Below are 287,153 nucleotides of genomic sequence, written 5' to 3'. Positions count from 1 at the left end.
CCATCTCGGGAATACAAATCAAAACCCCACCCTGAAGGGTGGCGGACGTGCCGATTATGAAGGTGAGTTACCCATTGTCGGTGTTTACATTTTTTTTTCAGAAAAATGCCATTCTCTTCACGTTGCGATCGTTTTAAGCATTTTCCAGCTATTCGGTAATGTTGTGTGCACTACGAGCGTATGGACGCCACCTTAGTTTCCCGTCTTTTTAAGTGTAAAAAAAGTAAGAGGCATAAAAAAATCTGTAGTTGACAAGGTCAGCTTTGGGGATGCTATGCATCTGTGTAGAGGAGGAAATGGAACTCCGATTTCGAGAGCTAGCTGATGTCAAGAAAAGGCAAGTAACTTGCATTAACACGACAAGTTATCCTGCTGCTAGACCTACAAGGCCGCAGGTAGGCATTAGAGGGCCTTAACTACCAGAACGGGGGTCCAATGCGAGACGTAATCGGTTATATGGGGGGGGGGGGGGATGTAAGCTACCTAATTGATCTTAATATGGCGCCACAGTACACGACGACTTTTTTTGTTCTTTCAATTCTTTTTTTCTCCTCTCCATCATCTGCGTGCACGAAGAAGTGAAAGTGGCCACCTTGATGCCAGTCAATAAAGCCGAGTTGTTTCTACATTTTCTCCCCATCACTTACGACTATTAGTTACACTACGCTTCCACCACCTTTACCGGAGAAAACACGCCGGAGTAGTTAGTGCGGGCAGTATTACGTTAAAGGGCCACTGCCCAGGGTCCGGACATTTTTGAAAAACAAGCCCACTGCATAGATGAGGCACCGAAGATAACCTCTGCAAAATACTAGAGCCATGCGCGCCCCGAAAAGCTGCGAAAATTCAAATCAAAGCCCGTTCGTTCTTTCCTTCCTTCAAAAACGGGCCCGGCCCACTACTCTGCACCCCGCTGACGTCAAGGGGGGCTACTTTCGCTAAAGGCACTCCATTGGTGCATCGTTCTGACTGACGGGAGAAGGTTGGGCGTAGCCTTGGCGTCGCGTCGTCTGCACAAGGCTTTCCGCAGCGCCTTCTGTTCTGGCTCATGCCTATAAACCCGCATGAAGGAACAAAAAAAAAAAAAAACTGCGGAGGGAGCGTGCGGCGACAGCCTTGAACCCTAGCCATAAAAAGTAAAAAAATAGTAAAACTGAGGGAGTTGGTTCGCCCACACCGTGGGCCCGTCTTTTCGTATGCTAGATTAGAGAATCCTACCCGGGCCCGCTTCCCCAGCAGTAATTTCGCTTAGTAGTTCCTTCCCTAATATTATATTTTTACACCTTCAGGTGCGGAAATGCTCCCTTGTCCACTCTAGAAAGTTATTATTTCTTATAACCATTTTGCGTTAGCGTGCTATGCGTTGTGGTGCGGGCGAAGCTGCCGAAGGTACTCGCTGGTAAGGGCAGTTTCTTTACTCTCAAAACGAGTACTTCTTGGTCGTCGTTTAAAGAGAATCGTCACTCACCCTTGTTGCTGGCGCTCGGAAATGAACACTCCACTGAAGCATGTCTAATCGGCCCGTCTACAAACATTCATCACAAATGCATAACAAGGATCTCACATCTCCGATACAGACATTCTCTAACGACTATCTGGTTTTGCGAGGCGTTTAATGGCGACGGCATATATAAATGCTTGAGCACCAACGAGAATCTAATCACGTACCTCCGCAATAAAGTGGTAGCAGAGCAGTTTTTCCCCGACGCTTGTCTATGAAACATTGTTTCTTGGCTTACCGTGTTTTTTTTTGTGGCTGTTCCTGTGAAACCGTTTACCGTTAACATCACTAAAACTCATGGCAAGAACTATGGCACGTACGGCAATAAGTAAATGCCCACATGTAACCGACAGGAGCAGAAAACGCAGAAAAAAGTGAAGAAAAATTTGAAAGAAGTGACAGTGGAAGGGGACCAGCCCACTGAACGAAATTATGAGGAGGCCGGCTAAGACCCGTATTTAAGATCACCGTTATTGATAGGGGGCGCAAGCAAAAAGCCGAAAGATTGTTTTTCGCAAAACAGCATTGTAATGTTACAGCAAGTGCGCGCAACTAACAAGCAGTTAAACAAAAAACAAAGGATTCTGTATATTTATTCTGTTATGAGGAATAAATAATTTGCTCAATAGTTTTTTTCAAATAATTCTAGTCCGCACAGCTCTTAATCGCGCTGCAATGACCCCACAACATCATGAGCTAGGTCAAAAATCTCTGGAAAGTCTCTGAAATAGATTTGTATGCAAGATTTGCTACCAGTGTAAAGTCGTAGGTAAAAGCGTACGGTAACAGGGTACGCAGAAGAAAAAAGTTATTACTGCGTGATCAGGGAATCCATCTGAGAGAAAAGCATGAAACCTGAGGAGAAATGCTCCCTTTGCTGAAACGAATACCGCCTGAATAATGTTCGAGAAAATAGGGCAATAAATTTTTTCGCGCGTAAGCACACTCATCAACATTGGTCCATAATTGTATATATACCGCGGTCACTTTGTTCTATGTTATAGGGTAGAATAGAAAGTAAAATGGGATCAAACTACAGCTGCCTTTTACCAGATCAGAGTTTGTGTAATAAATGAACAGGGAAAATCATGCTGCCTGTCGCCCTAAAATAAAATACAGGAGGAAGGAGTACTAAGCTTCCACCTGATGACAGCGCCACGTAGCGAGAGAGCCCACGAGAGGATGTTGTGACAGCCATTGTGCTACTCTACTGGCGTTGAGAGAAGTTGTCGTGTGCGGTGGTGTCTCGAAGATTGCCAGCGGGGTACAGCAGAAAAGCGAAGACGGTCACTTTGCCTGCATCGCGTGGATTTTGAGGGAGACCGCAATGTCTGGAAAGAATTGCCGCTGTCCATGGGTGCCCGCACGAACTGGATCCTGAGCATGGTCGAATAACAGGTCGAGTGTTGGTCGAAGTCGTAGCGCCATTACTGCTGCGCAGAGGTGTCTTGGCTGCAGCGGATGTGCAGGAGTTTAAGGTGAGGTATTTTTTGTTTCGATCATTCAGTATTTAAACAAAAAGGCGGGTCAGTTGCGCCGGTGATTTGAAAAGAGCGTTGAAATGAGTCGTACGGTATCTCTAAGCGCTGTTCAGAGATCACTCAAATTATTGCTTAGCTGATGTTTGTAAACTTGGAGAACACGCTCAGCGGCGGTCGAAGTGACTGACCTGCAAGTATTTGGATTCTGTGAGCGCATGAGCTGGATCCTGAGCATGTTCGCATAACAGGCGGAGTGTTTGCCGCAGTCATAGCGCCGGTGCTCCAGCTGAGAGGTGTTTTGGCGGGCAAGGATATCCAGGAGTTTGAGTTGCGGCATTGTTTGTTTCGATCATTCAGTATTTAAAGAAAAAAGGTGGGTCAGTTACTCCGCTGATATTAAAAGAGCGTTGAAATGAGTTGTGCGGTTTCTCTAAGCACTGCTCATAAATCACTCAAATAGTTACTTAGGTGCTGCTTGTAAACTTTAATGAATATGCTCAGACGGGGTCGAAGTCACTGTCCTGCAAGTGTTTGGTGCAGTTAATCAAAACCACCTATCGCCTCCTCGAATAAGAGTGAAATAAAGACTGTGCGCTCAGTCTATCAGAGAATAAGATGGTGAGTGGCAGGTCAGAGAGGAAATTGCGGTTGAACAAACGAGGGCTCTGCGTTTACGTTCCATGACATGGGGCAGAGTATTGATAGCGGGGTTTAGAATTAGACGCGCTTTACAGTTGTGGACTTGCGTCTTTTTAACGTTATAAGCTTAACACGTGATGCGGCCGCTAATAATGAATAGCTGAGGATAATGATCACTGATGATGAATAGCTCTGCTTGCTTTGTTGTTAGTGTAATCTATACGGTGATTTGAAGTGACATTAGCTGTAGAGTTTATTTCCAGTTATGTATGCTTGATAGCCATGAATGGATTCGTAACACTTCAATGGAGGGAATCAAATGGGAGTTCGCGGGCGTTATTGCCTTAGTCTTATTTTACTTGCATTACCCTTTTCTTTTCTGGAAGAAGAAGATATTCATTTTAGGTTCTCCTGGAGTATTAGACAGCGATTTGAGGAGGATGCTTGCTTATATTACAAATTTAGCCTGTTAAATACGAATATTAGATGATATGATGTTTCGAAAACCTTTCTTTTAATTTAGAAAATATAATAAGCCAAAGATAGCGCCTTGGAGAACACGATGTGATAAGAACTCGTTTTAGTGTACACCAGCGATTAGTTTCAGGTGGGCTGATGTGATGAATAAATTATTGAGGGTTAGATTGATGGCGTAGACCAGGGTGATTATTAGGACAGTATTTTTTGCGGCACTAAATGCAGTTGGTCTGTCGATGCTGCTGATGAGTCCTAGGCTGTCGAAATAAACGTGGGCGCCTTGCACTACACGAAGCCTCGTAATTGGTAAAGTCGCTTAAGCGCGTAATATCAGTCAGTCAGTCAATCTGTCCGTCGGTCGGTCGGTCCGTTGATCGGTCGGTCTCTTGATCGGTCAACCAACTAGCTAACCAATCTCTCTCCTCTTGCAGAGAAGACAAGACGAAATATGCAACTTGTACCTGCTGCACCGGCTCCGCAGGAGGGTCGCCCTTGCCTTCGAATGCTTTGTGAGCGTCCTTCAAGAGAAAAGGATGTACCGCACTCTTTGCTGCTTTGTTAGAGATGCCCCGCAAGAACCACCGCCTCCATCACTGCCCTTTTCCTGCGGCCCAGTTGTCATGCTGACCGCTTATGAGGACATGCCACTGAGGCATTGCCATTGGATCGAAGCCACATGTGAGCAATGACGAAACTTTGCTTTCTTGAAGCGATGAACTGAGCGATTTTCTGCATTTTTATTGGCCCCATTTGCTGAAGCAGAAATTTAGGAATTTGCAGTGTAGTTAAACACCGATCAGGCACGCTGTTTAAAAATATGTCACACAGGAGTTAGCATGTGTACATAAATCAGAAAGCCTGGGCACGAGCTTTTAGTCGGTGCAGTGGTCGTACAGCGTCTAATTGCATCAAAAGCTTGTATTATAGTAGAATTTTACTTAATATACTTCACTGCGATGCAGACAATGAGTACAATTGCAAAGAAACTAAAAAAGTTGATTGAAATATACGAGGGAGCGATAGTAATTTCTGCGATGTTCTAACCCTTTAATGCCTAATGTCGTGAAATTGCGGCTTAGCGATTGTACGCCGTGCATTAAACTCCTCACGAAACTGCCATACAAATTTCGATTTGAATATTTGCTAATAGTAAGCGCCTTTTGATAAATACCAAAAACAGCCGTTCTAGGATTTCTCGTGTCATTTTCTTCTAACTGCTGCACGAAGATAGGAAGAAATTTATGCGTAAAACAGTTTACATTCCTTGATTCAGTGAAGAGTGCTAAAATCATATGCTCGCAACGCTTATTTTTCGTGAATAACTGATTTTTCGGTCTTTCATGTTGCTTTTCTGCCACATCGTTCAAGAAAATGAATTGATGCACATTCCGCTTGAAGGTTTCAGCGCCTTTCCTGGCACAAGCTGTTCGAAGTGAAGTGGTGTAAAGTACTCGTGTCTGATTCAAAATGTGGTGAGTACTGCTACGCGAAGCAATACTTAGACCGAACGAACAGAAGACGAAAACCTCAATGCGTTGTGTGATGAACCCCCTCTTACCTCCTCAAGTGCATTCCCCAAACGCACGCCACCCTCCCACCATGTACTTCCGTCACACCCTCCCTTTCAACGCTATATCGTTAAGGGACCCTTTGAGTGGCAAACCCGATCGGCGGCGTGTCGAGAAAAGAAGATGGCTAACCTACCGCATTGGTAACGTGTCCTTGTGACGTCATCGTAACCTGCCCGCCTTAGCAGGTGGCAACATGTTCAACGGTTTGTAAGAAAACGGTCCGCCGTGGCCAGTGGCGGTTAAATTATTGATTGGTAGCCAGAGATTTCTCGGGGAAGCAGACTGGGCAAAGAAAGTCACACAGGTGGCTGTGCTTATAACAGCCATCGGCCGGGTAGTGACGCATCACTTAACCGCTGCAAGAGTGTGGCAGGAGTGGTATGGAGATTCCCCGCGAAGGCGGAGCTCAAGCGTCCCTTGTAATTTCTTTCGACATCTCCCTTCGACCTTTGCTCCTCGTATGGATGGACCGATGCATTAAAACGGGAGCTGCTTCTAGGGCTTTTTAGTACTGCAGCAGTGTCGCCCAGTCTCGTTTAGTCTGCTTAGCGCGATATGGCACTCCAACCCTGCCTTACCACAGATGGTGCTGCCGAATTCTCCATTCCCTTAACCCGAAATTGCGCTGCATCGGCTTAACATCCGCGAACGGTGTATAGAATGATAAGCCGTGAGGTGGAACGTTTGACCCGTTACGCAGCGTTCTTCCACAGTAATAAGTAAAATGTAGCGCAGGGGCATAGAGCGGTCTTTGTGGGCACCGCGTATGGGTTCCAAGGAGGCTTTAGCACTGCAGCTCGCTCTGGAGCGGAAGAATAGTCGACTTCAGCAAATACGTGGCTTCCACTATTCCCAGCACCTTCATCGACCTCATTTCCGAGACAGATTGCTTCGTAAACGGCGTTGTGTGCACCAGCAATCACTTCACCCATGACTCGACGGTTGCTTTATAGACTAAATAACGAGGCTTGCAGCGCCAGCTCTAGCGCAGTCCTGTAACATGCCCAGCAAGGACAAGCCGTGATAAATTTTATAATTTTCAGCGAGACAGTAATGACCAAGACGACAGCGAACTATGATGTTGAAAGCTTGTTGAATGGACTAAGGCTTTCCCAAGCTGTTCCTGTGTTCAGTGCAGGGCTTCAGTGCGCATCTTCCTTGCTCTTTTCTGCCGTGAGCAGCTGCTACAGTCACCGCGACTTCGACCAGAATATATATCCATTAAAATATTGCGTGAATGTTCGAAAAAGGGCGATTGTATTTCGATAAACGAAAGCAATTTGTTTTGCGGAACAGCAGCAGGGATCATTTAATTGTGACATCTTTGTGATAACCATGGAATATTTTTGCGCCGCATGTGAACTTTGGTAACTTTATCTACCACGGCTCACCCATGCACGAGTAGATGAGGAACACTACACTATTAAATCGATTAGGTGAGTGAGTGGTGGGGAGGGCACTAAGGCACTATATAATTCCTTCATAAAATACACCACCATATTCATGTCGATGAAGCTATGGTGGATTAAGAATGCACTATACCTCCCTCTATTGAACGAAGCCGAGACTTGTCATTGTCATGAGGCTGCTATACAGGGTGTTTCACCTAAGACCAGATAATTTTTAAAAATCCCCAAGTTGAGTTAGAAGACTGTTTTTTTCGGCGTAGAACTCTCCCCGGCGAAGTAAATAAGAATACAACTAAGGCGTGCTAACTAGCGGGCTGGTTAACTGATATTGAAAGGTTAACATTTTAACTTTTACTTTTCGGCTTTTAACTATTAGCAGGCACGTAGCCCGCCGTAAGTAATATCCATGTCATTTTTTATGATTTTGAAAATGTGGTTACTCTCGGCGCTATGGCCCAACACATATTGGCTGCATCGCGCCAAAATACATAGGCTTTCGAGATGCTTGCAGGCAAAGCAACCTCTCCAGCGCACGTAACCCGTCCAAATAACCAAAATTTCTTGGGCCACAGCAGCAAGGGTTGTCGTGTTTCTGAAATTCTAAAATCTCATATGAATATTACCTACGGTGGGCTACTCGCCAATCTTTAATTAAGAAGCCGAACAGTAATAGTTAAAAATTTAGGTATTCAACGTCAGTTAACCAGCCTGCTATAGTTAGCATGTCTTAGCTGTATTCTAGTGTACTTGACCGCTGACAATGCTATGTTGAAAAAACCTTATTCCTATTCTTAAAACATATGTCGACTCAAATGAAACACCCTGTATATTTCAGTGCTGGAACAGTGACGACGGACATTTATTATTTTGTGGATTATGTGCCTCTTAGATGGTTGCTGAAGTAGGTTTCTTCCAAGTGCGTGACTTGTATGCGAAATACATATTACATTCCTGTCTATTATATGTATTTACAACAGATTTGAAACCTTCGCTTTCATTGCAGATGACTGTACGGCGAGGTTGGGCTCTGGAGAACTGCGAATCACTCCGGCTAGCGAACTGAGGCAAAGCGACGAAGTAAACTCCTAATTGCTACGAACCGTGGCTCCATCAGCTCTTTTGTTACATACATTTTTGCACGTCAGTTTGTTCACGTAATTACCCTTACGGAATCGAGAGACACGATGCACCAAGAAGAGGTGGTTGTGAAAAGTATATGGGTAAAAGACTGAAGATTCATTACTGCATCAGCGTGCAGAGAGGATAGACGGGACATAAGTAGAACACTCGCCGCAGTAAACGTGGTGTAAACTTTGAGCAAAATGATTGAACACCAAGTTTTCACCTTGTTTAACTCAACAAAGGAGCGACCAAGTTGTGCTCTTCTGTACTAATCCCAGCTGAACTTGCTTTGCCCTAAACACTTTGCATTACTTTTTTTTGTTAAAGGGTTTTACTGCTAGCGCTGTTATATTAGTTTTTCTTGCCATGTGTACTTTACGTAGACATGTCACATACTGATGGATTTCAATTTATTGTTTACTTAGTGTCGTTCGTGCAACATGCTCTAGAGTGAATATTTTGTGCGCTTATTTCGTCGCTCAAGTAAGCAAATTTTTCAGCAGCTTTCCCCACTTGCTTGTGCCACTATGCAATATGCACAAAGGTTAAACTGGTTTTAAAAGCTTCGATTGGAAAATGAATAGCACAGCCGCTTTTCAAAAACACACCGTTGAGGACAGCAGTTTTTGCCTCTTTAAAATATTGGAGTGGTTAAGATACAGCTTCAATCCCAATATTGAACAGTGGCTGGCAAATATTGTTTACAGGCTTTCTTGTGTGTGCTCTCTCACTTGCTAGGATTAAGTTGTTTCGCTACCAAATTTTCTGCTGCATGGCAACATGCTCCTATTGGTGTCGCTGTGCGGTTTTTAGATTTTCGCATCAATATCGGCGTAAGGAAACCTGCTCCTGCTGTGTACTGCGAAGATTGGCTATAGCTCTGCGTGGCAGAGTGCTGCAAAGTTCACTTGGAACCCTATTTTCTGGTTTAGCACTGAGCCATTGGAATTTGCCATGCAGGAAATTGCTCTGTGCAAACGTAACTCATATTGTGATTAGTTGTTGGACGTTGCGCTTTTTGCACATCTGATTTCTTCTTTTGATGGTGCTGGGTGTGTATTTTGGTTCGGTAGCCAGCTACGGTGGTTCAGTCGTTGTGGCATTCGCCTCTTCATCCCAAATTTGTGGGGTCAAACCGCGGCTGAGGCAGCCGCATTTTGATTGTGGGGAAATGCCAAAACTATATGTGCCGCGCGATGCCAGTGTACGCTACAATACTTCAGATGGTAGACATTATTCAGAAGCCTTACGAAGTACTACGGCGTCTCTCAGCGTTCATCTTTCGCCTGTGGACATTAAACCCCTAATAAAAGCATCATCTGTATGATACAGCTCGCGCTCGACTTATTTTGTTGCACCGATGAGAATAATCACGCCTGCCTAATTCAGTCCTCTAATGCACGTATCCCCAAATCTACATATCCTCAAACCACGTACTAACCTCTCTTCCGTTAAACCTAACGGTTTTTTTTTAAATGGCTTCGCTCAATATCATTACGTCACAACAAATAAGGCTGTGGAATTTCGGCAGCCGATCTGCAGGAATTTGGAATACTGCAGTCCAGGTAGGGTGTACCACAACGTCTGCAGATGGCTGCTGGTTTCCGCCCATTTTTGCCTGTCTTTTAGATGCATCCGGATACCTTCTAAAGCAAGCACGTTAACATCATATTTCTACGTCCCAATCGAATGCATTGCAGCAATGCCGTATTCCTCTCTTAGGACGTCTTATAGATGCTCAAGAGGACTAACTATAGCACCAGTTTGTCGTGCATCCGGTGAAACAGAGCAGTGACACAGGCGTAGCAGAAAAGAACGGAACACGGCGTTGTGTAGCGTCCTTTCTTCTCTTCTTTGTCTGTGAGCAGTTGCGCTGGTCCGCTATCATTACAGGTGCTCGTAGCCGCACTTAAGTATTAGCTAGGTGCTTTGGCGGCTGTGCCTAGACCTGCAGTCAACCCCTTGTATTTCTCGAGCAACAATCGAATCGTTTCCTTGGCTGCCTTAGCAGCTTGAGAAGCCTCCGCCATATGGCGCTTTTCTTGGCTGGATAGCACGTTGTGTCCCTCGTTGCTTTCCCTGTTTGAGACCCAAAATTTTTCGAATGATCTTGGTTGGTTTCTGGCCGCCTTCTTAACTTGTGCGGTATAATAAAACTACCACTGGCGACACAGGTGAACATTTGTCTCGTTTTTAGCAGCGTACATTGCATGGCCATGGCGGCAGCTCTTATGGTGGCGATAATTTTGATATGCAGATTGAAATGATCGATGGCGATTGCGTCAGTTTTGTCGGTATGAATGAAGCTTTACAGAATGAAGCTTTACATGAGAATCACTTGGTAAGAACGCGCAATGCTTCATGTCGTGCTGTATTATTTCGCTCATAGTCCGAAAAAAATTAATAATTAATACCAGCTTTATTTATTGTTTCACTGTATCAGTCACTCCAGAGGCTTATAACTTTATGTCGTAGTTAGGTAACGATAACAATAAAAGATTTAACAATGGCTTACTTTTCTGTCATGGAGAAAATCTGTATAGTGGTCTTCATTGAAGGTAGAGGTTTACTGCAGACTAAGGTTTTACCGGACTCTAGTTAGCAACGATTAATCATGGCCCGCAGAATATTGTTTTTCTCCGATGAACAATCGCAACAATAAACAAGATAAGGGTATTTACGTTTCAATAATAAATAAACCAGAGGCAAAGGCATCAATATTATTGCGCTTTCAATAAGGCCTTGTGATCAGCTTATTGTTTTAGGTAACAAAAAAGCTTTAGGAAGGGTGATTTTCTATCCGCGGTGGAAGACGACTACCTGTAAAACCAATAGCTTGAGAAGCTGCGGCATTGGACTTGTAGTTTAAAGCATCTAGAGACGAAGCTAATCTGTCTGCACTCACCCTGGGTCATATCCCACTTGAAAATATGATGTCGAAAAGTCTTTTTCCTCTGAATACCTATCCGAGGAAAAATTTAGGAATTCTTTAGAAGGTTTCAGCTTCCTGTTCATCGCGACTTCCATACAGTGTTCCCCTGAGTTTGTTGAGAACGTGAAATAAAGCGTTTCATCTTTAATCAAATATGTTTCTTCTACTCTGAAACCACAGTGTTCGTTATGGAAGTTTCCATCTTTTTACGGTTCTCGAGATCTACAGAATGGTGCTCTGGCCTAGAGGATTTTGCGTCATCATCAACAACAGCCACTTCAATGACCCCGACGACTTGCGGCAGGGCTCCGACTTGGACGTCCAGCGCATGGTGGCACTCTTCAGAATACTGCATTTCAACTGCTGCGTCTTCACCAATTTGACTGCTGAAGTAAGTTCTTTTTCTCTGTGTTCTTCCAATAGGCTGACAATATTCGCCACATTTTGGCTGAGGGAATTCATTGTGAGCATAATTCAAGTAACCAGACATACAGAGAAACGGACCGGCGGTTAGGGAGAGGCAGGGACAGCCGCTTGTGCAATTATTTCCTCTGCTTGGCCAGCTTGCTCTCGTATTTGCATTTACCTTGCTTTGCTGATTTTTGTTTGTTCTAAGCACATTATTATAAATATAACACATTATCAGGGATATTGGAGGTGTTCTCGAGGACTGAAGCATGACCGGCTGCACAAGCCACTTGAACATGTTCCATGACTTGCTTCTTTGTTTGCACACAGCACAACAACAGCAGACATCGTTTAAGGCATCAAAGTGGTGCTGGCTCGAACGGATGCATTGAAGCCCTGACTTGGAACTGTAGAAAAAGGTTTCTCATCGCCATTTCATCTTTGGCTGTCGTACAGGGCACTAACGTCGGCTTGTCTAACATTTCCAGTAACCAGTATACCTTTACTAAATCTCTTATTTTCTGATTCAGCCTTGCTCTACTGCCTCTTCCTTCCTCTTGACAGCTGAGCTGGCTCGTGAGCATATGGATCAGCTTCGTTATAAAGTACCGATACGACTAATTACTTATGAAAAATGCATTGAAGCCCTGACTTGGAACTGTAGAAAAAGGTTTCTCATCGCAACTTCATCTTTGGCTGTCGTACAGGGCACTAACGTCGGCTTGTCTAACATTTGCAGTGGCCAGTATACCTTTACTAAATCTCTTATTTTCTGATTCAGCCTTGCTCTACTGCCTCTTCCCTCCTCTTGACAGCTGAGCTGGCTCGTGAGCATATGAATCAGCTTCGTTATAAAGTACCGATACGACTAATTACTTATGAAAAATGCATTGAAGCCCTGACTTGGAACTGTAGAAAAAGGTTTCTCATCGCCATTTCATCTTTGGCTGTCGTACAGGGCACTAACGTCGGCTTGTCTAACATTTCCAGTGGCCAGTATTCCTTTACTAAATCTCTTATTTTCTGATTCAGCCTTGCTCTACTGCCTCTTCCTTCCTCTTGACAGCTGAGCTGGCTCGTGAGCATATGGATCAGCTTCGTTATAAAGTACCGATACGACTAATAACTTATGAAAAATGCATTGAAGCCCTGACTTGGAACTGTAGAAAAAGGTTTCTCATCGCCACTTCATCTTTGGCTGTCGTACAGGGCACTAACGTCGGCTTGTCTAACATTTCCAGTGGCCAGTATTCCTTTACTAAATCTCTTATTTTCTGATTCAGCCTTGCTCTACTGCCTCTTCCTTCCTCTTGACAGCTGAGCTGGCTCGTGAGCATATGGATCAGCTTCGTTATAAAGTACCGATACGACTAATAACTTATGAAAAATGCATTGAAGCCCTGACTTGGAACTGTAGAAAAAGGTTTCTCATCGCCACTTCATCTTTGGCTGTCGTACAGGGCACTAAGGTCGGCTTGTCTAACATTTCCAGTGGCCAGTATACCTTTACTAAATCTATTTTTTTCTGATTCAGCCTTACTCTACTGCCTCTTCCTTCCTCTTGACAGCTGAGCTGGCTCGTGAGCATATGGATCAGCTTCGTTATAAAGTACCGATACGACTAATTACTTATGAAAAATGCATTGAAGCCCTGACTTGGAACTGTAGAAAAAGGTTTCTCATTGCCATTTCAATTTCGTCTTTGGCTGTCGTACAGGGCACTAAGGTCGGCTTGTCTAACATTTCCAGTGGCCAGTATACCTTTACTAAATCTCTTATTTTCTGATTCAGCCTTACTCTACTGCCTCTTCCTTCCTCTTGACAGCTGAGCTGGATCGTGAGCATATGGATCAGCTTCGTTATAAAGTACCGATACGAATAATTACTTATGAAAAATGCATTGAAGCCCTGACTTGGAACTGTAGAAAAAGGTTTCGCATCGCCATTTCATCTTTGGCTGTCGTACAGGGCACTAAGGTCGGCTTGTCTAACATTTCCAGTGGCCAGTATACCTTTACTAAATCTCTTATTTTCTGATTCAGCCTTATTCTACTGCCTCTTCCTTCCTCTTGTCTTGACAGCTGAGCTGGCTCGTGAGCATATGGATCAGCTTCGTTATAAGGTACCGATACGACTAATTACTTATGAAAAATGCATTGAAGCCCTGACTTGGAACTGTAGAAAAAGGTTTCGCATCGCCATTTCATCTTTGGCTGTCGTACAGGGCACTAAGGTCGGCTTGTCTAACATTTCCTGTGGCCAGTATACCTTTACTAAATCTCTTATTTTCTGATTCAGGCTTACTCTACTGCCTCTTCGTTCCTCTTGACAGCTGAGCTGACTCGTGAGCATTTGGATCAGCTTCGTTATAAAGTACCGACACGGATAATTACTTATGAAAAATGCATTCAAGCCCTGACTTGGAACTGTAGAAAAAGGTTTCGCATCGCCATTTCATCTTTGGCTGTCGTATAGGACACTAAGGTCGGCTTGTCTAACATTTCCAGTGGCGAGTATACCTTTACTAAATCTCTTATTTTCTGATTCAGCCTTACTCTACTGCCTCTTCCTTCCTCTTGACAGCTGAGCTGGCTCGTGAGCATATGGATCAGCTTCGTTATAAAGTACCGATACGACTAATTACTTATGAAAAATGCATTCAAGCCCTGACTTGGAACTGTAGAAAAAGGTTTCGCATCGCCATTTCATCTTTGGCTGTCGTACAGGGCACTAAGGTCGGCTTGTCTAACATTTCCAGTGGATAGTATACCTTTACTAAATCTCTTATTTTCTGATTCAGCCTTACTCTACTGCCTCTTCCTTCCTCTTGACAGCTGAGCTGACTCCTGAGCATTTGGATCAGCTTCGTTATAAAGTACCGACACGGATAATTACCTATGAAAAATGCATTGAATCCCTGACTTGGAACTGTAGAAAAAGATTTCGCATCGCCATTTCATCTTTGGCTGTCGTACAGGGCACTAAGGTCGGCTTGTCTAACATTTTCAGTGGCCAGTATACCTTTACTAAATCTCTTATTTTCTGATTCAGCCTTACTCTACTGCCTCTTCCTTCCTCTTGACAGCTGAGCTGACTCGTGAGCATATGGATCAGCTTCGTTATAAAGTACCGATACGACTAATTACTTATGAAAAATGCATTGAAGCCCTGACTTGGAACTGTAGAAAAAGGTTTCGCATCGCCATTTCATCTTTGGCTGTCGTAGAGGGCACTAAGGTCGGCTTGTCTAACATTTCCAGTGGCCAGTATACCTTTACTAAATCTCTTATTTTCTGATTCAGCCTTACTCTACTGCCTCTTCCTTCCTCTTGACAGCTGAGCTGACTCGTGAGCATATGGATCAGCTTCGTTATAAAGTACCGATACGACTAATTACTTATGAAAAATGCATTGAAGCCCTGACCTGGAACTGTAGAAAAAGGTTTCGCATCGCCATTTTATCTTTGGCTGTCGTACAGAGCACTAAGGTCGGCTTGTCTAACATTTCCTGTGGCCAGTATACCTTTACTAAATCTCTTATTTTCTGATTCGGCCTTACTGTACTGCCTCTTCCTTCCTCTTGACAGCTGAGCTGACTCATGAGCATTTGGATCAGCTTCGTTATAAAGTACCGACACGGATAATTACCTATGAAAAATGCATTGAAGCCCTGACTTGGAACTGTAGAAAAAGGTTTCGCATCGCCATTTCATCTTTGGCTGTCGTACAGGGCACTAAGGTAGGCTTGTCTAACTTTTCCAGTGGCCAGTATACCTTTACTAAATCTCTTATTTTCTGATTCAGCCTTACTCTGCTGCCTCTTCCTTCCTCTTGACAGCTGAGCTGGCTCGTGAGCATATGGATCAGCTTCGTTATAAAGTACCGACACGGATAATTACCTATGAAAAATGCATTGAATCCCTGACTTGGAACTGTAGAAAAAGGTTTCGCATCGCCATTTCATCTTTGGCTGTCGTACAGGGCACTAAGGTCGGCTTGTCTAACATTTCCAGTGGCCAGTATACCTTTACTAAATCTCTTATTTTCTGATTCAGCCTTATTCTACTGCCTCTTCCTTCCTCTTGTCTTGACAGCTGAGCTGGCTCGTGAGCATATGGATCAGCTTCGTTATAAGGTACCGATACGACTAATTACTTATGAAAAATGCATTGAAGCCCTGACTTGGAACTGTAGAAAAAGGTTTCGCATCGCCATTTCATCTTTGGCTGTCGTACAGGGCACTAAGGTCGGCTTGTCTAACATTTCCTGTGGCCAGTATACCTTTACTAAATCTCTTATTTTCTGATTCAGGCTTACTCTACTGCCTCTTCGTTCCTCTTGACAGCTGAGCTGACTCGTGAGCATTTGGATCAGCTTCGTTATAAAGTACCGACACGGATAATTACTTATGAAAAATGCATTCAAGCCCTGACTTGGAACTGTAGAAAAAGGTTTCGCATCGCCATTTCATCTTTGGCTGTCGTATAGGACACTAAGGTCGGCTTGTCTAACATTTCCAGTGGCGAGTATACCTTTACTAAATCTCTTATTTTCTGATTCAGCCTTACTCTACTGCCTCTTCCTTCCTCTTGACAGCTGAGCTGGCTCGTGAGCATATGGATCAGCTTCGTTATAAAGTACCGACACGGATAATTACTTATGAAAAATGCATTCAAGCCCTGACTTGGAACTGTAGAAAAAGGTTTCGCATCGCCATTTCATCTTTGGCTGTCGTACAGGGCACTAAGGTCGGCTTGTCTAACATTTCCAGTGGCCAATATACCTTTACTAAATCTCTTATTTTCTGATTCAGCCTTACTCTACTGCCTCTTCCTTCCTCTTGACAGCTGAGCTGGCTCGTGAGCATATGGATCAGCTTCGTTATAAAGTACCGATACGACTAATTACTTACGAAAAATGCATTGAAGCCCTGACTTGGAACTGTAGAAAAAGGTTTCGCATCGCCATTTCATCTTTGGCTGTCGTACAGGGCACTAAGGTCGGCTTGTCTAACGTTTCCAGTGGCCAGTATACCTTTACTAAATCTTTTATTTTCTGATTCAGCCTTACTCTACTGCCTCTTCCTTCCCCTTGACAGCTGAGCTGACTCGTGAGCATATGGATCAGCTTCGTTATAAAGTACCGACACGGATAATTACTTATGAAAAATGCATTCAAGCCCTGACTTGGAACTGTAGAAAAAGGTTTCTCATCGCCATTTCATGTTTGGCTGTCGTACAGGGCACTAAGGTCGGCTTGTCTAACATTTCCAGTGGCCAGTATACCTTTACTAAATCTCTCATTTTCTGATTCAGCCTTACTCTACTGCCTCTTCCTTCCTCTTGACAGCTGAGCTGACTCGTGAGCATATGGATCAGCTTCGTTATAAAGTACCGATACGACTAATTACTTATGAAAAATGCATTGAAGCCCTGACCTGGAACTGTAGAAAAAGGTTTCGCATCGCCATTTTATCTTTGGCTGTCGTACAGAGCACTAAGGTCGGCTTGTCTAACATTTCCTGTGGCCAGTATACCTTTACTAAATCTCTTATTTTCTGATTCGGCCTTACTGTACTGCCTCTTCCTTCCTCTTGACAGCTGAGCTGACTCATGAGCATTTGGATCAGCTTCGTTATAAAGTACCGACACGGATAATTACCTATGAAAAATGCATTGAAGCCCTGACTTGGAACTGTAGAAAAAGGTTTCGCATCGCCATTTCATCTTTGGCTGTCGTACAGGGCACTAAGGTCGGCTTGTCTAACTTTTCCAGTGGCCAGTATACCTTTACTAAATCTCTTATTTTCTGATTCGGCCTTACTGTACTGCCTCTTCCTTCCTCTTGACAGCTGAGCTGACTCATGAGCATTTGGATCAGCTTCGTTATAAAGTACCGACACGGATAATTACCTATGAAAAATGCATTGAAGCCCTGACTTGGAACTGTAGAAAAAGGTTTCGCATCGCCATTTCATCTTTGGCTGTCGTACAGGGCACTAAGGTCGGCTTGTCTAACTTTTCCAGTGGCCAGTATACCTTTACTAAATCTCTTATTTTCTGATTCAGCCTTACTCTGCTGCCTCTTCCTTCCTCTTGACAGCTGAGCTGGCTCGTGAGCATATGGATCAGCTTCGTTATAAAGTACCGATACGACTAATTACTTATGAAAAATGCATTGAAGCCCTGACTTGGAACTGTAGAAAAAGGTTTCGCATCGCCATTTCATCTTTGGCTGTCGTACAGGGCACTAAGGTCGGCTTGTCTAACGTTTCCAGTGGCCAGTATACCTTTACTAAATCTTTTATTTTCTGATTCAGCCTTACTCTACTGCCTCTTCCTTCCCCTTGACAGCTGAGCTGACTCGTGAGCATATGGATCAGCTTCGTTATAAAGTACCGACACGGATAATTACTTATGAAAAATGCATTCAAGCCCTGACTTGGAACTGTAGAAAAAGGTTTCTCATCGCCATTTCATGTTTGGCTGTCGTACAGGGCACTAAGGTCGGCTTGTCTAACATTTCCAGTGGCCAGTATACCTTTACTAAATCTCTTATTTTCTGATTCAGCCTTACTCTACTGCCTCTTCCTTCCTCTTGACAGCTGAGCTGACTCGTGAGCATATGGATCAGCTTCGTTATAAAGTACCGATACGACTAATTACTTATGAAAAATGCATTGAAGCCCTGACCTGGAACTGTAGAAAAAGGTTTCGCATCGCCATTTTATCTTTGGCTGTCGTACAGAGCACTAAGGTCGGCTTGTCTAACATTTCCTGTGGCCAGTATACCTTTACTAAATCTCTTATTTTCTGATTCGGCCTTACTGTACTGCCTCTTCCTTCCTCTTGACAGCTGAGCTGACTCATGAGCATTTGGATCAGCTTCGTTATAAAGTACCGACACGGATAATTACCTATGAAAAATGCATTGAAGCCCTGACTTGGAACTGTAGAAAAAGGTTTCGCATCGCCATTTCATCTTTGGCTGTCGTACAGGGCACTAAGGTCGGCTTGTCTAACTTTTCCAGTGGCCAGTATACCTTTACTAAATCTCTTATTTTCTGATTCAGCCTTACTCTGCTGCCTCTTCCTTCCTCTTGACAGCTGAGCTGGCTCGTGAGCATATGGATCAGCTTCGTTATAAAGTACCGATACGACTAATTACTTATGAAAAATGCATTGAAGCCCTGACTTGGAACTGTAGAAAAAGGTTTCGCATCGCCATTTCATCTTTGGCTGTCGTACAGGGCACTAAGGTCGGCTTGTCTAACATTTCCAGTGGCCAGTATACCAATACTAAATCTCTTATTTTCTGATTCAGCCTTATTCTACTGCCTCTTCCTTCCTTTTGTCTTGACAGCTGAGCTGGCTCGTGAGCATATGGATCAGCTTCGTTATAAGGTACCGATACGACTAATTACTTATGAAAAATGCATTGAAGCCCTGACTTGGAACTGTAGAAAAAGGTTTCGCATCGCCATTTCATCTTTGGCTGTCGTACAGGGCACTAAGGTCGGCTTGTCTAACATTTCCTGTGGCCAGTATACCTTTACTAAATCTCTTATTTTCTGATTCAGGCTTACTCTACTGCCTCTTCGTTCCTCTTGACAGCTGAGCTGACTCGTGAGCATTTGGATCAGCTTCGTTATAAAGTACCGACACGGATAATTACTTATGAAAAATGCATTCAAGCCCTGACTTGGAACTGTAGAAAAAGGTTTCGCATCGCCATTTCATCTTTGGCTGTCGTATAGGACACTAAGGTCGGCTTGTCTAACATTTCCAGTGGCGAGTATACCTTTACTAAATCTCTTATTTTCTGATTCAGCCTTACTCTACTGCCTCTTCCTTCCTCTTGACAGCTGAGCTGGCTCGTGAGCATATGGATCAGCTTCGTTATAAAGTACCGACACGGATAATTACTTATGAAAAATGCATTCAAGCCCTGACTTCGAACTGCAGAAAAAGGTTTCGCATCGCCATTTCATCTTTGGCTGTCGTACAGGGCACTAAGGTCGGCTTGTCTAACATTTCCAGTGGCCAGTATACCTTTACTAAATCTCTTATTTTCTGATTCAGGCTTACTCTACTGCCTCTTCCTTCCTCTTGACAGCTGAGCTGACTCGTGAGCATATGGATCAGCTTCGTTATAAAGTACCGATACGACTAATTACTTATGAAAAATGCATTGAAGCCCTGACTTGGAACTGTAGAAAAAGGTTTCGCATCGCCATTTCATCTTTGGCTGTCGTACAGGGCACTAAGGTCGGCTTGTCTAACATTTCCAGTGGCCAATATACCTTTACTAAATCTCTTATTTTCTGATTCAGCCTTACTCTACTGCCTCTTCCTTCCTCTTGACAGCTGAGCTGGCTCGTGAGCATATGGATCAGCTTCGTTATAAAGTACCGATACGACTAATTACTTACGAAAAATGCATTGAAGCCCTGACTTGGAACTGTAGAAAAAGGTTTCGCATCGCCATTTCATCTTTGGCTGTCGTACAGGGCACTAAGGTCGGCTTGTCTAACGTTTCCAGTGGCCAGTATACCTTTACTAAATCTTTTATTTTCTGATTCAGCCTTACTCTACTGCCTCTTCCTTCCTCTTGACAGCTGAGCTGGCTCGTGAGCATATGGATCAGCTTCGTTATAAAGTACCGATACGACTAATTACTTATGAAAAATGCATTGAAGCCCTGACTTGGAACTGTAGAAAAAGGTTTCTCATCGCCATTTCATCTTTGGCTGTCGTACAGGGCACTAAGGGCGGCTTCTCTAACATTTCCAGTGGCCAGTATACCTTTACTAAATCTCTTATTTTCTGATTCAGCCGTACTCTACTGCCTCTTCCTTCCTCTTGACAGCTGAGCTGACTCGTGAGCATTTGGATCAGCTTCGTTATAAAGTACCGACACGGATAATTACCTATGAAAAATGCATTGAAGACCTGACTTGGAACTGTAGAAAAAGGTTTCTCATCGCCATTTCATCTTTGGCTGTCGTACAGGGCACTAAGGGCGGCTTCTCTAACATTTCCAGTGGCCAGTATACCTTTACTAAATCTCTTATTTTCTGATTCAGCCGTACTCTACTGCCTCTTCCTTCCTCTTGACAGCTGAGCTGACTCGTGAGCATATGGATCAGCTTCGTTATAAAGTACCGACACGCCTAATTACTTATGAAAGATGCATTGAAGCCCTGACTTGGAACTGTAGAAAAAGGTTTCGCATCGCCATTTCATCTTTGGCTGTCGTACAGGGCACTAAGGTCGGCTTGTCTAACATTTCCAGTGGCCAGTATACCTTTACTAAATCTCTTATTTTCTGATTCAGGCTTACTCTACTGCCTCTTCCTTCCTCTTGACAGCTGAGCTGACTCGTGAGCATATGGATCAGCTTCGTTATAAAGCACCGATACGACTAATTACTTATGAAAAATGCATTGAAGCCCTGACTTGGAACTGTAGAAAAAGGTTTCGCATCGCCATTTCATCTTTGGCTGTCGTACAGGGCACTAAGGTCGGCTTGTCTAACGTTTCCAGTGGCCAGTATACCTTTACTAAATCTTTTATTTTCTGATTCAGCCTTACTCTACTGCCTCTTCCTTCCTCTTGACAGCTGAGCTGGCTCGTGAGCATTTGGATCAGCTTCGTTATAAAGTACCGATACGACTAATTACTTATGAAAAATGCATTGAAGCCCTGACTTGGAACTGTAGAAAAAGGTTTCTCATCGCCATTTCATCTTTGGCTGTCGTACAGGGCACTAAGGGCGGCTTCTCTAACATTTCCAGTGGCCAGTATACCTTTACTAAATCTCTTATTTTCTGATTCAGCCGTACTCTACTGCCTCTTCCTTCCTCTTGACAGCTGAGCTGACTCGTGAGCATATGGATCAGCTTCGTTATAAAGTACCGACACGCCTAATTACTTATGAAAGATGCATTGAAGCCCTGACTTGGAACTGTAGAAAAAGGTTTCTCATCGCCATTACATGTTTGGCTGTCGTAGAGGGCACTAAGGTCGGCTTGTCTAACATTTCCAGTGGCCAGTATACCTTTACTAAATCTCTTATTTTCTGATTCAGCCGTACTCTACTGCCTCTTCCTTCCTCTTGACAGCTGAGCTGACTCGTGAGCATTTGGATCAGCTTCGTTATAAAGTACCGACACGGATAATTACCTATGAAAAATGCATTGAAGACCTGACTTGGAACTGTAGAAAAAGGTTTCTCATCGCCATTTCATCTTTGGCTGTCGTAGAGGGCACTAACGTCGGCTTGTCTAACATTTCCTGTGGCCAGTATACCTTTACTAAATCTCTTATTTTCTGATTCAGGCTTACTCTACTGCCTCTTCGTTCCTCTTGACAGCTGAGCTGACTCGTGAGCATTTGGATCAGCTTCGTTATAAAGTACCGACACGGATAATTACTTATGAAAAATGCATTCAAGCCCTGACTTGGAACTGTAGAAAAAGGTTTCGCATCGCCATTTCATCTTTGGCTGTCGTACAGGGCACTAAGGGCGGCTTCTCTAACATTTCCAGTGGCCAGTATACCTTTACTAAATCTCTTATTTTCTGATTCAGCCGTACTCTACTGCCTCTTCCTTCCTCTTGACAGCTGAGCTGACTCGTGAGCATATGGATCAGCTTCGTTATAAAGTACCGACACGCCTAATTACTTATGAAAGATGCATTGAAGCCCTGACTTGGAACTGTAGAAAAAGGTTTCTCATCGCCATTACATGTTTGGCTGTCGTAGAGGGCACTAAGGTCGGCTTGTCTAACATTTCCAGTGGCCAGTATACCTTTACTAAATCTCTTATTTTCTGATTCAGCCTTACTCTACTGCCTCTTCCTTCCTCTTGACAGCTGAGCTGACTCGTGAGCATTTGGATCAGCTTCGTTATAAAGTACCGACACGGATAATTACCAATGAAAAATGCATTGAAGACCTGACTTGGAACTGTAGAAAAAGGTTTCTCATCGCCATTTCATCTTTGGCTGTCGTACAGGGCACTAACGTCGGCTTGTCTAACATTTCCAGTGGCAAATACACCTTTCCTAAATCTCTTATTTTCTCATTCAGCCTTACTCTACTGCCTCTTCCTTCCTCTTGACAGCTGACCTGACTCGTGAGCATATGGATCAGCTTCGTTATAAAATACCGACACGCCTAATTACCTATGAAAAATGCATTGAAGCCCTGACTTGGAACTGTAGAAAAAGGTTTCTCATCGCCATTTCATCTTTGGCTGTCGTACAGGGCACTAACGTCGGCTTGTCTAACATTTCCAGTGGCCAGTATACCTTTACTAAATCTCTTATTTTCTGATTCAGCCTTACTCTACTGCCTCTTCCTTCCTCTTGACAGCTGAGCTGACTCGTGAGCATTTGGATCAGCTTCGTTATAAAGTACCGACACGGATAATTACCTATGAAAAATGCATTGAAGACCTGACTTGGAACTGTAGAAAAAGGTTTCTCATCGCCATTACATGTTTGGCTGTCGTACAGGGCACTAAGGTCGGCTTGTCTAACATTTCCAGTGGCCAGTATACCTTTACTAAATCTCTTATTTTCTGATTCAGCCTTACTCTACTGCCTCTTCCTTCCTCTTGACAGCTGAGCTGACTCGTGAGCATATGGATCAGCTTCGTTATAAAGTACCGACACGGATAATTACCTATGAAAAATGCATTGAAGACCTGACTTGGAACTGTAGAAAAAGGTTTCTCATCGCCATTACATGTTTGGCTGTCGTACAGGGCACTAAGGGCGGCTTCTCTAACATTTCCAGTGGCCAGTATACCTTTACTAAATCTCTTATTTTCTGATTCAGCCGTACTCTACTGCCTCTTCCTTCCTCTTGACAGCTGAGCTGACTCGTGAGCATTTGGATCAGCTTCGTTATAAAGTACCGACACGGATAATTACCTATGAAAAATGCATTGAAGACCTGACTTGGAACTGTAGAAAAAGGTTTCTCATCGCCATTTCATCTTTGGCTGTCGTACAGGGCACTAAGGGCGGCTTCTCTAACATTTCCAGTGGCCAGTATACCTTTACTAAATCTCTTATTTTCTGATTCAGCCGTACTCTACTGCCTCTTCCTTCCTCTTGACAGCTGAGCTGACTCGTGAGCATATGGATCAGCTTCGTTATAAAGTACCGACACGCCTAATTACTTATGAAAGATGCATTGAAGCCCTGACTTGGAACTGTAGAAAAAGGTTTCGCATCGCCATTTCATCTTTGGCTGTCGTACAGGGCACTAAGGTCGGCTTGTCTAACATTTCCAGTGGCCAGTATACCTTTACTAAATCTCTTATTTTCTGATTCAGGCTTACTCTACTGCCTCTTCCTTCCTCTTGACAGCTGAGCTGACTCGTGAGCATATGGATCAGCTTCGTTATAAAGTACCGATACGACTAATTACTTATGAAAAATGCATTGAAGCCCTGACTTGGAACTGTAGAAAAAGGTTTCGCATCGCCATTTCATCTTTGGCTGTCGTACAGGGCACTAAGGTCGGCTTGTCTAACGTTTCCAGTGGCCAGTATACCTTTACTAAATCTTTTATTTTCTGATTCAGCCTTACTCTACTGCCTCTTCCTTCCTCTTGACAGCTGAGCTGGCTCGTGAGCATTTGGATCAGCTTCGTTATAAAGTACCGATACGACTAATTACTTATGAAAAATGCATTGAAGCCCTGACTTGGAACTGTAGAAAAAGGTTTCTCATCGCCATTTCATCTTTGGCTGTCGTACAGGGCACTAAGGGCGGCTTCTCTAACATTTCCAGTGGCCAGTATACCTTTACTAAATCTCTTATTTTCTGATTCAGCCGTACTCTACTGCCTCTTCCTTCCTCTTGACAGCTGAGCTGACTCGTGAGCATATGGATCAGCTTCGTTATAAAGTACCGACACGCCTAATTACTTATGAAAGATGCATTGAAGCCCTGACTTGGAACTGTAGAAAAAGGTTTCTCATCGCCATTACATGTTTGGCTGTCGTAGAGGGCACTAAGGTCGGCTTGTCTAACATTTCCAGTGGCCAGTATACCTTTACTAAATCTCTTATTTTCTGATTCAGCCTTACTCTACTGCCTCTTCCTTCCTCTTGACAGCTGAGCTGACTCGTGAGCATATGGATCAGCTTCGTTATAAAGTACCGACACGCCTAATTACTTATGAAAGATGCATTGAAGCCCTGACTTGGAACTGTAGAAAAAGGTTTCTCATCGCCATTACATGTTTGGCTGTCGTAGAGGGCACTAAGGTCGGCTTGTCTAACATTTCCAGTGGCCAGTATACCTTTACTAAATCTCTTATTTTCTGATTCAGCCGTACTCTACTGCCTCTTCCTTCCTCTTGACAGCTGAGCTGACTCGTGAGCATATGGATCAGCTTCGTTATAAAGTACCGACACGCCTAATTACTTATGAAAGATGCATTGAAGCCCTGACTTGGAACTGTAGAAAAAGGTTTCTCATCGCCATTTCATCTTTGGCTGTCGTACAGGGCACTAAGGGCGGCTTGTCTAACATTTCCAGTGGCCAGTATACCTTTACTAAATCTCTTATTTTCTGATTCAGCCGTACTCTACTGCCTCTTCCTTCCTCTTGACAGCTGAGCTGACTCGTGAGCATTTGGATCAGCTTCGTTATAAAGTACCGACACGGATAATTACCTATGAAAAATGCATTGAAGACCTGACTTGGAACTGTAGAAAAAGGTTTCTCATCGCCATTTCATCTTTGGCTGTCGTAGAGGGCACTAAGGTCGGCTTGTCTAACATTTCCAGTGGCCAGTATACCTTTACTAAATCTCTTACTTTCTGATTCAGCCTTACTCTACTGCCTCTTCCTTCCTCTTGACAGCTGAGCTGACTCGTGAGCATTTGGATCAGCTTCGTTATAAAGTACCGACACGGATAATTACCAATGAAAAATGCATTGAAGACCTGACTTGGAACTGTAGAAAAAGGTTTCTCATCGCCATTTCATCTTTGGCTGTCGTACAGGGCACTAACGTCGGCTTGTCTAACATTTCCAGTGGCAAATACACCTTTCCTAAATCTCTTATTTTCTCATTCAGCCTTACTCTACTGCCTCTTCCTTCCTCTTGACAGCTGAGCTGACTCGTGAGCATATGGATCAGCTTCGTTATAAAATACCGACACGCCTAATTACCTATGAAAAATGCATTGAAGCCCTGACTTGGAACTGTAGAAAAAGGTTTCTCATCGCCATTTCATCTTTGGCTGTCGTACAGGGCACTAAGGGCGGCTTGTCTAACATTTCCAGTGGCCAGTATACCTTTACTAAATCTCTTATTTTCTGATTCAGCCTTACTCTACTGCCTCTTCCTTCCTCTTGACAGCTGAGCTGACTCGTGAGCATTTGGATCAGCTTCGTTATAAAGTACCGACACGGATAATTACCTATGAAAAATGCATTGAAGACCTGACTTGGAACTGTAGAAAAAGGTTTCTCATCGCCATTACATGTTTGGCTGTCGTACAGGGCACTAAGGTCGGCTTGTCTAACATTTCCAGTGGCCAGTATACCTTTACTAAATCTCTTATTTTCTGATTCAGCCTTACTCTACTGCCTCTTCCTTCCTCTTGACAGCTGAGCTGACTCGTGAGCATATGGATCAGCTTCTTTATAAAGTACCGACACGGATAATTACCTATGAAAAATGCATTGAAGACCTGACTTGGAACTGTAGAAAAAGGTTTCTCATCGCCATTACATGTTTGGCTGTCGTACAGGGCACTAAGGGCGGCTTGTCTAACATTTCCAGTGGCCAGTATACCTTTACTAAATCTCTTATTTTCTGATTCAGCCTTACTCTACTGCCTCTTCCTTCCTCTTGACAGCTGAGCTGACTCGTGAGCATTTGGATCAGCTTCGTTATAAAGTACCGACACGGATAATTACCTATGAAAAATGCATTGAAGACCTGACTTGGAACTGTAGAAAAAGGTTTCTCATCGCCATTTCATCTTTGGCTGTCGTAGAGGGCACTAAGGTCGGCTTGTCTAACATTTCCAGTGGCCAGTATACCTTTACTAAATCTCTTATTTTCTGATTCAGCCTTACTCTACTGCCTCTTCCTTCCTCTTGACAGCTGAGCTGACTCGTGAGCATTTGGATCAGCTTCGTTATAAAGTACCGACACGGATAATTACCTATGAAAAATGCATTGAAGACCTGACTTGGAACTGTAGAAAAAGGTTTCTCATCGCCATTTCATCTTTGGCTGTCGTAGAGGGCACTAAGGTCGGCTTGTCTAACATTTCCAGTGGCCAGTATACCTTTACTAAATCTCTTATTTTCTGATTCAGCCTTACTCTACTGCCTCTTCCTTCCTCTTGACAGCTGAGCTGACTCGTGAGCATTTGGATCAGCTTCGTTATAAAGTACCGACACGGATAATTACCAATGAAAAATGCATTGAAGACCTGACTTGGAACTGTAGAAAAAGGTTTCTCATCGCCATTTCATCTTTGGCTGTCGTACAGGGCACTAACGTCGGCTTGTCTAACATTTCCAGTGGCAAATACACCTTTCCTAAATCTCTTATTTTCTCATTCAGCCTTACTCTACTGCCTCTTCCTTCCTCTTGACAGCTGAGCTGACTCGTGAGCATATGGATCAGCTTCGTTATAAAGTACCGACACGGATAATTACCTATGAAAAATGCATTGAAGACCTGACTTGGAACTGTAGAAAAAGGTTTCTCATCGCCATTACATGTTTGGCTGTCGTACAGGGCACTAAGGTCGGCTTGTCTAACATTTCCAGTGGCCAGTATACCTTTACTAAATCTCTTATTTTCTGATTCAGCCTTACTCTACTGCCTCTTCCTTCCTCTTGATAGCTGAGCTGACTCGTGAGCATATGGATCAGCTTCGTTATAAAGTACCGACACGGATAATTACCTATGAAAAATGCATTGAAGACCTGACTTGGAACTGTAGAAAAAGGTTTCTCATCGCCATTACATGTTTGGCTGTCGTACAGGGCACTAAGGGCGGCTTGTCTAACATTTCCAGTGGCCAGTATACCTTTACTAAATCTCTTATTTTCTGATTCAGCCTTACTCTACTGCCTCTTCCTTCCTCTTGACAGCTGAGCTGACTCGTGAGCATTTGGATCAGCTTCGTTATAAAGTACCGACACGGATAATTACCTATGAAAAATGCATTGAAGCCCTGACTTGGAACTGTAGAAAAAGGTTTCTCATCGCCATTACATGTTTGGCTGTCGTACAGGGCACTAAGGTCGGCTTGTCTAACATTTCCAGTGGCCAGTATACCTTTACTAAATCTCTTATTTTCTGATTCAGCCTTACTCTACTGCCTCTTCCTTCCTCTTGACAGCTGAGCTGACTCGTGAGCATTTGGATCAGCTTCGTTATAAAGTACCGACACGGATAATTACCTATGAAAAATGCATTGAAGACCTGACTTGGAACTGTAGAAAAAGGTTTCTCATCGCCATTACATGTTTGGCTGTCGTACAGGGCACTAAGGTCGGCTTGTCTAACATTTCCAGTGGCCAGAATACCTTTACTAAATCTCTTATTTTCTGATTCAGCCGTACTCTACTGCCTCTTCCTTCCTCTTGACAGCTGAGCTGACTCGTGAGCATATGGATCAGCTTCGTTATAAAGTACCGACACGCCTAATTACTTATGAAAGATGCATTGAAGCCCTGACTTGGAACTGTAGAAAAAGGTTTCGCATCGCCATTTCATCTTTGGCTGTCGTACAGGGCACTAAGGTCGGCTTGTCTAACATTTCCAGTGGCCAGTATACCTTTACTAAATCTCTTATTTTCTGATTCAGGCTTACTCTACTGCCTCTTCCTTCCTCTTGACAGCTGAGCTGACTCGTGAGCATATGGATCAGCTTCGTTATAAAGTACCGATACGACTAATTACTTATGAAAAATGCATTGAAGCCCTGACTTGGAACTGTAGAAAAAGGTTTCGCATCGGCATTTCATCTTTGGCTGTCGTACAGGGCACTAAGGTCGGCTTGTCTAACGTTTCCAGTGGCCAGTATACCTTTACTAAATCTTTTATTTTCTGATTCAGCCTTACTCTACTGCCTCTTCCTTCCTCTTGACAGCTGAGCTGGCTCGTGAGCATTTGGATCAGCTTCGTTATAAAGTACCGATACGACTAATTACTTATGAAAGATGCATTGAAGCCCTGACTTGGAACTGTAGAAAAAGGTTTCTCATCGCCATTTCATCTTTGGCTGTCGTACAGGGCACTAAGGTCGGCTTGTCTAACATTTCCAGTGGCCAGTATACCTTTACTAAATCTCTTATTTTCTGATTCAGGCTTACTCTACTGCCTCTTCCTTCCTCTTGACAGCTGAGCTGACTCGTGAGCATATGGATCAGCTTCGTTATAAAGTACCGATACGACTAATTACTTATGAAAAATGCATTGAAGCCCTGACTTGGAACTGTAGAAAAAGGTTTCTCATCGCCATTACATGTTTGGCTGTCGTACAGGGCACTAAGGGCGGCTTGTCTAACATTTCCAGTGGCCAGTATACCTTTACTAAATCTCTTATTTTCTGATTCAGCCTTACTCTACTGCCTCTTCCTTCCTCTTGACAGCTGAGCTGACTCGTGAGCATTTGGATCAGCTTCGTTATAAAGTACCGACACGGATAATTACCTATGAAAAATGCATTGAAGACCTGACTTGGAACTGTAGAAAAAGGTTTCTCATCGCCATTACATGTTTGGCTGTCGTACAGGGCACTAAGGTCGGCTTGTCTAACATTTCCAGTGGCCAGAATACCTTTACTAAATCTCTTATTTTCTGATTCAGCCTTACTCTACTGCCTCTTACTTCCTCTTGACAGCTGAGCTGACTCGTGAGCATTTGGATCAGCTTCGTTATAAAGTACCGACACGGATAATTACCTATGAAAAATGCATTGAAGACCTGACTTGGAACTGTAGAAAAAGGTTTCTCATCGCCATTTCATCTTTGGCTGTCGTACAGGGCACTAAGGGCGGCTTCTCTAACATTTCCAGTGGCCAGTATACCTTTACTAAATCTCTTATTTTCTGATTCAGCCGTACTCTACTGCCTCTTCCTTCCTCTTGACAGCTGAGCTGACTCGTGAGCATATGGATCAGCTTCGTTATAAAGTACCGACACGCCTAATTACTTATGAAAGATGCATTGAAGCCCTGACTTGGAACTGTAGAAAAAGGTTTCTCATCGCCATTTCATCTTTGGCTGTCGTACAGGGCACTAAGGGCGGCTTCTCTAACATTTCCAGTGGCCAGTATACCTTTACTAAATCTCTTATTTTCTGATTCAGCCGTACTCTACTGCCTCTTCCTTCCTCTTGACAGCTGAGCTGACTCGTGAGCATATGGATCAGCTTCGTTATAAAGTACCGACACGCCTAATTACTTATGAAAGATGCATTGAAGCCCTGACTTGGAACTGTAGAAAAAGGTTTCTCATCGCCATTACATGTTTGGCTGTCGTACAGGGCACTAAGGGCGGCTTGTCTAACATTTCCAGTGGCCAGTATACCTTTACTAAATCTCTTATTTTCTGATTCAGCCTTACTCTACTGCCTCTTCCTTCCTCTTGACAGCTGAGCTGACTCGTGAGCATTTGGATCAGCTTCGTTATAAAGTACCGACACGGATAATTACCTATGAAAAATGCATTGAAGACCTGACTTGGAACTGTAGAAAAAGTTTTCTCATCGCCATTACATGTTTGGCTGTCGTACAGGGCACTAAGGGCGGCTTGTCTAACATTTCCAGTGGCGAGTATACCTTTACTAAATCTCTTATTTTCTGATTCAGCCTTACTCTACTGCCTCTTCCTTCCTCTTGACAGCTGAGCTGACTCGTGAGCATTTGGATCAGCTTTGTTATAAAGTACCGACACGGATAATTACCTATGAAAAATGCATTGAAGCCCTGACTTGGAACTGTAGAAAAAGGTTTCTCATCGCCATTACATGTTTGGCTGTCGTACAGGGCACTAAGGGCGGCTTGTCTAACATTTCCAGTGGCGAGTATACCTTTACTAAATCTCTTATTTTCTGATTCAGCCTTACTCTACTGCCTCTTCCTTCCTCTTGACAGCTGAGCTGACTCGTGAGCATTTGGATCAGCTTCGTTATAAAGTACCGACACGGATAATTACCTATGAAAAATGCATTGAAGACCTGACTTGGAACTGTAGAAAAAGTTTTCTCATCGCCATTACATGTTTGGCTGTCGTACAGGGCACTAAGGTCGGCTTGTCTAACATTTCCAGTGGCCAGTATACCTTTACTAAATCTCTTATTTTCTGATTCAGCCTTACTCTACTGCCTCTTCCTTCCTCTTGACAGCTGAGCTGACTCGTGAGCATTTGGATCAGCTTCGTTATAAAGTACCGACACGGATAATTACCTATGAAAAATGCATTGAAGACCTGACTTGGAACTGTAGAAAAAGTTTTCTCATCGCCATTACATGTTTGGCTGTCGTACAGGGCACTAAGGGCGGCTTGTCTAACATTTCCAGTGACCAGTATACCTTTACTAAATCTCTTATTTTCTGATTCAGCCTTACTCTACTGCCTCTTCCTTCCTCTTGACAGCTGAGCTGACTCGTGAGCATTTGGATCAGCTTCGTTATAAAGTACCGACACGGATAATTACCTATGAAAAATGCATTGAAAACCTGACTTGGAACTGTAGAAAAAGGTTTCTCATCGCCATTTCATCTTTGGCTGTCGTACAGGGCACTAACGTCGGCTTGTCTAACATTTCCAGTGGCAAATACACCTTTCCTAAATCTCTTATTTTCTCATTCAGCCTTACTCTACTGCCTCTTCCTTCCTCTTGACAGCTGAGCTGACTCGTGAGCATATGGATCAGCTTCGTTATAAAATACCGACACGCCTAATTACCTATGAAAAATGCATTGAAGCCCTGACTTGGAACTGTAGAAAAAGGTTTCTCATCGCCATTTCATCTTTGGCTGTCGTAGAGGGCACTAAGGTCGGCTTGTCTAACATTTCCAGTGGCGAGTATACCTTTACTACATCTCTTATTTTCTGATTCAGCCGTACTCTACTGCCTCTTCCTTCCTCTTGATAGCTGAGCTGACTCGTGAGCATATGGATCAGCTTCGTTATAAAGTACCGACACGCCTAATTACTTATGAAAGATGCATATAAGCCCTGACTTGGAACTGTAGAAAAAGGTTTCTCATCGCCATTACATGTTTGGCTGTCGTAAAGGGCACTAAGGGCGGCTTGTCTAACATTTCCAGTGGCCAGTATACCTTTACTAAATCTCTTATTTTCTGATTCAGCCGTACTCTACTGCCTCTTCTTTCCTCTTGACAGCTGAGCTGAGCATGGTCGCTCAGCTCAGCTGAGCATGGTCGAATAATGGGTTGAGTGTTGGCCGAAATCGTAGCGCCATTACTGCTGCGCAGAGGTGTCTTGGCTGCAGCGGATGTGCAGATGTTTGAGGTCTGGTATTTTTGGTTTCGATCATTCAGTATTTAAACAAAAAGGCGGGTCAGTTGCTCCGGTGATTTGAAAAGAGCGTTGAAATGAGTTGTGCTGTTTCTCTAAGCACTGCTCATAAATCACTCAAATAGTGTTGCTTGTGTTGCTTGTAAAGTTTAATGAATATGCTCAGACGGGTCAAAGGCAGTGTCCTGCAAGCGTTTGGTGCAGTTATTCAAAACCACCTATTGTCTCCTCGAATAAGAGTGAAATAAAGACTGTGCGCTCAGTCTATCAGAGAATAATATGGTGAGTGGCATGCCACAGAGGAAATTGCGCTTTAACAAACGAGGGCTCTGCGTTTCCGTTTCAGGACATGGGGCAGAGTATTGATAGCGGGGTTCAGAATTAGACGCGCTTTACAGTTGTGGCCTTGCGTCTTTTTAACGCTATAAGCTTAACACACGATGCGGCCACTAATAATTAGTAGCTGAGGATAATGAACACTGATAATGAATAGCTCTGCTTGCTTTGTTGTTAGTGCAGTCTATACGGTGATTTGAAGTCACATTAGCTGTATAGTTTATTTCCAGTTATGTATGCTTGATAGCCATGAATTGATTCGTAACGCTTCAATGGAAAGAATCATATGGGAGTTCGCGAGCGCTATTGTCTTAGTCGTATTTTACTTGCATTACCTTTTTCATCTCTGGATGACGAAGATATTGATTTTAGGTTCTCCTGGAGTATTAGACAGCGATTTGAGGAGGATGCCTGCTTCTATTACAAATTTAGCCTGTTGAATACGAATATTAGATTATATGATGTTTCGAAAACCTTTCTTTTAATATAGAAAATATAATGAGCAAAAGATAGCGCCTTGGAGAACACGATGTGATAGGAACTCGTTTTAGTGTACACCAGCGATTAGTTTCAGGTGGGCTGATGTGATGAATAAATTTTGGGGGTGAGGTTGGTGGCGTAGACCAAGGTGTTTATTAAGACAGTATCTTTTGCGGCACTAGATGCAGTTGGTCCGTCGATGCTGCTGATGTGTCCAGGGCGGTCGAAATAAACGTGGAGCCTTGCAATACGCGAAGCCTCATAATTGGTAAAGTCGCTTAAGCGCGTAATATCAGTCAGTCAGTCAATCTGTCCGTCGGTCGGTCGGTCCGTTGATCGGCCGGTCTATTGATCGGTCAACCAACTAGCTAACCAATCTCTCTCCTCTTGCAGGGAAGACAAGACGAAATATGCAACTTGTACCTGCTGCACCGGCTCCGCAAGAGGGTCGCCCCTGCCTTCGAATGCTTTGTGAGCGTCCTTCAAGAGAAGAGGATGTACCGCACTCTTTGCTGCTTTGTTAGCGATGCCCCGCAAGAGCCACCGCCTCCATCACTGCCCTTTTCCTGCGGCCCAGTTGTCATGCTGACTGCTTATGAGGACATTCCACTGAGACATTGCCATTGGATCAAAGCCACATGTGAGCATTGATGAAACTTTGCTTTCTTGAAGCCAAATTATTAACTGTGCGATTTTTTGCATTTTAATGGCCGCATTTGCTAAAGCAAAAATTTAGGAATTTGCAGTGTAGTTAAACACCGATCAGGCACGCTGTTTAAAAATATGTCACAAAGGAGTTAGCATGTGTACATAAATCAGAAAGCCTTGGCACGAGCTGTTAGTCGGTGCAGTGGTCGTACAGCGTCTAATTGCATCAAAAGCTTGTATTATAGTTGGATTTTATTTAATATACTTCACTGCGATGCAGACGATGAGTACAATTGCAAAGAAACTAAAAAAGTTGATTGAAACATCCGAGGGAGCGATAGTAATTTCTGCTATGTTCTAACACTTTAATGCCTAATGTCGTGAAATTGAGGCTTAGCTATTGTACGCCGTGCATTAAACTCATCACGAAGCTGCCATACAAATTTTGATTTAAATATTTGCTAAAAGTAAGCGCCTTTCGATAAATACCAAAAACAGGCGTTCTACGATTTCTCGTGTCATTTTGTTCTAACTGCTGCACGAAGATAAGAAGATATTTCGGCGTAAAACAGTTTAGATTCCTTGATTCAGTGAAGAGTGCTAAAATCATATGCTCGCAATGCTTATTTTTCGTGAATAACTCTGATTTTTCGGTCTTTGATGTTGCTTTTTTGTCACATAAAGAAAATGAATTGATGCACATTCCGCTTGAAGGTTTCAGCGTCTTTCCTGGCACAAGCTGTCCGAAGTGAAGTGGTGTAAAGTACTCGTGCCTGATTCAAAATGTAGTGACTACTGCTACGCGAAGCAATACTTAGACCAAATGAACAGAGGGCGAAAACATAAATGCGTTTATGATGAACCCCCTCTTACCTTCTCAAGTGCATTCCCCAACCATACGCCACCCTCCCGCCATGTACTTCCGTCACACTCTCCCTTTCAACGCTATATCGTTAAGGGACACTTTGAGTGGCAAACCCGATCGGCGGCGTGTCGAGAAAAGAAGATGGCTAGCCTACCGCCTTGGGAACGTGTCCTTGTGACGTCATCGTAACCTGCCCGCCTTAGCAGGTGGCAACATGTTCAACGGATTGTGAGAAAACGGTCCGCCGTGGCCAGTGGCGGTTAAATTATTGATTGGTAGCCAGAGATTTTTCGGGGAAGCAAACTGGGCATCGAAAGTCACACAGGTGGCTGTGCTTATAACAGCCATCGGCCGGGTAGTGACGCATCACTTAACCGCTGCAAGAGTGTGGCAGGAGTGGTATGGAGATTCCCCGCGAAGGCGGAGCTCAAGCGTCCCTTGTAATTTCTTTCGACATCTCTCTTCGACCTTTGCTCCTCGTATGGATGGACCGATGCATTAAAACGAGAGCTGCTTCTGGGTCTTTTTAGTACTGCATCAGCGTCGCCCAGTCTCGTTTAGTCTGCTTAGCGCGATATGGCACTCCAACCCTGCCTTACCACAGATGGTGCTGCCGAATTCTCCATTCCCTTAACCCGAAATTGCGCTGCATCGGCTTAACATCCGAGAACGGTGTATAGAATGCTAAGCCCTGAGGTGGCACCTTTGACCCGTTATGCAGCGTTCTTCCACAGTAATATTAATCAAATATAGCGCAGTGGTATAGCGCGGTCTTTGTGGGCACTGCGTGTGTGTACCAAGAAGGCTTTAGCACTGCAGCTCTCTCTGGAGCCGAAGAATGGTGGACATCAGCAAGTAGGTGGCTTCCACTAAGCCCAGCACCTTCATCGACCTCATTTTCGAGACAAATTGCTTAGTAAACGGCGTTGTGCACACCAGCAATCACTTTACCCATGACTCAACGGTTGCTTTATAGACTAAATAACGAGGCTTGCAGCGCCAGCTCTAGCTCAGTCCTGCATTATGACGAGCAAGGACAAGCCGTGATAAATTTTATAATTTTCAGCGAGACAGTAATGACCAAGACGACGGCGAACCATGATGTTGAATGATTGTTGAACCGACTAAGGCTTTCCCACGCTCTTCCTGTGTTAAGTGCAGGGCTTCAGTGTGCATCTTCCTTGCTCTTTTGTGCCGTGAGCAGCTGCTCCAGTCACCGCGACCTTGACCAGAATATATATCCATTAAAATATTGCGTGAATGTTCGAAAATCGGCGATTGTATTTCGGTAAACGAAAGCAATTTGTTTTGCGGAACAGCAGCAGGGATCATTTAATTGTGACATCTTTGTGATAACCATGGAATATTTTTTCGCCGCATGTGAACTTTGGTAACTTTATCTACCACGGCTCACCCATGCACGAGTAGATGAGTAACACTACACTATTAAATCGATTAGGTGAGTGAGTGGTGGGGAGGGCACTAAGGCACTATATAATTCCTTCGTAAAATACACAACCATATTCATGTCGATGAAGCTATGGTGGATTAAGAAGGCACTATACCTCCCTCTATTGAACGAAGCCGAGACTTGTCATTGTCATGAGGCTGCTATACAGGGTGTTTCACCTAAGATGACGTAATTTTTAAAAATACCCATGTTGAGTTAGAAGACTGGTTTTGTCGGCGCAGAACTCTCAGCGGCGAAGTAAACAAGAATACAACTAAGGCGTGCTAACTAGCAGGCTGAATAACTGATATTGAATGGTTAAGATTTTAACTATTATTTTTCGGCTTTAACTATTAGCAGGCATGTAGCCCGCCGTCAGTAACATCCATGTCAGTTTTTATAATTTTGAAAATGTGGTTACCCTCGGCGCTATGGCCCAACAAATATTGGCTGCATCGCGCCAAAATACATACGCTTTCGAGAAGCTTGTAGGCAAAGTGACCTCTCCAGCGCACGTAACCCGTCCAAATAACCAAAATTTCTTGTGCCACAGCAGCGAAGGTTGTCGTGTTTCTGAAATTCGAAAATCTCATATGAATATTACTTACGGTAGGCTACTCGCCTATATTTAATTAAGGAGCTGAAGAGTAATAGGTAAAAATTTAGCTATTCAACGTCAGTTAACCAGCCAGCTAGTTAGCATGTCTTAGCTGTATTCTAGTGTACTTGACCGCTGACAATGCTATGTTGAAAAAACCTTATTCCTATTCTTAAAACATATGTCGACTCAAATGAAACACCCTGTATATTTCAGTGCTGGAACAGTCACGACTGACATTTATTATTTTGTGGATTATGTGCCTCTTAGATGGTTGCTGAAGGAGGTTTCTTCCAAGTGCGTGACTTGTATGCTAAATAACTATTACATTCCTCTCTATTATATGTATTTACAACAGATTTGAAACCTTCGCTTTTATTGCAGATGACTGTACGGCGAGGTTGGGCTCTGGAGAACTGCGAATCACTCCGGCTAGCAAACTGAAGCAAAGCGACGAAGTAAGCTCCAGCTTGCTACGAACCGTGGCTCCATCAGCTTTTTTGTTACATACATTTTTGCACGTCAGCTTGTTCAAGTAATTACCCTTACGGAATCGAGAGACACTATGCACCAAGAAGAGGTGGTTGTGAAAAGTATATGGGTAAAAGACTGAAGATTCATTACTGCATCAGCGTGCAGAGAGGATAGACGGGACATAAGTAGAACACTCGCCGCAGTAAACGTAGTGTAAACTTTGAGCGAAATGATTGAACACCAAGTTTTCACATTGTTTAACTCAAAAAATGAGCGACCAAGTTGTGCTCTTCTGTACTAATCCCAGGTGAACTTGCTTTGCCCTAAACACTTTGCATTACTTTTTTTTTGTTAAAGGGTTTTATTGCTAGCGCTGTTATATTAGTTTTTCTTGCCATGTGTACTTTACGTAGACATGTCAAATACTGAGGGATTTCAATTTATTGTTTACTAAGTGTCTCATTCGTTCAACATGTTCTAGAGTGAATATTTTGTGCGCTTATTTCGTCGCTCAAGTAAGCAAATTCTTCAGCAGCTTTCCCCACTTGCTTGTGCCACTATGCAATATGCACAAAGGTTAAACTGGTTTTAAAAGCTTGGATTGGAAAATGAATAGCACAGCCGCTTTTCAAAAACACACCCTTGAGGACTGCAGTTTTTGCCTTCTTAAAATATTGGAGTGGTTAAGATACAGCTTCAATCCCAATATTCAACAGTGGCTGGCAAATATTGTTTACAGGCTTTTCAGTGTACGATCTCCTACCTGCTAGGACTTAGTTGTTTCGATACCAAATTTTCTGCTGCATGGCAACAAGCTTCTATTGCTGTCGCTGTGCGGGTTTTGGATTTTGGCGTCCATATCGGCGTAAGGAAACCTGCTCCTGCTGTGTACTGCGAAGATTGGCTATAGCTCTGCGTGGCAGAGTGCTGCAAAGTTCTCTTGCAACCCTATTTTCTGGTTTAGCATTGAGCCTTTGGAATTTGCCAAGCAGGCAATTGCGGTGAGCACACGTAAATCATATTGTGATTAGTGGTTGGACGTCGTGCTTTTTGCACATCTGATTTCTTTTTTTGATGTTGCTGGGTGTGTATTTTTGCGCGGAACCCCGCTGCGGTGGTTCAGACATTGTGGCGTTCGCCTCTTCATCCCAAATTTGCGGGGCCAAACCGCGGCTGAGGCAGCCGCATTTTGATTGAGGTGAAATGCCAAAACTATATGTGCTGCGCGATGCCAGTATACGCTACAATACTTCAGAGACATTATTCAGAAGCCTTACGTAGTACTACGGCGTCTCTCGGTGTTGATCTGTCGCCTGTGGACATTAAACTCCTAATCCCAGCATCACCTTTATGATACCGCTCGCACTCGACGTATTTTGTTACACCGATAAGAATAAGCACGCTTGCTTAATTCAGTCCTCAAACGCACGTATCCTCAAATCTACATATCCCTAAATCCACGTACTAACCTCTCTTTCATTAAACCTAACAATCTTTTCTTTTAAAAAAATGGCTTCGCTCAATATCATTACGCCGCAACAAATAAGGCTACGGAATTTTGGCAGCCGATCTTCGGGAATTTGGAATCGTACAGTTTGGTAGGACGCATCACTACGTGTGCAGATGGCTGCTGGCTCCCCCCCCCCCTTTTACCACTCATTTAAATGCATCCGAAAACCTTTTAAAGTGAGCACACTAACTTCATATTTAAAATTTGTAGTCTACCTCATCATGAAGTGCATTGCAGCAATTCGTTATCCCTATAATGTGATGTCTTATAGATGCTCAAGAGCACGAACTATAGCAGCAGTTGGTCATGCATCCGGTGAAACAGAGCATTGACACAGGCGTAGCAGAGAAGAAAGGAAGGAACACCGCGTTGTGTGGCGTCCTTTCTTCTCAACTATGTCTGCGCTGATCTGCCATCATTACAGGTGTTCGTAGCCGCCCTTAAGTAATAGCTAGGCACCTTGGCGGCTGTGCCTGGACCTGCCGTGAGCCCCTTGTATTTCTCGAGCAACAAATAGATTCGTCTCCTTGGCTGCCTTAGCAGCTTGAGAAGCCTCCGCCATGCAACGCTTTTCTGGGCTGGATAACGCGTTGTGTCCCACGTTGCTTTCCCTGTTTGACACTCAAAACTTGTCGCGCACTCTTGATTGGCTTCTAGCGGCCCTCTTACTTAGTGCGGTTAAATAAAATTGCCATTGGCGACGCAGGTGAACATTTCTCTCTTTATTAACAGCGTACATTGCATGGCCATGAGGCAGCTCTTATAGTGGCGAGAATTTTGATATGCATATTGAAATGATCGATGGCAATTGCATCAGTTTGGTCGGTATGGCAGAATGCACGTTCACACAAAAATCAGTTGGTAAGAAGGCGCCGTGCTTCATACCGTGCTGTATTACTGTACTCACAGTCGAAAGAAAAATTAATACATGCTTTTTTCAATGTCTCACCGTATCAATCAATCCAGATGTTTATAACTTCATCTCGTAGTTAGGTAACGACAACTATAAGAAATTTAACAATGGGTTAATTTTTTATCATGGAGAAAATCTAGGTAGTCGTCTTCATTGAAGGTGGAGCTTTACTGCAGAATAAGGTTTTACCCAACTCTAGTTAGCAACGATGCATCATGGCCCGCAGAATATTGTTTTTCTTCGATGAACAATCGCAACAACAAACAAGATACGGTTATTTATGTTGAAGTATTAAATAAACCAGAAGCAAAGGCATCAATATCATTGCGCTTTCAATAAGGTCTTGTGATCAGCTTAGTGTTTTCGGTAACAAGAAAGCTTTAGGAAGGGCTATTTTCTATCCGCGGAGGAAGGCGACTATATACCTGTAAAACAGATAGCTTGAGAAGATGCGGCATTGGACTCGTATTTTAGAGCATCGATAGACGAAGCTAATCTGTCTGCACTCACCCTGGGTCATATCCCACTTGAAAATATGATGTCGAAAAGTCTTTTTCCGCTAGATACCTATCCGAGGAAAAATTTAGGAATTTTTGAGAAGGTCTCAGCTTCCTGTTCATGGCGACTTTCATACAGTGTTCCCCTCAGTTTGTCGAGAACGTGAAATAAAGCGTTTCATCTTTAATCAAATATGTTTCTTCTACTCTGAAACCACAGTGTTCGTTATGGAAGGTTCCATCTCTTTACGGTTCTCCAGATCTACAGAATGGTACGCTGGCCTAGAGGACTTTGCGTCATCATCAACAACAGCCACTTCAATGACCCCGAAAAATTGCGTGCGGGCTCGGACTTGGACGTCCAGCGCATGGTGGCACTCTTCAGAATACTGCATTTCAACTGCTGCGTCTTCACCAATTTGACTGCTGAAGTAAGTTCTTTTTCTCTGTGTTCTTCCAATAGGCTGAAAATATTCGCCACACTTTGGCTGAGGGAATTCATTGTGAGCATAATTCAAGTAACCAGACATACAGAGAAACGGACCGGCGGTTAGGGAGAGGCAGGGACAGCCGCGTGTGAAATTTTTTCCTCTGCTTGGTCAGCTTGCTCTCGTATTTGCATTTACCTTGCTTTGCTGATTTTTGTTTGTTCTAAGCACATTATTATAAATATAACACATTATCAGGGATATTGGAGGTGTTCTCGAGGACTGAAGCATGACCGGCTGCACAAGCCACTTGAACATGTTCCATGACTTGCTTCTTTGTTTGCACACAGCACACAACAGCGGACGTCGTTTAGGGCATCAAAGTGGTGCTGGCTCGAACGGATGCATTGAAGCCCTGACTTGGAACTGTAGAAAAAGGTTTCTCATCGCCATTTCATCTTTGGCTGCCGTACAGGGCACTAACGTCGGCTTGTCTAACATTTGCAGTGGCCAGTATACCTTTACTAAATCTCTTATTTTCTGATTCAGCCTTACTCTACTGCCTCTTCCTTCCTCTTGACAGCTGAGCTGACTCGTGAGCATATGTATCAGCTTCTTTATAAAGTACCGACAGGCCTAATTACTTATGAAAGATGCATTGAAGCCCTGACTTGGAACTGTAGAAAAAGGTTTCTCATCGCCATTTCATCTTTGGCTGTCGTACAGGGCACTAACGTCGGCTTGTCTAACATTTCCAGTGGCAAGTATACCTTTACTAAATCTCTTATTTTCTCATTCAGCCTTACTCTACTGCCTCTTCCTTCCTCTTGACAGCTGAGCTGACTCGTGAGCATATGTATCAGCTTCTTTATAAAGTACCGACAGGCCTAATTACTTATGAAAGATGCATTGAAGCCCTGACTTGGAACTGTAGAAAAAGGTTTCTCATCGCCATTTCATCTTTGGCTGTCGTACAGGGCACTAACGTCGGCTTGTCTAACATTTCCAGTGGCCAGTATACCTTTACTAAATCTCTTATTTTCTGATTCAGCCTTACTCTACTGCCTCTTCCTTCCTCTTGACAGCTGAGCTGACTCGTGAGCATATGTATCAGCTTCTTTATAAAGTACCGACAGGCCTAATTACTTATGAAAGATGCATTGAAGCCCTGACTTGGAACTGTAGAAAAAGGTTTCTCATCGCCATTTCATCTTTGGCTGTCGTACAGGGCACTAACGTCGGCTTGTCTAACATTTCCAGTGGCCAGTATACCTTTACTAAATCTCTTATTTTCTGATTCAGCCTTACTCTACTGCCTCTTCCTTCCTCTTGACAGCTGAGCTGACTCGTGAGCATATGTATCAGCTTCTTTATAAAGTACCGACAGGCCTAATTACTTATGAAAGATGCATTGAAGCCCTGACTTGGAACTGTAGAAAAAGGTTTCTCATCGCCATTTCATCTTTGGCTGTCGTACAGGGCACTAACGTCGGCTTGTCTAACATTTCCAGTGGCAAGTATACCTTTACTAAATCTCTTATTTTCTGATTCAGCCTTACTCTACTGCCTCTTCCTTCCTCTTGACAGCTGAGCTGACTCGTGAGCATATGTATCAGCTTCTTTATAAAGTACCGACAGGCCTAATTACTTATGAAAGATGCATTGAAGCCCTGACTTGGAACTGTAGAAAAAGGTTTCTCATCGCCATTTCATCTTTGGCTGTCGTACAGGGCACTAACGTCGGCTTGTCTAACATTTCCAGTGGCCAGTATACCTTTACTAAATCTCCTATTTTCTGATTCAGCCTAGCTCTACTGCCTCTTCCTTCCTCTTGATAGCGGAGCTTACTCGTGAGCATTTGGATCAGCTTGGTTCTTAAGTACCGACACGCCTAATTACCTATGAAAAGCGCCTACTGAACTCCGGGTTGCGGGTTTGACCCGGTGGCAGCATTTTGATCGGCACGAAATGTAAATGCACCTCTTGGCTGAGAATGCAATGGTCGTTAAAGAAAAAAAAAAGACCCCGGATCGTTGAAATAATCCTGAGACTACTTTTACTGCGTGCCTCAAAGCCACATTATTTAGACATCAATCAATCAATCAATCAATCAATCAATCAATCAATCAATCAATCAATCAATCAATCAATCAATCAATCAATCAATCAATCAATCAATCAATCAATCAATCAATCAATCAATCAATCAATCAATCAATCAATCAATCAATCAGCTACAATGGTAAAGTGCATAAGAAGCGCCGCCTATTGCTTCTGTTCCTATTACCTCAACCGACCCTATGCTGAATTTAATTTTCAGCGCGCTAGTACTCGTGCCCACTTTCAGAGAAAAAGTCGTTTGCCCTTCTGCTGCTTTAGGCAGGTAGCAGCCTGCCGTCAACAATCTGCCCAGGTGTCTGTATATATAGATTTATAGGTCGTCATATGTAATTTGCATCCGGGTACTCGTGAGAATGTGGTAACTACGCTGTCAACAGCCCACTCTGCAGGTGGCATACCCTAGGTGCCACCGATGATGATGACAAGAACGCCGCCGCCGTAACGGAAGCCGCGACTGATATGCACGCATATCCGTCTTCATGCATGCGGTGCCAACAAAAAGAATGCACTTCACATACCACTTGCAATCGCGCAGCAATATTGTGAATAACAACGAATAACCACAATAAACAATGAAAAAGTAAGATGAACAACGCAAAACAGTGGCCACACAGTGCATCATATTTGCATTTGGTGCAAAAACGAAAGTCGGCGGTAGTTTTTTCATCCCCGCTGCTGAAAACGTTTGCCACCCCGAATTTCCTTGAAAGACTATACTAGGCAATCTACTAGGGGCACAAAAATAGCCTTCTGCATGCTCATTCCATAAATCGAAGTAAAAAAATTAGTGAACAATGTGTGCAGTGTCGTTTTCAAGCGTCAAACCTGGCGTCTATGTCCTCTTCGACTATATTAGAGTTTCTTCTCAATTCATTATGCCCTCGAAGAGGCTTTTTCTTAATAAATAGAAGCATTCCTTTTCGGTTTGGTTGGGCTTATGGGGTTTAATGTCCCAAAGCGTCTCAGGCTATGAGGGACGCCGTACTGAAGGGCCCCAGATGATTTCGACCACCTGGGGTCTTTTAACGTGCACTGACATCGCACAGTACTTGTGGCTCTAGAATTTTGCCTCCATCCGTAGCTGTTAAGGTGAAGGCTTCTGGTGCAGCGTAGTAGTCGGTGCTATCAACATCACATGTTCGCACTTGGGTTACGCGCTTTCCGTTGGTAATCGTAGAGCCTTTCTCCGTTGTACTGGTGCATTCGACGGCATGTTCGGACGCTCTTCCGTTCACGCTCCGCCGGGTTCATCAATGGCCGCCGAATTTTGTGACAAACGCCAATTTACACAGCGACCTCTTTTATCTCAATGATGTTGCTAGCCTTTGGTTTCGTAACCATGAACCTCACATGCCGACATGGTCCTCGTTTAAAAAAAAAATCTTCGTGGATGTCTTCGACCGCCCTACCTTGCGGAAAACACGCCGGGGAACGCCGCCTTCATCGAGCGCAGCAAAACCTAGAGGCTGACCAGCTACATCGAGAATATTGCTTGACTTAAGTCTTATGTCCCTTCAGTTAACTTTTAGCCTCCGGACCAGCCTCTTCTTCGAAGACGCCAGCCAGTTGAGTCCAGCAGAAGTAATGCACTGGCTGGCTGTCACTGCTCCGTTGAGTAGCGGGGCCTGCCTCAAGACCAGCCACTCATTCAAAGACATTTTCTAATCGGGCCCTGCAGGAGTGATGAAATAGCTTTCACTTATGTGAAAGAGAACTTGTCACTCACTACTCCAATGCGTGGTGTCGCTTGCCTATGGACCGGTCAGTCGTTCTAGATTGTCTTGGTTGCCAGACACTCCTTTAATTTTTGATGTCGCTTTCTTGTTTATGTCGCTTTGCGGTATCAACAGAAGGGACTTGGGTCGCTGAGAAGCTTCTCCCTTGAGTAGGGAAGTCGATGCAGCCTTTCCAGGAAGCGTCGCGAAGTGCGATCGCGCTTGGCGACAGCTCGAAAACAACAACATACTGTTTTCACCTGGCTAACATAGTTGTGTCGCAAGCCAAAGTTACAGTCGCCTCAGTAGCTCGCAGAGTGAACTGTATCGGCACATTTTTTCTCTTTGTGCTGATGGTTGCAGGCAATATAATGCAAGTATTTATTTATTAAAAAAAGGAAACAGCACGCATTATTTTTTGTTTTACATGGAGAATTTTTCCTGGATATTACCCTAGAATCTTCTATTCGCGTCGTCGTATTTCTTGAAAAAGCATGTTAAGATATTTTAGATAATTGGTTTGTCAATAATTTGCAACTTATTTTCCTACCAAGCCCCAAGAATGGTATAGTGATGGCTTGTGTATATATGGGAACTATTACGATCTCAACAAAATGCGAGAGGCCATCGTTAGACACACTGAGCCAGACAGGGAGTAACACATTGCACTGTAGTTCTTTGGTCGCCCTCATCAAAAGGGGAATATGATGTTTTTTTATAATGGATTTAAATATGTCAGACATCAGCCTCTTTGCTGCAGTTGTCCTCACCAGCATCAACTCTGCGAATTCTATATTATCATGCGTTTAAATGAACAGTGGCACTGCTTGCGTAGCTTGGAGCCTGGTTACGACTGAGCTGGCGTACGTTTTTTTGTTGCAGGAGATGACGAAGACGTTATTATGGCTGGCAAAATTGGAACAGCTTGAAGATGCTGAGTGCCTGGTGGTGGTGCTGATGTCGCATGGTGACGAGAAAATAATTTATGGAGTGGATGACGAGCCGCTATGCTTGGAGGAAGATGTTTACGAGCAGTTTAACAACGCTAATTGCCCGGCTCTCCAGGGAAAGCCGAAGCTCTTTCTTGTGGAGGCCTGTAGAGGAGGTATGTGAAAAACGCTTATGTTCTTTGGTTCCGCACCTGGACTGCGTACCTTCCTTCGCAACAGATCGCAAACTCTCAAGAGTAGGAAAATAGGAACTAAAAAAAAATGGCTAAACCAGTTAAAGATTCGGCGTGAGTCGGCATCTGCGTTGCGCCGACACTTCCTATGCTTTCTTTCCAGCGAGGCCTTTTTAGCACGAACTTCCTATGATACGGCAGTTTCAGTACTTGAAGGTTCAGCCTCTACGCGCTGTCGCTGGCACCGCTGTTGCTCCTTCGAGGCCTTTCGTCGCCCGCAATTCCTTGGTCTGGCTACGCAGCTGATCGGGCTCTTGTTGGGCGACGAGCTCAACCGGGTCTTTTGGACGGCGAGTCTCGCAAACACGACATCTTCCTTCGCAGCAATGATTATACAGCACGGCAGCTGCTGCTGCGCCATCCACGCCTGCTGGTTTTTCTGTTTGTTGTTCTATTTTTCCGACCGCCCGCTGAGGGATCTTGTCTGAGCTTCCTCACTTCGCTTCCGAGCTGCAGCCACTCGGTGTCACAGAAAAACACCAAAGGTATTAGACTGGTTCACCCGGCTGATGGCTTTTGTGCCTCCTCTTGCCAACGGCTGGTTGCAGGGTTACGCGAACTTGTGATTCAGACATTTCTGTTTCTCTCTGCGCAGCACGGTCGTTTCATTTTCTTCTCCTTCTTGTTTGATTACTCTGTTCGCTGTTCGTTTTGTTTTTCTCTCTCCTTTCCCACCTGACCGGTTGTTTTTCTCTCTTCTTTCAACCTCTCTGCCGGCTACAACATCGCCCAATTTTCGCATCGCCGCCTCTCTATCTTCTCTTTCTCTTTTAATTGCTTTGAATGGTGACCTTCTACGGGATTCATACACATTCATACACGGATACATGCATGCTCGAGGCAGGAGGCAAGAGGATGCGAATACGCTATCCAAATATACAGAACGCCGAAAACGATGGAAAGCCAGGTGTTATGGTTTTCCAAAAAGTAATGCCTTTTTGCTTTTTTTCTCGAACACAATTAACTAAACAGTCATAAAACACACAAAAAATGCAGCCGCATGTCTGCAGAATCTGTATTACACTTCAATGCAATTCCCGTCGATTGCACGGTTTGGCGCCACCGGGGAACAAGTGCGTGCATGCGTTCTTTGTGCCAGCTTTTTTCCTTCTGGTGCAACCTTGTCTTTATGGCGTAAATTACGGTTACATTGTCGTAAATTCTCGATCCACGAAGCGCATATTTTAGACGCCCGAAAAATGAATATCAGAAGATGCTAAGCCAGGACTGTAAGGAGGAAGAGGCAGGACCGTCCGCGGAAACTTGGCGCTCACTTATTTCGTTTTCAGGCTAGTGCCAGGGTGGGCGTTATCTTTATGAAGAAGAATCTCTCTGCCACTCTTGTTACTTTGGACGTGCTGGTAACGCTGTTTAATTTCCACAGGGTTTTGATCTAAGGGTCTGAGCTTACCCTCTCACTCTTAGGCAGCGCATCGGCAAGGATAACTCCAAGAATGCGTCAGAAAACACTGATCATGACTTTTCCGTCCGACTTCGTCATATTGAACTTTGATGTTCTTGGCGAACTCGAATGACGCCATTTCATCGATTGTCTTTTTGTTGGTGATGAATTTTTATGGCTCAAGGGGTGGTCGCAAAGACCCATTTAAGCATTTCACTCCGAAGAAGCCGAGTGCCAGGCCAGGGAAAAGTTTGCACCCATTGTGTCACCGGTGTCCATCCGGCGCAACTAGGGATTGGAACCCCGCACCTCTCGCATGCGAGACAGATGTTTAAACCACTACACCACCGCTCCGGTTTGTCTTCCTGTTTCTGGGTCAAAGTGATTACCCCATGTTTCATCATCGGTCGCTATCCGAGAACAGAAGTCCTCCTGTATAGCACCGAAACGCTTCAGCAGCTTGGAACAAAGCGCTACTCTGCTTTCTGTGCTCAGTTCTGAGGCTTCGTGGAACCCACATCGCGCATATCTCGAAGTATCCAAGAGTCTCGACGACTCTTTCTGCACTTCCTTTGCTTATAGACAACTCCTCAGCCAACAGACGAACCGGAATAAGACGGTCTGCTCGGATGATGGTGTCGGCGCGCTCCTGCGTCTCGAAACTGGCTGTAGTGGCAGGACACCCCGGCCTCCCAGACCGCGCGGATTTTTCCAGCTTTTTCTGAATCTGTGACTTGCCCGACCCAGCGTGCAACATTCTTCTATCGTGTGCAGAGCTTCTACAGACAGGACCCAAATGTTCATGCATACAACGAACACTTTCTTCTCGAGCTACAAGCAATTAAATGACAGCTCGCTGTCTACAACTGGCGTCAAATACCGACGCCGCTTTTTTATGCTGATATAGCGGCGCCATCAGTGTGAAGAGTTGAAAGTGGCCACACATACGCGAGAGGCATGGGTTTGCTAGCCTGTGAAATATTAGCAGAATATTTTGTTCTGAAACACAGAAAAAAAAACGAGGGCCATTATTTTATGGAGCTCTACTAGACGCGAGGACACAGAACTGCGTTCCGCCGAAGCTTAGCGGAGGCAAGTTTAGCGGCCAGACATAACAGTGAGTGCCGTGGCCACCGAGGTGCGTTGACGCTGGGGCAGATATTCAGCGAAGCGAGCCGAAGAAGCGGAGGCAAGAAGGCGTCACTGACAAGTGAAATCCTTCACTAGGCAACTCAAAGAAGATTAATTTAGATGCATTTACTCTGCCTCATGCATCAGGCACTGAGATCGTTTGCCTAATGAACGACCCTTCGGGCCGTCTTCATCGGTGTAGCTTGCGACTCCAGGAATTCGACGCCATCATGGTATACAAGTCTGGACGCAAGCACTCAGACCCCGATTGCTTCTCATGAGTCCCTATCAATGCAGGGCAGAGAGACGACGATGCGTTCGTCAGAAATAATAAGCACCAGCACTCTCGTTCAGGAACAATACGCGGACACTAGGATATGAGGTTTCATTAATTACCTTGAAAGCAAGAGGTCATTTTTCCTCGCGCCATTACAACCTAGAGTACCTGCCATTTGCTTTTGGAAAAGAAACCTCCCGAATAAAAAGAGCTTTGGTCTAAACAAAAGACCCTGCCTTGTAATCATTGCTCATCGACTTCCAAGAGAACAGCAGTTCCCAACTGGTAGCGAGGTGCTGGGAGTGATAGGGGTATTCGTCTACTTTGGGGAGGCAGTGGCCGCTCGTCCTGGTTGTGAGGGGGAAATAACTAGAAGAATAAGAATGGGACGGAGTACATACGGCAGGTACTCTCAGATCAGGAATGACAGTTTGCCTATATTCCTCAATAGCAAAGTATACAACAGCTTCCTTTTATTGGTACTCACCTAAAAAGCAGAGACGTCAAGGCTAACGAAAAGGGCTCAGCTTAAGTTCAGGACAACGCAGCGAGCTATGGAAAGAAGAATGGTAGGTGTAACGTTAAGAGACCGGAAGCGGGCTGAGTTGATGAGGGAAGAAACACGGATTAATGATTCTCTAGTCGAAATCAAGAGGAAGAGATGGGCTTTGGCAGGGCATATAATGCAAAGGCAAGATAACCGCTTGTCCTTAAGGGTAGTGGAGTGGATTCCAGGAGAAGGCAAGCGTAGCAGAGGGTGGCAGAAAGTTAGGTGGGCGGATGAGATTAAGAAGCTACCGGGGATACGGTGGCCGCAGCTGACAAAGGAAGGGGTTAATTGGAATGGAAGAGGCCTTTGCCCTGCAGTGGGCATAGTCAGGGAGATGATGAGTTACGACCACCATGCGCTGTCAGATCATGCTTTGCAAAAAAGGCAGAGCTCCACGTTATACGGAAAAGAAATCATGGCTTCGGCATTTAGATGCTTCCTCTTGTTTGCTTGCGGCTTGAACCAAATGTGCGGGAAGCCATAGCACAACACATTTTTCGGCACCGTAATGGAGAAACTAACAGTAAGCGGGGTTATTGGAGGTTATATCCTCTGGAATGCATCCTCTGGACAAGGTACCCAGGGAACAGTTGACGCATCATTTCCTCTAAGGAGCCACCTCCCATAATTTGTCAGTGGTTGCCCTGAGGCCTAATGATGTAGATACGTGAAGCATGGCAATCGTACATGTCGTGATATAATTTAGTGCGTGGCGAAGACATTGATGTCTAAGCAGCGTATGGCACTCAATGATTTCAAGTTTCAGTACTCAAGTCAAGTGTGAGCTTTTGCACGTGGCGTTAAAGTAGGGACACAAGGCTAACTGAGGTGTCGCCTTGGAATCTATTGGACTAAAACGCACCATTTTGGGAATCGTATCAAATGCTTAACTCCCGGTACTGGGAATGACTGAAACCACCTTCAACTCTTCATCTGTGACACCACTGATGCTGAAAATTTTAAGAAGTTTGTTTGTGACTTTGGATGCCCTTCCTTTTTTGTAGTACTTAAGCTAACGGCGAAAATTTAAATAATACTTCAAACGGTCACTTTTACTGCTGTCCGAAGTGAGTACGTTCAGTACTATGCACGCCAGGCATGACGTCATATCCCTTGCCTTTTTCTTTTGCAGAAAAGTATGATAATGGCACTCCTGATCGATACTACAATGAAGTGGCGAATACGACAGCGGACTCTCTCCCGGCACCGAGTAATCCATACAGGATGCGGTCGTCTTGCCCGCACCGACGTGTGGCGGCTTGGTCCGATATGTGCATATTTTATTCCACCGTGCCTGGTTATGTAGGTTTCAGGAACGCTGCAATGGGATCATGGCTTTTCCAAGATCTTTTTGACGTATTCGTCAAGCATGCCGGCATGAAGCATATAGAAAAAATGTTTCGACTGATACAAGAAAAAATACTTAGTCGTACTCGATATGGCGGTGAAAGGCAAACGCCATGTGTCGAACTGCGTGGCTGGACGAAGAAGCTGTACTTTAACCCTGGTCAGCGTGCCATTGCTCTCCCAGCACCTCGTCGAAGGTGAATGGTTTATTCATGCTTGGAAACTATGTCAAGACCGAAATCGTTACTGCGCTAAAAAGACAGACATTACGAATAAAACGGCACATGTCGTGTTCCTTTAGTGGTGCCGTTGTTATCCTGATGTTTTTTCTGGGTATCTGTTACTTGAGAGCAGTACCTTTATTCTAGTCATGACCGTTCATCAACTAGCCCGACTTGCTGCTTTACTACAACTGTGTCAGGCCTTGTGAATGGCATGTTAAGCCTAACGGACAGAATGAGCCTCTCTTTAGACCTTGGTATACTGGCAGCTGGGCACATGAAACAATGTTACGGTCGTTGACAAGAGTTATGCCTTCTCAATGGTTGCGTTATTTCGAAATGCATATTGTTTTCTTTGTAATTTATTCTCAGCTATTCTTATGACAGTTATACTGGCCTTAATTATTGTGGTATTTTGAATCTGTTGTGTGCCTGTTTTGTGATCACTTGATTTGTTTTGCCAAACTTTTTTATTGTTTTCTGCTCAAAATAGTCGAGTGGTAACAAGGTGTGTGCTGTGGTAATACAACTGCGCGTTCTTAGGTTACTCACTGTAGAGACTTGAGGCGCGGCGCTAAGCAGTTTCTGATGTCTTCATAAAATACCAACAGCGTGATAACCTTAGGTCCTGAACAGTATGGGATTTAGCTGTCGCTGAGAAAAGGTATATCAATCTCACGAAGATATTAGGTTCATGGCATACCTGTGCTCTTGTATATCGCAGAATTATTACGTTCGGAATACTTTTCAAGGTCTTAAAGGTGCACTGAAGAGGATTCTGAACTTGTCTTTTTGCCGCGGGAACTGGATCTACACGTTGCTAGCATTCTTAGAAACTGCGACTTATTGCCCTCTGTGGCCGATTTCCCTAATTAAATCGAATTAACGTCCGGCTCCCGCCTTTATTTTTCGAATTCTCCGCGTACGGTGGGCGGAGTCGACCAACGCGTGAAGTGCCTTTCAGCCAGCTCCGTGGAGGCTTTGCTTTCGCTTTATTTTGTTTTTTAGGTTTCCATGAATAAATAGATAATTCGCAGATAATATAGCCGCAAAATAAGCCCGCAGAAATAAAAATACGCGCGGACTATTTGCTACTACGGACTACTACGTATTACTGCGCCGATGGCAGAGCGGCAAGCCGCCACGGGTTGCGTTGTTAACCGTGTTGTGTTTTGCCGTTGTAGTTACCTCGTGCTGTGCATTATATTGCAACGGATATTCACAGAAGACGATGAGAAGGAAGTGCCTGACTGGTGTGCGCGCGCTAGTGTTCGGTGTCTCCTGTGTTGTTCGCTCTGCGCTCCGGTCGCCCTTGCTTGTGACTAGCCTTTCGGGCATTGTAACATCTTTGATGGAGCGTGTCGGGTATCGTCCCCAGTACCACGGAGCTCCGAAGCGGTCGTCAAACCGGCGCTACTACCATCATGGCCCCACCCAGCGAGTCGCCGACCACTTCTGCTGCTCCTTTCGTGGTCATGGCTTCGTCCCGTGACCCCGGTACTTTTTCGGGAAACGACGGCACCGATGTCGATGACTGGTTAAGCCTTTACGAAAGAGTAAGCGCGTATAACCGGTGGGATCAAACGTTAATGCTTGCTAACGTCATTTTCTATCTGAATGGAACGGCGACGGTGTGGTTTGAAACCAACGAAGAAGAACTTACCAGTTGGGATATATTCAAAGAGAAATTGCGAGCACTCTTCGGAAGACCTGACGATAGGCAGACCATTGCGAAAAAACAGCTTGCTTCTCGTGCGCAGTCGTCGACGGAAAGTTACGTGGCTTATATACAGGACGTATTGGCACTTTGCCACAAAGTCGATGCCACCATGACCGAGTCCGACAAGGTGGGCCACGTGCTGAAAGGCATTGCTGACGATGCCTTTCATCTGCTCGTTTGCAAAGACTGTACAACTGTTGACAGCATTATCAAGGAGTGCGGTCGATTCGAACAAGTCAAAAGCCGTCGCATTTCTCAACAGTTTTCCCGACTTCCAAACACAGCCGCTACATCTTCTTGCCAGGACCAACGACTTCAAACTCAAGTGCCCTCAGTCTCCTCCTGTCACCGACACAGTGACAAGAATTGTTCGCCGTGAACTCGAAGCCCTAGCCCCTGTGGTAACATCATCGACCACACCTACTGACCCACTGCCTTCCGTGTCGCTTATTCAGGCTGTCGTGCGGCAAGAACTCGCCCACCTCAACCTCCCTCCGGCTTTGTGCGCCATCGGAAACTCGTCCCCACAGCAACCACCTCCAGTCCCTTTCCGTAACACCTATTATTCACCACGGCGTTACCGCGATCCGAATGAGTGGCGCACGCCAGACGACCGCCCAATCTGTTTTCAATGCTCTCGGGTCGGCCACATTGCCCGCCACTGCCGCAGCCCCTGGACGTCACCCCAGCGAGACGCCTCCTACTACCGTCCAAACTACACTCGCCGCTTTTCACCCCGCCGCCCATCCGAGACGTCTGAGGCCGCCGATCAACCTCCACGACAGTCCTCCCGTTCGCCTTCGCCGCTAGCCCGCCGCTCACCCTCACCGCAGTCGCCTCGTGTTTCGACTGCTGCGTCCTACCGCCCCTCTCATCGGGAAAACTAAGTGATGCAGCTCCCGGAGGTGACGCTGCATCAACGACCCGGACCTCAAACTCTCTACTGACGACTCGACCCAATCTGCTTGACGTTACAGTTGACGGTGTTCCTGTGCGCGCCCTTATTGACACCGGTGCCCATATTTCCGTGATGAGTGCTGACCTCCGCCGTCGCCTACGCAAAGTCCTTACGCCTGCAACGTCCCGTGTGCGCGTCGCGGATGGTGCCATGCCTGCTGTCGAGGGACTGTGCACCGCTCGCGTGACCATCGGAGACCACAGTACGCCGGTTCAGTTCACCGTCCTTACCACATGCGCCCATGACCTCATTCTCGGTTTAGACTTTTTGTCGGATCATTCTGCCCTGATTGACTGCTCGCAGGGTGTCCTTCACCTTGAGCTTCCCCAACTCGATCCTGACCCCATCGACTCGTCGCTCCGGTTGACCTGCCCGGACTATGCCCACCTGCCCCCTCAAGCCTTATCTTTCGTTTCCCTCACGCCTTCTCGCCCTGTTCCCGATGGTGACTACATCGTTGCGCCAGTCCTTGACCTCGCACTGACCCGCAGTGTTGTCCTGCCCCATACCATCGCCACCGTCACAGCCAACAACCTGCCTCTACCTTTCTTGAACTTCGGCTTCTCCTCACAGCTGCTTCCAGCCGGCATGTGCGTCGCTACGTTGTCCCCACTCGCCCAGTGCCCTGTGGCTCCATTAGATGCCTCTCCTAATCGCGACCGCCCAGACCCACCGCGGTCCACTCCGCTGACCTCGGACGCATTCACGACCATGATGCCCACCGATCTCCGCCCCGACCAAACTTCTCAGCTTCGTGACCTTCTCCAGTCGTTCTCCGACATTTTTGACCTCTACAACACCTCACTGGGCCAAACTCTCGCTGTGACGCACCGCATTGACACCGGCGATGCCCCTCCCATTCGCCGCAGGCCCTACCGTGTCTCCCACGCCGAGCGCAAGGTCATAAACAACGAGGTCACAAAAATGCTTGCCAAGAACATAATCGAACCATCCCACAGTCCCTGGGCCTCTCCAGTGGTACTAGTGAAGAAAAAGGACGGCTCCTGGCGGTTTTGCATTGATTATCGACACCTCAATAAGATAACTAATAAAGACGTCTATCCTCTGCCGCGTATTGACGACGCCCTTGACTGCCTACACGGAGCCAAATTCTTCTCCTCCATAGATCTTCGTTCCGGCTACTGGCAAATTGCCGTCGATGAGAAGGACCGTGAGAAAACCGCTTTTGTGACCCCTGATGGCCTATATCAGTTTAAAGTAATGCCTTTTGGCCTATGCAACGCGCCAGCCACATTTGAGCGCATGATGGACGCCCTTTTGCAGGGATTTAAGTGGACCACGTGCCTGTGTTATCTGGACGACGTCGTTGTATTTTCGCCTACATTTTCATCCCACCTCGAAGACCTTTCCCAGATTCTTTCCCTCTTTCGTCGTGCCGGCCTACAGCTTAAAGGTGCACTGAAGAGGATTCTGAACATGTCTTTTTGCCGCGGGAACTTGATGTACAGGTTCCCAGCATTCTTAGGAGCTGCGACTTATTGCCCTGTGTGGCCGATTTCCTCAATTAAATCTAATTAACGTCCGGCTCCCGCCTTTTTTTTTGAATTCGGCCTCATACGATGGGCGGAGTCTACCAACGCGTCGAGTGCCTTTCAGTCAGCTCTGTGGAGGCTTTGCTTTGGCTTTATTTTGTTTTTTAAGTTTCCGTGAATAAGTAGTTGCATTCGTAGATAATATAGCCGCAAAATAAGCCAACAGAAATAAAATTACGCGCGGACTATTTGCTTTCGCCAATGACTTGACTGAAGTGAAATGAAAACCGCGAAAATAATCGAACTAATTTCTATTACTCTTTCTGGACACGCAGGATACAATAATTTGATAAATCCGCGACATAGTTGTGGTTCATAGAGCGTATCACTAAAAAAAAACAAGCCCGAAGCAGCCGGACTATGTTTTCTCCTCGTCTGCTGCCATAGGAGTGATGCGCCCTACCGCGGTGGCTTCGGCCTGCTCCGAGGAAGCGCTCGCCTCGCTTCTTTTACTTGTCTGTTGTTGGTGCACGCGGTCCTTACTCCCAGAAGGTCCTGTGTGCCCCACTTCCTACTTTTGCTATCCTGCGACATCCTTGGATCTACACTTTTTCGTGTGATCTGTGGGGCGCCATCGCGTTTTGTTGCGAGTGTTGTTCGGTTCGCGAGTGATATTTTCGCGATGCCGGACGTTTGTGCGGTGAGGTTGTGCCCTCATCGGACTAAGAAAAATTGGCACAAGGGCCTACGTTTGTTCGCCTTGCCGAAGGACGAACCGCGACGTAGTGCATGGCTACGTTGCGCGGGGCTCGATAACACCGAGACGCTACCAAAGTGTGTCCGCTTCTGCTCTGAACACTTCGAGATAAGCGCTTTCCATCGGCCCGACGTGAGTCACTCTCGCCTGCGTTGGAACGCTATGCCCACGCTTCGACTTCCCGTCGTCGATGGAACCGAGCAACAAGCCCCGAAGCGCCAAAGAGTACTGGTAAGTATTTCTATGAATTAATTTTCTTAGCATGGCTCGACAGTGTCGTTCTGTAGGATCGCTGACTCGAACATGCGTCAGGCTGAAGATATAGTTTGTTCTAAAAGTTACGTGGCTGTATCATGACGCGAATGGTCATCATTTGCAGAAGCGAAAGAAGTAACAGTGTTCCGTGCTTCGCGTTCGTAAGTGTGGGGTCGGCTAAATAAGCTTAGAAACTTTGATATACAGCTTGTTCGGCAATTTTACGCGCGCCGTACAATGCTTCCGCCGGCTAAAACGGTGCATTGTTCGCGCTCAAATTTCGCGCAGACATGGCGTTTGGTTGTAAATGCTGTGATTCACGATGCCGTGCACCCGATAGAAACTAATCAAGTTCCCAAATCGGTGTATTTATAGTGAAGGCGTGGAATGTAGAGCAATCCTGAAATGCTATGTTGCACCACCTCTAGCTTTGTAAACCGAAGTGACTGATCGGCCTTTGTACAACCATCTTTCAGAGCAAGGATCTTCAACCAGATCCCTCTGAGGCAAGGCTTTCAACAGCTGCAGCCAGCAGTGGTCCGTACCAGGACAATGGTTCTGTCGAACACAGCACTAGATCTGAAGCTGTCTGTAAGTCCTTATTGCATTTCGTCCATTCTGTGTGGATAAATATTTGTTTCCCTACAGTGACGCCAGCTGCGACTTCTCCTGGCCGTGTCACAGAGGAGCCCTTGCTGCTTCCACCCTTCGTCCCGGCCACATGCAGCAGTGATCCGCTTGACTGCTCATCTCCACAGGGTGACAGGCTAGACTCTGACTCCAGCTACTCTCCAACCTACCATGACGATACCGAAAGGTGGGCTCTTCACAGCTGCATGGGTTTTGGGCCTAACAGTTGGCACTATTCTGATTCCAGTGAGTCATCCGCAGAGAGTACACCAGCCCCCCCAGAAGAAGAACGGCAGTTCTTGGTCTTTGAGAGCTGTCTGAGGGAGCTGTTCCAGACATGCCCAGAGTGCTCGAGGCCTTGTGAAACCACCATTACCACGAAAGGCAGCTTCGTCAATGTCATTAGCATCTGTCCTCTGGAGCATGTCCGGACGTGGAACAGCCAGCCTGTCATCAATGGAAGGGCAGCAGGAAACCTTCAGTTGTCCAGCCACCTCCTCTTTTCAGGAGCAAATGTAGCTTCCACACTGAGGATGCTGCGCCACATGAATGTGCAGGTCCCAAGTGACCGGACCTTCTACAACTATCAGGATGCCCTCCTTTTTCCTGCGATAGAAAAGGTGACCAAAAACCATACTGATATATTTACCCCAGCTTGACCAGATGTTTTCAAAAAAGTTCAATTCTCGTTAGCCAGAAGGCAGAAATGAAGTTCAGATTAAACGAACACACTTCTCCTGACATCACTTTTTTGTTGTTTTGTAGTAACTACCGCTGCAGTAGTGCACAATCAAACTAAGTTGTAATTTTACACTGGGCTAGTCAAGAAATGGAATAACATTTGAACAGATCTGGCTACAAGAACAAGCTGAACTCATGGACCAGTTGAACAACCAAGAGGTTGATGTCACCGGTGATGGACGATTTGACTCCCCTGGGTTTTCTGCCAAGTTCCTGACATACAGCACGCATGTTGAGCAGATCAACAGAATTCTTCACTCGGTCCAGGTCCAGCTGGGGGAGGTCAGTAGACACGTCTGTGGAAAGTTGTTGCAGTAATTCAGTGATAAATATTTATGTAAGCCGTTGGTAAGTAGAGTGGAAATACAGGAATGTAATGATTGAAACCCGTCTTCATGCAGTCGGAGCAGGCAATGGCCAGCGTGAACATGGAGAAGGAAGGCCTAATCAAGCAGCTGGAATTCTTCAAGGAGAAATGTATGGCATGCCACAAAGGTTTATATGGTAGACAATTTATCGTTATCCCACCGACAATGCATAACACAGGTATCAAGATCCGGTCTCTCACAACTGACCGTCACCCTGCCATACGAAAGCACATGCAGACCCGTGAACCCAAGATCGAGCACTACTTTGACATTTGGCACATCTCAAAAGGTAAGAAAGTTGAGAGCATGATTGAAAAGATGCTTGCTTGCACAGAATGTGCTGCAGGCTTCCCTGATATGCCTTTTTAAAATTAAGGTGTCAAGAAAAAGCTAGCTGCGGCAAGCAAGCGGGCTGGATGCAAGGAGCTGGACCTCTGGATTCAGTCAACTACCAACCACATGTACTGGGCAGCCCGCGCTGGAGGGGGCAATGCAGAGCTGGTCGTCGACATCTGGCGGAGTATGAAAAATCACGTCATCAACCAGCACTCTGGACATGGCGGACTGTACCCAAGGTGTCTCCACAGCGACATGCCAGAGGAGACAAGAGTTTGGATGGACCCCAGTGAGTTGTTTTTGCCCTTGTCTAAATAACTTGTTTTAAAGCATACCTTTTCCTCAAGAGTCCCAGGCATACGAGCAATTCAAGCACATCACTGAGGACAAGCGTCTCCTCAAGGATATCACACAGATGTCCCCCCATGGCCAAACGTTTGCTCCGGAGGCATTCCACAGCGTCTTGATTGACTTCGCGCCAAAGTCTATGGCATTTTCTCCAGCAGGGATGCTCGCAAGGTAATATTATATTGTAGTTCTGTCCTGTGTCTAGAGGCAGTTGGTTTATTCCAAGAGTCAGCACGTAACCACATCCACGTACTCCAGATCATTAGGCAGCATTGCCATCCGATGCGATATCCTCAACTTACAGGACGCAGCTTGCCATCCTCCACTTCAATGACAATGCAGACCGGTCCCAGGCGAAGACAAAGGAAGGCAATTCACGCTGGATGATGAAGACTACCAAGGCGCGAAAGGGCCATCACACAGTGTGCCCCATCAAAACAGCTACCACTTACAGTAAGTATTATGCTTCATCCCAAATGAGTGACTTGAGGGGAGCCTTTTGGAATGAAGTAATGTGAAGATTTCATTTCCAGAGTATGTCGGAAAGCTTGTAAAAGAAGTTATCAGCAGCAGCGAGCTCTGGCAATCTCTCTCTGATGCATCAGAGGCCAACACAAGTACTTTCCCAGCACCAATGACCTCGGCCTTCACAAGGCCTTCTCTTCAGGACCTTGTGGAAGCAAGGAGGTCCCGCTTCAGCAGGGTCCCCAGTGAGGCTAGACCAAACAAGGTGAGGGCGACAACATCCAGCGTATTTGAAAGTCTGAACTGTCTGACGAGCTGCAAGATGTGTGTTCCCCCTTCTGCTGCACCAGAGGCCGACATAGCATCTTCGTGGCAGGGCTCGGAATCCTACTTTGCAAGTGTAATGAGGACCAATGGCTGCCAATGACATCACTCACACTGTGTCCCATGCAAACACTTCCAACTTTCAGTGAGTAACATGTGTAACTTCTGCATGAATGACATTCGGGGCGTATTTTCGAACAATATCATGCGCCAATTTCCTTTCCAGAGCGCACCTGAAACTTTGAGAAGGAAGTTATGAGCAGCGCCAAGAGTCAGCGATCCTTCTCTGATGCATCAGAAGCCAGCATAAGTGCTTTCCCAGCACCAACGATCGGCTTTCGCCAAGGTGAGGGTGACAACATCCAGCGTGTTTGAAAGTCTGAACTGTCTGACGAGCAGCAAGATGTGCGTTTCCCCTTTACTGTAACGGAGGTCGACATGAACGTCTTGTCAGCACATACTTTTACAAGTTTCTTGCATGCAGGTCCAACCAGCTACAGATTCCCAGGTTCCTGTCTACCCGGCCCCAGATTGTATGGACATGCCAAGACACGTATCCTTTGTTGAATGGTCACCTTGGCAACCAACATCTTTTGCAGAAAAATGACTGGTTCAGCCAGATCACACAGATTTTTCTCTCGGCAGAACCTGCCTGCAAGAGAGCGCGTATCCCAGTTGGCGGATAGGGATGCTCTTATCACAGTCTGGCCGTTCTCCTCTGCAATTTGTGCAGTCACTTGCAAGACACTGTTAGCAGGAATAAACTGATTCAGTGCACCTGCAGTTACATTCCCCTTGACTGGCAGAGGAGCAATTGAGGCAAGTGTGATAAGAGTGGTGCTTGCACCCGCGGACCAACAGGCATTCAGATTTGAGCAGGATCCCGGCCACCTACCAAGTGCCGGAAGGATTCTGCAGATACATCTAAGCAAGTCAATAAACTATTTTACAACTGCTATTCTGAGTGGCTTTGTGCATCTTTTCGTACTTTACCGCATGGCTGAAATACAGAGCTATACATTATGCTGCAAAAGAGCAATGGAGCCACCTAACTTACTGATTTTGAAACGCTGCTAGGCAAATACATTTCCTGCGAGTCAGTTGTGTATGGCAGTTTGATGAGCTGCAGAACAAAATTTTGTGAAGATGTGGAAGGTTCACACCTTGTTGGTTCATGTATCAGCAGGTTAGTTGAAGTCTGAAAGTTTTGGTCCACCACCACAGTTCTGTAAGCCTTTTAAACCAACTCTTATAGAGCAGTTGAATTACAAATAAGTCTTTGCTACACAGAGACTGAATAAGCTTAGTACATTCCAAAAAAAAAGTGGTCTGGATGAATTACAATGTGCAAAAGCTCTGATGCACTGCAAGCAAAAATGTGGTATGAGGTGATCCAGTTCTTTATCCTGCCAGTGGAAGGCTGAAATCCCAGGTTCGGGTGCGTAGGATGCCTACCTTTGGACGATTTACAAGGACTGTGGGTCGGCACACTCACTCGTGAGTGCACTCTTATCACCTCACTCGCGTCTGTGAGCATGAGTGGTCATGATTGGAGGCAAATGCCGCGTGACAGTGAAGTTTGTTGCATGTGCTTATTTTTTTTCTGTTGATAGCTGAGGGAATTACATATTCACTGCCGAAGGCGCTCGAGGTAGCATAAGGCACCATACCGGTGTCTATTTACAAATGACGCAGAGGATTACGCTGGCGCGAGAATGGAAATATTTCGTTGTTGTTCACCTTACTAGTTCACCGTTGGCATGGGCGCAGGTTCGCGGGTGCAGTGAACCGATACGAGTTGTGTCCGATCCTTTTATCGAATTTCGCATTACCACAGCTAGAAAGGCAGATGTCTGTTGACATGCCTCCTACACGGCTCGAGCTCTGTACACAGAGTTCCAATGCTTGCTGCTGAAACCACGACTGTCAACTTCTCAGCAATAACTAGCGTAAGGTGGGATCTCGAGTACTGCAGTGGACGCTTCGTTTTTTTTTTCTATGGCCGGCCGTGTGCACTGTAGAGCTCTGCTCGGGCCATAATTTTTTTTATTGGGCCAGACCCATGCAATGAGCCTGATCTACTTGGCCTAGCTCTTCAACCACACAAGCGAAGCTTGTGCGGTTGAGTGAGTGGTCATGAGTTTGGGTGACGGGTTGTGAATGTGAGTGAACATTAGTGCGAGTGTGTGAGAGGACGTGAATGAGTGCTTGTGAATGCGAGTGGACATGAGTGTAAGTGAGTGCAAGTGGCCGTGAGTGTGAGTGTAGTTGAGCAACCTCTCATGGTGCTGAGGTATGACAAGGACGAGCTTGTCCTTGCCTGTCAGGCAGAGACTTTGTCTATACTACTACACAGACACTGAATAAACTAAGCACATTCCCAAAAATGGTCTGCATGCAATCTGTAACTGCTGTGACGCATTGGAAGCAAAAATAAGGTGCGAAATGGTTCACTATTTTTCAATATATTTCAATGGTTCAATATGTTTACAAATAGGAAAGAACAGCTGCGAGCGGCACCGAGAACACAGTCCGAACTTCGTTGTCGTCTTCTACTCTTCCCACGCTCTTGGTCGTCGTCTACCCACTTCAGGACCCCCGGCTGCTGAAACGCCGTCTCGGCGTTAGGGCGGCGACGTATGAGCGTCGTGATAAGGTTTAAGGCGACAGACGTGGACGATGTCGGTGGTGGTGCCAGAGGATGATGGCGAGGTTTCAAGGGGAGCAATTTCATAGTTCACGTCGGTAACACGGCACACGACACGGTAAGGGCCACGGTAGTGCGAAAGGAGCTTCTCGGAGAGACCGACGCTGCGAGAGGGCGTCCAGACAAGGACGAGTGATCCTGGGGTAAATTCGACGGCCTGGTGACGGCGGTCGTAGGCTGACTTCTGGGAAACTTGAGAGGCTTGGAGCCTACTACGTGCTATTTGGCGCGCCAGCGTGGCCTGGGAGATGGCGTCCCGAGCGTAAGCAGCGGTGGGGGCTGAAGAAGGCGGCATGAGTGTGTCCAAAGGCAAGGTGGGATGCCTACCAAACAAAAGGTAGAAAGGAGAATAGCCTGTTCTGTCATGAAGGGAAGAGTTATATGCAAATGTCACATAAGGCAAGGCTGCGTCCCAATCTCGGTGGTCTGGCGATATGTACATGGCTAACATGTCGGTGAGCGTGCGGTTGAACCTTTCCGTAAGCCCATTGGTAAGCTGTCGCGAGCTGGTGCTGCGTGTCACACGAACGAAGAATGTCGTGAACTACTCTGGATAGAAAATGACCGCGGTCGGTGAGCAGTTGACGAGGGGCGCCGTGGTGAAGGGTGACGTCTTGCAGAAGAAAATCGGTGACATCGGTAGCGCAGCTGGACGGCAAAGCACGCGTGATGGCGTACCGAGTCGTATAATCAGTTGCGATAGCGATCCACTTGTTGCCGGAGAGGGACGTGTTGGAAAAGGGCCAAGAAGGTCGAGGCCAACACGGTGAAAAGGTTCCGGAGGTATGTCGATGGGTTGCAGAAGACCGGCAGGCAAAGTGGAGGGCCTTTTCCGACGTTGACACAGGTCGCAAGTGGCCACGTAACGCTTGACGGAACGATAGAGAGCAGGCCAAAAGAAGCGATGCCGCACCCGAGCGTACGTGTGGGACACGCCAAGGTGACCGGCTGTCGGCAGATCGTGCAGTTCTTCCAGGACAGAAGAGCGTAGACGTTGGGGTATCACGAGCAGGAGCGGAGGGCCATCGGAGCGTAGGTTTCGGCGATACAAAATGCCGTTCTGGAGCACATAAAGGTTCAGAGACGGAGATCGGTTTGCAGAACGGATGCCATCAAAGATAGGTCGTAAAGATGAGTCGTGGCGCTGTTCGTTGGCAATATCGGCAAGATCAGAGATAGCTAAGAGGCAGGGCAGGGTCTCTGCGTCCTCTAGGTCAGGTGGTTCCACAGGGTATCGGGATAAACATTCAGCGTCCTGGTGATGGCGCCCTGACTTGTACACGACGGAGTATGAGTATTCTTGGAGGCGCAATGCCCAGCGACCAAGGCGACCGGTGGGATCTTTTAGTGAAGACAGCCAACAGAGAGCGTGGCGATCAGTGACAACAGCGAATGAACGGCCGAACAGGTAGGGTCTGAATTTAGCTACTGCCCAGGCAAGGGCAAGACACTCACGCTCAGTAATGGTGTAATTTTGCTCTGCGGCTGAAAGTAGGCGGCTGGCATAAGCGATGACTCGATCTTGACCCTGTTGACGTTGGGCTAGGACGGCGCTGATGCCATATCCGGAGGCGTCGGTGCGAACCTCTGTGGGAGACGACGGGTCAAAATGTGCTAAGATGGGCGGAGTGGTCAGCAAATGGACGAGGGATGAAAATGAGTTCTCTTGAGCAGGGCCCCAGGTAAAGGGGGTGTCGTTCTTCAGAAGATCGGTGAGGGGACGAGCGATGCCGGCGAAATCTTTGATAAAACGGTGAAAATACGAGCACAAGCCGACAAAGCTGCGCACATCTTTCGACGACCTTGGAAGAGGAAAGTCCTTCACAGCTTGAATTTTGATGGGATCTGGGCGTACACCAGAAGCGTCAACGAGGTGTCCGAGAATAGTGAGTTGGTGACAACCGAACTTGCATTTCGATGAGTTCAGCTGAAGTCTGGCGTTACGAAACACTGTCAGAATATTGGAGAGGCGCTCGAGGTGCGTGGAAAAAGTAGGCGAGAAAACCACAACATCGTCTAGGTAACAGAGGCAGGTGGACCATTTAAATCCATGAAGAAGGGAGTCCATCATTCGTTCGAAGGTAGCCGGGGCGTTACAGAGGCCGAGCGGCATGACTTTAAACTGGTATAAGCCATCAGGCATCACGAAGGCGGTCTTCTCGCGGTCCTTTTCATCAACGGCAATTTGCCAGTACCCCGATCGAAGATCAATTGAAGAGAAATATTTGGCGCCGTGGAGGCAATCTAAGGCATCATCGATCCTTGGGAGTGGATATACGTCTTTTTTGTGATGCGGTTGAGGTGCCGATAATCAACGCAGAAGCGCCAGCTGCCGTCCTTTTTCACCAGGACGACTGGTGAAGCCCAAGGACTTGACGAGGGCTCGATGATGTCTTTTGCGAGCATCTTGTCCACCTCTTGATTTATGACGGTGCGTTCGGCGCTGGACACTCGGTACGTACGTCTGCGGAGAGGAGCGGAATCACCGGTGTTTATGTGATGCGTCACCACAGAGGTCCGAGCCAAAACACGGCTATCAAAGTCGAAGATGTCGCGGAAAGATGATAAGAGGCACCTAATATCGCGAGCTTGCATCGGCGGTAGGTCAGAAGCGATCATGTCAGGGTAGTCGTCCGTTGGGTTCGCTGTTGATGGGGCCGCAGGCAACCGGCATTGCTGAGTGGAAGGTAAGCAGCTGTCCACCACTGATATCACACATTCGGCAGCAGGGCACAGCGTGGCGAGTGAGATGCCTTGCGGGAGCGGTTGGATGGATGAACCAAAGTTCAGGACAGGAAGGTACGCGCGGTTGGCCGACAATGTAAATACAATGTGTGGAAGCGCAATGCTGCGCGTCAGGGCGACGTCAAGTTCCGCAGTGACTACGTAGTGACCATCAGGTACAGGGGGAACAGATGAGAAAGAAATGTAAGTTGCGGCTTGAGGCGGTAGACGAACAAAGTCGACAGCACAAAGACTGTGTATAACTGGGGACGGCAACTCAGCAGAAAGAGGAAGGTCAAGCTGAACAACATTAGTGGCGCAGTCAATGAGGGCTGACTGCTCAGACAGGAAGTCGAGGCCAAGAATGACTTCATGAAGGCACTGGTCTAGAACAGAGAACAGAATGGATGTATGGCGGCCGGATATGGTCACACGGGCTGTGCATAGTCCAACAACATGAGGCGTTCCGCCGTCGGCAACGCGGAGAACGGCTTTGGGTGCAGGGGTCAGTACTTTTCGGAGGCGGCGTCGTAGGGCTGAACTCATGACGGATACGTGCGCGCCTGTATCGATCAGGGCTCTCACAGGCACTCCATCGACATGAATGGCGAGCAAATTATGGTGTGCACGAAGGGCTAATCGAGGATTTTGGGACTGGGGCTGTACTGCAGCATAACCTCCAGACACTGCAGCGTCTAGTTTTCCGCTTGCGAGCGTCCGTAGGGGCCAGGAGAGGAGCGACGGCGTTGGGGTGAACGAGACTGTCGACGCAGGGGGGACGGGGAGCGGCTGGAGCGGGGAATCTGGCCGTCGACTGTAGCACCGTGCTGGGCTTGAGGGGGCGTGTAGTGGCTGGGCTGTTCGTCGTCGCGATGGGAGCTGAGAGGACGGTATGTGCTGCGACGGGACCAATAATTTCGACAGTGGCGGGAGATGTGGCCAATGCGGTGGCAATGGAAACAAATGGGCCTGTCGTCGGTTGTCCGCCAGTCGTTAGGGTTTCGGCGACGTGGAGTGAAGTACGAAGGTCGTCCAGGAGCAATCGCAGTGATTTCGGGTGGTGGTGAAGACCGTACAGGGCTGACGGGCTGGAAACCAAGGTTTGCAAACTCTTGGCGGACGACAGCTTGTACCAGAGCGGTTGTCGCCATCATGTAGATGCAGGGGGGCAGGGGACATAGCTTCGAGCTCGCGTCGGATGATGCGGGTCACATTTTCTGGGGGCGCTGAAGTTTCCCTGTGTCGCAGGTCTTCACATGAAGAAGTCGCAGCCGTGTTGGGGAGGCGTGTGTACGGCTGGCTAATACGCCTGCTTTTGGCTTCCTCGAAGCGTCGACATTCCTTAATAATTCCGTCGACTGTAGTGCAGTTCTTGTATACGAGCAAGTTGAAGGCATCGTCGGCGATTCCCTTCAACACGTGGCCGACTTTGTCAGACTCGGGCATGTTGGCGTCAACTTTGTGACAGAGGGCCAGCACATCTTGAATGTACGACACATAGGACTCCGTAGATGTTTGAGCTCGGGAGGCGAGGTCCTTCTTAGCAGCAAGTGTTCGGCCGAGCGGCGGTCCAAACAATTCGCGGAGTTTCTCTTTGCACACGTCCCAGCTGGTTAGATGGTCTTCGTGGGTCTCATACCAGACCCGGGCAGTGTCTTTTAGGTAGAATATTACATTTGCGAGCATAAGGGTTGGATCCCAGCGGTTGTAGGTACTCACTCGCTCGTACATGTTGATCCAGTCGTCGACGTCAGTGTTGTCGGTACCAGAAAATGTCCCAGGGTCACAAGGGGGAGAAAGAACGAGTGATGTCATGGCCGGGGCTGAGGTTTGCTGGGAGGCGTCTTGGGTCATGATGAGGGAAGGCAACTGGCGGCCGCTGCGGAGCTCCGTCGTTGGTAGACGTAGGGGAAAGCCGCACCTCCACCAAATATGTTGCGGGAAAGAATATATTTACAAATAGGAAAGAACAGCTGCTAGCGGCACCGAGAACACAGTTCGAACTTCGTTGTCGTCTTCTACTCTTCCCACGCTCTTGGTCGTCGTCGTCGTCTACCCGCTTCACTATTTTATTTTTAAGGAGTTGCAAGCTGAAAACCTACATAGTTTTCAGCAGGATATTTTGCCCTTATTGCCTTCACCATGCAGGCGGGCAGGGGCCTTCTGTTGTGGCGCCCAAGCCGCCCCCACAGCCAGAGCACACACTGCCTGTAGGCAGCAAACCGGTAGTGCCTGAAACAATGCCAATGATTAGATGTAGCAAGCAGTACACAGGATGAAGTTGATCAGATGCGCATCCAAGTCGGGAGGGGACAGAATGTTTTGACCCCTAGCCGCCTCCTAATTTTTTTAATTCAGCCAGAAGAGTGCCTGTTCTGCATATTTACTCATTTGAACCAAAAACAATCATTCCTGTAACTACACTAAACAATGGTGACTTGAGTAAGCATGCACACCAAGGTTGAGGCCCAATGTTCACTCTTTTCTAGATGTCTCAAGCTGACCTCCCTTGTTGTTGCTAGTGGCTCTTTATTGATAATAAAAAAAATAACAATGGAAGCTAACGATGTTGCTAGCCGCGGCATCTGCCATCCAAACCTGAGCTGCGGCTAGCGAGAATAAAAGGACAGGGAGAGGGAAAGAAAGGGGGGAGCGATAGTAAGAAAGGATAGGTGTTGGGCGGCAATATACACTATGTACAATTCCATATATGGGAACCAAGTTCTACAACTCTGCTAAATGCTCCAAAAGCACACTTTTCATCACACTTACTAGTATTTATGTTATCACTGCAACTAAGGAAATTTATATATATAGGTGCCAGAAGCCCACTTCTGATAGGACAATCTCCTTTGAAATTTCGAATTGGCTCAGCAGTTGCTGCCAACTGCAATAAAGATAAATTTAAACCAGCCAAAATCCCGACGTACCTGAACCCGGACATGTATTAGACTAGCAGTCAATAAGGTCTGCCTTATTTTCAGCCGTTCCTGAAACTGTAAATAAGGTTCCTTTTTCTGAAAATGACAGCATGTAAGGTAAAAAAAGGTTCCATGCTTCTTATGCTATATAGCTCGTAATCTAATTCCTGAAAGGAGAATGAGTCTGTCTCCTGCACAGTAATGGGCTTTGTCAGTGCAAACTATCCTGATCCCATTTGTTTGCGCAGTGGACAGCTGCAGTCTTTTGCAGTGGTTATGGCCATAGCACACCGTGATTCCGCACTGTATACGAAGTTTTAGGCATTCTCTGTCGTTTTTTTTTAAATAGAACAGCACCGCATGCGTATGCGCTTTAGATCGCACTGTGGACAATAAACGTAGTTGCAAGAGCTAGCACCGGTAGCGTTATTACGCAATCCGTGAAGCTTGCAGTTGTACTTACTCGTTCGCGGTGTCGCCCATGCCTGGCTGCCGGTAATGCCGCATGTTTAAATATGCAAGCTGCAGCACACCCTCGTTCAGGCAAAGATACCCGAACTCGGGGTGCGCTGTGATGCAGTTCTGACCCGGCTGCTTTTTAACGGCGGCCGGGCATTCCCGGCAGCAGACGTTCTCGATGGCTGTCGGCATGGCAGCGCAGCCGTCGCACTGGCACCTTCGCAGAAAACGGATGTCAGCGATGCGTGCCACGAGCATAATAGGGTTCATATCACTCACCAGTCCACGTTTCCCACTCGTTGCCAGCCGTCCTCGGAGCCATCGGCGTCCGAGTCTTCGTCCGTGGTACGGCCGGACGGATGGCCACTGCAGCTACCTTCGGCCGTATCGCGCAAAGGCGTACTATCGTAAGAGATGGCGCCTAAATCTGCCGTCCGCCGAAGAATCTCTCTTTCAAGCTCTGTGAGATCGTCGATGTCCATCTCATCGGCTTACAAAAACACAAATGGCTGAACGTAGTTCGGCCAACAACGTGCGCATTTTCAAAAGTCACTCCGCGTATTACTACGTATTACTCCGCCGATGACGGAGCGGCAAGCCTCCACGGAACTGGCTGAAAGGCACTCCACGCGTTGGTAGACTCCGCCCATCGTATGAGGCCGAATTGAAAAAAAAAAGGCGGGAGCCGGACGTTAATTAGATTTAATTGAGGAAATCGGCCACACAGGGCAATAAGTCGCAGCTCCTAAGAATGCTGGGAACGTGTACATCAAGTTCCCGCGGCAAAAAGACATGTTCAGAATCCTCTTCAGTGCACCTTTAACTCCTCGAAGTGCCGTTTCGCGAGACGTCAGATCACTATTTTGGGCCATATCGTTGATTTCCAGGGGGTTCACCCTGATCCCGATAAGATCCGGGCCGTGAAAGACTTTCCCCTTCCCCGATCTTGCCACGACGTCCGAAGCTTCTTGGGGCTCTGCTCGTACTTCCGTCGATTCATTCAGGGCTTCGCCGACCTCGCCCGTCCCCTCACCGACCTATTGAAGAAAGACGCCACCTTCGTCTGGGGACCTGACCAAGAACGAGCCTTCTCCACTTTGATCGCCAAGCTGACCACCACACCAGTTTTGGCGCACTTTGATGTTGCGGCCCCCACCGAAGTCCGTACTGACGCCAGCGGCTACGGCATCGGCGCTGTGCTGTCTCAGCGACAATCCGGTCTGGACCGTGTCATCGCCTATGCCAGCCGCCTTCTTTCTGCGCCCGAGCGCAATTACTCCATAACAGAACGTGAGTGCTTAGCCCTTGTCTGGGCAGTTGGCAAATTCCGTCCTTATTTATACGGCCGCCCTTTTACGGTTAAAACCGACCACCATGCGCTATGTTGGCTCTCCTCTCTGAAGGACCCTGCAGGGCGGCTTGGGAGATGGGCATTGCGTCTGCAAGAGTATGATTACACCGTGACTTACAAGTCTGGCAGGTTACACCAAGATGCCGACTGCCTCTCCCGTTACCCCATTGGCCAGTGTGACTTGTTTGGCCCTGCCACCGAAGCCGACCTGTTTTCTATCTCTGTCCTTGCCAACATGGGCGAAGTGTGCCAGTTTTGTGTCGGTTTTTCGCTCTCAACAGTGGAAAGGGTTCACAGGATTGGAAAATTCAAGCAGGGGAAAAATCGGCCGATTATAGCTCATTTTTCTTCGTTTAAGGAAAAAGAGAGGGTTATGCAAAACGCAAAAAGCTTCAAAGGCACAGGAATGAGCGTGTCCGAGGATTATTCGGAGACATTAAGACGCAAAAGACGGCATCTTTGGGAATTCGCAAAAGGCAGAGCAGGCAGCACTGATAAGGTCAAACTCAAGCTAGACATGCTGCTTATCAATGACACCAAATACATCTACGATGACGCCACTAACGAAGTTGTACCCTTTGAATGACCACATGACGGTACACTCGCGAGGCTTTCATGTCTGGTGGTGAATTGTCGTAGCGTCAAAAATAAGATTGATGAATTCAGTAGCCTTCTCCATACTGTCAAGCCATCGGTAGTTATTGGAACTGAATCATGGTTGGCGAGCGATATCGGCGATGGTGAGGTATTTCCAGAATCGTATGCATGCTACCGGAAAGATCGCAATAGCCATGGAGGGGGTGTGTTCATCCTGGTCGACAAAAAAATTCAGTCATCCCAGATAAACATCGATTGCGGATCATGTGAAGCAGTATGGTGTCAGTTGAGGCTCCATAATGGTAAAACCTTATCTATCTGTTCATTTTACCGGCCACCCGGAAATGCATTTCATCCCCTTATAACACTGACTTCTTTGACTGAATTAATTACAACTGATTTTTTAGTTATTGGCGGTGACTTCAACTTGCCTAACGTCAACTGGCACCAGCAAGCTAGCATTCCAGCAACCGGGGGGCTCAATGAGGCTCTGGTAAATTTAATGAACCTATTTTCCTTAAACCAAAATGTTCTCAAACCAACTCGAGGGGAGCATATCTTAGATCTATTATTCACAAACGAACCTGAACTAGTTGAGTCAACAATAGTAGTGCCGGGAATTAGCGATCATGAGGCTGTCATATGTGAATTAAATTTAGAAATCGTGAAGGAATATTCTAAAAGTCGTCGTGTCTACAATTATGAAAGGGCCAACATAACGGAAATTAATTTAGCACTAGATAGTTATTATGTTGTGTTTGAAACTATCGCTGAAACTAACGACGTTGCAGAGCTCTGGTCATGCTTTAAAAGAAAAGTTTTCGAGCTCCGTGACCGCTTTGTTCCTTCCTGGATATTAACTCCAAAAAGAAAGAGAAGCAAACCATGGTTCAATGTGTCATTAAAAAGGTTGTTAAAACGAAAGCAGAGAGCTTACAGAGCAGTGAGACAGAATCAATCTACTAATGGATTCCATAAGCTTAAATTACTAACAAATGAGGTAAGATCTGCACTGAAACAGGCGAAGAAAACGTTCTTTGATTCATTTCATATTAACATCAGCCAAAATCCTAAAGAACTTTGGAAATATATAAAAAGAAACAAAAAGGATAACTTATCTATTCCACCTCTTCTGGAAGCTGGAACAGAAGTCAGTGATGCTGCAGATAAAGCTGAGTGTTTCAATGCATATTTTGCCTCAGTGGGCGCATTTGTTTTTCAGTCCCGGACTGTCCGGGACTACTTGCGGACTCGAGTCCGGTATTTGTTTTTCTCGGGCAGCCCGAAAGCTCCGCCCACCTGCTTGCATCGCCATAGCAACGCGTTCGTTTTTAGCCTATGGCAGTCCGCGGGCTGCTTGGGGCTGCTGAGAAGGCAGCAGACGATAGCTGCGCGCCGCGCTGGCAGCCATATTAAGTTAGACTCCGTGTGCATTTTGAGTGCTTTTCGTGTTCCTGGAGGTCGATATCATGCGTTAAACCTTCACATGAGCTCCGTAGCTCCTCTCTGAGCCATCGCAAGACTTTTTGTTCTTGCATCTTCGTTTATTTTCTTGAAATCCACCGCACACGGAAGCGCGTTCGGAGCTGCGAGCGCGTATTGTTTGCTCGTGTCGTCAAGAGGTTCTTGTTCGCTTGTTTTGCCACATGCTGTCTGTACGCTTACCTGAAAGCATCGCAGGTGAACCACTCGTATACTGGAGCAGCTATAGAGCTTGTTGTCAACATTTTTGCGGAGGCTTTCGTCTATCCGCCTTTCCGCAACGAGTTGGGCTACTTTGTGCGAACTTCGCCGCAAGCAGTAGCGGCGAGCATACCTCTGAAGCTGAGTTCTATAATGCGCCTACGCTAAGCTGACAGTACAGTCTTTAAATCGACTCAGTATCATGATCGAGCGCACGGCGTTGCTTCGGCGTCGTAGTGGCCGTGGCTTGCATCGTCTGCTAGCAGATGACAGCGTCCTTGTACGGTAACCGAGGGGGAGCCCGGCTCTGGCGCCGTGTTCGAAAGCAGCCTATGGCAAGTAGGTCATGTGACCATGAGGCTTTTCCTGTCCGAGAGGAAGCCGAGACCTGCCAGCAAGTAGTCCGGGACTGGAAAAACAAATGCGGCCAGTGTTTTCCAAGAAAGCGATAACCACCAGCGGTTCAGCCTCGCCCGTCACGATTACAGCCTCATCCTCAGAAAATCCTTTTTTTAGCTTGAATGGCATCAAGATGCTACTGGACAGGTTGAGCACTGCTAAGGCTCCCGGCCCGGATGGTTTGCCAAATGCGCTTCTTCGGGGGTGCTCAAGTTCAATAGCTCCATTCTTGAAAATAATATTTGAAAAATCACTGGCAGATAGTTCCCTTCCGGACGATTGGAAAGTCGCTTCAGTAGTTCCGATATACAAATCTGGCCCTCGAAATAAAGTGTCAAACTACCGTCCTATCTCACTTACCTCAGTTCCCTGCAAACTTATCGAACATATTCTGTATTCAAGTATTATAAAACATCTTGAAACCCATGGCTTGTTAAACCCCTACCAGCACGGTTTTAGGAAAGGATTGTCGTGCGTCACACAGCTGACCGAATTCGCCCATGACATTGCCAAAGCCTTAGATGCCAGCACCACTGTCGACTGTATCTTTTTAGACTTTCGTAAAGCTTTTGACACCGTTCCGCATGATTTGCTTATACAGAAATTGTACTCTTATAATATTGATTGTCGCATAATTGCCTGGGTAAGTGAATATCTGCACGCGAGACGTCAGTTTGTAATGGTTCATGGAGCTGAATCTGATGTTGTTGATGTAACATCAGGCGTCCCTCAGGGTTCCGTCTTGGGACCTCTTCTTTTCTTACTGTACATCAATGATATCACTGAAAATATAGCGTCACACATGAGGATGTTTGCAGACGATTGTGTTCTGTATAAAATTATAACATGTAATGCTGACCGTGATGTCCTTCAAAACGACCTTGACACTGTTCATAAGTGGTGCGAAAAATGGAAAATGAATCTAAACTTGGACAAAACAGTGTGCATGGCGTTTTCGAGGAAACGCACAAAGCTAGTACCCACATATACCATAAATAATGCAAATCTGAAAATAGTTGAAGAATTTAAGTATTTAGGTGTATATTTCACGTCATCGCTCTGCTGGCATCGGCACGTTGGTTATATAGTTGGAAAGGCCTGCAAATCCTTAGGATTTCTCCGCCGAAACACTCGTTCCTTCCCGCAAGCTACCAAAGAACTCCTTTACAAAACTTATGTGCGGTCAGTGTTGGAGTATGCTAGCACAGTGTGGGATCCTCCTACCACAGGTGACAAAGAAAAACTTGAGAAAGTTCAGTCCTTGGCGGCTCGATACGTACTTGGTAAGTCATGTGAACGCAACTTCAGTGCAACAATAGCAAAAAAAGTCCTTGTTTGGGAATCGCTAGAACAGCGGAGAGCTAAGCAGAGGCTCAAACTCTTCCATAACATATACTACTCCCACATTGGCATTCCACGCGAAACATACATTTTCAAACCATATTACATATCCGCACGCCTTGACCATGATCAAAAAGTACGTGAATACAAGTGCAGGACGGCAGCATACAGCGACTCTTTTTTTCCGAAAACCATTCGTCAATGGAACCGTTTGCCGGCCGTTGTTACTTCCATCTCATCAAATGAATCCTTTTATACCGCTTTGAACAGTGTCACGTCATTTCATAGCTAGACGGTGCGTCGTTACCTGTGCCCTGCTTCTTCGTTTCGTGCGTTCCACTGTGTATACCTGTGTCTTCCTGTCAATGCGCAGTATACCTGCGTGAAATACACGTTTGAAGTTTTTTTTTTATGTCTACTGCGTTGGTGCTTTCTCCTAAAATGCACGTTTATTGGGTGAACAACACAATTGACTTTCTTGTACCCCAAATTCTGTACATAGATGCGCATTGCGTCAATTTTGTTCTTTGCTTACTTTGTGAATGCTTGGGCTGCTGTTTCTCTTTTTTTGTATTTACCTGCATTTATGTGCTGTGTTGCTGTATCAACCCCCCCACTGTAATGCCAAATGGCGCTGTGGGTAAAAGATAAATAAATAAACAGCGCCGCGATGACGATTTGCGCTCAATTATCGACCGCCTCAATTCCACTCCGTCTGATCCCTCGATGCGGCGCTTTGTGCTCTCTGACGGAATCTTGTATCACCGCAGCCTCAATCCGGATGGCCCCAACCTTCTACTAGTTGTCCCCAAGCACCTTCGTCCTGCTATCCTTCATGAACTCCATGATCTCCCCACTGCTGGCCACTTGGGTGTATCGCGTACATACGACCGTGCGCGACGTCGCTTCTTTTGGCCCGGCCTGTTCCGCTCCGTACGCCGCTATGTTGCAGCCTGTGATGAGTGTCAGCGCCGGAAACGCCCTGCTACTCTCCCAGCTGGCACACTTCAACCTATTGACGTGCCCCCCGAACCTTTCCATCGCGTCGGCTTGGATCTTCTGGGTCCGTTTCCAGAGTCCACCTCCGGCAACAGATGGGTTGCAGTTGCCACGGACTACGCCACCCGTTATGCGATCACGCGGGCACTGCCAACCAGTACGGCTACAGATGTTGCGGACTTTTTGCTATACGACCTTATATTGCACCATGGTGCTCCCCGCCAACTTCTTACAGACCGCGGCCGCTGCTTTCTGTCCAAGGTTGTCTACGACATTCTTCGGTCCTGCTCTACTAAGCACAAGCTCACCACCGCCTATCACCCGCAGACAAACGGACTTACTGAGCGTCTCAACCGCACTCTGACCGATATGCCCGCTATGTACGTTTCCCCCGATCACCGCGACTGGGACCTCGCTCTCCCGTATGTTACCTTCGCATACAACTCCTCCCGCCATGATACTGCCGGTTACTCCCCTTTTTACCTTTTATACGGCCGCGAGCCCCAATTGCCTTTGGACACGCTACTGCCTACTCCTGCTGCTCCGTCCTCTGAATACGCCCAAGACGCCATTGCCCGTGCTGACTACGCCCGTCAACTTGCACGCTCCCGACTTCTCGCCTCGCAGGCCTCCCAGCAGGAGCTCTACAACCGCCGTCACCGCACAGTCTCTTTCTCTCCTGGCTCCCTCGTCTTGCTTTGGTCCCCATCTCACCGCGTCGGCCTCTCCGAAAAACTTCTGTCCCGTTATGTTGGCCCGTACCGTGTACTGCGCCAGGTAACCGCTGTCACTTACGAGATCGCTCCGGCCTTCCAGCACGCTTCCTCCCGCCACCTTCAACGTGATATCGTCCACGTCTCTCGCCTGAAACCCTACCTCTCGCCATGCCCCTCAACGTCATCCAGTACACCGTGACGGTGTTTTTCCGGACGGGGGGCCATGCAACGGATATTCACAGAAGACGATGAGAAGGAAGTGCCTGACTGGTGTGCGCGCGCTAGTGTTCGGTGTCTCCTGTGTTGTTCGCTCTGCGCTCCGGTCGCCCTTGCTTGTGACTAGCCTTTCGGGCAACGTAACAATATCCTTGCGCAGATATATTCTATTCTGGAGAAAGGTGTTGCCGGTTTACACCATTCTCTTCCTATGTGCCTATGTAAATATCGATAGAAGGAATGTGATAGTGAATGGACATAATAAATAGTTGCATGCCGGGATGTTTTTTGGTTGTTCTGAAAGAAGTCAATGTTCTTCGTGGAGTACTGCATGCAGTGAGTTTTTGGGCAGTGGCCCGTCATTGTTGACAGCGCTGGACTGCACGTTGGATTCATGAAAATTTGACATAGACGGGTACGTCGCATTGCTACAGGATACAAATAATACGCTGACGCCTTCCAACTTGTCGGATTTCTATAAAAAGGCGGTCATCATTTACAACGAATGTCAACCTCTTTTGTTAGCTTTCTTTTCCACTTTTTTTTCCAGCTTTCTTTTCCACTTTTTTTGTGTGTGAAATTCAGGTGTGTTTGTCTTTGGCAGCCGGCCGTGTATTGTTGCGGTTTTTCTCTCATTCCTGTGCGAAAGTTATAGCATGTTCATAGCACAGAAGTTTGTTTTGTGTGTAATGTAAAGTTTAGCGTTTAAGCAACATTAAGAAAAAAAGAGTGTTTCTTTTAACCAACCGCGGTGGTTCAGCGGTTACAGTGCTCGGCTGCTAGCCCGAAAGAAGCGGGTTCGATCGCGGCCGCGGTAGTCGCATTTTGATGATGGCGAAATGCTAGAGGTTCGTGCACTATGCGAATCTTAAAGAACCCCTGGTGGTGCAGATTTTCTGGAGCCCTCCACGACGGCGTGCCTCACAGCTTGATCTCCTTTGGGACTTAAACTCCTTAAAACCATAATTTGTTTTTAACTTGCTCGCACTAACCGGAACTTGCTTTTTCGTTGAGCGTCTCTGCTCTTCTGCGTTTATTTCCTACTAATGTTTTTATTTTCTTTTTCTTGTGAAGTGTGCCTTGTGCAGATATGTCATAATTCTAGGTTGTAGAGTAAAACAATATTTTTATGGGTGCCCTGTTTCTTGCGCCCTGTTTTCATAATAATGTTTTGTCTTTGCTTTTTTTGCGACGGAGGAAGAAAGTCACGCTGATAGCTTGACTTTTATTTCCTCTACCGCTTTCCGTTGCTCAGCTATAAAGTAAAGATGATGCTGTTATTATTGAAAAATCGTCTTGTGAAATTTAGAAAAGAACCTTACTCACCTACCACGTAGTAGGCGTTGCTTAAAACAGCTTAGGGAATATTCCCAAGCACCAGTTTGAAGAAGCGACCCTGCTTGAATGACGTCATGTACACAGACGCCAAGGAAATGGCGATCGTATTGTTTAAGCAACTGGCGGGGGTTGCCTTAAAGTGATGTGTCGGCAACAGCTTTGACGCAGCCACTTAATTTAACAAAGGTGTATCTACCACTCTGCCACAAGGTCCGAGTCTTCAAAAACTTCAAGAGAAGTGTTGCCACAGCTCTCCCCTCCTTGCTGAACTTTTAGGGCACATGATGCGAGACACATTTTTATTCGGAAGGTTTATTCTCCTCAGGTTGCACAGGAGTTTCTCACGCTTGACACAGAAAGTTGGGGTAACTATATGAAATCGTACACATCACCCAAGACAGTGCAATTTACGCACAAAGGTAAGACAGAACGGTGTATCCTGTGCAGCCATAGCGGCGCGTAGCCGGAGTTGGTGCGCAGACAGTAAAATTGAATTGAATTTTATTTCCAGGAAGCAATACAGATGAATGCCTGCGGGTGGCATAAGGCTGAAGGCTAAAGAGAGTAGCTCTCTCGCACGGCGACCTCATTTAACGCAAGAGAAGTGAAGAAGCGGCCGAAGTGAAGCAATGTGATGCGCCGCTCTTTGCCTTGCGAAGCTCTCATGGTTCCGGAGAGCTACTGAAATTTGATGTGACCATGGTTTTGGGGCGAAATCTTCAGCCGCTTTACAAACGACTTCAACTTGAGGTGGTAGCCGCTGGAGGCACAGTGTCTTCTATCTACGGCTATAGTTTCCTTAGCCAGATCAGAGACCAGAGGCCAAAACTTATCCATGCAAGTCCCTTGTTGCAGGTGCTCTAATTCAGACTTCGAGGTGGACAGAATGACGAAAGTTCGTGGTTCGCAGAAAACAAAAAATGGCTGAGGCTTAGCTAAGGTTAAGCCTAGTCAGATGCGAAGCATATTGATGGCTAGGCTTGGTAATACATGGCTTTCCTTGGTTGAATACTTGGTCATTTTAATACAACCACTAGAAGCCTTCGTCGTGGGGGAAGACAACGGCATGGCTACAGCGGAACGCCGACTAACCCCGAGACGCGCGTTGGGTGAGCGCCTGGATTGCTACGGAAGCCGCGTCCGCCTGCCCGGTGGAGCGAGCGTTTCACCTACACCGAGTGTGAACGCGCGTTCGAAATGCGCGGGAGTGTGACGTCACCATACCACGTGATTCACACGGCGTGCAACCGCAGCGACGGCACAAGTTTGAGCCCCGTCTCTCATCTGTCGTGACGTCATTGTGTCACGTGGTGTGACGTCACCATACCACGTGGTCTGCACGGCGTGCAACCGCAGCGACGGCACGAGTTGGAGCCCCGTCTCTCATCTGTCGTGACGTCATTGTGTCACGTGGTGTGCACGGCGTGTAACCGCCACGAAGGGCTTGGGTTACCTATTGTAATATGCTTCGCATAAAACGTTTAAGTGACTCTGCAATGGCGAAAGTTTTATCCGAAGTTGTTGTCACTATTCTTTAAAACCGTGGAACCCTGGGTATGCCAAAGTGCAGTTGCCGCTGAGTCTTATTGCTCATCCTTCCTCACAAAGCCATTGAACATGTCTGTGTCGCCTGCAAGGCCTGCCAATGTTCTAGAAGCAAAGATGTCACTTCTGCCATGGGCATCGAAATTTTTAGTTTAGGCCCTGGATCTACAAACGACAGTTCATATAATCATACGTCCATGGAGGTCCCTGTGGACACTTGTTTCCCGTCTAATGCCAGCCTAATTAGCCTAAGTGTTGAAGGGTAGGTTAGAAGCCACTCATTGAAACCCTTGACATCACCGACAGTAGGTTTCCGCGAAGAAAATTTACGACTGTGTCCCCTTTCAATGCATGATTTTTTCAAGCCTTTTCATTATTGGCTCAAGGGCAGATGGGCCAAAAAGCGCTATGGCTAACATAGTTTGGCATTACCGAGGTGAATTCCAAAAACTGTTTCAAGAATTCCAAGAATTCGAAGCATCTATACAATTAGAAGCCTTGTACCAGGCCAAGTGAAAGCTTCAACCTACTAAATTACCGGTGGGTACGTGTAGATGCTGCGAGGATCCAGCCCCGCTCCACCCTCATGCCAGGAGGACGCTTAAGTCATTAGGCATAAAATGAAGTAATTACTTTAAGCTTAATGCTTTTATAGGCAAAAAGCTGCTGAAGTCTCGATTGTGCCGTCTTGCATGAGAGCAGTGTGCTGCCGAGAAATGAAGGCGGCTCCAATGTTACTAAATGTACCTTAATATTGTGCACCTAATATTTCTTTTCTCGTAAAAAAAAAATGAGAGGGAGAAGCCTTTTATTGAAAAGCAATGTATTCAGCCGCCGTTTAAAAATTGGTTGCATGTTGCGCTAATTCCAATTCCAATGCTAATTATAAATCGATAAAAATTAAAGTAACAGAACTGATTGCGTCTTTGTAATTGTTTAATTAATTAGCACGGGGAGTAATTGACCACTGAAATCAGTTAGATAAATTTACGATGAGTTAATCGGAACACTAATCGCTCACTTGTTTTCCGTAACGTGTGCAAAACTGCTAGTGGCCATTGCCGCGGCGGTCGCGTTTAGATGGCGGCAAAACGCAAAGGCGCCCGTGTGCTGTGGATGTCAGTGTACGTTAAATATATTCAGGTAGTCGAAATTATCCCTGAGCCCTTCACAACGGCACCCTTTTACCTCTTCCGTATTTCACTCCTACCTTCCTCCCAGCTCACCATCTACATTCCTCCCATCTTGCTTCTCGTATTAGATGGTCAGGCGGGAAGTGCTAGTAGTGTTGGTGATACACTTGAGCATGGAGACCAGAAGGCAAACAACGCGCACTGCTGTCCAGGTGACGTAGAGATGTAGGGGCTAATCGGCCCTCTTGTTCCTGCCTGCTTCCCGAGCAACAGAGAGAGAGCAACCAATCTGGCAAGTCCGAAGTAAATAGATTTGCCTGGTGACTGTTCCTCCTTGTTACGTGCGTTGCTCTTCGCGGCCGTAGGTGTGGTAAGAACTAGCGGGGCGGTCTTAACTGTAACCGACGAAGAAACTTCGCACCTTTTATATCTTGTACCCACGTGTAGTTTGGTTTGAATAGTATGGTTACTCCTGATCGCTATGCTAGCTCTTTCAGTGATAGTCGTTTGAGAGACCTTCCGCGGGGGGACATAAACGGCGTGGTAGCACGTCGTAGCAGAAACGTGTGGTGTTCAGATCCCCAAAGGTATGTCCCCCGCGTGTGGCTGAGGCGCCAGCGGCATGTGGGAAGAGAAGCGAAAGCTCCAAAGGTTATCTTACCGCTGTTAATGTCGACTAATTAGGTGCCCAAATGCTTACAGTAATCGAGGTGGATGTTTCCTTGTGGTTCTTGTACCGTCGTCATGTGAAAAGGAGAGTCGGTGCAAGTGATAATGCATTTGTTTGGATGAGAGTTTGAATAGACGTGTGGGTGATTGTGTGGGGAAGTGTGTTATTTTTTGTCAGGCCGTACGAAAATTTTGGTTATCATTCGGTAACAGAGTGCCGCTGATATACGGCGAGAAAAATCAATTGAAGAACATCAAGACAAGGAACCGATCCCTGATGTCTCCTTTAGAGAGGAGCGGTAATGTTTTGCTAACCTTATTGCCATACGTGTGGCACGTGATACGACTCCGATGGAACCCTCTTTAAAGTATTGTGGGAACTTGGGGGCAGGTCGAAACGCCACCTTATGTTTAAGTTGCGCAGCTGCGATTACAAGAACTTCTCAGCCGATAAATGATATAATGAGTGAAGATATTTATGTTTCACAGCGGGAACAATTTCTGGGATGGATTCGGCCGCGGACACAGGAGAGGACAGTAATTTATTCGACGTGGCCGCCGCTGTGGCTCAGTGGTTACGGCGCTCGGGTGCTGACCGGAAAGACGCGGGTTCGACCCCGGCCGCGGCGGCTGAATTTCGATGGAGACGAAACTCAAGAGGCCCGTGTACAGTGCGATGTCAGTGCAAGTTAAAGAGTCCTCGGTGGCCGAAATTTCCGGAGCCCTCCACTACGGCGTTCCTCATAGCTTCAGTCGCTTTGGGACCTTAAACCCCCATAAACCATAAACTTATTCGAGGCGCGCCCGAGGGACGGTTCTGTTGACTTTCGTGGCGTAGTCGGCACAGTGTTACGTAGTGACTTACTCCCCGCAACGCCTTGCGTTTGGGGGAGTTGCCGATAGGATCTTCTACCTGAGAGAGCGCATGGTATTGTGGAAGCTACGGAAGAAGTACGGTTGAAAGGGTCAGTTCTTCGCCTCGCGGTTTGGACAGATGGTTTGCACTGTGCAGCGGTTCAGTATGCTGGGATCCGGAAAGCCGCGGGAAGGGCTCGCACTGATTCAGCGTTGCTGGTTGTGGAGCGAGAGTATTCTTATCAAATGTACTTGTGCCGTGCTGAGCAAAGCAACGATCAGGTCGCAAACGAAAGCGTGAGCAACAGTCTGCGGCTGCTGAAGAGATCCCGCTTACTTTCACAATTGTATAACCATAGTATAATCGCCGGCACGAATTGTTTAATCCCCGTCAGCATCATCCGACAAGTTTATAACACTGCTGGACAAAAGTCGGTAGTCTTTGATTGGACCAAATCGAAAGACAAAAAGCAGTTTTTTCCAGACAGCCATGTGCGGTTTCTAAGACGCTTTTGATATTTATGCAACCACACGGCTGCAGGCACACAGAAAGGCAAAACGCATGGCTTGCTGAGGAATTTTATTACAAAGTACGGTCTTAAATGTTTTTACAGCACACCGAGACAACTTTTCATGACATCAGAGAAAACAGCGGACGCAGTGGTAGCAATATGACTCACATTTAGCAAACGGTTTTTAAAGACACCTTTATTTCACGCTTGACACGTACGTCCTTTCGTGGCTGTGGCTGAAAGTGACACGCTTACGAGCACGAATTCAAAGCATAAGCTTCTCACAAGGTAATGCATAGCAACAAGACCTAAAGAGAAAACTGAACGTACAGCATACGGAAAAATAATCATAATGCTTCATTTCAACACTGAAGGTCTTCCCACATCGAGCTTTCATCAGAAGCTTACGCTTCAAGCCGCGCCCGAATATTGCGTCTTGAGAGGATCATTGCGGAACCTCATTGTATAATCTGTGCTATATTGTGGGTGTTTATGGAGGAAGCTGATGCGTCATTTACAATTACAATCCACCCTGTGTTCATCTATCGTCTCCAGCGCTACTTTTTTGAGCACTGAGCTCACATTCATCAAGTGGTCAAGGGGATATGAGGACGTCACACGCCGAACCAAAGCCACATGTTTCCTTTACAGTTATCGAGATATCGGCCAGCCGGGCTTCGTGAGGGGGTTGTGAATGAAGGAAAACCAAAAATATTGACGGAAAACCAAGAAGATTGCGCCTATAATTACACAGGATGTAACGACACACCAACGGCAGGAATATTAAACAACAAAGCGCACGTGCGGACCGGGGCTGCCTTATCCTTCTGCATGGCTACGTGCTTTTCATGTGATGCATCTATTTGTGGGTAGGTGCAGTTTAAACGCCTGAAAAGTTAACAGGAGGCACGTCGTCGAATTTGCTATTCAGCCTCTATAGCTGCCACAAGGCGCGGGATCACCCTAGATTGTCTCCATCCCGCTGAGTAAAACTTTAACAGCAAACCCCAAGGCGTCTTCGGAATACATCTGCTCTCAGCAATCTTCGATGGACCGAACAGTCAAGGCCTTCATGATCTTAAATTAAAATCGCGCTACTAGGGGTCGCTATACTTTGCTAACTAGCACAATTTCAGCATTGTCTTCAACCAATGCCGCGTGTACAGGTATGCGTTTCGAGGTGAACTGATCTGTCACTTGGCAATCGCGACTTCTCAAAAGTCCTGCTGATAGAGTGCATTAGTCTCATGGCCGTCGCTTGTCACGGACAATAGTTTACTTTTGTGTCTACCGTCTATCACCACGTCGACGGCAGGCACTGCGCGGCTTCGGTAAAGGTTTGGAGGATATATGGCATGAATTACACTTTCCTTGTAGCACTAGCGGTCATTATCGTCTGTCCAGGCCTCAGCGGTCCAGAAGAGTTTTCACCTCGAAACCTGGATTTATACTATTGATGCCGATGATGATTGCAGGTGACTGTCTCAGAACAGAAAACTAAAGGTCAAGGAAGTGGTACAGCTAAGAAGAAACACGGCTTAAATGCTGAAAGCATGCGCGTTCGCAACCTTCAGTAGCGATAGCAAGCACCCGAACTTGCACCAATGGGATAGGGCTTCCAGAACTGCCCACCTATTTTCTTTCGTTTTAGTGGACGCCACCGGCACAGAAGGCTTGCTTCGCCCACGTGGCGTTATCGCTGACCTGTCAAGGCGCCGGCAAACGGGAGTCAACATTCTGCCAAAAAACCCGAGGTATAAGTGCCTTTTTTTGTCTTACTCCAGGACCTCGAAAGCCCGCTGATTATGGTACACCGGCTACGCTTTCCGGATGACGGCGCTTTCTTCGTCCATCGCGTTCCGAGTGCACGAAACAGGGGTCACGTGGCGGGTTCCGTACTCCAGGGAACATATCAAAAAGATAGGCTCAGACTCCTCAGCATGGCGGGTATTCCAAGTGTTCCGTTTTTCTTCCGTCCTGGTGCTCCCGTCGCCGTGGCTGGCATCCGGGTGATGCGAGACCTGCGAATATGGAAAAAAGTGCTAAAATGGCGCACTGCAAAGCTGACTCCACTGAACAGCTTTACGAATTTGGTCGCTCATCAAAGAAATGGAGTTCGACTGGTTCGTTGAGAAAGATATTGGTGAGAAGCAAAGCCATCACGTAAGAGGCGCATTTATTGAGCTATGCTCATGTCTCAGGCATTTTCTTCTTCCATGAACTGCTGCTGATTCTGAAGCAGAATACTATAGATTTCTGCGCACTTGAGTGCGTAATGCGGAAGTTATTGCACAATTCAGGATAAAGGAGAGCTACAAGAAAATATACTTCAGTTTCTGGACGATTAGGGCTGCACACTGATTAGAAAAGGCGCAACGCAAGTGAAATTCTTGTTTGGAATGTGGTCACGCAGTAGGCAGTGGGTTAACCACTCTGGCCCTCATTTTCGTAGTCTAATCCACTATCCTTGTCCCTGAATCCACGCTCACTCACCGGCTAACGCATCTAATGACTTCTCACACTCTGGCCTGACAAAACATACCCGACATCTCGGGGACGTGCCGAACACCTTTTTTATTATCACAAAGTACAACACATATACGCAAAAACATCTGCGGCACAAACAGACCATTCTGTCATAGTTTAGTGAATTGAAGCATGCGTCTTCTCCACACGACTTATTCATAGGTCCGATGCTTTGACAGGGCCTGCGTTAACAGGACATGAACCCATTTGGTCACAGTTTCTAACTGTGCCTTCTCTGCCATGCGATCGGACCGGGGGCGAGTGATATCTATATTTTGTTGTATGAGTGACTGTGAAAACAGCAACGCATGCGCTTGGCTACTGGTACCTCGGAGCGTCATCGACTTCAGAGCATTGATTCGCCCACTAAACCGTTCGCTTTCCAGCTGTATGATCCTTCTCTGACCTGTAGTTACAGAAACGGGAAATCGTTACTGCCAGAAGGTGGTTAAGCCTCAGCTTCGTCCTGTTTAGACACACAGTCGACGAGAGGTTTTGGCATTCTGTATATACTGGCGATATCTGCTTCGAAGCATAAAATAAGCGTACCGCTTTTGTTTGCAAGTCTGGTGGAGAATGTGGCTGTTGAACGCATCTGACTGTTGTAATGGCAGATGTGTAGAGCACCGTCATGGTTTTGACGCTCAGCCCTACTTTTCTGCTTACCTACACTGCGCGTGAAATTGAGAAAACATTGCGAGTTACATAGGATTAACGGCTACTGATTGGTCTGTTTATTATACTTTTCTTTTAAGCGATTGAATGATTGAACAGTGGTCATTAATAATCTTTAATATTGATGCTTTATGGCTGCACTAGCTGGTTCTGTAAATATAAGAATAAAATGTATTTATTTATTTTGCCCTTATGGTTTGCAGGAACTATTGTAAAAGGCAAGATAATAAAGAACGTATACACAATGATGACCTGACATTCCGAATAATTATGCTAATGGTGATACTAAGGCCACTTTCCAGCGGCCGCATCGCACCATCCTATATTCTGTTCGACGGGATAGAGTGGCAGCCATTCTACTGAAAACGAGGAAGCGGGAAATGGAACTGTGTAAGCCCTTAAAATGAGTAGGTGTTTGATCTCAAATCAAAACTATTTAGTATGGAAATGTCTTGGCAAAAAATTCGCAAAAACAAAAAAACGATCAACATTTCCCGTACTCTTAAAGACCCGTCCAGCAGTTTAGAAGGGTGGGGAAGAGGGGAAACACGTTACAGCTGAAGGGCAATGGGAATCAATAGCAGCAGCCAATGCGGCATAACCATCCGGTTGAGGTTTGTGCAATCAACGTCAGTGCTTGCACTGCTAACCATCTGCTTTGGCTAAGAGAATAGATGCAAAACGAATACCAAGCGTTTCACTTCTTTTAGTGTGTAGTCCTGCGCTGAGGCTAGTGGCTAGATCACATTGATAATTTGAACCTCTTCAAAGAACCAGTTTTCAGCAACATATGAAAGCGTTACATTATGGAAAACAAGCCCCATATTACGCCTATTTAAAAGAATCCTGATGACCGCCCACACACGTCTCACGAAAGACCGGCCATTCAACAATTGTATTGGCATGCCCATTCTCCCCAGCGGCCTCGAAGCTTTGCAGTACGGAATTTTAGGTTTACACAATCAGGCGCCGATTCTCATGCAAAGGTAGCCTCTTTTGCAGAAACGAAATAGCTATTAGCAGTTATAAAGAACGCTACTTAACGCCTCACCAAAGTGGTATCAGTTTCAATGCAGACAACATAGGTTGGTAGTCAAAATAGTAGCGCCTTCCTAAGTATTGGTCGTATAAGGTGCGGATAAACATTTTATGGGTGCTCTCAACTCTCGTACTCACATTACCCATAATAGTAGTAGTACCAAAAGTGCCCATAGCACACCTAGGTGCCCTGCACGTCCATGCGCGACAAAGCAAACTGGAAAAAGAACATTTCCTTTGTACTCCTTTAGTAAACCTACTCCTCAGTGTTGAGGGGTGACGCACAAAAAAGCAACACGTGTTGCTTTCTTTTTTTTTCATTTATGAAATGCGTGAAGAATTTTCCGCACGTTTTAAGGGCCTTACAGGTCTGACGCAGGCAATGGAGATCCTCAGCTACTTTGGTTACAGTACGCAAGAGGAGGAGGAGGGAAGCTTTAATTTGGTCATAGCTAAGGCTTCGTGAAGGAAACCGCTTGTTCTTATAGAGCCCGTTTGATATCGTGACAAGGCCGGTTGGAGCCAGTGGATGTATAGGCTGCATGATGCATCATCTATAATGTCAGCACAGCTGGGAGAGTGAGCTGCTTCTTGGTACGTGGAGTTGTAGAAGACTTTCGTTACTCCATAGAAGCGGTAAGAAAGAAATAAAAATGAAAACGGGCAAAGAAAATTTAGGTTAACTCGAAGATGGTTTCGTTGGGCACACATCTAGGGGAAGGGATGCAAGACATAAAGAAGAGCTTATTGCGCAGGATAGATGAAGCACGTGGCTATGTACCGAAATAGCAAGTCAGGACGCAGCGACTGACCAGCGGCGATGCCACGGGTGCTGGACGCTCATTTCCGGCGGCGGAAGCAGGAGACAGCGTTGAAGTAGCAGCGCCAGAACATCTTTCCCTCCCCGCGGCGCCGCAGCTCCATTTGTGGGGGATGGCTCAACTCGGTGTCGGCGTTGAAGGCCCGTAGCAGGGGTTGCATCAGCTTGTTGAGCAGCATCGTGGAACGCTTGGGTGGGGGAGCCTGCGAACAGCACCAACCATTGTCTCAACATTCGGAACTTCAATAAAACATCGGTTGGGCCTAGTTGGTACATATCTGGCCCTATCTGCATAAAATATCTCATCACCTCAAGAGAGTTGCAGGCAGGCATGGCGTCCCTCTGGCGTTTTCCGCGCCGAATAAACTGGCGAAGCTGTGCGCCGGCACGTGCGGTGATAGAATGAGTGGCTGCCTAATCAGGCACGGGACTTCATACATCCCTTGCGCCACCGGGGTGGTATATGCCTTCCCTCTGTCATGTGTTAAGACCTACACCGGGCAGACAGGGCGGTGCATAAACTAGCGACTCAGGGAGCATGCGAATAAAGTTAACAACAGCACAGACAAAGGGGCACATCTTGTGTCCCATGTTAGTTCTTGTCGCAATTGCGAACCGCGATTTGACGAGACCGTGATACTTGTCTAAAGCAAAAACGAACACGCGCGGCTGGCTTTGGAAGCTTTTCACATAAAGACAAAAGCCGTAGACTGTATCCGTGATACGTCCGTGGCTCTGTACGTAGCTGAAATCAATTTCTTTTGGGTTCGCGTTTGCGTTAAAAGCCCTTGGCATGACTATTGTGGTTAAAGATTGCGTTTGAGCATGCGTGGTCAGGTGTATAAGTATGCGTTTCCCAAGAATAAAAACAAACTGTTGTTAGTGCGCTTGTGTGTGTCTCTGTGTCTTTTCTTTGTGGTTCGTCCCGTGTTTGCGCAACCTACACCTTCACAACATCAAGGTTCGAAACCAGGTTGAGTATCATCATCACCGAGGTTTAATATACATTTCCTCACCAAAAAAGTCCGTTGCACCGATTTCCTTCAAAGAGCCACACCCGTAGTAATGTTTCTTGGAAAATTGTCGTATATGATGAATGCAGTATTAAGTTTCCAGGAGGCATTTCCGCTTGAAAAGTTACGTATTTACGTTGGATGTTGCGAAGCGGCGGGCTCGTGGCGATAAAGCAGCACACAGAAGCCACAAACAGGACTAAACGGTACAAAAGCCGGATCAGACTTGCTGAACTACGAATAAAAGAAGTTGGCATCGTGTCTAAAGTAAGAAAAGGAGAATGAATGGGTCAGTAGAGCAGAAAGGAACTAAGTATGACAATTTCGCTCGGGAGCATGAACGCCAGAGCGAAACAACAGCGGCCAGAACGTCTGCCGTGGCGCAGATACCGGAGGATTGCTTTCCTAATCTGAGAACGAGAGCCGAAAATCAAGGAACGTCTTATACAGAGGCATCACGGGCCAGCCAAGCTTCCAGGATGTCCTTGGTCATCAGGACGCTGACAAAACTTTACCGTATGATAAAGTTTGGCTTGAAGTTGACGCTGACCCCTTGGTCGCCGCACCGGGCAACGACACGAAAAACAAACGCATCACAATGAGTGCACAAAGGCTTGTTTACTGACAATGTTCACTCTATGCGTGAAACATGTGTGTGCGTAAAATTTTTTTATCAGTTCATACTGAAGACCGTCGTATGCGCCACCTATTAACATAGTGTCCTTAATCGCGGAAATGTTCACTTCCTTCCCGTATCGTGTCGAAGGGAAAATATGTGGTTTTCTTCACCGACAATAATCCAGGAAAGTGGTTCGAAGCTATTAGAAGTTCTACCAAATAGCAGTCAAGCTGCTTGGTGCATATTTGAGAACATGGTGAGAGAGCAGCACGCAAATAGAGAGGCACACAGGTGCACAACCTGCGTTATGTAAATGTCTTGTCTCCTGTGGCCCCCGCACTTTTCCTCTTCATGGCGTATAAAACATCCAAGTTCAATATTGCTGGGTTCTTATACTTCTTGTTTTCACTGTAACATCCTACAAGCTACATACCGCAAGCACTGGCAAGTGAGGAAGACAGTTTGTCTCCATCATCCTGATGGGACAAGTCGTTTACAGAATCAGCGACTTTCAATCATTATCAGCTGCCGTCACATTATTATCGTAGTTGTCGAATGGTACCGAATTAAGGATGTTTTAGGTGGTAACAATATTTTTTCCATCTCAGCAACAGCTTGCTGCTATTGTCATTCATGTGCATTTTATTTTATTCATTAATACAAATTGTGGCTGATAACATGCCATTATCATATATAAAAGTGCAGCGAGGCAGTCGCTGCCATTTTTTCACACACCTGCCCGAACTTTTTCTTTTTCATTACACTTATGTTCTGTTGTCGCTCGAAGGCACAAAAGTCTTTGCCACTTCTTCGCCGACCCAACGCATCGCTTACTAGACATGAAAAGCTCTTTTCAACTCCAGGCACGTTAAAGTTTCATGTTTGGCAGGGAAGCTGGCGAAAAAAGCGAGACGCAAATGAAAGCGGCGAAAAACACAGCGCTTTCTCTCAATTTTTACGTCGTTTCTTGCCAGACATGAACCTGCACCACCAAACTCGCGATGTGTTTGACGTGGTAAAGTGTTGCGCTATAATTTTTTAGTTACTGAATTTCTTGGGTGACAAAGCGCGGTCTTTACAATAAAGAAGAATCAATCAATTAAAGAGTTCGCTTGTATTTAGTGTGTGCCTACGCATTATGAGCACTGTTCATAGTATCCAGCTAAAGACAGATTTTACCCGATTCTTGCACCTCGAATAGGTTCGTAAAATATCGGCCTGAATCAGTTTTTTTACCCGGAGAAGCGTCTTCTAGGGGAGGTACGTTTTCCCGTGCACAAAGTTGAAGACACCGCAAAAAACATAGTGTGTATGTTGCGCTTATTCCAGAAGTAAGTTTTTGGTCGACTAGTGAGCTTAAACCACTTATATACTGTTAATACTGACACGACCTAATTTATGGGTAACTTCGAGAAGCACGTTGTAGAAACTGAAGGACACTATGAGAGGAGTACTGAGGGAGTGCCTTAAAAGCATCATCTTATTCACCGCTATACACGCTAACGACGTCCTTTTGTAAGGTTCTTGTGCCTTTAAAATGGCCCCTGCGATACTGAATGAATGTTTTACAAGTGTACAAAGCACAGAGTTCTTGCATCAAAATGTTTCGCGGCTAGCTCTGTTTTCATGGAAGCGCTTTATGTACAACTACATGTAGAGCATCCAGTTTTTTGCACCCCCCCCCCCCCCCCCAAACACACACACAGAGGCAGTCGCTTTCAGAGAATGTTTTGCCTTAGACGCCCGAAAATCTAGTAGTAGAGCTCAGTATCGACGGCATCGCCATGAGAAACTAATTCATGATGCACAATGCTGCGAATATCGAAAATATGGTGAGCATGCACTTGACCCCGCTGCAGCCCTGTTTCGCCTTTTCGGTAGCGTAGATGCTGCGCTCTTCCACTGTGAAGACGTTTCTTCTTCGCTGGTTCGAGCTGTAATTCCAGGTTTCGTCAGCGGTAATGATCGTCGTCATGAATGGTGGGTCATCACTGGCGCACTTCGACGCGGGGTTCTGTATGTTCCTGCTCAGGAAGGTAGAGGGCAATCTTGGCAGCAATACGGCAGACGTTAAAATTACGCGGGGTGATGGCCTTTAGTCTTCGGTAGGACATGCCGACAATGGCAACAATTTTGTGGATTGAGCTACGACGATCCACATGCAGAAGTTGCCGAATGGGTTTCATATTTTTAGGGTTTAGTGCTCTGGAAGCCTTCCTGACCTCTCGTCGTCTTCCAGCGATGCTCTGCCGTTCTCGAAACGCATGTGCCACTCCAAACACTTAGCGAGGCTCATTGCAGCATCCCCCAAAACTGTGCTGCTGTCCTTCATGTGCAGTTCTTTGCTGGCACGTTACGAAACTTGTCTCGAGACGTTCTGACACCACCCTATATAATAAAAAACATGCTGCTCTGTAAACAGCTTTCAAACTGATTGCCATTTGTTCGTTGTTTTCGAATTGATGAGCCACTCGCAGGAAATTTTATGTCCTGTACAAAAACAAGCGATTAGGGGAGATTATCATTATTCATTATTATATCGTCAAAGGGCCAAAATCTATTACATAAAGGGGGATAATATAAAACACACAAGATGACACACTAGTGTCACTAAACGACACGTAGTTTACAGCAAGCAAATGTAAAATGTAAAAAAATATGGTGAGAAAATTACACAACTGGAAGCATTCAAGAAGGTTATTGACCGCAGAAAATATAGCACTTCAACGCTCCAATATAACACTTCAATATCTTTGGCCACCGGATGAAACTTTTCGTTTAGTTGGGATAACAATTATTTCAGGAAGTTTGTTCTCTTATCGAATGGTTAGAAAAAACGGGGATGGATATGTCACGGTCTACGCTGTAGTGGAAGAAGAACTACGGATGAATTATAACACTGAAAAGAAATGACCCGAATAAACATCAATCTTAGAAGGCATTGCGGAATAATCTGATTTATTCCCGAACTTGGGCTAAAAAAATTGCGTTGGAATTTTACTCCCCGAATTCACGAAAACTAGGCCCGGAAAAAAAGGGCTCTATTTATAAGCAACTTGCGAGTTTCTCCTATGGTTCAACGAAGTAAAAATATCACTCTGAAACAAGCGTATTCCTTACGATCAATAACTAGACATGGGCTCAAATTTTATCACATGAGAATAACTTTAAGTACTCTTTCACGACCTTTAAATTCAACGGTAATGCCATCCTTTAAAATGCACAGCTGGTGGCCGAATAACTGACACTTGGATTCCGGTACACAATTTGGTTGCATCTTCTGGCCCCTTCTATTTGTTTTTCATTCTCAGTAGCTTACACAATGTTCTAACTATAGCTCGAGTGTCCTAACGCATATTATCTCAGCTGCTGATTTTATGAAGCTGTCTCATAAAAGAAACTGGGGCCCTTAAGCTGTCAATACACTTTCTACATCATATGATTAGTTCGAGTCAAATACGTCGCAGAAAGGTAAGAAACAAAAACGTAATTAAATGAATGAAATATCGAAAGAAACAAATCATGAATAAATCACTGAATCAGGGAATTACTAATCAGCTCATAAATCAGTAAAATAGTCATTCAATTAACTTTTAGTACGAACTGAAGAATTGCTTGAGCGTAGAAAGGGAGTCGTGGCTTTCAAGTTGCTGAGAAATATTTCTGCTAGGAAGAGATGAACATAAGGGCGCGAAGGATAGTAAATCAAAGAATATAGCGATCTGGCTCTAGCGGAAGCGCAGGGAACTGACTTCGTAAACATAACAATTCGCTTGGCGAACATGAACACGACTGGTACGCCTCAGTAGGTGACCAGTGCCGAAGAAAACGTTTGTTCTGTGTACGTCTTCTTTATTAGTTCTTCGTTTTCTTTACTCTTTGCCACAGTCAGTATAACAGCGACTGCAATTATTGCATGCTTGTTTTCGAGAAGAAGATGCTAAAAAAGGTCGCGCTTAGCAAATGAAGTGAAAATGAAGAAACGCTCCCTCTGTTCGTGTAAACCTTAAACTGATCCTTACCTCTAGACGATAACGAACCAGAGGACATTTACTCACGCCTCACCTTTCGAAAGTTCGTGGAGGCGGCCGCGGCCCACTTTATATTCCTTTACTTGTTTTTCTCTTCTTTTTTTATCCGGGCTAGTCTCTGAATAATTCATTGAGCGCGGGCGGTTTGACGCGGGCTCTCCTTTGCAATGGTCGCCACGGTTGGTTGACCTTGCGTGGCCTCCTTGGCTAATTGAAGCACTCAAATCCTTCTCCCCAGATTCCCAATATTTCTCCCTCGTTCTCAAACTGTTCTTTCTTTCCTATTCACAGCGGCTTGTCCCAGCATCTCGCGCGCGAGTCGTTCACCACTACGCGGGGTAAAAAGAGACACCAAGAAAGAACAAAGAAATTAAATAGGATGGCACAGAATTTGTGCGAAGCCATCAGAGGGACGCCGCTGCCTGCAGCTAAGGCGATTATGACAAGGAGCGTTCCAACTTGTTCCTTCGCCTCGAGGCGGGGACAAAGGAATTACGCGCCCCCAGGAGAGCGAAGGGGCTCGCCGATGCGAAAGTTGGGCGCCGCAGTAATGGGCATGCCAGGGAGGCCAGGACGGTATGGTGATCACGTCACCGCGCTTCCAGCGTTCTTCTGACAGCCACTGGGCGTGCTTTCGTCGAACTTGCTGTCCAGCTTGCGAATAAGAGCACGTAGGCTGAGGGAGAAATTGCGAAGGACCAGTCCCCACGTGTACTCTGCTTGTCTTTGCAAAGGGCATTGCTTGCGTTAACGCGGGCTATGACGCGGTTGAGTCAGGCCACGCGTCACCGCTGCAAAGTTAGGGTTCAGATATCAGGGGAAAACGGAAGCTTTCAAACGCGCGCAGCGAAAGCGTTAAGAACAAGCAGAAAACAAGCATGGTAGCTGAACATGTAACGAGTTTAGCATTGTCACCAGCTAACACTATCTTGTTTATCGCTTTTGTTTTTTTTGCCTACGCGTGCCTGACGCTTTTCCCCGACGCTACAACAGTGTTAGAGACATGTGCTGAGTGGAATACTGAGCGCGCATGCTTGGAGTGGAGTTACGCGCTTTTCGCAGAGATCTCTGCTTGGTTCCAGGGAATAGGGCAGCCCTTTGCTAAGTGAGCAAATCCTTGCTGAATGAAAAAAGAAATCAAGCTTGGTTTTGCAGGGGAGGTCATGCACTGAAAAAAAAAAGGAACTCACAATTCCTCTATGTTCAACATGGTACGGGTAAAGAGCACAGATAAAAAAACCACTTTGCTTTAGGCGTATCGTTCGTACATCATTGGCTCTTACGCATGCGGTCCTGTAATGACATCCTTGCATAGCTGAAGAAAAAAGGGACGAGAACAGTGGTTAGAAACCCGCAAAGAAAAGCTTCAGCGCAGCGCACAACATGGCATGAGTTATGCAAATGAGAGACGTGATTAGGCCCGTGCTCAGCAATGCGGCGGCAGAATGCCCAGCATAGAACTGCAGAGAAGTTTTCCAGAGTCGTGGCCGTCTCGTGTGTTATTGCAATAATCGCATTAGTGGAACTCAACTGCGACGACTATGGAGACAAACTAGCGCTTAGCATCTTTGTGCCCGCATACCAGTACGAGCTGGCTCAATAGAAGGTGAAGGGGTAGCCATATTTATCAAAGCTGTACATAAAGATTCTAAATTCGCTTTAAGTGCATTACAATTACCCCGAAATTGGAGACAGTGCACAGCAGTGCCGCTAATCCTAGCGGCCTATAGTGCTGAAATGAGAGACGACAGATATTCCAATAACTAATGCTAATCCAATAACTCCAATTCAATCCAATAATGATAATCCAATAACTAACGCCGCAGACATCGGAATAGATTTTCCCAGATGTTTTAGGTTTTTTTGACGATCTTTCGAAGAAGTGCTAGCAGTCCAGAGAGGTCTGAACACAATGAAGCGCACCTGTCAACTGACGCCGAGTCCGTTACCACGCTCGGACATGTCACGCGACCAGGGCAGCTGCCAACTGACAGCTGACAGCGCACCTGCCAACTTAGCCATGTCACGTCTATTGACGTTATTTCTGGTCTGGTGACGTCATTTGTGGTCCAATGGCGTCAAGGCGACATTATATCTTGTTACGTTCTACCGGCCAAAGCCCGGCAGCAACGTGATGAGAACAGGCCGATTCGCAGAGCAGAAAAGACGCCCCTTTATTTCCAGCTCGGAAATATATAGAGAAAAGAAAAGAGAGCACGAAGGGAAGAAGGACCATCGACGCATGCGCGGAGAGGTGCATGTGGTCCGGATTGTGTTATCTGCAGCATTCGTTTCTCCTAGTAGCCGTAGCGCTCCACTGGCTTTCTGGTTCTTGTGGACCGACGTATCTCAGGAACAGGCCCCTCGGGAAGGTCTTGAGCCTCGCAATTCGGTGTTCCTAAAGCCGTAGGAGGAGATTCTTCAGGACTCGACGTTTCACTGCTTCCATCTGTGTCGGATGAGCGTTTTCGGATCTGGTCGACATGGCGTCGAACGACTCCGTCCTCAGTTGCTACAGTGACTAGACGGGCACCACTCGTAGATTTCACTTTTCCTGGTGTCCACTTTTCTCCGACGCCGTAGTCGCGCACATAAACGGCATCTCCCGGGACGAAGTACCAACTGGCGGAATCAGCCGCTGGATTCTTGGGCATTTCGTGGCTCCTAGGAGGAAAACACATGTCTAGTCTTGTACGCAAACGGTACCCAAGAAGAAGTTTGGACGGTGAAAACCCTGAAGCCTGTGGTGAATTCCTGTAGTTACAAAGAATTCTCGCCAGAGCAGTTGCCAACTCCACACCAGGCATTCTCTTGAAACCCTCCTTGATAGTTCTCACGGCCCGTTCTGCGAGACCATTGCTTTGAGGGTGATAAGGTGGGGTCCGGATATGCTCGATTCCATTTTTCTGCAGAAATACAGCAAACTCAGACCCGGTAAAGGGGGTACCGTTATCCGTAACTATGGTGCGGGGCAATCCAAACCTGCTAAACAAGGTTCGCATGCAATCGGCAGTAGCAGTAGCGGTTGCTCGAGATACTGAAATGGCTTCTATCCAATTGCTGTGAGCGTCGACGATTACCAACAGCATCTTGTTACCAATAGGCCTACGTAGTCGGCATGCAGCCGTGACCACCTCTCGCGCGAAATCGGCCAGCTGACGGGGTTCCGTGCAGGTGGCATGGGCTGCGCCTGCCCACAGCTTCGACACTCTGAGACCATCCTACAAATGTCTTGATCTAGACCAGGCCACCAAAAACTAGCCCTCACCTTTGTCTTCATGGTAGACGCACCCTGATGAGACTCGTGTAGCATCTCCAACAGTTTCTCACGCGCCGCACTCTGTATCACGACACGATGGCCCCAGTACAACAGCCCCTTCTCCACAGACAACTCATGTCGCCTTTTCCGTTATTCCACCATTTCCCTGTTGTCCCCTTCCACGACGGAGGGCCATCCTTCTGTCACGTACCTGCATATCGCTTGCAAAACCCCGTCAGCTGCTGCAAGTGCTTGAATCTCTTGGTGGGAAACGGCTGGCTGGTCCAATTTGTCCACGATACGCACCATTTCCGACAGATCTTCGGTTTCCGCTTGCGGCTCCTGCAGCGATTGAGGCAAACGGCCTAAAGCGTCAGAAATTAGCATCTGTTTGCCAGGTTTGCAGACGAGCTTGTACTTGTATGCCCCGAGCAAAAGTGCCCAGCGCTGAATTCGGGCGGCAGCCATGACAGAAGTTTGATGATCCTGTCTGAGAAGACCCAACAAGGGGCGGTGGTCCGTTACAAGCGTGAACTCACGTCCCAACAGGTAATCGCGGAACCGTGTCACGCCAAACACCAGGGCTAAAGCTTCTCGCTCAATTTGGGAGTATTTTCTCTCAGCTGAGGTAAGCGTCCGTGATCGGAAACCAATTGGTCTGTCTTCTCCATTTACTCGGTGGAAAAGAGCAGCTCCGACACCGTAAGGTGAAGCGTCGCATTCCAACATCAACTCCAGCTGCGGATTAAAGTATGTTAGCACTGGGGCTGAACACAAAGCTTCCTTGGCCTTCTGAAATGACGAGTCTTCTTTTTCTTGCCAAACCCATTTTGCACCTTTTTCAAGACGGCTGTACATAGTGGAAAGATTTCGCAAGAACTTGTAAAATGTAACCAGTCCCAAAAAGGACCGCAACTCGGCAACATTTCGCGGTAAAGGGGCTAGCCTGATTGCATCCACGTGCTTCTCGAGCGGGTGTAATCCTCCAGCATCAATAACATGGCCAAGATACGTCACTGATTGTTGACCGAACTTGCACTTGTCGCAACGAAGTTTGATACCGTTCTCGCGGAAACGCTGTAGCACCGCTTGCAGGTTTACGTTTTCAGCCTCGCTGCTCTCGGCTATCAGGACATCGTCTAGATAAGCCTGAGTCCCTTTTAGTCCTTGCAACACCGATTCAATTTTCCGTTGGAATATCGCTGGCGCTGATGCGATGCCAAACGGTAACGTGTTGTAGCAAAAGAGCCCCTTTTGTGTGCTTATCACCGCTAATTTCCGCGAGTCTTTATCTAGCTCGACCTGATTGTAAGCATCGCGAAGATCTAGCACACTGAATTTCTTTCCTCCACATAGGTTTGCAAAAATGTCGATGACAGGCAAGGGGTACTGGTCAACATCGCACACAGGGTTTAGTGTTACCTTGAAGTCCCCACAAATGCGCACTGTTCCGTCCTTCAAAACTGGCACGATGGGCGTTGCCCATTCAGAATGAGGGACTGGTGATATTATTCCTGCTGAGACTAATCTGTCAAGCTCCTTAGACACTTTGTCACGCAGTGCAAAAGGAACTTTCCTTGCCTCGAAGAACTTTGGGTTTGCTCCAGCCTTGATGTGCAGTCGGGCTGGCGGGCCTTTCATGAGGCCAACACCCTCAGTGAAGAGGTCGGAGTGTTGCTGGAGCAGCGTCGGCACGTCCTCCAAGGTTTGTCTTGCCACGGAAGCCTTCGAATAGACGCTTAGCACCTGAATGCGTTCGTCTGTTAATTTTTTCAGCAGGTCTCGACCGCAAAGACTGGGGCCATTGCAGTCTAAAACAGTCAGACTGCACTGCACTGTTGTACCTTCATATGAAACTGGCATTGTCAATGCACCGAGGAGCGGCAACTTTCCCAGATAGCATAAGAATCTTCTGGCGGGCTAGTTGGTAAGAATCATTCATAATTAAAACTGCGCGAAAAAAACAAGGACACTAGAAAGAAACCAGCATGAAAGTTGTACTTCAGACTTCTGTAGCTGCGGCCATCGATGAGAGTGCAATTCGTAAATGCTCTTGGGAATGACGCAAACAGGGGAGCCGGTATCGATGTCCATCATTATTTCGTTGCCATTCCACGTAAACGGTTTCCTGATGGGGGGTATGAGAGAGCGCGGAGTGGTCAAGGACCAAATTTGTGACGCGCTGCTATCACTCTCATCGGCTTCTGTCGTCTGTGCCGTTACTGCTAGCATTCTACTTCGCTCATTTGCCGGACACATTTTAGCTAAATGCCCTGGCCGTGCACACTTGTAACATTTGCGCTTGATTAGTCGACAAGCCTTGTTCTTATGACCATGCTTACCGCAACATTTGCATTGTTGCACGCCCTGCGAGTTCGCGCGCGACTCGTATTGACCAGAGAGCTTTAGCAATCTCGCTTGTTCTCGGTCCGTAACAATACCTTTCGAATCGCGCTCTGCGCTCTCTGCGGCAAGGACAAGAGCCTCGGCTTCCTCAAGAGTCAGATTTTTCGTCGCTAGCAGCTGCTTCTGCACATTCTTGGACCGGACGCCGCACACAATACGGTCCCTTATCATTCTGTCCAGCGCAGTTCCAACATTGCAATTGTGTGCCAACTGCCGTATTGCCACTATGAATGCATGTACAGATTCTCCTTCTTGCTGGCAGCGATAGAAGAACTTGAAACTTTCAGAAATTTCATTCGGTACCGGGTCGTAGTAGCTGTTTAGGGCCTACACAACTTCTTTGTAGGTCAGGGCGCTAGGCTTTCGCGGTGCTACCTTCCCGTTCAAAATTTCTATCGTTCTTGTTGCAAGCGTGGCTATTAGCAAGGCTCTTTTCTTAGCATCGTCCTTCACATCATTCGCTTCGAAATAGGCTTCCACCTTGACAAGGTACGCCTGCCACTTATCTTTTTCGTCTTCAAATTCCGGTAGCCTGTGTGCCATGGCTGGTGGTGAGTTCCTTCTGCTTCGCTGTCGTGCTTGGGCGTATATGCTGGCTTCCTTGCTGCAGCAGAATCCTCGTCGCCACTGTTACGTTTTACCGGCCAAAGGCCGGCAGCAACGTGATGAGAACAGGCCGATTCGCAGAGCAGAAAAGACGCCCCTTTATTTCCAGCTCGGAAATATATAGAGAAAAGAAAAGAGAGAAAGAAGGGAATAAGGACCATCGACGCATGCGCGGAGAGGCGCATGTGGTCCGGATTGTGTTATCTGCAGCATATCTCCTCGAGCAATCAGTGATTTTTATGACACACAACGCAGCTGTTTTCCTCCGATGCGGCTTGGAATGCTATGGTAATAAAATGCTGCCCAAAAACAGGGCAGATGGGTACGTCCCTGTGACAAAGATCTTTGGCGCCCTGGGCCGAAGTAGGTCATTTATTGCTGGACCTTGCGCTCCTCTCTCGTTTAGAAGACAGCCTTGTTTGTACGAGCAAAGCCGCGGCAACCACGTGTTTACTTAAGTCAAGGGAGAGTCACAGAACGCAATAGGGATATAGGCACAAGTATCCCGAAGGAAGCGTCATTATACGAAAACAAGTAAGAATTTCCTCGTTATTTTTTGTTCTTTTACCCTAGAGAACTTTCACAGGAGCTTCCCGTAAATTGTGCTTTTCGGTGGTTCGATCGCTCCTTGCTTTTTCTTCAGCTCCTGGAGCGATGTCTCACGTCGTCACTATCTTGGCCGCTTTTGTAAAACAGCGCCCGAATCAAAGGGAAGGAAAAGGCTTGTTCTCCTAAAACAAACCCGGAGGCATTGCTAGGCTTAGACCTTACCATCAGCCACTTAAGAAAGCTTAATATTCAATGCTGCGGGTGTGGCATTGTCAGGCCGACCAACGAATGCCTGTGGGCGCTGGCCTATCGTCGTGACGAACTTCTGAAGCTGAACACGCTGCCCACAGAACGACACCTTGAAGTAAAAGTGCTTTGAATTCGTGTGGGTAGCGAGTGGTCCGCTAGAGCTCCAGAGTCCCTGCATACTAAACCAAATAAGAAGCAGCTTTCTTCTCGTTACACATGAGGAAGTCCGATTTCCCCTAGGCGCTGTGAAAGTTGCATGCAGCAGTCGACTTTGTCTGTTTTGTCTTCTTCTACCACTTCTCCTTCGGGCGTGTACAAACCAGACTGCTAGATCACAGAGATTCAAGGAACTAAGGGGGCGCAGTGAGTGTCAAGTAAAACTGTTTTCGAATGCATGTTGGCGGGCGTTGGCGTTGGTAACAAGCCTCGCCTAAGGACTTGGCCTGCAGTCACGTTGAAGGTTTTCTTAGGTGCATGTCTGCTGGACGGCCGCACTGACGAGAGTGAGAAGTTCTGCTGCCCTCGACAAAGCGGATAAGGTGAAGCATTCGTTGCAGGGTGCAAAGCATCGTAACTAGGTACGTTATCGCTTCGACAAAGAGGCGTGAAACACCCTCGCGTCGCGTAAAACTCTTTTGCAGAGCAATCTTAAGTATTGAAATAATAGAGGAAGAATGACTTCCACTATCCCCGAATGTAATATAATGCTATTTAACAATTCTGGTGGTCGTTCGGGTTCCAAGCAGAATTGGAGAACAGCAAATAAAAACTGATCTTGTAGAAATCCTCCGACTATTAGCCTATGTTGCGTGCGGTTAACAGGGGTGCTTTGTTGTTTTCTTCCCAAAAAGGGAGAAGCGTAACGCCAGCAATAACCTAATTCGGATGCGTAAAACTTGGGCAACTTAGAGCTTAATTTTTTAAGATATTCCAGGTACACTTAAAAATCCTATAACCACTTGTACAAGCATGAAACTTACTCTTGAGTTTATTAATGCACGTCTAATAATAGAAAAGCATATTACAACCGACGTATTTTGTGTTTTGTTATGGCGCCCCTTCTCTCGAGTTGGTCGCAGGTATGAAGACGTGCGAACTAGCTCATGTTAAGAAGTTAACGCAGTAAACAGCGGAAGGGTATAAATGGCTGCATAGATTGGAGGATGAAGATGTCGCGCCAAAGCCTGTTCAAGTCAGTTTTGGATTATGACATAAGCTGAACTCAGAAAGAGTTCTAGAGTACCCGTATTTGAGTAGTACTAGTAGAAGACCTTTATTCAGCCATAATTTACAGGCCGAGCATGTCGACCACCTGGGCGACCAAAAGTCGCTGTTTTCCTCCCCTTCAGCGCAAAGCCAGTCGAGCCAGGTGGTGATGGATAAAGAAAATGGGGGGGGGGGGGTAGTAACCCGACTGCTGAGCAGCCGGGCAATAGAAGAGGCAATGGACCAGGTCCGCATAGATACAGGGGCAGTTGGGACAGGAAGGGTCCGATCGATAGCGATAGAGAAAGGGGCGAGACGGGGGGATGACTGTATTCATTTGGATGTGCCGAAGAAGGCGAGCCTCCGGCTCCGTGAGTGATGGATGAGGGGGAGGATAAAGTCGTTTGTCGAGGCAGACCTCTTTTATTGTTCGGCTAAGGGTGAGTCTCCCACCGTCCTTCGAGGACTTGGGCCAGGGGATCAACGGTGCCCGGAAAAGTGTATCACGGGTGAGCTGATGGGCCAGCTCATTGCCGTCCATCCCTGAATGCCCAAGGACCCAGCGGAGGAAAACGATTGAAGGCTGCAATGCAGAGACCGCTCGTTCGACCTCCTGTTGCATAGAAGGGGTTAGGGTGCGTTTCTGTAAGTGGTGTATAGCGGCTTGTGAGTCTGAATACACTCTGTACTCTTGAAAAGAGGGAAGGAGGGCAAATGACTGGAGAGCATGCGCAATGGCGAGGACCTCTGGGGACAATGAATCTGGAGGGCCTAGATACGGCCTCCTGGCGTGGGTTTCAGGAGCGGGAAGGTGGGGATCCTTGACGAGCCACGCAGGAACCTCGACGAGCCACGAAGGAATCCGTGTAGGTTACACCGTGAGTATCAAAGAGAGGGGAATGGTGCTGCACGGCCGCATGACGACGGCTGGAGTAGAGGACGGGGGAAATGTTGGTCGGGAGGGGGAGGATACAAAGATTGGGAGCCTGGGTGGGAATAGGAGAGGTAAACGGGGCGATGTGAATGGGTGAGGTACCCGCTTGAGTCAGTAACCACTGACCCTCACGGGTAAGGGAAAGCCGGGCAAGCTGCGAGTCCCGATGTAGAGGGAGAAGAGAACGGAGAGGGTGAAAGAGGCCTGTGGCAAAAATCTTAGCGGTAGAGGCAGTGATAGGGAGGTAGAGAGCTGCCTTGTAGAGGCCCACAAGGGCAGTCTCGAGAGCGTTGAGTTGAGTCTGATTGAAGGAAACGTAGGGTGCAAAGTAAGAGACCTTGTCGAGGGCCAGCGCGTGGGAAACTCGGTATGCATGAGCCTCGTGGAGACCTGAGCGCCGAGTGACCACGCGCCGCAGGAGGTGAGTTACCGAGTGGCAGGTGGTGACAGCGGGGGTGGAGGGCTTGCACGTGCTTGGCCGCATGCAAAGGAAAGCCCAGTACTTTGCACTGCGTGAGGACAGGAATGGGAGAGCCAGAAAGGTGGAGAGGGACGAAGTGGTTGTGTGAGCGCTGACATGAGGAATGGTTGAGAAGGAGAAGCTGGGATTTTTCAGAAGCAGGAGAGAGGCCAGCGGTGGTGAGAAAAGAGTCGATGAGATCTAGGCCACGTTGCAGGGTGTCCAGTACGTGACCGGGAGAGCCAGACGAACACCCGAGAGTGATGTCATCGGCTTAAAATATATGATGCAGGCCGGGAATTTCCGCTAGCTGGGAGGCGAGAAGGGCCATAGCAAGATTGAAAAGGTTAGGAGAGAGAACAGCATCTTGAGGAGTGCCACGGGTGGGGTGGTAGGGGCCGGACAGATGGGTGTCTACTCGAAAGCGAGCCACACATTTAGAGAGGAATGAGGGGATATAAGAATACTTGCGGGAGCCACAGTCTAGGGAGACGAGTTGGGAAAGGATGTGGTCGCGGTAAACACCGTCGAAGGCCTTGCGAACATTGACGGTCAAAAGTGCTTAAATTTGATTGGGGGTAGGGGACAGAAAGGTGCGCTGGAGAATCAGAAACATGTCCTGGGCACAGACGCGGCGTCGGGAGCCGATGAGAGAATGCGGGAAGAACTCCTTCGCCTCGAGAAAATTAGAGAGGCGAGTCAAGGCCATTCGCTCAAGGGTCTTACCAACACACGATGTCAGGGAGATTGGGCGGAGGTTAGAGAGAGAGGGAGGTATACCCGGCTTTGGAATCATAGAAATGAGGGAGGAGGTCCAGGAGCTGCAAACCTACAATGAGGCTTGAGACAGTGGCTGCCCGTATTTGATATTCATGAAAGGATAGTGTGTGAAAAAATTCCATGCCAAGCGCATTGCTTTGATTGTTCTAATAGTTGCCAAAACATTTCAGTTTTGAAGGGCGCGTTTTACACTGATTTATCATTAATGATAACATAAGCAGTATTGATTAGTTAGCGTAAGGGAGAGCGCACTCTTTCAAGTTTCTGCTCTTCACCCCCGGTGCCACCTGCATAGAATGCAAAAGTTGACGAATACTTTTCATCTTCGTCTTGATATTGTCGGGCACTTGCTATCTTCGTTTATATTTTAACGTCATAGCGGCCCATTCTGTGCAGCCCTTGTTTCATTTCACCTAATTTCGTCTTTCTAGCATACTGCCGTAACTTCATCTGTGCCTCCTCTCATGTTTATTTTTTGCTTTTCCTGTAGTTTACGTCAGTTATTTATATTATTTATCTACCAAATACTGCAAGCCCTTACAACGGGCCCTAGCAGGAGGGTTTAGAAGAATATAGTATTCCTCAATATGAATAGATTACATTGACCGCACGAAACAAGTGCCAGCTTAATGAAAATGAGACACGTTCAACAGCGTTATGAGAAAATTTATACAAATGCAAAAGACGACTATGGGTAAAAAGTAATCCATACTTGAATAGAATATAAGGCTATAATTACACGAGAAAACAGCTTGTTTCATTTTTTCATGTGCTTACGTAGATTATTTTCCTTAAGGCCGTGCCATTGCGTCAGATTGCCTACCTGCCTCGCGTGTCTTGATTGTATTCTATCGAGATGTAATGTAACTTTATAATCAAGTCTATTTATTGTTCTTTATTCCTTTGGCAACGTTTTTTGTGCGATGAGTACCTGCAAATAGATTTGTAGGAAATTTCATTCTGTACTAGTCCTATCTTTAGCTGAAACTCTTTCTTGGAGTTATTTTTTTGTTCTGTATGATTTATCTCTTTAATTAGAGTATTTTGTTCATTTTTAATTTCATGTTTGTGCAGCAGTGCCAAGATCACGTGGTTCTTCCTGAGAACGTTAAAGCAACTATGACTGATTGGTTTTAAATTCGGGTTATAAACGTGCAGACATCAATTCGAGAATTATGAAAAGAATATAGCCAAGAATATGACAAAATATTTTTCCGTTCGGTCTTAACAGCAGATTTTTGTGTTGTAAGGGAGTATTTTCTGTGGTAATGCCGCTGTGACAAGAAAAAGCGCAATACAACTAAAATTCGGTTGTTAGTACAAGTTAATTTCCCAATCTACTGAAAAATCTTTTGCCACAACGAAAGAAATCTTGTTGTAGATGTTGATAGGGCAGGCACAATGAAGTGGTGGAAAAGGAACGAACAGAAAACTGCAACGGTCGCGGTGAACGCCGACTTACGAGTCCCTGTTGACCAATTCTCACTCATGCTAAGGCTTTTGAGGCTTTTGAGAGTGGTATGCCTAGATATGGTAGAGGCTTTTGTCCTGCAGTGGTCGTAGTCTGGTTGATGATAATGAAAGAGGTCTCTGAAAGAAGCGCTAGAGAATTACTCTACGCCCTGTTTTTTTCCTTAGAATTTAATCGTATGCTGAAGCGCAGTTCCTTTCCTTGTACAAAGATTACCACGAGAAGGCAAGTGAAAAACATAAAATATACTAAACGGAATGTAGTCTCCACAAATCTAAACTCGCCGTTCCGCACACTTACTTCCACTCATACTTGGCACTACTTTTATTCTCTAGTAGTAGATGGCGCGCAGGGACTAGAGAGATTGAACGAAATAAGGGACTATTCCCGCAGACCGCGGAACTGCAGAAAGATGATGGATGGAGCTATTTGTAAGGGACAGATTTCGCGGGAACGTTTTGTGCAAGGACAGTATGAGACTTCTTAGTGCAGCTTTCTTGAGCAGCAATTCCTCCATGCTGTCTGTTACGCTCGTAAAAAAACATAAAAAAACAAAACAAACAGAAAGTCCTACTTCGCGAACTGCATGACAGGCGCTTGCTGTCTCGTCGGGCACACGCACAAAAACAGGCACAGTCGTGGGCAGAAAAGAAAGTGCCCATTTTTGCCGTCAATCCTTCCCAACTTGGTTGAGTTCTTTTCGTTGTCCCGCGGAAGTTTATGGAACGCATCCGGCCTTTTATTTTTATATGTATTTGCCTTAAAAACACCATCTTCGCTTCGCGTCATTCTGAGACAATGAAAGCTGAGTCCGAATGTTTTCCTTCGTCATATGCGGCCGCAATGAAGCGTCCAGTTAGGGCTAGAGGAGGAAGCATACACATGCGAGGAACGTTTCTTTGTCAGAGCTGCTGGTAGCCAGCTAGTGTTGTAAAAGACGGTTGGCGCATATGTAGACAAAACCGGCAGACCGTGAGTGAGAAAAACGAGGCAAAAAAAAAATGCATGAACCATTCAAATGTGTTGCATTACTAGCAAAGCCAGCCCATGTATTATGTAATCGGGTCCACAATCGAAGGTGTAATCGCCTTTCGTTCACCTTTGAGAATAAGAGCATTGAGGAATGAATGAAAAAAAAATTCGCTAGCAAACCAGAGTTCCTGAATATTTCACTGCTCTACTGTGCGTCGCCTAATAGTCAGGAGGACGCGGTATTTTGCACTGTTATTGACGCTTCAGTGAGCACACGTGGTATACAGAGTTTCAAGATGCGCGTATCAGGCGAAATGTGTGGTGGTCTGATTTTTTGTTTCAGTGCGCTAACACTTACAGTGGTTCCCCACATTTTGAGCGTTGTGTGTTTCTGTGTCTGCCTGTCTGTTTGTCTGAAGCCAGTTTTGTGGCAGGCTGTTCAACTGCTCGCCGGGTAGTCGGCAACCTCCCCCTGCGTCAGACAACAGCCCATTTAAGGACGAGAGGCTGCTCGGGAAGAGCACCCTGGGTCACAACCCAACCCAAGCAACCCCAGTCCCACCGGTGTCAAAACCTTCAATACTACCTGCCTTGCGCCACTGCGCCAGTGCTCACCTGCCAACCGGCTACACCTTCTGGCCTGGTTCTGGCCCGGTTGCCACCTGCTGCATATTGACAAGTAAGTCACCCAGCCAGCTATGACTGGTGTTGCCAATAATCTGCCTTGACGTTTGCATGAAAGGAAATACACGCCAACAACCGCCTTAACATAGCAGACAACCCTGCACCGACACGCATCATGCTAGCGCACGTATCTGCATTTGGCCTAAATACGCAAATCGACTGATTTTTTTTTCTGCAGCATACTCATTCGTTCGAAGCCTATGTGTTGGAGATCACAGATTTTCTTTGTGCCTTAATAATGCAGTCCATCGATATGGAAAACTTGAACACTTGGCACGGCATATGGATACGTTGTATACGGAGACTGGAGTTATACTTTTTATAACTTGCCTCCAATATAACATTGTTTAATTTGAAGACCTCCTCGCCTGCAAAGTGCTAGAGTGGGACCGTTCTGCATTGGCATCGCAAAGCTCGGTTGTTTAACATTATAGGGAAGGTAACTAGACTACCAAATATATGCTTCGCATATCTAATTGCCTGAACTGCACCATCTCCGTCTGAAGGTGATTAGACTTCCAGGATGCTTCAGTTAAACAATGTGTCAGAGTTCGACGTCAGTTATAAAAGTTTAGAAAAATATTCGTTCCCTATATAATTTCTAAGCACTCATTTTTTGGGTGCCAAAGTCATCCACATAAAACACTCTATGAAGTGCACTTACAAGAAGGACGTATGACATTTCTTCTCTTACTGAGGCTACATATTATTTCTGGCTTGTGTTTTTATCAGAAATGAAAAATAACCGAATTTTGTTTTCAGTGGTGAATATATTGTCACATGGCTGTTTTGACAGTAAGAACAAAGAGGTTGAGGGGCCTGCGTGTCCCTCAACCATCACCACCAGCTACCACCACCAACCACTGGAGGCGACACAGCGGCGTGAAACTCGCACTATTTATCTGGATCATCCTGTGCCCCAGACAAGAAACAGCTCGACGACGGCGATAACATCAAGTGCGCTTAGAATAACGGCCGCAATCAGAATAACGGCCGCAAACAGTCCCGCTAAATTTAAAGCTGACGAGGCACTTTCGGGATAAGGCACGGAAAGCACTTACGATGATACAGAAGGACGTAGAAGACACTGCATGCGGCTAAAATCTTGCCAGACAAATGTGGTCACCGGTAATGTCTTCAAGTGCTCACGCCACATTTCGACGATTCGAGCATTAACAAACGTTCACGACTTCACAGAAATATCTAATCCTTTCTTAATAGCAGACCCATAAAAATTGGCCCGGCGGCTTCAAATGAAAGTCGTGTCTGCATTTCCATGCATTTTTGATTGGAGCTCCCTCGGTAACGCTGCCTCTTGAGGTTTTCACACGAAATGTTAGCGTGGGCATTAGAGCCGCATGCTATGTCTGGAGCTGGATTAAGTTTTCTGCTCTCTCGTGCTTTAATGGCACCTGCTCACTCTTGGCGTGGCATCTGGCAAGGTGGCTGTTTTCAATACGTTGTTTTCTTTGCTCGGTCCACACTTGAGCGAAAAGCAGCCGCAGCCTGCGACTGCGTATTTGCATATATATTTGCGCATTGTGTGGCCTGGCGCCCGGCTTTAACAACAACCCCAACAATTCGTACTGTCTGTGTGCAAATACATTGGACCCAGTAGCGTTTAGGCTGCTACAAATGCAGTGTAAAATGTGCCAGATTTAAAAACGAAATAATAAACAAGCTACTTCTCTGCAGACACTACTATTAATAAAATTTATTTCATGAAGTGTAGAAGACTTTCATATTAAGGCGGGCCTGTCAAAGCCAACCTGTTTCTTTTCTGAATTTCGCCAAAAAATGCAAGATTTGGAAGAGGTAAGCGAAAAACATCTAACAAAAAGATGCCAGAGGTAAATAAATAGATAGATCAGGAAGAAAGCAGTATTGAGCGCAACCACTAAGCGTAAAATGCATTTAAGAAGGTTGGTTATACGCACAATCTTATACAAAAGTTTATGAGATACAGGCATGCCGAAAACATTTTCAAGCTTTTTCTCGACACCCAATCAGCTGGTAATCGACTCAGCTTACGAAGCTTGTATGTGGCCTTGTGCTTCAGGACGTTTAAGTAAAGTGGTTTCCCTAACCAAGCAGGAACAAATGCTTTTCAAAGAACCTGCACAAGGTAAGCTTTATTCAATGACTGTTTTGAGCCTCACCAGGAGTGTTCTCTTCACATTTCAGCCATGACAAATCCTCAGATGGAGCAGTAATTGATTCTCAGTACTTTCAAGACGCACCTCATACCCTTTTCGCACAATCAGTATAGCTAGTTAAGCCTCATCGAGGCATCTTTGCATCCTAAGTGCCAATAGTGTTTATCCAACCTGTTCTGAACAGTATGCATCGTATTAATGGGAGGCAACTTCAGTACATATAATCATATTTTATTACTGAAAGTGTACGCGGTAATATTAATACTGAACCCTCAAATTAAACCGGTTTCGGAACGCTGCAGAACTCATTTCGAAGTTTGCGATGGCGCCGACGTTATCAAACATACTTCACGTCATCCAACTACGCATGAAACTTGAGCGCAATGCAAAACATCAGGCGAAAGTCATAAGAGGGAACATGAGCCGAACGTCGCAGGCAGCGAAACTCGAAACGCCCTTTTGCCGAAAAAGTTCGCGCAATTCACTCCGCTGTTAAGCCAAATTTTGACGCTAAACGCTTCGGATCATGGATTTGCGGAAATGGTAAACACAGAGTGATGTGGAAATAACAAATGATAAATGCAAAATTAGACTTCTCGACTTGCCAACGCATAGAAGGAAACACTGCTGTGAGGCTTAAAACGTCTTCGTCTTGCTTCTAGGATAGCCCACAAATCAATATACTGATGATGTCGGTCCACGATAGGAAGCTAATGCCTTGTTGCCAAAGAATTAACAATAAAAAATCTGCTGCAGCAAAGCTCCAATAAATTGAAGAGCCTAGTATAAATGACGAATGGCCCAAAGAACGGCGGAGTGCATGTTTTTCTTGAAGGTTCAGAAAAAAAAAGGCGAAGAGAGCAGAACGACTTTTTAGAAAATCTGAGCGCACTAACAGAATCGGCGTTTTCAAGCAGGATTCATCTCTGTGAGAATGCCCATAAAATAAAAAAAGAACGAAGAGGAACTTAACGAAGGAAAGAATCGCGAAAGAGAAAAAGTGGCAAGGAAATTCGATCGCGAGTTTTATGGTTTTTATTAAATAAAGTCGTCCTCCTCCTCCTCTATTGCGGAAGTTTCACCGCGAACTCTTGCCGCGTTAAATAGAGGCACATCAGAGTGACTCCTTGTGGCGGTGCTCTGCAGCTACTATCTACTTTCATCATTTATATTAATGTTTTTGCTCTCCTGTGAAATACGTTAAACAACGAGAAAAGAAAGAGCTCATAGGGTTCTTCCTTAGTTCATTTTTGAATGTACTGTCGAATTCTGTCACACTTGCGGCTTGCCTTGTTCTTTATTGTTCAAAAATATTCGTCATCGCGCAGTGGGGTCTTTGTAAAGCCTTAGGTTTGTTTTCGCCCTAGTTGTCGTGTCTAACGCCGTACACTTGGTGAGGCGCCTGAGCAGCTACGTATACACAGAAAAAAAGCCCGAGCCAGTCGGCTGACCGCCCCGCACGGGGCCAATGCACTGGTCCAGGCTGCTTGCCATTGCCCGCTTTACGTTGGTGTAAAAGCCCGCGACGTCCTATGAGCAGCTTCCCACCCACGAACTCGCCACCGCCTTTTTTCGACTGCGATCCAGCGAGAGTCCACTATAGTGTATGCCGCCAGCGTCCGCTCGTATAAAGCACTTAGCGGCCCGCGTAGTAAAGCACAAGCCGAGAGAAACTCCCGGCGAGGGGCCGGACACGGCCCTTCCATTTCAACGCCAGGCGTCGGATGCAGCAGCAAGCAACCCGAAGCGCGTGCGGAACTAAAATTGGGCGGAAGGAAGCACAGAGGAGACGAAGGAAGAAGATGAGTTTGGGACTCGAACCATCGAGGAACGAAATTGCTTTGCGTGACACTGTCGGCACGCCTTTGTTTAGCCATACATTGGCTACACACTGGCTCTTAGCTGGCTCGTCGCGGTGTCGTGGCTGTTCGCTCTTGCACTCGCAGTACGAGTTGGATAAACTGGAGGTCAATGCTTTCCGTCCCTTTGTTAGTGCAATTGCCTGTGCACGCGTTGGGAGCAGGTCAAGCTCGCGTAGCGAACGAAACAACAGCGATCCGGGACGAGTCCCGAGACCGTAAACAACGGGAGGATAGTGGGGTGTGTTCAGTGAGTCCAGGCTTTACTGCCGCTCGCGCCTCGGGTTAATTTGATTTTCGTCTATTGGCGCTCCAGATTGCGGCCTGAGAACTGTGCGCTGAATCCCAGGGACGACACTGCAGGGATCCACTGAAGGCAGGGTGAAAGGCCTCTTTGTACGCCCCGTCGGGTTGAGGACGTTTCTCGCTAGTTCTTCCGAAGCCCACAGCAAGTGCTCGAAATGTTGGTAGATAAAACTGCGACAAGGAATTTGAATGCGAAAGGGATTTGATTAGCGGTGGGTAGCTGCAGTGATGCCGATGTTGTGCTAAGGTAGGGAAATGCTTGGAAAGAACGTTGCCAAAATCAAGCGGCTTGCCTATCTGCAGACCGTGCAAATATATGTTCAGAGTGTGGCCAATAGGAACAAGGTTTAAGCTGGCGTTTAATATTCTCACAACAGATTTTTTGCAGGCACTCACTAAACACATTAAAGCGTTCGACTTATTACTCACTGAAAGCTATTCCAAATTCTGATCAATCGAAGTCCTGGAGCATGCCTGCTGACAGTAGCTTAGTGGTGTGGTAATTCGAATGTACTTTGAAGAAATGATGTAATTTGCATGTAGCGAATGTGGCTGGATTATATATAAAAGAAATTTGAAGATATCCTACTTTAAACATATTCGTTAACAGCGTTTTGCATACTTGAAGACGACCTTACACGCACGCATCCACCCGCACGCATATGTACAAAGGGAAAATTACCAGCTGCAGGAAATTGTAACAAAGATGATTCTAGGCATGGTAAAACAGCGCGGAAAAACAGCGCGGAAAGATGATTCTAGGACAAGACAGTGCGCTTTTGAGCAAGGCAGTCAGCAGTTGCCGAAAGAGGGTACTGCACGCATACAAACGAGGACTAGAAGGGTACGCAACAACCGCAGACTCGTGACTGATTTCTATTCGAAAGAAGACGCATATCAAGAACTATGCGCTGTCCAAAAAACCGACCTTCTTTTTGTTGCGAGTTGACTGATGGGTCACTTACGGAATCATTCCCTCTCTTTCTTATGAAAAACGCCTCGGTAAGCTAACGTGCCACCTGGTGACGGTTTCTTCTCAAAACCTTTGTTTCTACCAGCAAAAACAGCCACGGCTTATTTAGCGTATCGTGGTGGCATGCGCCGCAGTGTAGGGGTAAATGTGACTTTGTTTTGGACTTCATGGAAAGCTGGTGTTGTCATAATCGATCAGTTAAACATCGGTCCGTCTGAGCGATGTATACCATCTACAGTTTAGGGGGACTTCATACACAACGCCCGTCAGGCACGGACGAAAGGAGCGGTATGACGATTCATGCCGTCCGCCGCACTCTTCTCATTTCCGAAGAGACATGGGACTTTCTTGACTATTTTTAGTGCGCATTTGGTGAGTAAAAATAAGTTGAGAATTTCTACAGAACTCATAGAAGCTTTCCGAAATTAATTCTCTCTTTAACGTAAGACGAAATAATTACAGCTTAAACAGCAACATTTTTCTTATGCCACCCGTGACCTCGATTCGTTTGGCTTCGTTGTAAACAGTTTATACTAGACTATTTGAAATAGAAGGAAACGGGATAATCGTTTCTGTTACCCAGAGCTCGTATTGGTCAAACCTTTACGGGAAACCCCCATGGTGGAGATTTGTAATAAGGGAGTAATTACTCATTAGCATCCACCCAAGCGCAGTCATACGGCTACAATTGAAAGCTATAGACCTTCCACTAATACTTGTTACTTAAAGCGGAAATTCTTCCTGTTCTAAGATTCGAACCCAGGACCACCGCTCTACCGGAGCAGTCGCTATACCAACTAACCTAACCGGGACGACTAGCATCAATAACGCGAAGTGGGATTAGTCTCTCGCCTTACTATATGCTAGTCGTCCCAGTTAGGTTAGTTGGTATAGCGACTGCTCCGGGGAAGCGGTGGTCCTGGGTTCGAACACTAGAACAGGAAGAATTTTTGTTTTAGGTAAGAAGTATCTGTGGAAGCTGTATAAATTTTCTTCTTCGTAGCCTTATGGTTGTACTTGGGTGGATTCCAATGAGTGAACACTCTCTTATTAGAGTGCGAATTAACGGAAACCTTTCCGTGCACTGCACACTGACTACAGAAAAGCATGGGTTGAAATAAACCACAATTTAATTAAAATAATTTGAAAATTTCAGTCATGAATCTCTAGGGATAGTCTCCGTGTCAGTTTATTTTAGAAGCGAGAAGTGACTAGGTATCTTCCATCAAGAGGAGGGGAGGGGAGACAAACAAGGTATTCCCGCCACCATGCGCCAGGACCAAGATATCACTTTTTACCGCGCAAATGCCCGCAAGTTCCGGTATTTTGCGAAGGCAAGGCTCACTGCTCGCTGCAGAAATGTTTACATGCTAAACGAAGTATGAAAGCTGCTCCCCTCTCTGACATCATCGTACGTTCTATCTGCTACGACGCATAGAATCCTAAACTCGTCTAAATCAAGCCGTGCAGCACCTATGCATCGTGAATCATAATCCTAAGACACGCCGGATTCCTCTATAAATCAGATTAGTCTACTCGTTATCGGTCGTTTCTGTACTCTGTTACTTGCAAGACGAACTTGATAGCGAGGGAAGGACATGGTTACACTTCCGAATGATTCACACGAATGACGTAATAAGCGCAGTTAAGATTACTAAAATGAAAAGTGCACTGCCTGGACGCACCAATTAGAAGACGTCTGGCAAGCACTATCTAATACCCTGAGAGAACTACTGAACCAATGAGGCCTGTATTGTAAAGTTTGTTCGCACAATATATGCAGAGAGAGGCGTTGTTTACTGTACTGTCTCTGGCACACGCGGTGATCTGCTGCTGTTGCTTCGTAGCGCCAAGTTGTGACACATACCCCAATAGCAAGTTAATGAATCGGTGTCGGTTTATTAATTCGTACAGTTCACCGCCTTGAGGACATTTTCGGAAAAGGGTAGGACGTGAAATACCAAATAAATGCCGAATTACCATGCTGCCGTCACAACAAGAAAACTTTCCCACTGTAGTAGCACATACGAAAGAAAGACATACTAGAGCCCGAAGAAAAAAAGCCGCATATCTAAAAATATTGAAATCATTCCCGTGCCGTCATACATGCACTCCGGAGAAAGCCGAAGACCTGTCTGTTGGTTTAACAAGTTTACTTCACTAATCGTGCGCTTCAGAAGTAGATATTAGCCCACTTGTAACGCGCCGCAATCCCAGAAAAAAAAAAAAAAACATATGACGCTAGAAATGGCACACAGTTCTCTCACAATAATAAAGGAATAACGCAGAAAGTCCATCACTTAGCTTCCCTCTGTACTGTAATGCGCCATGCTCCAAGCGTCAACGCAAGAGGAACATAGGAGACATCGCGGAGAGTGCAAGAACAGCGTTAGATGAACGCTTCGACGCATAGTAGAGCAGAACTGCATGCTCTTCACTGCTGGAGGTACGGAAAAACTGCCGAGTACCACTCCTCTTTCGTTTCCTTTGAGTGCACCTGCTCTGCGTAAAGCATAGAAAGTAGTACTGTGCTTTATATGCGCTTGAAACACAACGTGCCTCGCGCAGGTGCAGGCTAAAAACCGCCACCGCTGTACATTTTCCCCTCCAGCTAGTAGTTGGTTGGTTGGCCTCAAGTCGAATGGCACATACCCACTACAGGGGAGTGGCCCAGACACAGGCGGTGAACTGTTGGAATGATTAGCAGTTTTAGAGGAAAAGGAGTAGTAATAGGGTATAGGCTGACAGATTGGACGACGCAACGACAGGGGTCCTGTTAGCTGGGCGATCGAAGATGGGACGACGGCTTTCTGTGCAAATTTTAATGCAACATATGGAATGGTTCAATTTTCTATTGATTGAAAGAGAGACAGAAAAAAAATTAAAAAAAAGGTCGCGCAGTGCTAGTGCTCGCACAGGCCGGAGTCCTTCTTCTTCTTCAATCACGGGGCTTCTTCCTTCTTGGTGCTATTTACCTCTGCGAAGCGAACTGCAGTAATTCAGAGTTGATGGGCTTTAGGCGCTCCTAGTGGGCACGAGATCCACTGCCCAAGAAAATTTTTGCGCTTTCTAGTATGCTGCAATGCAGCTGCGCGCAAAACTGTCAACTTAAAAATAGCTGATATTGTCATTCTTACTATAAAGCGCATCTCTTTTTGCCCTTCTCGCAGAAAACTGGGTGAAAAGCACGACGGAGGTGAAAAAGGCGGTAACGATAACGGCGATAAAGGCGGTAACGCAATGAGAGGAGACCAATACAAGAAAGAGCGTTCCTCTTTTCCGAAATGCATTTGAGTGTAGCCGTAGATTTTTTTTCGGCAATACGGAAGCGACGGCTTTTGGCGTACTATAGGCAGTCTGGACTGTCGTAGCAGGACTCGGGACTCGGCATTCGAACTTTCCGGGTCTGCGGCACACGACATCTAGCCGCTGTGATTTCACTATGAAAGGAGGCTGAAGCAGGCCAATGAGAGCAGGTAGAAGGAAGGTTCCGCTTGCTTCACGTCCCTTGGGACTCCCTAATAGGGCCTATTCACATGCAAGTCCAGAGCCAGCTGCGCGAAGTTGCGCCATTGTGCGTTTGCGCGAATAATTTCGCGCGCGACGTCCTGTCTTCAGCCCTTTTGAAATGTGAACGCCCTCGGAATCTCGATGGGTTGTTCGCTCTTTGATTGAGATCGCCCACTTCCTGACGAGATTAAGACAACAACCAGTCTATTTGCGACGACTACACCAATTATAGGCGCTCTGATTTACCGGGAGAGCACTCTTCGCATTAGGAGCGCCATTCTGGCGAGATCCCCGAATCTTGACGGAAATCACCGAGCACAATTCGAGGGTCAGATGACGCATCACTGGGGTTCAAATTAACAACGGATGATGTGGCGTCATCCTTGAGTTATTGGGCGGTACAAGGTTTTAGAAGTCTTTGAAAGGCAGGGTTGCAGGGGATTAAAACGGATTTGGGAGATTGGAGTGATGAACTGTGGGTTGTGTTACGCAGTGTTCGAAATTGGAAAGTTGACAGCTTTGTTGTTATGGGCTTAACAGTTTACTGTTCAAGAAACTGTTCTCATCTTGCTCACGAGCAGTTCATCTTCCTCTTAGTGTCCCGTTCTCGGCACCTCGCTTGCCGATATGTACTTTTCTGTCCTTATTTTCCCCCACGGTGTAGGTGTAGTCTAGTCTTCTTCCAACAGGAAACTTGTCTATATAGGATGACTTGTTTTGTAGCTAACCTCGCTAGCTAAGTTCGGTCAAAACCTGTTCTCACGTTTAGAATGGTAAGAATCGAAATATCAGGAAAGAAGACTAAGGAAGACTTAGTGTAGAAGAAACTTCACTAGAAAAGTATGTATGTCTAAGAGAACACACTATAGTCACTGTGGAAAGATAGATTAAACAAGTATATGTCATTGTACTCCAAATCTTCTAAAAACAACACTGCACTGAAGAAACTTTATCAGCCGAGATTTGAAAAATCTAAGTAGCAACACTTGTAACTGATTCAGGGGTGGCTGAGAAGTGACCCTGCCGGGAGGCAAACAGTAGCGCAGTGGGGCCAGACGACGATTGCAGAAATTAGAAGCATCAATTCACATACGTTATCCTTGACAGGGATAGATTAGTCAACGACATCTGGAGGGTTAGTATGAATCATGTATAGAGAGGAGACTTTTTAGAAGCACGGGAATCAGTGCAAAATTGTTGATTAGGTAGGCATCTCTAACAGGCAAACACTATTTATTTTCCCCAAATACCTACGCGTGCGTTCCCGCTTCTGACTTAGCGTGTCTATCACGTGGCTGGAAAGAAATCAGTACCCTCACGCTAGCACTGGAGAAGACGCTTCATTAAATGCCAGTTGTCAGTTTTAGGGCCAAGCGGACAAAATTGGACCTTTATTTATTACGATGTTTTTCACCGACTTATTCTTTATCGCTGTACCTTTGGGCGTCTAAGTTGGGGTCTGTGGAAAACAATGTCATACATTGCGTCTGATTAAACGCTGATTTAACCAGTATGAAAACACAACATCAGTACCTCAGGAAAAACGTGTTGGCAACTACGGCTTCAGATATTAGCAGCAGGCCACATTGGTCTTGCTCGACTTCATGATGAAGTTAGCGCCAAAAACAAGGACCAAAGTAGGAGAGAAAACACAACATGAGCGCTTCTTCTCACCTACTTTTGTCCTCGTTTTTGGCGCTAACTTCATCATGAATAAGATTCAACTCGCCCAACTTTCCACCTTACTACTTGCTCGACTTAGCTGTGGCCCAAAGTGCACACTAACATTCCCCCCCCCCTCCCCCTTCATCTCAATCCTGATTCCCAAGATGGCAGGGTTTGTACCTTCTTTTATGCTAGTTCCTCATTGTACTCGGTTAGCCGTTCAAACCATTCTCTCGAAAAGGTAGTGAGAAGGACTGGCTCAGCCTAACATCTGTGACCATCAAATGAAGTACAGATCTACGCGCCAGCTCCTTGAGTTATTGTTTACGAGGGAGTGAGGGCACATAGCGAATTGCGGCTAGCAGGATGCAAAACGTCATCCGTGTGGAACGTTCTGCCTTCTCGCTAGGACGACCCGCCAGTTTTCTAAGAAATCGTCTCCAAAGGGGGAACAGGTCCTGCCGCATATATTGCCAGCAGGCTTAGTCTTTCTACAGCGCTGTCTGCAGGTAAAATTACCTGCTATTTAGCCAGAGAACTTGGGCTAAAGTTAAAAAAAGAAACATCTGCACCATTTGCAAAACCATATTAAAAATATTTGCACCGTTAATTATGCAAAGATGTGGCACTGCAGAATGGTCCTCTGTGGAGATGCAAATGAATACCCGTGTGTCTCGTGGCTGCCTTTGCTCGATACTTTTTCATAGCTTTGCGCTACTTTCACCTTGTCCAGCAAAGCGAGGGCCATCACCTGGTTTCGGTGAAGAGAAGCTGATTGGTGGACCATTAATATGACGTGAAAACTTAAGTAGGCTCAGAGATGGTGAGAAAGGAATCAATAGTACGCCTGTTTCTTTGACGACAGAGCGTACAGAAGCAAATATAAGGTCTCAAGCGGGTTATGGTTTTCTTATAGTTCCTTGTGCCCGCAGCAAGGGAGGGAAAGGAATGGCAGGAACAGCGAACAGACTGCGTTGCGACTTAATGACGCCGCTTGAGTTTTGTGCCAGCCGGGCGGGGAATCTGTTGCTATTGATTGTGCGATTATGAGGGCTGCTTATATGCCCAGGAGGTTTCACATCGACGGCCATGGCTATTCCTGCGCCTAGAAAATTTCACTGCGGAAAAGGCGCTCCAACTCCCGAGCCCTGTCTATCAGATGTACAAAGTTCCCTCGAATGCAAAAATTATTACGCTGTGAAGAGGTGGACAAAAATAGTCATAAAGAAGAAGAAATGTTTGAGCTATTTTTCTTAGCTTCATAACTCGTAAGTATGAGTAGGAAAAAAATGATTTGAATACCGTTAGATTTGAATACCGTCGAGCACCGTTACGAAAGCAAAGTGAAAACTTAACCAATGGTTTCTGTCGAGTTTCATGTCTTTAAACTCGCGTGACAGCACAGAATACTGCATTTTATACCTGGCTTTGCATTTATAGAAAATTTTCAAGGCCACCTTTCTATCATTTATTTCAGATTTTCTCCCCGTTTCTCTGCCGTTTGCATGTCATGCTTTGTTCACCCTCATTGTCTTACACAGCCCCAGAAAAGCTGGATGTGGCGTAAAGTCAAAACTTGGGTGCTAATCGCTCTGAAACGCTTTCATTAGGAGGCTATAGATCGGCAAATACGTATGGTACTACACCAGGAGAAATGGGTCGCCCCGCGACAATCGACATAGTAGCCGGACAGCCACATGTAATCTTGATCAGTAAACTAGCAAGGAACTTTGTAGCTTTCTTTACTTTCTACGGAAACCGGGAGTCAAGTTTTAAGTTGGTTTCTCAAAGCTAGCCCAGCAGCTCCATCGAGACGACGTACTGCGTAAAACGCAGTTGCCCGTTACCTCTGCAACGGAGGCAGAGAATCACGAAGCCCCGAGCCGTAAAAGAAGACAAACTCGCCCATCGTTCCCACCTTAATTCAGCACCCGCCGCGAAGTTCGGGACGGAGTAAATCCCGCCTTCTCCTGTGTCATGGCGCGGCTTTCGCGAATCCTTTCCGCCGAAGCGTCCGTTAGTCAACCGACCACCCTCTCTCCAAATGGACGAAAGCCACGACTTCGGCGATTAACGACACCACTTATTTTCTTTCCTTTCTCTTCCGTCGACGGGTAACCGCTGTCTCCACTGTTCAGGCTTCATTTGCCTCTTTTTTTTTTGTGAACCCTTTCCGGCTAGACTGCAGAACTGGACTCTTCGTTGGAGGCGCAGTTTTGCAATTCCTCGCTGTGTGTTTCTTCACTGAAACAACCAAGGGCGCTTACACCGCACCTCCGGCCTTCTGAGACAGATGGAAAAAGCGCCGTCTCTCTTTTTCTATGTGTATTCGGAGCTGTCTCTTCTCCCATTCGCTTCGACAATAAAAACAAATCGACCCGATGGCCTTCAGCGAAGCGGCGCCGTTTTCGCATTCGCGTCCGACTGTTCGTAGCAAGACGAGCCGCGGAACCGTACAGCTACTCCCTGTAATGGACGCTCGCCCTCCTATGCAAGATTTGCTCAAGCGCAAACGACCAGACACTGCAGCGGTGACTGCGTTGTCCTCGCAAGGAGTTTGGCTCGAGCTACACCGAAAAAGAGAGCGATATATCGATGTCAAAACACGGGCGGTGATACATGGAGCGCAAAATGGACGACGAAGGCACCCTTATCATTTTTTTTGTAGATGCCTGGGGCTGTATGCGGCTGCTCCGTAGACGCCACGCAAATCGTCCTGTGTAAAGGCGTACCTCTATGGCTGAAATTTGGTGGGTTGTTCGGTATTGAAAAGGGGATGGGAGAAGGAACGGAAGCAGCTAAAGAATATATCGTCAGTACTGTTGCACTGCGGCAAGATGATGCTTTCTAGTCCGCAGTGAACCGGGAAGTTGCGGCTGCGATGGGAGGAGCAGAAAAAGAAGCGAAGTATGGATTTTTGCGCACTTAGATTGGAGGCAGGTTTCCCATACTGATGGGCCCCGATGTCACTTCGCCCACTCTCGGCGGTTCTTTAACGATCCCCGAAAACTCAGTGCAGGGGCGTTCTTGTTTTTCAGCTCCGTCGACATATTGGCCTCCAGAGCAGGATCGAACGCCTGACGTAGGGCTTTAGCAGCAGAACGCCAGAGCCACTGTGCTACCCTGGTAGCTTAGAAGAAAGGTAAAAAAAAATTAGCCCATGGCGCTGCTCCGCTAAAAAGAAAATGAGCGCTGTACAAAGATCTGCAAACATCGTTGTAATATACCGGGTTTTACACCTTAGATGTTCGGAAGTTTTTAAAAATTCGCTATTTCAGTTTGAAGAGCGCTTTTCCGGCTTAGAAGTGACAGCGGTGCAGCGCATCAGAAGGCAACTATTATGTGCTAATTTTTATTGAATACTTAGCTTTCTACCGATTACTATTAGTCTCCTTAATTACTTTATGGTGTGTAGCACACCCTAAATGATAGCAATCTCAAAATTTGAGAAATAATTACACAAACTCGGCATTTAGTAAAAACAGTACGTTTCGATACCAACTCTATCTCTTCTTCAGGGGTGACAACTAGGCCAGCAAGCAGCAGCAATGAGTGGGCTTCGCTTTCCCTTTCCTATCACGTGGCACAGACCATTAACATACGTCTAGTGATAGCAAAAAGAAAGCAAAGCTCACTCCTTGCTTTTGCTTGCCGGCCTGTAAGTCACCCCTGAGGAAGATACAGAGTTTGTTACGAACCGTAGCGCTCGAAAGAAATTATTGATTGATGCGAATATTTCTCAAGGTTTATTGCATGTCCAACTAGAAGAACTTCCGTCGAAGGTGTTCTAGTTGAAATATCCATAGCAGTTTTTAGGATTTGGAAAACCAAGTTGCCCGCGGTGCGCCGGCCCGACAAATTTTGGCACCACCGCGCCAAAATGCATGCGCTTTCGAAAAGCTGGCAGGAAAACTAACCCCTCGACTGCACGTAACTCGTCGAAGTAGCCAATATTTGTTGGGCCACAGCGCTGAGGGTAACTGCATGTTCGAAGTTCTAAAAACTGATATGAGTATTACTTATAGGGTGGGCTACACACCTCTCGATAAATAAGAAGACCTAAAGTAATAGTTTAGAAGTTACTGGCTCAACAGTAGTCAGCCAGCCTAACAGTTAGCACATCTTGATTATATTCTGATGCGCTACACCACTGACAACGCTATGCCGAAAAAAAGCACTCTTCAAGTCAAAAACCTATTGTTACAAAGTGCAGAACATCTTCGATGAAATACCTGGTAGAACTACGGATTGATGGAATCGGTGATATGAAATATTTCTAGGAAACAAGGAAGAACACTGAAAGAAAAATGAAAAAAGCAGGAAATTAAGTTGACAGGAAAAGGGTTGGTCTGTAACGAAATTTTATTCTAGAAAAAATGGGGGGACCGCACATACCCTCCAGCCCCCGATCAATAGTCACAATCGGTAGGCACGAATAAAAAAATAGAATGGAAGAAGACGAAAAATGAGGCGAGTAGCAAGATCACTGAGGAGGACGGAGCGCACGCGGGAGTCGTAAAGCGAAAATGAAGATAAAAGGGAAATTTGTTTTCCTGGTAGCCCAAAGGTTCAGCGCCCAGTAGACCTTGCGCCTGCTTGACTACGGGAACTGGGTCGTATATTTCAAAGACCTGTTTCATGTTTCATTTCACTTGGTCTTGTATCATTGATCACTGATCCCATCGACGTAGACAGTCGCGGAAGGCGCCACTCTGGTCGTCACAGAGAGATGCCCAAGATGCTACTCGTGCAAACACATCCCACGCCCGCGTCCCAGTAGCGGACAGGTGCAGACGCCGGTGACAGAACACGATGCTTGTCCAGTCTTGGCAGAAAATGCGGCCGTTGATTGTTCGACGAATTCGACTACTGTGGACCGTGGGACGCAGCCGGACTGGATGCCGTGGCGAAAGCGTGCCTAGCAGCGGCGCCACGGTAAACTGGGCCTTGTCTGTGATTGGCTATAAGCTTCCCCACCTACTGCTGTTTTTTACGATTGGCATCGTTACGAAACGAAATGTACCGTTAGAAAATATTTGGTGGTCGATTTGCGTAGTTGAGGCAAATGCTAATTAGGTGCTCTAGCAGTTCGGTTTTCACTTCACTTCCGATGTTTGGATATTGTTCACGGATGGAAGTTTTTCGGATGGCGAGGATGGGTTAATGCCCCTACATGCGGATTTTATCATTCTCTACTTGAGATTCATGGATCCCTGGCGCAATGGTGGAGACGTTAAGCGATGCGCCACTGCCCCTCGGTGGCAGGTGCTGCCATCGGTTCGGATTGTGAGACCAAGATTGCTCTTCTTAAGCAACTTCTCGCGACGAATGATGAATTGAACTGTAATTTGTCACGGTGGGTAGTTACATGTGCGTGCGCGTACGCGTGCGCGCACGCACACACACACACACACACACACACGCACGCACGCACGCACGCGCACACGCACACACACACACACACACACACACACACACACACACACACACACACACACACACACACACACACACACACACACACACACACACACACACACACACACACACACACACACACATCTCACTTGTGTTCATCACTTGGAGATTATTTTATCGCTCAAATGCAACTGATTTAAAAGCAGATAATTAGAAGATATAAACGGCAGGCTGTCCACAACCTGGTGGGTGGCCTGCCTCAAATCGGGAACCTTGCAGAGCATTCCAATAGTAGGGTAATAGAAACTTTATGAAGAATGGAGAGGCCAACAATCACCCACCAAAAATTTGGCTCCATGACTGCCTTGTCATTCCACATATTTCTTTAATAAAAACGCAGTCGGCAGTTCAGACGCCTTATCTGGGATCGTGGGCGACAGTGGCGGTTTTCGAGGTGAAGTTCCGGCGCTGAAAGTCTGACCTAAGTGCGAAACTCCGCAGGAGGGCGCTAAACGACAGTATGCTGCCTGTAGTACGTGCGCTGAATTGAACTGCAAAACCACCAAAAAGTATACCACCCAAGGGCGGTCAGAGCAACACACAAACCAACGGTTCATACGGAAATGGGGACTCTCTTATAAGAGTAAGCTGTTACTCATTCCGCTTTTTCAGCCGAGCCCGCACGAGCCACACCACGCCAGCACCACCACTATCAAGCTTTTCGAACAACTTATTAACAGAGGCATTTTCTACTTCATAGCTGAAAAAAAGCAGTAATGTTGTAATGAAAGCCAAAGAAGCAGGAAAATGAATAACACACGAGAGACCAGACGAACGGAAGCTGCATTTGTGTGAAGGCAATGCTCAAAAGCGATTAAAGCAACACAAGGTTGCTCAGCCGCGCATTACGAACCGACATTTCCACCGCCTTTACGTACACGGACATCTAAAACGAATATCTTGCGCTTCCCAAGGAGTTGCACCATGTGATCTTGGATTCGTCAGGCGTGCTCCTTCCCGCAGTTCCCGCTCCCATAAAGCGTCGGAGTGCCCGCTCCGTCTTCATTTCGCCTGTTTTTCATCTCCGAAGGCTGGAGGCGTAATTTTTGTTTCTGAAGCAGTTTAGTTACTTGTTGGCTCATAGCCGCAAAGCTTCAGAGAAGTGCCTGGCTTTTTTCTTCAGATATTGCCGCCTGCAGCACTTTAACCCGCCATCTGTCAAATTTATGAGCACTTAAAGTGGCGAGTAATAGCCTGTGGCGCTGCTGAACTTGCCTCCCGCGCACTTCATTGAAGGTAAAATTGCACAAAGTCTAGCTCGTTTTGCAGAAAGCACGCGGACCAACGGACTTGATTCACTTTGGGAAGTACGTTCCTGTGATGCAGTCTCTGTACTGGCGAAACAAAACCAATAAATGAAATGAAATCACAACACATCACATCCTGCCCTGTAGATTACAATGTGGCCGTGTTATGCGCCCTCAAACGGCAAAAGAAAATAGGATGTGCACAATGCTATCGACGCACTCACTCAAACGGCAGAGACATTTGTAGGGGCCTGCTTTCCTGTCTGGTAAAGCGTATGTATGCAAGCTGAATTAAAAAGTAAAAAATGAGGTTCTTTTTTTTCCCGCAAAAAGCCAGCAAGAGAAGGGACAAGTTGGCGCACTGCCATATGCCCACGCAAAGAGTAAAACAAAGAAGGCCTTAGAAAAGGTTTGAGAGAAATGGAAAGGTATAACAGCACAGGGTTACAGAATATTCATTAACATAAGCGAGGCAGGAAGATCAGTGCCTACCGATCCTGCACTCCTGGAGTTATTAGGTACGTGGTACTCAAGTACGGGTCACTCTGTGAAAGCATGTCGCGTTGATTAACTGTCTGATGCGTCAGTGAATGCCAATTAGGGACACGTAGTGGAAGAAGGGGGAAGGCTTATGTAGAGGAAAATTTATGCACCCATTAACACCGGAGCCGAATAGGGGAGCCGTCAAGTGGGCCGCTAATTCTAGATGCGCGGGGCTATTTCCTAATCAGACTTTAATTAGAACATCACCTTCGCTGCGGCAAATGGGTCGCTTCTCTTTACCAAGTACATCGCAAGACTGTAACGAACCTGGAATCCCGATGTTCATATGACACACGCGGGACGAAGGTGACCTAGTCGGCGAGCGCCATATTAAACGCGTAGATCCTGACAAAGCATCTGAGGCTTCCAAGAAGTGGTAAGAGGACACGTGCGCATTGCTTAAGCACAGGTGAGGTGTAGGCGAAAAATTACGCACTTATTTGATGGGTCCTTTTGTTCCCTGATTGGGTGATGCTCCTTTGCAGCCAGGATGATCTTGCGTGGAGTTCTCAAGAACAACGTAGACATGCACTGGTTTCTAATTTTCTCGAACCTTGCTCGGCATGAAGTGTACTCCGTTCATAAGCTCTTAGTTCTGCTCAGAGATTAACAAGCCGCTTCAGAGAATAAAGTGTTGACTCCTATTGTAACTATTGAGTCTTTTGCATTCCTCTGCGGCGCTCGCGTTTTTCGCTTCATGAGCATCGAAGTAGGACGAAAGAGTTAACCTACTACGCTCAGGGCAGGTTGACGACAATGTAGTGAAAGTAGAAATAAACCAAAAAGAACATCCGCTGACATAGAGCAGCGTGCACACTCTTCATCACCGTCCTATGACATTACTAGCGACTCTGCCTGGAAATCTTAACTGGTCTTGATTAGATAAGCACGTGGTGTTCATCGTGGTTAATGACTTCAAACTACTCCAAAACAAAGCTCGCCTCTTTCACCACAAGTTCTCGTCCCGTATCATCCACATACTTAATAACAAAAGAGTTGAGACAGCGACAACTTAGCTAGAAGTTAATCTAAAATCCGCTTAACCTGTAACTATCACATTAACCTCACTGCAGCATCTGTGAACCGCTCTCTTGTCTTACTATATATTTCCTTCTCTATCCTCCTAAGCAGTTACGAGAACTTTGGTAGAGCAGCCTAACTCGGCCTAAATTGAATGCAGTTCAGCCAAATGACACCAGGATCAAGCTAACGTGACGTGTGACAGCGCATCACTACAGAGCTGTACTGTTCGCCTCATCTTCTCAGACTACTCACGTTTCACAAGCGCCACGTCCTTAAAAAGTTAGTGTTAAATTAGATAACCTTTCCCATCATCGCCAAGTTGCTCGCTTAACATTCTTTCACCCGCCAGACTAGCCACTGCTGCTCTGGTGGGCTTGCAAGACTGCAGCGCCGCATGGAGCATTAGACTGAGGGCTCCAGTCAAGAAGAAAAGCTAACTATACTTTGTAATAAAAGTTTTCCTCCTCCTCTGTTTCTTCATGACGACGTCATCCACTCGCTGCGTGCAATTTTCCCACGTCATGATGATATTCCTGTCAAGGTAAAACGCATCACAAGCCTCACTTCTGACTAAGCCAAGTTATTCATACCGACATTACTGACTAGAGACGACTGAATGCACGTAACCAGTTTTCAAAAACTTCTAAAAAAGTTGATTACCTGCAGTTCTGGTAGTAATTTTTTTTGTTTATTTCTTTTCTTATTTTCTGTTTACTTCTTCTTTTTTAAGTTTTAAACTTCTGCCATTTCTCCAACTCCCCTCTATGTACTCGTAGCACCCTCGCCTAGGTGCTCCTAGGGACACTAAGAATACACACATAAATAAATAAGAGTTAAATAAATTGTGTCCAATGACTGCACGCAAGGACTACTGGGGATGCGTGATGCCAGCAGGCAGTCTGTGCCTGGAAGAACCTGCAGAACGTGCTGAAACATTTACCGGCGCACAACCGCGAATGATACTGCACACTTAGAGGCACCACCGACAGGAACATTCCAAGAAGGCTTCACCGCTCCTTAACGCGTTCCTCTGAATCGATCCTTAATAGTAGCAGGCATAATAGAACACTTTCCTTCAGTGCTAGCTTTTTTCTTGCCAGTTGCCTATCCGAATGGCTGATCCCGGTGAAAAAAAGGGCCAAGGTGCGCCACAGAAAAATAGAATCAGCAAGGTTCTTTATGTCAGTTCCAGGTGTTCATACCGACCACAACAGTTCTCACTTTCGCAAGAACTGCGCAGTAAAAGGAAGTGCATTAATTTGCGTTTATATAGTTGCACGATCTAATAGTAAACTGAAGGGCGAAGGGGGCTGTTTGGTTAATTCCTGCACATCTGCATGCGAACAATTGTAGAATTCACATGAACCGGTTACTACATCTTTTATATCGCTCAGAGGAAGCTTGGACTGTCATCCGCTGTGAAGGCGCAGTGTCAGATGCGTTCCAATGCTCAGTACGAGGTCGTGGCACATCGAATGAGGCGAAGTCCTTGCGATCTGCGATGTCAGTGCACGTTAAAAAGTTCTGCGCCCCTGCCGACCCAAGCTGTCGAGATTAAATCGGAGCCATTCAAGGCGCCGTCCCACAGAGTCTATATGGAGCTACAAAACTGTAAACCACAGATGATATGCCAGTAAGATGGGAATAGCACTACTGGACCGCAATATATTCTTGAAAGAAAAAATTCTGTTGTCTTGAGTGTTAATCACTCAATGTGGCAGTAGCCGATACCGTTACCGTCAATGAGCAGCACTTGATATCGGTCACCAGCAGGTTGAACTGAATTTAAACGAAGTGAATTTATTCCACAGAAGTGCTGGAACTCTTCTAGAGCAGAAAGCTGTTTTTGCAGCTTAACGAGGGCTAGAAGATTTGAACAACGCGTGCCATCGGCTCATCAGGTAATACAGAATAATTCTACACTGAAGAAACAGATGAGAAGAGAAAACAAGAACAGTAGAAATGTGCATTATAAAAAATATTGAGCGCTGTAGATTAATATTAGTGAAACTTAACAGACTAAAGGTTACCTTAATGTAACTGAATACGCATGTACCGAATATGTGCATATTGCAGGGAGAAACACATACTATATAATAAATGTTCACAGTGGGTGCCGCGTAATGCTCTCATAGAACAAGCGTACATATGTAGGACTCAATGGTCCATAAACCAAGCAAAGACAAGAAACAGGTATTTAAAGTAAAAATACTCAAATCACCTTTGAAACGAACACTGTACAAACCGAACAGATCAGGAGTAAGGCCTTTGAAAAATGTAAAGAACAAGTTAACCATGTGATATCAAAAAGTTTTATTATAAAATCTGCACTATGCATGTACTCGCTCTTGTTGAGTACATAGCCAAGGTTATATTCGCATTGCTTATAATTGTAATTATAAATATGATTGTATCTTTAATTGGTTCGGAGGTCAGGGAGGTAACAAACGAGAACGATAGGGATATTAGCAGAAGTATGTTTGGTTGCTATATATGCGGCATCAATTATGAACATGCCAACATTCTGAAATAAATTCTGAGCTAGGCATAATCGTTTTACCGCTGGCCACCTCCGCAGCAATCCGACACGTTATCGCACCAGACTAGCATCAAGGTGCGCATGGAATACCGTGTAAGATATACCACGTTCATCTGGTACCAACAGCCAGGCTATGACAATGTTCCCTTTCGTAGTATAACGTACGCATTACTATTAAGTTAACAGCGAGAAAGACATGGACGGAAGGGGCGGAAACACGCGCCATTGCCCTAATTATAAATCATCAACCCACCCGTTTAGATACAGTAGACATAACCTTCCTCTCGTTGCCTTCGTTCTAATCGCTAACGCTAACCAGTATCGCAAGGGCTGGCTTCGCCTTCCCTTGACAGGGAAACTGCGCGACCAGTACTCATTAAATACGTAAGAAGCAGTTGTGTGCGAAACCTGGTAGTTAGGCGATCACAAGTGAGTGGGAGACCTCAGTGTTTAATTCTTTCTTTCTAATGTTTTCAGCCCCCAGCCGGAGATTAATACATTAATGAAACATACAGCTGTCAACGCACGCGACCACAACTGCAGTCACAGCTGTGGCGTTGTTTCCGGGAAAGCATTCCCGGGCTACGCACACGTGGGAGGTCGGAAACGACGGACGCCCAAGAGCGCAATTAGCGGAATCCACTGGATGGGCCACGTAGTGCACTACTCTTCGAGATTGCTCGTTTAATGCCTTTGTTCTCATGTCTAACGAGGTTCGCAGTTAATTAGTTCGTCTCCTGCGCCTCCGTCGTGGCGAAGGCAAACGACCGAGTGAAATCCGGGGGTGGCGCGCAAAGAGAAACAGATGGCGCCCCCTGTGGCCCTGATACGAAGAGGCGATATTTTGGTCGCCATCCCACGGATGGCGTATGCAGATTAGTAGGGCAGGCATAATTAATCTCAGCGCGCCGCGCCATTCATCAAAAGGGAGCGACATTACTCCTGGGCCCGCTAATGGGCATCGTATGATGTGTGGAGAGGACGGGAGCATCATTCGCTTCTACTTAGTGGTCATAAAAAAGTACAGGGACTGATGACTTATTTTCGCCCGTGGAGTCGGGTTTCTCGGCGGTGTCAAAACATATTAGTCACGCTGATATGAAAGGAAAAATAAAATGTCACATCTACTCGGGATCATTACTTAGTGTGCTGGCCACCTTCCCGAGTAAGAAATCTCCAGACGTGTGTCTTATAACTGCAGTGTTTTGATTTTGACTTTTCTTGTCAGTGAAAGAATAATGAACTGCCGCCAAAAATGCAACACGCACTTTAAATGGCAACTTACAATGTCCTTGTTTTGTACCGTTTAACAATAATAGAACGAAAAAAAGCCTTGGGGCTTTTACGAAGCACTTAAATTTAGAAGGCAGTAAACGGCTTTCTTGAAGCTGCTGTTGAGGATATAGGAGGGCCTTTCTGTCTTCTTTACTCAACCACCCAGATGCTCGGCCGCTGCGTCATTAGTGTCGCCAACATGGCTGAGGAGTTTGGCCGGTTAAGTGAAAGAGAGAGAAACATTCGCCTATAAAGCGCAGAAATTGATGAAAGATGAGGAAGAGGCGATTTACAACAGCGCTTGAGGTAAAGAGTTAGAATACATAGTGTTAGTGCTTGTGGTAGTGGCAGTTGGATGAAAAAGCAAAAAATATCGCACACTTTATGTTGGAAGCAGTGTCAGTTCAGGTTTGGCAAGTAGCTCTTATTCAGTTTGATCTGGCAAAAGCTTTCGATAAGGTGTGTCATGATTTTTCTTAGTATGCTTGGAAAGCGCAAACATTGCAGATGTCTTGCTTAAAGGCATATAACTGTGCTGTAATACGTCCACTACAAGACTGATCGTTAATCGAAAGCTTACCATATCTATTACACTTCAGTCATCGGTTCGACAGAGCTGCCCGCTATCGCCTTTGTTATTCGCTTTGTATCTTGAGTCCCTATGCAAGTGCCATAAAAACACTGCAGTTTTGTCTTCTCGCAATCCCAAAGTGAAATCAAAATTTTGGCTTTTTCTAATGACGTTGGCCTCTTCTGTTCTGATAAAGAAGAGTGTGCTGGAAGTTTGCGTAAAACTGAGCAGTTTTGTGAGAGTCCGGGTGGGGCGCTTAAATTCATAAATTGATAATAATAATAGTTTATAATAATTTTATAATATTGGTCGGCATACATTTTGATGGGAGCCATGGAACGTTAGCTAAAGGGAGAAAACACTGTCAACACTCGTACGGGTGAGCTTACTTTTTGCTTCGTTATTAATTTGCAATTATCCGGCAGCGGCTGGTAATCTGAGAAGCACTATTTTTATTTAATTTTATCCTCCGGGCTGAACTTTACAGAGGACAGTGGATGATGAAAGGAAAGAAAATAGGCGAAAGTTATAAAAATACCTACATAAAGAAAACAAGAAAAAAAACGACCGCAATAAAGAGCAAAGTCTCCATTACGAAATGCTGAAGTTTCTCAGCGTAAATAAAATGAAATTGTGATACAAAGCGGAGGACAGTCAGAAATCTTCGTAATCTTCGTCACAGAAATCTTTTCTGTACTGAACATTACGGGTATATCACCTTACAGCGACAAGTATTTATCGAGATGCACAGAAGAAAAGTAAAGTTACTGAAGTAGACAGCCCATTTTTCAAATTAGCGAACACGCACGTCTGCGCAGAACGACTGCCTCTAGTGTACGGAAACATCTTCTACAAGAAAATGCTCTTCGAGATAATTCACTTGCAATCCTTTTTTATTTTTTGTATCACCGGCTCTAGGAGGTGAACCATGACATGTTCCTAGCACTTTGGGACTCCGGTCTCTATAGCGCTCTAAAAATATCTCTTCATTATTGGCACTTTATTAATAGTGGGGCGTACATGTGTGTGGGAGTAATGATGGGCACGTGTTTGATGCTGCTATTCCTCCTGAATACGCGATGAACTTTGTTTAACTGACAAGCAAGAAAATGCCCCGAAGCAACCTTTAATTAGGCGTCTACTGCTTGAAAGTGTCTTTTATTGTGAGTGTATCGGTGAGCAAACCGGCGTGTGGTAATACCTAGACTTGTGGGATCACTGAATCATTTTGTACTTGAGACGGAAATCTTATGCGTTAGACGATTAACGCAATGACATAGGTATTGCAGAACTGAATGCTCAAAGATGGCAAGACAAGCAAAACAAGGCACACAACCAGCCGGTAGGATACGAATGGAACAGAAGGGCCGCGTATGAGACTGACGTGGGACGAATGTAGTCCGTATAGACGTGGATAGGCCTTGCCGGGAAGTGGACACGATGTGGCCTTTGACAGTTACTTCGAAGGTTGGCTTCTCAGCAATGAAAAGGGGAGATCCGGTGCTTGTTTGCTAGAGGCATCAGGCACAAGCTACTACACAAGAAAGCTGCCGGAGCTCTGATTTGGTAATGAAAAAATTGGCAGGCAGTTTAAATGTTAAATTGAGGCTCGTATGAAGTAGAGGTCCCAATTGACACCCTGTATTGTAGGTATTGCGTGCATATCCATCTGTAGAGGAATATGTTCATTCAGTAGGTTCGGACAAAAGAGACATTTGTAACCAGCAATTTGCACAAAATTGAAGTATGCGGATGATATATTAGGTATGGCTTTTCGCCGAAAGCCCAAAACAATTTTTAGGTTTTAGTCTGTGGTTTCTTGTACCCAGGATCCAGCGGCTGTGTCGCTTGCTAAGTCAGCCCTGCAACCAACTGCAAATAACTGCACACGCATGAGCTGTAAAAAAGTGGCAGTTACACCTATGAGCTTAAAAAGCAGAGCTGCATCCAAAATCGATAGAATTTTCAGCGGCCACAACGTGCCACATAACCCGGATGGTTGCAATGCCTTAAACGTGTTCGCGCAGAGGCTGGTCAGGAACAGCGGGTTTCCAAGTGCCGGCCTAGCGAGATGACACTGCTAGAGCATCTTTAGGGTTAAGATCGCAGCCTATTCTCGATGGCTGCTACGTTTCCTATGCAATTCATGCTTTTAAGACACTTCTAAATTTATCAGCTAAGAAGAGGGGGAAGTTGGACAAGATGATTGAAATGCATAGCTGATAAGAACATGGAGATAGCACATGGATGAAGAAAAAGAAATACAAGGACAGGCGCTAACTCGCACCTGAAGTTAATTCGAAAAAGTACGCTCATAAACAGGAACATAGACGGTATTGAAAAAGAAACGCAGACAGTAATGTTCTCATTTCACACGACTCGTAGAAACCAAAGCACTAAGATTATCATTGCTGCCCACGTGATTAGGCTAACATGTCAAATTCTCTTTCATTTAATTTTTATGGAAGTTTGACTGATACAGTTTGCGCTATTCATGCGCATGTAAAGAGCTTCCTTGAGTGCAGGAATAAATTGGTCACTGTGCTTAAAAAGGATGGCTGTGCTGGCAAACAGCGGTGTGCACTGTTTCTCTATCTTTTTTTATCATTAGTACCACATGTGCAGCAATGCCTCCATCCTTTGCAATCCTTCGACAACCACATCCTCTTTGGGCACAGTGACCAATTGGTTCGTGGGCTCACGGAAGCCCTTTACATGCCTTTGAATAGCGCCAATTGTTGCAGCAAAACTTCTGTAAGTTTAACTGATAGAAAATTTAAATTTTTGACCTCATCACTTGGGTTGCAAAGATAATCTTAGTGCTCTGACTCCTACGCGTTTTGTCAAATGTGATTATTATTGCCTTTGTATTTTCTGTGTCGTTTTTTCCTATTTATACGCGTACTTTTTCTCGAATTAACTTCAGTTACGAGTTAGCTCCTGTCCTTGTATTTCTTTTTCTTCGTCTGTGTGTGACCTTCGCGCTTTATAAGGTATACATTTGAGCTGAGGTACATTACTTACTTTGGGTGGTGAAATAGCTGGGTCCCTCCAAGTCTGGTCCGCGTGGACCGCTGTTTATTTAGCTTAAAAAGTTGCGGATTATGTATTCGTATTTAGCATCACAGCAGGAGAAGTTCTGACGTCAAAACTGAGGTCGAATACCTCAGTTTCGGACTAGCTGTTTTGGACGGTAGCAATGCGACTTATGCTTCCTCAAAATTTGAAGTCTATTACTCATTTGCTTCAAAGAAACAACTACAAAAGCGTAGCCACTTACCTTAATCCTCTCGGAATCATCACCGCTTCTGGGGTGTTTCGGCGAAAGGCTCTATCGTATTCACAATTTTTTCCCCATATAGAAGCCCTGTCTTCGTGGAAAATTGCTCATCCGACATTTTTGAAAGGTTACCTAACCACATGGAGAGATCGCAGAACGTTATCTAAACTTGATAAGTGGTATTGAGAGTGATTGCAAAAAGTAATGCACGAAATGGGGTTCTACATATGACAAATTTAGAGACTTCCTGTGGAGTACAACCATGAAAAGAGTGAATGGAATCACAGCACGTTAACAAAACTACTGCCATGTCAAAGTAAACAAATGCGTGATACATCACATGCTCCTTTCCATGGCTACATAAGGATGTAACATTACATATTCAGTGTTTTATTGATATGCAGCAGAAGCCGAGCAAATACAAGCGATCACGAAAAGGCGAAAGGCAGAAAATGGTCAACCCACTTCTTCCTGTGTTCCACGTATCTGCATACCGTGATAACCTGAATTTTCGCAGCCTTAAGGTCGCTTCGAAATAAACAACCATCTAGCTCTTACCCTTACTCGTTTAAGGTTTACAGACTCTATGCAAGACGCTGTACAAATAATACGCGAAACGGTAACGCGCTGTTTAGTGATAAAACAGCTCGCGAATTCAGTTCTTCACTGTTTTTCACTTTTTAGTGAAGAACAGAACGCGATTCATCGCCACCGTCATTCTACTCGGTGCAGGGTACTTCAGTCAGCGTCCTTTCGTGACCCGCATATTGTTTAGCTACGTGCTCTCAGCGAACCGTGCGTCCCGCCAATGGAAATAAATATAAAAAGTCATAGGAAGCGCTACAGGCGACAAGATTACATTCTGCTAGAGTCAATATTTGCTCGCAGGACAGGGCTGCCGCACGTGGTGCTGCTTGCTTCATGCGTGGTACAACGTTGCCAAAAGGACATCAGCCTGCGTCAATATCTCTTCGAAACGCGCATATACGTGCTTCTTGTGAAATTTCTAGGAAATACTTGCAAGCGACGACGAAGTGGGTTGATGACAAAGTCTAAAGTTTAGTTCAAGGATATGCGCGAAAGAGCCAGATGGCTTGAAAAATAAGAGGAAACAAAAACAAGTATGATTAGATACGTAGTTAATACCGGTACTTCTGTCTCGTACAGGGGAAAATGTCAGTAGTGTTGCTCAGTACACATGTACAGGGTCGTTCAAAAGTTCCCGGACCGTGGGGTCTGCTTTTGAGCAGTATACTCAGACCGTTACGACACCTGCGAAGCTCAAAATATCGGTAGAGGGTAAAAGAAGCATTGTTTTAACATTTTACAACTATCATAGCTTTATCGGCATTTGAAGTGCCAAGATATACCGAAAAAAAAACAAACCTGGTGGCCTGGCTTCTTTTGACCAACCCTGTAGTTTTGTTACAGGGCAGAGCACATCAAAGAGATAAATGAAAATTGGCAGGGGTTTAACGCAGTTGAACCAAATTAGCGTGCGAAAGCAGACGATCATTCTTCGTTTGGAGTGGGCATCATTTAAGCTCCACCTTAAGAGTATGACGTGATATATTTAATGGGTTAGTGCCCATATATTCAGAACTCCTTATTCGCTGATTAGCATTCATAGATGGCGGCGAGTCCTAATACCACTACAAGGGAAGTGGCGCGGTGGTTAAGAGAAGCACCGCTGCACTGGCAGGTGGCTGTTTCTATCGCAGCCACCGGTAGGGATTGTGCGACCCATGTTGCTCTGCCCGAGGAACATCTTGCATAGCTGACTGGCACTCCTTCGAACTTACCCGAGCCGAGTAGTAACTCAGGTTGCTAGGCAACGGCACAACAACGTACCATGGACGTACGTACGGTGCCAAAATTAAAATGCACTAAAATGCATTGCGGCAGTAACTATTGACAAGAGAGAGGCACTTCGTTATGCGGAGGGGTTGGAAAGTAAAAAAAGGGAAAAATAATGCCATGAGCATTCTGCTGTGCGCTTAACCCCTGTAAGCCCAACTGTAATGTCGACGCTCTCCAAGATGGCTAGCGCTGAGCGCGAGGCAGAGGGCTGCAGCAAACGCAAGGCGTTACCTGTGCAGCCACACATCTTGGACGAAGCGAGTTGCACGCATCGCTTCTTGTGTAGTTTTTGTTGAAGAGGCTCTTAGGTGCAGTGTTTTTTCTGTTGTGCGAAAGCGAAATATGCTGCTTTCGAGGCAAATATTTTGACGATAGAAAGACTTTATTATAGTGTCATTAACGGTTTTAGACGCTGTGAGCACGACTGTGTACATAAGAAACTTGTAGTGTTTTTCTATGGACATCTTTTCGTAACACTAGTCCAACGTTTGTTTGAAAGACGCAGTGGCATTTTGCCTGACTTGTTTATGTTGTAAAGCAGACAAGGGAAGGGAGAAAGAGGGGCTTGCTATGACAAACATGAAGGAAGCCAACAGGCAACTAAACGAAGGAGCATGGCTAGGGGATGTTTCTTTTTAATTATTTAATTTCATCGTGCTAATATATGGGTGAATAATAGTGGAAATATTTCATCGCCTAAAGACAACGGATTGCAAATCAGAAGAAAAACAGCGCATGCCACCGGTGGGGTCCGAACTCACGACCTCCGCATTTTCCCGTCCAGAGCTCTACCAACAGTGCTATGGCGGCGGCTGTCCAATCTGCTTTCGGGGGTATTAACGAGTGGTGCACGTGAGCCTTGAGAATGTTCTCTGGCGCCCATGTCGTCCATAGGCGCAGACGTAGTACGTAATGAGAAGTCGTGATGTAAACAAGTGAGAAGAATTTAGACCTTTCAAACCCCCAAGCTTGCAAATCAAGCAAACGAAAATGCTCTCACCCGAGCTTCTACAAAAGTCGGAGGCTTTAATTACGGAAATATCTTTGCACGCTAATTTTACACACTTGACTTGAGGAGCGTATGATGCTTCTCGCCAAAGATACTGGTCTATAAGCTATAAGCTACACCCCAACAGTAACACACACCGAAACCGAAAACGTTGCGTGTATTACATATGAAGACACCTAGAAAAAAAGAGGATATGTACGAGTCTTTAATCAATACTGAAGACTCACCGCTTTACTCGTGCCACACAACTGATAGAAAGCATTAAATCCCGCTATTCTTGTCGATGATGTCGCTACACGTATTAAAGCGCAGTGCTGATGCGTCTGTCACATCGTTAAAAATATCAGGGAACATCACCAATATAGTAAAATTATCCAATAGTATCATAAAAATAATCACGTTACTCCCTGACTGAAACCTACTCCTCCTTGGGGAGTTTCCCCTAAATACATTTGACTGAATCATAAAAACCAGTAGCCTTTGGATAGCGGCGGCCGTTGGAGAATTTTATTTCTTGGTCATTTTCGTTTCAATCCTTTGTCGTTCTCTTTATCTACATTAAAATTTCCGCATTGTATTACGAAGAGCACAGCTAATGACGAGCTGTGGATCCCTTGATTGCGTGCAGTGTCGACAGACAGCAATCCTCCGAGGCTTGAAATTGAATTTCATTGAAATTGTTCATTTTAATTTCTACATAGTGCAGCTGATGCTACAACGCACGTATATCATTGTCATAAGGTTCTGCCTTTTCAGGTGCCTCTTTCTGGAGGCTGGGAACGAATGTTCTTGCCTTAGGGCAAACTATGACCCTGCGCCAATACGGGGCGGAGGGACGGGGGGGGGGGTTAGATATGAAGTAACAAAGAAGCAGCGTTTCACTTTGGAAAAGAGAGATGCCGTGTGGGTTGGTACGAATGCATGGTGCGCTCATGGCAAACAAGAGCATAAAATACATTTGATGTTTGTATTGTCTTTTGTTGTTCTTGCTTGGATCGCCCTGTGGCCATTCCGTGCTTTCACACAGCCAGTCGTGTACAGTGCGGCGGAAAGTTTTTGCACAAGCCTTGCACTGTTTATTACGTCTTTATAAGAGGGCCACTCAACCTTCCATACAACCTCCTCCGCATTTTTCGTTCAACACTTGCGCCTTATTTCACTCTGGGCGCGGCCCCGTTCATGTTTGCTCGGCTTACTACCCAGCGCATCTTCGAGCGTTTTTCTGAGAACATTTGACCTAGTTTCAGGGTGAACAATCTGGGTTGTCGCAAGTGTGTGGAAGCTAGAATTGGGCTGCTTGGATCTACGTCAGCGCAAGCATGTTCTAAGACATGTGTTTTGTAACTTACTGCAGCCATTCCCTTTTCAAAAACGCACGAACAAATTTCGAAAGTTTTGTCTATTTGTGGCAAGTATGTGAGAGAAACGCGAGATTCGCGGAGCATCAGAGCGAACATTGTCGACTAGCTTACTCACCCCGATCAAAGGAATTGCGAAAAATGTGTAAAATTTGACATTATATAGTTACATGCACGACGCCTTTCAGTGTAAAATAAAATTTTTTATGTGCGTAAAATCAGGGAGTGGGTTTGGTTCATCACAAAGTTAAGGGTTCTGAATTTTTATTCAATATTTGCGTTGTAGGAGTCCAGCTAGGGCACGTTAAAACTCAAAGAGTTGCTAAAATTCAGCACACGATCATTTTTGCAGTTTTGTCTGCTTCGAAATGATAACCGGGTTCCTTGCATTGATTCCGCGACCTTCGAGTGAGCATGTTTACGATGACTGCTACTCACCTACGGTGCCGAAAGGTAGAGTATGACTAAAATGATTCAGCTTCAATTGAGGGCAGCGCAGCGAGCTAAGGAAACGAAAATGGTAGATGTAACTCTTAAATAAAGAAACAGAGCTGGGTGGATCAGGGAACAAGTGTCAAACAGCGCATGTGATGCGAATAGAAGATAACTGATAGTCCCTTAAGGTGATGGAATAGATTCCACAAGAAGGCAGGCGTAGAAGGGAGAGGCTAAAGTAAGCTGGGCGGACCAGATTAGGAAGTCTGCGGGGGCAAGTTGGCGGACGCTGGCACACGACAGAACAAATTGAGGAGATGTGGTAGAGGCCCCTGTCCTGCGGTGGACGTGGTTATTCTGATAATGATGACGACGACGTCAACACGATGCTGTGATCACTTCGTGCTTACTCAGGGTCTTGCTCTTCAAACATTGCCACAATTTTTTGAAACCTGCATTTAGCCTTGTTTCTAACATGAGCGAAACATATCTGTGCTCATGCTTTGTTTCGCATCCTTGCTTTCTTTTCTTGTGCTTACGCGAAGCGAAACATGAGCACAGCTATGATGCGCTCAAGGTAAGGATAGTTTTTCAAATACCGCATTCATGTGGGAAAGTGAACGTTGGTCAGTCCGGACGTTGTCTGAATGAGCGCCTTCGTGAGCATGAAAGATGCTTAGAAAGTAGGACAGGAACAAACTTAGTAGTTCATAGCAAGTCTTGCGAACAGCCTGGAAAATGCTCACCATTTCTATAAAAAATACGCATGTAATGGAAACAGGCAGCGAAGAGCTATCGCCTGAGTTGATAGAAGCGTTTGACAGCCGAAAGGGTCGAAATGCGCCAGCAGCCCTTCTGTGAAGTTTTTCTTTAATGACCAAATTTTTTAGGTAACTTTAACGAAGGTAGGTGTTTGGTATTTGCCTGGTCATCTGCACGAGTGACTGCGGTGGTTTATTCATGAAGAAACCTGCATAAATGCGTGTGTTTCATCCATCAGTAAAACCAGTTGAGAATAGCGCTTGTCCCACTCATCTGCTGTCCCTCGTCTTTTCTGTCGCGCTACATGCATTCCCAATTATCAAAATGAACTCGCCCACAGAAAAATTTTTCCTGAATGATATAAAAGCAAGAATAAAAATTATTCTCTTAGACTCTAATTCCAGCGAGCGAAATATTATCTATACGCTAATTTAAAAGTTGTTTCGGTCTGGTTTAAAGCTAATTGATATTATACTCTGCACCACAGAATACAAAAACGCCAGCGGTATCAGTCTAGCCAGAGCGATACAAAACTCTGAAACTGAAAAATCAGATGAAAAGCTTTCTCCGAAGCTTATGATGGCTTTGTCGGTGGTTGGGAACTATGCGTTAACTGCGATATCCGTCGTTAAATTTCTGTACGACGCCATATGTATATATATAATCCAGGGAGCGAGTGGTCTCATGTTTTTGAGCATGCAGTTCCGGTTTCGTTATGTCGTTGTTGTTCACCTCGTAGGATGGCCCGTACCCACACAGGGGGATCGGCCAAGAAGAGGGGTGCATAGAGAGTTTTTGTGATGAATTTTTTTTTGTAGAATAAAAAAAAGAAATTAACTAATTAATAAAAATGAAAGAATTGTGGGGGAGACAAAAGTTATTTGGACTATTAGGATGATAAAAAATGCAACTTAATTTTCGGGATCATGATGTGGATTCCGTTTATTTCGTAGCAAAAAGTGTGATGGGTTATTGTTTGATTGCTCGTCCGGGTTTAAATGCAAAATGGAATAAATATGCAATAACAACTCTACAACTTTGCACGCGTGGCAGCAGTCACTGTACTATTGCACTGCCTTTGAACCAGTCCTAGTCTTCGTAAGTAAGCCGGCGCACAGCTGGCATGAGCACAACCTAGAAACTGCGCAAGAATGCACCCTAAAATGTCCCGGAATCCTCAAGCAGCTGTGTCTACGGCTTGCCTGGGAAAATGGAGCGCAAGGAATATAAGCTGAGCATAAATGAAAGAAAGAAACGCACGGGGGCATCGATTTCATCAGGCTACTTTGCACCGAAGCACAACAGACGTGCTGAGCGCTGTCTACCAGGTTTATCCGGTTTTGGAAACAAGCCAACGGCTAGAAAGTAATAATGAAGAACGCACTCACCCTTGGTATTCATTCGACAGTACCGACAGGAGTCGGCTTGAAAGGAGGTTGGCTTGACAACTGCCACGGAATTACTTAGTTCACCCTTGGTATTCATTCGACAGTACCGACAGGAGTCGGCTTGCAAAGAGGTTGGCTTGGCAACTGTAACAGAATTACTTAGTTCGCTCCTTGTTATTTTGTTTTAGAATGCACGTTAAAGTGTCACGAAGAAGACGAGACTTGTTTCAAGGACCCAATCCACAGAATGAAACTGCACAGTACACCGTTCTGTGGAACAACAGCTTCATGTGGTTGAAATGGACAGCGCGAAACAAATGCGGAACGCGATATTGCTGTCACATTTACCTAGTTAACGAAGAAAGGATTCAAAAATGGTAGAATATCAGTGCCACACAAAATGCACAAGTAAACGTCAGTAACCTGGTTGGAAAACTAGTTATGGTAAGGACTTTTAATGACACTTTGGCCAAGCAGCACCATAACAAGAGGTTTTTTTAGCTACACAAGCTTGGAAAAACACATCAATTTTTAATGCATTTCACCCTAGAGAATGCGATAATCAGTACACAGATAGCTTGGACTCATTGAACCCCGGTAGCTGCCCGGCGGCAATGGTGATAAAACGTCGCACCTCCCGTATAAATGGCAGTTGCTAAAACCGCTAGGCCATCATCGCGATAGGGATGGTATCTCGTACCATTATCTCGTATCGTTTTTACTAGTCGATGACCCTCTAAAAGTGCGCTGTCTAGTAAAAAGAGAAGAAAGAACCAAACTGATACCAAGAAAAATTCCTATGTCTGCGCTCGTGCCCACGTTAAATCAGCATTTTGAAGCAGAGATTGTGGCTAAATTAAGCGGGTCGCTGCTTCCATTAAACCCCCCACTCCTTTAATTCAACAAAACTTCATCGAAATAGCAAAATGACTTCGCCCTCCATGAGAGTGCAAACCAAATACTAAATCGAAATTTAAAGTATTTCAACGTTTTCCAAAATTTTAGTCTAGTCTGACTCAGTATTGACCCACACTAAGGAAAACATTGCTTTGGCAAGTATTTTTGATCAAAGAAAGAATTCAGCAATGTGGCTCTGCTTTTCAGCGCCTGCTGGATATTAGCATACAAAAATATGTTCATCGATCAAGGCTTAGAAAGCACGAGCAAGTATGCTTTGTTCTTTTTTAGGTTTGATTTGCCAGATGAAACAGGAGGATAAGCATGCTCGAAGACGTTAATTCTGATTTATTTTTTAATTCTCCACCCTCCCCCCCAAGGAAAGAAATAATTCGAAGGAGTTGTGTTGGTGTGAATGGGATGAAAGACGCTCGAACAATTCCACCATCACGGGGCGTGATAAAAGGATCAGGAAATAAGAAAATAATAACAAGCTCTACACCAGAATGGACGAACGAGTACAAAACTTGTAGAGCGTTTTCTTCTTCTTTTTGGTTGCATAGGTTCGCAGAGTTTTCGTCCTTCACTGTTTTTTCCTTATTACTTGTTTAACAGGCCATTCCTTGATAATGAAGTTTGCGAAAGCATGCAAGTCCACCATGAAATACATTGAGGGTAGTTTAGAGGAAGAAGTAGGAGGAAATGCATGGACGTGCCACGGAGCTGTATAGGGAAAGTTAATATGAAAAAGAAAATCGGATGAAAATGCTGAATTTCACTAACAAATGACTAGTCACTCAACATTTCTCTTCTTAATCACCGCCGATGTCAGTGCATTTTTCCGTGTGATAGAACTGTTTTGCATTACGTGCTTCGAAGTAACTCTTCTACATTTCGCAGTTTACGGCTCACGGCGGCAGTGGTATCATTTCTCACGTTAAGTAGTTTGGTAAAGGAGTCGATATTTCCAAATCTCACAAGTAGGACGATTTGCGGAGTAATCGATGGCTTCAGCGATTAAAGGCCAGGCATGATGTTGTTTGTTCTGCGTGGGGTGAGCGCGTTGTAATGAAGCAAAAGTGTCTCATGATTCACTAATCGATTTCAATTGCCCTTGAGGTTGTTAAGAATCAGTCTGAGGCAGCGCTTGCCGTGGAAGATGTATGTTACATTTTCGTCCTCGCTGAACGAGCTAGTAGTGAAAATCTCCGGTGTGAAGAAAATGGCTAACATAACGTTCACAAATTGAAACCACGGACATGCAATAATGGGATACTTACCTCCTTACTCCACCGTATCGATTGCGGCTCGGTTTCGTGATCGATTTTGGTAAACCACCCTTAATCCTATAGGCCCGTGTACTGCGCGACGTCAGTGCATGCTAAAGGACCCCAGGTGGTCGAAATTACCCAGAGCCCTCCATTACACCGTTCGTCATAGCCTCAGTCGCTTTAGGACTACAAACAAACAAACAAAACAAGGAAGCAAAGAAGGAACGGAGCAAGCAAATGAGCTTACATAAAGTAAACAAGTAAACAAACAAGTAAATAAAACCAAAAGTATTGGAGTGAGCATATGCATGTGGCAAATAAAAATATGCAAAACACTAATGCAATCTAGAGGATGAAAGTAAAAAAGATTTAACCCCAAAAAGCAAAGTGGCGAGGTTCAGTTCATCTAGATTCAATGGTATAAAACACCCACAGTTTCAACTGACAACTCTACCACGTGCGTTTTAAAATAGTTACGTTAACGACAAAAACAAAATGCCCTTCCGAGGTTCACTTTTATGCTTTCAGGTCTCACCACTTCACTCGCGGGAGAAAGCAGTGACGATGTGCTCCCACGGTTGTCTTTTCCTGTCTACCGCAGTATTAAAGAAATAATAAAGAAGGGTTTACTGCTTCATGTCCCAAAAAAGCACCGACGTGAAAATAAAGATGCTTAACAACGGTTTTGTTTTCCAAGCAAAAATAACGCGAAATTAGTGCACCTCTTTTCTTATAGCGTCTTCTTCCTTCAGTATTCGCCAGATCAGGCATCCGCCAGTATGTTTCAGCCATTCTACAGTCCAAGATAACTGCGGAGCGGTGCTGAGCTGTAGAGAACAGAACACAGATACGAGGGGGTACCCAAAAGAAACCGGACTAAATTTTTTGGTCGGCAAATCTTCTGTGGTACCGCGTTTTGGCACTAGCAGCGCATAGAACGAACATTCCCGAGTCAGTAAGCCCAGTGCCGTCGTTGAAGGAGGTCAGACTAGTTTAGGCAGAGTTTTTGAGTGACGACTGTTTTGTGTGAATGTCGTTTTTGCAATGGCTGATTTTCGTGAACAGCGTGCGCCGGTGAAATTCTGATTTTTGCTCGGAAAAAGTTGAATGGAAACTCTTGAAATATTAAGAAAGACGTACAAGGACGATGCTTTGGGGACAACTGAACTGTTCCTGAATCGAATCCTGAATCAAAGCAACAATCATGCCAATGGAAAACTTCAAATTCATCTCGCCTCAAGAAAGCTCGTCAGGTGAAACCAAACCTCAAAACAATGCTGATTTGTTTTTTTGACGTGAGAGAAGTTGTCTATTGAGAATTTGTTCCGCAGGGTCATACAGTTAGCCAGGCTTTCTACTTGGATGTTTTGAAAAGATTGGGCAACAGTGTGCGGTGGAAGCGGCCAGATTTGTGGCGGTCGGGTGACTGGTTTTTCCATCATGGCAATGCCCCTGCTCACACAGCCCTGTCTCTACGACAATTTTGGCCCAAAAACGGCATGACCCCTATTCCTCAACCCTCATACTCTCCCGACCTTGCCCCGTGCTACTTTCTTTGTTTCCTAGAATGAAAAAATAGGTGAATGGAAAGCGTTTCGCTGATGTTGCTGAGGTGAAGAAAAAACGACGGAGGCACTGTCAAGCATCACAAAAGATGAATTTAAACAATGTTTTGAAAAATGGAATGAAAGATTCGACAAGCGTATCATTGCAGGTGGGGAATACTTTGAAGGATATTGAAGGTCTGTGCTTAAAATGTGAAAAAATAAGTTCAAACAAAAATAAGTCCGGTTTCTTTTGGGTACCCCCTCGTATTGCTTGTTGAGGGCCTGGAATCCCGTATCATGAAGCGTCACTGAAGCTATCTCAGTTCTTCTTGTTACTGAGACTAGGCAAAAAAAAGGCAATACTGCTTATCGCGGCGTTCTTAGAGGCATTGTAAGGACGAAGACTCTGTGCCCGTTTGCAGTCATTGCCTAAAACAAAGGTAAAATTGCACTGAGCGCACAAGAAAGCCCGTTCGTACATTTCGGTGGGGGCCACTTCACAGGTGGCAAATGAACAATCCAGACTTTTTATCATACGTGAAACCAAAATGGATAAATTCAAGAGGAAACGAATATTGTATTTATCCTGGATGCGGTCTCAGCGGCTAGTCGCTACAGGCGAATAAGCTCGGGTGCAGTACTACAGAAGATAAAACCAGAGTGCATACGGTAGCGGCGTGGATTCATTCGTGTTGATTTTCTTTGCTTCTTCATCAAAATTTGTCTCCATCTGCTCAGACTTTTTTAGAAAAATTTCATTATTGAATTGGGCCATGTACAATGTTAAGTTTTCCTTTTCCCGCTCAGCTAAAGCTTGCACTGGCACCATGTAAATTAAATAAAAAAAATCTACACTAAAAAGAAGCGCTCGGTTTAGGTTCGCTCCGGGCAAAAAAAAAATTCAATATGCTCCTCTAGAGAAAAATGCTACCAGATTACGCGGAACACTATGTGGCCCTCAAGTAGTTCTCTATAGCAATATTGTTTTCGGTTTCTATGACAGGTGCACACTGAAATGTGAGTGCGCAGTTTTCACCCACCAAAATTCTTGGAACTGAGCGCACACTTTTAGCATGTCATCTCCATCACCCTGAAAAAGGGGAACGCAAAAAAATAAAGCTGACCTTTTCTCACCTACGACCTATTTTTTCTCGGAATGGTGTTGTTTTCTCCCTAGTAGGATAAGCATGCCTCTGTCTTTTGTTTCCAGAGTTTTACGCCGAGGACCAGAAAACCGCAACACGATGCGGTGAAGCATTGGTACTTGTTCCACAGTGTAAGAGTTTGGCGTGGGCCTAACCAAACAGCAGAACTGAACGGGATAACGTGTAGTGCCTAGTGGAAGTGTGGACTCAGGGCACGGTAGAACGCTTTCGGGATAATTTTCTATTGTAATTTTGGCTGCGTGTAGACGCTTGCACCATCTCGGTCTCTGCTTCGTCTCTGCCTTTTTGAACGTCTTGAAACGTTTTTGAAACGTCTTGACCATCAGTCGGTAGCTTTTATTGTATTCAGGTTGCTCACGACCTAAGCTTCCAGTTTTTTATTTTCAGTGCGCGAAGGAGAAGAAAATTGACCAGATCCTTGTTACAGCGATCGCACACTCTAAAAGCTGAGTCTGCTTACCCACTTGCTACGTCACTTGCGATGGTTGCGTGGATTATAAATTTTCATCAGCCGTTCTTTTTACAGGTAGTGTAGGCGTCAGGAATTTGATTGCAGCTTCTAAAACAATCATTGAAGTAGTTGATCCGCATAGTTGACAGGAAGGGAATTGAGTTCAGCGCTGGCATCGGGCGACCGTTTAATTTAATATACTGCATAGCCATCGAAACGAGTGCTCGAGTGGCTCAGGGCTGGGGCGCTTAGATGTAGACTTACTTTCAGCGACTGTTGGACATATATGCTTTTAACGTTAACTGTTGCAGAAGATCTAGGCGCCCGAATGCGACGGCGTCCTTCTGTTTTCTTTCATTGGGTAAAAGCAGTTGCTGTCTTGAAGAAAGGGTGGCTGTCACTGTCCTCCCTTATGTTCTTTTCGTTAACGCAAGCGTTGCACTGCTAATATTTATAAACCACTAGACTCTGAACACTTCGCTGACGACAAAGAAACATGACGCTGTGCAATCTAATAGAATTCAATTGAATTCGATACAGATATTTGGTGATTAAATGCGTGCAATATCCAACTCATTTTTTTGTTAGTCCGCTACTTAGGACTAGCTAAAAGATTTCTGGTGCGATGAGTAGGTGGCGATTAATTACTTCAGACTAAAATGCAGCCTGTTTTTATTCGGTGCCAGCACATCGGCTACATCCAAGTCCTTATAGAAGGAGGACTAGGTTAGCAAGAAAGACGCTGTCTTGTATCTTCTGTATACAGTAATTAAGTGTGCGTTGAAAAGCAGGCTATAGCGGAGATACTGCCGGCCTTGCAATGCAAACTTAGGTCCTGCCATCTGGGGGCCACCACCGCAGCCTGAACCTCATTTGAGAGAGATTTTGTGCTCTATACGCTCCGTCTTTCAGAATGTATTTTCATGTTGGCAAAACTCCAGGTTGTCGGTTTTCTTTTCGTCGAGATATCTTTCTTTTTCCTTGCTTCTTGCCCTACTTTGCACTGCTTTTGCACTACTTCTGGGCGGTTGGTGAGGGTTACACAGTGATTACGGTGTGTGCTTAGCAGCCGATTGATTTGCAAGGATTAATAATTAGTGAGAGAAGCTGAAAGGACGAGTAAACTAATTCTAGTTTCGGTAGTTTATGAATTGGCTTCTAAGGAGGGTTCCTCCTGTGGTTCTAAATTGCTCTTTAGGGAGAAAAATATAACATCCACCCGACCTATAAGAGCGACATCCTCCACATCGGCAGAACTGCATGTATAAAACAAAGAGCCCGCTTCTATATTCTGTGGCTGACAGGCAGACAATGGGACGTGCTTACATACTCTAAGCCAGCTCTATGAAACCTTTTAATGTGTTCATTGCTTTTAATAATCAGTTAGACTCCCGATACATCGGACACCTCCATCATTGCCAAGCTTTGAGGGCCATATTGTAGACTGCGATAAATACTGCTACAGTGCTAAATTTTAGAAAACATAAATGCCAATGAAGTGGTGCGCAAGGGTGTTTTGTGCTGGAAGTAACTGGATAATTTTTGTTAAGAGGTTCGACCCGTGATAAATGGCAATGATGAGCGCTTATGAACAACGGAACTACCTCTGGAGCTTATCATTCCTGTTGTGTCCCCTTATTGCTTTTGTGTGTGTGCGCCCCCGCGTCCTCCTCCTAACGACAGTTCGCATCCTCCTCCTAACGACCACTCAATCCTCCTCCTAACGACCACTCGCATCCTCCTCCTAACGACCGCTTGCCCCTCGTCGCACGCTGTCGCCGGATGCCCCCCCACGGTGCGCCCCCGCACCCTCCTCCTGTTCTGGGAAGCCACTCCCTGCCGTGGACGCTTCTCCACTCCCTCCTTTCTTCGGGCGGCCAGTTCGGCTCCTGCCTCGGTCGACGCTGGTCGCACCCTCATCGGCTTTAAATAAACGAAGTCTAAAAGTACCGTGTGCGTCTTTCGCTGCATTCAACACAGCGACCGGACACGACAGTGGCGACGAGAAAGTGGATTCGACCCGCGCTACGCAACGCTATTGACAAGCCATGGCTACGCGAGGGTTTCCCAATCGGATACCAGAATTCAACGGCTCATCGTGGTCATCGTGGGTTGGACGCCTTCAGTTCTACTTTGAAGCTAACAACATCACAGACCCAGCCTTGAAGAGGGCCAACCTGCTGACGCTGTGCGGGGAGCAGACCTACGATACTGTCTGCGCCCTTATTCAGCCAAGCACACCAGCGGCAGTGTCTTACGACGACATCGTAAAAGCGCTGCAAAAACACTACGACCCAAGGCCATCCGAGGTCTACAGCCGGGCTCGCTTCCAACGACGAGATCAACTGGGAGGAGAAACTGTGAGCGCCTACGTAGCCGCGCTCAAGAAGCTCGCTGCCGACTGCAATTTTGGAACGCTGTCGACAACAGCTACCGGGCAGGAGGGAGACGCAGCTTCTTCTGCTAACACCACCATGCTTCCCTTGGACGTGATGTTACGCGACAGATTTGTGTGCGGACTGAGTGACGAGTCACTGCAGCAGCGCCTGTTCGCTGAGAAGGACCTCACATTCAGCAAAGCTTACGACATCGCCGTTCGAGCGGAGAGCGCCGGTCACCAGCAGAGAGGGATTCGCCGGAACACCGAGCCGGTACACCAGACAAGCAACCAGGTGCGCAAGCTTTCTGTTGTTGTAAAATCGGTCAAAAAGGCACAACGCTGCTGGCGGTGTGACGACCAACACAACCCCCAGGGATGTCGATTCCAGTCAGCCACGTGTAATTTTTGCCACAAGCGAGGGCATATCGAAAGAGCATGCATTACGAAACGGAGACTTGCCAAGATAAAGTCACCTTCCCAGCCTAATCACAGCGTCAACGCCTCAGAGAATACGCCGCTATCTGATCTCCATGGAACAACATCAGCAACACCATCTGTGTTGTACGACCTGAACACCATGAATCTCGGCACGCGACCGAAGATTTTTACAGAAGTAAGCGTACATCACCAGCTGATTAAGTTCGAGGTGGACTCCGGCGCAGCCTGTACTCTGATCAGTGAGGACACGTTCCGAACTTCATGGCCATCTGACGCACCCGCCCTGCAACAAGACGACACGCACCTGCGAACGTGGTCAGGACAGAATCTGCCACTATTGGGCTCTGCCAACGTGCAGGTTAACTACAACGGCCAGACCCATACGCTACCTCTGCTTGTTGTGAAGGGCACAGGATCAAGCCTTCTAGGGAGAAACTGGTTTTCTCCACTAGGCGTGATGATATGCGGCATACACCAGACGCCGAGCCAGAACATGGTTGGTAAACATCAAAACGCCGATGCGCTAAGCCGTCTGCCACTAGACGCAACTGTTGACGAACCATTTCCACCAGGAGACGTTCTGATGTTCGAAGCACTGCCAGAACCTCCGCTTACAGCAGGCACAGTTGCAGCATCTACGCAGAAGTGCGCAGCTCTCCGGCTAGTTTACACAGCTGTTCAACAAGGCAACGTGCATAAACTCAAAGGGGACAACTTCGACGCTTACCGCAGGCGAGCTACAGAGTTGAGCACCCATCGCGGCTGTATCATATTTGGGTCCCGAGTTGTGATTCCGAGAGAACTACGCGCACAAGCTATGTCTCTCATCCACGCCGGACATCGGGGCATCGTTGCAATGAAAAAGTGTGCCAGAAGCTACATGTGGTGGCCTGGCATTGACAACGACATCGAAACAGTGGTGCGAGAATGCAAGCCTTGCCAGAGCAGCCGGAGCGCCCCGCCGAAAGCTCCTGTCCCAGAATGGGAAAAGCCAGACACACCATGGCACACACTGCACATTGATTTTGCAGGACCAATTGAGGGCTGCACTTTCCTTGTGGTCGTAGATGCCTACACAAAGTGGCTTGAGATAAGGCAAATGGGACAGACGACTTCGGCAGCAGTCATTGACAACCTCCGATCACTATTTGCAACGTTCGGCCTGCCGCGCAAGGTAGTGTCGGACAACGGAACACCGTTTGTGTCTGCGGAGATCCTCAAGTTTTATCGCGACAACGGGATCTCATCAGTTACATCGGCCCCCTACCACCCAGCGACAAACGGACAAGCCGAGCGCTACGTAGCCGAGCTAAAACGCGCCCTTGAAAGAGATCAGACAGGCTCGCTGCAGCGTCGCCTTGCGCGCTTTCTCTTCAAGCAGCACACGACGGTTCAGAGCACAACAGGCGAGACCCCCTCGAAAATGATGTTCGAGCGTGAAATGCGAACCCAGCTCACAGCCATCCTCCCCGAGCCAAAGGCAGAGACGTTCCGGGAAGAAAAAGCAATTCCGCGCTGCGGCACGCTTAATGAGGGGCAGCGCGTCCTCGCCCGACAGTTTCTGAAAAAGCCACGCTGGGAGGAAGCTACAATTGTCAGACGCATAGGCCTGCGCTCTTGGCTCGTCAACATACATGGCACAGTAGCACGCCGACATCTCAACCAGCTGCGTAGATTTACGACGCCGTCTGAGAGCTGTCCGCCAGCGGAGAGAACACGTGCACCATCTTCCCACATAGCCTGGCACCTCTTCCCGGAAGAAGAGACTTCGCCCAGGACAGACCTAGGAGACACAGCGAACAACAGCCAGCCTACAAGTGTTTCTCCCCCGAGCGCACAAAGCCAGCGCGCCTCCACGCGTGAGCGCCGACCCCCTGCACGATACCAGGCAACTTTCTAAGGGGGAAGGAAGTGTTGTGTCCCCTTATTGCTTTTGTGTGTGTGCGCCCCCGCGTCCTCCTCCTAACGACAGTTCGCATCCTCCTCCTAACGACCACTCAATCCTCCTCCTAACGACCACTCGCATCCTCCTCCTAACGACCGCTTGCCCCTCGTCGCACGCTGTCGCCGGATGCCCCCCCACGGTGCGCCCCCGCACCCTCCTCCTGTTCTGGGAAGCCACTCCCTGCCGTGGACGCTTCTCCACTCCCTCCTTTCTTCGGGCGGCCAGTTCGGCTCCTGCCTCGGTCGACGCTGGTCGCACCCTCATCGGCTTTAAATGAACGAAGTCTAAAAGTACCGTGTGCGTCTTTCGCTGCATTCAACACAGCGACCGGACACGACAGTGGCGACGAGAAAGTGGATTCGACCCGCGCTACGCAACGCTATTGACAAGCCATGGCTACGCGAGGGTTTCCCAATCGGATACCAGAATTCAACGGCTCATCGTGGTCATCGTGGGTTGGACGCCTTCAGTTCTACTTTGAAGCTAACAACATCACAGACCCAGCCTTGAAGAGGGCCAACCTGCTGACGCTGTGCGGGGAGCAGACCTACGATACTGTCTGCGCCCTTATTCAGCCAAGCACACCAGCGGCAGTGTCTTACGACGACATCGTAAAAGCGCTGCAAAAACACTACGACCCAAGGCCATCCGAGGTCTACAGCCGGGCTCGCTTCCAACGACGAGATCAACTGGGAGGAGAAACTGTGAGCGCCTACGTAGCCGCGCTCAAGAAGCTCGCTGCCGACTGCAATTTTGGAACGCTGTCGACAACAGCTACCGGGCAGGAGGGAGACGCAGCTTCTTCTGCTAACACCACCATGCTTCCCTTGGACGTGATGTTACGCGACAGATTTGTGTGCGGACTGAGTGACGAGTCACTGCAGCAGCGCCTGTTCGCTGAGAAGGACCTCACATTCAGCAAAGCTTACGACATCGCCGTTCGAGCGGAGAGCGCCGGTCACCAGCAGAGAGGGATTCGCCGGAACACCGAGCCGGTACACCAGACAAGCAACCAGGTGCGCAAGCTTTCTGTTGTTGTAAAATCGGTCAAAAAGGCACAACGCTGCTGGCGGTGTGACGACCAACACAACCCCCAGGGATGTCGATTCCAGTCAGCCACGTGTAATTTTTGCCACAAGCGAGGGCATATCGAAAGAGCATGCATTACGAAACGGAGACTTGCCAAGATAAAGTCACCTTCCCAGCCTAATCACAGCGTCAACGCCTCAGAGAATACGCCGCTATCTGATCTCCATGGAACAACATCAGCAACACCATCTGTGTTGTACGACCTGAACACCATGAATCTCGGCACGCGACCGAAGATTTTTACAGAAGTAAGCGTACATCACCAGCTGATTAAGTTCGAGGTGGACTCCGGCGCAGCCTGTACTCTGATCAGTGAGGACACGTTCCGAACTTCATGGCCATCTGACGCACCCGCCCTGCAACAAGACGACACGCACCTGCGAACGTGGTCAGGACAGAATCTGCCACTATTGGGCTCTGCCAACGTGCAGGTTAACTACAACGGCCAGACCCATACGCTACCTCTGCTTGTTGTGAAGGGCACAGGATCAAGCCTTCTAGGGAGAAACTGGTTTTCTCCACTAGGCGTGATGATATGCGGCATACACCAGACGCCGAGCCAGAACATGGTTGGTAAACATCAAAACGCCGATGCGCTAAGCCGTCTGCCACTAGACGCAACTGTTGACGAACCATTTCCACCAGGAGACGTTCTGATGTTCGAAGCACTGCCAGAACCTCCGCTTACAGCAGGCACAGTTGCAGCATCTACGCAGAAGTGCGCAGCTCTCCGGCTAGTTTACACAGCTGTTCAACAAGGCAACGTGCATAAACTCAAAGGGGACAACTTCGACGCTTACCGCAGGCGAGCTACAGAGTTGAGCACCCATCGCGGCTGTATCATATTTGGGTCCCGAGTTGTGATTCCGAGAGAACTACGCGCACAAGCTATGTCTCTCATCCACGCCGGACATCGGGGCATCGTTGCAATGAAAAAGTGTGCCAGAAGCTACATGTGGTGGCCTGGCATTGACAACGACATCGAAACAGTGGTGCGAGAATGCAAGCCTTGCCAGAGCAGCCGGAGCGCCCCGCCGAAAGCTCCTGTCCCAGAATGGGAAAAGCCAGACACACCATGGCACACACTGCACATTGATTTTGCAGGACCAATTGAGGGCTGCACTTTCCTTGTGGTCGTAGATGCCTACACAAAGTGGCTTGAGATAAGGCAAATGGGACAGACGACTTCGGCAGCAGTCATTGACAACCTCCGATCACTATTTGCAACGTTCGGCCTGCCGCGCAAGGTAGTGTCGGACAACGGAACACCGTTTGTGTCTGCGGAGATCCTCAAGTTTTATCGCGACAACGGGATCTCATCAGTTACATCGGCCCCCTACCACCCAGCGACAAACGGACAAGCCGAGCGCTACGTAGCCGAGCTAAAACGCGCCCTTGAAAGAGATCAGACAGGCTCGCTGCAGCGTCGCCTTGCGCGCTTTCTCTTCAAGCAGCACACGACGGTTCAGAGCACAACAGGCGAGACCCCCTCGAAAATGATGTTCGAGCGTGAAATGCGAACCCAGCTCACAGCCATCCTCCCCGAGCCAAAGGCAGAGACGTTCCGGGAAGAAAAAGCAATTCCGCGCTGCGGCACGCTTAATGAGGGGCAGCGCGTCCTCGCCCGACAGTTTCTGAAAAAGCCACGCTGGGAGGAAGCTACAATTGTCAGACGCATAGGCCTGCGCTCTTGGCTCGTCAACATACATGGCACAGTAGCACGCCGACATCTCAACCAGCTGCGTAGATTTACGACGCCGTCTGAGAGCTGTCCGCCAGCGGAGAGAACACGTGCACCATCTTCCCACATAGCCTGGCACCTCTTCCCGGAAGAAGAGACTTCGCCCAGGACAGACCTAGGAGACACAGCGAACAACAGCCAGCCTACAAGTGTTTCTCCCCCGAGCGCACAAAGCCAGCGCGCCTCCACGCGTGAGCGCCGACCCCCTGCACGATACCAGGCAACTTTCTAAGGGGGAAGGAAGTGTTGTGTCCCCTTATTGCTTTTGTGTGTGTGCGCCCCCGCGTCCTCCTCCTAACGACAGTTCGCATCCTCCTCCTAACGACCACTCAATCCTCCTCCTAACGACCACTCGCATCCTCCTCCTAACGACCGCTTGCCCCTCGTCGCACGCTGTCGCCGGATGCCCCCCCACGGTGCGCCCCCGCACCCTCCTCCTGTTCTGGGAAGCCACTCCCTGCCGTGGACGCTTCTCCACTCCCTCCTTTCTTCGGGCGGCCAGTTCGGCTCCTGCCTCGGTCGACGCTGGTCGCACCCTCATCGGCTTTAAATGAACGAAGTCTAAAAGTACCGTGTGCGTCTTTCGCTGCATTCAACACAGCGACCGGACACGACAGTGGCGACGAGAAAGTGGATTCGACCCGCGCTACGCAACGCTATTGACAAGCCATGGCTACGCGAGGGTTTCCCAATCGGATACCAGAATTCAACGGCTCATCGTGGTCATCGTGGGTTGGACGCCTTCAGTTCTACTTTGAAGCTAACAACATCACAGACCCAGCCTTGAAGAGGGCCAACCTGCTGACGCTGTGCGGGGAGCAGACCTACGATACTGTCTGCGCCCTTATTCAGCCAAGCACACCAGCGGCAGTGTCTTACGACGACATCGTAAAAGCGCTGCAAAAACACTACGACCCAAGGCCATCCGAGGTCTACAGCCGGGCTCGCTTCCAACGACGAGATCAACTGGGAGGAGAAACTGTGAGCGCCTACGTAGCCGCGCTCAAGAAGCTCGCTGCCGACTGCAATTTTGGAACGCTGTCGACAACAGCTACCGGGCAGGAGGGAGACGCAGCTTCTTCTGCTAACACCACCATGCTTCCCTTGGACGTGATGTTACGCGACAGATTTGTGTGCGGACTGAGTGACGAGTCACTGCAGCAGCGCCTGTTCGCTGAGAAGGACCTCACATTCAGCAAAGCTTACGACATCGCCGTTCGAGCGGAGAGCGCCGGTCACCAGCAGAGAGGGATTCGCCGGAACACCGAGCCGGTACACCAGACAAGCAACCAGGTGCGCAAGCTTTCTGTTGTTGTAAAATCGGTCAAAAAGGCACAACGCTGCTGGCGGTGTGACGACCAACACAACCCCCAGGGATGTCGATTCCAGTCAGCCACGTGTAATTTTTGCCACAAGCGAGGGCATATCGAAAGAGCATGCATTACGAAACGGAGACTTGCCAAGATAAAGTCACCTTCCCAGCCTAATCACAGCGTCAACGCCTCAGAGAATACGCCGCTATCTGATCTCCATGGAACAACATCAGCAACACCATCTGTGTTGTACGACCTGAACACCATGAATCTCGGCACGCGACCGAAGATTTTTACAGAAGTAAGCGTACATCACCAGCTGATTAAGTTCGAGGTGGACTCCGGCGCAGCCTGTACTCTGATCAGTGAGGACACGTTCCGAACTTCATGGCCATCTGACGCACCCGCCCTGCAACAAGACGACACGCACCTGCGAACGTGGTCAGGACAGAATCTGCCACTATTGGGCTCTGCCAACGTGCAGGTTAACTACAACGGCCAGACCCATACGCTACCTCTGCTTGTTGTGAAGGGCACAGGATCAAGCCTTCTAGGGAGAAACTGGTTTTCTCCACTAGGCGTGATGATATGCGGCATACACCAGACGCCGAGCCAGAACATGGTTGGTAAACATCAAAACGCCGATGCGCTAAGCCGTCTGCCACTAGACGCAACTGTTGACGAACCATTTCCACCAGGAGACGTTCTGATGTTCGAAGCACTGCCAGAACCTCCGCTTACAGCAGGCACAGTTGCAGCATCTACGCAGAAGTGCGCAGCTCTCCGGCTAGTTTACACAGCTGTTCAACAAGGCAACGTGCATAAACTCAAAGGGGACAACTTCGACGCTTACCGCAGGCGAGCTACAGAGTTGAGCACCCATCGCGGCTGTATCATATTTGGGTCCCGAGTTGTGATTCCGAGAGAACTACGCGCACAAGCTATGTCTCTCATCCACGCCGGACATCGGGGCATCGTTGCAATGAAAAAGTGTGCCAGAAGCTACATGTGGTGGCCTGGCATTGACAACGACATCGAAACAGTGGTGCGAGAATGCAAGCCTTGCCAGAGCAGCCGGAGCGCCCCGCCGAAAGCTCCTGTCCCAGAATGGGAAAAGCCAGACACACCATGGCACACACTGCACATTGATTTTGCAGGACCAATTGAGGGCTGCACTTTCCTTGTGGTCGTAGATGCCTACACAAAGTGGCTTGAGATAAGGCAAATGGGACAGACGACTTCGGCAGCAGTCATTGACAACCTCCGATCACTATTTGCAACGTTCGGCCTGCCGCGCAAGGTAGTGTCGGACAACGGAACACCGTTTGTGTCTGCGGAGATCCTCAAGTTTTATCGCGACAACGGGATCTCATCAGTTACATCGGCCCCCTACCACCCAGCGACAAACGGACAAGCCGAGCGCTACGTAGCCGAGCTAAAACGCGCCCTTGAAAGAGATCAGACAGGCTCGCTGCAGCGTCGCCTTGCGCGCTTTCTCTTCAAGCAGCACACGACGGTTCAGAGCACAACAGGCGAGACCCCCTCGAAAATGATGTTCGAGCGTGAAATGCGAACCCAGCTCACAGCCATCCTCCCCGAGCCAAAGGCAGAGACGTTCCGGGAAGAAAAAGCAATTCCGCGCTGCGGCACGCTTAATGAGGGGCAGCGCGTCCTCGCCCGACAGTTTCTGAAAAAGCCACGCTGGGAGGAAGCTACAATTGTCAGACGCATAGGCCTGCGCTCTTGGCTCGTCAACATACATGGCACAGTAGCACGCCGACATCTCAACCAGCTGCGTAGATTTACGACGCCGTCTGAGAGCTGTCCGCCAGCGGAGAGAACACGTGCACCATCTTCCCACATAGCCTGGCACCTCTTCCCGGAAGAAGAGACTTCGCCCAGGACAGACCTAGGAGACACAGCGAACAACAGCCAGCCTACAAGTGTTTCTCCCCCGAGCGCACAAAGCCAGCGCGCCTCCACGCGTGAGCGCCGACCCCCTGCACGATACCAGGCAACTTTCTAAGGGGGAAGGAAGTGTTGTGTCCCCTTATTGCTTTTGTGTGTGTGCGCCCCCGCGTCCTCCTCCTAACGACAGTTCGCATCCTCCTCCTAACGACCACTCAATCCTCCTCCTAACGACCACTCGCATCCTCCTCCTAACGACCGCTTGCCCCTCGTCGCACGCTGTCGCCGGATGCCCCCCCACGGTGCGCCCCCGCACCCTCCTCCTGTTCTGGGAAGCCACTCCCTGCCGTGGACGCTTCTCCACTCCCTCCTTTCTTCGGGCGGCCAGTTCGGCTCCTGCCTCGGTCGACGCTGGTCGCACCCTCATCGGCTTTAAATAAACGAAGTCTAAAAGTACCGTGTGCGTCTTTCGCTGCATTCAACACAGCGACCGGACACGACAATTCCGTAATTATGTGTTCCCATATTCGCTTGATCCTCGCCTTACTTTAAAATAGATCTCACTGACTTCTTCCATACGACTGACTACGTCCGAATGTCTCATTCCCGTAGAGCTTCCGATAATGCTTGAGGCAAATCATCTCTCTCCCTATTATTAATTCTTTAATTAAAATTCGCTGTATTGTTGTGTTAAACACTCACTTCCATAAACAAGCAGGCCTGTTATTGATTTAAAATAAAGGTCTTTGTACAAGTTCCAACGACATAAAAAAAATATATGCGATGTGTTGCACACTTGGTGCTTTTTTACGGGACATTGAACTTACAGAGAATGTAATTTTTTTTGTATTCCCGCTTTAAACGTATGAATCCGAAATCCCTGAGCACGTGTTTTAATTTATTTTCTTTCCATATGCGTTCTTTCTACGCCATTGTGCAACCGCGCTTCTGTCTCTTCCTTTCGTGACGCAGAGTTGGATGTTGGCGGCTTTTACACAGTAATAAATCTGCTAATATTTTGTAAGTGAAAATATTTTCAACTCTCTACTGCTATCTATTTTCATTTTATATTGACACCGCGGCTCGATTCCCGCATTTCAGTTACCAGTTCATGAAATTGGCAGCAAAAAACAGCGTGTAGACTTTCGAGGGCGGCTTTGTGGCCAGTGATAAAGCTTTGCTGATGCATTCCTGCATTAATGCACTCAGCAGCTGCGCGTAGAGATGCAGGTTTTTCACTGACTGAAGAAGTGTGGCAAAATATTAACAATCTGATCACGGCCGGCCTTATGATAATGACAACTGAGCCTATAGGACAGGTGGATTTAACTTCGCCGTCTATATACATCTTCAGTCGTTGTCCGTGAAAATCTTGAGGAAATTGTGGAGTGGCCTGCATTGATACTAACGGTGACACAATGGCATTCTTCCTGATGTAGGGTATAGAAATGAGCAGTCAAGGTTAATGCAGCAGTCATAAGTAAGGAGCAAGGACACTGTCTCGAGGCGGGTGTAAACTGCGTTGGGAAGGAGGCGCTTTGAGATTTCAGGAGTTGACAGGAGATCTGTGTCATGTACCGCGTATATGCTTTCAGAATGTCCAGCGTTATGTATGAATGAATGAGGCTATCGAAAGTGCTTTTAGGCGTCGCCACTGCGAATGCACAAGTAGCGTCGGTTGGCTTTAGCTTGCGCTTGGACATTTTGGACGACTTGGATGTTTCTCTTTCTAATGTTCTAAAATATAAGGGGAGAAGAAAATGCAAGAATTCTAAGAGTAATGCACCGTAAATTTGTAACACTGAGCACAGGGATGCGCACTACCACTTTCGTCAGAGAACGTGAGAAATGCTGACAATCGCTGCCTGTCTTTTTATCATGTTTGAGGTTTTGGGTCCACGACAAGTGTCAGTTAATTGTAACGCCGAGAATGCCTCGTACTGTTTCGTAAGGAATATCTTTGCCACATATATGTATAACGGATTTCACCATTGATTGCGTGTAAACACAGCTTGGGAAGAGTTATCGGCTTAAATCTCCGACTAAGCTCCAAGTAGAAGCTCTGAGTTTCAATATTTCAAACACAGTTGTGAAAACGCATGAAGTCGTTTTTATCCACTGTTAAGAGAAGCCATGTAAAGGGTGAATGATTTATAGCTTCGAATTTCTTCCTCTGTGGGCCCCTTTTTTGTAGCATTACGACACGCCCAGCAAAAATGTTCTTGGATCTCCTTAGCGCGACCCTTACTCGGACACTGCTGAATTTCTATACATTGCAAGAACTTTAGCGTAACCTTTCTTCCTTAAACGTTCCTCGTTTGTTTTCTTGCAGACTATACATCAAGATATTTCACAGAATTCAGCTGTTAAAAACTTATTTTTGAGCAGTCGTAGTGTGAAAGACATCGTAAAAGTAAAGGCGCCAAAAAACCACACACACACACACACACACAAGACAAGAGAACGGGACAGAGCGCCACTCACAACTAGTTTATTTTCACACCACAGATACATATATACACAACGCCAGCGCCTGCGCAAAGAACAAAATTACGCATCAATGCGATAACGACTTCTCAAAAAACTTTCTTTCCGCCTGATAGAGAGAAACGAAAGTTTCGCTAACACACGCACTGCCTTTTTTACAGATATAAAACGCTTCAATCCGTTCTCGGGCTTTAATGTTGCTGCTTCTGGCAAGAATCCGCACGGATGAAAAGCATGGCACACAAGAGCGTGAAGGGCAAGATCTTATATGTTTCGGCAAAGTTGGGCCCTCTTTCTTTTGTTCTACGTTTCGTTCATGTTCCCTGATTCGCTCATTCACGCAGCGCCCTGTCTGTCCTATATAGGAACGACCGCACGATAGGGGAATTTCGTAAACTACCCCTTCGGAACATTTCATGAAAGGTCGCCCATGCTTAATACCACAGCCTCTTTCTTGTTCTCGCCCGCTTTCCTGCATTAAAACATCGCCCGCTTTCCTGCATTAAGAAAATTAAACCAGCCAAAAAGACCCGCACATGCAAAATGAGAAGGGGATGATAGGAAAGGGGAAACCAGCCACTTTTCTATCATCCCATTCTCCTTCTAAGTTTTCCTGTGTGCCTCTTTTTGGTTTGTTTAGTTTTCTTTATGCAATGCATCAACTAGCCCAACAACTTGTTTTCGGGTCCAAGCTTTGTGATAATTTTATCGCTAAATATTAAGATGCCACCGATTCTAAAGGTTAGATTTTGTAAAACGAGCTTTTGGGCAAGTTGGTTACTTTGCTTCCACATGACTGCAGCGTAAAAAATGACGAGAAAATATCCGTGTCGTAGGTGTTAATTCCTTTGCGCTCGTCATTTTTTACGCTGCAGTTATGCGGGAGTTCAGGTTAGATGCATCACGGCTTTTGCATACGAGGCCCTCTTCAGACAGACACTTTCCAGTTCTCGGGCAAGTTCCAATAACACTGCAATTTCATAGCACATTTTCCAAGGAAAACTTCAGCTGTCTTACTAGGGACTGGTTTGATGCTTGTGTGATGACATGCGTGCGAAGGAGGTTTATGCTTTTAAGCAAAACGCTTAATACAAGAGGAATGAAAATGACAAACATATAAAACCGCTATGGTTGCCACCGTCAACAAGGAAAGTGCGATGATTTTTTATTTACTCTTTTTTACATCACTCCGAAGGCTGGAAGTGTTGTGGATGTGAGGAAAGACAAAGCATTAGAGTTAACTTGAAGTGAATTCAAACATCGCGTTGCCTTTTGTGCTCAACGATGTGTCATTACGGCTCAGCTTAGGAGCGAGAGAGAGAAAAAGGAAGACCTAGAGAAAAGAGAGAACGCAGAGTAAAGAAGCGATTAAAAATAAGTTAACAAATAAATAAAGCTCCTCTATGAAAACGTAAGGATGCTCCTACATCGAAATGCTTTAAAGGCAATATACCGAAGTGTAGTTTGCCGTACCGAGGCAGATGGGCACTCGGTCCGCTCCAGTTACCGCTATAATTCAGCCACTAATTACGAAGCGGCGACACACCATGAGCTTCAGTCACTGCGAATGCTTCCCAAGTCAGGCCTGGCCGGACCATCGTGTGTATTTCCTGTTATTTATTTGTGTACGGAATAGTAGTGTGCTCTTTTTCCATGCTTTATTAAAGCTGTTGTATACGCTCAGTGGAGTCGGAACATTGAGGAAAGCCGAGTGGAATTGTGTGTGATGTATCGGCGGTGCTTCAGGTCGCTGAGAGGCTTCCAGTAAAATCACCGAAGCAAATACCGACAAAAGAGATGAAGATGCCTCGGAAATGATGGCGCGGTTCCCTCCCAGAATGACCGATTGTTAATGGTTCAGTGATTGCTGAAAGCAGATGGTAATGGTTTGGAAACCGGGTCGGGTGCAACGACTTTCAACTGAATGCATTCATGCACGCTGTTAACTGAAAGTGAGCTCACCGAGAATCAGGACCACAGTACGCGTTCAGCGGCAAAGACACCATGGATAATGACGTATTTCGTATCTGTCGCAAGTTGCACCGAGTATGGCTGCTCTGGAACGTTTTAATAGACAGAGAAAGAGAAAGGGGGATTCGTCTTTACACCACGAGGCAATGGTTCTGAGTTTTTTCCCAGCCCAAGTACTTTTTTCCTGTCATGTCTTCTGAAACGCTCCGCATTTTAGGATTTTAGTTGTGAATGTATGTAGTGTGAATGTGTGCAGTATGTGAATATGTGGAGTGAATTTTACTATTAGCGCACTTTCTCGGGGTTTCTGCTTTTCTGGAGCTCTAGTGATGATGGTCATACAACGCCAATGAACAACCTCTAATATGCGGAATATAGCGGCCAAGCGCATTATGTCTAGTATATACGCCACCATTAAACGGCAGTCCCGCAGCCGAAGAGTGGTACTGGCCCTTTGCCAATATATACATGACAACACTGGTTATAATGACAGGTGACTCGTTCATTAAAATACGAGTAGTTTATAAGGGCAGGCGTTGTGCTTATCAGCAGCAATAACAGTTTAGAAGGCGTAAGCTGCCTTGAACGGGATAAAAATAAAAAAGGAACCCTTTTGATTAACTCAGGAACCAGCAGCGATAACAGCAAAAAAAAACATTTAAAATAACTGATAAGTATTACTACATGTGATCTAAGAGAGAAAATGACATTCGACAGAATGGTAGCCTGAGGAGAGGCACGTAAAAACTATGCAAGAAATGGCGGGAAAAGATATTGAAAGTGCTTCAATCTTCGCAGAAGACTGCGTACGATGAACAGGTAAGGTGATGCGCAGATATTTAGCCAAGCACACTTAATGTATATCTCACGAAAATCGTTCTAAAAAACCGGAATCACTATCGTACAATAACAGCGACGCATCGCAAACACAATAGACGCCCCTTCTGCTGATAAATAAAGCTTCTTCCAGCTCTTGGGGAACACGCCCGCGGCCTTTAGCTGAGAAAACGGTGTCCTGACTCTGCCGTGAAACCGTTGACTTAATCCCGTTTTTTACTCGATTGATTACCCATGCTATCGCAAACGCTCATTGAAATAGCGCCCCGTTTGCTCATTGTAAGCCTTGCCACATCCGAGAGGAAGCAGACGGGGAACACCTTCTTATTAAAAATTTTCGGGAATATTTGGCAACATGTTAAACCTTTTGTTTTTCTCGTATTGATGAGGGGCAGAAAACGGCCAATATAAAAAAGGGCAGAAAAGACAATTGCAACCTTATTCTTAGCGGCTACCTCTTTAAAACTTTGCGCTAGGCGATGGAACAACTTCTGGCTAGATTTCTCGTCAACCAGGCAAGTATGCTTGTTCTTATTTCTTTTTGTTTTTGAATAAGGGTTTCAATAGCTGCCGTCAGGGAAAGATTAAGGAAAGCAGACTGAAGAGGAGGTTCGTGGAAATGAATGCCGGTTACCTACTGCTCCTGCTGTCGTTCTCAATTGTTTTTTTTTCTGCCTGCTCATATAAAATATCTCGACAGCATCATCAGAATAGTATATAAAATGTAATTCTATGGGAGCTATGGGACTCCAGCTCCCAACATCAACAGAGCGACGACTGCTCCACTTAGGGGTCCACAGCACCATGCAAGAACTCATCGAGGTACACGTCACGGCTCAAGTGATCCGACTGGCAACCATACAGACAATGAGAAGGGTCCTCAGTAACCTAAATATTGTGTGCCCCCTGAACCTTCTTACTAAAAAAGCCATCCCAAGCGCCTGGAGGGGATGCTTCAAGGCTGCTACCCTTCAAAGAAACATGCATCGGACGTACCAGGCACGAAGACAAGCAGAAAAAAATCAACCCAGAAACACTACGGGATTCAAGAAGGCGTATTATACGTCGATGACACTGGTACCAAAGGTGTAATAGCCATAGTGCCGGATGTCCCCAAACGGCGGACAGTCGATGGACTTGCAGCAATCAGCGAAGACACAAGAACATTAGAAGAGGTGGCTATACCTCTCTCGGCTACACATCCCGCTTCACAGTATATACTCACAGACTGAAAAATAGCATACCGAAGCTTCATTAAGTGTAGGGTTGCACCACTAGGTCACTGACCCTCGAAACCAGAGAAGCCTACGTTGACTTCAAACAGTTGGTGTGCACACCTGACCACCATAGTATAGACGGGCAGAAATTGGCGCACAACTTAGCCCGACCTTTTCTCTCCTGGAACCCTGATAGATGTACCACAGAATTGGACCAGTTGGATTCACTCACAACATACAACGAGATACTACAACACTTCAAAGCTCCAGACGTACACAGGTCGCAACAGCGAATACAGTGCCTTGATCAGGTTCAGGGGAATTATTTATACCAGATAGTTGTTTTGTTCGATACAACGAAAGGAAGCAACAGGGCTGCCTCTCATTCATAAACAGCCAGCCAGTTGCACAAGGAAACTTCGCAAATTAAAGACTGAAAGGCAATTATTTTACGCAGCTTTCTTCACTGCAGAGGAGCGGACCCGTAATGATGCAAGAAAGATTAATGTGCTAATGCCGGTCTTCACTAACTTTTCCGTTAATGATGTGTGGTAGTAAACAAGTGCTGATTGGTACGTGACCACTTTTCAGTTTGTTTTCTTGTACAACAAAGGAGGGAATCGCTTCTTATTCCAATATATAGCAAATATGTGGCGAAAGAAAACAAAGAAGCAATTTCCTGCCTCGTTTTCTGCCTGCACCAAAGTAAACAGGGCATCATGATGAATTCGCTGTCAAGTGTATATTTTTTGTTTCGGTGTTCAATAGTGGTTCGTGTGTGTATGTGCACACGACGCTCGGATAAGCTGGCCACAAAAAGAACAAAAGAAACGGAAGTAGCAGGACGCGGAGAAAATTAGTGATTTTATGGGGTCTCTCTTTGCAGACTGTCAGACAGGACGACAACGTGACATTTTGTCGCAGCTTCCCGGCTTGTCCCTCTTGTTCCTCTGAGCTTTCCCAACACTCATCCTCCGCGCCCATGAGCACTTGTAAAAATGTTACTGCGGCATTCCTTGGCCTAGCCGAGCACTTCCTACATCTCACCACAGGAAATGAATTCTCATTAGACAGTTTCTTGATTTTGTATTTGTTGACTCTACTCCTGGCTTTGAACGGCGACAGAGGGAACATTTTCGCGCAAGGTAGGTCACTTATTGATGTTCTTTTTGTGTATACACTATCTTCGACATTCGCTCACAAATCGTATAATTTAAGTTCTTCCTTCCTAGACATCTGACAGTTAGAATTTTCTCTTTCAGTTTTTTTGGAACGAGTTCTCCCCTTTTTAACTTCACTCTGCAAGTGAAATGAGAATACAATCGGTTATTTGTCCGTGGCTCTTTCTATGCTGTATTTTTAAGGCGGCGGGGATCGGTCAGAACTGATTCAAGGCAGTGTCGCTCACTTCACGACGAATTATCCTCCCATGAGTACCTTTATAACTTACAATTTTTGCGTCAAACTTTATGTGTGCCCCATATCACCACTGATTTGGAAGTCTAAATGTGTTGGTTCAAATTCTGTGTCATAATTTAAAGTATTTGAAACCGATATAGAACGCTATGAGAAAGGGCATAGAAATACCGGGGAGTAGAATTGCGGGGCGTCACAAGAGTGGTCAGAGTTTGTGGCTGCTCGAAGCATATTTTTTTTTACACCACCTCCCCCTTCACAACCTCCCACTCGTTCTCTTCACTTAGTCACCTCCCTCCCACCCATCGTTTTTTTTGGCAATGCCGGCGGGATTCGAGCTTGGCACACTGAAGCGATTTTCTAAAATAACGTGTCGGCAGTGAGAAGCCTACAACGCTCCGTGCATCCGCGTGCTATATGAAATGTCGTAAGGGCACCGTATTACGGTACCTCCAAGGACTTTCTACCGTTTACCGTGTCTAACATTTTACCGGCTCTGACATTTACTGATGGGTGTGGACTGCAATTGGGTCACATGCGCCGTGCTTAGAACGGGACCATAATGTGAAAAGTTTAATTTTCATTTCATTTTGCCGGAATATTAATCACGGCTAAACTGAAGGGCCATAAAAAGCAAGCGTCTGGTGTCATGTATTGCCGGGTAGGAGGGACCGTGCTCTGCGATTTCGTCGAGCAACATCTGCAGACTTTCTTTTTCGAGACCGTAGTAGCGCTAAAAGAGATCTTCTGGTATATCAAACGTGTCATCGTAGTCCGTCCGTCATCGGTGTCCGCGCCGGTCCTCCAATTTCATATGGACGTGAAGCGCGTTTATGCTTGTGAACTAGAATCACGGGTGGCTTATACAACGAAAAGTGCGACATCGTTTCACACGCCCTTCGTAACTGGTAACAGGGTCCGAAGGCAAACAACCACACGAACAGATAGCTGGCCGAGTTGGTTTGGGTTCATTGTAAAACAGCGCAAAAGAAGAAGAGGAAGCGTAAAGGAAAACACTATCCGCGATGCACCCTGTCCAATCCCCTGCCGTGGGTATGTGCCATTATGCCTGAGGACATCATGATTATCATCATTACGAACACTCGTAGTGTCTGCTTGTTCGTTTCATCATCGGGTTTAGCGCTGTATTTAGAAAAACACCATACGAAAGGAAAGCAAACTAAAGCAAGTTGAAATACGAATCCCGGTAACCGAAGGCCAGCGAAGGTTGCATGCCGCATTTCTAGTTAATACTGACGCAGCGGTAAAAGGCAGATATGGGGTTTGACGAGTTTACTACCCTTTTGCGTGCAGTCCTCCGGCCTTCATTAGTGTTTTCAATGTTTCACCTTAAAAATATACTGTAGAAAACAACTGTGGCTTCAAGCGCGTTCCACGCGGGGCCTATCGGGGCGTACTGCTTGTGTGTGCCTACGCCATCGCGAAAACTCTTGGCGCACCGCCTTTTCTGCACGGCCAAGCGTGGGATCGCCTTCGCCTTTCGCGGAAACATAACTCCTGCTTACCCTTTTGAAAGAGCCGCGTGGGAACCTGATCGTGCGCCCTTTGCACTCATGATGACGCAAACAGAAAAAAAAGTCCTCCTACACACAGTTTTCTTTATCAACCAGCCAGTTAGGCATAGTGTCGATTTGATAAATTGCCCGGCATTGAGATGTCAAAATGTCGAAACTTGGTCTTTGTAAGCCGAGCCTATGGAGGCGAGGATAGAAGATTTCAATAGCGCTTGAATGATCTTCGTCAGCACAACACTTAATAGCACTTACTCCTTACAGAAGACGCGCTTCTAAATGCGTTTGTCACAATGAATGATTTTCATGTAACGGGAGTTCAGCGGACATTTCATGCAGCGGGAAGAATTCTTGATATGATATTAGGCTACGCCGGCATGGTATTTTCGTGTGCTTCTGCTTTCTTCTGCTTTCGGAATACATGCCATCTTGGCTCAGCTGACCTATGTTCAAGAGCTGACTAGACGCAAGAAATCTTCGGTGGCGATTGCGTGGTATGGAGCACATCAAGCTGCTTTCTCCCTGTACCCTAAAATTCATTCTGAAAACAACACTCCGCAGCCAACGAATTACATCGCCAGTCTTCTAGCCATGTGCGTCGGATCGGAGAGAAACCAAGAGAAAAAGAAGGAAATAATACTCTGTAGCAATGGAAGCTTTAAGGTGGAAAGTTTGGCGAGTTGAGTTCATGGTGAATGTAGCGCGGTAGCAGAGGACGAACGGATCAAGAAACACACGGTAGGAACGACATTTCCCAACTAAATCTTTACTGAAAAGAACACAAAATATAAACCCAAGTCGTGATAAAAAATTTCCGAAAAGAAAGATACAGAGATAGAAAGGTAGGAACCAGAAATATAGCATGAAGGTCGCTGGGTAGGATGTTGAACTGGGGATAAAAGATTAATAGCGACAACACGGTACACTTTGTTGAAAATAGCGCTGTCACGATCAAGGTACACAAGAAGAAATCTAGTTCCACCTGTGGTCTAGATATGTTAAGTCTTTCGCAGGCTGAGCTACTGATGGTGTGCTTATGCGAGAAGATATGTAATAAGCCTCTATAAGGTCGCGTGAAAGACGGTCCTTACGTGTTGCTAACATTTCTGCTTGTTCGTAAAATGGGCCACAAGCATTACATTCACGGCAGTGGTCAGCCAGATGTGACGATTGTTCTTGAGAGCGAATTTTTGTGTTCTTTCAGTCGCACGTTGAGACAACCTTCTGTCTGTCCTATGCCCAACCTTTCTGTGTTGCTTTCTTTTTCGAAAATTTTTTCTTGAGGTGGGTTTATATTCTGTGTTCTTTCAATAAAGAATTAGTTCCGAAATAGCGCTTGTGTAGTGTCTTCCTTGATCATTTCGTCCTCGTCTTTCGAGCTACCCTCGCCATGAATGGAGGCTTGCTGCGTTTTTGCGAGCCCATCTTCTGGTTCGGCCCTCAACTGTGAGAAAGAACGTGAAGGTAACAGAGTAGATTAGAGAGCAAGTTTGTCCTCATAATGTCGAGATGACATTTAGAGACTTAAATAGACTCGGGTGAGCAATGCAATGCCCAGAGCGAAGTTGAAAATAAGAGAAGTTTTTATGGTTTTATTAGATTTAACGTGCCAAAGTGACTTGGGCTATGGGGGCGCCGTAGTAGAGGCCTCCGGATAATTTAGATCACCTGTGGGGCTCTTTAACATGAATTGACATGGTACAGCGCACGGACCTCTTGCACTACGCCTAAATCGAAATTCGAACGCCGCGGCCGAGATAGATCCCGCTTCTTTTGGGTGAGCAAATATGAGAGTTTGGTGTCATGAGGTTATGCACAGTTAGGTTTCAATTAGCGACCGAAGGCACAGTCTAGAAAAGTGAGTGAGTGAATGAGCTTTATTGCCATAATTGGAATTAATGAGGCATTGTGGGTGGCGTGGGACCGACCTTCGGGCCCACGACGAGAGAGCGACTTGTTGTAATTTGTCTGTAGTTGTGAGCCGTCCATTCCATCCCTCTTCCGTGGGAGCTGGCAGTAGGGCGGGGGGGGGGGGGGGGGCGGGGGGTTGTTTCGCGCACCCCCATAAGATGTGAGCCTGTGTTCCGGGGTTACCACTGTTATAATTTGGGCAAGAAGGGTCGACTTCACCGTTGGTGATAAACGCCAAACGGGAGTGACTGCGAAGCAAATTAGTTTGCAATCTACGGAGAAGGGTAGCTTGTGCTCTGTCGATGTCAGGACAGGGGGGAGGGGGGGGGGTGAGTGTATATTCGGCGTTGTTCTCTGCATAGGTTGGTAATTTCAGCGTAGGTCTGGGTAGCCTGCGCCAATCTGTCTGGGCAGGGGGTCGCGTCGATTGCCCGGTTCATAACACCTCGGAATAAGTGGTCGACTCTCTCGTTCCTGGAGTTCCTACTATGAGTAGAAACCCAGACTAGGCTGATCTGTCGCGGACGGGCGTAGTCTTTGAGGATGCGTGCCACGGCAAGGCAAACGGTGTTGGAGAAATTGCGGATGGCGTTTTTGAAGTCTCAAAGGACTGTGCGAGCGGCATGGTGAGCGATGGCCAGCGCTATCGCCACTTCTACTGCAGCAGCGGGATGCGAAACCCGCGTCGTGGCTGCGTTGAGTAGGGCAGCACGATGAGTGGCAGCACATATGATATAGATGCTGGTATTGTATTTGGCGGCGACTACATAGATTGCGTGGGTGTCATCCATGTACGTTACGTCTAGGGCTTGGGCTTTAAGGCGCCGGCGTGTGTCATGTCGTCAAGTTAACATATTCTTTGGCAGGGGTTTGGCCACCAGGCGACTGTAGATACCCATGGGAAGGGGTGCGGGGGCGTGAAAGTCGTCCATAGGGTTGATGTGTAACTTGTTGAGAATATGGCGACCATGAACGGAACGCAGAGGTGGCGGATTTGAGCTCTCTTGTGAGCCTCGATCAACTCTGTGGGAGTGTTACACACGCAAAGTTGAAGGAGGCGTTGTGTGCTGGCATCACGTATGGCACTGTCTACCGCATCTATGTCTTTCTTTCTAAGGTGATAGTAAGGTTAGGTGCAGATGATGCGGCTAAGGAGGAAGGCTTGGGTAAGGCGACAGATGTTAGCTTCTTGAATGCCTCTGTGGCCAGTGGAGATGCGTAGAATGAGACCAGTGATCTGTGTCGCAGTGGTACGGAGGCGCTTCATGGCTTCCGAGCTGTTCAGTCAAGAGAAAATGCAGATCTCTGGGAAATGCCATTTTTCTGAAGCGATCGTACCTCTACTGAGCACGAAGAACTATGGTGATTTTTGAGGCGCTGAAAGAAGGTGTTCAGCCGCAGCGGGGAATACGTCAAGATAAAGACATTTGCGATTCTTTTTCTAGATAATTTTTATGAAGACTCTAAGCGTCCAACGGCCACTGCATTCTAATGCTAGTGGTTATCATGCCCGGCTGTTGACCCGAATGATGTGGCTTTGATCCCGACCCACAGTTGCATTTCGATAGAGGCGAGACGCTAGAGGCTCGTGTGTTGTGTGATGGAAGCACACGTTAAAGAAAAAAACCAGGTGATCGAAATTATCCGGAGCCCTCCACTACGGCGTTCCTCAGAGTCTGAGTTGCTTTAGGGCGTAAAAACCAATAAAACTATTGTAATTACAGGGTCCTGTTTAAATTATAAGACTCGTAAAACTTCTGCTGAAAATGACAGAATTGTGTCCAGCGATTTGTCACGGCCACAAACATTAGAGAATTCTGAAGCTGTAGAAAAAACGAAAAACAGTGTGAGGTAAAGAAATATTCATTCTCGGTCTTGTTAGTCGTTGATAACATCTCCGAAGCCCAGGGGCTCAACGAACTCAAAACTACAAACAAACATACGCGCCTGGCGTAGAGGGGGCAGCTCCTATCCTCTCTACTCGCGTCTTGTATCTTGACCCTTAATTCGTTGCCATACTTGAATTACGAAAGTGTAGCAAAAATGTAAGACTGACGAGAAACGAGCTCTGCAAACTAATGCTTTACGTAGAAAACAGGCGCTATAATCCTGTACGTACATGAATAACAATTCTTGCACTTATGTACGTACCATGAAGAATACGCAGAACTGCATGCAAGATTATACCGAGAAGCCGGAATTGTTTTTGCAGTGCTTACTCGAGCTGTCGAGCTCTGCCGTGCTTAGGCGTGCCAGCTTCGGTAGTTTTTCCTTTTTTTTTGTCTTAAATGTTGATATTGTCACTTGCTTCCGCAGCCCCTGAATAGCTCAGTCTGCTATTATTTACCCATCAACAACGCTATCACGTGTCAGTACTGGACTTCATGACTAATTATTGGCAAAATATTGCTTCCAAATGCCCCACAATTGAACTGCAAACGCCCCACATAGGCCCATTCTCGCAAACAGTTTTAGGCCGTCAACGAGACTGCTGCATTAATGCGGCCTGCTGGTGACACAAGGTTAAGCTGAATTCGGGGAAGTGGTGGCAAAACAGCGGGGGATAAGGAAATGCGCACAATGCAATGTTTTCATTTTCATTTTTTTTTCTGTAGCTCTCTCGGTCGCCTCGTGTTTTCGTCGAGCGTTAACGAGCGAACACCGGGATCCTCCCTTCTGGCCTTCAGAAGACAACGCGTACCGAACTTCGGCGCTGTTAATTCGGGTCGGCATTGATTATTCGCTTGGAGTTGTTTACATACGGTGTGCAAAGAAGTGGCCGTGTTTACACAAATCGCTTGCGTCCGAGTATCTGCCAACCGGTCATATGTGTGTCACGGAAGATAGATTTTTTAGATTTTTTGTTTTCCCCGTACCAGCTCCCTTGGCGTGCACACTGACGCTAGTGATGAGGCGCTGAGATACGTTAAGTGCGGGGGTTAAACGTGTCCCGTAGCGTGACAGGGACCGCAAACAGATGAAAGGTTAATGACTCGACGGGGGCGCTCCGGTCGTGTTGCGCCTGCAATATTAGGACGTGACATGTGTTTTGACTCACATGCCAGCGTGTGATTTCTCGCGTTGTTTTGGTTGGAATGTTACCGGGTGGCATTTAATTTTCTGTGTGAAAACTTCAGAATGTGGGTTAGTCAGAGAAAAAGCAGTTTTCGCCACTCATTATTCTTTTCCTAGCGACGCATTTCGGATCATTAGCCACTTAATTTTCTCTGTGAAAACTTCAGAATGTAGGTTAGTGAGAGAAATAACATAATTTTCGCCACACATTATTTTCTTCCTAGGGACGCATTTCGGATCATCAGTGGTGTGCTCAGATGCATACTCGAATACGACGCGAATGCGGCCACTCAGCGCAGTGATGCTGGCAAAAGGATACCAGATGGCGGGTGTGATTTAGAATACATTTGAGAAGAAAATGATGTAATTTTGGTCAGCTCTTATACGTTTGTATTTTAAAGCTCAGAAACTTGAAAATACTTCTGTAAGACAAAATGCGTTAAAAAAAAGGTTCGTGATATCACAGCGGACTCCCCCCTTATGCCCAAGGCTTTGTGCCTTTTTCTAAGCAGCGGAGAATGAAAGAGAAACGAAAAAAATGCAGGGAAAGCGCTGTTCGGGGCGCAAGCTGTACACTGTGTAGTGGGGAATATTTTTATATGACATTTCTTCTGTCCAGGTTTCGCTCGATACGACTCTAATAGTACAGCCTGCGAAAAAAAGCACGCCAAAAAATAGTGTTGCCCTGAGCAGCCTTGCGTGTCCCACCTACCACTGTGCTTACCCAGGAGCATTTCTTTTTCTCCTGCCCGGTGCCATTCCCTTCTACCCCTGTCCCCAAACCTGGCGGGCCTGCATCGTCTCAGACCAGCTGACAGACCACTGACTTTAGTGACTTTGGTGTAAGACATCCTTCCTCGGGTAAAAAATTAGCACAGCATAAAGACGTTTATAAGTTAGAAAGACAGGACATCCTCCATGACTATTGCTGCATCGCCGCAAAGTAGTTTATATCTCTTCCTTTTTTGCATGGGGCCAAAAAACTTACATTTTAAAACAGTCTGTACGGAGGCACGCATAGCTGCAGAACTCTTCCTTGATTTCATGTCGAACTTTACGCGAAAGGGCCGTTAATTAAAACCCATGAAGCGCGGCGACTATGTCGGCGAAATGTTCACTTCCTGTGCTGTCATTAGAAGGATTCATGAATAAATGAACGATTGAATGAATGAATGAATCAATGAATCAATGAATCAATCAATCAATCAATCAATCAATCAATCAATCAATCAATCAATCAATCAATCGATCGATCGATCAATCAATCAATCAATCAATCAATCAATCAATCAATCAATCACTAATTATTCGACGAACTAATATTCAATAGTTACAATAAACAACCAAGAAATTAATGAATAAAGTAGCTAAGTCATCAATCAACTAATAATAATTTAATCAATTAATAAATGAAGAAAAATTAAACAGCCTTTTCATCAAAAAATTGACCAATGCCTTCGTGCATTGCACCCGCATGGTAATCGTTGTGACGAATTTGTATATGAGTGAATTTTTTTACAGCACCTTGATAAAAAACGCTTTGAAAGTGCTTAAGTTGCAAGAACTTTCTCTTCACCTTTAAAGAATACCTTCTCTGTGAAAGTTCGCACAAACTGAAAGAGTTGCGCAGTTCATACTTTCACACGGTCGCCTATTTACGAAAGTAAACTGTAGTAAAGTGGCACACATATTCTTACAGTGGTCCATTCTAAACTTGGCTAACGTTCATCGTATAGCAGAAGAGAACGGAGGTATGTTACCTTGGATAATCCTATAAATAGTCACCGCCTCAGGGAATGGATGAACTAGATCTGAGGAAGGAAACATCTGCATGCGTGGCAGGAACTGCACACAAAGCCCCAGATAATATTTTTAAAAAACTTGGGCTACGCAGTACCATTTGGGGCCCGAATATCTATCGACGTGGGCTGCCAGGAAGATAGTAGCCCTAAGGCTTCCTATACTTGGCGGTGGAGAAACTTGGATGGGCGCGATAAGCCCATCGTTCGCCAGGACGCGTGTTAGAGGTAACCTTTAGAAAGAATGAAGGAAAGAAGTTTAGAATCCCCACGATTTTCGAACTCGACACTGTGTCCGAAGCTCTGATCTCGCCGTATTATATATATAAAAAAGCAAAACCCCAGTGAAATGAAAGACATTGTTAAGACGTGATGGCGACGATATTTGACGCCAGCAAAGCATGCAGCATTTAACCAAACTTTGGAGCCCGTAAAGGCAACGAAGAGAGAACTAAAAAAAAATAGTGCTCGTATAGCGCCGCTACGAGGTTTTGGGTAATTCGATGCTGCAGTAAATACAAAACTTTCGCCCTTGTAGCCCCTGGGCTTTCCTGGCTTTGTGACTCTCGTCAAGCCATTGTGGCGTCTCGTCTTCTTAGCCCTGATTTTCTGTTGCCTTCTGCCGCTTTACTTTTACCGTCTTCGGATACTACGGAATCTACCACTATTCCTTCGGGTTACTTTGTACGCTGACGACTCCGACGAAGAAAGCGTGTGGTGTGCGTGTTTGCGCACAAATAGCTGATTCGATTTACTTTTATCATTAACACTTATCGGAACCTACGTGTGGCATAAACACGCGCCCGCGGCTGCGTCGTATCCGTGGGTGATGACAAACTGCTGGCTTTGCGAACAGAGGGTGCTCGGGGCACCAACATGGTGTCAGCGGTTCCTATGACTCCGATAGAGGCGAGCGCAGAGCATTGGGGCGGATCGATGCCCCCGGGGTAATCGTGATGTTATCAGCGGCCCCTGGAACTTTGCCCTTGTTCAGCAACGTTGAGTATACCGGATCGAGGCCGCGGGCTGCGGTGCATAACAGTCAATTTCCTCCGAGCTAAAGACAAACTATCAAACAAAGCATCCATGGCACGGCGTTGGTTAGGTTGATAGAGAGATAATTTTTAATGTACTGACTACCGGTGTTCATTACTGGCCACGTTGTAGATGTTGCCGTGCGGCGTGTCGCTAAGAATATGGCTGCGAAGTTGTTTCAGAGTGTATGAGTATTTCCATTTGGATTTTCACATGGTTGATTGAAATTTGTTGAAAGCACTGGAACATCTTGTTGAATGAACTGGAAGGTAAAAAGTAGTAGTTCCACATATAGAAATAGTTGCCTCATGTGATATATTTAAAAAAAATCTGAGTGTTTTTATCACATCATTAAGAAATGTGATGCCTGCAGATCACAAACAATTTAACATCAGCTTTCACCTATGGCACCATGCCAATGAAAAGGACGGGGAAGGTTTATGAAGACCGATGACGCAAGACCACTGGTTTCACTCGATGAAAAGTCATTTATCGTTTATTTGAAGTGGTGATGCAAACTTTTATTGCTCTAATACTGCTTTTTCGCACAGTTCTAACCTGTTATTGTTTTGTACATCTGCGATAAAAAGGTCACAGAAACCCAGTATAAGCTAAAAAAAACGACATCAACACTCCCTTAATTTAGACACCACCTGGAACATACAAAGGCTGCCTCATTCTGGCTGCGCGAAATTCACAGGTGCTCCATGAAATGAGCCCGGAAACCAAATGAATAAACGGTTTTGCTAATGCTGTGTTTCGTAACCTTCTGACGGCGGGTGTAAGTGTTATTCAATTTTATATCGTTATCTAGGGTTCCCGGAAACTTTCCTTTTTAAGCTTTTGCTAGCATTCGGCTATAAGCCCATACACGTAAGTGTGCAGAAACCACTGCATTTGCCCAACTGGTTAAGTACCGTTTTCTAAATCAAAATCCGCGCCACTTGGCAGTGACGTTGGGTACAGGACGGAGTCAACTGAGAATGCCAGCTTATGCACCCGCGCAGGCCCTGCTAAAAAAAAATCAACAGCACAGATTTTCACATGAAGCCGCGACCAGGTGTAACGTGAGTTTCCTGACGCTATTTTGATTCGAATGAAAGTAGAGGAAACTAGGCGAGTTGGTTCTTGTTCCTTCCACAGAGCGCAAAAAAAGGAAACATACAGAAGGAAGAGACTACAGCACGGATGCGCTTGAGCCGTGCACTCCCTTTCTTCGACCGTCGTTTTATTTTTAATTTTGTGTATTTGAACGTGATTTGCAGTCGGTACATGAGCAAGCCTTCGATAATCTCGCATAGCTAAGAAAGTAAGCGTTTCGACACTGGATGAATGGCATGTTGTTTGTGCATGTGTAAGGCTGGTAGTTGAGAGCCCGTATAATAGTAAATATATTTTGCATGTTGCGGTGCTCCTGTTTCCTTGCCATTCTATAGTGTCATATCACACCAGCAAGTGTCATATCATCGTTAGCATAACGGTGACTGCACGCCAACCGTTTCTTCCGGGCAAGAAAATGAACAAAAAATCTTCTAGAGGTTTCGCTGCTGCTAGGGGCGAAGAAAGAGCAGTGCCAGTTTACCGGAGTCCTCGCCCTGTTACCATGAGCGCAGCTGTTCCCGATTTCACCTGGACCACTGAGTAGAGGCGCCGCATTTTCTAAAGAGCCCGATCAATACCCGGCCCTTATGCTGCTCATGACTGAAATCCTCGTCGAGAGCATTATGTTTGAGTTGCAGTTGAACGTGGAAGTTTTTCGTTGCCATACACTATGTTACCAATGGCAAAACGCTACAAAAACCACCAGCGCGGAAGACGTAAACAAATTGAAGAAACACAAGACAACGCTGGATCAGAGCATTTTTTTTTTTGCTCAGAAAGCCATCGTCTAACGGACGCCCAGGAGCGAATCTTCACATGCGGAGGCGCTTTCTTGTCTTTCCTTGGTGCGCTTAATCCCGCGTACCGGAACGCGCCCTCACTGGAAGCCGTATGGTGACAGCACAGTAGATAGGTTTTCCGAAGCATGTCCGAAGTCCAATTTGTGCTGACTGCGCAGGAATGCCACGGCACGGCTGTTGAATGTTGAAACGAAACCGCGCACATTGCCGGCTACACGCGCAGTCATCCGGGAAATGCTAGGATAAAAAATTCAGTGAATCATAAAAGAAGAACAAAAATAGTAAAGCGCAGAATAAAACGGGGAACCTTGCTCTGGAACGCTACGCCTATACATTCCAAACAGACGAGGAATGTATGAAGCGTGTAGTGCGTGGGCATCATCATGTGTATTAAGGGTCTGCCCGCGTGTACATGGTTGCTATTTCTTTTTTGACGTCACTTGGGTCTAATAACTGTCCAAATCAAGATACGTTTTGGCGCTCTCTTCGAATTCATGGGTTTTCTTTTGCGTTACTTTAGCACGCATAGCCTTATCGCGACAGGCGAGTGCACAAGGAAGGAGCAATGCCGGGCTTAATGGTTGATGCGGAATAATTGCACACAGACACCGCATTACACTTGTCTACCACATAGCTGGGTGAACTAATCCAACCTGAGGCGGCTTTCGGTCTTGTTTAACTTTCAATAAATAATTAAATTAGACACCACTAAAAAAAGCGAAAACATATGGTGGAAAATGTAGCTTGCAAGGGTGGAAGAGCGGGCTAGTGGAAAGTGTATTACAAACTATGGTATCACTGCCGAATGTGTGTTTCTGGGTGGCAGTGTCAAGATAACAGTTTCCAAAACTTCTGTCACTTGGGAAAGCCATGCGGTCTGACACTGCAGCCAAGGTTAGGCAACTCAGCCTTCCTACAGTTCTTATGTGTATTTCCGAGGTTTCCAAGCTGTCGTGTTTTTGCCTTAATTTGACTCGCAAGGCTTGCCTCTTTCACAACCATTTATTAAGCCGCCAAAATTTGTCTCCCCAGAACTTCCTTGACAGCCGACATTTCGCAAGCTTTCTTCGTGTGTCGTCAAATATGTAACCTCATTACGACATTATCATTCTGTCGGGTATCGACGTTCATACATTTCAATAACTTGGCCTCGTGGCTCACCCACCCCTTCAGGGCCCCCTTTAGAAGGTTGACGTCCCACGAACCAGACCGCACGTAGGCTGGACTGAACAGCGCCCAAAGCCTCGCGTGCTTCCCGTCGTTTGTTCTGTAAAATTGCCCTCAGCTGATTGACAGGCCTGGAGAAGACTTCCCACCACCTTTGTCGTTTCCCTCTTCCGTGCACTCTCTGGTAATACTGGTGTTAACAACTTCTGTTGAGAGTAGCAGTTTGGAAAGCCAATTTCTTTCTTTAGCAACGTGCGCAGACACACACCCATGCTCTTTTTCTAAGAGTGAATTATAGTAACTGATAAAGAAACCTGGCCCCGTCCTGAGGTGAGAAGTTCTCTAATCTGCCTACCGAGCCATGTAGGTTGTGACATTCAAGGGAACCTCGCAAAATTGGATTACCTGTATTTTGCACGTTAAAGAACGGGACGTCGATTGGTTTATTTATTCATCAGAAAACAAGGGAAATATGGCCGAGCATTGAAACTAGTTAAGCGTGTAAAAATTCCCGTGGAATTGCAGCGCCTCTTCACCGCCTCTCCGATTCTAGTCGAGTTGTACGTAGTAAAGCCGGCCATGATGCTTTGCCTTGTTGTATATCTGCTATTGTTCTTTCCAGCATCCTTCTCACTTCATATCAAAATTTAATGAAGTATAGTTTATTTCTCTCACGCTGTTCCGCCTGTGATATCTTCCGCCCTCGCTCGTTCCGTGTACCACGGCCGATCTTTCAGGCCTTTTTTTTCATAACCATCGGGTTGACTGGGTGGCTCTCAAGTTCTGCTGCTGAGCGCCAGGTCATTAGATTGAAAGCCGGCCTCGGCAGCCGCATTTAGAAGAACGCAAAGTGGAGAAACGCCTTTGTGCCGTGTGATGGTAGTGCGCATTAAGGAACCGCAGGAGGAGAAAATTTACACGGAAACGTGCACACGCACACATACGCACTTTTTAATAGCTTCCATATTGCGTCACAGGTGTGCATTGGCAGAATTCAATGAATATATTAATTAAACTTGTGGGACACTGCTTCTCGCTTTGGGTTGTGGCCCAATGACACTACTGTCCAGGTTTATTTTTGTCCTGATTTGTCCCTCATGGTCAAGATTTATCGCGATTGTTATGCCTTTGAAACTAAGCCATGGGCGCCCCTGTAGCATTTCAAACCACGACTTCAGCTAGCGCCGTAGCAAATACCAGGAAAGAGCAGATATGTTATGTGTATCCACGCACTTTTTGCATGGAATTTTGATCCGATTTTGGTAAGGACTTGACTAACTTTCCGTTCGAACCTCTGTTGTTCAGCGCCGCGCATTGCGAATTGATTGTTTTGTTTACGTATATACAGGGTGTTTCACGTAACTTGAACCAAGGATTTAAAAAAAGCGGTAAACCGCAGCTCGCTGAAACCAACGATAACATGTTTGCCATCATGTGGCGCTCCTCAGAGTATTTTTATATTCTGCTTAACTAGTTAATTAACTAAGATGAATTATGCAAATTTTCAAATATTAATTTTAGTGCCAAGAGCGTTGCGTTAGGCTGTAGAGCACGTTTATAAACAAACGATCTAGTTTATTCTAGCATCGTATCTCCTACGGGGTCCTTTTTTCCGGCATGTAAAGAAAGCCCGCGAAATATGAAAAAATCCCACGTGACTGAGCTCGTGCGCTACCATAACGCAGCGCTCCCAACGGCATTTCGATCAAACGGAGCGTGCTCGCTGACCATGGCGAAGTGAACGGCCGCCGCTCTTATCAGCGGCTGACAGGGAAAAGGACCCCGTAGGAGATACGATGCTAGAATAAACTAGATCGGTTGTTTCTAAGCGTGCTCTACGACCTAACGCAACGCTCTTGGCACTAAAATTAATATTTGAAAAATTGCATAATTCATCTTAGTTAATTAACTTGTTAAGCGGAATATAAAAATACTCTGAGGAGCGCCACATGATGGCAAACATGTTATCGTTGGTTTCAGCGAGCTGCGGTTTACCGCTTTTTTTTAAATCCTTGGTTCAAGTTATACCCTGTATAGTCATCTGCTACATTATCAACAGTTCATGTTTTAACCGCTGCTGAGCGATTTACCGAAAGCTCCATTAGAGAAACTGCGCTCAGGTGCCTCGTTAACCAAATTTCATTACGAAATTTGATGAAGGTTATCATCACAGTAACGAAAGTGATGATGGTGCAGATAGTTTGCTAAGATAATAATGTCGCAAGGGAGCCTGATTTGTTAGCGCCATAACTCTTCACGAGGTGAGGTCAAGGACCAATTTATAACGGGCATTTATGATAGAGGAGCACAAAACCTAGCTAGTGGACAGCTCGTAAGCAGTGTAATTACAATGGGCGCCCGGCGGCATATACCCCCCAACAATGCGGCACAGGTCGTTCCTCCTCATTTTTCTGAGGCACTTGCTGCAACTACTACTGTTTCGTCGCCGTCGCCTAACCCATAGTAACGCAAGGACATCCTGGTTTGCGACGCTGCCGTAGAATGGTTTCGGTTTTCGGCAAGGCGAGCTGGGCCGGGATAGACTGTTCCGGCCAGATTGTATACTAAGATAAACAGACAAATAAAAAAAAGACACAATGGAGACGTTAGCAGTTAACTCTCCTCCTCTTTCCCGAAATGAGAGCTCGGCCCGTCCTTCCTCGGAGCAAAATGAATTCATTAATTCCTGTTCGCCCTCTCCTTCAGCGATGCTGCGCCTCTGTTCTCACTGGGCTTAATTATTAAGGGTGTTTACCAAATGTGTGCCCACCAAAGACTACGGTAGTTTGTGGAGCACGCCTCAGTACATTGAAAAAGCGCAAACTGCCCTCTAATTACTAGGCATGAATGGCACAGATATATGCTCTCGAGTCTCATCTCTCGAAAACAGCTGAAACACATTGAGTTAAAATCAATGATAAGTATTTGCAGACAGGAAATTAGATTCGTGTGTTGAGTTCCGCTCCTCTTAGGGCATGTTTGTCTTGTCAGTATGTACCCTAAAGCCAGGTCAGGTTGCGGCAAATGTAGTAATCCGGCTAAGTCTTATGATGAAAATAAGCGAAAAAAGCAGTGTCGCTGAAAATATGGCTAATTAGTGCGCTAAGCCATTAAAACGTAATGGTTTGCTCTACTGCGCCTTTTCCTTTGTTCGTTTGTTTGGAAAGATAAACTGCGTTGCAGCGACAGAGTTTAGGGAGGGTCGAACCTGATCTTATTCTAATTTATTCAAACAAACCGATTAGAATGCCTGGTAAGCCCCGGGAATGCACACTGAGATGGAGCTAACCAGCGTTGGATGAAACTCGCAGGGATGTCTGCAGCGTGCGGACAATGATGAGCAGCAAAGCTACGGTTCCGAGCGCAGGGAAGTTTCACTCGCCCACGTAGGTCCTCCAGACTTTAATGATGTGAATCCAGGCTTATTCTTCCTCTCTGCTTTTCGCCGCTTTATCCCTTCTCTCCTCAGATGTCTACAGCTTCTATCCTCTCATCACCTCTCATTTGCACTATACCCCTACTTTCATCCCATCCCCTTCCGCTAGTGTGGAGTAGCAGACTAGAGTCACGTTACCACCCGCCGATCTCTCCACCTCTTCTCTCATAAAAGTTTACTCTCTCTCTCTCGCTATAGAGAAGAAGGAACTGCACTTTGATACCCTTCAAGATACCTAGACACCTAGAGTACTTCAAGGCACCTCGAGAGATTAATGGTTGTCTACAAAGTAAAGGCCGGACGGTTGCCATGCTTTTGCCTTTCTCGTATCGCATTCCCCAAATAAGCGAAATGAAAGGACATTCACAAACAGGATGAGAACCTAGAGAACATTTTCCCTTCTTTACGCCATCTAAGATACGGAAGACCTTGCACTTACAACCACGCAAATAACCATGGGAAAAGCTGGGTGTCCGATATGCGCTTGTACTGTCTTTGAAAACAAGGAATAACACAATACTTATGGTGTTAGCACTGCACCAACGACGTAAAAATGTGATAAAAACCCACGGTGCTGCTGCGTCTGAAAGCGAGTATTCAGAGCAATAAGATATCGTTTATACACCATAGCGCTAAACAACGCAGACGACAGAGAAGACAAAACAGGCGCTATATTTGAACTGAAGTTTTATTCACGCGAAAAAGGAAATATGTACATACATGAATACAGAAAAAACAAACCCTGAAAACGGAGACAGGCTAACACAAGACTATCTACTATTGGAATTTAGCTCTCTTGCGGTGCGATAGAGGGGGTGCTGGTGCGCATGCCGCTGGCGCTGAGAAAAATAGCGCCTCTCTTGTCTTCTTCTGTGTCGACTTCGTTGTTTAGCGTTATGATGTATAGTTCAGTCCAAGTAGCCCAACTTTACGTTAACCTTAATTTGAACTTACACATTTTAGAGCTTTACAATCCCTTCTTTTTTCCTTCTTTTATGTTTTCTCTTTCCCTCGGTGCGAGATAAATGACGAGAATCTTTACTGGGTTAACCTGCTCTATTTTATTTTCTCTCACTCTGACAATGAGTCTCGTTCTAAGAAGATGCAAAAGCACTTGATGGAATATTACGGAGGAGAGGAAGAAAAGAAAGGGATTTGCGGCTCTTGGCCCGATCCTAGACTGCGTGTGGCGCCCACTAGATTGTAGCCACTCTGAGCGTATCACATCTGTTACTAAAACCGTATTAGGCGGAAGGTACAGGGTAAGGTGGCAGTTTGGGCTAGTTGGGGTGACATAGCGAAAACATGCGGTGCGTTAGAGACAGGACACTGTGAGAGACGCGGACGAATGCTCGTCCGTGGTTCTATGTACTGCGCTCTAGCTATACGCTGAAGTTAAAGCCTCGGTATGCGCAGGCTTAAGGGCGCCAATGTCGTGATGAAAGAAGCTTAGGCGTGGCCAGTGTATGCTTGTGAGTGGTTGTGAATGACTTTCTTTGGTATAATGGGCCCTTTGCGTTAGCATGGAGCGTTAAAGCGTAAGCGATACGTCACGCAAGGCTATTGTGGGCGTGGGAAATTGGTAGTTGGTCCATATATTTCTCATTTTCAGCGTCATTCGAGTTCTTTCATCGTAGTCAATATGAGAGACACGAATGTTCTACAAAAGTGGTATACTCCATGCGGCGGGATCCGGAGCAACGCAAAACTGCGGTATTTTGGCGAGCTAAAGCGCGAAACATTCAAACGAGCCAAGCGACATGCCTGCTGATAATAAAGGTCACGCATTTGCTTTCTCGATCCCAGATGCCGCCTGTAGATGGCGTTGCAACCAAGACCTACTGAACTACAGACCTGCACACTTAGCCCTTCTCCAGCGCGTATGTTCTAGTTCATGCCTTTTGCCGCTAGGGTAGAAACATTACGGGCGGCGTGGCGCTAATATATACCTGTTGAGAAAATGGCCTCCTCCATCATTTTATTTCAAACAACGCAGTTTTGTCGTTTGTCCACGTAATCATTATCATCCATTTATCTATGCTAATCACGGTGGTGCCGACGAAAAGAAAGCGGATAAAAAGGAAGACGTTTTTTATACTCTTCCAGAGCGAAAAATGTAGTTATTATGGATATTTTTATTGTTGATGTTGAGATAGCAGAGGAAGACGAAACAAATGTATTAAATATCTTGCTCAAAAATGGAAAACGATGATGATGATTATAGCAGACGAACAGGTCAACCGAGCGCCCTCAACGGCCAATAAGCTAACGAAAGTTGGCGCACGCTGCTCATAGGACCCCGCCATATGTGCAGGTCTGTAGTTTAGTAGGTCTTGGTTGCAACGCAGTTTTCCGTTGCTCCGGCTCCTGCCTCATGTAGTATACCACTTATGTCCCGATAGTACGTGCAGAAATTGCGCTCATATTTTCTTGCAATGTAGAGCAGAAAGTCTGGGACATGTGTGGTTTGGAGCCTTGCCATCGATTACAACAGGACTCCTACTCAGCTGCTGGGAATTTTTTTTCTGTACTGGAGTTAAGTTGTTTCCGCATTTGTGGCCGCTGACTGGATTTTGGGAGCGGAGAGTTGCTTTTTGCTCAGCGAGAAACTTGCAGCTGAAAGAACGGGCCTCTCGAAATTGCGCGCATGGAGCCCTATGCATTACTGCTATCGACCATCGCAGTTGTTGATGGTCCGTTTTAACGCGAAAGCGTTAACACCCCAAAGTCTGAAAAAGCTGGTTGGCAGGGGCGTCGGCGTTGGCGGCCGGAGTGATCCGCCATTTAGGCATCCTGTAGGTGGATCCCCTAGGTCATGTCACACTGGGTCGTCATCACAGCCTGCCCACCGGATTGTGAGCAAATTGACCACAGTGGCAGGTGGCAGTTAAAGATGGCAGGTGCTACCGGTGGTAGAACCTGCCATCGCAGGGCAGTGGCACATCGCTTAATCGCTGCGCCTCTGTGCCAGGAGTTGTATGAAGTCTCCCAGCGATCTATGAATGCAAAGTAGAGATTTACTAATTCCGCATCAAGAGGCATTAAAGCCGTTAACGCTACTTCGTGATACCGTATTTTTCCAGCTCACGCCCAATTCTACAGGTGAGACGTTGTGAGTTTTTGTAGAGTTTTTGATTAGGACGCTCCGTTTGACCTTCATCAGGGGATCATTAATTCTGGTATGTGTACTGAACTCATATTCCACAGCCTTTTCGCGGAGTGCGCTGGCATTGCGAAACTATGACAGGTAAGTATCTCTCCCGCTTGAATATTAATTTCATGAATAGCTGATGCTTAAACACACGCCTCACTTGCTTGGCGACCACAGGAATAAAAGCTTGATCGATTGTCTCTGATCTCAGCAACAAGAAGAAATAAACTCAAATAAAACAAGACACAATCGACCTCAGATGACGATAGATGGACGACTGAGTCTCTAAATGAACAATTTAGTTAAAACGTCCTTGGCAAGAAAAAATGAAAGAAAGAAAAAAAGCCTGCAAATAAATAGTCCTCCTGTAGTTCGTGAAACTAATAATAAATTTGAAATTAAGTCTGAACCCGCCTTGTTAAGAAACCGTTCAAAGTTTAACTTTTCTTGAAATCTAATCATGCTCTTAGACGCTGGTATGATCGATATTTTCCTCCGCTTTCCCAAAATAGATGACTGAAGACATTTTTGTTTGTTGTCTTTAAGTCATTCTATGACTGCGATCAAACGGTTGCCTTTTAGCATTCTCAAAGCTAAGAAGAAAATTTATTTCAAGAAGTGCCACTCGCCGTTAGTCAAGGCGCACGGGTGGGTCTGAAATAAAATTTTTATTGGTCTTTTGCACTAAAATTCTTCGTCGCTTTTGAATGACTCTTTTCAGCACCAAAAGGTCAAACTTTTACAGCTTTGCCTCTTCGTCGCCCACCTTTGCACCAAATCTATGCACGCTGTGAAGTAATGCGGCCCATTCACGCAAACAACCCTCCCAAAAAAGCTGTTAAGAATAGAAGAGTAGTATTTTGTAGCCTTAGTGACCTTATTTGTTACTTGTTACGTTATTATAAACTTGTTCAAAATAAACTTGCTGCGTCATTAGGCTTCTAGTATCATTGCGTTAAGTCATCATCATCATCCTCAGCCTGAGTGCGCCCAATGCAGGGCAAATGCCTCTCCCATGTCTCTCGTCATTAACCCTGTCCTTTGCCAGCTGCAGGCACTGTATTCCCGCAAACTTGTTAATCTTATCCGCCCACCTAACTTGCTAAGCTATGTGTGCAACGTTGTCTTATTATCTGCTCGCTACAGATTGGTTGAGAAAAAAGTGGAGAATTATATGGCTGGTTTCAAAAGCATAAAAAAACAGTAATGGATTCATCAGTCATCTTTCAATGATTGCTTTGAAATTTTATGGCATTTAAAGAAAGGTAGGCTGCTGGAGAGAAAGTATAAATTTAGATATAGAATTTCAGTAACATTGCATTTACACAGATTTGAAATATGTGCGATGGCATGTTTGCAGCCAGGAAGCTGCTAGAAAAAGACACGTCAAGGTTGTGTAAGATATATCTGTTAAATCATGTAAACTAACAAAACTGTTATCTCAGATTTCACAACGGTGAAATGATTCCGTTCGTTACTTGAACTTACCGAAAGTGTTATAGTCGAAGTCACATAAAGCAGAATGATTATCTAAATGTCAATCAGGTACAGGTTTAGCGTCTACAAGGTGTACTTTGCGGGAAAATGCATGAACCTAGATGCATGTTGGAAAAAGAAAAGTTCAAGACCATTAATTTTGGTTTTTTTAGTCATTTATCAAAAATGCTCCTTAAAAAAGGCACTTCATATTCAATTTCCACTTTTTGAATAAAAGTTTGATTCACTTTTTTTTCGTTTTATGGAGAAGAAAAAGATATTTGCTTTTGCGTTTTTGCGTTCAGAAGTGTACGCGTAAGCCTCTATCTTAAAAAAACAATAATCCTTAGCTATGAGCCCACTATGTGCTTCTTTCGAGGAGGCAAAATTACCCTCTATACCAGAGAATAAAGACTTTATGTTTTTGAAATAAAAGGAAAAACGAGAACTTGTGTAATCGTTTCCGAGCATTTCCGAGCACCCCATTACAGAAAATTGAGGAGTCTTCTTTAAGAAAACTCTATTCGGATATTGTGAACGCAAAAAAAAAAAGCATTTTAAACGGGTCAATTTACTTCGCCCATTGCTCGCTGACCCTTTCAAATAATTTGCCGTCTTGTCTGCCGTAAACCTGATATTCGCTTTGGCGCGCCTCTGTTTTCGCTTTTATTTGGATTTGATTTTTATTTTTTCTGATCAGGCTTTGTGAAATAGGACAGCCACAACAGCATGTTGACATTTTTAAGGACTGAAGCCCTCCGTCATTATTTCTGAAAGCTATTGGCCAGGTCCTGGCGTAGCTCTGCTATCACTCTCCTGTTTCCTGCATGAAGCAAGCAGGCATGCTTCTATATGGACACATCGACCATACGTTCAGGTTGTGCTGTCTCATACAGTAGCTGCTCAAGCAGGGAGGTTGCTGGCTATGTAAGCTATCATTATCGATGTGGAGCTTGCTGTAGTTACGGAAACTTCCGTGATGTCATGTCACGGGAGTCACGTGAATGCCCTTACCCGGTGATAGGAAGTGTTGCCGTGGGAACCTGCTGGTTGGCACGAAATTGCATCGGCTGTAATATAGCCCTGCACTGGTGCCTAGAGGCATTATGGAAAACTCTCGATGGTAAAACATTTAACGTGGGGAAAAAAATATTGAAATGCACATATGAATCACCAAAGTGCCTTAGTGAATATTACGCTCAGCTGTTGAATAGAATGCCATGAGATTGAATTCTGGCCCTGAAAGCCGCATTTTGACTGAGGTGAAATTCCAACCCATCCGCGTGCTGTGCGGTGCCAGAGCGCGTTAAAGAACCACAGGTAGTCAAAACTAACCGGAGCCCTCCACTACGGCACCTCTCATAGCACAAGCGTAGCTTTTTTCGTTAAATCTGAGACCATACCATACCATACCATACCATACCATACCATACCATACCATACCATACCATACCATACCATACCATACCATACCATACCATACCATACCATACCATACCATACCATACCATACCATACCTATACTGCATCATACAAAGCATGAACGCACGAAGATTCGCAGGAGTGAGGTTTCGGGTCTGATTGCTTTCCCAAAATTTCAGCGTAAAAATGATACAAGCTGTAGTGACCTCTAAACCGGTAAAAAAAATCACTTACAATTTAAAGTTATAAATCATGGTGAAATACGCACAATATATATGGTCTACTATTAGGCAACCGGACGGAACTGGGCATACAGCCTCTCCGCCTTTAACGTACTTTCCGTGATGAGGTTTTCCTGTCTCTAAAATCATCACCGAATTCGTAGAACCACAAAGAAATTTTAGTGCAAAGTGTACAACGTTCACCACTGAGCTTTAAGATAAAGCGAGCATTTATTTCAGTGATATTAAAAATTTATTTTTTTGGTCACCCTGCACTTGGAAATTGTCATTTTAAACGTGTACTTTTTGGTTTATGGTTTATTGGGGTTTAACCCCTCAAAGTGACTCAGGCTATGAGAGACGCCGTAGTGAAGGGCTCCGGAAATTTCGACCACCTGGGGTTCTTTAACGTGCACTGACATCGCAGAGTAGACGGGCCTCTAGAATTTCGCCTCCATCGAAATTTGACCAACGCGGCCGGAATCGAACACGCGTCTTTCGGGTCAGCAGTCGAGAGCCACAACCACTGAGCCATTGCGGTGGCCAATGGGTACTTTCTGCCCCACTTTCGGTCAGCCCTCCTTTCCACGAACAAGCGAACATACTGTTACGACTAAATGCTCTTGAGTGATCCTAACAGTTCTTCTAAATCGCTGCAGTTCTAATAGGCAACAATATTGTTTCCAAACAAAGCGGTCTCGGGAGCTTGTCGCTGCTTGAGTGCGAACCTATTATCTCTTAAAAGCGTCAGATACGAAGCCTAGCTAGCTTTATGCCATGGTGTCGGCGTAGTCGCCTCATCGGTGCTCTTCAAATCAACAGGCCACAGGGAGAAAATCCGGGCGCTTTATCTGCGTAATGATTATCTACATATAGAACGAGGTTAATGTTTCGTGCTGCTGTGATCGCTTGCGAGGCGATCCACGTACGAGTGTTGCCCTTCCGTGCGCCGTTTGGTAATGAGCCCTTGGCGGAAATCGTGTGTAAAGCTGTTTCCGGGAAGGAAGTGACGAAGAACAATGATGTTAAGCTTAGCAGGCTCTGCACGCCAACCTACAACGATTCCTAGCGATCAGCATTAGAAGCAGCAGTGAAAGGTTAGGAAACCTAGATATCCTGTCCAGCAGCCAATCAGCCTCCCACATGGCAGCTACTGAGGCGGAAATGGACTGCAGGGCACAAAGTCGATGAACACGTTGCCTTAACTACGCAGTGGATGCATGGTGGGCGTTCATTTTACCGCTTTGCACAGGACGCCACAACTTGCCGTTGTAATGTCCACGGCACCAAAACAGAGAACCAATTCACAGAATCAGTCTCACCTGCTTCTCGAAAAGCTTTATCGTTACGTGTCGCTTAATAAGCACAGCACATTATTGCGCACAGTAATACAAGACATTCATTGCACTGAAATTTTCTTCACTACCATATCTGTCGTCCAGAGTGTGTAAACGTATGTCAGATTTTAAACTCGTCGTGAACTGCAAAAATAGATTCCGGCACAGTGTATGCTCGGTCTCAGGTGTATCCACATTGTAATAGTTAATATCAGTATTCCTATCCCCATGATCATCGTAATCATTGTCACAACTCATTGGCCAGGTCTTGCGTGCGAAGTCCATCATTAATCGTCCTCTGGTGTTCTTTTCTTTGGGGCGCAGCGGCAAACTTACATTAGCACACACGTAAAGCCACATCGCTCTTCCAGTGCTTGTGACGCCCTCTGCGTACCGTTGCACATCCGCTGGTGACAAGTCGGTCACTTAAGAAAACTAGGTACTTCCTTCATTGGACATACCTGGCCACAAACTATTTCCTCTTCTTAATTTCAGCTTAGAAATCTTAGTCCGAAATCAGAAACTTTCGGAAAAAGAACTAGCAGATACTTTTAATAATTACTTGTGCCTCCCCAAGTGTAGGGTAGCCAACTGGGCATCGCCTGGTTAACCTCCCTGCCTTTCCGTCCTTTTCTCTCTCTCTCTTGCTTGTGTATTTAGTTAATAGTGTACATAATCCTGATTCCCTGAGCTATCTCAAATCTGGAAATCACAGTAGTGCATTTTCATCACCAACGGATCGTAGTGAAATTGAAAGCTGTTTTCTTGCTCTCCGAACGAGTAGTACAAGGGATATAAATGATCTAAAAATTCAAACTATTAAACATACCATGGATCAAATTAGTCCTTTTTTAGAGCATACATTTAATCTATGCTTTCTGCAAGGAGTTTTCCCACAAGCCATGCAATTGCTAGGGTGACAGTAGTTTTTAATGGTGGCGAGAAAAATAACTTGTCGAACTATCGTCCCATATCAATCCTCTCCATTTTTTCAAAATGCCAAGAGAAACTGCCGTACAAAAGGGTCATTAGCTTTTGTATCAAACAACTTATTGACACCTCATCAACATGGGTTTAGAACTGGCCATTCCACAGATACAGCGCTTTTAACTCAAAAGGAACTAATCCTGCAATCTTTCGAGCAGCGCCAATTAACTCTGGGTGTATTTGTAGATTACTCAAAGGTATTTGATTCCATTAATCATCAGACAATGCTTGCTAAACTTGAGTTCTATGGCTTCCGTGCGTTTTTTATGACATATTGAACTCTTATTTATCAGCGCGAGTACAACAAGTAGTAATTAACAATAAATTATCCGACCCGAAATCAGTTTTAGCTGGCGTCCCGCAGGGAAGCATATTGGGGCCTCTACTTTTTATCATCTACATTAATGACATCGTTCTCATTGACCCACGCCCAACAATTATAATATATGCTGATGATACGAGTTTATTTTTCACCTCTAGCAATATACATAATCTGATTCAACAAGCGAACACGTGTTTACATCTTTTAAATCATTGGTCGATCGCAAACCCACTATCTAAAAACATAAATAAAACAAAAGTCATGCTTTTTGAAGTTGTCCCCGTCGTAAAAAGCCTTGGAGTATATTTTGAGAAGCATTTATCGTGGTCAACACATGTCGATAAAACAGCGGACAAGCTGTCAAAAATAACTGGTGTGTTAAGTAAACTGCGCTATTTTCTGCCACAAAAAGTGAAACTAATTCTTTATAATTTCATGTTTGCTTCCGTTTTAAACTACTGTTTCACGGTGTGGGGAACTACCACTCTCAAACTTAAACGGGTTATATGTAATCCAAAAACAAGCCATAAGAAGCATTGCAAGCATCCCCCGCGACGTTACGACAAAAACCCTTTTTAATGCCTTCCACATAACTCCAATACACGAGCTATATTATGTCAATTTAATAAAACGATATAGGAGAAGTAATACCTACCGTAATTTTCTTGAAACTTTGTCTAAACGAACACCTAGAGAACACACTCATGCCATAAGAAACCGCGATAAATGGTTCATTCCCCAAATACGAACTAACTATGGTCGTCAAATGCTCAGCTACCACTTACCATTATCCCTCAATGCTTTGTGTTAGTCTTACAAACCAGTATTTTTGCATCTTATTTCTTTTGCTGTTTTTGTCTGTTTTATCTCTTTTTATTTATTTTTTCGAGCCAGTTGTGTCTCGCTTATTTTTTCTCAAATGCAATTGTTTTGTTAGTTGCTGCCAATATATGTAATTAAACAATCCTTGAAACCTTGTACGGGGGCGCAGGCGCGCAATCAAGCTCCAGTGAGAGCTTTTTGTTTCCGCCCCTGACATCTGGATGATGTAAATAAAGATTTGATTGATTGATTGATTGAAATTTGCAAGCGCATTTGTGATTGTTGTGTAAACAAACCTCGGAATTAGCGTTCGGCTTAAATGTCACGGAATACTATTGAATGACATTCGTTTCACGGGCTTAACGAACTACTCTTTAACTGGTGTGTATATACTGGAAAAGCAATGCTGCATTACACCGTATACTTGATGCGCGTTCAGCGGAGCTCTGTGCACCGTCGTACAAGAAACCGTTTCTGATCACGGCCAGAACCTGCTTTAAAAGTCTTTTTGCAGCAAAGTAACCGGAATGAAGAAGACAGAATATGCGTCACCTCGATGAATTGCCTCGCATTACGAACGTCACCGCTTTCTTTCCGTGAACTGTTGCTGCGACACTGCGTCTGGATTTCAAGAAGCCTTGCAGAGAACACGAAGAAACTGCACAGTTAGACAGAGGAGATCTGCAACATATTTTACGTATACAGCGCTTTTTTTGTTTTAGAATCTGTTTCGGGAGAGTTTACTGGAAGGCGCAAAAGAGTTGTTTACTGAAAGGCGCCTACAAATCCCCCTCTCATATGTCTGACGCATTGCTTGTAGTATAGTGTGTGCATTTTTGTTTGACGCTTTGAAGGTTTTCTAAAACTGGAAATGCGTTCAAGCTTTCATTTCCAGGACGTCTTCCTTGTGGACACCTACGCTTCCACCTGCCATGAACGAGATCAGAAAATATAAAACATCTGCTCTGAGCGGACGGAATTTCAATCTTACAGCCTTTCTATCTCGAAAGAGTCGCTTTATCTACTCAGCTGTGACCTGTTTGGCGCATTGAAGTGCTTGATGGAACAACACACAAAAAAAATTGTATTGGGTGGAATGGTGCGCTTCGTGCATGCACAGCGTGGCACGCACGACACGTGGAAGTTAATAAAAAATTCGACAAAGCAAAGCTGCAAGGTGTAGCAGGTGTGCAGGAAAACTTATGGTGCTGTCTGCAGCACATGGAAATAGTGGTAAGTCCGTTTAAGGAAATGAAGAGGAAACAGCACGGACCTGTCGACAAGCACCAACTGGCCCACTGCCACATGTGTAAGCTAGAGAAAGAAAGAATGACAACGACGAGAAATAAGCTGACGCGCGTCGCAGGCGTCGTTTGGGCCAAGTGATATCTACAGCGTACATGTATCTGTGCCAGAGAACCTCTGACTGAGCATGTATGAAGAACACATTGTCGCTTCTGGGCCCTGCGTTGAGAAATGCGCCTTTATTTGAGGCCATTGTTTGGAGACTGATGAATATTAAGGCAGAATATATTACAGTTCATTGTAGAAAGCATCATCTCTTCATTCAAAAATTTTCTCTGCGACGGTTAGTATCCTGTTTCCTATACCTCGAGGCAATGAGTCTTCGATCCCACCTTTTGTAGAGAAAAACTACCTTGCTACATTGCGCTTTTTCGCCAAAGTCGCACTCTGGCCGTAAACATTGTTAACTATAGTCATTTCTTATAAAACGAAGTTACACTTGACAAGCATCATCATCATCAACAGCCTGACTACGCCATCCACAGTGCAAAGACCTTTCTCACATATCTCTAGTTAACCTTGTCCTTTGCCAGCTGCGGCCACCGTATCCCTGCAAACTTCTGAATCTCATCGAACCACCAAACTTTCTGCCGCCCTCTGCTATGCTTCACCTCTCTTGGAATCCACTCCGTTACCCTTAATGACCAGAGGTTATCTTTCCTTCGCATTACATCTTTCCAGAGGTTATCTTTCCTTCACAACACAAGACACTACGAATATTGGTATGTACCTTGTCCACGCACAAATTACGGTTTTCAAACTCTCAGGTATGTGTTGCCATCTTTCCTTAATAGTAACGCTTTCACTAATCAATCCATTCTTTCCGTTTCATATAACGCTGTCAGAAATATGTTCTTACAAAAGAATGAATCATATCCAACTGTAAAATAAACAAAGTGTCCATGTGCTGTGATTAAACTATCATTTGCGTATGTGTAACAGTACCGAGACTATTCTGGTGATCTGTTATGAAGATATTGTACATAATTGTTATTTCATGCATTCTCTTGTTATTGTTTTACTGCTGTCTGTCATCGCCGTGCCAAGCCGCTACGGGAGATGGGAGCTTTGTCAAGCCGCGTGCGCGGCTTTTTTTCCTTTCTCCTCAGCCATTGTACATGACTGAAATAAATGCACTGAACTGAACTGAACATATACTACCCAAGCCCATTCCTTCGTCCTGATTTCGCCTAGGATGTCATTAACCCACGTTTCTTCCCTCACCCACTCTGCCCGCTTTGCGCTTTCAGTGTCAGCGTTGCACCTGTAATATTCATTTCCATAGCTAGCTGCGTTGGCCTCAACTTGAGTGAAAAGAGGGCATATATTTTGCAGTCTTTTGACACCAGGCCTCTCTGGGAGGACTTGATTCTCGGGCTTGGCCGGATAGTTCGAAAACTCTACGGGCAACGCGAGCGCTCTCACGCTTTTTAAACGACACGGGCCTTTACTCGCGTTTGTAATGTTAGCAAGTGTGCCTTGCCTTTTATCACCTGCCTCCTCCCATCAGCATCATCCCCCATCGTGACCCTCTCTTTTTCTCCTCTTCCCATTCCCCAGTGCAGAGTAGCAGGCCAGATATTCATTTTTCTGCCTCTTCTGTCAATAAACCATAACCACACCCCTCTCTCTCTCTCAACTTGAGTGGGACCCTTTTGGTTAGCCTCCGCGTTCCTGCCCCATAAGTAAGTACCAGCATGATAGAGCTGTTGTATACTTTTCTCTTGAGGCATATTGGTAAACTTCTATTCATGATCTGAGAGAAACTGGCATATGCGCTCCACCCCATCCTTATTCTTCTAGTTAATTCCCTCGCATGATTGGAGGCCTGGATTGCGAACAGTTGGGGAGAGGAGTTAACGAAGAATACCCAGGTAATTTGCGATTCGCTGATGACATTGCTTTGCTGCGTTACTCAGGAGATCAGCTGCCAAACATGATCAATGAGTTAGACAGGCGGTGCAGAACCAGAGTAATGTTCAACAGTCTTGCATGGGGACAGCAGTTCACAGCTGGTAGCGAGGTGTTGGAATTGGTAAGGGAAAACATCTACTAAGGACAGGTAGTACCTGCCAAACCTGACTTTGACATAAGTCTCTTGTATACTTTGATTCCGAAGTAGCTGCGTGACTGCGGAGGCTTCCACTTAGTGAAATCCTTTGTCGTAATCAATGAAAGCTATAACCAGGGCTGGTTATATTCTGCGCATTTCTCTATCATCCGGCTGATTGTGTGAATGCGCTGTTGTTGAGTAGCCTTTACGAAAGCCTGTGTGATCATTTTGTTGATTGAAGTGTAAAGTTGTCCTGACTACAATAGCGATTACCATACTAAATACCTGATAGGAAGCGGACAGTAGGCTGATTAGTCTAATTTTTTGACTCCTTGACATTTTCTTTCTTATGAATTAAAATAATCGTAGCGTTCTTCTATTCTTCGGGTGCGCTCGAGGTCATAAGATATTGCGTACATGATGTGGCTAGTTTTTCTAGCGCTTCCGCGGTGGCTCAGTGGTTACGGCGCTCGGCTGCCGACCCGAAAGACGTGGGTTCGATCCCGACCGCGCTGGTCGAATTTCGATGGAGGAGAAGTTCTAGAGGCCCGTGTACTGTTCGATATCAGTGAACGTTACTGAACCCCAGGCGGTCGAAATTTCCGCAGCCCTTCACTGCGGCATCACTGATAGCCTGAGTCGCTTTGGGAAGTTAGGGACGTTAAACCCCATCAACCAAACCAAGCTTTTCTAGCACAATTTCGGCTCCGACCTTCATAGCATCTGTGGTCCCCTTGTCCTCACCAGCTGCTTTAGCCCTTTGCATCGCTCCTAAGGCTTTTTTTTTGTACTACTGCCTCTCTCATTAACGGTCCGATTACATTGCCTACTGTATGGATTTGTGTAGAACTGAACAGCTAATTTAGCTATGTCATCGATATTGCAAATGACATTCCCTTTTTTTTTCCTCAGTGCATACATCTCGTTTTTACCTACGGTTAGTTTCCTCTTCACCGCTTTTAGGCTGCCTCCGCTCTTTAGAGCATGCTCCATTCTTTCCATATCTAGGCGGAAGCCTTTAATGCCTCATTGTTGTCGACAGAAGGTTGTCAGCTGAGGTGTCACGGTTTTCTAGTGAGACCAAAAAAAATCTTTGTGCACGATGGGAATCGAACCACCTCCGCAGCCGAGCGTGCTAATAGCTATGTTACTTCTTGCCAACGCATAAGTAGTTCTCCTTGTCTAGGACGCTGGAGAGTTCGCAGAAAAGCATCGAATAAGACGGTCCTTCCAAACGCCCTCCAGTGTCTCCAGCATTTAAGATTCACAAACAATTGTGTACTTAATCAACATCTTAACCACACATCAGTGACACAGGCAGCTACACCGCGCTAATTGCTTTCGCCTCACCGCACCTTAGGTCAAAAAAGTGCCCCCCTGAATTTTTTGAACTTGCTTATGTCGGCTACTGTGCGCTTATTTATCAACTCTCATTTCTCTGCCAAGACAATTCTGTCTGTAGGGTTAGACGCTTTCATACTTTGGCGTTTCTTAATAAGATCTTTCTTCTCCTGATATAGCTTGCCGGTATCCTGTCGAGCCACCTTACCACCTACTTCTACTGCGCGTTCCCAAATGATAGTTGTGAGATTATGATTCATTTTTTAGACATTAAGATGGTCTTCCTCAGTTAAAGCTGAAATCTTTTCTATAGTGATAACTTGAACTCCTTTACTTTTACTTTTACCTCTAAGTCGTTAACGGGCTTCTGTTTACTAGTTTCTTGCGTTGACTCTTCAAGTCTAAGCTAATTCGAGACCTTAACATTCCGTGAGTGCTACAACGCACCTTTCCGAGGTGCGTTGTACATCCTGCACATCCTGCACATTACATCCTGCATGATGCAAGGGTGGGCGCATAGTATGAAGTTTATTTCATTTTAGTTTCCCCATTTGGGGCTTTTCCACGTTCACTTCCTGTTCCTTCATTTCCGGAAGAAGTTATCATGATCCGTAAATTATTAATATCGGCGAGCTCTACTAATGACTCCTCCCTGCTATTCCTGGAACCTATGACGTAGTCGCCGGCAGTCTGAGGTACGGTCTGCTTATTGTCTACCTTCGGATTCAAGTCGCCCATCAGTACAATGTACTGTGATTTACCTTGTTCATAGCCGTTTCCACGTCTTCATAGAAGATTTCAACGATCTCGTCATCATGGCTCGATGTAGGCGCATAGGTCGCCACAACCTTCAGCTTTACCTGTCATTAAGCCTAATTACGATAGCTGCCATCCTCTCGTTAATACTATAGAACTCATCTGTGTTGCCAACTGTATCGTTATTGATGAGGAATCCCACACCTAGTTCTTTTTTGACCGCTAGTCCATGAGAACTCAGTACGTGCCTGCCCCTTAGTACTATACACTACTCATCTGTCCTCCTAACCTCACTAAGCACTATGTGATCCCACTTAATACCCACTAGTTCTCCGAACAGCACTGCTAGGCTACCCTCACTGGATAAGGTTGTAGCGTTGAACCCTGCCAGTCTCAGTTTCCAGTGGGGCATGTAGTTTGTGGACTAGTTTTAACGCTTGCCCGCCTAAGGGGGTGAATCTCTTCTCCTGGATTTCCTGGAGAAGATTCCTGGATTCCCTCGGAGGGGCGGGCACGCTCCATGTACGCGCGTGCCATCGAGAGTGAAATGATCGCAGCGAGGGCTACGAACCCACGCTACGAACGATGGGTAGTCAGGTGACATCCGCCCCTTGTGCTTGTCGGCATGCCTGGTATTGGATCGCGAATATGGTAGGCTACCAATATTTGAAAGTCTCAATAAACAGTCTCTTCTGCTAGCTATTCCTCAGTGTTTTGTTCTTCGTTGATGAAAGTGTGGTTCGAGGTATTCCAGCAGTCATGGAATAGGTGTGGCGTCCTATTTGCGCCAGAAACCCCACGTCACCAAGCCAGGTATGAGCGCCATATTGTGGTGCGGTGTGCGCGACTTTTGGTGGATTTGACGCAGCTATTAAATGATAATTTGTTTGGTGATGCGTGCTCCTTCGGCTCATTTTAGAGGACCTCGAAGAAGCCGCACGCTTTTAATTTTTTGTTTAATCCTTTGTCTAAGAACAACAAGTATGTCGAACGACAGCAGAATACTGTGGAAACCGCATCTTCATGCATAGAGTCCTGATCATGCTGACCATGCCGTCCCACTGTAGCATCATGCACCCTATTTCTAGCGCACATAATACAGATTGTACAATGAAGCGACAAGCGATGTGTCGCAGATAAATACACCCTTCATAACATCCGGACAAACTCATCGTGAAGTTAATGGCATGCAGAGGCGAAGAGCACGACGGCAAATGTAGTACATTTTGCTTTGTCTTCGTCTCTGCGTGCATTTCGTTAAAGGTGCGTTACGAATTAGAACAGATTCATCCGCTACGAAAATGCATCCCCTTGTTTCAATTCGACTCCGTCATAAGCCCTTCTCATACCCCTCATCGCGAACTTCTCATGTAATGAGGGGTATTTCCCCTTCATGTAATTCGCCTCCAGTGGGACCTTTAAGGTAGTCATAAAGAAACATGAGTGAGTGAATGAATGAATGAATGAATGAATGAATATATAAATTGCTAAATAAACTGCATATGCCCAATTGCCATGGAAGCTATTACTGTTTTACTTTTCCGCACGACGCTTTTATTCGCTTTCCTACCCGTGTAAACAGTGCAAACTATTCGTCATTTTTATTTCAATCTGTGGGCAGAACGCGCGGGCACCATAGGATAGCGCCGGCTGCGAGTTTTCCCAATCCACTACAGCAATCTACATTAGGAGCCAGAAATGTGTTCTTTAGATTACCTCTCACATCCGAGAAAAGTTCACACCCTGCTTGGGCTCACTTCGCCGGTATCGACGTTGAGTGAACTAAGAAATGCGCACCATTGCATCTGTGTACCTCTTGAGTTAAATGCAAATTCTTGCAGACACGAAGCAGGGTACAAAGTTCAGCTTCAGAGATACAAAGTTCAGAGTTACAAAGTTCAGCTGGGCTGCAAGCTTGTGAGTCGCAACGAATATATAACTAAACATGCTAAGCAACAATGATACAGGAATGAAGGAAACACCGGCGAATGTGGAACCGCAGAATGTTGCGCTCGAAAACCTAAACTGGCCCGATACCTCAGAAGTGTTCGAAAAATAACTCCATCATCCTAAGTACATACTCCTGCAGAGTACTTGTTGACTACGGGTGCAGCAAGTGTTTATCGAAAGAATAATTAAAAACCAGCGAATGAGATTTTGGGCCTAACGCCTAGGATAAACAGCAAAGAGGGTGATCGAAATATTAGATACTAATGGTGAACGCTACAGTGACCAATGCTCCAACAAAACGAAACTAATTCTACGTGAGATTTGCCGCGACTTTCAAAAAATTATGAATCCCTTCTTATCAAATCCATTCGAATGAGTGCGTTCAAGAACTTGTGATGTTACTTTCTCCGTCGTCGAAAGGCTTCGTCGAAACACAGTTTGCAGCATTTTGCCTGTGTTCATAATTGCCTTTCAGATCCACATGCGTGTCTAATATTGAACAAATGGAGAGCATCTACAACGAAACGCACATGGCTCTTATCTGGAGCACAAACTGGGCCACTCTAGTGTCTCAAACAGAGAAGTACGCTTCTTTCAATACATAGCCCGTGAAGCAGTCTGATGACGACGGGTGAAGTTAAGGCATTCTGTGTATGCTGTGATTATCCTTAGCGGGCATACACTTACCGTTCGGCAATAGGCTCTACGAGTTTTACAAGAAGACGCTCCTCGACCAACCATTAAAGGAAAAGTGCGAACGGGCTTGCAAACTTATATCATTTCCTCGTTCGTACAAGTTCTTTGCCGTGCAGTGGAAGCTATAAGAATGACGCGATGACTTCTATACCTGTGCAGTTGGTTCTTGAGTGTGAGGGAAGAGCGCCGCCATTTAAGAAGCTGCCTCGCACTCTTAGTTCAGAGGCAGATTATAGGAAGACGGAGAGCTGGATAAGAATTTTTATATATATTTTTTGAGAAACTGCTTGCGAAGGAGATCTTTCCTCTCGTTTTTAAAACGCGATAAGCTGCGTTGCATCCTAGACACCATGCTTTACGGGCGGTCGTTACCGTAACGTTAAACATCCCAATTTTGGTGTTCTTACATAGAAATACAGCTATCGGCGAGAGGTCATCCACCTAAAAACGTGCACAGGATTGTTTTTTTTATGTAATGTGCAGTGGGTATGCGTATGCGTGAATGTAGGACCTAGCGTGTTTATTTCCTAAGCCTGAATATCACCGCTTCCGACTGTCTCTGATTCAAAACTTTTTGCGGTGAAGGTAGATTAGTTACCTTTATGGTGGTGGTAGATTAGACATAGTAATTAAGCCCTCACAGAAGCATTTGCTGAGCAGAGTATTAAGCTACATTAATTGGCTTTATTAATGGGGTTTATTTTTTTTCATATTTTCAGCCTGTTGTACAGATTTCCAGCATGTTCTGAAATGGTTTGTGTCTATTTTCCGCTATATTGAAAAGGCACCCCAAAGCAGTAAAAACATAGTCATTCAGGAAAAGCGAGGCAAGCCAATTAGTGCAACATCTGTCTATAAAAAAAAAAGATGGCGATGAATTAGATAGTTCCCACGATAGCGCGGGATTTCAAGTGCCAGTTCACGTTTTGTTTACATTTGCAGAGAAATACTACCCTAAGCAGTGAACAGGTCGACGTACTACAATAATGAAAAAAAGAAGCAAAACAAAGAGACGGTCTCTCTTACAAATAGAAGCAAGCCCGAAGATAAAAAGCTCATAGAGAGCTTACTTAACACAATAAAGTATCCCTGCAGAAACTGACCCACAGAGGAACGTATTGGGAGAGCCCGTGGTCTGTTTAATGTAACGACTGGTTTCCTTCCAGTCTAGTTAATGTTTATCATCGCATCACAGAATGACAAACAGAGGTTGTAGTAAATGTGCTTCATTCAAACAGTGATGAGAGATCGTCTCCCTGTATTCTTAAGCTGCGTTGCGAAGCGTATCAACACTGCAATCAGCTGAAAGATGTTACATTTGAACGTTAGTATGCTAGGGCATATTGCAGGCGCATATGTCAGCCTTTTATTACTGTTCTTGGCTCACGAAATGCAGGGAACCTGAATAGTTCTTCATTCTCAATGTGCCGGCTTTGAAAGCCTGTGTGATGCATAATGCTGTGCTGAAGAGCATTATGTGCCCAAGCAGGCTATAACAGCTTGACATAAATGACATAATAAAACAGTGCACTTGTACCGTCTGTTCGCCGAGGAAATATTGACAAACGACCTTTTCCCCTGCAAATTAACAAAGGACTGCCCAGAAGTACCTTGCTAATTATTATTCTAATAACGTATTATTCTAATAACTGAACGCCACCTTCTGCATAGATGATGAAATTTTGGGCTCTGGACGCTAAAAAAAACCTTTTATGATGCGGAAGAAGAGACTTTTGGCAATACCGCTTCTATAGAACATTTAGCACTATAAAATGAAAAAGCCTAAGAATGAATCACGCGTTGTGACTACACTCACTAATGTACGCTTGAAAATCCTGACAAAATGCCTGAGTCGCTCTGAAAAAATTGAAATTTATTTAAAAAACTAAAGAACAAATAAAAAACTAAAGGCGATAAAAAGAATTTTCAAAAAGATGCGCTTCTGTAGCTTTTCAGCAATTACAAGGTGGGCCAGCTAATTCGAGCAACAGAGTTGATATATTCGATATTAAACCTCACATTACTGCAGCGCAGTCTGATGTATGCTTATAGACACTTCGATGGCTTTTAGTTTTCGGAAATGCACTTAATGGGATGTTTCAACTCTGTACTGTTAAAGCATTTGTCAAGATCTTGGTTCACACCTACATTAAAAACTTACATTATAAGAGCTCTTGTTATGCATAATTTAAGAAGTAACTATACGTTTCATTTACAATTCCGACATTGCTTTACAATTTTGACATCGAGTGCTCAAGGACCAGATCAGCCTGCCTGCTGATCCGCTCCGCGAGGGTGCCGGTAAGTGCTGAAAAAAATTTAAGTATGTTATCGGGGCACACAGAACGCATTACACTATGCCTAGTCTGATGTCGCTTCTGTTTGCAGGGGATTAAACTGGGAGCTACGCTTTAGCACTTAGCGCCAGGAAAGGGGAGATACAGTGGATATAGGTACATAAAAGGGTACAACGAGTGAATTCGTGCGGGCTATAAACAAGGTCTAGTCCCCGGACGTTAAAGAACTTGGCGTGCATGTTTAACTCGTGCAAGCGCAATATACATGTCACGAGGCAAAAAACCGCTTGAACTTCCCTTAAGACCCGCTTTTCCCGTTCGCGTCTGGAGGCTCTCGGTGAATCGACGATCGCGGCAACATATAATCTTGTTCGCGCCGAACACGTTGTCGCCCGGTTGTAGAGTGCCGTCGTAGCAGCCGCCGTCAACATTTCGAGCCTATCCCGACGAGGCGCCCAAGAGAACACAAACATAAACACTCGAAGGAAGCAGGCACGCACAATAACGGAAACCGAAGCCTTGAAGGGTCTTTGCGTCAACAAGCTGGTGTTTCCCTTACCCACAGCTCTCTTGGTTCGCCTTCTGCTCAGACGCTCCTGGGTGCAATATCCTCGGAGCACCTGCGAGCCGTGTTCGTTTCGGCGTGTACTTCACGGAGCTTAACTAAAGAGCAGGTCAAGTAAGGGTCGGAAATAAGCATAGTAAGAATATCAATGATAACCTTACTAGGGCCCCATTTCCTCTCGTCACCACTCCCTGCTACTCTTTTTTTTACTTCTGAAAAATAAAGCAAACGTTGCCAGTGCAAGGCAAGAGATGTAGTCTAATAAAGCGCAGATAATGTGCAGAGTTGGTCGAGGGTGCTAGGACGCAGGGTCTGATTTTGAGCAATACAGTCGGACACTTAAGAGCCTATGAAGCTATCAAAACATTCAGCAGTGAGGAGTAGACTAGTCAGCACCCTCGAGAGCTTTTCAGCTTCGGTGCCTTCGTAAATGCTCCACTACACGACTCAAAAGTAGGTCTCTTGGTCTGAGAGGTTTTTGCCGACCCTACACCTTTTCTTCTTCTCACGAATAAAGACATCTTCTCAGCTCTTAGCATAAATAATATTTCGACACGTATCAATGTCAGAAATAATTTGAGTCAAACTGGTATTCTATCCTTACTAAACTAAACAACCTGAACATTTCTACCAGTTTGGATGAGCTTGGTTTAATAACAAGATAATCGAAAGCGCATCACACTCCAATAGGACAGTCATAACCACCCTGTTTTCTCAATTATTATCAAGTGGTTGTATACCTCATGACAGGCGTGTTGCCGAAGTGATGCCCATCTTCATATTTGCTGATCGGTCTTCTCTGCCTCATTGTCACCACGTCTCGCTAACGAGCACTTTCTGCAAAGTTCTTAAGCATGTCATTCATAGTCAACTTTTTAGTTACCTATAAACCAACAGTCTTACTTTCAACTAGCAGCACGGTTTTCGCAAATACATTTAGCGTGATACTCAACTCGTCAGATTCCTTCATGATTTACCATAGATTCCTACTATCAAATTGACGCCATTTTCCTCGATTTTTTCAAAGCATTTGATCATGTCCCTTATCTAACTGAGTTGAGCATTCACCCTGCTGTTAATACCTGGATTAAAGACTTTCTCTCCGCTCGACCCCACTAAGAACTACACCTCTTGTTATTCTAAAGACGCCCCAGGAGTACCGCAAGGAAGCAATCTTTCCCCCCCAATTTTTAATAGGCATATTAACGATTGACCCAACTCTGTGTTTTTTTGAGTTAGACTATTCGCTCATGACTGCGTAATATACCGTAACATTAATTCTCTCACGAACCAGCATTCTTTGCAATCACACCTGGAGACAATAAATACAAGGTGCCCGCCTTGGCTTATGCTAGTTAATACTTCTAAAACAAAGCTTCTGTCGTTATTTTCGCATGCCCACAAGTTATTTCCTAAATAACGATTCTGTCGAACTTGCCACTACTCATAAATACCTCGGGATTCACCTGCAATTAGACTTAACGGGGCATCATCGCATTAATTTGACATTAGCATCCGCTAATCGCTGTCTTTGCCTTCTAAAGCATAGCCTCAAACATGCTCAACCGCATTTGAAGAAAATCGCCTACATCACGCTCATTTGCACGAAAATCGAATTTGCATCCACCATTTGGAACCCTGACCAAGCCTACCGCATAGCTAATATTGAGCTCTTTCAAAACCGTGCTGCGCGTTTTATTTTTTTTTCAGACTAGTCACCTATTTACAGTGTCACTGCCTCAAAAAATAGTGCTGAATTAGAACTTCTGTCTCACCTTATAAAAGTTTCCCGACTGGCGCTTTTTCATAACCTTTATCATCATCCATTGCTTCACTACAATTTTTTCCAGTCATCGACTGCCATCGTTCCGCGTCTCGACCATCCATTAAATGTTAATTTGCAAAGCCTTTCATACCACGAACTATAATCGAGCGCAATAACCTACCAGCACAAATATCATCTAAATTTCATGACCTAAGACGCAGTGACGTTGGCATTTAAAAACAAAATTTTCTGGTTTCTTTTTTTTTATTCTTCTTCTGTTCCGAATGTTTCTTGCTATTTTTGTGTCCATTGGTTTCTTAGTCGTTGTCGTGCCCTAATATTGTATCGCCTACCTAGGATTTGTATAGTAATGTTAATTAATCTTCTTTTGTCTCCAGTTTTACTTGTAATCCTGTTCTTTGATATCTAAATTTTACTACCTTGCTGTCACCAGCCTGTCAATTGTACCTTTTTCATTTTCTTGTTGTTTGTATATTGCAATGTACAAGAAACCTCCACTCACTACGTAACACCCTGAATGAGGGCCTTAAGGGTATCTTGAAATGAATGAATAAATAAATAAATAGAGGTAGGCCGAAGCAACTTCAACTTGCGTGCCAATTAAAGAATACATATCACTTAAACATAGCAGGATGCTACAGTCGGTTAAGCGCCCTCCCAGCTGCAAGTGCTCACGTACTTTGTGGGTTGAATCTAAAGAGAGCATGAAGCAGGGGTAGGATAGGACGCATATGAGTTATGTATCGAAATTAACGGTTGTCTAAGATATGTCACGGCCAGCAGTGCCTCGTAGATGTTAGAGGCACCTTCTGCACCAGCTGGTAAATTTTTGCGATGCAGTGCTCTATGTATGTAAGGTTACACATGAGCCATGGGCATTGGTTGCATGCTAGGGTGTGGAATGGGGCTAGGGAGGACACCGTTAATAGCTGCATGGTGAAATAGTGGTACCTGTAGTTTGTTCCCTCTCCCCAGCTCGGGATTACCTCGAAGCTATGAATTTTTCCGAGATACAGGGAACAATTTTGAATTCTAAATGACACCGTTGCGCCGCTCCAGTGAAGGTTAGTAACGGTAATGCTTGTTTTGAGTAACAAGGTATATTTTACGCTTGTTTGTAAATGGTACGCTACAAGTGCCTGAAGAGAAGTGTCGATGATTATGAAAGGGGACGTCGACTGTTGCTCCGAAGAGAATAGTGAACACGCGTGGTTGTTCTCTTCTATTTCAAGCCAAAATGATCCGGTATTCACTAAATACAAAGTTACCTCTGACCGACTTCCCTGCAACCTGTTGCGTGGGCGGTATTAAAGTGTCAAAAAGTTTGCCCGGAAGGACCTTGTTACACATGTGCTAGTGAGGGTTGCTCACGCATAGTGCGGAACTTGTATAACGTTTACGAAGGTGCGAATATTGGCACAATTATGACGATAAGTGATCGACTTGTGCAACTACTGCTGTCTTTATTACGCAAAAAGCCACATCCAGCCCAAGCGCTCATAATTAAAGTTTCAGTCATTGCCGAAGCTCTCACTGCATGTGCAGTGTGTAGGTACGACCTGGTTAGACGGTTGCTAGCCAAGTGAACTAAAAAAATACAGCGTAAAGCTACTGAACGGGTCATTACCATCTAAGATTAAACAGAGTTAGGAGAAAATGACGCCCTAAAAGAAAACGCCAGTCTGTAAAACGCGCTATCAAACTTCCGAATCAGAAATTGATGGATCGAAAAGAGGCACCATGCTGCGTTAAAGAAAAATAATACGGAGACAAACGAGCACTTTATAGGCTGTCGTGTTTCGTCGCAAGATAGCGAAAACAAGCAGACGTCGTCGCAAGCTCCTGCTGTAAAGCGATAGATAAGGCGCCTTGCTGATTCTCCAACGTCCCGTTTCGGGACACGTCGTCCCTATCGTCGATGCTTGGGAGTACAGGAAGCCTTTTGCGCTCCGTTTAACACTTTAAACACGGACCGCCCACCTATCCACGCACTGCCATTCACCAATGCTAACCGGCAGAAGGGCGCACGAAAGCTCGCACTAGGCCTTCCCCTCGTCTGGAGATTGCAATCAGCAGGGGACGCAAGCATTGGCAACACTGAAACTGCCGTCGTGTCGCATCGACCGGGTCGTTCAACGTCCATTCCCCCACGAGACGGAGACAACGCGTGAATAGCAACCACGCACGCACCACGGGGGGTGAAGCGAAGGGGGGTTAGCAGGAAGGAGGCAATTAGAGCAACGCCATTCAATCAATGTCTCCCGCGTTTGGGGAACGTGAAGCCACTTTGCTCTCCTCTGTCTCGGGGGTAACAAGGGAAGCCAGCTTCCTCTCTTTACCTCCCTCTTTTTTCACTTTCCCGCTTTCTTTGTATGTTCCAGGCGTTTCCCATCGCACAGCCGCAGATACCAAATGCATCCGACCGACGGCCGACGCGCCTTTGGGAGAACTTTCTAAGACACGGATCGACCGAGCCCATCACATCTTGAAGCGCTTTAAAAGGAGTTTCGACTCTTTAGCCGGCACTTGACGGACGTGCAGCTGCTGCCTGTCGCGAAAAACGTGGTTTCGTACGCGCCACTGGGAAAGCTGTTGCCGCAAGAGAGCGAACTGCTTTGAGGGTTGCAAGTACAGTTGGGATGACAGAGTTCTTTGATAATGATTTCGAGCACAGAACTTGCGCGAGTGCGAAATTGCTGTTTGATACATTGAACCAGAGAAGAAATGATTCGAATTTCGATTTTATTGGTGGCTGAATTTTGCAGACGGCGCTGAACGCGATACAATTAGAGCTTGGCGCAGCGGTGCCAATCTTTAGCCAGAATACAAATCCCGAAGTAGAGATTCTCATCCCCCGTACGATTCCCGCTCTTTGCGTGTAACCTCCTCGGATGACAGTAATCACCACTCTTAAAGAGCGTATTAGAATTGATAAGCAATATTAGGTTTAACTAGCTAACGAAAGTGAGACTGGAATGTATCCAACACGGTAAGCACTGCACACAAAAGCTGCACAGGGGGGCTCAGAAGTGTGGAGGATCCTAGTCGCGGGAGTTGTTGTATAATATCGGATCTACTAATACGAAAGCATTATATACTGCATCGACAAATAAATTCCATGTCCACATAGAATGGCGTCCCAAAACCCACGTGACCATGCAAAGAAATATAATATTCCTTCCGAAGTTGCGGGAAATTGAACGCAGGTCTTACAGATGGCGAGCCGGTCAAAAAACCGATTTGCTCTTCGGAGAACAATGGTGAACTTAGTATATGCGTCACTTGACGAGTCTATGCTAATGGGTAGGGTTGTCATTAGAAAGAAGGAATAAAATAAATTAATCAATATTAAAAGAAACGGACACAAATGCTAAACGACTTCACTTTCGCATTAAAAGCACGTAAGCAATCTTAAAGGCCCTCCATGATTTTTTCTTTGAGGGTTGCAAGTAAATATTTTTCGTTTGTGCAGCCTTTTTATTCAGACTCTGACCGGTCTGATTGTCTCAAATGGTACCGCGCCTGAACTGATGTTAACAAAAAACATAAGCACAGACCACAGTAAAGAGATGCTGCATTAGTGGAGTGCGCGAATGATCACCGTAGAGTTATAGAATTGATTGTTCACTAAAAGCTCACATTTTACTGTGTTGCCAGTACTGTCCACTTTAGGGAAAACGCAACTCTGTGTGTGTTTGTGTGCGTGCATTTCTCTATGTGCGCGTTTGTGCTTGTGTATATGAAGCCTATGGGAGACCGAAAGAAGCATCCTGGCATCCACTGATAGGAATGCATCTCCCACATACAAGCCTCCCCCCACAAGCACCTGCTCCTTCCCCCTCCGGAACCCATCACCCACAAGAAGGCCGCGCAGCACCTGAACGAAAAGCGACGGCGAAACTTATAAACGGAAGAGAGGGTGATTAATGTACCATATTTACTTCTATCGCGAGTCTGTGGCATCGCATAGTATAAATGATCGGCCATGCATTTATGGTCCTCGTTCCCATCAGCGTCTGAACTTCTCAAATTCGCCTTTTTCAAATATACTGAAATCTTCCGAAGGACTGGAGCACTTTTCAATATATTTTTAAGTTTCACAAGTAAATATTTTTGATTGTTTGTGTTGCGTGGCTCGAACTTCACTGCTTGATGCATTCCTTTTGCACACACTTCACAGCCCACCAGTTGCAGCCTGTTTACTAAAGGGAAACTTTAATTACTTCTTACGGTCAGAGCAGTGCATCTGTAGCCCCACCCTCCCTCCCTTTTGGGAATCTAATGTCTGAAGTGAAGCCTTCAGGCCTAACGAGGAGCCTCGATCCTCCAGATGCCACATCCAACAGACACCTCTCTAACGTCCCGCCTAGCGAAGGGGCTGCCCACCCACCTACTGATACCCTCCATATTCATTCCAACCTCGTCCCCGCCCACGTTACCTATCCAGAAGTGTTATCCACCACGCCCCGACACAACGCTGTCCTCTAGAAGAGCGATCCACCGCATACACACACCTACCTTGAGCCTCCCACAAGACCTGCAACCACTACAAGCACGTGAAGCAGTGAAACAAAAAAACTATCGAAGGAGCAAGGCTATGGCGTAGTTTAAAGACTCGAAGAGAGCCGTCACTGCTTGCACATTGCACAGGCGAGGGCTTAGCACTAACCCTTCTTACACTCTCACTGTGGCACGGCCTTCCTTGCACGAACCTCGTCCGAGATGACAGTTCAAGGTCCGTACGCACTGGCGAAGAAACCATTGTCTTTATATGTTTGTGTGTATGTGTGAAAATTTGGCACCGATACAAGCTACCAAGCTGGGGGGGGGGGGGGGGGGGAGGTGGTGGTTGGTGGGCGATTGGTGGCGCTTCTGAAGAATAAGTGGTGGAGGAGGGTGTGTGGGGAGCGCACTCTGCGTTCCTAGGAAATCTCAGCGGATCGGGGAACTTCCACCATAAGAAGAATAAACGACCGGGCAGCTGGGCAGTGGGAGGACGCTGAGTCCGACTCTTCCTGCTGCACGAGCAGGAGTTGGTGGAGCGAGCCGGAGGTGCAGCAGCTTCCGACGGGCTCCCGCAAAAGGGCTGGGGAACTGCCTAAGAATCCTAAAATCAAGATGTTTTGTATATTTCCAGGCACCCTTATATTTCATATTATAAAACTGCGCCAACAAAAACACGGACCGAGCAAGAACACAGTAACACACACAAGCGCAGTGTGCGTGTGTAACACACACACACACTGTGCTTATGTGTGTTACTGTGTTCTGCTCGGTCCTTGTTTTTGTTCGTGCAGTTTTAAAATATGAACGATTCAGACCAACTAGCCCGCCAGAAAATACCTTTGACCCTTATATTGATTCATAGCATGGAATGCAAGCAATCAAGAGTGTAACAAAATTGGCGAACTTCTTTCGATGGCTCCAGAGTTTTACGAATCACTGATGTCACTGAGCGAGTAACGTAAAAAGGTGTGAACATAGAACCAGCACAGAAGAACCGTCTCTCACTGGGAGATCTCTGTTTCGTGACGGGTGACTTACAGATGACTTGCGAGGAATCTTGTGGAGTTCTGTGTGTTTCGCGTCTAGTGTGCTGTGCTGGCCATCAATTTCAATCGCCATCAACCATCCATGCATATCTTCCTTTGGCCTCCTTCGTTTCCTGCACACATTTAGCAACGGTTCCTCTGAAGAAACGTCGGGTAACCGGCAGCGCTGCTTCGATGAATTTGTCACTTTCCTTGGAATGGTACTTTACGCTGTTTGACAACAGGAACTTTTGTGCGTTTTATCAGTGAATTCCTAGAGGAAATGATGCGCAGCGTGAAGATGGCACCAGTTTTTTTATGGCTGTGCCAGTTTTGCGCAAGCTGTTTCTTTTATTATGCTATCTCTTGAAATGTATTTATTATTTAGTTCCGTAGACTGTTTTGTGCCCTTCAAGTAAGCAGGTTTGCGACAAGTGCAGTTGACGTTGACGCCTTCTTCCGAGATTCTCATCCAGGATAGATTTTCTGCGAGAAAACTTTCAGAAAAGAAAGTGCCTTTAGGGAACAAACTCCCCGCTCTCGTATTGGTACAGAAACTTACTTCTTGTGAAATAGTGCGTAGTCAAGTACACCTTTCACAGTTTGTTAATGAGTTCACGAGTTGGTTGGCATACGGACAAGAATTCGCTCCTTCCGGGAAAGCGGGAAGTTCTCACGCTATCTAAAATGCGCCGGTGTGAAACTGGTGCTCACCAATCAGTAAGCCTAAGGCGAGGCCCGAAGTGACGCTTGTTAGCGTTCCGTCTCAGGATGCAAGGTCTGAAACTACATCTGCGTATATTTTGTCTCAACTGTGAATGATTATTTTAGCGCAGATAAAATTGTAGAGATTTCTTGCAACATGGCTGCACTGCTGTGTAAGACGAATTTGGAATTATCAGTTAGGTAAGTGATCGCTATCTGTTAAACGTTACTGGATCACTCTTAAAAAATAAGGCAGTGGGAAGGAAACTTTTGAAAGCACGAAAATTAAAACTTTTTAAGTTTCGCCGCAGGCAGTCCGGGAACTTGTGCTATTAGTTTCCCAATCCCTTTCCTGCCTCCCTTTCGTTCTGCCTCCGGTGCGCATACGCCAGCTGTGCGCACGGAGTTCATTAGCGTCGTTCTTCCCTTTGCTTATTTTGCTGCTCTTCTTTAAGTGGATCGGAAATGACACCTGCATCACGAGCTACTTTTTCTCTTAGTTTAACGACGAATACCATCCTTGGAGCGACCGATGCGCTGCAACTAGAGGCGTCGCCGCAAGGTGTTTCAAGTTTACTCTGTGGTCTACAAATTGCTTCACAGAAAAAACAGACAGTTCATTGACGCCGCCTGACAAGCATCAATGCAAAAAGTGTCAATCAAGCTCCCAACAAATTTTGTCTATTTCGACGAATTACGTGCATCAGATAGATTGCTTTGCCCTCAAGTTTTTCGGTAGCACATCTATATTGGCGCGGTGTAACGACAATTTGTAGTGCAACAGCGCTGAGGGTAACTGAGTTTTCGAAATTCTAACAACTGATATGGACATTACTTACGGTGGGCTGCATCCCTGTGAATAATTAAGGAGCTTAGAGGTAATAGTTAACAGCTAACTATTCATTATTATATAATGAGCCAACTAGTTAGCATATCATAGCTCTATTCTGCTTTACTATTCCGCTGAAAACTTACATGCCGAAAATAGCGATCTTTTCATTCAAAAAGCCTATTTTTAAAAATTGTGCAAAACCTTAAGTGAAACGCCCAGTATAACAGGCGAAAGCTGTAAACAGTAGCCATTTGCGGGAACTAACAACCTAAAAAAATTCTGTCACGCTGAAATATTTTTGAAGCAAGAGATGGTTTGGTTTGGTTTATGTGGGTTTAACGTCCAAAATATACTCAGGCTATGAGAGACGCCGCAGTGAAGGGCTCCGGAAATTTTAACCACCTGAGGTTCTTTAACGCGCACTGACATCGCACAGTACACGGGCCTCTAGAATTTCTCCTCCATCGAAATTCAGCTGCCGCGCCTGGGATCGAACCCGCGTCTTTTGGGCCAGCAGCCGAGCGCCGTAACCACTGAGCCACCGCGGCGGGATAACAAGGCAAGCGATGTTTGACAACAGAAGTGAGCAGGCAGTACCAAATAGTGTGCGTCTCAGATTACGTTGTTCACTTTATGATGCTTCATAAACCGAAAGATGCGGGTTCAATCTCGACCGCAATGGTCTAATTTCTATGAAGGCAAAATTCTAGAGGCCCATGCACTGCGTGATGCCAGTGCACGTTGAAGAACCCCGGGTGGTCGAAATTTCCGGAACCCTTCACTACGGCGTCCCTCATAGCCTTAGTCCCTTTGGGACGTTAAAAACACGTATAACATAACCAGCTAGCCGACCAACACATCTTATGGTGTTTGGAGCGGCGGTGATGAACTAGTCAGTCGAGGCTGTACACAGAAGGGGGAGCGATCTTCTTCCAATGGTGTACAGCGTGCCCTTTAGTCTCGGTCGATGGGGTAGCATGTTCGAATAAATGCACGGAGATGTGCTCTATATTTTCTTTCATCCTCCACGTGAGCTTCTGGAACTGGTCGTTGATCATTATTATGTGTTTAACAAAACGTCACTGGCGATCCCAGCAGTGCCGAAGCGCTGCCTGGGCACCGTCACTTTCTGAGGGCTAGTGACCAGGACTGGATTGCTAAATAGCGTTTCCGAATTTAATCGAAGGAACGGTATGAGCTACAACCGTTGTTTTCAAAGAGATGGCGATAGATGTAATGGTGGAGATTCATGGTAAAAAGTGGCTTGCATGGCACTGGGAAATAAGGATGGGGCAGAGGGTATTACGAGCACGCATCGCATATGCCTGTGCTACGTAAGGAGAGCCCTAGAATCCGAATCAATTGCGTAGTGAATTGTCTTCGTGTTTCTCCAAGCATTTTTCCCTCTTATACCAATGAATAACTGGTTTATGGTTGGTGACGCCATTTAGATAAATCTGTGGAGCTTGCGATTTCGTACAATCAAGAAACAACCCATATTGAACATGATTTGCTATCAAGCGTTAAAAGTAGCGAGAAATGGTTACTTTGTTTACTTCCTACCACGAGCTCGCTGCTATTATCAATACAAGCGGTGCTGACAAGGATGTGCTAAGGAGTATACGACAGAGGTAGAAAACTTGCTACATGTGCGCTCGTCCAGCAAGTAGAGGCGTCAGTCCATACTGCTGCCATAGCGGCCTAAGGAAAGTCACTTGGAGCGTCTTTTTGTTGTCATGGCAACCTTATCCAGAAGAAAAAAAATTTCATCTCAAGCGGGACTCGAACTGCGAAAACAAAGTAGCCTGCGAAAAAAAAAAGCAGCTTAATTTCCCGGTGCCTCAAAAAAATCAGCCATCGCCGCCGCCTGTCAGAATGCGTGCATGTACGCCACGTGAGCGGAAATGATTCATTCTTGGACTGCAGTTCTCCTGCTGTTACAAGTTGCGCTGAAGTAGTTGAAACGAAAACTAGCCGAATTTTCTAATACTGGTATACGACGCAATGACAGTCTTCTTTAGGGAAGGGATTCTTTTTTTTTTAATCCCAAGACTTGCCATGTGGCGTAAGAAGACGACGTCGATAAGCTAGCGTGTGCCATGTTTACTGAGGAGAAGAAGAAGAAGCGTAGGTCATTGAGCGTATTCGCCCTGCGTGGGTATGTGCCATGTTTACTGTGGAGAAGAAGAGCGTATTCTTTTCCAAATACCTTAGCAGACTCTGGCTCTTAGCGTTTTCAATTCGCCACAAAGACCACTGTTCCTCTCTTGCAGCAGTAAGTTCAACTTCCAGAAATTTTCTTCTTGAGTCTTGTGTTCTTTGGCAAGTCCATAAAATGTGGCGAATATCCCCTGAATGTCTGGCGTGCAGCACTTGGCATATGTGCTGGGCACTGCATCTTCTTGTGGGCACCATCAGTATGTCACCGACGGAGTAAGGACCGCCTTAGCCTTTATCCTTCTAAGGGATACCTCTTCCAATCTCTGTTAGTTATGAGGGAGGGGGTAAGTGCACGAAGAAATCAAAGCACGTGTGCTTTTCTTCATAGGGGACTACATGATGAGACCAGGTGTTCTTTTACCCTCATCATCCTGGAAACCCATTTCTTTTCATAAATGTGCATATTGGGAGCTGGGGTCCTGTTGTGAAGTTAAGCACATTGCACATGACATGCCGCAGTCCATGGAGGTACTGTTAAGCCTGATTACACGACCAAATGTTCGGCAATGTCGATAACAGTCAAACTAGAGTTTCCATGCTCGCGCAAACATGTTTTTCTCGACAACTTGGATGGCTGTTCTGGCGTGTCTCATGCGAAGGTCCAACAACCAAAGTTCTTTGGAACTTATACCTGTCAAAACGTAGTCACGGCACAGACTGCGTTACTTTGAAATCTAGTGAAAGCTGATGGTGTTAGACCTCATAGTTGTGGCCTTGGATTGCTGCCATTTACGCAGTCTTGATAGTGACATGTTAAATTCGACCTACTGGAGGTAAAAGTATGTAGTGATACATTTAACCTCTGAATATCATCTGAAAATGAGAGCATGTTAATAGATTTAGAACAGACGGGTTCAACAGACGGGTGCGGGTCCGCGGGTTCTATCCCGGGCGCGGCGGTCGAATTTCGTTGGAGTTGAAATTATACAGGCCTGTGTACTGTGCGTTGTCAGTGCACGTTAAAGAACCCCAGGTGGTCAAAATTTCTGGCGCCCTTCACTACGGCGTCCCTCATAGCCTGTATTGCTTTAGGACGTTAAACCCTAAAAACTAAACCAAACCAAGAACAGACGGAAAATGAATGCGCTACGAAGCGCCAATGGAAGAACAAAAATGAAAAATGACCAGAAAGCAAACAGTTACGCCCCCAACAACTACTGACGGAAGAAGAGGAGATTATTGCATCATAATATATTCAGAAATACCAGATGGGTCCTTTATATTCCCGATACTTTGAATTCATATTAAAAAATTGAAAATGTCGTATCTTTTGTTCAGTACTGTACATAAACCACTGTTCGATGCATCGCCTTTACTTTGCGATGTAGCTTGGCCGTGTTGTTGATGGTTACTGTGTACGCCGACAGAGAATGCGGCCGGCATTTTCGGTCAATGTGCTGTCACCATAATGTATAAAGCTGAAACTGAAGTAAGATGCTTTTTCTTCAATTCTCTTGTTGCCTCCCGGTGTTCAATAAGTTCAGTCAGCGGGCTCAACTGTGCATATTCCTGGAGAAATGGTAGGGGTGTAAGTTTTGCAAGGCCGTGGGGGTGCGCACTGCTTTCCTATTTATTGCTTCTAGTGCCCCCCCCCCCTGTCGTCGCGTCAGTCGATGAAACTGACTCTGCTATAGTATCCTGGATAGAAGTATTGAATGTACAGGATGTCTGGCCATCTCGGTCCGTGCCCCTGCACCGCTATACGGGGTAAGTTTGATCAAGTGCAGTGTAGTCGGAGATTCTGAGCCAGGATTTCGAATATTTCAATTTCCTCTTTTTCTCTTTTATGGAAAATACAAAGAGGAACAAGCAGCGATGAAGAAGAAGACTTGCAAAAATGCTGAACAATCTGTATCGCGAGTTACGACATCCACACTTTAAAAACTGACAACGCCGTGCGAAAATGGTTTATATCAGAACTTCATACATAGAACATGCCCCTTCAGCTTATAACACGACGTTATATACACTGTATGTATGCTGTTAGAGACGTTGCTGCCGTAATTTTATGAACGTGAATGGGATAGAGCAGGGCGCGAAAGGTACGATGTGGCCTTTTGTTCACTGAGCCTGAGACATTCTAAAATAAGCTTTCAAACTTCGCTACTTCACTCACAGAAGCATCGCGTTACAGGTGTGAATGTATCAACTGCGTGGAGAATTACCTCTGTATCAACGGTGACCTATTATGAACCTACCCAAGAGCATAATGAAAGCCTGCTTAATATAATAAACGCAGACATAATAATCATTTGCGATAGCATTCAGAAGTACTTTGTGCAAGATAAGAAACCAACTGAAGGAGGAGGTAGCCAAATATTTTTTTAGCCGGCACTGCAAAGCAGAAGTTTAATTTTGGGGAATGGACAGAATATAAGTATGCACATTTAAATCCCAGGTGGATAATAACTCACAATGCTTATGGTGCATGCGTTTTTAGACGCGCCCATAACAACAAAGTCTGAGTGAGTTCCGTTTGGCAGATTTGTATAAAACTATACACTGAATGACGTAACTGAGCTACGTACTAGTATTGTGGATGAGTATCACCTAAAATTCAAGTTAAGTGCAGAAGCCCATTGACTGCAACGGAGGTAAACTCCTGGATTAGCAGTTTATCAGTATTATTTTCTGAATGGTAAGATATTAAATGGAAGAGATTAAACAGAATGATAGTAACGGCAGTTGAGAAAGGTATTTTCTCGTCTGCGTGCGGAATGTTTTGAGTACACTTGCTTTCGTAACACCCTTATGTAGAAATAAAAGCGGGTTAATTATAAATTCCGGTTGTCGGATGCTGTCATTGGTTGATACGCACGTAAAATACGCATAAAACCATGGATTACATCTGATAAAAACCCTGAATGCCTAGAATTTCATTTCATTTATGTTCTTTTCTCAAGCTCACACAATTTCAACAGCTCTAACTGCCAGCTGTTGGTGATTTTTTATTATTTTTTAGCAGATTTCAAGCAGCAGTTCTGAGGTGACTAGGTTTGTCAAACTTCTTGAAATAAGTTTTTGAGGTAACGGGGCTGATAACACTCTGCTTAATAGCAAACAAATATCCTTCCATTAATTAGTTTCCTAGGGCAACAGAGAATATCTTTTTGATTAAAATTCTAAAGTAGTTATTTGTTATTGAAGTTATTGATGTCATATTTCAACGACGTCACCTTACTTTTCTTCCGTAAACAAAAGTCGTTAAGGGAACGTGGCTATGCTTACAGGTGTAACAGATGTAAACAGAACGCGCTATTTGTTTCTAACATTGTTCATGGGTTGCCTCATTGAAACTGGAAGCTGTCGTATGTGCATGCAGGTAGTGGACGCTAGAGCGCCTTCTCATGGACAATGTTTCTTCATTCCTGACAGGGAAGGCGGGATTGCTGTTAGAACACAATAGCGGGCTTCGTGTCCTTATGTCCGCACCTGTAACCGAATTCAATTTAATCACATCTAGTCTTTACGTTACTGGCTTTATGTGAAGGTTCTGAATGATCAGTATGGAGCTATATCTTAGTACACAGTGGACGGAAGGTATCGAAGAATGACGCTTGGTTCTGATATCATCTCAAATGAATGCAGTTTTCATCGACTCGTAGGCCTGTAACGTGAGATAGCATCAAATTTGAAAAGGAACGATGGCAACATTTACCCAGTGAAATTTTCCGACGATGGTGTCGTCCATAGTGTTTTTTCACACCTTCCAAGGGGCGTATCAGAAGCTCAATGTTATTCTAATAGCGTGTGATGGTAAGAAACACGGGCGATATGTGTGTGAGCAAACAGATAACTCCGCTTTCCATGCCATTGAGCTGTCTTTAGTCCGTTCCTACGTGTTTCTCTCGACCGAAGAATTGCTCGTATATGTGACGTCACAACTAGTCCGTTTGTATTTTTTTTTTACATTGAGGCATTTGTGAGGACAAAGTGTGTCAGAAGAAGCTTTGTACCTTTATTTAACATTATGAACGGAGGCTACTTAGAATAGGAGCCACAAAATGAGCCGTAAGATGCATTTGTCCTGCGTGCTTCTTCTTCTTCTTCTTGTCCCTGTCTTTTTATTGCGCTTTTCTAAGTTCAACATTCAGCATTATACACATTAACTGGGGCCAATGAAACATAAAGAGTCCCTAATTTATTTTTTTTTAGTTTGTGGGAAATCCCGATGATGCTTCTGCCGTTAAAATGCAGCCCCGTAAAGAGATCTGTCCTAAGCTTGAAACTTTATATATTCTTCAATTTTAGAAAAAAAAAACGTTATTTTCAGCTTTGGTCGCGATTTGCATATTTAGTATTATTTGAAAGTCTGCACAAGGTAGGAACGAAAGGGATTAAAAGGTGACGCATTTCTTCTCTGCATTGGTCTCACGCGATGGGGCGCAAATATCCGTCGACACGGATGTGGCATCAACAAGTGTGCCCTTAGGCAACGTAGAGGTATGAGCAATAGGAAATTGAAAATTCAGTTTGGGCTCAAGACCTTGCTTTATTTTTGCTTCTGTACGGTAATGTAAAAACTGCTGCGGGGAGCAATCTTGAGGGAGAACTACGTAGAATTGAAAAAAAAAAAGATATTTCTCAATTATATTTACGCAGTAATTGTCGGCTTCACACCAATAAGACGCTCTGTTTACTATTGCATCTACTTGTATGTCTCAGCAGACATGCGCAACTTTAAAAGTGAAGTCGAGAACCTACGGAATTCTCCTGCAACACAGTGTCATAGCAGGAAGAAACACGGATGAATCAATCAAGTATTACGCAACTACCGCAATCAATACAATGCATGCGTAGTTTTTCCCGTTGCCAGTGGATTCAGTCATGCCCGAAGGCACCCATTCACATCTTTAAAGGTGAAGCCGAAAACCTGTGACATGTGCAGGCAGTACAGATACCAACAGCGGCAAGAAGCGTGGATAACTAAATTCAGTAGTATGCAACTTTCAGAATGGTTGGTATTCATGCGTATTTTTTGCTGTTGCCACTGAATTCAAGAATCTCTGGGAGTAAAGAGAATATTTATTCTTTCCTGGGCACATCCGCAAGAGCAGTATAATCATAACAAAACTATTTCTATTATTGAGAGGCAAATTGTATTTTTACTGTGTTAGTGAACGCTTATGTTAGCGCTATTGGCGTGTGTTAAAAGAAAGGAATAGCTTGCTTGCGTAACTGGGGTTAAATACAAATACCTTTACCGAGAGGAAAGAATTGCGCAACCAACCTGCCTTAGTTCAGAATGAGACTAATATAGCAGGTATTACTCGATTAACAAGGCCAGCTATGAAAGTCAAACCTTGTCCGGGCTCTCTTCATTTAGCCGCGCATGCTACCAAGCTCCTTCTTCTCGGTGCAAAGCTATTACGGGCTGAAAAAATACAAGCAGTGTTTCTGTTTCATATCACAGACGGTCCGCATTAGTTATGCTCAAGAACACGCGCTTTTGGAGCTTTAGCTCCGTGCTCGGCATTCTCCTCGCGATTGCGTCATTAGGAGTCGCTATGCCGGGATACTAAAAAAAAACATACGCCCCTGATGCGTATATTGCATTCTGAAAGCCCCAGTTTCTTTCTGGTTTTACCGGCAACGCGCAATATTTGATTTTGGTAGCCATTCTTGTACAAAATGGCGTCTATCAGCTTAGTTTATGGGCTATGAGCTTACTAGAAGCTCAGCAAGGTTTTTCTAGAAAGTATGCGTCAGAGAGTGAACTTACAGGGGCAAAAATTTTTTTGCAGTCTTCGCTGCGACCCAACACGAGAAAAACGTGATTTAGACTCCGCTAGCTGTGATATCGTTTTTTGTCACACGTGCGCATATAGATCGGCGGCTTGACTTCATTCCGTATGATCACTTCGCAGAATAGGCTATGTTTGGCAGCGTGATATCCGTCGTCCCATATCCAATGTGACGCAAAGTATAACCTTTCCATGCCTGCGGATCCAGAAATAGGAGCAGCGCCAGACTCAGTGGTACAGGAGAGTGTATTACGGAGCTACGTGTTCGTAACCAACTGTGGAATACATTCTACTTCGGTACGTTCGCTACGAGTTTGCCGAGGGCGTGAGGGCTCCTGAGCCCGGCACTCGGATGATTTGATGAAAGCAAGAGATGCTATTAGTCAAGGGGCGCTACCGTATCGACTAGCATGAGCATTTGGATTTTTTATGCGCCGGTGCATTATTCGTAGGCCTAGCGATCGTGAACACGGTAAGGTATTGCTTTCATAATGTATGTAGCCAAGCTTTCTCCTAATATTAAGGCTGTTACTTGCTTAAATATTACATGCTTCATAACTTTCCTAGTCTCATCTAAGCCAAGCCAGGAAGACATGGCAACGTGTAGAGGCGTCACTGACAACGGGGAGACTTGATGGTGTCTGCTCTGTGTTTGTGACATGCTCGTTTCTTGGAAGCTTTGGCTTCTTGTAGAGAAACGTTCAACTCGAGAACCTTCGTGTTGTAATCCAAGAGGCTCAGTTTTGGTGGGCTGTTTGAAAGAGTTGTAGAAGAAGGTTGAAACTGATTGCATAAATAACTTTTTATGCCGCACAGTCCGCCGAAATCTGGCGGAGTGAGCGACTAGCAGCTACGCTTCTAAAGAAGGCAGTTATGGTATCTTGCTCGCTGCACGGAAGATGCAAGAGTTGATTAGTGCTCCGCTCAAGGAGTAAGAGCTCCGAATCACGATAGGTATGCAATTAAAAAGATCAATGAGGAGAAAACTTTGGTAAGAATCAGCGCGAAAGCAAGAGGGAGACAGAAAAAATACTGCGCAATCTTCTTTCGTACCTGTCTTGCTTTATGAAATGCGGCCGCTGCCTCTAGTGTATCCCCTAGTATTTCCATAGGAGATATCGTGCTTGGTAATCTGCGTCAGTTTATGGAATTCCTTTTCGGTATCGCAGGCTATAATACGTCCTCCAAAGAGATCATATTCACAGCCCTGCTATGGCTGAACGCAATGCCCAACTACACAGAGGGCTTTTCATAATTGTATTTATTAGATACCATAAAAGATGTTTTAGAGCCATTTCAGGTTTAATAATGCAGTATGATGAACTAATGATTAATGATGAATTATAAGGAGTTAAAATTTTTAATTCAAATGCCACATGATGTTTTTATTTCGGTATTTTGGTCTGTTGCCTGTACCCTCCCTATGTAATGCCCTAAACCCTGAGGGCCTTTGGGGTGTGTAATATAATTAAATAAATAGTGAAGTGTACAAAAGTACGAAGGTTTTGCTGTTTGCAGGAGAAAAACGTTGCCCCAATGAACGATTCCGGAGATTGTTCTGTTATTATTTTTTATCTTTGGACTAGCAGTGGTATATGCTGCTACTTCAACGGTTTTACTGCGCCAGAGAGTTTTTCGTTCAATGCATTGACAGTTACGGTCAAACATACGCCTGGCCGATACGTTAGCCTGATGGGACATGTGTTTGTTCTTAAAGTGTGGCCCGCACTACATTCCTAATCTGAATGCCACGTGAAGGCATTCAGATACCCTGCTACCCTTCTTGCCTCCTTTTAAGCCACGGAAAATATTCATGGAAGAAGTAAAGACCGGTGAACTGAAATGCTTATTTTTGCTTGCGGTTCTATAATGAGCCCCCTTAACAAATTTCTCAGCATATACGAAGAAAACGAGGCCACTGAAAAAGAGGAGGATAATCCACGGCACTACTATCACCGCACCTGCGCAGCTAGGCCTAAAAATTGACGACAAAACGAGCGGAGAAGTCGAGGATTATTTGTTTGGTCTACACATTTCATGCTCCCAGGAAGCCAACAGCATGATGGAAAGATCGTTGTTCATTCAGGAGTCTTTGAACTGCATTGAATATGACAAAGGAAAGGACAGCTGTTCAATTCTTCTTCATAGCGAGGTGAGGTGCTTTTCAACACGGAGTACTTCTTTCTTAAGGTAGCTAATGACAGGCATTCACTTTGTATGTGTGCTGATGCATTGTTAAAACATTCAGGTTTCCATATAGCATTCCTGAAGATATGGACCCTTTTGGGTATATAGACCCTGTTCCCGAATAGGGCATATATCTTCAGGAATGGCACTACTGATTCCTGTTTTATTCTTCCAATGCTACGACCCGATGATGCAGAGCAGCTGTAAGCACTAATGCAATGGTTATTGCCGTCTTTTTGTTTTTAACATCATGTTGGTTTGAAGCACACAGGAATTGTTTACTGGCTTCCCGTGGAAAATTCCATCGTCATTTGTTCGCAGGACACCAGGAAATAGGCAAGAATTTATCTGTGGCATTAACCTCTCCGATTACTGCCACAAATTCCACTTCATACGGTTTCATTGCATAACTAAGATTTATCTCTATTTGAACAACCTCGTCTTACCCCCACCGCTTTCTGCCTTTTGAAATGTACTTTTATGATTTCAAGAAATTGTAAGGAAAATGTTTTTGTTGCATTTAACTGCACAAAGCTGTATTCTGCGCACTGCGAGAGGTCATAAAAGAAAAGGCTTGTTTTCTTTTCACACTTCCATTTAAACGCAGTTCTTTTCAGTAGACTTTAACATAGCTAACTATAAATACAACCTTTCTGCAAATAGATCGGGAGTCCATATGTTATGTCGTTTGCGCACAGATGCTAATCAAAACGTATGGGCGCACAAAGCTACTGGACAAGACGAGAATTCGTAAGGTGCCTTGTGATGTGAAGCGGCTGATGCTGAAGGGAACTTATAAGGATGTAAACTTTTATGACAGTTCTTGGCGCGAGGACTGAGGTATTAAGTTGCTCGCTTCTAAGGGTTGTGCTGTAGGAATTGCTGCGTGGATGCCTGCGTCACTTTCGTGAAAGTGGACAAGCCTCTTGTAATAAAAACATTGTGTACTCCATCCGTCGGTTCTTTTACTTGTTGGCTCCTCGATGCCCAGAATTGCTAGGAAAACTTGGCAACATCGAGGCTTCGCCAGTGTCACATTTGGCCGACACATACTGACGATCCTCTGTGTATTCATAATAGTGCAGAGTTTTTCAAGGAAGTGCATAGGTAAAGGCAGACGCAAACTGTTGATTTTATTTGTTTTCGTTTTTTCTCAAAATTTTTTGGTGTGCTTCTCATATGCAATGTTTGTGTATATACAGCAAGTTTGCCTGTTGGCACCATCTGCTCCCATGAGGGTGTCCTCCTTCTTGACGAGAACAAGTATGAGCGAAGTACGAGCCCTTCAAAATCTGTCTTGGCAATTCTTACTTGGCACACACTTTCGCTCGGCAAGAAGCAGTGTACCCAAACTCAGTCGGAAGACGGACGAGCTTTTCGGCAGGGATGAATTTACTTTCTCGAGGCTCGAGCGGTTGAAGCCGAAGAGTGAAGTTTGGTGCTCTCTAATAGGAAAGCGCTGATATTGTGAACCGACTTACGAATATCAAGGCTCCGTTAAGCGCACTTGAAAGTCTCTGACAGTGGCGTGCTCTGACTCAGCTGTCGTTGCTTATCATTGCTACAGCCATAGCACAAAGTGCCGTTACGCCACTGCCGCGTCTGCTGGTGCGTTTCACTATAACCTTCATTGGCTTCTCGAGAAGGCTATAAGTCATTTTGGCAATCACAAGTGATTTATATTTAAACGCTTTCAGAACCCAACGCCGGATTATATTCCGGAAAGGCTGGTTAACAGAAAGGCAGGAGCTTAGGATGTGTGGTTACGTATTGTTTGGGAACGTGAGAAGTCACTCATGAGTGGGCAATAAAAACGAAAGCCCAGGCTGAGGTGTGTTTTGTTGGCTTGTACAAGCATTAAACTTGCGCAGAAATATGCTTTTTATTACTAAGGGGGTCAAGTTTGTGTCCTGCTTAACTTTTTTCTCCTTCACTGTGCTCCATCATTAGTACCACACGCATGCAGCCTTCTTGTGGGTGCCATTTTACAATCAGATAAGAGTTGTTATTCTTCATTTATTGGAAGTTGTTGCCCTTGAGCTTTCTGAGCTGCATCCAAACACAGTCACCTTTTAGGCGGTAGCTCAGTTAGAGGCGGAAGGCACAATTCATCGTTCCGTAACTGAGCGCCGCGCGATGAAACCGAGAAAATGTGAGATTTCTGAAAGCAGGATTTTTACGAGTTGTTTGCTTGCGGCTGACAGTGTTTTTTTAGTATGAAATGATTCTAGAAAAAAATATAACATAATTGAAGAGTTGCTTCACCTTGTCACTGCACACCGCAGTGTGCCAGCGCACTGAGTGCTTTTCGCTTTTCTCGCTACGGCGCTTTCAAGTGTGCGCCGCTTTTTGTTCCCAATCCAGTTACTTTGATGAATAGTTAATGGAGTGTCTGCATGTGCTCGCGAATAGTGTTTACAAAAGGAAAAGTTGCGGAGCACCGTAACTTTTAGTGCTGGATAGGGTTAACTATGTCCTGCCGTGAGGAAGAGCGAGAGCCAAAAGACAATTTACTAATTAAATTAACTTCTCCTTCTACGGCAGATGAATCGATGGTGAAACGAAGCCAATGGCTGGGCCAGTGCATTAAAAGAAAAAGAAAAGGCAGGGAAATTAATAAGATGCGGCTCACCATTAGGTCGTAGAGGCGGCCATTGGCACGCAGAGGTGAACTGCTGAATTGCAGGAGGTCTTGCAGGGTGCCCTGTTCCTGGGAGGCGAAGGCGGGCTCCTCTTCCTCAGAGCTGCCTCCGGGGCTTCGGGGGCTCCAGGACTCCCCTCCACCGGACACGGCAAGACTTGCGGTCACCATCGTGGTGACAAGGACGAGCAGAGGAGCGAACCCGCGTGCCAAGCTGAATCCCATGGTTCTATAATGTTGCTCAGCTGGATGAAGGGATGTCTTATTGCTCTCGCCTTCAAAGAATTTTCTTTCTTGCCGCGGACTGGTCGCCTCAAGGCAAAGCTGTGTGATTTGAAAACAATCTTATGGCTGTGGGAACAATTGTTGGTAGAAGAATTAGGAGGGAAGATTTGCGAGACTTCACTTTCTCGCAAAGTTTTCTGTTTCTGAGCCCTTCGAATGGAACACTAAAAGATAGGAGAATCCGAAACTAGGGAAACACACAAAATAGAGGTTGATGGACAAAGTAAGTTGGTAGACGCTCGATGGTGGCAACAGCAGCAAAGGCGGTGGTCCTGTATGTGTAGGGCGGCAGCCGTAGACGGATTGTCTCGTGTGCTCCTGCCCGTAGCGGTGGCCAGGCAAGCCGAGGAGTGCACGAGCGCTGTTCCAGGGCAACTTGCGAAGAGCGCCGCGCGTCCCTCCCTTTTTGCCCACTTCACGAAGGATTTTCCTCTCGTGCGCGCCTCCCTTCTCGCCACCAGACCGAGCGAGCGCGCCCTGTTGATTTTGGCGGAGAGGACGCGAGGGAGAGAGAGCGGCGCGAGCCAAAACTGAAACCCACACTGACTCTGCCGTGCGTGGGAGCGAGGGAGGAAGCTGGAACCTCTTTCCCCCGAGGAGGAAAGTGACGCTGGATGAGAAAGGGAAAACGGGAGCAGCGCGCGCGGCGGAATGGGGAGAAGCGGCCGGTGCGCATGCGCATTTGAGTGGGCGCTCCCAGCGCGCGTTCCCGAGCGAGCGCGTCCCTCCCGGGAAAAGACGCTCGTGCATGCGTTCAGAAAGCGTCAAAGCTGTGGTGAACAGCTTAAAATTGATACTCGTTGCTGGCACTGTGACGAAGTAAAGGGAATCGACGGTTTGACAGGGTGACACATGAACATCCATCTACTAACTTTACCTTTGCATATGACTCTAAAGCCACTTGTGCGCTTTTCTGCAATGGAGAGCGCTCTTCGGGAGCCTTTGCATATTTGAATCATGCTTCTTTGTGTGCTCTTTGTGTATATTTGATTTTCTGTTTTGGTTTCATCTCCCCCCGGTACACATCCTTCAGAGATACTTTTGCCTTAACTCTCGGTCTTTATCTTCTTTTGGTCTGTCTCTTACTATTCGCAATTTCCTTTCGGTCCTTTCTCTTCCTGATAAAGGTTTTAATATCCGGTTCACTTGAAGGAGAAAGAAACGGCCCAAGCGTTTCGTACCATTGGTACCACTTGCAAACGTAGTTTTGGTCCAGGAGCGCTCATATGTTCGCTTCAAAGCCGTAAATAAACCTGCCGAACAAAAATACTTGGTGCCGCAGCCTTTTAACGCTTGACAAAAATTCGCCCAGGCACAGGTATGAGCTGCATTGACAATGCCTGACAACAATATAAAAAAAAACTTCTCTGCATGGAGCCCTATTTTGTACTATTCTATCTTTTTTTTGTCCCTTTACCTATGGTCCCGGCCACTTGTGACGGGAAATCTCAATGTAAGAAAGCTATTTCGCTCAGTGAATTGAAAAACAAAACGCTGTCACTGCCAGCGATTAAAGGAAAAAATGAAAGAAAAAGAAAAAAAACTCACAACATGTCGCCTCAGGGGACAAAAACAAATCAACGACCTTCCTACCTTACTCAACTTCCGTAGTGTCATCTTCACAACGTTTGGATACAATGTTCTCTGCTTATGCAGCGAGTTTCTACCACTTCTAAGGCCGAAAAGTACGTTGATTGAATAGTGTAAGTAGGCTTAAGGGGAAACCATCAAATGCTGATTACAGGTGAATGGAAATTAAAGCTTCTCGGCAACTAGTCGACGAGCTCATACTCAAGGAGGTACTTAACGAAATGCACCCAGTGAAAATGCTTAACTGCTTGTGATTATTGCTTCCGAGATGATATTTGTAATAAATGCTGGCTTAGAAGTACACCGATTCTGGAATAATTGGTAAATATCGTGAACTAGGAATTCCTCGCAAACTTAAACGTCCACGGTTATTTGCAGATTTGTATAGCGTGACAACCAACACAGACTATTCGTTATGTTGCGCGATGTGTACGCGCTATTGCATTCCGTATTCCTAAAGGACTTCGAAAATGAGAAGATAAAAATCCAACCCCCCCCCCCCCCGCCCCTTCTTCCCTGTGCCGCCGACTATACATATCATCACGTGACACGGGGGCTATCCAGCCATATGTACACGCATTGCTTATGATGGAATTCCCGCGAAATGATTCGATCGGACTAACGCGCTACACGGTAGATCCATAATTACAGGTCCCGAAAGTTGCTTAAAGTTCAGATGGGGCGTATTCTGCATTCCAAACATGGAATCGTGTCTTTATTACAAACGGTGACGGTGGACGTTGAGGGATAGAAAAGAGGCAGACGAGGGGAAGAGACCTGGTTCTCAAAGCGAAAGCTTTAGCAGTGGAGGGATGGAGGGAGTAAGTCGCAGTCCGCCGATAAAGTTATCGATTAGAGCGTTTGTCCTGATGTGGACAAGTATGGTCATTCATGACTGGTACTATGTACATGTCCCTTGCTGTCCAAGTGGAAGGACGGTCCTTTCGGGTGAGGAAAAACAACGGTGTAGTGGACAGAGTGCGAAAAGGGAACTAGCGGTCATGAACCAAATGGTCCGCTTTGGATGAGAAGTCTATGAGCGGTGATAGGGGCAGTTGCTCGTTGAAGTGTCTGCTTAATGACACAAGATGGATGCCGCTGCCATTGAAAACCGAGGATTCCCGAAACCGCAAATATGGACGCTTAATGCATGCTTGCGTTAAAATGCCAATGTTAAGAACTTGCCTAGCCATTCCTCGTTGTTTTTTGTGCATTCGGCTTACGCCTTCTAAAGCCACCATGATGATTAAGGCCGATGCGACTAAACTAACTCGTGGCGAAAGCGCTGCCGCTTATCCTCCGCAGTCTTTCACACGGGGTCACATGGTTAGGGAGCAGCGCAGAGACGATACACAATGGGCATTTCAACTACACACATGGGTGTGTTTTTATCGGAGTTCAGAGAAATGAGTTCATAAGAAATGAAGTTCAGAAGAGCGTATTGGTGGGCTAGTTGGTTCTTATGCATGGTTCGGGAACAGCACAGGGGCGCCACACGATGAACATTCAAAGACACACACGGGCGTTGTCACCAATACGCCCGCCAATACAGTGCCAGAAGCCCGCCAATACGCTCTTCTCTCACACGAAATACACCGATCCCAAAAGTGTTAATATAGGTGGAGCACTGCACTGCTGTATTGAAAGAATATTTTCATCCTTTTGTGACGTGGTGGCCGATCGCTGGGCTTTTTTTTTTTGAAAGCAGGAAGGGAAGGAAAAACTTTCCTAGCTAAAAAAAAAGGAAAAATGGAACGTGGGGTCGATGCTGAGTGATCAGGTAACGTTGCTTTGTGTTGACCTCAGTGGCTTGCTGCAGGGCCCGATTTTGGACAGCCAGGTCCGACCTCAGCAGCGCGGCCTCCCACTTCAGAGGAGTAATGAGTTGCAGCTCTGGATTAGAAGCGGGAAGCCCATAGGATGTGAGCTTTATTAGTACGTTGATCCCAAGAGCGCAGTCGGGGCTGTAACTACCGGGAAACATGCCGGCATACTGGGACAGCGTAGGGAGAGACAGCGTTTGATGCCTCGAAAAGAACGTTTCAGATGTTGTAAGAAATTGATAACTCGGTGGAATACGTAGTCATTCGAGTCGGTAATGCATTTGATGGCGTAATACTTCACAACCGGTCCTCTGCGGAAGACACCGCGTGGAATTCGGCGAACGGTCCTGCTCGGTGGGTCAGACCTCTAGCGGCGTAGTGTGCGGCGCTGTGTTCTGGTGCATGTGCAGTGTGAGCGAGAATCCAGAAATGAAAATGGGGTGGCTATCGATAGAGAGTGGTGGAAGGTGGAAAGATCAAGAAAGAAACCCGGTCTCAGTAGAAACTGCAGTACATATACATACTGCCGACCACGAGTCGCCAAGAATAGTAGTACATGATTTGGAGTCTATGGTCATGGCTATCGCCCGTTCCTCTTCCTCTTCCGGGGTGCGAGTACGAACCGTCGTGAACGCAGAAGGGAGCTAGTAGGGGATACAGCGGCCGTAGCAAACGCTCCCTGCTGAGTATAATCGGTGGCGTCGGCGTATTTGGTGTGTTCGCAATCCCGGTATTTTTGTGGAGAGCCTTGGCACGCGTATCTTGCAGGTTAGTGTATGGGTCTAATGCACGTTCTTGGGTATCGGAGGTGTGTATAGCCTAATGTGAATATACCTGCGGAGTGAAGTCTTGCCAGTGAGAGCCGATTCGTACGTGATGTGTAGTATGGAAAGAATGTGACGATTAGTAGCGGTGTATATAAGGCGTTTGTACTGTGCCGTCAGATGCGCTTCGCCCAAATTATCTAGCGTATTGTGCAGTCCCAACGCGAGGAGACGTTCCGTGGGGCGTTTGGCTAAGGAGACCTAGAACCAATCTGTAGGTTTAGGCGATCAGGATATCGACTTATTTCATTCTGCCTCTGAAAGGCGGAAGTATGATTCATGATTAGTGTGATCCTGCTAATTATGAAGGGAAATATTCGCCATTCTTAATCTATAGGCACCATTTTGTGGTAAGTTTTTATTTAATTGCCACTGGCAGCCTTACGGCAGAAAAGTGCCGAGGGTATGTGTGCCGATTTGCTCATTGTCGTGCACATCGCCATGACGCCTAATTTTCTTGCGCACATTCTCTGTTTCGCGCCATGCCCAATGCGTCCAACTATGTGCTGTTGCGACTACATACCCGTACTGCGGCCGTTTTTCACCAGCCCCAGTCAGTCGAACTGCGGTTCAAGTCCACTGAAATGTTAGTTCACGGTGAGAATATCACCATATTTGGTTATTATTAATCTGCTTCTTCACGTGTCCCGCGCGTACCTGAAAGATGCTTGCACTTCCTTTAATTAAAAAAAATGGTTGATGCAACAGAAGGAAGCACAGCAGAAAAGGCTCCAAGAGCCGTTTTGTTATTGTCATATACGTATATCGTATTGCATGCCGTTATACTAAATTCATTCCAAAGTCATAAATCAACTAGCGTAGGAAGAGTCTTTACTGAATACTCGCATTTCAGCACTCTTTTTTTTTTCAACGGCCTGAAAACGACGAAAATAGTTGATTCAGCGTCCGTTTACTAATGCACTCCAACTTTATTTGTTTGCTTCCTGGTTGTGAGCTGATATCTACAGGCGTTACAATGAATTAGCCATAATGACAACCAAAGTGTCTTGATTTTAGCGGCTGCTGACTGCCAGATGTAAAGATTTATCACGTGAAAGCTTGCTATGGCTATATGCTTATGCATGGCAGTAAAAAAAACAAGTAGGCCCTATAACCAATTAATAAATACTGCGTTAATGACTGATACTGTGGGAAGCAGGTTGTTGATGGGAACAGTGACGTAATGAATCCCTATGTGCATGTCGAGTGCCCAAATTGCACAATGAAGTTTAACTGTAAAAAGTTTTCCGGACAGAACCATCGACAGAATTAGAAAAATTGTGCTTCTGATAACTGCGAGCAACCATGAAGAGAAATATGGAGGTCATTTTAAAATAACTTCTTACAGTGATGGCATTAACTACGTTATTACTGGCCATGCACTTGTTTGATTTTTATGCTAATGGCTGCAATGACGCACGTCCTACACTCTTCACCCATGTTTTCGCATGGGTGAAAAGTGTGTTGCCTTAGTTGCCCTCTTTTATCATCGCATTTCCCGAAGCGTTCTCCATATGATATTTTACTTTGAGCTTCCCGCGATTTGAACAGCGCCCAGCCCAGGTCCCTCTACGCTTCTTCGTTTGTGGTTTTGTCGTGGGCAGCAAGTGTTAATCTGGCAACAGCTTTCTTATTTATTTCTACTCCCGACTAAACTTTTGCCCTTGAAAAGAAAACTGCATTCCCAAAAGTACACCCCTGCAGCATCATTCGTTTTTAAATACCTGACAGTACCTCCTAAAATACATACCTTCGTATAGCTGTGTGCTACTGCTCTTCGCCTTTTTTGCTAGTAGTCTTATTGGGCTTTGTCATATGTGTTGCTCCTTCTTTTACCCTTTTACCGGAATTATTTTTATTCTGCAAACCTAGGTACCTTATGTTCTTGTACTGTAAGTACATGGTATATGGAATCAATAAATATCATCACACATGACTTTATCCGGTAAAAGTAAAGAATAGAACGTGTCATTCTTTTCAATAAGTAGTAACCAAAATGCGTAAATCTTCCTGGCTGTCAGCTGATACACAGGAAGCAGCACTGCCGATAGGAGCGCTACTGGCAGCCTAGTGACAACCTGCCTTTGTGAAAACTGGAGAAGCGATGATTAGAAAGTAATTAAACCGTAAAACAAGCAATGAGTTGTTTGAATACACAAAGAAATAAGGAGTCTCAAGTTTCATCGCGCAGAAATAACAAAAATAACGTATATGTACGGTGCTCCGTCCAACACCTAATGTTTAATATACGAGGGGGTACCCAAAAGAAACCGGACTTAATTTTTTGGTCGGCAAAGCTTCTGTGGTACCGCGTTTTGCCACTAGGAGCGCATAGAACGAACATTCCAGAGCCAGTAAGCCGTGTGCCGTCGTTGAAGGAGGTCAGACTAGTTTAGGCAGAGTTTTAGAGTGACGACTGTTTTGTGTGAATGTTGTTTTTGCAATGGCTGATTTTCGTGAACAGCGTGCGCCGGTGAAATTCTGATTTTTGCTAGGAACGAGATGAATGGAAACTTTTGAAATATTAAGAAAGACGTACAAGGACGATGCTATGGGGACAACTGAAGTGTTCCTGAATCGAATCCGGAATCAAAGCAACAATCATGCCAATGGAAAACTTCAAATTCACCTCGCCTCAAGAAAGCTCGTCAGGTGACACCAAACCTCAAAACAATGCTGATTTGTTTTTCGACGTGAGAGGAGTCGTCCATTGAGAATTTGTTCCGCAGGGTCAGACAGTTAGCCAGGCTTTCTACTTGGATGTTTTGAAAAGATTGGGCAACAGTGTGCGGTGGAAGCGGCCAGATTTGTGGCGGTCGGGTGACTGGTTTTTCCATCATGGCAATGCCCCTGCTCACACAGCCCTGTCTCTACGACAATTTTGGACCAAAAATGGCATGACCCCTATTCCTCAACCCTCATACTCTCCCGACCCTGCCCCGTGCGACTTTCTTTGTTTCCTAGAATGAAAAAATAGGTGAATGGAAAGCGTTTCGCTGATGTTGCTGAGGTGAAGAAAAAAACGACGGAGGCACTGTCAAGCATCACAAAAGATGAATTTAAACAATGTTTTGAAAAATGGAATGAAAGATTCGACAAGCATATCATTGCAAGTGGTGAATACTCTGAAGGAGATTGAAGGTCTGTGCTTAAAATGTGAACAAATAAGTTCAAACAAAAATAAGTCCGGTTTCTTTTGGGTACCCCCTCGTATTCAGCTCCCAACGACATAGCCAGTTCAGTTGGAGAAGCACGTTTTAACACTGGACGGCGGAACCGTCAGGCTTGTCCACTTTTTTGAAAACTTAATTCATAAATCATGCCAAAACGTTCACTTCTACTCGCTATTGTCATAATATGGAAAGATCTGAAAGAATATGGAGAGTTCTTTTCGTTAGAGCCAAATCCACAAACCGAAACTAAGCCAATTTTTTCTGTAATGAAACCTTATCATAGATTTTACTTTTGAAAAAGCTGTGAGGATGAAAGATGCCCTGTAAAGCTTAATAAAACTTGTGTGATAATACTATGTGAAATGAAAACATGAGCCAGATATACTTGTGAGGACCTTCTTTGTCAGCTTGTGATTGGCAGGCCGGACTGTTTCGAGCGCGGTTTTATTTATTCATTCCTCGGCGGTACTTTCTACTCGTCTGCGAGGGAGTTGAAAACACCGGCCTAAGATCTGAACCCAGAAGACAACGATAACGAAGGGATCACTGACCCCATCGCCGCTGAAGCAAGCATGTGCCTTTGCCACGCTGAACATTATAGCCTTTAGTTGGGCTAGGTTGTAGTGGCTTTCTAAATTTATTATTAGAAGCCAAATTGCACAAGCAGATAGCAAACAACATAGCTGTTTCCCAGTCATTTTGCGTTATGAACGCCTGTATGATTTAGCTACACTCATGAATTTAGAACTACAGGGAAGAAGTTACATAGTAGATATCACACGTTCTAGCCAGCTCGCTTTTCCGCGGCGAAAGTGTGAACACGAGAAAAAAATACTGTCACATCAGAGCTTGCGATAGCAGCCTGCTATTTACCTTTACTTACTTCTATTGAAACACATCAGTGCCAGTCATTGCAGAAAAGTGAATGAGCTATTTTTTTCCTTCTGCATTTCAGGCACAATCACGCTTAAACATTGTTTTCACGAACAGAGCTTGAAAACAACTGTAGAACATTTTTTTTTGCACAAAACTGGCTAAAACTCAGTGTTTCCCTTCGAAAAGTGTCAAATCCATGGTTCACAAGTTGATATTTGCTAAAATGCTGGAGTAATTTTTTGCTGAATCTTGCTGTAGAGTAGGTCTAATTATCATGTGAAGCATATCATAAAACAGCTTGCTAACACTCCTTTTTGTGCGTATAAAGAACTTTCTGGTTTTTATTAGTTTACGTTTCGGTGGATTTGAACCATCTCACGTGTAAAACGCTTTATGGTACTAATTTTTATTCGTTTGTTGCGTAGTTTTATTGTAGGGCACATTGTTCTTTTGTGGCGTAGTTAAGTTGATGAATGAAGTCCGTGTATTCCATTACAATATTCACTTGCATTTTAACTATTGTACTCAGTAAGTAGGACAATGTATGTATTCTGTTGCACATTTCATTTGTATTTGAATTATTGAAGTGTATATGCAGTCGCTGCTGCCAAAGTGGTTCCCGGACCTAGTCAAGCTGTCCTCACAGCTTTTTGTCACGGAAGCTATCAACATTGTATCAATGTTGAAAATAAATTTTTGATTTGATTTTGATTTGATTCAAAATAAAAGAAAACTCTTCACATGAGGATATATTTATACTCGTCTACAGCAGCACACTGCCTCTTTAGAGAAAAGGCCCTTTGAATAATTCTCTCTCATGTTTGCTGCTCGTCGTGTACTGCATTTTTTGTAATTTAGCCATGCATGGTTCAATTCATCTATGACACAGGTGCAAACGCGCGCAACTCTACTTTCACTGCTCCATCCTCCCTAGTCTTTGATGCTCTGCTGGACACCTGCTGTCGTCCGGGCAGCGCTAGGAAAAAGTAGAAATGAGCATAAGGAGTTATTAGTGTTTCAAAACTTCCGAAAGGAAAGTGCTTCTTCTTTGTCAACTGAATTTCACGCAAAAACTGAATCAGAGGGCATCACTTTTTGTTATCACCATCTGCCGGCGACATGCACTGAAGTCCAAAGGCCTGTTGCGTTGACCTCCTGTCAAAGCTGTGTTGTGCGAGCTCCGGTACACTTACTCAAACAAACTTCCTTATCTAATCTGCTCACTTTACAGTCTGCCATCCTCTCCTGCGTTTATTTTCTCTTTGGAATCCGCCCCCATTAGAGACTATATCAGCTATATCCTCTCCACATAACATTACCGGGGCATGTGCACATTCCTTTCTTTTTTTTTTGAGTAACGACATCATTAATTACCTCTTTTTCTCTAATCTACTCCACTCTCTTCTTGTATCTCAACATTGCCCTCATAATTTTCCTTTCTCTAGCAAGCTGCGCACTCCCGAATTTTATTTCGAGCCCTTTTCTTAGCTTGCAAATTTCTTCCTCATAGGTGAGTGCATCTGTAAAGGACAATAAATATGCAGGTTTCTCTAGAAGGATAATGATAAGTCCCTAATCACGACCTCGGAGTACCTGGCAACTGCTCACCACACCATCGTTATTCTCTCAGCTGCTAACCTCTCATTGATTCGTGGTCACGAATCACCTTAACTTCTGCAAAATAAAAAAAGTAAATTTTCGAAATCCACATCACGGCTCCTTGCCACAGGTCCTCCACTTCAGAAGATAGCAACCGCACGTGTCGCATGCGAGTCTGAGACAACCTACTTTGCCGAATGCCTTCTGATTAAGTAGTGGTTGAGGTAACTTGAAGACGCTTTGTTACAGCTATATAAACTTTAGTAGAACGTTTTAGTTGCCAAAAACAAGTGCTTTCAACGCTGTTTGCGCTTTGCTGCTTGGTCGCCAGTCGGCCCCACATTCTTCCTTCTCGCGAGGTTCTGTTCTTCGTTACCTGTGTTACCCTCTCACACGTGGGCAAAGCGCTGATTTGCCCTTTTGTCGTCGACAAACAGGAACCGACGGCGCTACAACCTTGCTTCCCCTGACGAGCGGCATTCAATTACTTCTCCCAGCAAATGGAAGCTAGTATGGTGGTGTGAAGGAGAAGAAAAAAAAGGAAGAACGTGGCAGAGGTGCGCTGGAAATGACATTGATTACACTAAGTTGTTAGCGTTGTGTTTATAGTTCTTTTCCCTTGTTTCCCGTGAAGACAGGAGAGTCGTTTCCTGTAGTTGAGGTGAGAACCAAGGAAGAATAAAAAATTCATGAGGGTCTTCATTACGCGGTAAAGATACTGGTTCGGAGGAACAGCATGCGTGGTACAAATTGAGCTTTAGTGTTGCTGAACGCTGTGATGTGTTGCAGGCTTCAACAGGTGCTTAAAGTGGGTGGGAAAACAAGAAGCAAAAATTCAGAACCATTTCATCTCAAAGCAGAAGACCAAACTCTGAAAGCAGGAACACTTAAAAAAGTGTGTTTGAACTTGTTAGCAGCTCGATATGGCATTGAAAACTTTGGACCCTCGAGTGTTTCAAAGATTGCTCACTAGCCATGGGTGAACACGCACGTAAAGATAAAATAAAGAAAGCTTAAGCAGCATTCACTGACGAGAGGTAATTAAGTTTGTCGAAAGTGACTACTTCGACTCAAGTGTACTTTTAAGTGTCATCGTGCGACACAGAACAAACAGGAGCGCTCCCTTTTATCGCGGGTGTGCATTGAGCGGGAGTTTTCTCTGAGTTTCACAGAAGAAAACAAAAGAAAAAAGGTCTGGAAACTTTGTCAACCCTTTTTCACGCTCTTCGAGGAGAGACACGAAAATAAGGGCCGAGGAACACTGCAGGGAGAAGCGTTTACGTGACGTGCCTCTAAATAAAGAAATATTAGCTGTGGTGCCTTTGTGAACAAAACAGCGCGCACGCGGAGGCGGTATGCTGGCGCACAGCTCTAATCATATATGGATGGTGCACGGAGGGGGGAGGGGGCGGGGTACAGGAAAAATTGTTTGGGGCGCACCGCGCTCTCCAGCAGAATAACATCGCTGGGTGTTCGTGAGCTTTTTTTACGCGGGCTGCCTAGTATGCTGAACTAGCGCCCGTGGCCCTAGTTGCGGGCATGGGTTCTATTTTAGCCCTGCAGTGGAGCGGGACGATACGCTGAAAGAGTTGGAATATTTCTCATAGCGTAAGAGACAAAAATTTCAATTCTGAGCACGCAAGAAAATTATGCTTTCCAGGACATGTTCCCTATACCTTAAGCTTCTTGCTACGTCACGTTCTGATAATTCGTATTTTAATTAAACGCAAGACTTAACTGGATTTTTCTTTGATGCGCACTCTGGTTTTTGTTCGAATGTAAGTTTTGTAAACTGTAAATTTAAATGGTCTGCGATGAATTAAGTTTTCCACGCAAGGCAGCGCTAGTCAGCAGAAGCATATAAGAGTGCAACAGGTCAGGCAAACAGGGGGTTGAGACTTGTGTCCTCTTTCTGCGCCGCGGAGAAAACGGACTGTTGTAGCTAAAATGCCAACTCGCTTATTCTGATGCCAAAGCGCAGTGCACGTAAAGGTCTTGTAATAGAAAGCATTTTTCAATCAATCACGCCGACCATTTTCGTCTAGGCATTTGGTTAGGTGAAAATTCCCATAAGGGTGCAGAGTAGGCTCACGATTTCTCTTCGTCACTCAAGTCGCCACTCTGATAGACGTCTTCATCCACAAAATACCGTAAATGGTAAAATATTGGACGCAGCCGCTATTTAGGCGGCGAAAAGAAATGTTTGTTTTGATCCCGCCGCATGGTAAATGCAGCTTTTTTTTACGAACACTTCGCCTTTATAGAGGTTATATATAAAAAAAAAGCACTACTACGACTAACTTCGGCGTTAGCTTGTGCGTGCGCTCACTCCTCTGCTGAGTAAGCTGCCTGAAGTGTGTAGAAATGGTTCAAAGCTTGAGCTATGTGGCAGACGTATGGCTGCTCCATCTCGTCGGAGATGTTTCACTCGAAAGGATACCCTGTAGCCTGGAAACTTTTCATTTGACCCTGTACATCTCATTACCCTTCGTCGTCATTAACATTGCGTTTCAGTGTTTCAGTGACAAATTTGTTCATTTAGGCCGACTTTCATTAACTTTCATTAAACAAAAGTTACGAACTGCCCCTTCAGTGATAGCAGCCTGTCGATATGCGCCAAAGACTATTGTACCAACACATAGCAACAGAGCGGATAGGCCGAGCACCGATCATTCCTTTAGGTGCGACTACATCGCTTGTGTGACTCGATCGTCCGACGCCAGAGTCAACTGGAGTTGCCGAGCAATGAAGTCCGTAGCCCATGCCATGCGTTTCATGAAGAGACGTCTAGGAGTGTAATATTTGCGCCGTTTGTGAGGACAGTACCTGGCAAAGCATAGATCTCCACAGTCCACAATGCCTAATTTTCTCAATAAGGGGAACACAATGTCACCACAACGTATACACACGGACGTGCCCCAAGGGTCGGTTTTAGTCCCCTTGCTTTTTTCTTTATATGTTTGCGACTTCCCTCGTGCGCTACAATTTGGAGATATGCTAATGTACGCCGATGACACTGCTAAGGTTATTACAGGAAGTTTAAAACAAGCTTAAAATTAGCAAGTATGCCCTACCTGTTTTAGCTAACAAGCTCTTTGTTAATCTTGAGAAGCAAAAATATGCTATATTTAACTCCCATAGGAAACAAATATATATCAACGCGATGAACAACAGTGTTCAGAACTTCCTACAGTAATATACTTCTTGTTTTATATATCTTGGCTTATTCACTGATGGACAGCTGCACTGGTAAAATTATTTATCAGCTGTGGAACAAAATGGCATCCGGGGGCTATAAACTGCTTCAAGCACGTGACCTCTTTGACACAAGTATGGTGCGCGTTTGATATTTCTCCTTTATACAGAGCCACGTCTCATACTTCCTAGAATCATGGGGATGGACGTGCTACGGTTACCTCGAGAAAATCAGAAAATTACAGGAATGATCATTGAGTCATAACACATTCTAAGACAGATAATAGCAGCATATCATTATTTGACGAGTTACAGGTACTACCTCACGATTCACTGCACCTACTAAAGCGAGCAACTCTCGTAAGCGGCATCGTAAGATACAGCCATCCTTTCTATATATCCCTGTTTAACACGTCTTCACATTTCACCAGAAATGTAACGCTATAAAACTTTAATCTACCACACAGTCACAATGTATATGGAAAACGACCGCTCACTTTTATTGGTACTAAAATATGGAACATGTTCTCTTCACCGCGAAGTAAAATACGCTCAAACTTTTACTCCCACACAAATTTTTTTTTCGGGACATACATACTGCAAGTTAGCGCTTACTGAACCTACTGTATGCATTCAATTTTTTTTAAACGTGTATGACCTTTTTTTCATCTTGTGGAATTCTTCCTTGTGATGTCTTTGTTAATTTCTACATTTGTATTCATGCATATATATCTCTCCCACCCCTGTATTGTACTGTATTGCACTAGGGTGTCTGAATGATAGTATTTAGTTTTTTAGATCCGTGACTAGCCTACGGTTACGGGTCCAGACAGTGTTGGCTGCATGTTTTTTGTGATTTGAAGTATAAATAAAGAATTTGAATTTCTTCGGAGCAAAACATAGGAACCGGGACAAAAGACGGGTGCAAAGCATATATGGGCACAGGCCATGTCTATTCAATCCTAATTATGCCTCGCCCACTAGCCACAGTCAACTCTAGTAATTTCTTTTCACTGTAGCAATAATGGTCTACCTTCTTCTGAGTGCATAAGATGTTCTGAGAAAGGAGAAGCTGTCACTTGTATTACAATACGGCCCATCGCCCTTGCGGGTATGTGCCATTATATATCGAGGACAACAACAACAATATGAAAGCATCTGCGTCCTGAACAGAGTCTCTAGGCAGGCTGTCGAGCTTGAAATTGCCTACTAAGAGTATGCGGCTGCAGTCTACGAAACCATCACTTTACCACGAGGAAGTCGACCAGATTGATTGGAATCAGCAAGAGCCAAGTAAAAAGTGCAGCATGCAAAAAATAAGCTGTCATAATAGAGTTTCCACTGTTTCTGGAGTTATATTCTTGCTGTCCAATAGTTCTTTGCTTTTCAAGGCAATATAGAATGTCACTGCCACGCTCCCCATGCTGTTAATCTAGATCACTCAGTCACAGCGACATTACGATGGTGTCTGCAGTGTGTCCTAGTTGCAGCGTGAGTGCAGAAAGGCACCATCTCTCAGAAAGATATATATTGTTTATTGTGTGCCTGAGAGCAGCCAGAGTGTGCACGAGCGAGACACCCAGAAGCTTCTATTAATTACGTCAGGGCTCAAGGGATCGACTGCTTCGTAAAGTTCAGTCTGAAATTTGAGCTGCCCAAGTGTTTCTCAAATACTCAATATTTTGGTACACATTTTTTATGCCTTCGGATTGAGGCGTCTTTGACGTTTGGCCCAAGCAGCTGGGACTCCGTTAGTGACATCGAGTGTCATCCTATATAACGCACCGTGGGATGGCATCCCCCAGAATAGCTTTTGGCTCAGAGCTGTCAACTGAAGTTGACACTTAACCCTGAGATTACAAATTAAATAATAAATTCGTGAAAAATACTATGTCTATAGAATTAAACGTGCACAAACTGCGCAGGCGTCTTGAATTAGATCGCTCAGAGTGATAACGCCTCACAGCGGTCGGTAATAGATCCTACACTATACAAGACAAGTCCTGTTGGTTGCGTTGTCGTGGGACTGCGAAGAAGAAAAAAAAAAGGGGCACCATAGCACAGCATGCCAACTCCAAATACTGAGCGCATACGCACATTCCCATGTCGTGACTGGCCCTGTGTTAACGCAAGCGCCAGCTTGCGTAATTCGTGTAATGCGCAATATCTGCTCCGCGCGCCTTTGAAATTGCAGCGCTCGCTCTTCCGAAGGTATCTCGAGCCAAAAAACAAGTAGGACCATCTCAAAGGCTTCCGCTGTTCGCCCGATGCTTCTAGAGACCGAAAAAGTGACTCGTGTGCGCTGCGCAGCTCCTCTCGAGCCTACTGGCCGCTTTGACCATTTTTTTTCTTTCGTTCTCTTTTTCCTACGTGCGCTACCGGCCCACATGACTGGTCAAAACAGATGAAGTAAGCACGCAGGAATGACTGCAAAGAGAAGTTTATCCTCTGTGGAAAGGGAGACCTGAACAACGGTTTCCTTTCGGCTGTTCCATCTTTCACCCTGGCTGTATGCTTGTAGCAAGAAAAAACTGCTCACTTTGTGTCATGTCAGCAAGTTGGCTCATAGCCATGGGCCTATGAACGGTGTGACGGAAATTGGGCTCCACTGCGAAACTCATGAGCAAAACCACAAGCCCTCACACACGTACACACTATGTGGACTGCTTTGCAGCAGTGCCGTGGGCTTCAGCTTTAGGCGAGCAGAAAAGATGACAAAGTCGATCCTTGACGCTGCGCAAGATATGCCGGCCCAAACATTGCTCGGATTGACTCAGCAAACTGCCGCAGCTTGCTAGGGCAAGACGATGCGACCAGAACCTTTAAGCAGCAGTGCGAAGTGGCGAAAAAGCTCTGAGAAACCTGCTTTAGTGCAAATATCTGCAAACAAATTAAGTATTGTTTTTTCCGCCCGGATAAAAAATTGGTACAACTAAATCTTGAGTCACGAGAACGCTGCGAACCATTTGGCATATCTAACTGAAATCGAGTGTATGTTGTTTTTCTTCCTTATATTCGCTAGTCGTAATTCTGCAAGGATCTTTACTAGGCACATTATGCCTTGCCGTGTGGCGCTCAGTGCCGCGTAATGAGTGATGTACCAGTAACATATTAACGGCACAAGCGCCTCTTTCTTATTCTTGAACTTCCACGTAAGCCAGATAAGCAGTCTTTCTAATATTTTTGGAAACAAATTTTCATGATACAAATAAACCAATGTTCCTTCCCTGAAAGCGTATTCCTGAGGCAGGTAATTCTTTTATTATTTGTATTCTTTTTTTTAAGGCGGAACTCTTTTTAGGGCCACACATTTAGTGGGCAAAACAGGCGCTAAAAAGAATTCCGCCATGAAAACATGAACCAATTTGTCCCCAAGCAAACACTGCTGAAGTATATTTCTGTCTCGTATAAAAATAAATGCGTAGCATTAAACCAAATTCTTTAGTTCTACAATTAAATTATGCGAATAAAACACAAACTACGTACTGAAGGTATTGCTAGCAAAACCTGTAAGGAGAAGGGTTGAGTCAGCTGGGCAGTTTAAGCAGTCGTGGCAAGCAGCACAAGGGCGGAAAAGAGCACAAGGCATTTCAAGAATTTGAAACCATAATTCTTTCTTTGTGAAAAGCCTCTATTGTCAAGGCCCAAGGCGTTGACAATAAAATACAATCAGTGGAACGTTCGTTAATGCATAAGGCTTTTTTGTGTGACCGGAACATGTTTCATGAATACCGACTGGGCAAGTATTTTGCGGTCAAGAATCACAGACAAAATGTTTGGCACTATGCTATTGCTACATGACTGCCAAAAAAATATTAGGGTGCGAAATTACAGTCTCATCTTATTAAATTTTGCTCCACAACCTCATCTGGTGGTGCATTTTATTTGCTTTTAACACTTCATATATTTTATTTGTAGAGCCACGGGTGCCTCGGATTGGTGTAAATAAAATATTATACTTGCCAAAACAAGCAAAGCCAGAAACTTAGGGAGCACCCTGTTGTTTCGTTATAAAGGCTCGAGCATCACTTCTCAATTTCGGTTCACGTGCGTTGACTGAAAAAAAACTAATATGCTTATTATGCGATTCCCGTAGTCTTTACAATGAAGACTCTGGTATGAACCCAGGTGAGCACAATAACACTGCTAACGCTCGAAATTAAAAAAGCACTAGGCAGCGCTGCTGACGTCAGCGCTCTCCTTTCTGCCTACGAGGATGAAGCCGGTTCTCTGATAATACGGCTTTAGGAACAAAACACTCACGGCGATTGTTGTTTAACTGGAAAGGCCGAAGCGACAGGAGATGAAGCATGTTGAAGGGTGTTCACACATGTACTGAAGCTGATTCGTTGTGGTTCCAGTGAGGTCCTTGAGTTCTAGCGGGTTGTTTTCAAATCGAAATTATTTATTCGAATATTAATCCTTCACTTCGGGATTCAAAGACATGATGTGGGTACGGTGAGTGGAACGAGCGAGGAGGTAAAGATTGCTAGTGAAATCTTGACAGGGGCTAGCTGGTGCATGTTAGTGGAACAAGTGTGTCGCTTTTACAAAGTATGTTTACGCGTTATTTACATAATTAACGCACTCCGTCTTTTCCGTGTATTTCTTTTGTTGCGTACAGGTGCCGTCAAAAGTAAATGGAAAGCAATATTAACGAAAAAATTTAATCATTGCCAACTCTATTCATGCATCCTTGAATTCATATGTGCAGACTTACTGTGACTGTGCGAGTTGCACTGTGCACCAACAAACGTGGACCATGCTTTATATTTCAAGAAATTAAATTTTTTGACAAAGTCGCCTCATTTACTTTTGACGGCGACTGTACATGTTGGCACTTGAGCACTTCTTGCAAACAGTCTAACAGAGATAAAAGGAAGATTGGGACAAGCAAAGAGCGGTGGTTGGCGCCATTCTTTTTATGTGCTGATAGTTCCGCTCTGCCCTCAGTACATTATAAAGCATAAACTCGTTGAGTCGTCTACTCATGTGAGCAAAAGAACCTTTGCCCATCCATTGACCAGAGCTGCGTCTCCCAGCCTATCGGAGAAAAGAATTCTGAGATGATCTACTAAGCTTCTCCTTTTTTCGGACGTCTCTTTGCAACAAGTAATATTTTTTTTAAAGTGCACGAAATGGGGACATTGCGGCTGCCAAATGATATAACCTTGCGTAGCATGCAGAACGCATAACGAGCATTATGGAACATGTTTCTGCTAATATGTGTTTGGAACATGTTTCTGCTAATATGTGTTTGCGCTGCTAGCCCTTGGTTTAGTCGCATCACATCACGTAAATAGCTGCATACCGCGTTTTAAGAAGGAAAAAAAAAATACTGATACTGCGCGATGGCTTAGTGGTTATGGTGCAAGGCTACTGACCCTAAAGACGTGGGTTGATCTCGGCCGCGGCGTTCGCATTTCGATGGAGGCGAAATGCTGGAAGCCCGTTTGCTGTGCAATGTCAGTGCACGCTAAGCAATACCAGGTGGTCGAAATTATGCGGAGTCCTTCACTACGGCATCCCTCAAGCCTGAGTTGCTCTAGAACATTAAATTCCGTAAAACAAAAACCAAACAAAAAACACAGAGGCAAACATGGACTCAAAAGGGGGGAGGCCACAGCGCTGAATGCTCAGGGACATTCCTGACCCCTAAATCAATTAACATATTGCACATGATCGCCGTAATTAGTTACGCCTTACTTTTTGTGTGCAACAAAACGAAAAATAAAACGTAAGAGCATGCGCACTGTTTTCATTCAAGGTTAACCAGAATTTTTAGAAGGAAGTTTATTCAGGTGTTTACCCGACTCTACGACGTGTTGCGAGTGTTGGCGGACATCAGAAAACAGGCTAATCACGCCGTCTAGTAAGCTGGTAAACTAATAATAATGTAGTTTTTACTCATTACATTTAAGCGACTGTCGGCAATAAGAGATTTTTAGCTGGTCGTTAGAATTTTTGCAAAACCGGTTACGTACAGCTCTATGGCTCGATGAAATTAGACCTGGCCATTTCAAACATCATGCGCTGCAACGCCCACCACTGGATATCACTCCATCGCTTACATGCCACATGACGTGTGTTCCTTCTCGTGATGCGGCGGTCACCGAAGCTTGTGGCGTCAGAGCAGAGGGGAGAGTAAAGGTCACATGACATGTGCGGGAAAAACTGTCAAAAAGGTATACTTGGCAGCGCGCAAGCAAAGGCCAAAATTTGTAGGCAGCGCGCTGTAAGTTATAACTTTTCAAAGTTATAAAAAACTTAGTGGGTGTTACTAATGGTAAGCTAAATATCTGTAACTTCAGTTAGACGCCAGAGTGTGAAGTTAAAGTCTTAGCTTTTGGTAGTTAGTTAACCAGCCTAATAGATAACGCTATTCAGCTTTTTTTAATGTCCGTAAATACTTGCATTGCAATGCCGTTGGGGCTGGAGTAATGTATACACCTTCGAAAGCCTATTTTTAGCATTCTGTAGTCACCTTTGCTGAAACTGCTTTTAAAAAACAAGCCTACTTCTGCGCCATTTCTGAGAGCCCAGAACAGCTCGAGTGGGCAGATCACGTTTGCTTACCTATGGGTAACCGATTTCTCTCATGAACTTAGTGTGACAATTAACACCTTTTTTTGAGCGTCAGCTATCCTTAAGAAGGGGCAGTCTCAAAACCACGCAACCTAAGAAAAGAGCGCAGTGCCTATTCTTTCAGCCTTACAGGCCTCGTGGCACGTATATTGGCAGGTTCGGCGCGTCTATCACGTGTCACGGCCGGGGGCAGGCGTACACGCTGGCCGAGGGTACTCGTTACTGGAGCTGTCCGGACATTTGCAATCGGGGCCGTGCAAAGCTCGTGAAAAGAGTGAAGAGAATTAAACACGAGCAATTGAAAGTGCCTTGATGATTAGGTGAATTTTTTCCCACTGAGGCTTCATGGCACCTAGACAGAAGTCATCAGTGAGAAAAGCGCGCGCTTTCAACTTCCCCGACTGGTTCTATGAGATGGAAGCTGGGATGTAGTTGTTGAGAAATAAGAAGACGCACAAAGGATATGCGCGATTTGAATTTGGAGAGTTAACGAGAATCGGAGATGAAGCTTGCGGGCAGACAGGTATTTTTTACGGACGGAGAGAGAGTCGTCGTCAGACTCGGATTACCGTTGCGACAGCTGCATTTCCGCCTGCATTTTCCTGAAAAGCTAAGAACTAGGAACGTGGGCTTCAAAGAAATAATTATGTTATCGTCTAGTGGTGTGACCTTCCACATCGCATGCGGGAATTCCGGGGTTCCATCCCCAGGGCTGCCGGGAACCCATCGCTGATGCAATTAGTATAAGCTTTCTTCTAGCCTAGTGCTCGTCTTACCTGGTGCGAAATGCTTGGGAAACGGTCTTTGACACAACCTTGTCTAACGAAGATGCCTTGCGCCATGGTGCTCTTTCGCCAAACCAGCCCTTGCGCCAATAAATTATTTTGTCATCATCATCAATTATTTTACCTTCTGCTTGATAACGCATGGTGTTGCAATTCCCAAAACTTTGAAACTTTCCCCATGCAACAGCCCACCATCACAGATCCCACTTTATGTATGACGCGTGACGTAAGTGGTTTCGTCACTTTTTTTGTTTTAATTTAGCATGACATATGTGGAACGGGACGTGTCAAAGCTGCGCAAAGGTCTATGAGAGACGACGTCATTATTGAAGGCTCCAGACTAATTTTGACCATCCGGGTTTCATTAACACGCACTCACATCACGCATCTATTTGGCGATTTTGCATTTCGCTTGCACCGTAACGAATCGACCCACGCCGGAATTCTATCAAGCTACCTGGCGGTCTGCAGCCTAACGCCACAGGTACGACCACGGCGAGTCTCTTATCTTTTTTTGAAAGACACGAAAAAATCACTAATGTGGTCCCAGAGATTACGCCGCCAACTTTCTTGGAAAAGAAACATAGGAAGAAAAAGAGACTTCATTGAGAGCATAGCTTTTAGTCGGTATGAGACTGCGGGACAGCGTCGCTTTAATATGCAATATAGTTGCTTAACCACCTTGTATTTATTACACAACCAAAACAAATATTCCCTGAGACAGACCCACCCCCATCCGCACAGATCCATAGAGCAGACCTGAACGATATGCGACGCAAGAGCACTCGCCTTTGGTCTTCGAGCTCAAAAGGGTTACACAAACATGCACGCTCAGTCTTCAAGGTTGGAGTCGCAATGCCAATGAACACAAGGGCATCGGAGTGTGGCCCACGCTCCATCTCCTCGTTGCTGCTTCCCAAATGAGGGCTGAAAGCTTGGCAAGCGCTCATGAAACAGTATAGCCCGAACAAGAAACGTAGCTACACGCAGTAATTTTGATGCAAGCGTGCATGAAACAGTCTAGCTGCCAACGAGAAGCACAGCTACATGCAGTAATTTTGATGCGGTGGGGAGTATTTCTCTTCGAAAAACCGTCGCTAATTAGCCTCCAGAACTCAAATTACAACCGTAAATAACAGAGGAGAATTGGTAAAGGAGTAACGCGTTAAGAGATTTAAATGTAAAAATATTAAACATGTACGCTCACAGTTTGGTACAAGACGAGACGTGCGGAAATAGCTGGGACTTAACTACTAAATTAAGTGAGCAATAGGTGGTTGAAACAGAATGAAAATCTTTTCAGGTATAACATTCTAACAGCGGTCGGGTAATTTATGATATTGCTGCGTATTAAGCGCCTAGTGCGCGGTTTATTTACAACGTTCTGTGATAGGGATAGAGAACTCAGGCCATTTCAGAGCCTTTCTTCTCCGTTCGGCTTCGACACAAAGCCCGTGCGAATATTTATTATTAGCTGTGTTTTTGCTAAAATTTAGCAATTAGGCTCTACATTAACAACGCGTGCATAATAGAGCAAATGGCGTGTGTGTATACATGGATGAGACGATGCAATATCAATTTTCGAAACGAAGAGAGAGTCGGTCGCTGTATCTCAGCGAGGCGACAAAATCCAATGGATTTTCCGCTGCAAGAAGCCTGCAAGAACCTGCAAGAAGCTGAGGGCAAACGCGCTACATTCTTTGGTTACGTGCTGCAGTAAATACGGCGCCCAAGTCGTGAGCCTTTGCTATTGCACCGTGGCACGCATTTTATTTTCATTGGTCGTTCTGAAAAATAGCTAACATATATTTGGCAATGATTATGCTTTTTTTCCTACAAACCGACAATGTGCGTGAAATACTGCAATAGCGAATTGGGACACATAGGCATTGCAAAAACGTCCCTAGCGGGCCTAGCGTTTTCATTGAGGTTTCCGCGCACCACAGCTTCTTTTCGAACCGCCAACGGTAGAGCGCGCCAACTGAGCTTCGCCACCTCGCAAGATATCGAATATTTTCGACAGCAGGTAAGTGCACGATTAACACCACAGATTCTCGTTGCCTTTTGGTGCAATGAATGAGCTCGGTTTTCGAACGCGTGAGAGAGAAGTTTCGAGTCCCAATTTTACTCGGACACCTTTAATCGTTTTTTTTTTCAGTATATACACTACGCTAATTATTTTTCACTTTCCCCTGAAGCTGTGTTGACTTTTAGGTTACATTCTGGGATGAGAGCAAAAATCATTCCTTAAGCCGTGATTACAAACCAATTTTACTCATATTTTTCTTGATTTGATCAAGCAATTACCGCACCCTGCAAAGAATTTACTATTTGCTTTCGTGGTGTGTGCTACCTTCTATACAGGTTGCATTATAAGGGGCTTTGTAGCAAAAAATGCCGTTGAAAAAGTTTTCAGACAAGCCATGAGACAATACTAGGAGCCAGTGTGCCGTATCATTGACGCAATGGAAATACGGCCCGACATGCACTGAGTTTCATTTGTACGCTTAATTAGTAAATTTAGTCATCAGTGTCCGTTCAGATAAAGAATTCTGTTAATTAGATAACCGGCTACTATATGTTACTGGCTTTTTTTAGTGTGTATATGTTTGTATTCAACCTCTTTCGCACGACGAATTTCAGTTTGTCTCCACGCAGCTGTGATGTGCGAAGTTTTGGTAGTTTCCTTTATTGCATAAACCTACGCCTTTTCATTAAACTTTCAAGAGCGAGTCATTGCCTGTGGTGTCTTCGTTCTCTAGTGTGTGCTATAGATATTTATAAATAGTTAGCGCTGTTTTTTCACTGTGACCATGATTTAAGCAAGGAAGGAAGCGGAAGGAATGAAGGAAGACAGGAAGCGAGCAGAGTGCGTGTGAAAAAAAAATCGGAAGCTAATTATATCGCATCTAAAACCAAGAATAGCACATGTATGAGCATGGCAAGCAATAAAAAGGGGAGAGGGCCGTTGGTCATCTATATGGAAACGGAGTGGATTCCAAAAGACGGTAACCATAGCACGAGATGGCAGTGTTAGGGACGAGGTCGCAGCATCCCACCGCTGCCACCAGTTTGTTAGGGACGAGGTAGCAGCATCCCACCGCTGCCACCAGTTTGTTACGGACGAGGTAGCATGGACGTGCCCCGGAGAGCAAAATGAGGGACGCCTGTGACGAGGCTGCTGGGAAAAGACAATGAAGAGGAATTTATACATGAATATTTACAAGTGAGCTGCAGGAACGCTGCATCGTGACAGCTCAACACAAGACCATCATGACAAAAAGCTCTTCGGCCGTGCCGCTGCCGGCTTTTTAAGAGTTCTCTTCCCTAGGGTCCCTAGATGGGGGCCGGGTTTCACTGGCACCAATCACCGACACGCACGCACTCACTCACTCCCGAGAGATCACGCCGTCGTCACGCGCTGGGAGAGGGGAACGATGCCAACCACGTAGCGCAGACGCCGAAATGTCCATGAGCGGCGTTCTCGCGCATTTCGAACGCGCGTTCCCACTCGGTGTACGGGAAACGCTCGCTCAACCGGGCAGACGGACGCGGCTTCCGTGGCCATCCAGGCGTTCACCCAACGCGCGTCTCGGGGTTTGTCGGCGTTTCGCTGCTGCCATGTCGTCGTCTTCCCCCCGACGAAGGCGAGTCGTAACAGACTGCCCCGCCGGGGGAAGGAGATCCCGATGGACAGGGGACAGCATCCGCTGTCCGGAGGGATGTCGCTTGAGGCTGGTCTCAACCGCAGTCGGTTCTCTCTCGGCGGTTCTGGAGCTCAGCGCACCCTGAAGTCTTCCTTTGCAGGTGCAGGTTCCCAAAGGGCACTGCAAAGTGACTCGTGCTCTGCTAGCGTTAGAACCACGCCGAAAACCCAACCGCTCAGTCCGCAAGCACGACACAATCCCCACTAAGCGATGCCAGGCTCTTTCCTCCTTACAAAGCCAATTAATCCCTGGGAGTAGTTTAGCAGCACTCAGAAAACTCCCACAGATCGGCACATTACACCACAAAGCGCATCTCAAATTTAAAACAATAAACACAATCAATTGGTTCAAAATCCTACATCAGGAAGAAAAAGACCATTAAACCGCAACTATGATGCTGATTCTTGCGCTAGGGACCTCAACTTAAGCCATCGGCATTACCTTTGAGACTCCCCTTTTTGTGATGTATTCCGATTCGTAATGACCCCGACATTATTTCATTCTGCATAGCAGCATACTGCCTTCACCTTGCATATCCCCGCAAAGATTCGCTCAACATCGGAGCCAAAGTCACATTAATTTCCCCAATTCCAAAAAAAATCAAGCGACTCCAGGCGCTTATGCTAGTCGCTTACAATGGCCCGTCTGGCTAGTACTTCCGCGTGTCAGCGGACGCTGCTACACATAGGCACCACTAGTGCATGTTTCAAAACAATTTCAAAAGAAACGCTTTCAATGTAAACAACGCGTCGGAAACCTATTCCTGCTCAAAACTTCTTTTTTTTCACTTTTTTTTATTCTGCAAAACGCTTTTTCTGCAAAACGCTTTTTCTGCAGGAATGGTTTAAAACAAGAAAAAGCAAACAGCAGAGACATCCTCGGAATCCGCTGCTAGCGAGCCGCGCCGCGGCTCAAAGGGGTCGCCTATTCTTCAACCGCGCCCTGCGCGGACGCACACCAACAGAGGCTTTAGCAGCCGACAATTCACAAAATTCGAAGGGCTTAACTGCGCTTCGACACCTGCGAGCCTCAGACGCCACGCGACATTGATTTGTTTCGCACACCGGCCGCGTGTCTCCAACACCCAAGTAGCGTCTGAACATTTGAATGCGAGGGGTTGACGGACGCGCATGAAAGAAACGCCTACGAGAACTCCTTTCTCGATTCAACAGTGTCCTTCGACTGGAACGCGTTCTGCGGCGTTCTTTCATGCGGTAGCTGGGCGTCCTCTGCGACCCGCTGTGAGGTTCCACCGTCCTGCAAGAACTACCGCGGGGTCGCCGCGATGGGTCAGGTGGCTTTCGTTTTTTCTGAACGCGCCCACTCAGTCTGGCCCTTTTTCGGCGCCTGTCGCGTCTGGAGTACTCGGTTGACTCGCGGTCAATCTCTTTAAAGCAAAACGACGTCTCCAAATTTAGGCTGCTATTGTTCGCCGGCCGCATCGAAGAAATGTCTCCCTTGATTCCCGCATTGCGCCGGCCGGTGAGCACACTATTCTCTTCCTGAGAGAAAACGCCAGCCTCACTTTTCAAAATAGCCTCGGCCTCAAAGTTAGAGACGGCCGCTTCTTTATTAGCACTGACAGTGCTCTCGAACAAAGCAGGTCGCTCGGCTTTGTTTTCGATGGGATTCCTGCAACTCACAGTTTGCTTTTGGTTCCCATTACTCTCTGCTGAGAGCAACAACTTGCCCTCCTGAGGCTTGCTGTTCGATCCTATTACCCTAACGCTCTTGCCCGGAACTTGAACTATGAGACGCTGTTCGGCTAACGTAGCGTTATTGTCCTGGGTACTACCTTCTCGATCGCAGCAATCAGCCTCCTTCCCGGAAAGTGCATGCTTCTCTGGGCTCAAAACAAACGCATTGCCCCTTTCCTTATTTTTAGCAGTGCCTACATTATCGCCCGAGCCCTCATGGCTGGCGGTTCTGCACTCTTCCTCATTGCTAGCCTTAGTGCCTACATTATCCCCCAAGCCCTCACGGCTTGTGGATCTGCACTCTTCGCTAGCTTTTCGACCGAACTCGTCGGTCCTCGCTGCCGAAGTGGCCTTTCTTTCCTGGACCAAACCTGTCCTATACCGCCACTTCTGCACAGCCTTCGTGTCATCCGGCGACTGAGCGGAGCTCCTAACTCGGTCCCTGACACTCTCACGGTGTAGCTTACCACCGTCAATTTGGCCTTCCAAATCTACCTCCGCGGGAATTCGAAAGTATCGGAGGAGCGCACTTTTGGTTATCGCATAGTTGTGGGCATCCTCGTCAGACAACCTCGCCCAGACATTACAAGGTTCACATGGGAGGAATCCCATCAACACAAGTGGCCAATAATCCTCGTCTAGCTGCTCCTCCATGCAAATTCTTTCAAAATTTTCCAGAAAAGTTCTGAAATTTTCGCCTTTTCTGAAAACACTTAAGCGAGATCGCGTTCTAATACTTCTGAGCGTGTTAAGTTCACGCGTGAGTTCCCGCATCTCTCTTTCGTATTCCTGTTGCCGCTGCTCTCTTTCGCGTTCCTGTTCGCGCAGCTCTCTTTCGCGTTCCTGTTCGCGTTCCTCTTGCTTTTCTTTACGTTCGCGTTCCTCTTTTTCTCTTTTTGCCAATTCCCTCTCCTCAATGGTCTCAAGGCATTCCGCAAGCTCGTCATCTTCAGCCTCCAACGCAAGAATAGCCTTCAGCAGTTCTGGTTTTCTGAGTTTGTCTGATACCTCCAGACCCAACTCTTTCGCAAGCTCCAGTAACTTTGGTTTGCGCAGCGTCTTCAAATCCATGGCTGCTCCGAGTGCTGCTTCTCTACTGCCCGCTATTGTCTTGCTGCAACTAACCCAGCAGCAACGACAACCCAATCACCAGCTCTGTTCCCGACACTAACAAAAGCCTGGCAAAACTCAGCAGAAGAAAGTCCCGCACTCACCAAACCTCGCAGCCAAGAATCCAGCGCAGTCGGTCCGCTGCAGGCAACCAGTCAACACACAGGGCTGTTGCACTGCCCCCGACTCGCCGTTCTGCTGCTCAGCGTCCCGTTGTCCGCAACTCTCCGCCGGCGTCCGACGATTCGCGTCCCACCGCTGCCAACCAGTTTGTTAGGGACGAGGTCGCAGCATCCCACCGCTGCCACCAGTTTGTTAGGGACGAGGTAGCAGCATCCCACCGCTGCCACCAGTTTGTTACGGACGAGGTAGCATGGACGTGCCCCGGAGAGCAAAATGAGGGACGCCTGTGACGAGGCTGCTGGGAAAAGACAATGAAGAGGAATTTATACATGAATATTTACAAGTGAGCTGCAGGAACGCTGCATCGTGACAGCTCAACACAAGACCATCATGACAAAAAGCTCTTCGGCCGTGCCGCTGCCGGCTTTTTAAGAGTTCTCTTCCCTAGGGTCCCTAGATGGGGGCCGGGTTTCACTGGCACCAATCACCGACACGCACGCACTCACTCACTCCCGAGAGATCACGCCGTCGTCACGCGCTGGGAGAGGGGAACGATGCCAACCACGTAGCGCAGACGCCGAAATGTCCATGAGCGGCGTTCTCGCGCATTTCGAACGCGCGTTCCCACTCGGTGTACGGGAAACGCTCGCTCAACCGGGCAGACGGACGCGGCTTCCGTGGCCATCCAGGCGTTCACCCAACGCGCGTCTCGGGGTTTGTCGGCGTTTCGCTGCTGCCATGTCGTCGTCTTCCCCCCGACGAAGGCGAGTCGTAACAGCAGGCAGTTAGGTGGGCAAGTTTTATAAGGAAGTTAGTGGGATAAGGTTGCAAAATAGCTGGCGCAGGAGAGGGTTATTCAGATGTACGCAGTTTAATGCAGGCTACCTGGAAGCCTTTGTCCTACTGCGGATGAAGATGAGCCGATGGTGGCAGTGAATAAACAATGCCGTTTCCTCTGCTGGTCGCCGACAAATTTGGGCTCGTTTTGAAGTCAGGTAGCTTTCAAGATTAGCACTGCAGAACAAAGGGCCGAGCGCCTGTTTATCGCTGTGCCTCTAGACACATCAGTGCAGACTCCTATAGAAAGGTTCCTGTGCAGAGCCCCTCTTCATAATAGAACCTGACCGCTGGAGCGAGTTGCCTCTAGGCGTCTTCCCATTTTTCAGAGCTTGAGCCGCGCTCAAAAGAATTGACATCACGACACAAAGGCAAGAAAAGAAAGGAGAACGCGAACGCTTAGCGCTTCCTACTGGTGGAGTGTCTTTCACCTGCTATGCGTGGCAGAAAAGCGAGGTTCTCATCAATCTTGTCCCGACGCTCAAGCGGCGGCTGCGAGGCAGAAAAATAAAAACGAAATTATACAAGCGCTCAGCGTAGGATCGAGGGTGAAGTGTTTTCTCTTCTGCTAGTTGGTTTATGCGGCTGCAATTGCCCCAAGAGAAGCTTTCTAGGGCAGAGCTGCTACGACCAGATGCGGATTTGCGTGGTGCGTGGTGGGCGCTAAAGTGCTTTAAATTTTCACTAGATAGGTTCACTTCAAATAGTGTTGAACCACTCGGATGGTTAACAAAGAGCTAAAAAGATAGGCGCGAACTCTCGACCCATAAAAATTATTTAATGCAGATATAGCAAACTGCAGATGTTAGCTTTGCGCAAAATACATTCGAGGTGACTGAAAACGAAGGAAGGTCACAGTCGACGAAGATATCCGGATTAAAATATTCCGAATTGAAGTGGGGCCTTAATCAAAGTATGTGGAGTCCCAGTTCTGTGCCTGTGATCAGCGCGCGTCGACAGAAAGTCTGTGTAACTGAAATTTGAATGCTTATATGCTGATAGTGTGGTAAGCATAAAAAAGAGATAATTATCAATACCTCAACAGCGCACTAATGGGTTGAAGATGAGCCCTGTATGGGGGCGGTGTGAGCTTGGATCAGGAAGGCAGATAAGGAAGGAATCGTTGTTTGATAACAAAAGAAGCAGTGACCGAATCTTTGAAGCTGGACCAGGGTGTCTTAGAAAGTGCAGCTACAGAAAGACAGTTGCAATTTTCCTTAATTATAATTGTTTTCCTAACAGCACTGTTTAAATACGTCAACCAGCGAAACATCAACCAAACAGAAATGTCATCTTTCGGAATAAAACAGGTGCGCAAAGAAAACAATACAAACTTCTATAAAAATATTCTTCGCGGTTCAGTGACAAGCTTAATTCGAAAAATGAGATGCCCAAATGCAGTTTCTTGGAGGACATCTGATGCTAGCGGCCAAAAACCGAAATCATGGTCGCAAAATACCGTTTCCGGTGATTTGGAAGACACTGAGTCTGCCTGAAGATATCTCGTCGAGGTACCGCTTACTCAGATTGCTAAGGAGCAGCTTATATGACGTAATATCGAAAGTTGTACCAAAATCGAGAGTAATGCACTGCGCTGGTCTTGAACGATCCATGTTAGTATGAGATTGATTATAAAATCCTAAACACTTGGCCGCTCAAAAGTGCATTTACAAAAATTATGCACTAGTTCTAAAAGCCCAAATAACAGTAAAAAAATGAAATAATAGTCACGTTCCATTAATAATCTGCATACGATGACGGTACTGAAAGTAGGTGCTTTGTCTTATTGACCATGAAATCGCCACATTTGGAACTTTGGAGCATTCTTCCCGTAGGAAAACGCCCTGCGAAATGAGAGGGTCAAAATGCCAATCAATATTTTTTAAGTAAGACCTCCTTTACTCGGTGATGAAAAGATTTCACATTTTTAACGTACTGCCAAGGGCGCGAATCCACAACATTATTTTAACAATTCAAATTTTAAGAAAGACACGTCTGCTTGAAAAGCATTGAGGACTTGCTGAAGAAGATCGAAACTTCTTTAGTGATTTTGTGTACTTGCGACGGGGTATGCGACTTTGGTTATCCAGGAAGTTTTACCTAATGCTATTTGTAATTTTACCACACACAGGGCAGTTACCCCTGTGTGAGGCGGCAATCAATGATAGCTGCTGAGGTTGTTACATTTGGCGATATACTGTAGTAAATAATGCGGAGAGGCGGAGGTGAGGAGCCGCGCTGCTGAGCATTTCTTACGGAGGGGCATTTCGTGGCAGTCGTCGCAGACCAACCAGCTCATACTCTTCCGCCATCGACATACCGTCCCCCTTCGAAATTGTCCACAGTCGACTGCTGACTCCTCCGCACTCCATACCTTCCTATTTCCACCGTAGTCTTCATCCGCCTCGTTCACCGCGGGTACCATCCTCTGGTTGCGAGGACTACTACTACAACTTCTACTACTGCTACTACTACTACTACTACTACTACTACTACTACTACTGCTACTACTACTACTACTACTACTACTACTACTACTAATACTACTACTACTACTACTACTACTACTACTACTACTACTTATACTACTACTACTTCTACTACTACTAAAACTACTTCAACTACTACTACTACTACTACTACTGCTACTGTTACTACTACTACTACTACTACTACTACTACTACTACTACTACTACTACTACTACTACTACTACTACTACTACTAGTACTACTTATACTACTACTAAAACTACTTCAACTACTACTACTACTACTACTATTACTACTACTAAAACTACTACTACTACGACTACTAATAAATACTACTACAATTGCTACTGCTATTACGACTACACCACTACTCTTACTACTACCACTACTACTACTACTACCACTACTACTACTACTACGACTACTATTAATACTACTACTGCTATTACTGCTACTACTACTAATACTCACTACTAGTAACTCGCCGCGGTGGCTCAGTGATTACGGCGCTCGGCTGCTGACCCGAAAGACGCGGGTTCGATCCCGGCCGCGGCGGCCGAATTTCGATGGAGGCGAAATACCAGAGGCCTGTGTACTCTGCGATGCCAGTGCACGTTGAAGAACCCCAGGGGGGACGAAATTTCTGGAGACCTTCATAATGGCGTCCCTCAGAGCCTGAATCGCTTTGGGACGTTAAACTATAACAAACCAACCAAACCAAACTTACTACTAATACTACAACGACGCTGACGCTGAGCCAAAGTAATGTACTCATAACAGCGGTACATGTAAAATGGAAGCTCTGACTTAACCTTTTTTTCGATATAGAATTATCTGTGGTAGCTACAATATATGTAAGAAGTGCTAACTAGCAGGTTGGTTGGTTATTATCCAAGAGTAGGCTTTGTCTCATTTCAGTTAGGTAACTAATTTATTTTCAAGTTTGTACCTGCCCTTCAGTACTTACCATACATTTTTTATATCTTCGAAGATTTGAATCTCGTCACCACATAAGCGTAAGGAACGTCGGGCTCACACACGGTAGAGAGCGAATCTGTGCGGCCGGCAAGTGCCCGCAGCCACACCTACGAGGTCGCGTCACGAGCTTTCTCCGCGTTTGCCACTGCCATACGGGCACTAATAAAGAAGCTCGTGACACTCTGACACCCGTGCCGTTGTGGGACGTGTGCTTATATGCTAGGCTGTGTGCGATCTCCGGACGCGCAGCATCAGATTCACCGGTGTGCGAGCCTGAAATTCCTTGAGCTGCAGATGCGACGAGAATCAAATTTTCGAAAATATAGAGAAATTCAGATGAGCATTACTAACGGTTAGCTACAAACCTATAAAAAGTGAGGCCTCTGAGTATAATAGATTATTATTATTAGAACTATTAGATCTTAGTTGACGAGCCGGCTAGTTTGAACGTTTTAGTGGTCTCCTTAGATATAAGATTCTGTTTCCTGAGCTTGTTGGTCCAAAGCGAGAAGACTGACAGCTAATAGGGAAACAAAGGCTTCAGGAAAACACGCGGCACGAGGGTGACTAAGAACTGGCCTTGAATTGAGTGTAAAAGAATATACATAGGGATAAAGCTGCGTACAAGCAGCTTTTATTTCAGCCTCTTGCATTATTTTTAATGAAAATCAATAAAGAAAGAAGGAAAGACAGGGACCAGGGGGTTGTGTAGCGCGGACACCCACCACCACTGACGATACTGCACCAAAGGATGTGTTTTTCTCACTCAAAAGCTTGTTAAAAAAATTACTAACAGTCTTAGATGAAACACCTTGTTATTCGAAACGTTACGAGAGAAAAGAGGGAAGTCTCCGCGCAATGACCCCAGCATTGAGGGCTGCATGAATCAATGCGATCGACGCAGTGCCGGTGAAGGGAAAGTGCCTGCAGACGATCGGTGCATTCAGCTCGCGATTGCGGGAGCCGACGTAGCGCAGAACAGCCCTATCTACCAAGATCTGCCCCTAATCTACATTCTGAGACAACGCGCCGGAACAAGTTTTGATATTCTTGCAAAATGGCTAAATCATCATCAGCAGCCTGGCTACACCCCCTGCAGGCAGAGGCCTCTCCCATATCTCTGCAAGTAACCATGTCCCTTGGCAGCTGCGGCCACCCTATCCCCGTAAATAACTTCTTAATCTCATTCGCACTGCCCAACTTTCTGCCGCCCCCTGCCACGCTTGCCTTCTCTTATAATCCACTCCATTACCCTTAAGGACCAACTGTTATCTTGCCTTTTCATTACATGCCGTGTTGAAGCCAATTTCTTCTTCTTAATTTCGACTAGGATGTCATTAACCCGCGTTTATTCCCTCACCCTCTGTGCACTCATCCTGTCTGTTAACGTCTCCAAAAAATGGCCGCCCTTATGTGAAAATTGCTAACGTTTTAAACCCATCCTCGGAATATGCTGCGTACATGTCGAAGTAACTTTCACCATTTGAGATTTGCTCCCAAAATTTCAAAACACGCGCAGTTTTGAATTACGCCCCTAATAAAACACAGCCATCGGCATCCGACTGTTGAAGGGCGCAAGCTTCTAGAGCACGAGAGCTACTAATCAAATGCGGGGACTACATGGGATTTAGGTCCTCCTCATGTACTATTCATGCGCATAAAGATTCGCATTGTGCAGTCTCCCAAAGGTAATACAAGGTTTTGCTGGATGGCCAGCGCTTTCTCGTTCGCAGGAAACTGCTATCCCTGAATTATTTATTTATTTATTTACTTTACTTTACAGGTACTGCCAACCTTATGAAAGGTCTTGGGCAAGAGTGGGTGGCCATGACCATACAGAATATATACCTATGACATGAAAGCGCGCTTCAAGATAACAGATGGTCGACCGCGAAAACATTCCCATGGTTCTTTATAGAGAGTTCGATTGTGACGGGGAAAAAATGTGCCAGGGGTGTAAAAGGTGAATAAAAGGCACAAGAACAGGATCAGAGCAGATTACAATACATTTTGTTTTTCACTCAGGAGTGCGTCTGTGTACGCATAGAGTGGAGCATTAAACAGTTCGGTCATCCAGTGCATTCCAGATACGTGTCGTCTTGGGAAAAATGAGTTCTTGAATATGTTGGTTTTACACGTGAATGACGTTCGCGCATTTGCGGGTTGAGTGTATCAGTTTTTGTCTATTCGTGTTTTGATGTTGTACAGAAAATAACGAAACTTTAATCTTTCACAGTACCGGCGTGATTCAAGTGTTTCTAAGTTACCACTCTGTAAGGGACAGGTGGAGGACATGCGCCGGCTATAGTAGTTGTAAATAAACCCCGCGTATTCGCGATGAACGTTTTCTAGTTTCGCTATGTTTGTTGTTGTCAAAGGGTCCCATGCGGTGGCTGCGTATTCCAAAATCGGTGTGATGTGGTTTTTGTATGTTGGTAGTTTTGTTTCAGGCGAGGACTTTCCGAGGGTTCTTCTTAGGTATACCAGTCGCTGCATTGCTTTATATTTAATATAGTCAATGTGCTGGTTACAACTAAGGTCAGGGGTGATTATGTTTTCCGGGTACTTAGAACTTCACACAGTTGCTAAATAATGGTTTCCAATTTGGTATTTAAAAGTTAGCGGTACTTTCTTTTGAGTTGCAGTCATTGCAACAGTTTTTTTTGGTGTTATTAGTCTTTTGCCATGCGGAGCACCAGGTCTGTAATTTAGCGAGTGATGAGTTTAAGGTTATTTGGTCATGAGAAGAGGATATTGCGTGGTCGATTATACAGTCATCTGCAAAAAGCTTTATTTTTACTGGTATGTCAGCAGTGACATCGTTAAGACGAAAAACAGGAGTGGCCCCAAAAGTGAACCTTGCGAGACGCCTGACTAAACTGGTGAAAAATTGGATAACACATCGTCGATGCTACAGCCTGGTATCTGTAAGAAAGATGTGCTTCAATCCACGTGAGTAACTTGATCATTCTTAAGGATTAAGAATTAAGATTAAGAATTAATACGAAGGATGTCATTCTTAAGAATGTATGCGGAAAGGGAAGGGTTATGTCAGCGTTAGAAATAACCTACTTTGTTCAACGCTAGCTGCCTAGTTCGATTCAGAACGACCGATGCCTGCATGCTATGTCTGATTTGCTATGCTTCGTTCATGCCATGCCACAAGTGCTGCCTGAAATGCTGCTGACGTAGAAGCAGAGGAACTTAGCCATGACTAGGGGATCTATGCACGATGATCGCTACGACCTCTATTAAGCAATAAATGTTTCTCATGCATTAATTTATTTTAATGAGGCCTCCTAATTGCTGCCTCGAAATACCAAAAAGAAAAGAGGTTTATTGGGGTTTAACGTCCCGAAGCGACTCAGGTTACGGGGGCGCCGTAGTGGAGGGCTCCGGAAATTTTGACCACCTAGGGTTTTTTAACGTGCACTGACATCGCACAGTACACGGGCCTCTAGAATTTCGCCTCCATCGAAATTCCTCCGCCGCGGTCGGGATCGAACCCGCGTCTTTCGGGTCAGCAGCCGAGCGCCGTAACCACTGAGCCACCGCGGCGGGCAAAAGAAAAGAGATCTGTCGGTACCTTTTTCTTCAAAATTACACGACCAGGAATGAAATCGTGTAAATTTCATAGACTAGATGAACTCCGCGTTGAGAAGTAGCCGAGCGCAGTGCGTAAGGAAGCAATTTCCTTTCAAATCCAATGCGTCCGGCAAGTGCGGCGAAATTAGAGGCCCACAGGCTACGCTCGAAGTTCTCTTTCATCGACCTCTCTCAAAAGTCGACCGGAGAACAAAAATAAAAGCAAAGTAGTTTTGCGCGGAGTGGTTTCTCGTGTTCTCTGTGCTCGCGAGGGTCATGTCAAGAAAAAAAGAAAATAAATGAAATATGAAAGTGTTTACTGCGTTGCGTGATTGCACGGCGGCTCGAAGTCCCCGTACCGGTCGATGAGTGATATTGCCCGAATGCTCTTGGGGTACCAAAACAACCTGGATTTGCACTATCGGGACCAGAGGTTGCTTACCGCTGCCGCTGTCAGCTTATGAAGGGTTACTGCAACTGAGGCTCGTGACCCGAGGCAAACGGCAGCGGGCGACGCGTTTATATGAAAGCGACAGATGGCTCATGTCCTCGTCCAGTAGTGCTCCTTAAGAACGACTTCCTGCCTCGTGTGTCGCGCGCAGCTGCTTTGCGGCTCACCAGGAGTATCTGAGAACTGCACCGTCGCCTACGATTGCAGTATATCCATTAAAAAATAAGAACAGTTGAGTTCGGTCTTCGATCCCGGCCTTGGCAGAGAGCTTTCCTTACATAAGCGGAAGCTAGAGAGCCGTTGAGCAGTGGCGCCTACAATATCCTCGGGTTTTAATAAAAGACTTCCAGCCAACTGACATCAGCGAGGTTAGCCAACCTATTATGTTGCATGTCATTTGAGCAGGGGTCAGGTCAGGTCGCGCAAACTGCTCGAGACTGGAACAGCCTGCCAATCGACTCCGTGCACCACTCCGATCCACTGCACTTCAAGGCTGCCATCCACTCTCTCATTAGCGGAACATTGAGCCCATCCCTTATGTAATACCCCATTCCTGGGGCATTTGAGGTATTGATAATAAATAAATAAATAAATAAATAAATAAATAAATAAATAAATAAATAAATAAATAAATAAATAAATAAATAAATAAATAAATAAATAAATAAATAAATAAATAAATAAAGGATTGGCGTTAAAAAGATCCCTTGAGGTTGATGTTCTGCTGATTTGTAGAGGGTTCAACCTTGCCATAGACTACACACAATTGCTGCATCTTAGTGAGATTAGTGAGACAAATGCTGAACCGAAGTGGTTGTTTGGAGAGCAGTTCTCTGTCCTTAAGGAAGCTGCTCGTAACTCGTATCAAGAAAAATGTGGAAAATTAGGAAACTGAAACTAAGTTACATTTTGCTTCAATGGAAAGCTCATCCGTAGATCTTTCTTTCTCAAAAGAAGTGAGCGCGAAGGGTGGCCACATACACGAGGAGTAGCTGCGTGCAAATCTTATGTTAAATAAAAAACGAGCCGGGTACTATTCAACCACATCCAGTCGCGAGAGCCTTCTTTGTCTGCTTGAGCCTCATAGGCCGCACTAATCCTACTTGGTTTCTTTTATTCCATCCTGAACGCTATCCTGAACGTTTGTATTTGCCGCTGCTGCCATGCCCTTTAACGTTTCCGGTCACGGTACGCATAGCTGCGACTTGAATCCCTTCGAGATGTTTTGCGTATTTAATTATTGTTTTCGTTATTTATTTTAGCTCCAGGTCCCGGCTATGGGGTGTTACAAGAGGGGGTGTGGTGAATTGAAAAGCAGCGGGTAACTGAGAAGTTTTCGGATGTCAATAGTTGTCTTCGGTAGTGGGTTTAAAACTCCAGCTTTCCGTTCGCATAGCTATTTGGGTGATAAGTTCTTTCCAGTTGTGGCTGCTGGGAGAAAGAAGGGCTGCTGAAATCTGACAGCATGCGCACGCTGATTATAAACGACGTCGAGGTGGCTGAGTCTGGAAAGGCGATTCGCTGGACTGACGAGCTGGTTGTTCGTTGGAAGACTATGAACAAATGTGTGAAAAAGGCAATGGCGTGACACTTTGCTGCATGTGTGAATTTTTGGAAGATGAAAGCGCGACTTTAGAGCGCTGATACTTTCGTTATAAGAGTAAGCATAAAATGACTGACTCTACATAACCAATCCAGAATTGATTCAAGTAGGATGGCAAGACTACACAGTCCTGGATCAAAAACAGCATAAGTACGTTACAGTTTAGGTTGCACTAGAGCCGTGTAGTAAGTAGCTTAATAGAAGAGGGCAGGAAGAAAATGCTACTTGGCACGGTTGACCCCGTTTGATGTATCATCAACATGCTGAACACGTGTTAAGTCGCAATAAATATGAATAACAGAACATTTTATAGACCATTTCATCTAGGGCGCCGCCATTTTGGGGAGGTGGCGCCGTCTATGTCCTGTTCTTGTCCCTAGCGCCATGCTAGTACGCGCGCGCGCATTTGTGCTGCGGCCACGGTGGCGTCGGCCACGGTGGCGGTACGGCGGCGTCGCAAATTGGCGTTTCGGAGCTTCTGATTTTTTTTCGTGTGTGTATGCTAGAAAAGCGCCTGGGTGACGGAAAAAGCTTTTCGAGCCAGACTGCCGCCGTTTGGTTTAGTGATGGCCGGAACTTCATCGGATTATGGGGCAGGAGGCACTTCCACCGTCGTTCCGTTGATTGACCTAGGCAAACGAAATTTGTTTACGAGTTGTTTGTTTTCTCTAGTGCACAGCTACCGTCGCTCCGCTATCTACGACGGCGGTCGAAGAAGCGACACAGGCACCCGCCAAGCTTCTTTTACGCTATCTGATTGAGATTCATAGACTACGATTACCAGCCAGCATAACAAAGCCACTTCATGAATGTTTACGTTAGCCGCACTTCACTTTGCTTAGTGTGCGTGGTGCGCAGACGCGAATTGTATTGTTGGACCACTCACGGTGATGAATTTCTTTCGTGAAAGCTGACCCGTATGCACTTCACAATTTCAGGCAGGTACTACAGCGCCTTCTCAGCGAGATACGCGTCGTGCCAGATTCAGGCGTTTGATGCCTGGTGTCCTCTCTGCGTTTCAGCTGGTTATCACTTCGAGATAAATGCTCGCCTACGAGCAGGTGTAGGTGGTAGGTGCGAGAATGTTTACTAAGCCAAAGCATGCAGGCACCGTACGAAAGCACTGTCTACGCTAGTTGACATCGCGTATGCCACCGTTGCTTGCTTGGGGGCTTGGCCACCGAGCGAGCGCGAGCAATGGTCGTCCTCGCTGCCTCGCCACTTTTTTTCGCGTACGTGTCCACTCTTCACTCGTCGAAAGTAAAGTGTTGCGGCCCTAAATAAATGTCCGTACTAAACAGAGAAAGTTAGATGAGAGGTTGCATGGGTATTTGCCATGCGGCAGTAGAAATTTGCCACGCCACCCGCAGCTCGATTGTGCTTTGGTGAGCAAGCGCTTTTGCGGTCGTCGTTAAGCACGCTACGCGTCTTCAAACAAGTTCGGCAGACTTTAGTATCTTGACGACTGGTGCAGTGAGCACGTTCTTTTGTTTCTGCCAAGGCCCGGTTGTTCGCGGTAACAACACTGCTGCTACAACATTGCTTACTCGGCAGAGCTGCAATATCGCATATCATTTGCTGTCATATTTAGCATCCAATAAAAAGTGTGGAGAGGTCTTTTTTCTGCTTATCAGAGCTAGCTACTTCCATTGCTCAGATTTTGCGACCTTCATACTTGTCTGCAGGTCACAAGCTGTACAGGCATCCAAGTGTTGACACTGACTGAAGTGGCCACACGTCCGGATGCCGCTCGTCATTTTTTATTTGCTGGAGAAGAAAGCATGTGACATCAAGGAGCACAAAATCCTCTCTGTTAACGCTAACCAGCCAAAGACATCGCTCGTCTTCATCTGATGGAAAGCGATGCAGGTGGAACAGGTCGCAGCCGCACTGACGCCGCTGTTCATGCTGTGCACATGGCTCTGCGGCTAGTTTTTTCCGCTTGCGATAGTTGTTGGTGCAGCCAACAACAGCGCAGTGGTATCCTGATGACCTCGGCTCACGATTAATGTTCACAGTCAGCGTCAAAACACGTAAAAGTTGTTTTCTCCTGCAAAAGACAGCAGGACACGAACGTCACTCAACGCGTACCTCGCCGCCCGCGCATACCAGGAGGAGAGGAGGAGGAGAAGCGGTGGCGCGCGCGCGACGGTTCGAGGCTATTTTCCTCCTCGCGCCGGAAACGGTCTAAGTCGCGACAACGGTGAAAAGATATTAGTGTAGTCTGCTGAACTTACCTTTCAAAGCCAATTCGTAGTACCATGTTGCACGGCGATAAGGTCATTTGTAGTGGTAACATTGAAGGAGACGGCTGTTTGGTGGTAGAGCGGAAACTCATCTGCAGAAAGTGAAGTATAAAGGTAACGTTAACTGGCAACCTCAACCTGCACGGCACCCTGAGGGTCGCCAGAGAGCACTCGGGTGACGGGTGGTAAATGCGACTTGCCTGAAACAGACTGCTGACGGGGAGCAAGAAAAGAACGGGTCCAGTTGAATGCACAAGGATGTAAGTTGATGCATGAGAACTTGAGTAAGAGGTAGGTACTCTAGACGTTGTCAAAAAAATTTTCTAAATCGACAAGTAGGGTACAAATGAGGACGTTGAGGTTGATGCTTCAGTGCTGCTCGTGGAGACAGACGGCAAGCTGAGCCTCACAAGAATTCCCTTTGCGAATTGCTAACAAACGTACGGGGACGAAACATGTCCGCAGATGATAAAAATGTTGGCAATTAGGAAAGGATGATGTGCTCTATGATTCTGGAACCAAAAATTTTTATACGAATGGGAGGATAGTTATTTAGGCAGGAGCGCTTGGCTTTTTAGAATATTGGAATGATTTCTTGCACCTGGAAGAAATTCAGAAAAAGTGGAAACATAGCTGCCGCACGGTGAAACAACTTAAGAGCAGTTTGGGTTAATGGTTTTCCAGCAACTCCTAGGATTTGCGCCCAACATCGACTGCGACAGGGTGGCATACAGAGTACGTTTGGTTTGTTTGGCTAATTTTGGAGATTCATTACCGGTCGCGAAGGATTTATTTTATGTATTGCTGGTATTTATGTTGCTAGCAGAATAACAGAGTTGTATTTTCTTGTTGTTCAAACGCCTTTACTGCCCAGGCAAACTGTTGCAGTCACACAAAGAATGCAGTTGCAAAAATGTTGCGTTGGGAATCTGAACAGCGCGCACGTGTGTGGAAACAGTAGCAGATATTATTGTGGTGAAGCATGCTTTCAAGGTCCTTCGACCTTTCACATTGGAATGTACAGCGCTTCCTGAAACTTCCGAGGACACCACCTGATTCTATTCGCACAATGCGAAACCTGCTAGGAGGCGTGATTGAAGTGTGATTTATACGCGCAATGAGTAGTGTCTTTATAAGAGAGCTACAGTTTGTTATAAAGCTCTTTATAGCAAAACTTCGCCCTTCTTATGGAACAAAGCTATACATGAATCGTTGCATTTTATGGTGGCAGAAATACCGTTATTGCTTTTGAATGACTCTCTGAGCTGGTTGAGACCCACGGTAGCATTGAAAGGAAGGAGAATAATATATATTTTCAGATTTACAGTTGTGTGTGATGCCTAAACAGCTAAGCTGTAGTATAAAGCTCAGCTACTTCGCCTATCACATAATTCTTCTTTTTGAGAAGACACACAGGCAATGTAAATGTGCCTATTGTACTCTTCTTTTCATCCTGATTTGGACGTCCGGTGCTGCTTCAGAACACGATCAGAAATGAAGAGGCAGCTGGTGAGAAAATTTATCAGAAATCATTTCTCATTCTATGCTGCTCAAACGCCTGAATGTTGTATCGTGAGGCGGAACGACCGCGAAGTGCTGCTAAGATTGACGGCAAAAATTTTTCTGGCTGCCCACCGCACTTGGGATACAACCCACGTGTCCGACTTAGCAGCTAAACGTGACAGCTGGTAAAGTACCGTGCGGGTTCACATAAAGAAAATGAAGAACCTCAGAAATAGCAGGAAACTGATAATAATCGTTCAGCGTGTTCCGAGAAGCGTTCAATGAAAGTTAACAGATAAAGTAGGTGCAGTATTGGCCAAAAGTTATGAGGCCACAGCGTTCGCCTGCAGCTGAACGAATGCCCCTAGAATGGTCCGTGTAGCGGATCACTGAAAACACAAGTCAAGCAGGAAACTTCACTAGAACCAGAAGAGACCTTTTGCTAGCATTTCAAGGTTCTTCCGTCTTGAAAAGTGTCGTAATGGCTCTATTATGGGGCTGAAGCGAAAAGCCTCTGGGCTTAAGACTTTTGACCAGGACTGTACGTATGTATATCTATGGACTAGCAAAAGTTATTTTTTATAAAACTCAGCTTTGCCCTTAAGTGTCTTTTAGAGTAGGGGTACCGGCTTCAACTCGAATTTGCGAAGAAGCTGTGACCATGTGGACGTATTGTGGTTGGAGTGTTCGTTGTAGATTATTAATATGCGACTGCAGCTCTGTTCGCACACAGTGGAGAAGTACGGGCAGCCGGTGAGCCACTGTGCTCTACGAACGCGCTTGAGCACTTAAGAAATATAAGCCTCCATCGCTCGTCGCAAGCCATCAACACATTTCGCTAATCGTTATTCACTGTCGTCCTTGAATTATTAGTTTTGCGACGAAAACGGATGCTCTCTAGGAAACGCAGCAAAGCTATTCTTACAAACTCAATATCCGTTCCTCGCAGGATTAACATTTTGAAACATTTTTTGTGCGTATCTGATACCTCTGCGCCGCTTTGAATTATTGAGTGTAAGGGAAAAAACTTTCCGCTAAGTTGTTGAGTTCCGCATGTTTGGTTCCGCTTTTTGGTTCCGCGGTGCGAAATGTTTGCCAAGGTTCCATGGCACCAAAACAGAACCAAATATGACAAAAATGATAATCGCATAAGGACGAAGAGAAAATATTTTGAAGCAATAGTTTGGCTTCAGCCACTGGGTCGTATTGGCGTCTTGAAAACGCGAGGAAAGAGTACTGACGTAGAAACAGATGCAGAGAGGCCATCCTCTTAAAATTTGTACTTCCCTGCGTGGTGTTTCACGGCGCTTTAAAGGGACGATAATATATATTTAAATTACATAAGACGATTCATGATGAGCGCCTTGGTGCCGGCGCGTTTGGCCTCTATACCCGTGGCATTTGCCCCAAAAGCTCCGGCATATCTGGAGAAGGCAGGGCTGGGTTGCGCAGAAATCAATAGACAGACAGATACAGGGGTGCCTATGAATGGGCAGCAGTTATGAGGCCACACCGTTCGCCTGCAGCTGAGCGAATGCCCCTAGAATGGGCATTCGCTCAGCTCACCCTCGGACACCTCAGGCGGTTTTTTTTCAATGGGAAATAGAATGCGTCTAGTGTGTATTCCACTTCTGGAAGGGTTACACAGCTATTCAGAGATACAACTTTAGTTTTTCAGAAGCGGTTTTTGCATTTTACCAATATTTATGGTGAGTTATGCTCCGATCAAACCAGCTTGAACACTATCCTGTCCACACCTTCGGCGCATTAAATGTTGCTGCTTTCGTTCAACATTTTCTTCTTATTCTTCTAGTCTTTGTTTGCCCTCTCATACCTGCCCGCCGCAGTATGGTGGACCAGTCGAAAGGCCTGTGTACTTCCCCGTGTTTCCTTACAGCCGCTTGCTGCAACTAGGCCTGAAGGATTGGCTCCGTTAACAGGGGTAACAAACACAAGCAACAAGCATTGGTAGCTTCCAGTATGTGCAGTTTGTAACCTAGTGGCTGAGGTGCATTTTACGCTTCTTATTTTTATCGAGGGCCCTGCTTTTTGAAAACTGGCGTTCAGTAGTCCCAATTTCGGAATAAAAGCCATGTCTTAAAGCGCCATGTGAACATGCTTATATACGCAGGAAGCTTGGAAAGGCTGACAGAACAGATGAATGAAACTTTGCGCTGCGTGCACCGGGCCGTCTTGACTCTTAGACTGCGAACGATAAAGTAAGACGGCTTAATTTACAAACTTTTGCTTGTGTTCACCTACAAGTCAAACAGCTCACAGCAGTGCTTCCCTATATATCCCTTCTTTATGTATGCCTTAATAGCTTTATATAATGAACTAGAGCTCAAGTTCGTCCTTCCCTTTTCTGATAGGACCTAACTAAGAACATTTTTCTTAGTGGCATGTAGATTATTGGGCAGTTATCTGAAGTATTATTTATCACGAGACTATTCGAATAGTGGCCGTTTTATGATAAAAAGTTTCATCGTTGAATTCTTTCGTTTAACCTATTTTATAAAATGCTACCAAGAAATCCAGGCTTCCAGCTAATTAATTGCACGTCGGAATAACAGCTAGAATTTTTGCAGTTAAAGGAAAAATTGAATGCTGTGTTCTTGGCTCATGTTAGAGTTTTGCACTTTACTTTGTGGCAGCCTTAGAGTTCTACTACACCGAAAGTAAGCTAGGAACAAACCAGTGGAGCTGAGTCATTAGAAAGCTGATAATGAAGCGCAAACACAAGGACTATTGGAGGCTTGGCGTGTAAATTTTCATGATTTTTTTTCTCTATTCAATGCGTACAAGATCCTAAATGAGCAGATATAAAGCATCGCCTATCAGCACTGCAAAGTATCCAGAAATGGCGTCTACGAAGATCTTCGTCATAATTAGTCCACACATACCTTGACGAAAATCCGCCAGCTTGAAAATTAGAGCGCACCTTTAAAAACTCTAGCTAAAGGGAGCCTGACACTCCTGCAAAGGCAAAGATGGTCTATATGCAGTTAAATTCTCACATCCTCGCCATGAGTAAGAACTGAACCTTTTTGATTTTAAAAGTCTGGAACGTAAGTTAATCAGGGGGAGTATTAAGGTCGGCCTAACTAATAGCGGATTAGAGCGAAGCCAGACCTCTGGCTGACCTCTAAACCTCTCGTCCATAAATTTTCTCGCCTTGGCTCGGAACAGTACAAGCCGACAAAAATGTCAAACCTGGAGGACACGCCTGCGAAAGAGTTTTAAGTATGAAAGGCATTCAGTAATTGTGGACTCCTGACATGTACTTTTCTTTTGCTTATTTTGGAAGTGCGACGCAGATGCCTTGAAATAAAGTGTAGAAAGACCTTTTACACGGCCACCTATTCTCGATATGGTCCGCAGCAGCGGCCTCGCACCTCCACGACGGCGCCGCAGAACCTGCATGGCATTTCAGAACAATGACCAGAAACAGTGCAATGCAGAGGAAAAGCTGCTGAACTAATAAGATTAAGCATGAAGGCGGTTGTTGAAAACAAGGATGGAGCTCTGCTCTGGTGCTCATTCCGTAAGGCTCTTATGATACTTTTTTATTATGGCAAGCAGCAAAAAGTACGATGACACTAAGTGTCGCGTGCAAGGTGCAATGTTCTGTTGGCTGCTATTGCGGCTGCACCTGAACTTACGTAACCCCTTTTTATACAGCTCATTGCCAGGAAGGAAGGAAATTATGGAATTTTTACTAGGTTTGTTTTGGAAATTCATAGACTTGGCTATACTACTAGAAGCAGGAGAATGAACGCTGCCAACTACAAGGCTCACAGGGCCCTTATCGACAACTATCACTTAAATGATATTAGCTTAGCTTTGGACAGCATCTGAGAGCAGAGTACCTTACGCTACACCCAAGGAAACGCTGTTCATCATCACTTAAAAACCATGCCATAGCAACTGCTTTTTTTTTCACCAGTTAGGGAGCCCCTTTGTACTCTTACACAAAACTTTTTAATGAGGTTTGCCGAATAACACTTGTCTCAAATTATGATTCTGCTAATTCTGCAGCAACGCTTCTATATGTATACGCTCTTCGCTCTCTACACCGCATTGTGAATATTGTCCATTAGGATCAAATTGGGATTTAACCACCCGAATTGAATGCAAAAGTCTAGGCTGTGTTCTTTCTGCGCCATCTCTTAGCATCTGCAATAAAAGTTAAACACACTATTTCTTAGGTTCCTGATAACAAGTTCCTTACAGCCAGACTTCATATATTTATTATTCAGTAGAATTTTAAATTTGTAAGACAACAGCAGGCCTCCAAGTACTCTTAATTAGTGGTGGATGCCGCATTAGTGAAGACATGCCTTGCCGCCACTCGGCGTTTAAGAGGCCCATCTTTCTTTGGACCATTTTTCTTGGAAGCATTCACAGTAACCAGCCTAACGAAGATATTAAATGGGCGGGCTCCGCCTTAACATAAGTGGCTGTCTGTATGGAAAGTTACTTCTCGAGTATTATTCACACGATCAAAATAAGAGCTATTCCAAACAGTGCGGCCGTATTTATGCTTGTAAAATACGCGAATATTTGGGGTTTTGCCTCCGTAGTATAAAAGCCAGCACAAGGTAAAGTTCTTGCATTCCCGTATCCAGTCCCTCGCGTTCGGTGATTTTTGTACGTCCATCCTCACAGGTGCATAGGTGTACCGTGGTGCGGACGGCGAACACACGCTTCTCTGTGCCCACCTCCCCTACACCGGTGTCCGCTCATCTGAATAGCTCAGGAGCACCCTTGTATTTAAAACGTATTGTCATGTGGTGGTGACAGCAGCCTGGAGAGCAGGAACAGAGCGAGAATGGCTTCTGAAGAGAACTCTTTATCGCGGCTGACTTGCGCCCGCAACGACCTGAATTAGTCGGCAGCGGCTTAGCAACAAGCGTGCTCAGCGGTCGTCGAATCGAATCCCCGCCAACCTTGGCCTTGCTCAATTTAAAGCTGAGAGATAACTTTCGAACTTTCGAGATAAAGCGTGCAAAGATATTAGTACATTCTCGAACTACGTAGAATCGGCTCCACCTGGATGCGATCAATAGAGATAAACATGGGCGCGTGTTGCATCACAAACAAAGCGACAAAGAGGTGTGCTGGTAGCTTTGAAGAATGAAAACTCTACAAAAATTAGCGGCATTACTCCCTTCTCAAAGAACCACCGACCCGATGCTTCAAAACATAGGGTGACTACAAAAAATTAAAATATATTGTGACGAAGACGAAGCTGGCAGTGGCGCGGGACGGAGCGCCCGCGCTAGGCCAGCGGCCATTAAATCATCTCATAGCCATGGTTCACCACGTCTCATTCTTCGGCTCGCCGCCGCGTAACATTTGGTGTGAGGTGCTGGGGTCCCTTCATCGCCACCCTGGTCACGGAGCTTCAGCGTCCTGGGCCTGCCGTGGACGTCGGCCGTGAGTACCTGGTCAGCGCCGCACGGCCGTGCCCCAGCCCGCCCGACCTGAACCGACCTCGACGCTCACCCCAGCCCCGTCCCCCGCCCGGACCACACTACACGACGACCCAAGACCCGACGGACCTAAGACTCCACCGACCCAAGACCCCACTGACCCACACGTGAAGACACCGTCCCCCTGCCTCTGCCGTTCGGTGCGTCCAGAGATCTCGGCCGTCAGCTCCTGGCAGCCTACGGCCCGGATGCTTCGTGGACCGGGACTCATTCTCTCATCTTTCTCATCGTGGCGGCCAGCACTGCACCATCTTCTACATATTGTTCGATCCTTCACTCAAGACCATCGCCACTTCGCCGTCTGTTCGTCACCGATCGGGACGATCGCTCGGAGGCCCCGGGTAGTGTGACGAAGACGAAGCTGGCAGTGACGCGGGACGGAGCGCCCGCGCTAGGCCAGCGGCCATTAAATCATCTCATAGCCATGGTTCACCACGTCTCATTCTTCGGCTGGCCGCCGCGTAACAATATTGTGCAAAAATAAACAACGATTGTGGAAACACAGCGTCATTTAGCGTGCATAATAATGCTTTAGACGGACGAGATGGACAAGTTCAGGTCGTCGATGGGATGCCGCCATTTCACCAGGAACGACTTCGTAGTCTAGTCGACGAAGAACGTTGTACGGGCCGGAATAGCGCCTAGGACGCCGGCTGGCTAATCAGTTACGGTAGTCACATAATTTACTTTAGATTGCGTCTTATGTGCCTAAGCTGGTAGCTCGAATAGGAGGACGTTGGAGCGGAGTGCTCAGAATTTTAATCACCAAGAGCTCATTAACATGCACTGACACTGCTCTGCACGCCTGCGTGTTTACATTGTCGCTACGTATGTGCAGTGTGCGCCGCTGGAAATTTTCAACGCCACCCCTACCCCACATCAACACAACGCCTCTATATGTCGAGTTCTAAACTTCATTAAACGCAATATCAATGCAGCAACAAGCAGTTTCACTGGACCAGCTGTCAGTATCGATAATAAGTCAATGTGCCGAATTCGGTCATGACAAGATATTTCGAAGCTGGGCAGTGCACTAGCTTTCTTCAAGCACTTTGGGTTTCATCTGGATGCGTGTACGGATGCTACTGAGGCACAAAGTCCTCTTTGCCGTCTAGAAAGATATTCCGCTTGCGCACACTACGGCGGAGTATCTACTCCACGGATTAGAACGGCGCCAACGGACACGGCTCGTTTGTGTTCACCATTCAGGAATGCGTCGCAAGGTGTATTTCCAGTGGTAAACGAGGAATAGAACAAGCTGGAGGGGGGAGGGGGTTCTGTAATCCTTCCTTGCGCATGGCGCGCGACTGCTACGCGACATTCACAACGACACGGCTCGGTGAATACCCCGGCGCTACTTTTTCGGCATGCGTTCAGAGCGAAACCAGAGGGAACCCGTAGGCAACTTCTTAGACTGTTAACTACTTCACTCTGATTTAAACACGTCCTCTGCACGGACAACCACTACCATCTTTACCTCATTCAGGTCAACTGCACGAAGAATGCTTTTCCCACTGACTTGCATTATCCCTATTCTCCTCCAGCTACGACCACCAGGTGGTCGTAAAATTTGTAATATCATCGTCTCACCTCGTTCTCTAGTGCCCTGCGCTACATTCACCTCCTCTTGCGATAATTCATTTTACTCCGGATCCACATGGAAGACGAAATCGCCAATTCTGGGAACGTGCAGAGTGACACGTGACTATAAGTCACGCTCACCGCCTCACCCACAGATGGCGGGGCTGGTGGCATCTCTAATGGGCCTTTCTTCCTATAAAGCACTGCACTGGCGCATAGCGTCCTCGTCAGCGTTGTGGCTGTGCACGATGCGTGATGAGTTTGCTGCCCGTGTTCTCCTACCAACGGCTTTTTCTCGACCAAGAATGAGGCGGACTAGAGGGATATAATTATGCGCAGGGCTAGCTTCTTATAAGCATACGCAGATACACACGGGGTGCCTGCACGAACCATAAGCAAGAACACGCGGTCTGATTCTAAGTTAGTGTCGTATAGTCAGGGTTTAGCGGATTAAGTATAGGACTGCTCGCGTACTTTGCGGCAGGTATGACAACAGGTGTGCCACGTAGATCTGGTCTGGCTAGACAAAGCCAGTACTGCTCATAACTATGCAGCGACTTTTGTAGATGCATTTACAAATGCTACGCACCCCCCCCCCCCCCCGCCCTCCCCCGTATACATTTTAAAATCAGTGCACCTAATTGTCGGTAGCTAAAGGGTCGTGCGACTCGGAAAATGACCTCTTGTGTTGCCGTGTCGAGTGGCAGGGATAATCTGAGATTAAGGGAAGAGTCCTCAATGGGAACCTAATCATCGAGGACACAAAAGGTGAATGCTTGTATAGAGTTTAAACTGAATCTGTGATTTCTCAAGGTGAAGGCCAGTAGCAGAGGTAGCGAATCTTCCCGCGTCATAGCCTGATAAGGCCATGGGCTTGGCTATTCCCCACTGTCCACATCATCCTCACACCTCGCTCCGTCAGTCGAGCGAAGAGTGTTCCGGCATGCTTTCGAGCTTTGTATTTTATACTTTACTATAATATCCCACAGCACTGCGGCTTCCTGTGTAAGCTTTTCGAATATTTTGTGTGCCTCAAGTCTTGCGCTGACATTGTGCGTGAGATGTTGTTAAATTGTCAACAGACTGTCACTACATAATATTATCGCGTTGTCATGTAGTGACCGCGACAGGCAGACCAGACGGCTGAAGAAGACTCTGAAAGCAAACTCTACTTTCAAAATGTTGTTCAACCTATTTTGCCCAAAACGCTGGCAGCAACTTGCTGCGATGATACATTAGCACGCCCACTTGGCGGTTACGCGGTCATAGGATATGCACAAGCCGTGACTATCGATGCCACGCCATTCAAGCATGACTCCTAACTTTCTAGAAGACTCGCCTAGATAGTCGGGGACAATCACTAGCGCTGTAGAGACGGCCGCATGCGGTCGCGGTCTTTCGTGAACAAAGGATCGCGAACAATGTATTCTCGTAAAGACAAAATACGCATTGTTAGTATAAGCATTGTTAGTAATCCGGCTCATTGAACCGACTGTGCTAAGGCCGTATGACTGCGTAAAGGAACACAATACAATTTTGAGACGAAAAATTACTGCGCTGGCAGCGTTACTTTTTGGCGCCTCAGTAACCTCTTTCATAGTATGAACGTAATATTTGACGCTTCATTGCAGGCAGTTATCTTCAGTGAGCGATGAAGAAAACAAAAGGTAAATAAAAACGCGGTTTCATTTTGTGCCAGATTTTGTGCACAAAAGCCCATGAGGCAAAGATCGCCGGTGCATATTAAAAAAAAAAAGAACCTAATATAATATTTTCTTTTTAATATTTGTTCCTCGCTCCCCTCCCCTATAAATGATAAAAAGAAATCGATAATATGATGTAAAAAACTTCGAGAGACTTTGGAAACTTTCAATTAGTGGCAAGGAGACAGTCTTTTTTTTTGCCTTCATCACGCCAGTAAAGGTGTTGGTGGGACACACATACACACAGACATGCACCACACGCACACATACTCGCACACGGAGGTAATGTATCATATCTCAGCATTATCATAAATGCCGGTTGTTGGTATTAGAATCTGCTGCAGAGGATGGACAGATGCCCTGATCTATCCCACTGCTCCTTCGCTCTGTTGGGAAACGTTCAAGGATTATTTTCAAAGTAGGCACGCTTTCTATCATTATTTCTATCATTGCGATGTCTAAGTATTTAGTGAGCTCTTTATTGCGTGGCGTGAGAGATTGCGATGCGTTAAGTATGCAGGAATGCGAGAAAAATGAAGCGGAAATTTGCTATTTTATTGAGGGCGTTGGCTGGCATCCATGAAAGCTGTAGGTGCTAACGACTGGTGCGCCGCTAGATACGAAGAAATCAAATTTTATTATGACACATACTTCTCCAGTGTCTATAATCTGTGAATAGACAAGTAGCTGGTTTCGTATCGATTATGATACTCGACGACGCATGAGAAGTCCGCATCAATTTCATTTCTGAGAATCGGTGAATCACTGATAAAAGTCCACAAAAAACTGTCCACCAGTTGTAGAAGAGACCTAGGCACATGCCCAAGGTGATATCACTAGGAAAAACAAAAAAAACGAAAAAAATGGGAACAAATACCTTCACAAAATTAGATACCAACAGAGACAATAGGTCCTGCGTAATATTAAAAGAGAAGCAAGGGTGAAGTGCTGCTGATAAAAATAGCAGAAGCCTTGTTGTTAAAGGGCCAGCAAGTAATATGGCTAAAATCTTTGAGGAAAAGTTAATTTTTTATACGAAAAAAAAATGTAAAAAGACGTAGAAAGCTCATAGTTTAAGGAGCCTGGCAACAGCAATAATACATTTGGTATTGATTTTTCGTGTGCATATAATGCAGCGTCGGGATGGCTGAGCAGTTTAAGAGCCAATCATTGAAATCAATGGCTAAGGAGGGGCAGTGTACAGGCCACTGTACGGCCAACCCCAATTGTACATTGACAGCACCGCCATCCACATACAAGGACGTGTGCGCCGTCTTATTGTTGACTACATCTTATTCTGCTCCGGCGAATTTCTCCTGCTGAAATGAGGTGGCAGCCATATTGGGGGCTATCTTTGTGATTGGCTGAAAGTACAGTTTTTGCTTAGTTGTGTTATGCTCGTGAAGTGGATTAAAAATGCAATGTTTCAGGCTGTTGTCCGATTTGAGCGCAGGAAAGAGAAGCTGACAAAAAAAGTAAAAGCGAATTAAAAACAAATCAGAATAACGCCAGAGGCGACACTTCTCTGTCAGGTTTAAAGCGCACCTTTGACGTTACATGTACTGGTCGTTCCTGAAGCCAAAACCTTGAGTGCATGAGAGAACAAATTCAATTTAAATTATTTAGCTGTCGTAGATGAGCACCGCGTGATAATCCAAGTATTGTACTGCCTTAGACGTAACTGCAGAGAAGATAACATACGACTAGAGTTAGCTGCATTTACTATTCGAAGAGAAAAGCAGCACAGCTTACGGCTTTTGTGGGGAGTGTGGCGACTGCTGGTAGCTTTCTAGTCCTACCGACCCCAAAGATATTGTAAGGACACAGTAGGGAGCTCCCGCTGAAGTGTTAGTCGCCGCTGCCCTGACTGCGGTGTCGTGCACACGGCCCAAGGGTGCCGTTAAAATGCGCGGCCGTGGGCTGCAGGCCAAGGCATTAGCTGCGTGAGTACCGAGCACGGTTTTGATTGGCAGCACCTAGACTGGGCATCGAGCCGGTGAAATGGGTAAGGAGAATGCGTTTGCGTCTATAATTTTGAGTACTCGAAAATTGAAGGCCATAAATTCTTGTATATAGACGGGACTATACATGTTTATAAGGCGAATTCCCGAACTACCTATATACATATGTGCGGATTATGCAGCGTTTTCGTTGTAGAAGCTCCCAGTAGAGCCTGCAATGCACACTTCGACTCCGTGCTCCAGTTGCTGATTATACATGGGATGCAGGATATGTACCGGGTATGGACAGCCGAAATAAGACCCTGCGTACTATAACTGCGTCCGGCCAGTATACCAGAAATAACGGTATCTTCGTTTACATGCGCAAATTTCAGTAATTCTTGTACTGGTGTCTGCAAAGCATGAGGAATCACTTTAACAAGAATAATGAAAAGCTTCAAAAAACGTCGCAGTTCCGCTTCGATACGGCTGCTCATTAAAACAAGTATAAAGGAAAGTAAGGACAAAAAATCCAAAAATACAAAGACCAAATAAATAAAAATTGTCCTACTTTCTTTCGCGCTGCTTAAAACAGATATACCTTTCGCATTTCTTGTAGCTTGTACGAACTGAAATAATTGTAGACGTAACCGCAGCGGTGGTTCAGTGGTTATGGCATTCGGCTGCTGACCCGAAAGACGCGGGTTCGATCCCGGCCGCTGCGGTCGAATTTCAATGAAGGCAAAATTCTAGAGACCCATGTACTGCGGGATTTTAGTGCACTTTAAAGAACCCCAGGTGGTCGAAATTTCCGGAGCCCTTCACTACGGCGATAGCCTGCGTTGCTTTGGAACGTTAAACGCCATGAACCATAAACCATAAATGTAGACGCTTCATGTTGATATGTTGATATATTCTCGCAGAGTATGGCAACGAGATAACATGTGTATGCAAGGAGGTGTAAACCCGCATTCAATAACCTTTGCATGGTCGGGCCATGTACGATGAAATTATTCGCTTGTAGAAAATATCGACTCTTCAGAATCGTGGGTTCCATTGCATGAGAATTAAAGAAATAGAGGGCATTTTAAAGGAAGTTATACGGCGTAATTTCCGATGTGGTCGTCAACACTTGCGATTGTCTGACCTCTGCTTTTTAAGCCAATCCACAAAGAAACACTGCTATAAAGAATCACTGAGATTTTTCATGGCTTGTTAACCAGTGGTGTTCTGTTTCAAAAGGCAATTAACTTCCATTTCACAAATCAGCTCTAGTAGACATCACACATTTAACACAACACCCTTTTGCAATACGTGCACTAGAACGGTAAGATGTAGCTTCTATCCCTGTGGTATTGGATCCTATAACTTTCTATATTGGAGCTTCCGATTGCTCCCTTTGGAGGAAATTTATGAAAAGGCAGATCGCGTACACCTGCGAGCAGGTGTACGCGACACATCCGTTTTGCCATGCTATCTTAATGGTGCCGATTCCTTCTGGTGAATCTGTTTATAAATTATTTGTATTTCGCAGTTTCTTTTCGTTGTTGCGCTTGGTTAGTTTCCATGACTTCTTTGTTTAAATCTTCCTTATATGACTTATTTCACTTTTGCTTGAGTGAAAAGTTGGAGGCAATGTGCATTATTTAAAAAATTAAACTCGAGCTCGGTTTTAAATTGGTGGTTACTAAGCTCTATCCGAGCAAGTCGGCAACGCTCAGTAGGGTTAATTTGGGCACCGCAGATTAGGCTAACTAAAGCCAGTGTTAATCCGATGTTTATGTTCTATATGTTTTCAGGAACATCGGAGCGATTCAATTCATTGGGTAGCATGTGTTATTGGGCCAACCGAACACCAAACCTATAATGTCGGTCGCCCACAAAATACACAGTTTTCGCAGAAACGTCACAGCACAAACTAAGGGAAAGTACCTGTCATCTATAGGCGCACCTATAGCCACTCACTCTTAAGTCCCACGCCACAGGTCACGACGCATGCGCGGTAGACGCAATGCGACGCAAGGCGCGGTTGCCCATCATCTGCGGAAGTGAAGTCAGGCCCGCCTCTGGGTTTGCGCTCCCTGATTTAAAATTGATGCTGCGGGCCGCGCGTAATTGAACCAGGGAAAACCTTGGAAACGGGGGATGCTCTTCACTGCAGACTTTTCTGCTATATTTTTCCTTCAGAGATTTTCACTTAACATTACTGAAGGCAGTGTCTGACTGGCGGTGCACTATTCAAGCTTGTCTGGGATTCATGTGAAAAAGAAAGCGACTTCCGAGGGGCGTCGTTGTTGTGCTTAGGCCTGTGGAATTTCACAAAGGAGAAAAATTTTCTCTTTGAGCTGCTTTCTTGGGTGGCCGGAACTTAGCTATCCGTGCTATTGTGATGCCGTTGGAAAGAAATGTGCGCACCCTGAATAAAAAAAATAATCCTTTGCATTTTGAGCTCTCCCCCGCGGCTCGCAAAGAGAGGTGAGTTCGCAGTACCTTATAATGCGTTCCCTCTGTTTCTTTATGTCTGTTCAGACCTATATGCCTAATGGCAGGAATTGTTTGGAGTAGTTTTCTATATGTGTACGTACAAAGAATATATTATCATCTCAGCCCAAAGCCAGGTGTTCCTTCTTCCATTCAGTTATGAGAAGCCTACGGACTGCACACGTTGAGAAATAAATAGCGTAAGAAGAAACTGAAAGTGCATACAAAGAAATTGCTCTCACAATACAATCCTGTCCACCCAGACTTGCATTCGAAAAGAAAAAATATATATTATCTCCCTGCGGACAAAATAGCTTTTGTGGCGTTAAAGAAAACGCCTAATGAAATGCATGGCATATTGCATAAGGTATGGGTGGGATAATAGATGCTATAAAATGACCAAACATTATAGGCAGATAATGGACAGCGGGCGCACAGAGAATCACTTGGATAACATTCGCGTTGCCCCTGAGGTGAAAGCGGGTGTTTTGGCGATGATATACTACGACGATGTGCGACCACGCAGATGGCGTCGGCTTGTCCATCTGTTGAAACAGCTAGGGGCATTTTAACACTCGCATATACGACCGAAAAAAAATGTTGTCAATGGTGCACAATCAACAGAGAAATTCAAATATGATTGAATAGGCCATTGCAGAAGTCAAGGCATTTATTGTGAAGAACTGGCACGGAATAATTTAGTTGTTGCCTCAAAGGCCTTGTGTAAAACTTCGCATGCGGCTGGCCGAGGAGCGCCTAAAGTATAGACGCGACACAAGGAAAACATTTCTGAATGATTAAAGACAACTCGTTGCGCTCTTGCGTTGCGTTCACTCAAAGCGCATGTTCCTCAATCTTGATTACGTCAACCGAGATCTATAGGAAAACTTGCGTGCGTGATTTCGCGCGAGGTTTACTAAGGTGGAATGCCAGGGCTTCCGAAAACAATGCCGCTCGGAAGCGAGCAATAATTAAGACAACGCTGATCTCAAGATCGCGGGTCCAACTTGCGGAAACCATGCAATCGGTCAACTACAACCAAGGCTAAGTACTACCAAGAAGCTGTATTAGAGGAAAAATAACTTTGTTCGCTCATTCGTGCTAGGTGGAGAAAAAATCCTGTGATTTCTTTTCTATCGTTCGGCTTTAGCGCACCAGAGTTTAATCCTATTATGCCGAAAGGTGTTGGTAGGTCTACCTTTGTTGCTCACATAAGAGAAGTTCTCTTGCAGTAATTGCTTCAGGCGCAAGCTGTTTATTTCGGCGTTTACTTTTTTTTAGAGTCGTGTACACGTGCTTTTTGTGAAAGATCTGTGCAGTAAAGCATACGTCCTTGAACTGCCTCTAAGATCTATTGAAAATAGAATAGCTTGTTCGGTCATTCTTCTTCAAAATAAATAATGTTCTGGCCTTACAAATGCGTGAAATAGAAACCAAAGAAGTCTCCCGATGGGACCCGATGGGTAGCACTTGCTCTTTATGATGGGCTGCTGTGCTGAAGTTGAACATTGAACTGTCACGCGGTTGTCTCTTCTGTGCATGTCATCAATCTAAAAAGGGTAGTTTTTCTGCTGCCGTTGTTAACATAAGCGCGCTGGATGGTTTTAAGCAAGGGCAGCTGCTATCGTTCCGTAAAAGCGCTCCCGAAAGAACTCTCGTATTGTTGCAATGGGCAAGTCGGCTTGCATCTAAGCACAAACTGTTTGATAAGTCTTTTCGTAGCGAAGCAGCATTTCACGAGACATGCAACAAAAGTTCAAACAAGACTAAAGTCGTGGTTATCATTCATAGGAATAATGTGAATGCTTTCGATGGGTATCGAAGATGACAAAGGCTACTGGGACGTTGCGCAACAGCTGCACGCATTCTGCGGTCTTAGTCATCTGTTTCCGAACAACGCCTTAAATATATGGTGGCTTCAAAAGCGCAGATCGATCATTTTCGCTCTCCAAAGCTTGCATGTGTCCTTCAGAAAACAAACTCGTACGGACGGTATTTTTGTTTTCATTTTCAGAAAGCGGGTTGAGATAGCCTTTATATGTATCTTTTAGGGCGTGCTTTCAGAAAAGGGCTACAAAGAGAATAGAATAAGATATTCGCGACAAGCGCGAATTTCAGATTTCCATCCGACCCAGAACTCTTCTCTCACAGAGCCAGAAAGAGAAGAAAGGAAGGCAGCGTGCACACAAAAGTACGTTAAACAGAATGGCGTTTGTTTCAGTGTGCTCGAGAAGAGCAAAAACTTTAATGACAACGTAGGGTTTTTGCAAATTTATGCGTTTTTTTTTCGGAGGAAATTCATTTTACCATTTCTGCCATGATAGTTTCACATATCTAAACGAAGGCATTATAATGCCTTTTGGCTGGTGACTGGAAAGCCTTCTCCTGGGCGAATCATTTTTGAAAGTATACCATATCTAACACAGCGCAGTAACAAGCAATACAAAGACATGAACAATAATAAAGATTGAAGTAGCCGTTTCAATAGACCAAAGTAGAACAAAGGATTTGGAGAGAAATAAAACCTGCTTGGAATATCAGAACATGATCGATCGCGAGTTCTGTTGCTTCAATAGAACATGTCGGTCTTTTTGGTTCATAAGGGACGGAAAGAAACAACAGCGCGAACGAGAAAAGGACAATCAAGAGGCAAAGACGCACACAAAAGGAGATCACGGACCGACGCACCCAAAAATAACATGTATTTGCAAAGGTGCATTCTTCTTCTTCAAACAGGAAGGCAAAAACCTGGACAGACAGGGCGTCACGACGATGAGACAGACGCATGAAATCGTCGTTTTTGCCTTGCTTGGCTACATAGGAGAAAAAAGCTGGTGGTACTAGACAGATGACTCAGTATGTCGTTCAGGTGATCTTCAGTATGTCCTTCAGGTTGTGCGTGTCTTTGCCTCTTCACTGTCCCTGCTTCTTCGCGCAGTTCTTTCTTTGGCTCTAGTTGGTGCTGGGCCATCCTGAAAAGGCAAGCTAGAAAGAACCTGAGACTTGGGACAGTCATTCTCTGCCTTTCTTACTCCAGCCCTACGTCGTTTAGCACTGTCCCATTTAGACTCATGTCAAAGTGCCTGAAACTGATTTGAGCAAGCAACTTGTGCCAGTAAGTGGCGAAACATGCTAGGTGCCAGGCGAGTCAGACCACGGAACTGTGAGCTGTTTTAGTTTTGAGCCGACGAAGTCCAGAGAACCAGGCCTATACTCAAATGGTTTCAACTTTTATTTCCCCGGCTTTGCACTTTTGTACCCATTCAGTGAAATTAAGCATAAGGAGAGGGGCTGGTCCTGATGAGTATCCGTGTGCTTCGGTCCTGTGTAGAAGCAATGCGGCACTCTCTCCAAAGAAGCATGAACAAGACAAAACAAAACTATTGAACAGCTGCGCTTGCAGAAGAAGGAAATGCAATGCTAAAGCGACAGAAGAAAAACACTGCCTTGGTTTTTCGACATGCACCCTGGCCAAGAAGTTTCTTCTCTTGTCGCATCAGAGAAATCAGCATGAACATTTAATTGCGTCTGTTAAAAGAAAAAAATAGACGAAAGCGTTATTCAGATCAATCAGTGCCTTGTCATGTTGACGAGATAGGGCAAACTCCTAAGTCGTTGTGGGTGCGTACCGCATATATTTCAAGCAGCCGATGCCCGTAACTGACTTCTAGTACTACCGAGGTTGATAGTCCGAAATGAGCCTGTAAAATAGTAAAGTAGTCAGGTGAAGCGCAAACGCTTAGACTTGCGCAGCAACCCGATTTGAGCTAAGCTATCGCAAGCTGTTTTGTTCCCGCACTGTTCTGTCTGCAAGTGAGGGGAATCTACCATCACTAATCAAGCAAAAATAAAAAAAGCAGAGGAAACCATTCATTACCAAGAAAGTCTTAAACAGAGCCCTCCCCAACCTTGCCGTGTATGGTGCTCAGTATTTTCGGCCGCATTAGGGACGCCCTGGGCCCAGACCACTCTGCAGGCAGAGCGCGTGGTGTGCTTGTAGAAAGAAAAAACTGGAACTAAAGGGTTAAAAGAACGCCAGTGGTAACCAAAGTGGCGGAAGATGGGGACATAAAATACGCACTGACGTTGCATTGCTGGACCCTTCTGAAAAAAAAAAATGACCAAACGGCCCAACAACATGTCCATTTTGAAAGCAACACTGACCGCGGAACATGCACACAATATGTGAGTGGAGTGAATAGAGCAGATGAGTATGATGATGGCATTGTAGCTGCTGCGCTGTAAGCTGTACTTGAGTCGGCAAGGTAGGCTATATTTTGAGCGCGCTCCTGGCGCGGAGAACACCGCCTATAGAAGCCTTGTGTCATAGCGAGATGATGTCACAATGTGATTATATTGTGCCTATAAAGAGAGAGAAAGTACTTTATTTGCAGCCGTCAGAGAGTGACAAGGAAAAGTGACCAGCAGCCACATCAAATTTTCATAGTCTAACACTCTACCAGTTACTCCGATAATCCAAGAATTAGGCACGTACTAGCGTGGACAGGCGATCATCAGAGTTGATTTAGGCGCTGGCTAGTCCACGGTGTTAAATCAAGATATTAATCAGCAGACAAGCTCTGTTCTCTTCAACCGTCTTGATGTTCCATAGAATGGAAGCGTTTTAGTCTATGAGAGATTCAATGCTATTAAAGTGCTGTTATAGTCTATGGTATTACACCAAATCCACGTTTAGACCGGCCTCACAGAGTCTTCTCGCATTCACTTTGCTTGGGCCCCTCATTGTCTACCTCCGTTGCCGTCAGGATCCTTTTCTTCCTATGCTTTATACTTTGCCTTCCGTTAGCTAGATCCTGAGCAGCTGGTTTCATTACGATCTATCGGCATAGTAACAGTAGCTTGGTGTGCCAAACTACTTTTATTATGCGTGATTCTTGCGCAACATTATTAAATTGCTTTTTTTTCTCTGTTTCGTCGATCTTTGCTTCAACCTATGCATTCTCTTTCTCTCCGCTGTCAGAGGCTAATTTATTAATACTTGACAGAACCGAGGCGGCCGTCTCTACTTTCGCTCAGGGGACGAAAGCTGGCGTGTTCACTGCCTCAGTTGGAACATTCATTGAATAGTTGGTAATCCTCAGGATTGCGAACTAAGTCTTGATATGAAAGGAAGACTCAGCAGTTGTCAAACTGGATGATTGTGTTTCGGATTACGCTGACGGCAGCTCAACCTACTTTATTGCTTCCGATCACGCTCATGGGAGCCCTTGACGTCATCTGCATGTCACACGTGCGTCAAACTTGGACGACAATAGCAGGGATCTTTCTGATGGCTGTTTGATGGCTGTCCACAATTTATCTATTTATCTAGTGATACTGTCTTTCCTAGCAGCGCCTTCTTAGGAGTGCATTCATAAAACAGAAAGGAAGCAAAACAATGCAATGCAAGCCAAGCACAGTAAGAATACCAGAGATCGAGCGTTTCAGCGCAACTTACTAAGAGGACGGAATTAAAAAAAAACAGCTAAAAACCACTGTACACAAAACAAACGAAAACAATTCCTCAATGGAAGTGCTTTCAGACAACCTATTATTGAAAGGAATGAAAACAAAAGATAGCAGAACAATGCAGACAATTAACACCGTTCAACATTTGTTAGGCTGAGAACACTTCACGGCTTTTAGCCCTTACTTCTTAATCTGGCAGCTTGTTCCAGTTGTGCGACGTTACCAGAAAAAAGTAACGTTTAAAGGGATCCCTCGGAAGCTGGTGCTTGTTGACGGTCATAAAAAGTTTACATCCCGTTATACGTGACAGAGTTTCATTCGTGTATTCGCGTTTGTCGATGGGTGTTTTGTTACTTACAATACTATAAAACAGATCCAACCTTTTGATTTTCCTTTCCAGCATTCAAGGGGGTGAGTCAGCTTCTTTATACAGTAAATTTGCTGCTGTCTTCAATTTTTAGAAAAAATAAAAGACCGCGCAACTCTTTGCACTTGCTCTACTTGTGATGTCAGGGAATTTTTATGGTGCTCGCAGGCTTTCAACACTGGTCGTAGCATATTTTTGCAAGGTATTAGTTTTGTCTCTGATGAGCAAAATGTGAGTATCATTAGTATCATTTGCTTTTCCTACTACATTATCTGCAAGGCTGGTCTAATGAAGATTCACATTAATTGTAATACTTAAGCAGCTATATTCTGTGTCGTTCGATCAAGCAGCGTTCCGTAATGTTTAATTGTTTCTGCACAGGTCGGCATTTGTGGTAAATTGTCATACCGACTGTTTTATTGAAGTTTACGGCCATTTGCCGGTCAGTACACCATTCGATATGTCTAGCCATTTATTATTATCCTTTAACCGCTTGCCTGTCAGCTTTTAACCGACAGAAAGGATGAGAGCAATTCAATAAAAGATGGTGCATTTTCTGCGGCAAGGTCCCTACAATAATTAAGCTCGTTATAGATGGCTGCGAAGTAAATGCTGCAGCTGGCAATTATTTATTGCTGACTTTTGAGGTATTTCTATGCCTTTTTTATATATGCGCACGCTTCAGTGCGGTAGAGGTATTTTAGATGGTTTTCTCGCCTGTGGGGGGGGGGGGGGGGGGGGGGTATTCTCTGCTGCTGCTGCGCATCACTCATCCGAAGAGGTGGACTCGTGGTGTGCTGTTCTAGATAAGCATCAAGAGCGAAAAGCGTCCCTGGGATAACCTCGCCGTCACATACTTCCTCACAGTCGCGTAAGCTATATTATTGCGTATCCCTGCATGCTTTTCGAGAAAGGCCGAAAATTGTTGCTGACTTTGTTCTAAACCTAATGCTGTAAGGTACTCCGAAATTTGTGTCTACGAACTTGCGTCCAGCCAAAAATGCTCGCGATCGTGGCTACGAAACATATCGCGGCGATGCAGTGTTGGACAGCCAGCTTCATCCTGACTCAACGGGTGTTATGGGCTCACTACATTTCAAGAAGCAAGATTAGAGGGAAACGAATGAAGCGAAAGCTGCTCAGTCCGGCGGCGGATCTGACGCTGTTTCCACTGTACCCGATAAAAAAAAAAATCCACGCCGTAAGGAGCGGAGTACGCCGATTTGTCTCTGTCAAATTTCAGGTGAGTCATACATCACAACAAGGTATAAGTACAATGCCATATTGTCGCCTGATTTCGATCATGAGAGCTTAGATGGCAGCTACTATTTATCTTGAGGTGGCTGCTACCCACCGTCTTTTAGAGACGTCGGCAGTACTAAGAATTACATACCTCGGGTTGTTTCATGGCTTGCTTTTGCACATGAAAAAAAAACTGATCCCATTCTGCACCAGACTAAGTAAAGGACATGCCTTTAGCGCGCGTGCGCTATACAGTGACAATATTACAACTCGAAGTAACAGCGCAAAAAACATACACAGGACATATAGAATAAGAAGACACCACGAGCGGTGAGCAGCGGTCGTGGTGTCTTCTTATTCTATGTGTCCTGTCTATGTTTTTTGAGCGGTTATTTCGAGATGGATCACCAACAAGCCCAAGCTGCGGTTCTGGTGAATATTACAACGTTCTAAATTACATTTCTTGTAAAACTTGATGTGGTGTGAAAATTAGTAGCATACGGAAATCATCCGTGCACGTATTCGTATTAATCGGTTTTTCGTTTGCAAAGGTGAAAAATTATACCAACTCGCCTAGTTCTCTGTTATGCGTGCCATGATGGAAAACAAAGAATGAAGGGAGCAAGTGTAGTCTACTAATGATCACAGTGTTCTGAGGCGGCGAAGGGAAGCATATAGGTTTCGAATTTGAATCTAGTGCTTTCGATGTAAAGACAAAGTGAACAAAGGAGGCGGAAACCTCAATGAGCTTGGCAACGTTTCGGCAAGAGTTCGTGTCTTTGTTTGTGTAAAGCGTTCATCATTGGCGGGGTTTAAATAGTGCTTTCTCTCCTTGGAGGAAGGCCGCTGAGGGGGAAGAGGGTTTGAATTTGCGAAGGCATTAGGATGGGGAGAGTAAAGGTTGTCCGTTCACTGTATCACATTAACTATATTAGCCACAGGAGCTGGTCTGGCAGGGTTCTAAAAGAAAATTAGTACACAAAACCTACCATCATAAGAATTGAAATGCATGCCGCGAAAGCACAAGCAACAATTCGCTTGTATGTGCAGCCACTGCCAAATATACGGCTACCGCTATCGCCGGCGGCGCGAAGCACCCGGTGCGTTGCGGTGGAGGCCGTGGTAGAGCGCGCAGGCAATGGGTGTCTGCTGCGGAAGAACACCGACAGGAAAGGTAAGTATCACTGAAAGCACATGAATCGCGCACGCTCCTAGTCCAGGTCCCTCCACTGCCTACTGCACCTGACTATTCCTACACTGCCAACGCCGGGGCTCCGCACCATTCCACCCCACCCCCTTCTGCACTCAGGCCTTCTTGAAGCAGTGGACGCCCGTCTTATATGCATGCATGTGCGATCACGCGAGATCGTGCATGAGGCTCGTCTACCTACACCTCTAGATCTCTACACTGGAACCACACATCCCTATATATAGTAAAAAACACTCCGACTCATAATGGTGCTCAGCTGCTGGCTCGAAAGACGCGGGTTCGATCTCGGCCGCGACGGTCGAATTTCGATAAAGGCGAAATTCTAGAGGCCCGTGTACTGTGCGATCACAGTGCACGTTAAAGAACCCCAGACGGTCGAAATTTCCGGAGCCCTTCACTACGGCGACGCTCACAGCCTGAGTCGCTTTGGGATGTTAAACCCCATAAACAACAACAACAATCATAACAGCTTGATCACGCTAGGCAGACGCGACGCCGACGTCGGCGGTCGGAGGGATGTTGGCAGATTCCGTAGCTGAAGTACTGGTCATTCACACGAGACCAATGTCGGTGCCAGCCCCATCAGTGATCACGTATCGTCATTGACTGACAGGTGTACAGGTCAGCAAAGCTTAAGCATATGGTAGGCTTGACGGTCGCGCAGCCTGTCCTCGACCTGATAGCAGGCCGGCAAAAATTTAACGGCTATGCGGCCCCCGGCTCTACAGCTACGCCCATCTTCCTCCTTCGTATTGAAAATAAGGGACACAACGGCTACATATTAAATGTCAGAATCTCAGCATTTAACAGCGATGAACTTCTCAATCGATCCTTATATTTTAGTCTACAAAGCATCCCCCTCGACGAGAAGGCTTAGCGATTCCACATGATTCGTGTGTGCAGTTTGGGCGACTGCGGAGAGAGAATTCACAGTGTTCAGCGAATGGAAACTGGCACCGAGTGTAGACGTGTTCGCAGCAATGACCTGAAGTCGATGACTGCTGACATCGCAGGACGCGCGTACATTGCACGGGAAGCACCGCCGTTACCCGGTCTCCTGAGCAGTGCAGGAAACGGCCGGCAGGAGTCGTTGTAGTCACTTGTGGGTAACAAATGGGCTGCCATAATTGACTCAAGTCACCACTGAACATTCTTGTCGATGAGGCGATGTAAAATCGAATATTGATCGCACCGAAAAAGCAATCACAATTAGTGGAAAGCGCAGGTCTTAGGCCGTGTCAACAACCTGTAGAAGAACTGCAGATTGGGCTATTTGGTGTAGATTCATAATGATGGTTCAACAGCGGAAACACACACAGACCTAGAAGGAGACAAGAAGCACACACCAGCGGTGAATGTGTCTGCGAATGTGAAGGTGTTCAGCGCTGGTGTGTATGTCTTGTTTCCTTCTTGGTCTGTGTGTGTTTGCGCTGTTCAACCATCATTATCAGTCAACAACCTGACTATCAAGCGTTTGCCACGCAGGCGATCTCACCGCCGGCTCTTGTTACAGAGTTATATCGTAGTGTGTAAACTAATAAAAGTACAACTTGTGCGCAAAAAGGGCAAAATGTTAATGGTAAATGGAGCTGAGCTTGCGTTCCACTGCGAAAACAGTGCTCATGAGGGTGTGAAATTTTCTTCTTGTTGCGCTACAAGACGCAGAAATACGTTTACTTTGCGTCCTTTTCAAACAAAAAACAATGTTTTTAAGTATTCATTCTTTCCTTGTTCTACAGTCGAATGAAACAGCCTAGCTCGTGTGGCAGTCCAGACCAACGGGGCCCCGGAATTAGGGACTCCACCGAGTATTAAGGCGGAAGACTTTAATGCCTCACACTGTCGTTAGCAGCCATGTCGGCAGATGTGTCCGCGTTTTGGCGTCACTACTTAAAAAAAAACTGCGTCGAGCCTAGGAATCGAACCAGAGCCTTTGTCATTTGAAGTGGAGACGCTACTAGGGTGTCTAGAAGGGGAGATGTGAAGACCAGTCAGGAAAAGCTGGCCCCTTCCGCGTGACCACCGCGCGGCGGCGCTGTCGCGCGCAGCACGTCTGCTTGCGCTAGCAGGGAGAAGCCTGTAGCGGAAACGCGCTTTATTGAATTTTCGATGTTTTGGCAAGCGCCGCAGTTCTTGAGACATTATAAAGCTTAAACGACGCTGCTGTTGACATAAAAACAAAGAGAAACACAACAGTGTCTTTGGGCATCTGTTCGAACTTTGCGCAAGTTTTCTGTTGGCTAAAAGCACGTATTTTATGGTGCTCCGCTAAAGGCAGTGAAATTTGGGGAGCTTATCTAGGGTGGAATGTGTTCTCCACAGCTGTATAAGCAATTTTTTTTATTCTCATGAGTGAATGCGATTGTTAACGCTAGGATCACCAGATGTTTTCGTACGTTACCTTTGCGGCGGTGTTATCACGTTCGAAATCGGTTGATTGCGTTTCTATCTGCCATAGCAGCACTAAACTATCACAAGCACGGTGTTGAGTGGTTTCAGAGCTATTTCAATCACTTTTTTCTCGAAAATTCGCTGCTTCTGTTGGGGGGGGGCGTCAAGCATGCAGCCTACGTAAGCGAAATTAAGCGTGTTGCCCGTACAGCTACAAGATCGGGTGCTGAAACCACAATTCGTGCATTTTGAATGTGATACAGGAACCGAGTAAACACACGCAATATGCTCCTGGAGAAGCAAGCTTTATTGGCAGCCAGCAGATCAGTTTTGCTGCTTGGGTGACATCACACAAGGCTTTGTTATTTTTTTTTCAGTCATTTCTTGGTTGGGGCCTTTGAAAAGAAAGTGAATACTGGTGAGGCAGAAAAACCTGACTACGGATTTTGTGAGCTCAGAACAATGCTCCACACAACCAGTGTGGGGCAAGCTTCAGGTGGCTTCTACAAAAGGAGAGCAAAAATCTCAAAAGTCGTCTGCTGCTAATGGTGCCCGCGGTTGCCAGGTGCCTTGACTATGACGTGGTAGGCATTCATTATTTTTGCGTTACTTGATAACATATCATGCACGGGCCAAATAATAGTTACAAAAGTAAGGCTTTTTCAAAAATAAGATAGATAAATTTGTACATGAAGGGGAAGAACTAAAAAAGAATGTGGGGAACCTTTGAGACTTCTCCAATGATACAAAGGGTTCTAGCTTTCGCCTTGCCTAGTGCTAAGTCACTCTGGGGGGTGGAGTGCCGCGAATCAACCTTAGGAGCCTTGGCTACGTGTAATACTGATCTTGAAACGGCACCTGCGTAGGAATCATTCTGCCGTTAATCAGCGCTATTTCCTAGCAGCCATATTACGCTGTAGACAATGACGCTCACGTTCCCCATCTGAACAATCCGATGCGGGCGGGTAGAGCATCGAGCTGCTCCGAGAATGCTGAGCTCTTAGCCACGTGACCCTGACATGTGTCACCCAAGTGCAGACATGAAGATAGATACAACGTTTATTGTCCTGTCACGTCCAATTAAAATACGCACTGAGTACGAATCTGTCAATAAGCAAATTTAAATAAGACGCGTACTAATTGAACTCCATGCGCCAAATAAAAATTTCCTTGCATAAGAATATATCTGGAACATGTGATGAAACTTTTTACGGTATGTGACGAGGTACAAAAATCACATCGCCAGGTTTGATTGCGTTTTCAAACCAGAATAAATTCTGCCTAGCTCGCCATGGCAGTTTATTCAATGCCCGCTGGTTGGGGTTATCTATGTGAACTTGGTTCCACAATATTTACGCACAACTGTGATAGGACAGGTAGCACGCCTAACTAACCAACGACTGTTAACGTAAGCTCATTCAAACAGCTTAGAGCTCTTTTCACTTTCTTGACAATATGGCTCTTGCAGTTTGCGCCAGCCACTGCATAACCGCGCCGTTCCACTCGTACCAAAAAATCCCTTGAAATCTCGTGAATGCCAGCTTAGGGGTGACTGTTGCCTTGTGCGTCTCATGGCGTTGTGCACCCCATGTTTTGATGAA

The 287,153-nt window shown here is 45.7% G+C and overlaps 4 protein-coding genes across 11 annotated transcripts; 2 read left to right on the top strand and 2 right to left on the bottom strand.

Annotated features, from left to right (window-relative positions):
• Window positions 1-2,521: 2,521 nt before the first annotated feature.
• LOC149362803 (caspase-3-like) lies at window positions 2,522-53,982 on the top strand. 3 transcript variants are annotated; one of them, XM_089573236.1, is made up of 9 exons: window positions 2,522-2,979; window positions 4,530-4,776; window positions 8,082-8,155; window positions 11,353-11,523; window positions 33,299-33,545; window positions 36,851-36,924; window positions 40,121-40,291; window positions 45,007-45,229; window positions 49,800-53,982. In XM_089573236.1, exons 2-9 carry the CDS (start codon window positions 4,632-4,634, stop codon window positions 50,213-50,215), a joined length of 1,521 nt encoding a protein of 506 aa, XP_089429362.1. In that variant the 5' UTR covers window positions 2,522-2,979; window positions 4,530-4,631; the 3' UTR covers window positions 50,216-53,982. The 3 variants fall into 3 exon arrangements, with proteins under 3 accessions (XP_089429362.1, XP_089429364.1, XP_089429363.1); XM_089573237.1 differs by lacking the exon at window positions 2,522-2,979 and adding an exon at window positions 5,497-5,570 and having other exon boundaries at window positions 4,645-4,776; XM_089573238.1 differs by lacking the exons at window positions 2,522-2,979; window positions 8,082-8,155 and having other exon boundaries at window positions 4,637-4,776.
• An 834-nt stretch (window positions 53,983-54,816) lies between these two features.
• LOC149362802 (uncharacterized) lies at window positions 54,817-59,588 on the top strand. Of its 5 annotated transcripts, none has more exons than XM_089573232.1 (13): window positions 54,817-55,394; window positions 55,895-56,009; window positions 56,067-56,235; window positions 56,296-56,668; window positions 56,898-57,071; window positions 57,191-57,446; window positions 57,534-57,782; window positions 57,841-58,012; window positions 58,146-58,294; window positions 58,375-58,571; window positions 58,657-58,775; window positions 58,857-58,976; window positions 59,115-59,588. In XM_089573232.1, exons 1-11 carry the CDS (start codon window positions 55,089-55,091, stop codon window positions 58,666-58,668), a joined length of 2,172 nt encoding a protein of 723 aa, XP_089429358.1. In that variant the 5' UTR covers window positions 54,817-55,088; the 3' UTR covers window positions 58,669-58,775; window positions 58,857-58,976; window positions 59,115-59,588. The 5 variants fall into 5 exon arrangements, with proteins under 5 accessions (XP_089429358.1, XP_089429359.1, XP_089429357.1 ...); XM_089573233.1 differs by having other exon boundaries at window positions 56,067-56,668; window positions 57,191-57,266; window positions 57,336-57,446; XM_089573231.1 differs by having other exon boundaries at window positions 56,067-56,668.
• A 6,548-nt stretch (window positions 59,589-66,136) lies between these two features.
• LOC149362801 (uncharacterized) lies at window positions 66,137-68,082 on the bottom strand. The gene is made up of 3 exons (XM_089568381.1): window positions 67,721-68,082; window positions 67,446-67,658; window positions 66,137-66,293 (listed from the first exon to the last, which is right to left on the bottom strand). Exons 1-3 carry the CDS (start codon window positions 67,921-67,923, stop codon window positions 66,137-66,139), a joined length of 573 nt encoding a protein of 190 aa, XP_089424507.1. The 5' UTR covers window positions 67,924-68,082.
• A 12,768-nt stretch (window positions 68,083-80,850) lies between these two features.
• On the bottom strand, window positions 80,851-221,290 carry LOC149362800 (uncharacterized). Of its 2 annotated transcripts, none has more exons than XR_016289052.1 (3): window positions 220,599-221,290; window positions 85,816-86,057; window positions 80,851-82,816 (listed from the first exon to the last, which is right to left on the bottom strand). XR_016289052.1 is itself a non-coding variant. In XM_089573247.1 (3 exons), the coding sequence occupies exons 1-2, from the start codon at window positions 220,830-220,832 to the stop codon at window positions 85,875-85,877; spliced, it is 417 nt and encodes a 138-aa protein (XP_089429373.1). In that variant the 5' UTR covers window positions 220,833-221,290; the 3' UTR covers window positions 80,851-82,816; window positions 85,847-85,874. The 2 variants fall into 2 exon arrangements, 1 of the variants encoding a protein (XP_089429373.1); XM_089573247.1 differs by having other exon boundaries at window positions 85,847-86,057.
• Between the last annotated feature and the right edge of the window lie 65,863 nt (window positions 221,291-287,153).

The sequence above is a fragment of the Amblyomma mixtum genome, chromosome 2, assembly GCF_055824585.1.
Source record: "Amblyomma mixtum isolate Tamu chromosome 2, ASM5582458v1, whole genome shotgun sequence".
In the NCBI taxonomy this organism is placed as follows: Eukaryota; Metazoa; Arthropoda; class Arachnida; order Ixodida; family Ixodidae; genus Amblyomma; species Amblyomma mixtum.
This window is presented reverse-complemented; position numbering and strand designations above follow the sequence as displayed.

Bases quoted from the DNA above. Each gene is read 5' to 3' on its own strand.
- LOC149362803 (XM_089573236.1), top strand. From the start codon at position 4,632: ATGTACCGCACTCTTTGCTGCTTTGTTAGAGATGCCCCGCAAGAACCA. The intron at 36,925-40,120 runs GTAAGCTCCAGC...ACGGTTCTCCAG, and splicing joins AACTGAAGCAAAGCGACGAA to ATCTACAGAATGGTACGCTG. The intron at 45,230-49,799 runs GTATGTGAAAAA...TTTCTTTTGCAG, and splicing joins TGTGGAGGCCTGTAGAGGAG to AAAAGTATGATAATGGCACT.
- LOC149362800 (XM_089573247.1), bottom strand. From the start codon at position 220,832: ATGGGATTCAGCTTGGCACGCGGGTTCGCTCCTCTGCTCGTCCTTGTC. The intron at 86,058-220,598 runs GTGAGCCGCATC...TGCTGTTCGCAG, and splicing joins GCCGCCTCTACGACCTAATG to GCTCCCCCACCCAAGCGTTC.
- LOC149362801 (XM_089568381.1), bottom strand. From the start codon at position 67,923: ATGGACATCGACGATCTCACAGAGCTTGAAAGAGAGATTCTTCGGCGG. The intron at 67,659-67,720 runs GTGAGTGATATG...TTTTCTGCGAAG, and splicing joins CGAGTGGGAAACGTGGACTG to GTGCCAGTGCGACGGCTGCG. The intron at 66,294-67,445 runs GTAAGTACAACT...GCATTGTTTCAG, and splicing joins ATGGGCGACACCGCGAACGA to GCACTACCGGTTTGCTGCCT.
- LOC149362802 (XM_089573231.1), top strand. From the start codon at position 55,089: ATGCCGGACGTTTGTGCGGTGAGGTTGTGCCCTCATCGGACTAAGAAA. The intron at 57,447-57,533 runs GTAAGAAAGTTG...TTTAAAATTAAG, and splicing joins CATTTGGCACATCTCAAAAG to GTGTCAAGAAAAAGCTAGCT. The intron at 57,783-57,840 runs GTGAGTTGTTTT...CTTTTCCTCAAG, and splicing joins AAGAGTTTGGATGGACCCCA to AGTCCCAGGCATACGAGCAA.